The 288,358-nt window shown below is 50.1% G+C and overlaps 2 protein-coding genes across 22 annotated transcripts; both read right to left on the bottom strand.

Moving 5' to 3' along the window:
- Positions 1-51,783: 51,783 nt before the first annotated feature.
- LOC146334098 (zinc finger and BTB domain-containing protein 7A-like) lies at positions 51,784-145,846 on the bottom strand. 9 transcript variants are annotated; one of them, XR_014786401.1, is made up of 5 exons: positions 144,896-145,846; positions 85,453-86,660; positions 79,050-79,357; positions 73,107-73,275; positions 51,784-54,745 (listed from the first exon to the last, which is right to left on the bottom strand). XR_014786401.1 is itself a non-coding variant. In XM_084824963.1 (4 exons), exons 1-4 carry the CDS (start codon positions 145,082-145,084, stop codon positions 73,181-73,183), a joined length of 1,800 nt encoding a protein of 599 aa, XP_084681089.1. In that variant the 5' UTR covers positions 145,085-145,846; the 3' UTR covers positions 71,288-73,180. The 9 variants fall into 9 exon arrangements, 7 of the variants coding, with proteins under 7 accessions (XP_084681089.1, XP_084681093.1, XP_084681088.1 ...); XR_014786400.1 differs by lacking the exon at positions 51,784-54,745 and adding an exon at positions 59,380-64,042; XM_084824963.1 differs by lacking the exon at positions 51,784-54,745 and having other exon boundaries at positions 71,288-73,275.
- A 3,940-nt stretch (positions 145,847-149,786) lies between these two features.
- LOC146334097 (dual specificity mitogen-activated protein kinase kinase 2-like) lies at positions 149,787-220,267 on the bottom strand. 13 transcript variants are annotated; one of them, XM_084824970.1, is made up of 13 exons: positions 218,253-220,267; positions 217,187-217,238; positions 199,372-199,582; positions 198,814-198,960; positions 194,902-194,979; positions 193,773-193,824; positions 186,076-186,200; positions 184,340-184,553; positions 182,350-182,414; positions 180,683-180,744; positions 180,163-180,208; positions 177,963-178,108; positions 167,622-172,462 (listed from the first exon to the last, which is right to left on the bottom strand). In XM_084824970.1, the coding sequence occupies exons 1-13, from the start codon at positions 218,569-218,571 to the stop codon at positions 172,354-172,356; spliced, it is 1,626 nt and encodes a 541-aa protein (XP_084681096.1). In that variant the 5' UTR covers positions 218,572-220,267; the 3' UTR covers positions 167,622-172,353. The 13 variants fall into 13 exon arrangements, 11 of the variants coding, with proteins under 11 accessions (XP_084681102.1, XP_084681103.1, XP_084681096.1 ...); XM_084824975.1 differs by lacking the exon at positions 167,622-172,462 and adding an exon at positions 178,284-178,341 and having other exon boundaries at positions 178,066-178,108; XM_084824976.1 differs by lacking the exons at positions 167,622-172,462; positions 177,963-178,108 and adding an exon at positions 149,787-150,038.
- Positions 220,268-288,358: the final 68,091 nt, after the last annotated feature.

Genomic DNA, 288,358 nt, shown 5'->3' with positions numbered 1-288,358 from the left:
GACCCTGCTATTGCCTCTGCCCCTGCTGCCAACCAACTGGCAACAGACCCCTGCCTGCTTTGACCATGCTTCTGCCTCTGCCCCTGATGGCTACCCAATGGCAAACAACCCCTGCCTGCTTGGACTCTGCTTCTACCTCTGCCCCTCCTGCCAACCAACTGGCAACTGATCCCTGCCTGCTTGGCCCATACTTCTGCCTCTGGGCATGGTGCCACCCGGCTGGTAACTAACCCCTGCCTGCTTGGAGCCTACTTCGGCCTCTGCCTCTGCGGCCACCAAACTGGCATCCGACCCCTGCCTGCTTGGACCCTGCGTTTTCCTCTGCCCCTGCTGCCAACCAACTGGCAACCGACCCCTGCCTACTTGGACTCTGCTTCTACCTCTGCCCCTGCTGCCAACCAACTGGCAACAGACCCCTGCCTGCTTGGCCCTGCTACTGCCTCTGCCCCTGCTGACTACCAACTGAGAACTAAACCCTGCCTGCTTAGACCCTGCTTCTGCCTCTGTCCCTGCTGCCAACCAATGGCAACAAACCCTTGCCTGCTTGGCCCTGTTACTGCCTCTGTCCCTGCTGCCAAACAAGTGGCAACAGAACCCTGCCTGCTTGAACCCTGCTTCTCCTTCTGCCCCTCCTGCCAACCAATTGGTAACCAACCCGTGCCTGCTTAGAGTCTGCTTCTGCCTCTGTCCCTGCTGCCAAACAACTGGCAACGGACCCCTGCCTGCTTGGACCCTGCTCCTGCCTCTGCCCCTGCTGACAACCAACGGACTACCGAACCCTGCCTGCTTGGACCCTGCTTCTGCCTCTGCCCCTGCTGCCACCCAACTGGCAACCGACCCCAGCCTGCTTGGACCCTGCTTCTACCTCTGCCCCTGCTGCCGAACGGCAACTTACCGCTGCCTACTTGGACCCTGCTCCTGCCTCTGCCCCTGCTACCAACCAAGGGGCAACCGACCCCTGCCTGCTTGGACCCTGCTCCTGCCTGTGTCCCTGCTGCCAACCAACTCTAAACCGACACCTGACTGCTTCGCCCCTGCTTCTGTCTCTACGCATGGTGCCACGCGGCTGGTAATAAACCCCTGACTGCTTGGACCCTGCTTCTCCCTCTGGGCATGGTGCCAGCCACCTGGCAACTAACCCCTGCCTGCCTATCCCCCGCTTCTGTCTCTCGTTGCTGCCACCCTGCTGGTTTCCGACCCCTACCAGTTTGGAGTTTACTTCTGTCTCTGGCCCTGCTGCCATCCTCCTGGCAACTGACCCCTACCTGCTTGGCTCCTGCTTCTGCCTCTCCCCCTGCGGCCACCCAACTGGCAACCAACCCCTGCCTGCTTGGTCCCTGCTTCTGCCTCTGCTGCCAACCGACTGGCGACCAACCCTTGCCTGCTTGGACCCTGCTTCTGCCTCTGCCCCTGCTGCCAACCAACTGGCGACCGACAACCGCCTGGTTGGACCCTGCTTCTGCCTCTGCCCCTGCTGCCAACCAACTGTCAACCGACCCCTGCCTGCTTTGACCATGCTTCTCCCTCTGCCCCTGATGGCAACCCAATGGCAAACAACCCCTGCCTGCTTGGACTCTGCTTCTACCTCTGCCCCTCCTGCCAACCAACTGGCAACTGATCCCTGCCTGCTTGGCCCATACTTCTGCCTCTGGGCATGGTGCCACCCGGCTGGTAACTAACCCCTACCTGCTTGGACCCTACTTCGGCCTCTGCCTCTGCGGACACCAAACTGGCATCCGACCCCTGCCTGCTTGGACCCTGCGTTTGCCTCTGCCCCTGCTGCCAACCAACTGGCAACCGACCCCTCCCTACTTAGACCCTGCTTCTCCCTCTGCCCCTCCCACCAACCAACTGTCAACTGACCCCTACCTGCTTCGCCTCTACTCCTGCCTTTGGCCATCGTGCCACCCGACTGGTAACTAACCCCTACCTGCGTGGCCCTTGCTTCTGCCTCTGGCCCTGCTGCGATCCTCCTGGCAACCGACCCCTGCCTACTTGGACTCTGCTTCTACCTCTGCCCCTGCTGCCAACCAACTGGCAACAGACCCCTGCCTGCTTGGCCCTGCTACTGCCTCTGCCCCTGCTGACAACCAACTGACAACTAAACCCTGCCTGCTTAGACCCTGCTTCTGCCTCTGTCCCTGCTGCCAACCAACTGGCAACCGACCCCTGCCTGCTTGGACTCTGCTCCTGCCTCTGCCCCTGCTGCCAACCAACTGGAAACCGGCCCCTGCCTGCTTGGACCCTGCTTCTGCCCATGCCCGTGCTGCCAACCAACTGGCGACCGAACACACCATGCTTGGACCCTGCTTCTGCCTCTGCCCCTGATTCCAACCAACTGGAAAACTGAACCCTGCCTGCTTGGACTCTGCTTCTACCTCTGCCCCTCCTGCCAACCATCTGGCAACTAATCCCTGCCTGCTTCGCCCCTGCTTCTGCCTCTGGGCATAGTGCCACCCGGCTGGTAACTACCCCTATTTGATTGGACCCTGCTTCTCCCTCTGCCCCTGCTGCCAACCAACTGGAAACAGACCCATGCCTGCTTGCCCCTGCTTCTGCCTCTGCCCCTGCTGCCAACCAACTTGCAACCGGCCACTGCCTGCTTGGACCCTGCTTATGCCTCTGGGCATGGTGCCACCAGGCTGGTGACTACCCCCTACCTGCGTGGCCCCTGTTTCTGCCTCTCTCTGCTGCCACCCTGCTGGTGTCTGACCCCTACCAGTTTGGAGTCTGCTTCTCTCTCTGGCCCTGCTGCCATCCTCCTGGCAAACGACCCCTGCCTGCTTGGACCCTGCTTTTGCCTCTGCCCCTGCCCCAAATCAAGGGGCAATCGACCCCTGCCTGCTTGGACCCTGCTTCTCCCTCTGCCCCTCCTGCCAACCAACTGGTAAACGACCCCTGCCTGCTTCGCCCCTGCTTCTGCCTCTAGGCATGGTGCCACCCGGCTGGTAACTACCCCCTACCTATTTGGCCCCTACTTCTGCCTCTGCCCCTGCTGCCAACCAACTGGCATCCGACCACTGCCTGCTTGGCTCCTACTTCACCCTCTGCTCCTGCTTCCAACCAACTGGCATCCGACCCCTGCCTGCTTGGCCCCTGCTTCTGCCTCTGCCCGTACTGCCAACCAACTGGCAACGGACCACTGCCTGCTTGGACCCTGCTTCTACCTCTGCCCCTTCTGCCAACCAACTGTCAACTGACCCCTGCCTGCTTGGACCCTGCTACTGCCTCTGTCCCTGCTTCCATCCAACAGGCAACAGACCCCTGCCTGCCTGGACCATGCTTCTGCCTCTGCCCCTGATGCCAACCAACTGGCAAACAACCCCTGCCTGCTTGGACTCTGCTTCTACCTCTGCCCCTCCTGCCAACCATCTGGCAACTAATCCCTGCCTGCTTCGCCCCTGCTTCTGCCTCTGGGCATAGTGCCACCCGGCTGGTAACTACCCTATTTGATTGGACCCTGCTTCTGCCTCTGCCCCTGCTGCCAACAAACTGGAAACAGACCCATGCCTGCTTGCCCCTGCTTCTGCCTCTGCCCCTGCTGCCAACCAACTTGCAACCGGCCACTGCCTGCTTGGACCCTGCTTATGCCTCTGGGCATGATGCCACCAGGCTGGTGACTACCCCCTACCTGCGTGGCCCCTGTTTCTGCCTCTCTCTGCTGCCACCCTGCTGGTGTCCGACCCCTACCAGTTTGGAGTCTAATTCTGTCTCTGGCCCTGCTGCCATCCTCCTGGCAACTGTCGGGTACCTACTTGGACCCTGCTTCTGCCTATGCCCCTGGTGCCAACGAACTGACAATTGATCCCAGCCTGCTTGGACCCTGCTTCTGCCTCTGCCCCTGCCACCAAACACCTGGCAACCAACCCCTGCCTGCTTGGCCCCTGCTTCTCTCTCTGCCCCTGCTCCTAACCAACTGAAAACTGACCCCTGCCTGCTTGGCACCTGCTTCTGCCCCTGCCGCCAACCAAGTGGTGACCGAACACCGCCTGCTTGGACCCTGCTTCTGCCTCTTCCCCTGCTGCCAACCAAGTGGCAACGGACCCCTGACTGCTTGGACCCTGCTACTGCCTCGGTCCCTGCTGCCATCCTCCTGGCAACAGACCCCTGCCTGCTTGAACCCTTCTTCTCCCTCTGCCCCTCCTGCCAAACATCTGGCAACCAACCCCTGCCTGCTTAGACCCTGCTTGTGCCTCTGCCCCTGCTGCCAACCAACTGGCAACGGACCCCTGCCTACTAGGACCCTGATTCTACCTCTGCCCCTGCTGCCGAACGGCAACTTACCGCTGCCTACTTGGACCCTGCTCCTGCCTCTGCCCCTGCTACCAACCAAGGGGCAACCGACCCCTGCCTGCTTGGACCCTGCTCCTGCCTGTGTCCCTGCTGCCAACCAACTCTAAACCGACACCTGACTGCTTCGCCCCTGCTTCTGTCTCTACGCATGGTGCCACGCGGCTGGTAATAAACCCCTGACTGCTTGGACCCTGCTTCTCCCTCTGGGCATGGTGCCAGCCACCTGGCAACTAACCCCTGCCTGCCTATCCCCCGCTTCTGTCTCTCGTTGCTGCCACCCTGCTGGTTTCCGACCCCTACCAGTTTGGAGTTTACTTCTGTCTCTGGCCCTGCTGCCATCCTCCTGGCAACTGACCCCTACCTGCTTGGCTCCTGCTTCTGCCTCTCCCCCTGCGGCCACCCAACTGGCAACCAACCCCTGCCTGCTTGGTCCCTGCTTCTGCCTCTGCTGCCAACCGACTGGCGACCAACCCTTGCCTGCTTGGACCCTGCTTCTGCCTCTGCCCCTGCTGCCAACCAACTGGCGACCGACAACCGCCTGGTTGGACCCTGCTTCTGCCTCTGCCCCTGCTGCCAACCAACTGTCAACCGACCCCTGCCTGCTTTGACCATGCTTCTCCCTCTGCCCCTGATGGCAACCCAATGGCAAACAACCCCTGCCTGCTTGGACTCTGCTTCTACCTCTGCCCCTCCTGCCAACCAACTGGCAACTGATCCCTGCCTGCTTGGCCCATACTTCTGCCTCTGGGCATGGTGCCACCCGGCTGGTAACTAACCCCTACCTGCTTGGACCCTACTTCGGCCTCTGCCTCTGCGGACACCAAACTGGCATCCGACCCCTGCCTGCTTGGACCCTGCGTTTGCCTCTGCCCCTGCTGCCAACCAACTGGCAACCGACCCCTCCCTACTTAGACCCTGCTTCTCCCTCTGCCCCTCCCACCAACCAACTGTCAACTGACCCCTACCTGCTTCGCCTCTACTCCTGCCTTTGGCCATCGTGCCACCCGACTGGTAACTAACCCCTACCTGCGTGGCCCTTGCTTCTGCCTCTGGCCCTGCTGCGATCCTCCTGGCAACCGACCCCTGCCTACTTGGACTCTGCTTCTACCTCTGCCCCTGCTGCCAACCAACTGGCAACAGACCCCTGCCTGCTTGGCCCTGCTACTGCCTCTGCCCCTGCTGACAACCAACTGACAACTAAACCCTGCCTGCTTAGACCCTGCTTCTGCCTCTGTCCCTGCTGCCAACCAACTGGCAACCGACCCCTGCCTGCTTGGACTCTGCTCCTGCCTCTGCCCCTGCTGCCAACCAACTGGAAACCGGCCCCTGCCTGCTTGGACCCTGCTTCTGCCCATGCCCGTGCTGCCAACCAACTGGCGACCGAACACACCATGCTTGGACCCTGCTTCTGCCTCTGCCCCTGATTCCAACCAACTGGAAAACTGAACCCTGCCTGCTTGGACTCTGCTTCTACCTCTGCCCCTCCTGCCAACCATCTGGCAACTAATCCCTGCCTGCTTCGCCCCTGCTTCTGCCTCTGGGCATAGTGCCTCCCGGCTGGTAACTACCCCTATTTGATTGGACCCTGCTTCTCCCTCTGCCCCTGCTGCCAACCAACTGGAAACAGACCCATGCCTGCTTGCCCCTGCTTCTGCCTCTGCCCCTGCTGCCAACCAACTTGCAACCGGCCACTGCCTGCTTGGACCCTGCTTATGCCTCTGGGCATGGTGCCACCAGGCTGGTGACTACCCCCTACCTGCGTGGCCCCTGTTTCTGCCTCTCTCTGCTGCCACCCTGCTGGTGTCCGACCCCTACCAGTTTGGAGTCTGCTTCTGTCTCTGGCCCTGCTGCCATCCTCCTGGCAACTGTCGGGTACCTACTTGGACCCTGCTTCTGCCTATGCCCCTGGTGCCTACGAACTGACAATTGATCCCAGCCTGCTTGGACCCTGCTTCTGCCTCTGCCCCTGCCACCAAACACCTGGCAACCAACCCCTGCCTGCTTGGCCCCTGCTTCTCTCTCTGCCCCTGCTCCTAACCAACTGACAACCGACCCCTGCCTGCTTGGCACCTGCTTCTGCCCCTGCCGCCAACCAAGTGGTGACCGAACACCGCCTGCTTGGACCCTGCTTCTGCCTCTGCCCCTGATTCCAGCCAACTGGAAAACCGAACCCTGCCTGCATGGACCCTGCTTCTGCCTCTTCCCCTGCTGCCAACCAACTGGCAACGGACCCCTGACTGCTTGGACCCTGCTACTGCCTCGGTCCCTGCTGCCAAACGAGTGGCAACAGACCCCTGCCTGCTTAAACCCTGCTTCTCCCTCTGCCCCTGCTGCCAACCAACTGGCAACGGACCCCTGCCTGCTTGGACCCTGCTTCTGCCTCTGCCCCTGCTGCCAACCAACTGGCAAACAACCCCTGCCAGCTTGGACCCTGCTTCTCCCTCTGCCACTCCTGCCAACCAACTGGCAACTCACCCATGCCTGCTTCGCCCCTGCTTCTGCCTTTGGCCATGGTGCCAACGGACTGGTAACTAACCCCTACCTGCTTGGACCCTGCTTCTGCCTCTTACCCTGCTGCCATCCTCCTGGCAACAGACCCCTGCCTGCTTGAACCCCGCTTCTCCCTCTGCCCCTGCTGCCAAACAACTGGCAACCGACCCCTGCCTGCTTGGTCCCTGCTTCTGCCTCTGCCCCTGCTGCCAACCGACTGGCGACCGACCCCTGCCTGCTTGGACCCTGCTTCTGCCTCTGCCCCTGCTGCCAACCGACTGGCGACCGAAAACCGCCTGCTTGAACCCCGCTTCTCCCTCTGCCCCTGCTGCCAAACAACTGGCAACCGACCCCTGCCTGCTTAGACCCTGCTTCTGCCTCTGCCCCTGCTGCCAACCAACTGGCAACGGACCCCTGCCTGCTTAGACCAAGCTACCGCCTCTGCCCCTGCTACCAACCAACTGGCAAACAACCCCTGCCTGCTTGCCCCCTGCTTCTCCCTCTGCCCCTCCTGTCAACCACCTGGCAACTAACCCCTGCCTGCTTCGCCGCTGCTTCTGCCTTTGGGCATTGTGCCACCCGACTGGTAACTAACCCCTGCCTGCGTGGCCCCTACTTCTGTCTCTGGCCCTGCTGCCATCCTCCTGGCCACTGTCCCCTACCTGCTTGCACCCTGCTTCTGCCTCTTACCCTGCTGCCATCCTCCTGGCAACCGACCCCTGCCTACTTGGACACTGCTTCTACCTCTGCCCCTGCTGCCAACCAACTGGCAACAGACCCCTGCCTACTTGGCCCTGCTACTGCCTCTGTCCCTGCTGCCAAACACCTGCCAACAGACCAGTGCCTGCTTGGACCCTGCTTCTAACTCTGCCCCTCCTGCTAACCAACTTGCAACCGTACCTTGCCTGCTTGGACCCTGCTTCTGCCTCTGGGTATGGTGCCACCCGGCTGGTGACTACCCGCTACCTGCGTGGCCACTGCTTCTGCTTGTCGCTGCTGCCACCCTGCTGGTGTCCGACCCCTACCAGTTTGGAGTCTGCTTCTGCCTCTGCCCCTGCTGCCAACCAACTGGCAACCGACCCCTCCCTCCTTGGACCCTACTTCTCCCTCCGCCCCTCCTGCCAACCAACTGGCAACAGACCCCTCCCTGCTTGGACCCTGCTTATGCCTCTGCCCCTGCTGCCAACCAACTGGCAAACAACCCCTGCCTCCTTGGACCCTGCTTCTCCCTCTGCCCCTCCTGCACACCAACTGGGAACTGACCCCTGCCTGCTTCGCCCCGGCTTCTGCCTTTGGGCATGGTGCCACCCGACTGGTAACTAACCCCTACCTGCGTGGCCCCTTCTTCTGCCTCTTACCCTGCTGCCATCCTCATGGCAACCAACCCCTCTCTACTTGGACCCTACGTCTACCTCTGCCCCTGCTGCCAACCAACTAGCGACAGAACACACCCTGCTTGGACACTCCTTCTGCCTCTGCCCCTGCTGCCAACCGACTGGCGACCGACCCCTGCCTGCTTGGACCCTGCTTCTGCCTCTGCCCCTGCTGCCAACCAACTGGCGACCGACAACCGCCTGCTTGGACCCTGCTTCTGCCTCTGCCCCTGCTGCCAACCAACTGGCAACAGACCCCTGCCTGCTTGGACCCTGCTATTGCCTCTGCCCCTGCTGCCAACCAACTGGCAACAGACCCCTGCCTGCTTGGACCCTGCTATTGCCTCTGCCCCTGCTGCCAACCAACTGGCAACAGACCCCTGCCTGCTTTGACCATGCTTCTGCCTCTGCCCCTGATGGCTACCCAATGGCAAACAACCCCTGCCTGCTTGGACTCTGCTTCTACCTCTGCCCCTCCTGCCAACCAACTGGCAACTGATCCCTGCCTGCTTGGCCCATACTTCTGCCTCTGGGCATGGTGCCACCCGGCTGGTAACTAACCCCTGCCTGCTTGGAGCCTACTTCGGCCTCTGCCTCTGCGGCCACCAAACTGGCATCCGACCCCTGCCTGCTTGGACCCTGCGTTTTCCTCTGCCCCTGCTGCCAACCAACTGGCAACCGACCCCTGCCTACTTGGACTCTGCTTCTACCTCTGCCCCTGCTGCCAACCAACTGGCAACAGACCCCTGCCTGCTTGGCCCTGCTACTGCCTCTGCCCCTGCTGACTACCAACTGAGAACTAAACCCTGCCTGCTTAGACCCTGCTTCTGCCTCTGTCCCTGCTGCCAACCAATGGCAACAAACCCTTGCCTGCTTGGCCCTGTTACTGCCTCTGTCCCTGCTGCCAAACAAGTGGCAACAGAACCCTGCCTGCTTGAACCCTGCTTCTCCTTCTGCCCCTCCTGCCAACCAATTGGTAACCAACCCGTGCCTGCTTAGAGTCTGCTTCTGCCTCTGTCCCTGCTGCCAAACAACTGGCAACGGACCCCTGCCTGCTTGGACCCTGCTCCTGCCTCTGCCCCTGCTGACAACCAACGGACTACCGAACCCTGCCTGCTTGGACCCTGCTTCTGCCTCTGCCCCTGCTGCCACCCAACTGGCAACCGACCCCAGCCTGCTTGGACCCTGCTTCTACCTCTGCCCCTGCTGCCGAACGGCAACTTACCGCTGCCTACTTGGACCCTGCTCCTGCCTCTGCCCCTGCTACCAACCAAGGGGCAACCGACCCCTGCCTGCTTGGACCCTGCTCCTGCCTGTGTCCCTGCTGCCAACCAACTCTAAACCGACACCTGACTGCTTCGCCCCTGCTTCTGTCTCTACGCATGGTGCCACGCGGCTGGTAATAAACCCCTGACTGCTTGGACCCTGCTTCTCCCTCTGGGCATGGTGCCAGCCACCTGGCAACTAACCCCTGCCTGCCTATCCCCCGCTTCTGTCTCTCGTTGCTGCCACCCTGCTGGTTTCCGACCCCTACCAGTTTGGAGTTTACTTCTGTCTCTGGCCCTGCTGCCATCCTCCTGGCAACTGACCCCTACCTGCTTGGCTCCTGCTTCTGCCTCTCCCCCTGCGGCCACCCAACTGGCAACCAACCCCTGCCTGCTTGGTCCCTGCTTCTGCCTCTGCCCCTGCTGCCAACCAACTGGCAACCGACCCCTCCCTACTTAGACCCTGCTTCTCCCTCTGCCCCTCCCACCAACCAACTGTCAACTGACCCCTACCTGCTTCGCCTCTACTCCTGCCTTTGGCCATCGTGCCACCCGACTGGTAACTAACCCCTACCTGCGTGGCCCTTGCTTCTGCCTCTGGCCCTGCTGCGATCCTCCTCGCAACCGACCCCTGCCTACTTGGACTCTGCTTCTACCTCTGCCCCTGCTGCCAACCAACTGGCAACAGACCCCTGCCTGCTTGGCCCTGCTACTGCCTCTGCCCCTGCTGACAACCAACTGACAACTAAACCCTGCCTGCTTAGACCCTGCTTCTGCCTCTGTCCCTGCTGCCAACCAACTGGCAACCGACCCCTGCCTGCTTGGACTCTGCTCCTGCCTCTGCCCCTGCTGCCAACCAACTGGAAACCGGCCCCTGCCTGCTTGGACCCTGCTTCTGCCCATGCCCGTGCTGCCAACCAACTGGCGACCGAACACACCATGCTTGGACCCTGCTTCTGCCTCTGCCCCTGATTCCAACCAACTGGAAAACTGAACCCTGCCTGCTTGGACTCTGCTTCTACCTCTGCCCCTCCTGCCAACCATCTGGCAACTAATCCCTGCCTGCTTCGCCCCTGCTTCTGCCTCTGGGCATAGTGCCACCCGGCTGGTAACTACCCCTATTTGATTGGACCCTGCTTCTCCCTCTGCCCCTGCTGCCAACCAACTGGAAACAGACCCATGCCTGCTTGCCCCTGCTTCTGCCTCTGCCCCTGCTGCCAACCAACTTGCAACCGGCCACTGCCTGCTTGGACCCTGCTTATGCCTCTGGGCATGGTGCCACCAGGCTGGTGACTACCCCCTACCTGCGTGGCCCCTGTTTCTGCCTCTCTCTGCTGCCACCCTGCTGGTGTCCGACCCCTACCAGTTTGGAGTCTGCTTCTGTCTCTGGCCCTGCTGCCATCCTCCTGGCAACTGTCGGGTACCTACTTGGACCCTGCTTCTGCCTATGCCCCTGGTGCCTACGAACTGACAATTGATCCCAGCCTGCTTGGACCCTGCTTCTGCCTCTGCCCCTGCCACCAAACACCTGGCAACCAACCCCTGCCTGCTTGGCCCCTGCTTCTCTCTCTGCCCCTGCTCCTAACCAACTGACAACCGACCCCTGCCTGCTTGGCACCTGCTTCTGCCTCTGCCCCTGATTCCAGCCAACTGGAAAACCGAACCCTGCCTGCATGGACCCTGCTTCTGCCTCTTCCCCTGCTGCCAACCAACTGGCAACGGACCCCTGACTGCTTGGACCCTGCTACTGCCTCGGTCCCTGCTGCCAAACGAGTGGCAACAGACCCCTGCCTGCTTAAACCCTGCTTCTCCCTCTGCCCCTGCTGCCAACCAACTGGCAACGGACCCCTGCCTGCTTGGACCCTGCTTCTGCCTCTGCCCCTGCTGCCAACCAACTGGCAAACAACCCCTGCCAGCTTGCACCCTGCTTCTCCCTCTGCCACTCCTGCCAACCAACTGGCAACTCACCCATGCCTGCTTCGCCCCTGCTTCTGCCTTTGGCCATGGTGCCAACGGACTGGTAACTAACCCCTACCTGCTTGGACCCTGCTTCTGCCTCTTACCCTGCTGCCATCCTCCTGGCAACAGACCCCTGCCTGCTTGAACCCCGCTTCTCCCTCTGCCCCTGCTGCCAAACAACTGGCAACCGACCCCTGCCTGCTTGGTCCCTGCTTCTGCCTCTGCCCCTGCTGCCAACCGACTGGCGACCGACCCCTGCCTGCTTGGACCCTGCTTCTGCCTCTGCCCCTGCTGCCAACCGACTGGCGACCGACAACCGCCTGCTTGAACCCCGCTTCTCCCTCTGCCCCTGCTGCCAAACAACTGGCAACCGACCCCTGCCTGCTTAGACCCTGCTTCTGCCTCTGCCCCTGCTGCCAACCAACTGGCAACGGACCCCTGCCTGCTTAGACCAAGCTACCGCCTCTGCCCCTGCTACCAACCAACTGGCAAACAACCCCTGCCTGCTTGCCCCCTGCTTCTCCCTCTGCCCCTCCTGTCAACCACCTGGCAACTAACCCCTGCCTGCTTCGCCGCTGCTTCTGCCTTTGGGCATTGTGCCACCCGACTGGTAACTAACCCCTGCCTGCGTGGCCCCTACTTCTGTCTCTGGCCCTGCTGCCATCCTCCTGGCCACTGTCCCCTACCTGCTTGCACCCTGCTTCTGCCTCTTACCCTGCTGCCATCCTCCTGGCAACCGACCCCTGCCTACTTGGACACTGCTTCTACCTCTGCCCCTGCTGCCAACCAACTGGCAACAGACCCCTGCCTACTTGGCCCTGCTACTGCCTCTGTCCCTGCTGCCAAACACCTGCCAACAGACCAGTGCCTGCTTGGACCCTGCTTCTAACTCTGCCCCTCCTGCCAACCAACTTGCAACCGACCCCTGCCTGCTTGGACCCTGCTTCTGCCTCTGGGTATGGTGCCACCCGGCTGGTGACTACCCGCTACCTGCGTGGCCACTGCTTCTGCTTGTCGCTGCTGCCACCCTGCTGGTGTCCGACCCCTACCAGTTTGGAGTCTGCTTCTGCCTCTGCCCCTGCTGCCAACCAACTGGCAACCGACCCCTCCCTCCTTGGACCCTACTTCTCCCTCCGCCCCTCCTGCCAACCAACTGGCAACAGACCCCTCCCTGCTTGGACCCTGCTTATGCCTCTGCCCCTGCTGCCAACCAACTGGCAAACAACCCCTGCCTCCTTGGACCCTGCTTCTCCCTCTGCCCCTCCTGCACACCAACTGGGAACTGACCCCTGCCTGCTTCGCCCCGGCTTCTGCCTTTGGGCATGGTGCCACCCGACTGGTAACTAACCCCTACCTGCGTGGCCCCTTCTTCTGCCTCTTACCCTGCTGCCATCCTCATGGCAACCAACCCCTCTCTACTTGGACCCTACGTCTACCTCTGCCCCTGCTGCCAACCAACTAGCGACAGAACACACCCTGCTTGGACACTCCTTCTGCCTCTGCCCCTGCTGCCAACCGACTGGCGACCGACCCCTGCCTGCTTGGACCCTGCTTCTGCCTCTGCCCCTGCTGCCAACCAACTGGCAACAGACCCCTGCCTGCTTGGACCCTGCTATTGCCTCTGCCCCTGCTGCCAACCAACTGGCAACAGACCCCTGCCTGCTTGGACCCTGCTATTGCCTCTGCCCCTGCTGCCAACCAACTGGCAACAGACCCCTGCCTGCTTTGACCATGCTTCTGCCTCTGCCCCTGATGGCTACCCAATGGCAAACAACCCCTGCCTGCTTGGACTCTGCTTCTACCTCTGCCCCTCCTGCCAACCAACTGGCAACTGATCCCTGCCTGCTTGGCCCATACTTCTGCCTCTGGGCATGGTGCCACCCGGCTGGTAACTAACCCCTGCCTGCTTGGAGCCTACTTCGGCCTCTGCCTCTGCGGCCACCAAACTGGCATCCGACCCCTGCCTGCTTGGACCCTGCGTTTTCCTCTGCCCCTGCTGCCAACCAACTGGCAACCGACCCCTGCCTACTTGGACTCTGCTTCTACCTCTGCCCCTGCTGCCAACCAACTGGCAACAGACCCCTGCCTGCTTGGCCCTGCTACTGCCTCTGCCCCTGCTGACTACCAACTGAGAACTAAACCCTGCCTGCTTAGACCCTGCTTCTGCCTCTGTCCCTGCTGCCAACCAATGGCAACAAACCCTTGCCTGCTTGGCCCTGTTACTGCCTCTGTCCCTGCTGCCAAACAAGTGGCAACAGAACCCTGCCTGCTTGAACCCTGCTTCTCCTTCTGCCCCTCCTGCCAACCAATTGGTAACCAACCCGTGCCTGCTTAGAGTCTGCTTCTGCCTCTGTCCCTGCTGCCAAACAACTGGCAACGGACCCCTGCCTGCTTGGACCCTGCTCCTGCCTCTGCCCCTGCTGACAACCAACGGACTACCGAACCCTGCCTGCTTGGACCCTGCTTCTGCCTCTGCCCCTGCTGCCACCCAACTGGCAACCGACCCCAGCCTGCTTGGACCCTGCTTCTACCTCTGCCCCTGCTGCCGAACGGCAACTTACCGCTGCCTACTTGGACCCTGCTCCTGCCTCTGCCCCTGCTACCAACCAAGGGGCAACCGACCCCTGCCTGCTTGGACCCTGCTCCTGCCTGTGTCCCTGCTGCCAACCAACTCTAAACCGACACCTGACTGCTTCGCCCCTGCTTCTGTCTCTACGCATGGTGCCACGCGGCTGGTAATAAACCCCTGACTGCTTGGACCCTGCTTCTCCCTCTGGGCATGGTGCCAGCCACCTGGCAACTAACCCCTGCCTGCCTATCCCCCGCTTCTGTCTCTCGTTGCTGCCACCCTGCTGGTTTCCGACCCCTACCAGTTTGGAGTTTACTTCTGTCTCTGGCCCTGCTGCCATCCTCCTGGCAACTGACCCCTACCTGCTTGGCTCCTGCTTCTGCCTCTCCCCCTGCGGCCACCCAACTGGCAACCAACCCCTGCCTGCTTGGTCCCTGCTTCTGCCTCTGCTGCCAACCGACTGGCGACCAACCCTTGCCTGCTTGGACCCTGCTTCTGCCTCTGCCCCTGCTGCCAACCAACTGGCGACCGACAACCGCCTGGTTGGACCCTGCTTCTGCCTCTGCCCCTGCTGCCAACCAACTGTCAACCGACCCCTGCCTGCTTTGACCATGCTTCTCCCTCTGCCCCTGATGGCAACCCAATGGCAAACAACCCCTGCCTGCTTGGACTCTGCTTCTACCTCTGCCCCTCCTGCCAACCAACTGGCAACTGATCCCTGCCTGCTTGGCCCATACTTCTGCCTCTGGGCATGGTGCCACCCGGCTGGTAACTAACCCCTACCTGCTTGGACCCTACTTCGGCCTCTGCCTCTGCGGACACCAAACTGGCATCCGACCCCTGCCTGCTTGGACCCTGCGTTTGCCTCTGCCCCTGCTGCCAACCAACTGGCAACCGACCCCTCCCTACTTAGACCCTGCTTCTCCCTCTGCCCCTCCCACCAACCAACTGTCAACTGACCCCTACCTGCTTCGCCTCTACTCCTGCCTTTGGCCATCGTGCCACCCGACTGGTAACTAACCCCTACCTGCGTGGCCCTTGCTTCTGCCTCTGGCCCTGCTGCGATCCTCCTGGCAACCGACCCCTGCCTACTTGGACTCTGCTTCTACCTCTGCCCCTGCTGCCAACCAACTGGCAACAGACCCCTGCCTGCTTGGCCCTGCTACTGCCTCTGCCCCTGCTGACAACCAACTGACAACTAAACCCTGCCTGCTTAGACCCTGCTTCTGCCTCTGTCCCTGCTGCCAACCAACTGGCAACCGACCCCTGCCTGCTTGGACTCTGCTCCTGCCTCTGCCCCTGCTGCCAACCAACTGGAAACCGGCCCCTGCCTGCTTGGACCCTGCTTCTGCCCATGCCCGTGCTGCCAACCAACTGGCGACCGAACACACCATGCTTGGACCCTGCTTCTGCCTCTGCCCCTGATTCCAACCAACTGGAAAACTGAACCCTGCCTGCTTGGACTCTGCTTCTACCTCTGCCCCTCCTGCCAACCATCTGGCAACTAATCCCTGCCTGCTTCGCCCCTGCTTCTGCCTCTGGGCATAGTGCCACCCGGCTGGTAACTACCCCTATTTGATTGGACCCTGCTTCTCCCTCTGCCCCTGCTGCCAACCAACTGGAAACAGACCCATGCCTGCTTGCCCCTGCTTCTGCCTCTGCCCCTGCTGCCAACCAACTTGCAACCGGCCACTGCCTGCTTGGACCCTGCTTATGCCTCTGGGCATGGTGCCACCAGGCTGGTGACTACCCCCTACCTGCGTGGCCCCTGTTTCTGCCTCTCTCTGCTGCCACCCTGCTGGTGTCTGACCCCTACCAGTTTGGAGTCTGCTTCTCTCTCTGGCCCTGCTGCCATCCTCCTGGCAAACGACCCCTGCCTGCTTGGACCCTGCTTTTGCCTCTGCCCCTGCCCCAAATCAAGGGGCAATCGACCCCTGCCTGCTTGGACCCTGCTTCTCCCTCTGCCCCTCCTGCCAACCAACTGGTAAACGACCCCTGCCTGCTTCGCCCCTGCTTCTGCCTCTAGGCATGGTGCCACCCGGCTGGTAACTACCCCCTACCTATTTGGCCCCTACTTCTGCCTCTGCCCCTGCTGCCAACCAACTGGCATCCGACCACTGCCTGCTTGGCTCCTACTTCACCCTCTGCTCCTGCTTCCAACCAACTGGCATCCGACCCCTGCCTGCTTGGCCCCTGCTTCTGCCTCTGCCCGTACTGCCAACCAACTGGCAACGGACCACTGCCTGCTTGGACCCTGCTTCTACCTCTGCCCCTTCTGCCAACCAACTGTCAACTGACCCCTGCCTGCTTGGACCCTGCTACTGCCTCTGTCCCTGCTTCCATCCAACAGGCAACAGACCCCTGCCTGCCTGGACCATGCTTCTGCCTCTGCCCCTGATGCCAACCAACTGGCAAACAACCCCTGCCTGCTTGGACTCTGCTTCTACCTCTGCCCCTCCTGCCAACCATCTGGCAACTAATCCCTGCCTGCTTCGCCCCTGCTTCTGCCTCTGGGCATAGTGCCACCCGGCTGGTAACTACCCTATTTGATTGGACCCTGCTTCTGCCTCTGCCCCTGCTGCCAACAAACTGGAAACAGACCCATGCCTGCTTGCCCCTGCTTCTGCCTCTGCCCCTGCTGCCAACCAACTTGCAACCGGCCACTGCCTGCTTGGACCCTGCTTATGCCTCTGGGCATGATGCCACCAGGCTGGTGACTACCCCCTACCTGCGTGGCCCCTGTTTCTGCCTCTCTCTGCTGCCACCCTGCTGGTGTCCGACCCCTACCAGTTTGGAGTCTAATTCTGTCTCTGGCCCTGCTGCCATCCTCCTGGCAACTGTCGGGTACCTACTTGGACCCTGCTTCTGCCTATGCCCCTGGTGCCAACGAACTGACAATTGATCCCAGCCTGCTTGGACCCTGCTTCTGCCTCTGCCCCTGCCACCAAACACCTGGCAACCAACCCCTGCCTGCTTGGCCCCTGCTTCTCTCTCTGCCCCTGCTCCTAACCAACTGAAAACTGACCCCTGCCTGCTTGGCACCTGCTTCTGCCCCTGCCGCCAACCAAGTGGTGACCGAACACCGCCTGCTTGGACCCTGCTTCTGCCTCTTCCCCTGCTGCCAACCAAGTGGCAACGGACCCCTGACTGCTTGGACCCTGCTACTGCCTCGGTCCCTGCTGCCATCCTCCTGGCAACAGACCCCTGCCTGCTTGAACCCTTCTTCTCCCTCTGCCCCTCCTGCCAAACATCTGGCAACCAACCCCTGCCTGCTTAGACCCTGCTTGTGCCTCTGCCCCTGCTGCCAACCAACTGGCAACGGACCCCTGCCTACTAGGACCCTGATTCTACCTCTGCCCCTGCTGCCGAACGGCAACTTACCGCTGCCTACTTGGACCCTGCTCCTGCCTCTGCCCCTGCTACCAACCAAGGGGCAACCGACCCCTGCCTGCTTGGACCCTGCTCCTGCCTGTGTCCCTGCTGCCAACCAACTCTAAACCGACACCTGACTGCTTCGCCCCTGCTTCTGTCTCTACGCATGGTGCCACGCGGCTGGTAATAAACCCCTGACTGCTTGGACCCTGCTTCTCCCTCTGGGCATGGTGCCAGCCACCTGGCAACTAACCCCTGCCTGCCTATCCCCCGCTTCTGTCTCTCGTTGCTGCCACCCTGCTGGTTTCCGACCCCTACCAGTTTGGAGTTTACTTCTGTCTCTGGCCCTGCTGCCATCCTCCTGGCAACTGACCCCTACCTGCTTGGCTCCTGCTTCTGCCTCTCCCCCTGCGGCCACCCAACTGGCAACCAACCCCTGCCTGCTTGGTCCCTGCTTCTGCCTCTGCTGCCAACCGACTGGCGACCAACCCTTGCCTGCTTGGACCCTGCTTCTGCCTCTGCCCCTGCTGCCAACCAACTGGCGACCGACAACCGCCTGGTTGGACCCTGCTTCTGCCTCTGCCCCTGCTGCCAACCAACTGTCAACCGACCCCTGCCTGCTTTGACCATGCTTCTCCCTCTGCCCCTGATGGCAACCCAATGGCAAACAACCCCTGCCTGCTTGGACTCTGCTTCTACCTCTGCCCCTCCTGCCAACCAACTGGCAACTGATCCCTGCCTGCTTGGCCCATACTTCTGCCTCTGGGCATGGTGCCACCCGGCTGGTAACTAACCCCTACCTGCTTGGACCCTACTTCGGCCTCTGCCTCTGCGGACACCAAACTGGCATCCGACCCCTGCCTGCTTGGACCCTGCGTTTGCCTCTGCCCCTGCTGCCAACCAACTGGCAACCGACCCCTCCCTACTTAGACCCTGCTTCTCCCTCTGCCCCTCCCACCAACCAACTGTCAACTGACCCCTACCTGCTTCGCCTCTACTCCTGCCTTTGGCCATCGTGCCACCCGACTGGTAACTAACCCCTACCTGCGTGGCCCTTGCTTCTGCCTCTGGCCCTGCTGCGATCCTCCTGGCAACCGACCCCTGCCTACTTGGACTCTGCTTCTACCTCTGCCCCTGCTGCCAACCAACTGGCAACAGACCCCTGCCTGCTTGGCCCTGCTACTGCCTCTGCCCCTGCTGACAACCAACTGACAACTAAACCCTGCCTGCTTAGACCCTGCTTCTGCCTCTGTCCCTGCTGCCAACCAACTGGCAACCGACCCCTGCCTGCTTGGACTCTACTCCTGCCTCTGCCCCTGCTGCCAACCAACTGGAAACCGGCCCCTGCCTGCTTGGACCCTGCTTCTGCCCATGCCCGTGCTGCCAACCAACTGGCGACCGAACACACCATGCTTGGACCCTGCTTCTGCCTCTGCCCCTGATTCCAACCAACTGGAAAACTGAACCCTGCCTGCTTGGACTCTGCTTCTACCTCTGCCCCTCCTGCCAACCATCTGGCAACTAATCCCTGCCTGCTTCGCCCCTGCTTCTGCCTCTGGGCATAGTGCCTCCCGGCTGGTAACTACCCCTATTTGATTGGACCCTGCTTCTCCCTCTGCCCCTGCTGCCAACCAACTGGAAACAGACCCATGCCTGCTTGCCCCTGCTTCTGCCTCTGCCCCTGCTGCCAACCAACTTGCAACCGGCCACTGCCTGCTTGGACCCTGCTTATGCCTCTGGGCATGGTGCCACCAGGCTGGTGACTACCCCCTACCTGCGTGGCCCCTGTTTCTGCCTCTCTCTGCTGCCACCCTGCTGGTGTCCGACCCCTACCAGTTTGGAGTCTGCTTCTGTCTCTGGCCCTGCTGCCATCCTCCTGGCAACTGTCGGGTACCTACTTGGACCCTGCTTCTGCCTATGCCCCTGGTGCCTACGAACTGACAATTGATCCCAGCCTGCTTGGACCCTGCTTCTGCCTCTGCCCCTGCCACCAAACACCTGGCAACCAACCCCTGCCTGCTTGGCCCCTGCTTCTCTCTCTGCCCCTGCTCCTAACCAACTGACAACCGACCCCTGCCTGCTTGGCACCTGCTTCTGCCCCTGCCGCCAACCAAGTGGTGACCGAACACCGCCTGCTTGGACCCTGCTTCTGCCTCTGCCCCTGATTCCAGCCAACTGGAAAACCGAACCCTGCCTGCATGGACCCTGCTTCTGCCTCTTCCCCTGCTGCCAACCAACTGGCAACGGACCCCTGACTGCTTGGACCCTGCTACTGCCTCGGTCCCTGCTGCCAAACGAGTGGCAACAGACCCCTGCCTGCTTAAACCCTGCTTCTCCCTCTGCCCCTGCTGCCAACCAACTGGCAACGGACCCCTGCCTGCTTGGACCCTGCTTCTGCCTCTGCCCCTGCTGCCAACCAACTGGCAAACAACCCCTGCCAGCTTGGACCCTGCTTCTCCCTCTGCCACTCCTGCCAACCAACTGGCAACTCACCCATGCCTGCTTCGCCCCTGCTTCTGCCTTTGGCCATGGTGCCAACGGACTGGTAACTAACCCCTACCTGCTTGGACCCTGCTTCTGCCTCTTACCCTGCTGCCATCCTCCTGGCAACAGACCCCTGCCTGCTTGAACCCCGCTTCTCCCTCTGCCCCTGCTGCCAAACAACTGGCAACCGACCCCTGCCTGCTTGGTCCCTGCTTCTGCCTCTGCCCCTGCTGCCAACCGACTGGCGACCGACCCCTGCCTGCTTGGACCCTGCTTCTGCCTCTGCCCCTGCTGCCAACCGACTGGCGACCGACAACCGCCTGCTTGAACCCCGCTTCTCCCTCTGCCCCTGCTGCCAAACAACTGGCAACCGACCCCTGCCTGCTTAGACCCTGCTTCTGCCTCTGCCCCTGCTGCCAACCAACTGGCAACGGACCCCTGCCTGCTTAGACCAAGCTACCGCCTCTGCCCCTGCTACCAACCAACTGGCAAACAACCCCTGCCTGCTTGCCCCCTGCTTCTCCCTCTGCCCCTCCTGTCAACCACCTGGCAACTAACCCCTGCCTGCTTCGCCGCTGCTTCTGCCTTTGGGCATTGTGCCACCCGACTGGTAACTAACCCCTGCCTGCGTGGCCCCTACTTCTGTCTCTGGCCCTGCTGCCATCCTCCTGGCCACTGTCCCCTACCTGCTTGCACCCTGCTTCTGCCTCTTACCCTGCTGCCATCCTCCTGGCAACCGACCCCTGCCTACTTGGACACTGCTTCTACCTCTGCCCCTGCTGCCAACCAACTGGCAACAGACCCCTGCCTACTTGGCCCTGCTACTGCCTCTGTCCCTGCTGCCAAACACCTGCCAACAGACCAGTGCCTGCTTGGACCCTGCTTCTAACTCTGCCCCTCCTGCCAACCAACTTGCAACCGACCCCTGCCTGCTTGGACCCTGCTTCTGCCTCTGGGTATGGTGCCACCCGGCTGGTGACTACCCGCTACCTGCGTGGCCACTGCTTCTGCTTGTCGCTGCTGCCACCCTGCTGGTGTCCGACCCCTACCAGTTTGGAGTCTGCTTCTGCCTCTGCCCCTGCTGCCAACCAACTGGCAACCGACCCCTCCCTCCTTGGACCCTACTTCTCCCTCCGCCCCTCCTGCCAACCAACTGGCAACAGACCCCTCCCTGCTTGGACCCTGCTTATGCCTCTGCCCCTGCTGCCAACCAACTGGCAAACAACCCCTGCCTCCTTGGACCCTGCTTCTCCCTCTGCCCCTCCTGCACACCAACTGGGAACTGACCCCTGCCTGCTTCGCCCCGGCTTCTGCCTTTGGGCATGGTGCCACCCGACTGGTAACTAACCCCTACCTGCGTGGCCCCTTCTTCTGCCTCTTACCCTGCTGCCATCCTCATGGCAACCAACCCCTCTCTACTTGGACCCTACGTCTACCTCTGCCCCTGCTGCCAACCAACTAGCGACAGAACACACCCTGCTTGGACACTCCTTCTGCCTCTGCCCCTGCTGCCAACCGACTGGCGACCGACCCCTGCCTGCTTGGACCCTGCTTCTGCCTCTGCCCCTGCTGCCAACCAACTGGCGACCGACAACCGCCTGCTTGGACCCTGCTTCTGCCTCTGCCCCTGCTGCCAACCAACTGGCAACAGACCCCTGCCTGCTTGGACCCTGCTATTGCCTCTGCCCCTGCTGCCAACCAACTGGCAACAGACCCCTGCCTGCTTGGACCCTGCTATTGCCTCTGCCCCTGCTGCCAACCAACTGGCAACAGACCCCTGCCTGCTTTGACCATGCTTCTGCCTCTGCCCCTGATGGCTACCCAATGGCAAACAACCCCTGCCTGCTTGGACTCTGCTTCTACCTCTGCCCCTCCTGCCAACCAACTGGCAACTGATCCCTGCCTGCTTGGCCCATACTTCTGCCTCTGGGCATGGTGCCACCCGGCTGGTAACTAACCCCTGCCTGCTTGGAGCCTACTTCGGCCTCTGCCTCTGCGGCCACCAAACTGGCATCCGACCCCTGCCTGCTTGGACCCTGCGTTTTCCTCTGCCCCTGCTGCCAACCAACTGGCAACCGACCCCTGCCTACTTGGACTCTGCTTCTACCTCTGCCCCTGCTGCCAACCAACTGGCAACAGACCCCTGCCTGCTTGGCCCTGCTACTGCCTCTGCCCCTGCTGACTACCAACTGAGAACTAAACCCTGCCTGCTTAGACCCTGCTTCTGCCTCTGTCCCTGCTGCCAACCAATGGCAACAAACCCTTGCCTGCTTGGCCCTGTTACTGCCTCTGTCCCTGCTGCCAAACAAGTGGCAACAGAACCCTGCCTGCTTGAACCCTGCTTCTCCTTCTGCCCCTCCTGCCAACCAATTGGTAACCAACCCGTGCCTGCTTAGAGTCTGCTTCTGCCTCTGTCCCTGCTGCCAAACAACTGGCAACGGACCCCTGCCTGCTTGGACCCTGCTCCTGCCTCTGCCCCTGCTGACAACCAACGGACTACCGAACCCTGCCTGCTTGGACCCTGCTTCTGCCTCTGCCCCTGCTGCCACCCAACTGGCAACCGACCCCAGCCTGCTTGGACCCTGCTTCTACCTCTGCCCCTGCTGCCGAACGGCAACTTACCGCTGCCTACTTGGACCCTGCTCCTGCCTCTGCCCCTGCTACCAACCAAGGGGCAACCGACCCCTGCCTGCTTGGACCCTGCTCCTGCCTGTGTCCCTGCTGCCAACCAACTCTAAACCGACACCTGACTGCTTCGCCCCTGCTTCTGTCTCTACGCATGGTGCCACGCGGCTGGTAATAAACCCCTGACTGCTTGGACCCTGCTTCTCCCTCTGGGCATGGTGCCAGCCACTTGGCAACTAACCCCTGCCTGCCTATCCCCCGCTTCTGTCTCTCGTTGCTGCCACCCTGCTGGTTTCCGACCCCTACCAGTTTGGAGTTTACTTCTGTCTCTGGCCCTGCTGCCATCCTCCTGGCAACTGACCCCTACCTGCTTGGCTCCTGCTTCTGCCTCTCCCCCTGCGGCCACCCAACTGGCAACCAACCCCTGCCTGCTTGGTCCCTGCTTCTGCCTCTGCTGCCAACCGACTGGCGACCAACCCTTGCCTGCTTGGACCCTGCTTCTGCCTCTGCCCCTGCTGCCAACCAACTGGCGACCGACAACCGCCTGGTTGGACCCTGCTTCTGCCTCTGCCCCTGCTGCCAACCAACTGTCAACCGACCCCTGCCTGCTTTGACCATGCTTCTCCCTCTGCCCCTGATGGCAACCCAATGGCAAACAACCCCTGCCTGCTTGGACTCTGCTTCTACCTCTGCCCCTCCTGCCAACCAACTGGCAACTGATCCCTGCCTGCTTGGCCCATACTTCTGCCTCTGGGCATGGTGCCACCCGGCTGGTAACTAACCCCTACCTGCTTGGACCCTACTTCGGCCTCTGCCTCTGCGGACACCAAACTGGCATCCGACCCCTGCCTGCTTGGACCCTGCGTTTGCCTCTGCCCCTGCTGCCAACCAACTGGCAACCGACCCCTCCCTACTTAGACCCTGCTTCTCCCTCTGCCCCTCCCACCAACCAACTGTCAACTGACCCCTACCTGCTTCGCCTCTACTCCTGCCTTTGGCCATCGTGCCACCCGACTGGTAACTAACCCCTACCTGCGTGGCCCTTGCTTCTGCCTCTGGCCCTGCTGCGATCCTCCTCGCAACCGACCCCTGCCTACTTGGACTCTGCTTCTACCTCTGCCCCTGCTGCCAACCAACTGGCAACAGACCCCTGCCTGCTTGGCCCTGCTACTGCCTCTGCCCCTGCTGACAACCAACTGACAACTAAACCCTGCCTGCTTAGACCCTGCTTCTGCCTCTGTCCCTGCTGCCAACCAACTGGCAACCGACCCCTGCCTGCTTGGACTCTGCTCCTGCCTCTGCCCCTGCTGCCAACCAACTGGAAACCGGCCCCTGCCTGCTTGGACCCTGCTTCTGCCCATGCCCGTGCTGCCAACCAACTGGCGACCGAACACACCATGCTTGGACCCTGCTTCTGCCTCTGCCCCTGATTCCAACCAACTGGAAAACTGAACCCTGCCTGCTTGGACTCTGCTTCTCCCTCTGCCCCTCCTGCCAACCATCTGGCAACTAATCCCTGCCTGCTTCGCCCCTGCTTCTGCCTCTGGGCATAGTGCCACCCGGCTGGTAACTACCCCTATTTGATTGGACCCTGCTTCTCCCTCTGCCCCTGCTGCCAACCAACTGGAAACAGACCCATGCCTGCTTGCCCCTGCTTCTGCCTCTGCCCCTGCTGCCAACCAACTTGCAACCGGCCACTGCCTGCTTGGACCCTGCTTATGCCTCTGGGCATGGTGCCACCAGGCTGGTGACTACCCCCTACCTGCGTGGCCCCTGTTTCTGCCTCTCTCTGCTGCCACCCTGCTGGTGTCTGACCCCTACCAGTTTGGAGTCTGCTTCTCTCTCTGGCCCTGCTGCCATCCTCCTGGCAAACGACCCCTGCCTGCTTGGACCCTGCTTTTGCCTCTGCCCCTGCCCCAAATCAAGGGGCAATCGACCCCTGCCTGCTTGGACCCTGCTTCTCCCTCTGCCCCTCCTGCCAACCAACTGGTAAACGACCCCTGCCTGCTTCGCCCCTGCTTCTGCCTCTAGGCATGGTGCCACCCGGCTGGTAACTACCCCCTACCTATTTGGCCCCTACTTCTGCCTCTGCCCCTGCTGCCAACCAACTGGCATCCGACCACTGCCTGCTTGGCTCCTACTTCACCCTCTGCTCCTGCTTCCAACCAACTGGCATCCGACCCCTGCCTGCTTGGCCCCTGCTTCTTCCTCTGCCCGTACTGCCAACCAACTGGCAACGGACCACTGCCTGCTTGGACCCTGCTTCTACCTCTGCCCCTTCTGCCAACCAACTGTCAACTGACCCCTGCCTGCTTGGACCCTGCTACTGCCTCTGTCCCTGCTTCCATCCAACAGGCAACAGACCCCTGCCTGCCTGGACCATGCTTCTGCCTCTGCCCCTGATGCCAACCAACTGGCAAACAACCCCTGCCTGCTTGGACTCTGCTTCTACCTCTGCCCCTCCTGCCAACCATCTGGCAACTAATCCCTGCCTGCTTCGCCCCTGCTTCTGCCTCTGGGCATAGTGCCACCCGGCTGGTAACTACCCTATTTGATTGGACCCTGCTTCTGCCTCTGCCCCTGCTGCCAACAAACTGGAAACAGACCCATGCCTGCTTGCCCCTGCTTCTGCCTCTGCCCCTGCTGCCAACCAACTTGCAACCGGCCACTGCCTGCTTGGACCCTGCTTATGCCTCTGGGCATGATGCCACCAGGCTGGTGACTACCCCCTACCTGCGTGGCCCCTGTTTCTGCCTCTCTCTGCTGCCACCCTGCTGGTGTCCGACCCCTACCAGTTTGGAGTCTAATTCTGTCTCTGGCCCTGCTGCCATCCTCCTGGCAACTGTCGGGTACCTACTTGGACCCTGCTTCTGCCTATGCCCCTGGTGCCAACGAACTGACAATTGATCCCAGCCTGCTTGGACCCTGCTTCTGCCTCTGCCCCTGCCACCAAACACCTGGCAACCAACCCCTGCCTGCTTGGCCCCTGCTTCTCTCTCTGCCCCTGCTCCTAACCAACTGAAAACTGACCCCTGCCTGCTTGGCACCTGCTTCTGCCCCTGCCGCCAACCAAGTGGTGACCGAACACCGCCTGCTTGGACCCTGCTTCTGCCTCTTCCCCTGCTGCCAACCAAGTGGCAACGGACCCCTGACTGCTTGGACCCTGCTACTGCCTCGGTCCCTGCTGCCATCCTCCTGGCAACAGACCCCTGCCTGCTTGAACCCTTCTTCTCCCTCTGCCCCTCCTGCCAAACATCTGGCAACCAACCCCTGCCTGCTTAGACCCTGCTTGTGCCTCTGCCCCTGCTGCCAACCAACTGGCAACGGACCCCTGCCTACTAGGACCCTGCTTCTGCCTCTGCCCCTGCTGCCAACCAACTGGCAAACAACCCCTGCCAGCTTGGACCCTGCTTCTCCCTCTGCCCCTCCTGCCAACCAAGTGGCAACTCACCCATGCCTGCTTCGCCCCTGCTTCTGCCTTTGGGCATGGTGCCAACCGACTGGTAACTAACCCCTACCTGCTTGGACTCTGCTTCTGCCACTTACCCTGCTGCCATCCTCCTGGCAACAGACCCCTGCCTGCTTGAACCCCGCTTCTCCCTCTGCCCCTGCTGCCAAACAACTGGCAACCGACCCCTGCCTGCTTAGACCCTGCTTCTGCCTCTGCCCCTGCTGCCAACCAACTGGCAACGGACCCCTGCCTGCTTAGACCAAGCTACCGCCTCTGCCCCTGCTACCAACCAACTGGCAAACAACCCCTGCCTGCTTGCCCCCTGCTTCTCCCTCTGCCCCTCCTGTCAACCACCTGGCAACTAACCCCTGCCTGCTTCGCCGCTGCTTCTGCCTTTGGGCATTGTGCCACCCGACTGGTAACTAACCCCTGCCTGCGTGGCCCCTACTTCTGTCTCTGGCCCTGCTGCCATCCTCCTGGCCACTGTCCCCTACCTGCTTGCACCCTGCTTCTGCCTCTTACCCTGCTGCCATCCTCCTGGCAACCGACCCCTGCCTACTTGGACACTGCTTCTCCCTCTGCCCCTGCTGCCAACCAACTGGCAACAGACCCCTGCCTACTTGGCCCTGCTACTGCCTCTGTCCCTGCTGCCAAACACCTGCCAACAGACCAGTGCCTGCTTGGACCCTGCTTCTACCTCTGCCCCTCCTGCCAACCAACTTGCAACCGACCCCTGACTGCTTGGACCCTGCTTCTGCCTCTGGGTATGGTGCCACCCGGCTGGTGACTACCCGCTACCTGCGTGGCCACTGCTTCTGCTTGTCGCTGCTGCCACCCTCCTGGTGTCCGACCCCTACCAGTTTGGAGTCTGCTTCTGTCTCTGGCCCTGCTGCCATCCTCCTGGCAATTGTCACCTACCTGCTTGGACCCTGCTTCTGCCTCTGCCTCTGCCCCTGCTGCCAACCAACTGACAACCGACCCCTGCCTGCTTGGACCCTGCTTCTGCCTCTGCCCCTGCCACCAAACAACAGTCAACCGACTCCTGCCTGCTTGGCCCCTGCTTCTCCCTGTGCCCCTGCTGCCAACCAACTGGCAACCGACCCCTGCCGGCTTGGACCCTACTTCTCCCTCTCCCCTCCTGCCAACCAACTCGCAACCGACCCCTGCCTGCTTAGACCCTGCTTCTTCCTCTGCCCCTGCTGCCAACCAAACGGCAACGGACCCCTCCCTGCTTGGACCCTGCTTATGCCACTGCCCCTGCTGCCAACCAACTGGCAAACAACCCCTGCCTGCTTGGAACCTGCTTCTCCCTCTGCCCCTCCTGCCAACCAACTGGGAACTGACCCCTGCCTGCTTCGCCCCGGCTTCTGCCTTTGTGCATGGTGCCACCCGACTTGTAACTAACCCCTACCTGCGTGGCCCCTCCTTCTGCCTCTGCCTCTGATTCCAACCACCTGGAAAACTGAACCCTGGTGCATGAACCGTGCTTCTGCCTCTCCCCCTGCTGCCAACCAACTGGCAACGGACCCCGGCCTGCTTGGACCATGCTACCGCCTCTGCCCCTGCTACCAACCAACTGGCAAACAACCCCTGCCTGCTTGGTCCCTGCTTCTCCCTCTGCCCCTCCTGTCAACCAACTGGCAACTAACCCCTGCCTGCTTCGCCCCTGCATCTGCCTTTGGGCATTGTGCCACCCGACTGGTAACTAAGCCCTACCTGCGTGGCCCCTGCTTCTGTCTCTGGCCCTGCTGCCATCCTCCTGGCAACTGTCCCACACCTGCTTGCACCCTGCTTCTGCCTCTTACCCTGCTGCCATCCTCCTGGCAAATGACCCCTGCCTGCTTGGACACTGCTTTTGCCTCTGCCCCTGCCCCAAATCAAGGGGCAATCGACCCCTGCCTGCTTGGACCCTGCTTCCGCCTCTGCCCCTGCTGCCAACCAACTGGCAACCGACCCCTCCCTGCTTAGCCCCTGCTTCTGCCTGTGCCCCTGCTGCCAACCAACTTGCAACCGACCCCTGCCTGCTTGGACTCTGCTTCTGCCTCTGGGTATGGTGCCACCCGGCTGGTGACTACCCGCTACCTGCGTGGCCACTGCTTCTCCTTGTGGCTGCTGCCACCCTGCTGGTGTCCGACCCCTACCAGTTTGGAGTCTGCTTCTGTCTCTGGCCCTGCTGCCATCCTCCTGGCAACAGTCACCTACCTGCTTGGACCCTGCTTCTGCCTCTGCCTCTGCCCCTGCTGCCAACCAACTGACAACCGACCCCTGCCTCCTTGGACCCAGCTTCTGCCTCTGCCCCTGCCACCAAACAACTGGCAACCGACCCCTGCCTGCTTGGCTCCTGCTTCTGCCTCTGCCCCTGCTGCCAACCAACTGGCAACCGACCCCTCCCTCCTTGGACCCTACTTCTCCCTCCGCCCCTCCTGCCAACCAACTGGCAACAGACCCCTCCCTGCTTGGACCCTGCTTATGCCTCTGCCCCTGCTGCCAACCAACTGGCAAACAACCCCTGCCTCCTTGGACCCTGCTTCTCCCTCTGCCCCTCCTGCACACCAACTGGGAACTGACCCCTGCCTGCTTCGCCCCGGCTTCTGCCTTTGGGCATGGTGCCACCCGACTGGTAACTAACCCCTACCTGCGTGGCCCCTTCTTCTGCCTCTTACCCTGCTGCCATCCTCATGGCAACCAACCCCTCTCTACTTGGACCCTACGTCTACCTCTGCCCCTGCTGCCAACCAACTAGTGACAGAACACACCCTGCTTGGACACTCCTTCTGCCTCTTACCCTGCTGCCATCCTCCTGGCAACAGTCACCTACCTGCTTGGACCCTGCTTCTGCCTCTGCCTCTGCCCCTGCTGCCAACCAACTGACAACCGACCCCTGCCTCCTTGGACCCAGCTTCTGCCTCTGCCCCTGCCACCAAACAACTGGCAACCGACCCCTGCCTGCTTGGCTCCTGCTTCTGCCTCTGCCCCTGCTGCCAACCAACTGGCAACCGACCCCTCCCTCCTTGGACCCTACTTCTCCCTCCGCCCCTCCTGCCAACCAACTGGCAACAGACCCCTCCCTGCTTGGACCCTGCTTATGCCTCTGCCCCTGCTGCCAACCAACTGGCAAACAACCCCTGCCTCCTTGGACCCTGCTTCTCCCTCTGCCCCTCCTGCACACCAACTGGGAACTGACCCCTGCCTACTTCGCCCCGGCTTCTGCCTTTGGGCATGGTGCCACCCGACTGGTAACTAACCCCTACCTGCGTGGCCCCTTCTTCTGCCTCTTACCCTGCTGCCATCCTCATGGCAACCAACCCCTCTCTACTTCGACCCTACGTCTACCTCTGCCCCTGCTGCCAACCAACTAGTGACAGAACACACCCTGCTTGGACACTCCTTCTGCCTCTTACCCTGCTGCCATCCTCCTGGAAACAAACCCCTCTCTACTTCGACCCTACGTCTACCTCTGCCCCTGCTGCCAACCAACTGGCGACAGAACACACCCTGCTTGGACCCTGTTTCTACCTCTGCCCCTGCTGCCAACCAACTGGCAACGGACCCCTGCCTGCTTGGCCCTGCTACTGCCTCTGCCCCTGCTGCCAACCAACTGCCAATCGACCCCTGACTACTTGGACCCAGCTTCTCCCTCTGCCCCTGCTGCCAAACAGCTGGCAACCGACCCCTGCCTGATTGGACCCTGCTTCTGCCTCTGGGCATGGTGCCACCCGACTGGATACTAACCCCTACCTGCATGGCCCCTGCTTCTGCCTCTCGCCGCTACAACCCTGCTGGTGTCTGACCCCTACCAGTTTGGAGTCTGCTTCTCTCTCTGGCCCTGCTGCCATCCTCCTGGCAAACGACCCCTGCCTGCTTGGACCCTGCTTTTGCCTCTGCCTCTGCCCCTGCCCCAAATCAAGGGGCAATCGACCCCTGCCTGCTTGGACCCTACTTCTGCCTCTGCCCCTGCTGCCAACCAACTGGAAACCGACCCCTCCCTGCTTAGCCCCTGCTTCTGCCTCTGCCCCTGCTGCCAACCAACTTGCAACCAACCCCTGCCTGCTTGGACCCTGCTTCTGCCTCTGGGCATGGTGCCACCCGACTGGCTACTAACCCCTGCCTGCGTATCCCCCGCTTCTGCCTCTCGCTGCTTCCACCCTGCTGGTTTCCGAACCCTACCAGTTTGGAGTCTGCTTCTGTCTCTGGCCCTGCTGCCATCCTCCTGGCAACTGACCCCTACCGGCTTGGCTCCTGCTTCTGCCTCTGCCCCTCCAACCGCCCAACTGGCAACAAACCCCTGCCTGCTTGGTCCCTGCTTCTGCCTCTGCCCCTGCTGCCAACCTCCTGGCAACCGACCCCTGCGTACTTGGACCCTGCTTCTACCTCTGCCCCTGCTGCCAACCAACTGGCAACCGACCCCTGCCTGCTTGGCCCTGCTCCTGCCTCTGCCCCTGCTTCCATCCAACAGGCAACAGACCCCTGCCTGCCTGGACCATGCTTCTGCCTCTGCCCCTGATGCCAACCAACTGGCAAACAACCCCTGCCTGCTTGGACTCTGCTTCTACCTCTGCCCCTCCTGCCAACCATCTGGCAACTAATCCCTGACTGCTTCGCCCCTGCTTCTGCCTCTGGGCATAGTGCCACCCGGCTGGTAACTACCCTATTTGATTGGACCCTGCTTCTGCCTCTGCCCCTGCTGCCAACAAACTGGAAACAGACCCATGCCTGCTTGCCCCTGCTTCTGCCTCTGCCCCTGCTGCCAACCAACTTGCAACCAGCCACTGCCTGCTTGGACCCTGCTTATGCCTCTGGGCATGGTGCCACCTGGCTGGTGACTACCCCCTACCTGCGTGGCCCCTGTTTCTGCCTCTCTCTGCTGCCACCCTGCTGGTGTCCGACCCCTACCAGTTTGGAGTCTAATTCTGTCTCTGGCCCTGCTGCCATCCTCCTGGCAACTGTCGGGTACCTACTTGGACCCTGCTTCTGCCTATGCCCCTGGTGCCAACGAACTGACAATTGATCCCAGCCTGCTTGGACCCTGCTTCTGCCTCTGCCCCTGCCACCAAACACCTGGCAACCAACCCCTGCCTGCTTGGCCCCTGCTTCTCTCTCTGCCCCTGCTCCTAACCAACTGAAAACTGACCCCTGCCTGCTTGGCACCTGCTTCTGCCCCTGCCGCCAACCAAGTGGTGACCGAACACCGCCTGCTTGGACCCTGCTTCTGCCTCTGCCCCTGCTACCAACCAAGGGGCAACCGACCCCTGCCTGCTTGGACCCTGCTCCTGCCTGTGTCCCTGCTGCCAACCAACTCTAAACCGACACCTGACTGCTTCGCCCCTGCTTCTGTCTCTACGCATGGTGCCACGCGGCTGGTAATAAACCCCTGACTGCTTGGACCCTGCTTCTCCCTCTGGGCATGGTGCCAGCCACCTGGCAACTAACCCCTGCCTGCCTATCCCCCGCTTCTGTCTCTCGTTGCTGCCACCCTGCTGGTTTCCGACCCCTACCAGTTTGGAGTTTACTTCTGTCTCTGGCCCTGCTGCCATCCTCCTGGCAACTGACCCCTACCTGCTTGGCTCCTGCTTCTGCCTCTCCCCCTGCGGCCACCCAACTGGCAACCAACCCCTGCCTGCTTGGTCCCTGCTTCTGCCTCTGCTGCCAACCGACTGGCGACCAACCCTTGCCTGCTTGGACCCTGCTTCTGCCTCTGCCCCTGCTGCCAACCAACTGGCGACCGACAACCGCCTGGTTGGACCCTGCTTCTGCCTCTGCCCCTGCTGCCAACCAACTGTCAACCGACCCCTGCCTGCTTTGACCATGCTTCTCCCTCTGCCCCTGATGGCAACCCAATGGCAAACAACCCCTGCCTGCTTGGACTCTGCTTCTACCTCTGCCCCTCCTGCCAACCAACTGGCAACTGATCCCTGCCTGCTTGGCCCATACTTCTGCCTCTGGGCATGGTGCCACCCGGCTGGTAACTAACCCCTACCTGCTTGGACCCTACTTCGGCCTCTGCCTCTGCGGACACCAAACTGGCATCCGACCCCTGCCTGCTTGGACCCTGCGTTTGCCTCTGCCCCTGCTGCCAACCAACTGGCAACCGACCCCTCCCTACTTAGACCCTGCTTCTCCCTCTGCCCCTCCCACCAACCAACTGTCAACTGACCCCTACCTGCTTCGCCTCTACTCCTGCCTTTGGCCATCGTGCCACCCGACTGGTAACTAACCCCTACCTGCGTGGCCCTTGCTTCTGCCTCTGGCCCTGCTGCGATCCTCCTGGCAACCGACCCCTGCCTACTTGGACTCTGCTTCTACCTCTGCCCCTGCTGCCAACCAACTGGCAACAGACCCCTGCCTGCTTGGCCCTGCTACTGCCTCTGCCCCTGCTGACAACCAACTGACAACTAAACCCTGCCTGCTTAGACCCTGCTTCTGCCTCTGTCCCTGCTGCCAACCAACTGGCAACCGACCCCTGCCTGCTTGGACTCTGCTCCTGCCTCTGCCCCTGCTGCCAACCAACTGGAAACCGGCCCCTGCCTGCTTGGACCCTGCTTCTGCCCATGCCCGTGCTGCCAACCAACTGGCGACCGAACACACCATGCTTGGACCCTGCTTCTGCCTCTGCCCCTGATTCCAACCAACTGGAAAACTGAACCCTGCCTGCTTGGACTCTGCTTCTACCTCTGCCCCTCCTGCCAACCATCTGGCAACTAATCCCTGCCTGCTTCGCCCCTGCTTCTGCCTCTGGGCATAGTGCCTCCCGGCTGGTAACTACCCCTATTTGATTGGACCCTGCTTCTCCCTCTGCCCCTGCTGCCAACAAACTGGAAACAGACCCATGCCTGCTTGCCCCTGCTTCTGCCTCTGCCCCTGCTGCCAACCAACTTGCAACCGGCCACTGCCTGCTTGGACCCTGCTTATGCCTCTGGGCATGGTGCCACCAGGCTGGTGACTACCCCCTACCTGCGTGGCCCCTGTTTCTGCCTCTCTCTGCTGCCACCCTGCTGGTGTCCGACCCCTACCAGTTTGGAGTCTGCTTCTGTCTCTGGCCCTGCTGCCATCCTCCTGGCAACTGTCGGGTACCTACTTGGACCCTGCTTCTGCCTATGCCCCTGGTGCCTACGAACTGACAATTGATCCCAGCCTGCTTGGACCCTGCTTCTGCCTCTGCCCCTGCCACCAAACACCTGGCAACCAACCCCTGCCTGCTTGGCCCCTGCTTCTCTCTCTGCCCCTGCTCCTAACCAACTGACAACCGACCCCTGCCTGCTTGGCACCTGCTTCTGCCCCTGCCGCCAACCAAGTGGTGACCGAACACCGCCTGCTTGGACCCTGCTTCTGCCTCTGCCCCTGATTCCAGCCAACTGGAAAACCGAACCCTGCCTGCATGGACCCTGCTTCTGCCTCTTCCCCTGCTGCCAACCAACTGGCAACGGACCCCTGACTGCTTGGACCCTGCTACTGCCTCGGTCCCTGCTGCCAAACGAGTGGCAACAGACCCCTGCCTGCTTAAACCCTGCTTCTCCCTCTGCCCCTGCTGCCAACCAACTGGCAACGGACCCCTGCCTGCTTGGACCCTGCTTCTGCCTCTGCCCCTGCTGCCAACCAACTGGCAAACAACCCCTGCCAGCTTGGACCCTGCTTCTCCCTCTGCCACTCCTGCCAACCAACTGGCAACTCACCCATGCCTGCTTCGCCCCTGCTTCTGCCTTTGGCCATGGTGCCAACGGACTGGTAACTAACCCCTACCTGCTTGGACCCTGCTTCTGCCTCTTACCCTGCTGCCATCCTCCTGGCAACAGACCCCTGCCTGCTTGAACCCCGCTTCTCCCTCTGCCCCTGCTGCCAAACAACTGGCAACCGACCCCTGCCTGCTTGGTCCCTGCTTCTGCCTCTGCCCCTGCTGCCAACCGACTGGCGACCGACCCCTGCCTGCTTGGACCCTGCTTCTGCCTCTGCCCCTGCTGCCAACCGACTGGCGACCGACAACCGCCTGCTTGAACCCCGCTTCTCCCTCTGCCCCTGCTGCCAAACAACTGGCAACCGACCCCTGCCTGCTTAGACCCTGCTTCTGCCTCTGCCCCTGCTGCCAACCAACTGGCAACGGACCCCTGCCTGCTTAGACCAAGCTACCGCCTCTGCCCCTGCTACCAACCAACTGGCAAACAACCCCTGCCTGCTTGCCCCCTGCTTCTCCCTCTGCCCCTCCTGTCAACCACCTGGCAACTAACCCCTGCCTGCTTCGCCGCTGCTTCTGCCTTTGGGCATTGTGCCACCCGACTGGTAACTAACCCCTGCCTGCGTGGCCCCTACTTCTGTCTCTGGCCCTGCTGCCATCCTCCTGGCCACTGTCCCCTACCTGCTTGCACCCTGCTTCTGCCTCTTACCCTGCTGCCATCCTCCTGGCAACCGACCCCTGCCTACTTGGACACTGCTTCTACCTCTGCCCCTGCTGCCAACCAACTGGCAACAGACCCCTGCCTACTTGGCCCTGCTACTGCCTCTGTCCCTGCTGCCAAACACCTGCCAACAGACCAGTGCCTGCTTGGACCCTGCTTCTAACTCTGCCCCTCCTGCCAACCAACTTGCAACCGACCCCTGCCTGCTTGGACCCTGCTTCTGCCTCTGGGTATGGTGCCACCCGGCTGGTGACTACCCGCTACCTGCGTGGCCACTGCTTCTGCTTGTCGCTGCTGCCACCCTGCTGGTGTCCGACCCCTACCAGTTTGGAGTCTGCTTCTGCCTCTGCCCCTGCTGCCAACCAACTGGCAACCGACCCCTCCCTCCTTGGACCCTACTTCTCCCTCCGCCCCTCCTGCCAACCAACTGGCAACAGACCCCTCCCTGCTTGGACCCTGCTTATGCCTCTGCCCCTGCTGCCAACCAACTGGCAAACAACCCCTGCCTCCTTGGACCCTGCTTCTCCCTCTGCCCCTCCTGCACACCAACTGGGAACTGACCCCTGCCTGCTTCGCCCCGGCTTCTGCCTTTGGGCATGGTGCCACCCGACTGGTAACTAACCCCTACCTGCGTGGCCCCTTCTTCTGCCTCTTACCCTGCTGCCATCCTCATGGCAACCAACCCCTCTCTACTTGGACCCTACGTCTACCTCTGCCCCTGCTGCCAACCAACTAGCGACAGAACACACCCTGCTTGGACACTCCTTCTGCCTCTGCCCCTGCTGCCAACCGACTGGCGACCGACCCCTGCCTGCTTGGACCCTGCTTCTGCCTCTGCCCCTGCTGCCAACCAACTGGCAACAGACCCCTGCCTGCTTGGACCCTGCTATTGCCTCTGCCCCTGCTGCCAACCAACTGGCAACAGACCCCTGCCTGCTTGGACCCTGCTATTGCCTCTGCCCCTGCTGCCAACCAACTGGCAACAGACCCCTGCCTGCTTTGACCATGCTTCTGCCTCTGCCCCTGATGGCTACCCAATGGCAAACAACCCCTGCCTGCTTGGACTCTGCTTCTACCTCTGCCCCTCCTGCCAACCAACTGGCAACTGATCCCTGCCTGCTTGGCCCATACTTCTGCCTCTGGGCATGGTGCCACCCGGCTGGTAACTAACCCCTGCCTGCTTGGAGCCTACTTCGGCCTCTGCCTCTGCGGCCACCAAACTGGCATCCGACCCCTGCCTGCTTGGACCCTGCGTTTTCCTCTGCCCCTGCTGCCAACCAACTGGCAACCGACCCCTGCCTACTTGGACTCTGCTTCTACCTCTGCCCCTGCTGCCAACCAACTGGCAACAGACCCCTGCCTGCTTGGCCCTGCTACTGCCTCTGCCCCTGCTGACTACCAACTGAGAACTAAACCCTGCCTGCTTAGACCCTGCTTCTGCCTCTGTCCCTGCTGCCAACCAATGGCAACAAACCCTTGCCTGCTTGGCCCTGTTACTGCCTCTGTCCCTGCTGCCAAACAAGTGGCAACAGAACCCTGCCTGCTTGAACCCTGCTTCTCCTTCTGCCCCTCCTGCCAACCAATTGGTAACCAACCCGTGCCTGCTTAGAGTCTGCTTCTGCCTCTGTCCCTGCTGCCAAACAACTGGCAACGGACCCCTGCCTGCTTGGACCCTGCTCCTGCCTCTGCCCCTGCTGACAACCAACGGACTACCGAACCCTGCCTGCTTGGACCCTGCTTCTGCCTCTGCCCCTGCTGCCACCCAACTGGCAACCGACCCCAGCCTGCTTGGACCCTGCTTCTACCTCTGCCCCTGCTGCCGAACGGCAACTTACCGCTGCCTACTTGGACCCTGCTCCTGCCTCTGCCCCTGCTACCAACCAAGGGGCAACCGACCCCTGCCTGCTTGGACCCTGCTCCTGCCTGTGTCCCTGCTGCCAACCAACTCTAAACCGACACCTGACTGCTTCGCCCCTGCTTCTGTCTCTACGCATGGTGCCACGCGGCTGGTAATAAACCCCTGACTGCTTGGACCCTGCTTCTCCCTCTGGGCATGGTGCCAGCCACCTGGCAACTAACCCCTGCCTGCCTATCCCCCGCTTCTGTCTCTCGTTGCTGCCACCCTGCTGGTTTCCGACCCCTACCAGTTTGGAGTTTACTTCTGTCTCTGGCCCTGCTGCCATCCTCCTGGCAACTGACCCCTACCTGCTTGGCTCCTGCTTCTGCCTCTCCCCCTGCGGCCACCCAACTGGCAACCAACCCCTGCCTGCTTGGTCCCTGCTTCTGCCTCTGCTGCCAACCGACTGGCGACCAACCCTTGCCTGCTTGGACCCTGCTTCTGCCTCTGCCCCTGCTGCCAACCAACTGGCGACCGACAACCGCCTGGTTGGACCCTGCTTCTGCCTCTGCCCCTGCTGCCAACCAACTGTCAACCGACCCCTGCCTGCTTTGACCATGCTTCTCCCTCTGCCCCTGATGGCAACCCAATGGCAAACAACCCCTGCCTGCTTGGACTCTGCTTCTACCTCTGCCCCTCCTGCCAACCAACTGGCAACTGATCCCTGCCTGCTTGGCCCATACTTCTGCCTCTGGGCATGGTGCCACCCGGCTGGTAACTAACCCCTACCTGCTTGGACCCTACTTCGGCCTCTGCCTCTGCGGACACCAAACTGGCATCCGACCCCTGCCTGCTTGGACCCTGCGTTTGCCTCTGCCCCTGCTGCCAACCAACTGGCAACCGACCCCTCCCTACTTAGACCCTGCTTCTCCCTCTGCCCCTCCCACCAACCAACTGTCAACTGACCCCTACCTGCTTCGCCTCTACTCCTGCCTTTGGCCATCGTGCCACCCGACTGGTAACTAACCCCTACCTGCGTGGCCCTTGCTTCTGCCTCTGGCCCTGCTGCGATCCTCCTGGCAACCGACCCCTGCCTACTTGGACTCTGCTTCTACCTCTGCCCCTGCTGCCAACCAACTGGCAACAGACCCCTGCCTGCTTGGCCCTGCTACTGCCTCTGCCCCTGCTGACAACCAACTGACAACTAAACCCTGCCTGCTTAGACCCTGCTTCTGCCTCTGTCCCTGCTGCCAACCAACTGGCAACCGACCCCTGCCTGCTTGGACTCTGCTCCTGCCTCTGCCCCTGCTGCCAACCAACTGGAAACCGGCCCCTGCCTGCTTGGACCCTGCTTCTGCCCATGCCCGTGCTGCCAACCAACTGGCGACCGAACACACCATGCTTGGACCCTGCTTCTGCCTCTGCCCCTGATTCCAACCAACTGGAAAACTGAACCCTGCCTGCTTGGACTCTGCTTCTACCTCTGCCCCTGCTGCCAACCAACTGGCAACCGACCCCTCCCTACTTAGACCCTGCTTCTCCCTCTGCCCCTCCCACCAACCAACTGTCAACTGACCCCTACCTGCTTCGCCTCTACTCCTGCCTTTGGCCATCGTGCCACCTGGCTGGTAACTACCCCTATTTGATTGGACCCTGCTTCTCCCTCTGCCCCTGCTGCCAACCAACTGGAAACAGACCCATGCCTGCTTGCCCCTGCTTCTGCCTCTGCCCCTGCTGCCAACCAACTTGCAACCGGCCACTGCCTGCTTGGACCCTGCTTATGCCTCTGGGCATGGTGCCACCAGGCTGGTGACTACCCCCTACCTGCGTGGCCCCTGTTTCTGCCTCTCTCTGCTGCCACCCTGCTGGTGTCTGACCCCTACCAGTTTGGAGTCTGCTTCTCTCTCTGGCCCTGCTGCCATCCTCCTGGCAAACGACCCCTGCCTGCTTGGACCCTGCTTTTGCCTCTGCCCCTGCCCCAAATCAAGGGGCAATCGACCCCTGCCTGCTTGGACCCTGCTTCTCCCTCTGCCCCTCCTGCCAACCAACTGGTAAACGACCCCTGCCTGCTTCGCCCCTGCTTCTGCCTCTAGGCATGGTGCCACCCGGCTGGTAACTACCCCCTACCTATTTGGCCCCTACTTCTGCCTCTGCCCCTGCTGCCAACCAACTGGCATCCGACCACTGCCTGCTTGGCTCCTACTTCACCCTCTGCTCCTGCTTCCAACCAACTGGCATCCGACCCCTGCCTGCTTGGCCCCTGCTTCTTCCTCTGCCCGTACTGCCAACCAACTGGCAACGGACCACTGCCTGCTTGGACCCTGCTTCTACCTCTGCCCCTTCTGCCAACCAACTGTCAACTGACCCCTGCCTGCTTGGACCCTGCTACTGCCTCTGTCCCTGCTTCCATCCAACAGGCAACAGACCCCTGCCTGCCTGGACCATGCTTCTGCCTCTGCCCCTGATGCCAACCAACTGGCAAACAACCCCTGCCTGCTTGGACTCTGCTTCTACCTCTGCCCCTCCTGCCAACCATCTGGCAACTAATCCCTGCCTGCTTCGCCCCTGCTTCTGCCTCTGGGCATAGTGCCACCCGGCTGGTAACTACCCTATTTGATTGGACCCTGCTTCTGCCTCTGCCCCTGCTGCCAACAAACTGGAAACAGACCCATGCCTGCTTGCCCCTGCTTCTGCCTCTGCCCCTGCTGCCAACCAACTTGCAACCGGCCACTGCCTGCTTGGACCCTGCTTATGCCTCTGGGCATGATGCCACCAGGCTGGTGACTACCCCCTACCTGCGTGGCCCCTGTTTCTGCCTCTCTCTGCTGCCACCCTGCTGGTGTCCGACCCCTACCAGTTTGGAGTCTAATTCTGTCTCTGGCCCTGCTGCCATCCTCCTGGCAACTGTCGGGTACCTACTTGGACCCTGCTTCTGCCTATGCCCCTGGTGCCAACGAACTGACAATTGATCCCAGCCTGCTTGGACCCTGCTTCTGCCTCTGCCCCTGCCACCAAACACCTGGCAACCAACCCCTGCCTGCTTGGCCCCTGCTTCTCTCTCTGCCCCTGCTCCTAACCAACTGAAAACTGACCCCTGCCTGCTTGGCACCTGCTTCTGCCCCTGCCGCCAACCAAGTGGTGACCGAACACCGCCTGCTTGGACCCTGCTTCTGCCTCTTCCCCTGCTGCCAACCAAGTGGCAACGGACCCCTGACTGCTTGGACCCTGCTACTGCCTCGGTCCCTGCTGCCATCCTCCTGGCAACAGACCCCTGCCTGCTTGAACCCTTCTTCTCCCTCTGCCCCTCCTGCCAAACATCTGGCAACCAACCCCTGCCTGCTTAGACCCTGCTTGTGCCTCTGCCCCTGCTGCCAACCAACTGGCAACGGACCCCTGCCTACTAGGACCCTGCTTCTGCCTCTGCCCCTGCTGCCAACCAACTGGCAAACAACCCCTGCCAGCTTGGACCCTGCTTCTCCCTCTGCCCCTCCTGCCAACCAAGTGGCAACTCACCCATGCCTGCTTCGCCCCTGCTTCTGCCTTTGGGCATGGTGCCAACCGACTGGTAACTAACCCCTACCTGCTTGGACTCTGCTTCTGCCACTTACCCTGCTGCCATCCTCCTGGCAACAGACCCCTGCCTGCTTGAACCCCGCTTCTCCCTCTGCCCCTGCTGCCAAACAACTGGCAACCGACCCCTGCCTGCTTAGACCCTGCTTCTGCCTCTGCCCCTGCTGCCAACCAACTGGCAACGGACCCCTGCCTGCTTAGACCAAGCTACCGCCTCTGCCCCTGCTACCAACCAACTGGCAAACAACCCCTGCCTGCTTGCCCCCTGCTTCTCCCTCTGCCCCTCCTGTCAACCACCTGGCAACTAACCCCTGCCTGCTTCGCCGCTGCTTCTGCCTTTGGGCATTGTGCCACCCGACTGGTAACTAACCCCTGCCTGCGTGGCCCCTACTTCTGTCTCTGGCCCTGCTGCCATCCTCCTGGCCACTGTCCCCTACCTGCTTGCACCCTGCTTCTGCCTCTTACCCTGCTGCCATCCTCCTGGCAACCGACCCCTGCCTACTTGGACACTGCTTCTCCCTCTGCCCCTGCTGCCAACCAACTGGCAACAGACCCCTGCCTACTTGGCCCTGCTACTGCCTCTGTCCCTGCTGCCAAACACCTGCCAACAGACCAGTGCCTGCTTGGACCCTGCTTCTACCTCTGCCCCTCCTGCCAACCAACTTGCAACCGACCCCTGACTGCTTGGACCCTGCTTCTGCCTCTGGGTATGGTGCCACCCGGCTGGTGACTACCCGCTACCTGCGTGGCCACTGCTTCTGCTTGTCGCTGCTGCCACCCTCCTGGTGTCCGACCCCTACCAGTTTGGAGTCTGCTTCTGTCTCTGGCCCTGCTGCCATCCTCCTGGCAACTGTCACCTACCTGCTTGGACCCTGCTTCTGCCTCTGCCTCTGCCCCTGCTGCCAACCAACTGACAACCGACCCCTGCCTGCTTGGACCCTGCTTCTGCCTCTGCCCCTGCCACCAAACAACAGTCAACCGACTCCTGCCTGCTTGGCCCCTGCTTCTCCCTGTGCCCCTGCTGCCAACCAACTGGCAACCGACCCCTGCCGGCTTGGACCCTACTTCTCCCTCTCCCCTCCTGCCAACCAACTCGCAACCGACCCCTGCCTGCTTAGACCCTGCTTCTTCCTCTGCCCCTGCTGCCAACCAAATGGCAACGGACCCCTCCCTGCTTGGACCCTGCTTATGCCACTGCCCCTGCTGCCAACCAACTGGCAAACAACCCCTGCCTGCTTGGAACCTGCTTCTCCCTCTGCCCCTCCTGCCAACCAACTGGGAACTGACCCCTGCCTGCTTCGCCCCGGCTTCTGCCTTTGTGCATGGTGCCACCCGACTTGTAACTAACCCCTCCCTGCGTGGCCCCTCCTTCTGCCTCTGCCTCTGATTCCAACCACCTGGAAAACTGAACCCTGGTGCATGAACCGTGCTTCTGCCTCTCCCCCTGCTGCCAACCAACTGGCAACGGACCCCGGCCTGCTTGGACCATGCTACCGCCTCTGCCCCTGCTACCAACCAACTGGCAAACAACCCCTGCCTGCTTGGTCCCTGCTTCTCCCTCTGCCCCTCCTGTCAACCAACTGGCAACTAACCCCTGCCTGCTTCGCCCCTGCATCTGCCTTTGGGCATTGTGCCACCCGACTGGTAACTAAGCCCTACCTGCGTGGCCCCTGCTTCTGTCTCTGGCCCTGCTGCCATCCTCCTGGCAACTGTCCCACACCTGCTTGCACCCTGCTTCTGCCTCTTACCCTGCTGCCATCCTCCTGGCAAATGACCCCTGCCTGCTTGGACACTGCTTTTGCCTCTGCCCCTGCCCCAAATCAAGGGGCAATCGACCCCTGCCTGCTTGGACCCTGCTTCCGCCTCTGCCCCTGCTGCCAACCAACTGGCAACCGACCCCTCCCTGCTTAGCCCCTGCTTCTGCCTGTGCCCCTGCTGCCAACCAACTTGCAACCGACCCCTGCCTGCTTGGACCCTGCTTCTGCCTCTGGGTATGGTGCCACCCGGCTGGTGACTACCCGCTACCTGCGTGGCCACTGCTTCTCCTTGTGGCTGCTGCCACCCTGCTGGTGTCCGACCCCTACCAGTTTGGAGTCTGCTTCTGTCTCTGGCCCTGCTGCCATCCTCCTGGCAACAGTCACCTACCTGCTTGGACCCTGCTTCTGCCTCTGCCTCTGCCCCTGCTGCCAACCAACTGACAACCGACCCCTGCCTCCTTGGACCCAGCTTCTGCCTCTGCCCCTGCCACCAAACAACTGGCAACCGACCCCTGCCTGCTTGGCTCCTGCTTCTGCCTCTGCCCCTGCTGCCAACCAACTGGCAACCGACCCCTCCCTTCTTGGACCCTACTTCTCCCTCCGCCCCTCCTGCCAACCAACTGGCAACAGACCCCTCCCTGCTTGGACCCTGCTTATGCCTCTGCCCCTGCTGCCAACCAACTGGCAAACAACCCCTGCCTCCTTGGACCCTGCTTCTCCCTCTGCCCCTCCTGCACACCAACTGGGAACTGACCCCTGCCTGCTTCGCCCCGGCTTCTGCCTTTGGGCATGGTGCCACCCGACTGGTAACTAACCCCTACCTGCGTGGCCCCTTCTTCTGCCTCTTACCCTGCTGCCATCCTCATGGCAACCAACCCCTCTCTACTTGGACCCTACGTCTACCTCTGCCCCTGCTGCCAACCAACTAGTGACAGAACACACCCTGCTTGGACACTCCTTCTGCCTCTTACCCTGCTGCCATCCCCCTGGCAACAAACCCCTCTCTACTTCGACCCTACGTCTACCTCTGCCCCTGCTGCCAACCAACTGGCGACAGAACACACCCTGCTTGGACCCTGTTTCTACCTCTGCCCCTGCTGCCAACCAACTGGCAACCGACCCCTGCCTGCTTGGCCCTGCTACTGCCTCTGTCCCTCCTGCCAACCAACTGGCAACGGACCCCTGCCTGCTTAGACCCTGCTTCTGCCTCTGCCCCTGCTGCCAACCAACTGGCAACGGACCCCTGCCTGCTTGGACCCTGCTTCTGCCTCTGCCCCTGCTGCCAACCAACTTGCAACTGACCCCTGCCTACTTCGCCCCTGCTTCTGCCTTTGGGCATGGTGCCACCCGACTGGTAACTAACCCCTACCTGCGTGGAACCTGCTTCTGTCTCTTACCCTGCTGCCATCCTCCTGGCAACAGACCCCTGCCTGCTTGAACCCTTCTTCTCCCTCTGCCCCTCCTGCCAAACATCTGGCAACCAATCCCTGCCTGCTTAGACCCTGCTTCTGCCTCTGCCCCTGCTGCCAACCAACTGCCAATCGACCCCTGACTACTTGGACCCAGCTTCTCCCTCTGCCCCTGCTGCCAAACAGCTGGCAACCGACCCCTGCCTGATTGGACCCTGCTTCGGCCTCTGCCCCTGCTGCCAACCAACTCGCAACTGACCCCTGCCTGCTTGGACCCTGTTTCTCCCTCTGCCCCTGCTGCCAACAGTCAACCGACCCCTTCATGCTTGAACACTGCTTCTGCCTTTGGGCGTGGTGCCACCAGACTGCTAACTAACCCCTACCTGCATGGCCCCTGCTTCTGCCTCTCGCCGCTACAACCCTGCTGGTGTCTGACCCCTACCAGTTTGGAGTCTGCTTCTCTCTCTGGCCCTGCTGCCATCCTCCTGGCAAACGACCCCTGCCTGCTTGGACCCTGCTTTTGCCTCTGCCCCTGCCCCAAATCAAGGGGCAATCGACCCCTGCCTGCTTGGACCCTACTTCTGCCTCTGCCCCTGCTGCCAACCAACTGGCAACCGACCCCTCCCTGCTTAGCCCCTGCTTCTGCCTCTGCCCCTGCTGCCAACCAACTTGCAACCAACCCCTGCCTGCTTGGACCCTGCTTCTGCCTCTGGGCATGGTGCCACCCGACTGGCTACTAACCCCTGCCTGCGTATCCCCCGCTTCTGTCTCTCGCTGCTTCCACCCTGCTGGTTTCCGAACCCTACCAGTTTGGAGTCTGCTTCTTTCTCTGCCCCTGCTGCCATCCTCCTGGCAACTGACCCCTACCGGCTTGGCTCCTGCTTCTGCCTCTGCCCCTCCAACCGCCCAACTGGCAACAAACCCCTGCCTGCTTGGTCCCTGCTTCTGCCTCTGCCCCTGCTGCCAACCTCCTGGCAACCGACCCCTGCGTACTTGGACCCTGCTTCTACCTCTGCCCCTGCTGCCAACCAACTGGCAACCGACCCCTGCCTGCTTGGCCCTGCTCCTGCCTCTGTCCCTGCTGCCAAACAAGTGGCAACAGACCCCTGCCTGCTTGAACCCTGCTTCTTCCTCTGCCCCTCCTGCCAACCAACTGGCAACCGACCCCTGCCTGCTTGGACCCTGCTTTTGCCGCTGCCCCTGCCGCCATACAACTGGCAACCGACCCCTGCCCGCTTGACCCCTGCTTCTGCCCCTGCTGCCAAACAACTGGCAACCGACCCCTGCCGGCTTGGACCCTGCTATTGCCGCTGCCCCTGCCGCCAAACAACTGGCAACCGACCCCTATCTGTTCGACCCCTGCTTCTCCCTCTGCCCCTCCTGCAAAACAACTGGCAACCAACCCCTGCCTGCTTGGACACTGCTTCTGCCTTTGGGCGTAATGCCACCAGACTGCTAACTTACCCCTACCTTCCTGGCCCCTGTTTCTGCCTCTGCCCCTGCTCCAACAGTCAACCGACCCCTTCCTGCTTGGACACTGCTTCTGCCTTTGGGCGTAATGCCACCAGACTGCTAACTTACCCCTACCTGCGTGGCCCCTGCTTCTGCCTCTCGCTGCTGCCACCCTGCTGGTGTCTGACACCTACCAGTTTGGAGTCTGCTTCTGTCTCTGGCCCTGCTGCCATCCTCCTGGCAACTGTCCCCTACCTGCTTGGACCCTGCTTCTGCCTCTTACCCTGCTGCAATCCTCCTGGCGACCGACCCCTGCCTACTTGGACCCTGCTTCTCTCTCTGACCCTAGTGCCAAACAACTGGAAACCGACTCCTGCCTGCTTGGACCCTGCTTTTGCTTCTGCCCCTGCTGCAAATCAAAGGACAATCGAGCCCTGCCTGCTTGGACCCTACTTCTGCCTGTGCCCCTGCTGCCAACCAACTGGCATCCGACCCCTGCCTGCTTGGCCCCTGCTTCTGCCTCTGCCCCTGCCGCCAAACAACTGGCAACCAAATACTTCCTGACCCTGCTACTGCCTCTGTCCCTGCTGCCAACCAACTGGCAACAGACCCCTGCCTGCTTGGACCCTGCTTCTGCCTCTGCCCCTCATGCCAACCAACTCGCAACGGACCCCTGCCTGCTTGGACCCCTCTTCTGCCTCTGCCTCTGCTGCCAACCAACTGGCAAACAGCCCCTGCCTGCTTGGACCCTGCTACTCCCTCTGCCCCTACTGCCAAACAACTGGCAAGTGACCCCTGCCTGCTTCGCCCCTGCTTCTGCCTTTGGGCATGGTGCCACCAGACTGGTAACTAACCCCTACCTGCGTGGAGCCTGCTTCTGTCTCTTACCCTGCTGCCATCTTCCTGGCAACAGACCCCTGCCTGCTTGAACCCTGCTTCTCCCTCTGCCCCTCCTGCCAAACAACTGGCAACCGACCCCCGCCTGCTTAGACACTGCTTCTGCCTCTGCCCCTGCTGCCAACCAACTGCCAATCGACACCTGCCTGCTTGGACCCTGCTTCTCCCTCTGCCCCTACTGCCAAACAACTGGCAACCAACCCCTGCCTGATTGGACCCTGCTCCTGCCTCTGCCCCTGCTGCCAACCAACTGGCAACCGACCCCTTCCTGCTTGGACCCTGCTTCTCCCTCTGCCCCTGCTGCCAACCGGCAACTTACTGCTGCCTACTTGGACCCTGCTTCTGCCTCTGCCCCTGCTGCCAACCAACTGGCAACCAACCCCTGCCTGCTTGGACCCTGCTTCTGCCCATGCCCCTGCTGCCAACCAACTGGCGACCGAACACGCCATGTTTGGACCCTGTTTCTGCCTCTGCCCCTGATTCCAACCAACTGGAAAACTGAACCCTACCTGCGTGGCCCCTGCTTCTGCCTCTTCCTGCTGCCACCCTGCTGGTGTCTGACTCCTACCAGTTCGGAGTCTGCTTCTCTCTCTGGCCCTGCTGCCATCCTCCTGGCAAACGACCCCTGCCTGCTTGGACCATGCTTTTGCCTCTGCCCCTGCCCCAAATCAAGGGGCAATCGACCCCTGCCTCCTTGGACCCTGCTTCTGCCTCTGCCCCTGCTGCCAACCAACTGGCAACCGACCCCTCCCTGCTTAGCCCCTCCTTCTGCCTCTGCCCCTGCTGCCAACCAAGTGGCAACCGACCCCTGCCTGCTTGGACCCTGCTTCTGCCTCTGACCCTGCTGCCAAACCACTGGCAACAGACCCCTGCCTGCTTGGACCCTGCTTCTCCCTCTGCCCCTCCTGCCAACCAACTGGCAACTGACCCCTGCCTGCTTAGACACTGCTTCTGCCTCTGCCCCTGATTCCAACCAACTGGAAAACCGAACCCTGCCTGCTTGGACACTGCTTCTGCCTCTGCCCCTACTGCCAACCAACTGGCAAATGACCCCTGCCTGCTTCACCCCTGCTTCTGCCTCTAGGCATTGTGCCACCCGGCTAGTAACTAACCCCTACCTGCTTGGCCCCTGCTTCTGCCTCTACCCCTGCTGCCAACCAACTAGCAACCGACCCCTGCATGCTTGGACCCTGCTTCTGCCACTGCCCGTGCCGCCAAGCAACTGGCAATCAACCCCTGCCTGCTTGGCCCCTACGTCTGCCTCTGCCCCTGAAGCCAACCAACTGGTAACCGACCCCTGCCTGCTTGGACCCTGCTTCTCCCTCTGCCGCTCCTGCCAACCAACTGGCAACCAACCCCTACCAGCATGAACCCTGCTTCTGCCTCTGCCCCTGCTGCCAACCAACTGGCAACAGATCGCTGCCTGCATGGACCCTGCTTCTGCCTCTGCCCCTGTTGCCAACCAGCAACTTCCCCCTGCCTACTTGGACCCTGCTTTTGCCTCCGGTTCTGCTCTCAACCTCCTGGCAACTGAGCCCTGCTTGCTTGGACCCTGCCTTTCCCTCTGGCCCAGCTTCCAACCTACTAGAAACTGACCCCTGCCTGCTGGGACTCCGAATGTGGCTCAGGCCCTGCTGCCAACCTCCTTGAGACTGACCCCTCCCTGCTTGGATGCTGCTTCTGTCTCTGGGCCTTCTGCCACCCAGCTGGTAACTCTCCCCTGACAGCTTGGACCATGCTTCTGCCTCTGCCCCTGCTGCCAACCAACTGGCATCTGACCCCTGCCTGCTTGGCCCCTGCTTCTGCCTCTGCCCCAGCAGCCATCCTCCTGACATCCGACCCCTGCCTGCTTGGCCCCTGCTTTTACCTCTGCCCCTGCTGCCAACCAACTGGCAACCAACCCCTGCATGCTTGGATCCTGGTTCTGCCTCTGCCCCTGCTGCCAACTGGCAACTTACCGCTGCCTACTTGGACCCTGCTCCTGCCTCTGCCCCTGCTGCCAACCAACTGGCAACCGACCCCTGCCTGCTTGGACCCTGATTCTGCCTCTGCCCCTGATTACAACCAAGTGAAAAACTGAACCCTGCATGCTTGGACCCTGGTTCTGCCTCTGCCCCTGCTGCCAACCGGCAACTTACCGCTGCCTACTTGGACCCTGCTTCTCCCTCTGCCCCTGCTGCCAACCTACTGGCAACTGACTCCTGCCTGCTTGGACCCTGCTTCTGCCTCTGCCCCCGCTGCCAACCAACTGGCAACAGACCCCTGCCTGCTTGGACCCGGCTTCTGCCTCTGGTCCTGCTCTCAACCTCCTGGAAACTGAGCCCTGCTTGCCTGGACCCTGCCTTTCCCTCTGGTCCAGCTGCCAACCCACTAGAAACTGACCCCTGCCTGCTGGGATTCCGAATGTGGCTCAGGCCCTGCTGCCAACCACCTCGCAACTGACCCCTCCCTGCTTGGATGCTGCTTCTGTCTCTGGGCCTTCTGCCACCCAGCTGGTAACTCTCCCCTGCCCGCTTGGACCATGCTTCTGCCTCTGCCCCTGCTGCCAACCAACTGGCATCCGATCCCTGCCTGCTTGGCCCCTGCTTCTGCCTTTGCCCCAGCAGCCATTCTCCTGGCAACCGACCCCTGCCTGCTTGGCCCCTGCTTCTTTCTCTGCCCCTCCTGCCAACCAACTGGCAACGGACCACTGCCTGCTTGGACCCTGCTTCTGTCTCTGCCCCTGCTGCCAACCAACTGGCAACCGACCCCTGCCTGCTTGGACCCTGCTACTGCCTCTGCCCCCCTGCCCACCAACTGGCAACCGACCACTCCCTGCTTACACCCTGCTTCTGCCTCTGCCCCTGCTGCCAACCAACTGGCAACGGACCCCTGCCTGCTTGGACCCTGCTTCTGCCTCTTCCCCACCTGCCAACCAACTGGCAAACAACCCCTGCCTGCTTGGACCCTGCTTCTCCCTCTGCCCCACCTGCCAACCAACTTGCAACTGATCCCTGCCTGCTTCGCCCCTGCGTCTGCCTCTGGGCATGGTGCCACCCGGCTGGTAACTAACCCCTACCTGCTTGGACCCTGCTTCTGCCTCTGCTCCTGCTGCCAACCAACTCGCAACCGACCCCTGCCTGCTTGGACCCTGCTACTGCCTCTGTCCCTGCTGCCAACCAACTGGCAACTGACCCCTGCCTGCTTGGACCCTGCTTCTCCCTCTGCCCCTCCTGCCAACCAACTGGCAACTGACCCCTGCCTGCTTAGACACTGTTTCTGCCTCTGCCCCTGCTGCCAACCAACTGGCAACGGACCCCTGCCTGCTTTGACCCTGCTTCTGCCTCTGCCCCACCTGCCAACCAACCGGCAAACAACCCCTGCCTGCTTGGACCCTGCTTCTCCCTCTGCCCCACCTGCCAACCAACTGGCAACTGATCCCCGCCTGCTTTGCCCCTTGCGTCTTCCTCTAGGCATGGTGCCACCCGGCAGGTAACTAACCCCTGCATACTTGGACCCTGCTTCTGCCTCTGCCCCTGCTGCCAACCAAATGGAAAAAAAACCCTTCCCATTTGGACCCTGCCTCTGCCCCTGTTGCCATCCAACTGTCAACTGACCCCTGCCTGCTTGGCCCTTGCTTCTGCCTCTGCCCCAGCAGCCAACCTGCTGGGAACCAACCCCTGCGTGCTTGGTCTCTGCTTCTGCCTCTGGTCCAGCTCTCAACCTCCTGGCAACTGAGCCCTGCTTTCTTGGACCCTGCCTTTCCCTCTGGCCCAGCTGCCAACCCACTAGAAACTGACCCCTGCCTTCTGGGACTCCGAATGTGGCTCAGGCCCTGCTGCCAACCTCCTCGCGACCGACCCCTGCCTGCTTGGATGCTGCTTCTGTCTCTGCGCCTTCTGCCACCCAGTTGGTAACTCTCCCCTGCCAGCTTGGACCATGTTTCTGCCTCTGCTCCTGCTGCCAACCAACTGGCAACCGACCCCTGCCTGCTTGGACCCTGCTTCTTCCTCTGCTCCTGCTGCCAACTGGCACCTTACCCCTGCCTACTTGGACCCTGCTTCTTCCTCTGCCCCTGCTGCCAACCTGATGGGAACCGACCCCTGCCTGCTTGGTCTCTGCTTCTGCCTCTGGGTCTGCTGCCAACCTCCTGGTCACCAACCCCTGCCAGCATGGACCCTGCTTCTGCCTCGGTTCCTGCTGCAAACCTGCTGGTAACTGACCCCTGCGTGCTTGTACTCTGCTTCTGGCTCTCGCTGTGCTTGCAACCTTCTGGTAATGGACCCCTGCCTGCTTGGATCCTCCTTCTGCCTCTGGCCCTACTACGAACCTCCTGGTCACCGACACCTCCCTGGTTGACCCCTGCTTCTACCTCAGGCCCTGCTGCCAACCTCTGGAAACCGACCCCTGCCTCCTTGGACTCTGCTTCTGCCTTGGGCCCTGCCATGCCTTGTTTGGGTCTGATCCTTGCCCAGGGAACCTCTGCTCTCTGTCCACCTCTATCCCTCCCAGTCCTGCTGTTCTTGCCCTGGATGCCTGCCACCCACGTCCTGGACCTAACAGTTTGCTGTGGCCAAACCTAAGCTCTGACCAGGGTGCAGGTTTTCCTGGATCTGCCAAACATCCTGCAAACTCTGCAGGCTCATGTCTCATCCTTCTGTGCAGCTCCTGCAGCCCCAGCTCCAGCACCCCCACCCCTTCAAGCCCCAGCTGCTCCCCTGCCTGAACGTTTGGACTGAAAACGTAAGTATCTGGGGGTTTCATTTATCATTGTCAGCTCCTGTTCCAGATATGCCCAGAGGCCTACCCTATGCAGCGCAGCTGGGCGTATCTGATGGTGAGCCTACTTTGAGGGGCTGCCCTGGCATGGGCCTCCCCGTTGCTGAAGGCCGATGACCCTCAGTTGGGGAACCTGAACCTGACTTTGGCAGGCCTTGGAGGGTATGTTTGGAGATATTCATTGGGCCCACCCTGATAAACCTATCCCGAACAGGGGTGGAACCCCCTTCCTGGGGCAGGGAGGTACTCTCATGATCTGCTTAGTCTGGGAAGTTCAGCGCCACCTGGGGGCCAGACATAGAAGGCAGCCTGGCTCACAGTATTTGCAGGGTTAGGCCCTGGCCCTGCAGGTGCTCCTAGGTCCTTGAATGCAGACCAGCTGGGAGCCTCAGGGAGCCCTATGAAGAGCTGCTGCTTCCTCTCAAACCTTGCCACAGCAACACGAGTCATTGTGATCACAGCATCGTGGTCCAGTTGCTCATTCCTGATCTTTGCTATGCCTGGCCAGTTCTTGACCCCTGCCTGCTTGGACTCTGCTTTCGCCTCTGCCCCTGCCACACCTTGTTTGGTCTGACCCTTGCCCAGGGAACCTCTGCTCTCCGCCCACCTCCATCCCTCCTGGTCCCAGTGTTCTCACTCAGGACATCTGCTGCCCATGCCCCAGACCTGACAAGGGGACAAAACAGACTCCTGCAGAAGCCCATAGTGAAGAATCCATGGGGCTCAGCAATACTCCCGAAGCACCATCTTCTGGAGCTGGCCATCCAAATAGAAGGAGAATCCCTGCAATGCAGTACCCCCCACTCCCAGTTCAGACAGTTGCCCCAGAAGGAAACCACGGTTGATAGTATCAAAAGCCACTGAGAGGTCAAGGAGAATCAACAGGGCCACACTCACCCGGTCTCTCTCCTGACATAGGTCATCATACAGGGCGACCAGGGCCATTTCTGTGCCAAAACCTGACCTGAACCCCGACTGAAATGGATCCAGATAACCGGTCTCATCCAAGAGTGTCTGGAGCTGGTTGGCAACCACCCGCTCAAGAACCTTGCCCAGGAAAGGAACATTTGCCAGTGGCCTGCAATTACTAAGATGTTCCGGGTCCAGCGAGGGTTTCTTCAGGAGTGGTCTCACCACCGCCTCTTTGAGGTGGCCCGGGACCACTCCCTCTCGCAAGGAGGCATCGATCACCTCCCTGGCCCAGCCAACTGTTCCCTCCCTGCTGGTTTTTATCAGTTGAGAGGGGCAAGGATCCAGTACAGAAGTGGTTGCATGAATCTGTCCGAGCACCTTGTCAACGTCCTCGAGCTGTGCCAACTGAAACTCATCCAGGAGAACAGGACCAGGCTGTGCTCTGGATACCTCACCAGATTCACCTGCTATAATTAGGGATGGCAGAGAATTCCGCCACCGATTCCAGTGAGGCCAGATTCTAAAGAATCTGGCCCCCCGGAATCCATGGCGGAACGGCCTCCTGCCCCCCTGCCCCCCTGCAGAATCCCCCCGGGACCGAACTTACCTGGGGCAGATGCGGCGGCGGTGGTTCCGGTGGCTGGTCTCCTGGCCGGCCGCAGCCGGGCTGCTGCGGCCACCACTGCCTCCCCTGCAGCTGTGATAGGCTATGTAAGTATTTATGTAGCCTAACACAGCTAACCCTCCCCCCCAAAAACAAAAAAACAGCGTACGCAAATGGCGGCGGCTACAGCGGCCGCCATTTGCTTTCCCTATTTTTAGCCATTTTTAGCCTACCTAAATATTTACGTAGGGTAGAACAGCGAAAAATAGGGAACGCAAATGGCGGCCGCCGTAGCCGCTGCCATTTGCGTATGCTGGTTTTTTGTTTTTTTTGGGGGGGGGTTAGCTGTGATAGGCTACATAAATACTTATGTAGCCTATCACAGCAGCCTGGCTGGACGCAAATGGCGGCTGCTACGGCAGCCGCCATTTGCATCCGCACCAGCCCATCCGTGGCCAGAAATCCGGCTGCGGACGGGCCTGGCCAGCTGCTCTGCAGAGCCACCACGGAGCAGAGCCAGCCGGGCAGGATTCCGGGGGGGGGAGGACCGGATCGCCTCCCCCCCACCCCACACATCAATCCGCCAAAAGGTAAGTGAGTTTCATACATCCCTAGCTATAATACAAAGTCCCAGTTGGTGCAAGAGATTTTATCTTGGAAGTGCCTTGAAAGCATATCACAGTGGGCCCTTGATGGATCCACAGTACCTCTAGGGACAGCTTGAAAAAAAGTCTCAGGTGAAAAGCTCTGCTGGGTGGCACATAGAGGACTTAGCAGAGGCAGAGAAATATTGTTTTCTGCCTTCTTAACTGCCCCTGAGTATGTTTGAGTATAGGCACTTACCGATGTTCAATTACATCTGCTGGGAGTTTTCCTCCATCCAAACTCAAGCCATCTCCAATTTTGTTTTATTGCTCTTAGCTCCAGGGTATACCATGAAGCTGTACGAGCTCTACTATGGAGTAGGAATGTTGGAGGAATCCATCTAGGGTGGGGAACTCGCAGAACTTTCACCAGCTCGCCCCCCCGGACTTTGGCTCATTTCCCTACAAGCTGGCTTGACTCCATCTGCATTGAGTCGGGGCAGCTTGTGGATTTTTGGGTTTTTTACATTTACGTAAATAGAGATGGGCGCAAGTTGCAGGGTGCAATTTCCATGATTCACTCATGTTTCAGCCATAATCTGCACAAATTGCACAAGTTACGCAACGTGTGGCCAATATTTGTGTCAATTACGCAATTTCCAGCTGAAATTTGCACAAATCAAATTTTGTAAATTACAAAATGTGCTCCCTGCAATTTGCACACATTTCTATTTACATTACAAACAAAAAACAGAAAAAGTTCTCAGTTTTCAGGGAAAGCCCCACGGCTTAGCCCACAAACACAAGCTGAGTTGGGTGTTCACCAGGAGTCTGTCAAGCCCCAAAAGGGCCAGATCCCACAGCGACGGGCATCCCTACTACGGAGAGGGTGCTCAGGAGCAATCGTGTCAACCGCCTGGATAATTTCTGCATTCCACAGATCGACCTGGGTTTCGACAGGAGCACCAGCCACATCATCCGGAAAACTCCATAAGGCCATCTGGAAACCATCCGGATCCATTAGCCTCCAGGGGCGGACCATCTGAATAGGTCCCCCACCCTTGCAGAGGGGAAAAGCTGCTGTAAGTCTAAACCTCAGCAGGCAGTGATCTGACCATGACAATTGGACCGATTCAAAGTCCCCCACCTTCAGATCACAATCCCGATGACTGGCTGGGAAAAAAAAAGTCTAGAGCCTGCCCTGCTACATATGTTGGGCCAATGACACGTTGGGACAGTCCCACGGTTGTCATAAAGGCCACGAAATCCTGAGTCACTGCAGACAAGGTGCCCTCAGCATGAATGTTGAAGTCCCCCCAAGCCAGCAGCCTGGGGGACTGCAGCATCACATCCAAGGCCACCTCTGTCAGCTCGGGTAGGAAGACTGCTGAATAGCGGGGTGTGTGGTACACCAACAGAACCCTCAATCTGTCTTGCTGGCTCAACACAGGATGCAAACACTCCAGACTAGTAGTCAGATGGACAGGGAGCCTGGAAAGAGTTGTTATAAACCATGGCAAGCCCCCCTCCCCAGCCCTCAGGTCTATCCTGATGCTGAACCACATAGATTAACTCTTCCCTGTTCACCCACCCAGGTCTCTGTCAGGCATGACAGATGCCTTGCCCACTATGAAACCATGGATAAGGGAGATCTTATGCACTGATCTGGCTTTTAAAAGCAGCAAATAGAGAGCTGATGGAGGGCTAATAGGGCAACCACCAAACGTGCAGGTGTGGGGAGGACCAGAACATAGCACCGCTCTTAATTGTCTGGGCCATGTCCCCCTTTACCTTTACCTAATGCTGCAATTGCCCGATTTCTGTAAAAAAAAAAAAAAGTCACAAAATAAAGTGATTGGTTTTTAAATTGCAAAGAAAACTAGCATTTTTTTAAAAAATCCAGTTGTTTCTTTAGGGCTATAATACCTTTTTAAAGGCATTGTGTAAAAGTTTAGTAGTTAAAAATATAGATGAAAAAGCATTTTTGCAGGAATTAAAAGATTTATCTATTTAATGCCTGGGTGAGTGGCTTCTTTCAGCTTGAGGGCCAAATTCCATTTTGAAGATGCTCTCCGGGCTGCAGTCTGGTGGTGGGTGGGGCTAAGGCAAACGAGATGGAGCCAAAATACAATAAATGTCAGTGTATGGTAGCTTCCAGCTCTTCCTGCCAGTCGCTAAGCCTCAGGAGAGGCATTTCAACCTTTCACAATGGTGGGGTGAGGGGACTGCAGAAAAGCCGGGAAAACATCAAACAATCAGTGGTTGGGGGAAAGGAGGAGTGGCCTTCTGAGAAACTCCAGAGGGCCATAATTTACCCTGGGGTTTGAAGTCCCCTCCCATTTAAGGGGTGATAAAAATGGCGCCCACCAAAGAAGGTAACAGTGAAGGGAGTGGAGAAAGATTTATCCACCCGATGTATCATTGCACACATGTTGGAACCATGCCTCTACACAAACAGAAGAGTAATGCTAAGAACAATCCATACTTGCAGAAATTGTGCTCTTGTTCCTCCTTCGTCAGATTTTCTGCAGTCTGAGAGAAGACGGAGAATTCCATGGGCAAACACAGCGGGACAATTTGATAGCAGCATCATGTGGATTTCCAGTAAACAAGGAGGTGAACACAACATGCCAGTTCCAAGTGTGGAAGCAGCCCAGGGCGTCAAATGCTGGATCAGTCCTCAGTCTTGGCACTCCTCTGCTTAGGCACCAGACCGGAATAATAAAATAAAATAAAATAAAATAAAATAAAGTGGTGCATCTGTCTGCTCAACCTTCACTTTAGAAAAAAATAGTAAACTTTATGGAACTGCTTCGGGGACTGGGGCGCAGCTGGTGGGTTGGTGGTGACAGAAGTGCATACCAATAGGTCCCTTGCCCTGCTCCAAGCTGATCAAATTGAAAAATAGGCAGAGCCAAAGTTTGCCCTGCCATAGAAAAAGGTATGTTTGTATTGATCCTGGTGAGGTTCCAACGCTTTCAAATGGGCTCAGCTGCTCTGAAAACATCCAGTCGCTGTCAGGTCCCTTGGTCTTCCCCTTTCACAATCACACACTCCAGGGTACCAGGCTTCAGGCTCACTACTTTATTTGTTAAGGACCAGGCTCTTTACAAATGCAAATCCTCAGAGACTCTCAGGCTACAAAGGCAAATAGCTACTCCGCACAATTATGGATAACAGTAGAGGAGCCAAGAGGGAATCAGAGACGTTGCCAGCAGTTTGAAGAACTTGCCGGTCAGAATAACTTAGGGGGGGACGCCCCTCCCTTACAGCTGTGCCCTCCTACATAGGCTCTCACACATAGCCAACTGGGTGTAATGTCTGAGCTCCGCCTCTAACTTTTCCCACTTCGCTCTGCCCCGGACTCTAGCATCCTTCAGGTCACACCCCGCACTCTCCTCCGAGACCCGAGTTCTCACAGGGGACAAAAGTGGGGGGGACTTCAGGTCGAGCCATCTGTGTGCCAAGGTCCTGAGAAGAATGTCTACCCGTATCTGAGCTCACTAGGGAGGGAGCCTCCCCTGGTTCTGGCTGTTCCTATTCTGAGTCTGAGCTGCTAACTATCTCCACACACTCAGAATCATTCCTGACATCATCCCTGCTCCCACAGTGCCCCCCCTTTCCTCGTGGGGGCCCTGGCTTGTGGGGGTAGCATTGGTGGAAACAGCAAACCAGCAAGGGGGCAAATGTTCTGCCACTTCCTAGGAGCGCTCTTCTGGCCCATAACCCTCCCAGTCAACCAAATATTGCAGCCACCCTTGGAAAAGGCGTGAGTCCAGCATGTCGGCGACTTCAAACTCCTCCTCTCCCCCCACCAAAATGGGAGGTGGGGGCGTGCAGTTGGATTGATGAGGGTCCCCAGCCATCATGGGGGAAAGCAAGGATCGATGAAAAACAAGGTGCACCTTCAGGGAGGGAGGGACGGGGTGGATTTGGGGTGTAATCTGGAAGGGCCCTGTCTGACGGGCTGCCAGCTTCTTACTTGGGGTGTGAGACAGGAGGTTCTGGGTTGACAACCACACCCAATCCCCGACATGCAGAGCTGGACCGGGTTGTCAATGCCAGCCCGCGGATGCCTTATACACTGCTTTCGCCTGCTCAATGTTGTCCTGTAAAAGGTGATGCACAGAGCGCAATTCCTCTAAAAAGTCATGGGCAGCGGGCACCAAGGCAGGGCCCTACAAGGAGCAGAAGGTCGTGGGATGGTACCCAAAATTGGCAAAGAAGGGAGTTTGGCGCATGGAGGCATGACACGCGTTGTTGTAAGCAAATTCAGCCAGAGGCAACAGGGACACCCAATTGTGCTGTTGGTAATTGACACAGCAGCGTAAGTACTGCTCCAGCGTGGCACTGGTGTGTTCGGTCTGCCCATCCATCTGGGGGTGGTGAGCAGAGGAAAGTCGGAGTTCTACATTGAGCAGCATAAGCAACTCCCACCAGAATCGGGCCTTGAATTGGGCCCCCCGATCCAAAACTAGCCCCTCAGGCCAGCCATGCAACTGGAAAACATGGGTCAAAAACAGCTCTGCCATGTCTTTGGTGCGGGCAGTCCAGAGCATGGGATAAAGTGGGCCATTTTCAAAATTAAGTCCACCACCACCAGAATGGTGGTCTTACCTTGTGAATGTGGCAAGTCAGTGATAAAGTTGAGGGACAGCAGTTTCCAGGGCCCAGAGAGTGTAGGCAGAGGACAGAACAATCCAGTGGGCTTGCCCATGGGGTCCTTCGCCCGTTGACAGGTGTCACAGGGGCGACATAGGTTTTGACATCCCGACACACTCGGGGCCACCAGAAGTCCCAAGTGACCCCATATAACATTTTGGAAATGCCAAAATGCCCAGTGGCGGAGGAGTTGTAGCACTGACGGAGGACTTTCTCCCGCAGGCTTTTAGAAGGCACATAGACTCTGCGGGAGTGGTAAAGCAGCCCGCCTTGCAGCGAAAAGGGGGTGGACTTGGGAGTGCCAGCTGTCTGCCCCAGTTCTGCCACTCTGTCGTGCACAAAGGGATCCCAAGTTTGTTCTGTGCGAAGGACCTCTACCCAGGAGTGGGAGTCAACAGCACCTGCCAGACTTTCAGGGGGAAGGATCGAAGCGGGGGAAAGGCTCTCCTCACACCCAGTCTGCAAATCCAGTTTACAGGAGAATTGGTTGTCTGTTGGTTGTCCGTGGCTCTAATGTAGCACTGACTTCAAATAAATTTGGTGCTGATTCATGGCCCTGACCATCTGGAGGTGTTCCGGATTACAATGGTCAGTTTTAACTTCGACTAGGTGCTATGCCCCCTCTAGAAGATGCTGCCACGTCTCTAACACCGACTTTAAAGCTAAAAGTTATTTTTCCCAGATGGTGTAGTTCCTCTCTGACAGGCTTAATTTTCTGGAATGGTAAGCACAAGGCTGTAACTCTTCCCCCTCCATTCCGGCTGTAAAAGAATAGCCCCTACAGCAAAGTCGGAAGCATCTGTTTGCACTACGAAGGGTTTTTGTGGATTAGGATGTAAGAGGATGGGTTCAGAGCTAAACGCCCACTTCAGCTCTTCAAAAGACTGTTGTCAGGGTGGAAACTGAGCCAATAGAACTCCAGAGCAGTTCTGATTCTGAGGAGGAACAGCAATCCGTGGGAGAGGAGCGCGCTCATCTCTCACAGGCACAACAGCTGGCAGAGATTCCTCCTGCCAGCATTCCTGAGATAGATAGTGACCCTGGCAGCAAAGGAGTGATGGAGGGGGGCTTGCTGGACGCTCGACGCCGATGCAGGGAGCGGCGCCAGATGGAGGGCGCGGAAAGGAGGCGTAGCGCTTGTTTGGCGTGCAAGCAACGGTCACGTCCTGAGGACCCAAGAGAAAGAGGGGGGATCTCTCCCAAGCCCATAAGTTCAGGGTCTTCCCGTGGTTCCCCTTCAAATGGGGACCAACTACCTTACCTTGAGCTTAGGCTACTCTGCTATCTTTCCCCAGTGCTGTTCCTTGCCTAGTCGCTGGTGATTAGCATCTGAAAGAGTCATTAAGTTGTAAAAGGATTAAAGCCTTGAAAAGAATCCTTTTGTCTGTGTCTTGACTTGGCTATTGGAGTAGTCTGTAAGAGGCAGCTAGGGCGCTCCTGTCAACTGTTGGGTGGAGTCAGACCAGTGAAAGGGTGATTTCTTGCCTTTGAGGAGGTCTGTCAGAGGAGCCATAACTTTTGCATAGCTGGGAAGGAACTTTCTGTAAAAATTGGCAAAGCCAGAGAATCATTGTAAGTCTTTCTTGGTCGATGGAGCCTGCCAGGACAGAACTGCTTGGACTTTTGCAGGATCCATTTTGATGCCTTCAGCTGAAATCCAGGTAGGCCAAGGATGTCAAATCCAGCTTAACAAAGAGACGGTGCTCCCGGAAGTGCCATAAGATGGCTTTTGCATGCCATTCATGCGTGTGGGGGTCCAGAGAAAAAATCAGTAAATCATCCAAGTGACTGATCAGGAATTTGTCTAAACAATCCCGGAAGATGTCATTCATAAAACGCGAAAGCGTAGATGGAGCATTGGCTAACTCGAAGCACATGACCAAATATTAAGAAGCGCCATACCTGCAACGGAAACTTGTCTTCCACTCATCCCCCTCCCGGATGCGTCTCAGATTATAGGCGCCACGCAGGTCCAATTTAGTGAAAATCTTGGCTTGTCCCAGGTGCTCCAGCATCTCAGGAATTAGAGGAAGGGAGTATTTGTCATGGATGGTTATGGCATTGAGGTTCCTGTAGTCATGCACAGGACAGAGCTCCCCTGATTTTTTCTTGATGAACAGAGTCAGTGTGCCCATAGGGGAGGTGGAGGGGCAAATAAAACCCCGCTTCAAGTTGGTGTCCAAAAACTCCCGGAGAGCTCGAAGTTCTCGCTCTGACATAGAGTATAGCCGCCTGGCTGGGATGGGAGCTCCTGGGATCAAATCAATGTTGCAATCATAGGGCCGGTTAGGGGGGCAGTTGGTCAGCTTCCTTCTTGTCAAAAACATCCCAGAAGGCTGCATATTTCCTGGGTAGGGACACCAGAGTAGGAAAGCTGGTTGGAGATGACGGTGAGGGAGAGGAAGGGGTTAACGCCTGAGCCATCGCTGCTCTGGCTCCCAGGAAGCAATGCTGTTGACAGTAAGGGGATGTAAACTGCATTCGATGAAGCTCCCATGAGATCTGGGGATTGTGCTTGGACAGCCATGATACACCTAGCACAATTGGGTACTGGGGCACCGTGGCCAGGTGCAATTGAATTTGTTCGATGTGCCCCTGGGAACTTAAGGTGACTGGAGTGGTAATCCAAGTGACTGCTCCAGACAAGAGACAATGCCCGTCAATGGTCTCCACCTTCAACAGGGTGGGCAGGGGCACAGCGGAGATGTTGCATTGTCCAGCAAACGCTTTGTCCATAAAACTGGTAGTAGCCCCAGAATCCACCACTGCCATGACATTTCCCCCCCTCCCAGGGGGAGATTGGAGATGCACAGGAAGCAGCATATGGGACCAGGGAGAAATGTGCATGAGGCTTACCCCGGTGGCGGATGCTCCCTCCTTGCTGGAGACTCCCAACAGATTTGGGGGGTGGTCTAGTCAGGCTTGGGGGGCAGGAGGTGGTCAGGGAGCTGGGACCTTTGGTTGGGATCGGCAGGCCCTGGCAAAGTGTCCTGTCTTTCCACATCTGAAGCACCGACGTTCAGTGCGTCGCCATTCCCACTCTTCCGGAGACAGCCTGGATTGGGTTGCTCCCAGTTGCACTGGGGTGTCCTCCGCCCCTGTGGCAGGGCTGCAGGGGGGAGGGGGCAGTAGCCACCGGGGGAGGGGAGGAGGAAAATCTCGGCTAACAGAGCTTCCCTTGGCTTGTCGGCGCCCCTTCAGCCGACTGTCGATCTGCAGGCACGACTGAGTGAGCTCAGCCAGCGTGGGTGGGCATGGGGCCTGTGCTAACTCATCTGAGATCTCGTCATTCAAGCCTTCCCCAAACTGGGCCACATGGGCAGCATCATTCCACTGTAAATCCTGCATCAGCACGTGAAAACTTTTCGCATAACCTGACACAGAGTCTTTTCCTTGCTTGAGGCGGCAGATTTCCCAGGTTGCCGCCTCCACACGGAGGGGGTTGCCGAAAAAACCCACCACCACATCCATGAATCCCTGGTAGTTCACCAGCAAGGGGCCATTTGCAAGGAGAAGCGGCGAGACCCATTTTGCCGCCACTCCTGAAAGCAAGTGAATTATAAATCCCACACATATCTGGTCTGCCTGGAAATCCTCCGGCTGTAGGCGCATATACAGCTCCGATTGGGGCCGGAAAGTTGGAAACAAGCCCTTGTCGCCAGCAAACTTCTCCGGCAGTGCTCCTGGGCATCTTTTTTTTTTTAATACTTTTTATTCTATTTTTATCTTTATAAATGAAATAAACAGTACCAACAACCTAATCAGTATCTACAGTTTCCCAACAATACAGTATTCTTAGGAGGACACAGCAATAATGAAAAAGGAGGGGGGGAATGAAAAAAGAAATCAGAAGAAGGAAGAAGAAAGCAAGAAAGAAAATGAAAAAATATAAAAAGTTACTTAAAAGGATTAAATTTAAACTCCATTACACACAAACTTCAAATACCATTCTACTTAAAAGCTATACCTATAATACTGGCAATATTACAATTCAGTACAGCACAGATAATCAACCTTACATTTCAATATCATATCATCAGTCTTACAGCAAGGGAGCAGGCCTACAATTCATTTCCAATAACCATATATTGCCCTTCAGTTAACATATAATAGTAGAGCTTAACAATTTAACCACCCTAAAATATTACTAACCAGCCTCACAATAATGATAGTAATAATAATAAAAAAGGAAGGAAATTAGAAAGGATAAATAATAATAAGTCACTAATAAATTTTATAATGTTATATAATAATAAAGCTTAAAATCAACCTTACAACAATAACTAATATATTTTGTACTAGATATATAAATGAGTGTGCACATTTCTATACACCCTCAAACAGTAGATTTAAGTACAGTATATCATATCCATTTAAAGAGAAAGGATTTAAAAGAAAAGGAAAAAAAGAAAAAAATGAGAGAAAAAAGACGAGTATCTCTGGCCTAGCCTGGATCTTACAGACTAAACATAGCCAGTTGACAAAACATGTTTATAAATTCCAGTTCATGGGGCCGGAACAGAAGTCTCACGTGTTTTTCCGATTAGCCACACGTCCGCCATTTCGTGATTTAGAAACTGCATCTGACCTTCAGAAAAAATGCAAAATGTGGCAAGATATTTTAAATGATATTGTAAGTTCATTTGTTTTGCCAGGTTTTTCACCTTGGTAAATTGCCTTCTTTTATCAGCAATTTCTTTGGTGTAATCCGGAAATAACATGACTTTTTCTTGTTTTGATCCCCAGACAAGACTTCCACCCCCTCTTGCCAGACGCAGGATATAGTTTTTTGTGGCAATTCTTGCAAATTGAGCTATAATTGTATAACCAGCCCCTTTGGCATTTGGCACATGGAATGCCTGCTCAATATCAAGTGAATAATCAGATGGCACAGGGAATATCTCATGCAGAAGCTTATCTACAAAAGTAGACAAATTTACATCAGTAGGTAGATCTTTAATACCAATAATACGTACATTTGCCCTGCGCGTGAGAGCCTCACGTTGGGAGATTCTGGCAGACAAATTGTTGTAAAAAACTTGTGACGCAGTCTCGTTCACTGCCACCCGATCTTGCAGCTTGTTAACCTTCGCCTCCATTTTTTGCCAAGAAGTGTTAATTAAGTCCACAGCCCCTTGCAGGGCGGTGATGGAATTTTGAATTGTATCCAGCCTCTTAGCCTGTTCAGCAAATTGCAAGGACAAAGTTTTTATCAGAGCAAGTAACTCCTCTGTATTTTCGCTTCTTGGAGGCCTCCTTTGCCACGGGAGGTATAGGGGGGTAGACGTAGATCCTGCTCCTTTTTTCCTCCTTGATGTAGCCATCCTTCTCTTCAAACAGATCTTGCAGGTCCTCAAATATTGGGCAGGGGTGGACAATCTCGGGCCCAGGGACCAAATACAGCCCTCCTGGTTCTCTTGAAGGCCACATCCCTGTTCACACTCTTTTCCTCAACCACTAACTGGTGGTTTTCCAGCGTTTGTGCAGTTTTTTCCCCATTCTAAAAGGTTGAAATGCCTCTCTGAAGGCTTGGCAACTGGCAGAAAGAGCTGGAAGCTTAGGAATTTTGGCTCCACCCCTTTGCCTTCAGCCCCGCCCACTACTGGAATGCTGCCCGCAAAAGCTTCTCCAAAATAGAATTTGGCGCTCATGCTGAAAGAGGTTCTATCCCCCTGCATTAAAGGCTGGCACTAGAGATGGACATTTCTGATTTCTGGGCCCACAATCCACTGGGGTACTTATCCTCGCTGAAGTAAAGTGGAGCTGCAGCTGAACATACCCTCAGTTACTCCATGCACAAGAGCTGCTAGAATGATACGGCAGGCAATTGATTTATAGAGAAAAGGGACATTTTTATATTGTTTGAGAATAATGAAGTGCAAGAGCTTGCCTACCCTTTGCTGTTGTTGTTACTAGGAGTTTTATAAGGCAATATTCACATTTTAGGAGATTTTTTATTTTAAAACGTGGACGTACTCCAATTATTATTGGTTTCACGAAACGTTTTTGCAACATTATTAACCAATTAGTTATAATGAACTAATTATAATTAGATAATAGGCTTGTGCATGTATTGGAGTGTCTGTAGCTGATATACACATAGTTGGAAATGTCCTGTATCACTGATTCTATTGATAATAAATCTAAAGGTAATAAATAATCTAATCTGGCAGTAAACAAAGAATCATAGAAACATAGCGCTGGGAAGGACCAGTTAGGCCATTAAATCCAACCCCCTGCTCAGTGCAGGAATCCCATTTAAAGCATCCCTGGCTGTCCAGTCTCTGCTTGAATGCCCCCAGCAACGGAGAGTCCACCACCTCCCTAGGGAATTGGTTCCATTGTCTGACTGCTCTGACCAATAGGAAGTTTTTCTTGATGTTTACCCTAAATCTGCCTTCCTGTAACTTAAGTCCATTATTTCATGGCCTACAGTTTTGAATGATAGAGAACCAGTTGTGGCCCTCTTCTGAATGACCTTTTATGTACTTGAAGAGTGCCATCACATCCCCCCTCAAGTCTTCTCTTCTCAAGGCTAAACATACCCAGCTCCTTCCATCTTTCCTCATGGGACTTAGTCCGGTCATCTTTGTTGCCCTTCTTCAAACTCATCCCAGTTTATCTGAATCCTTCTTCAAGTGTGGTGTCCAGAACTGGACAAAGTATTTGAGGTGAAGTCTAACTGGTGCAGAATAGAGGGGAACTATCACTTGCTGTGATTTTGAAACTATACTTCTGTTGATGCAACCTAAAATTGCATTTGCCTTTTTTTTATAGCCACGTCACACCGCTGGCTCATATTCAGCTTGTCAGTGACTACAACTCCTTTTAACACATACTATTGCCAATCCAGGTATCGGGAACATACAACCAACAATTTGGAGCTACCAGCTTAGTAAAGCTTTAGTATTCACTAATGACTTCCGACTGGCTCTTTCCATTCAATTTCTGTCAAGCTCCACCCATACCCTGTGAAGCCTTGTTTTGCCTCCACCCTTATTCCACCAGATTGCTCCAAGCTCCTCCCAATTTTGTTTTGGCTCCATCTATTCTGGCTCTGCCCTGTAGTCCCACAATTTTTGATATGGAAATCTCATGCCATCTTCAAGTACTAAAAAGGCGAACAAATCACAGAGCACATTTGTCTTGGGTGTCATGCCTTCCTCGGACTCTGAGGATGAAGGGGAATGGTAGGCTTCAGACCCAGGGGAAGGGACTAGCACAGAAGTAGCCCGAGCCCCCTCACCTCCTGTGGATGATCCACGCCCAGCAGCAGCCTCTGTGGAGGATTCAGAGGGCGAAGTTCCACAGATCCCAGCAGGGCGATGGCAGCTGCATGTAAAAGTACAACGTAGGTGGGCCTCTGTCCATTTAAGACAAGAGAGGCTCTCAGAGGACAGAGGACAGACTACCAGCAGCTGCTTCAGGATACTGCTGTTAAAAGAAGGAAGCAGGCTGGGGCAAAGCTGCTGGAGAACAATGTCATTTCTACGCACCAGATCTTGACAGCCCCACCTCGACCCTGAACCCCCGCCTTGCTTGTGAATCCCTATGTTTAGACCTTGGACTGGAGAATGGACTTCTTTCTACCACGCCATCTTGGGTTTGTCAAACTGGTAAAGCCCTCCCACTCTAGCCTTCTCCTTTCCTAGCCTTGGACAGGTTTAACCACCCAGCTTATCAGGCAGTAAGTTACTGCTGCTGTTTGCCGGTCAGCTGCAGTCAGCCAGCGAGGACCGACATTGGGCTGGGTTTCTGTGCTCCAGCAAGCAGTAACCAATTATGCAGTGTGTTCTTCTCTCACAAGGAGGGAATAACTCTTAGAAGAAGCATTCTCTATCTCACGGGGGGGATACCCTAACGTGGTACCTGCGATATGGGCATGCATTATCTAAAAAAAACAAGAAGTCCTAGACTAATCAATTAACATTCATATGATTAAGCAACTAAGTTTACTTTTAAGCAGGTGATTATGATTATGATGATAATTTCTACAAGAAACAATTCAAGGGGCCTCCCAAACTCACAAGAAGTTCCAACTCAAAATGCATTTCAATGCTAGGCATGGACAGAATTTGTAAGTATGCATCCAATGGTTAGATAATTGGCACCAAACCCTGCCATCACTCAGGCAACATGAAAATAAAGTAAAAAAATAAAGAACAACAACACCCAGACAAGTAAGTGCAGACAAAGCCAAGATTTGAGAGAGAAAAAATCTATTAGTGCAAAAAATTAACAGTTCTCCATTACAGTACAATATATGGAAAAAAGAACATACAATTGATTTGATTTTAGTCAACAACCAATCCTGAACAATAGAAGAAAATCAAATGTAATTTTTCTTTTTCTTCTCTCTCTCTCTCTCTCTCTCTCTGTGTAAATTCTCACTTTTTAAAAAACAAACAAACACAAGTTATGTAGGGAAAGAGAAGGCATTACCTCTCTCACCCACAAGCCTGAAGTTAGTGCTGCATACTGCAACATGGGTGTCCATCAAAAAATAGTGATGTTTTTAGAAAAATCAGTATGAGAGAATCCCAAAGCCGCCCCAACAAATCCTCAACCCTTCCTGAATTAACTTTCCTCAAAGTAAGAGAGTGTGTGTGTGTGTGTGTGTGTGCGCGCACGCGCGTGTGTTCAAACAGCAGTCAAGAAATACCTGTTGCTGATTTGTGGGGGGGCAGGGGGAAGAGGAAGAAACAACTGAGACACATTCACATTTCCCAGCAGAAAGAGAAAAAAAAATCTGACCAAGGTCTTGCATTTACAGGGCCCATTGCCATCTTACTAGAAGTGGGGGGGCAGGCCTGAAAAATAATTGCAGGGAAATGTGTATTGTAGAATCAACAGAGGAAAATAATGCTCCAAAATAAACATGTGTAGACGAGGGAAAAGACACAGAAAGATCTAACAAGTCACTGCAACAGGACAGCAGTTTTCTCTCAACTAGTCTTTGGGTTGTTTTGGTTTTTTGCAGGGGAAAGGAAACATCTTCCGTGTCAAAACTTTCACCTAACTCCAAAAGGAATGGCCAAGTTTGACAAAAATAAAAACAAGAAGCTCTCTTAGATATTTGATGTATAACTGATTGGTGCTGGGCAGTCTTTGGGCAGAAACAAGAGGGTAGAGCTAAGACTCCAAAATGGTGGCATTTTAGTACATCCATGGCCTTCTCCAAGAAGCATGGGCTGGAGTTTAATGGTGCATCTACACTACTTTTCACTTTCACCCCAGTTTCAAGCTTGCTTAATTGTCACAGCTCATGAGCAAGTAACCCCCTGAGAGCAACTGTTTGGTGAAAGAACCAAGATTCCTCAGGAAAACCAGCATTAAACCAGTTTGGAGGCAGGACCACTTTGCAGGGCAAACATTGTGCCCTCTGTTCCCCTAGGACACTGGCGATTTCCCAAGCTTTGTCATGGAACGGGAATTTTCCATGAATCCATCAGAGAACAGCGGTGAAAAAGAAGCCATGACAGGTTAATTGTTACGGCTATGGAGATTAAGAATTTGCTTAGGTAATTGGCAAGGTAGTGGAGCCATTACGAACTAACCCTTAAAAAGAACTAGGGAGTTAGCCCTACTTAATTTAGAGTTACAACGGAATTGTTGTCAATCCGTACAGAGCAGGAGGGAGCAATTTGTGGCCCTCCAGAGGTTTGGGCCTACAACTCCCAGATGCCTTGTCATTGGCAACGCTGGCTAGGGCTGATGAGAGTTGAAGGCCAAAACATCTGGCCACCCCTGATATAGAGGGAAGGATGAACTGTGTAATCTCTCATCAATTCTTCTCCAACCCTGAACATGAAGGCACCGTTTTAGCAATTATTTCTCAGGGAAGCTTTAAAAAAATGTGTATCTACACTGATCACAATCTCCCATAAGCCCCCACAAACACATGCAAGCTCCTTTATTTATTTCTGGACCTTGCTTAGGCTTGCATTTCTTAAATGCTGGCTGCGACGGGAATTTTTCCTGTCTTCCTGCCTCAAGACTCATCTGGGATGGAATGGCTCCAGAGAACATGGAGTTTGTCAGGCCACGATCACCAAGCCAGCGATCAGCTTGAAACTGGGAAGAAGAAACTGGGCAGAATAGCACCACCATGAAGAAAATTCAACTTGATTCCAGAAGGGCAAGATATTAATTGGAGCAGAGATACAAGGCACACTAGAATTGGGAGAACATGGCTTTCTTCTTCCCCATGCTGCTCACAGGAGCGCATCAGAAAGAACCTAATGGCTTGTTTAGATGATAGGATTTGTGGAAAGAGTCTTTCCAAGTTAAAAAGCTTTTCCCAGAATTGAAGGGGGACAGTAGAGGCTGGTCAATGTCTTAGGGTCTAACTAGGAGCCACGGCCAAGATCAACCCTTTCTGCTGCAGCACAGTTGTGTCGCAAAGATGTAGGGATGGGTGTCCATCAGTAAATGGGGGATGAATCTAAAAGTGGGGTGTGAGTGTGGTTGGCTTAGATGGTATTCTCCTGGACCGCCTGGAGGGGTTGGGCATAGGGGACACCATATTATGGTGGTTCTGTTTCTTCCTCTCTAGCAGGTACCAGAGGGTAGCTCTGGGGGAGGAGACTTCAGACCCTTGGCTGCTCACTTGTGGGGTGCCACAGGGTTCTATTCTCTCCCTGATGTTACTTAACATCTATGTGAAGCCGCTAGGGGCTATCATCAGGAGGTTTGGGGTGCGGTGCCACCAATATGTGGATGACACGCAGCTCTACCTCTCATTTAAATCCACGCCAAGGTTGGCTGTAGAAACCCTGTCCAGGTGTCTGGAGTCAGTGTGAGTGGCCGAATGGGAAGGACTAAGCTGAAACTGAACCCCGACAAAACCGAAGTACTGTTGGTGGGAGACAAGTGGAGGCTGGGGGAGGTTGACCTGGTGTTGAATGGGGTGCGGCTGCCCTGAAGGACCAGGTCCACAGCCTGGGGGTCACTTTAGACTCCTAGCTGTCCACGGAGGCTCAGGTGTCGGCCGTGAGCTGGGCGGCGCTGTACCAACTCCGTCTGATATGGCGGCTGCGCCCCAACCTCCCTAACCATCTGCTCCCCTCAGTAGTTCATGCCCTGGTCTCCTCTCGCCTAGACTACTGCAATGTGTTCTACGTGGGGTACCCTTGAAGACAGTTCGGAAGCTGCAGCTGGTGCAGAATGCGGTGGCCCGCCTGATTAAAGGCAGCCGTCGGAGAGATCGCATCACTCCAGTGTTGAGGGAGGTGCACTGATTACCTGTTGTTTCTATCTTAAGGAGCACCTCCAGCAACACCAGGGATGCCGTTCAACGAGATCGGTCTGTCCCATCAGCCAAGACAGCTAGACTGGTGAGGACTAGGGAGAGGGCCTTTTTTGTGGTGGCTCCCACTCTGTGGAATTCCTTCCCTAGTGACCTCTGCCATGCCCCTCTTTGATGAGCTTCTGCCAGGCTTTGAAAACCTGGCTGTTCAGGCGGGCATTTGGGGTGGGTTAGGGTTTTTTAGAGCAATGTTGTTTTGTTTAGTTGATCATGTAAATTTGTTGTATTTTGTGTTGTTATTTATATTGTACGCCGCCTAGAGTGGCTGGGTAGCCAGCCAGATGGGCAGCTAATAAATCTAATAAGTAAATAAGGAAGGGAAGAAAATGGAAGTAATTTCTGAATCCCACCCATGGAAGACTACCATACGAACATGAGTTGTGTGGATGCAACTAGGGAGCATTCTTACCCTGTTCTCTCAAACCCATACATCAATATTATATAGGTCAAGATTACTGGTGATCTGTTGTTTGGATAGATCCCCCCCAAAAGAGAAACATATATGGAGATATCACTTCTTGGGGTCCAATGGACATTGTTGAGCAAAAGTCGTAACACTAACGGGAGAGTTGAACACACAGGATGAACAACCTGTTTGATGTACAACCGCCGAGTTGGATGGGGCTTACAGGGTGAACAGGACTGCAGTCCTCACTGTGTTAGAGAGTGGACCCTCAATAGCAGATTCAAGTGCCCCCCTGCTTCATTATCGCTACAGTCAACCAGAAGCTCAAGGTATTGTTCACATGGCACAGAGTCACAAGTGGACTTTGACCTGGCATGCATCCAGATAGACTGGGTTCACACAACACACTAACCCACACTTAATGGTTGCGTGTGGGTTGTGTTTATTTATTTATTACATTTATATCCCGCCTTTTTTCCTCCCAGGAACTCAAGGTGGCATACATAATCATCCTCCTCCATTTTATCCTCACAACAAAACCCTGTGAGGTAGGTTGGGCTGAGAGTCTGTGACTGGCCCAAAGTCACCCAGCGAGCTTCCATGGCCGAGCGGGGATTTGAACCTGGATCTCCTGACTCTCAGTCCAGCAGTCTAGCCACTACACCACACTGGCTCTCTGTTGTTTGAATGCAGGGCATTTTCTGCAGGATGGCTTGTTAACCATGCAGTGTGGCTTATTTTTCTTGAACAAGCCACCTTCAGAACCCATGGTTTGTTGTTGGGTTGTTCAGGGTGATTAACAAGCCACCCTGTGGTAAACACCCTGTGTTCAGACTACATGATAACCCATGGTTCAACAACAACCCACACTCAGCCACTGAGTATGGGTTAGTGTGTCATGTGAACCCAGCCACTGTCTCTCCCGAGGTCCACGAAGAATCTTATGAGCCAGGATGTGGCATGTCCAACAGGCTGCCCCACCAAATCCACATACCATGTGTTTGTTTTTAAATTAATACAATAAAACGAGGAAACCAGTGAGCTGTAGGGTCAAACTAGATGTAGCTTTAAAAGTATTTTTAAAATAAGAGTGCTAGAGACTGGTTATGTCTTTCTTTTCAAAAAGCAACTGCAGGGAAAGAATTCCACATTCCCCCAGTGCTCCAATTTATAAGACCAATGTAATTTTTAAACATTTGAAAAAGAAATATGCCATTTTAAATATTTTTAAAAGTAATACGTAATTTTTTAAGATGGGGGCAAATGGCTTTGAGGAGGGCACAATTTTTGTCAGGAAAAAGAGGCCAGGGAGAAAGAGTTAGCCCCCTCCTGTGATTCCAATCCTGCTCCTTTTTCAAAATGATGGGCACGGCCAGTCTTCAAACACATTATTTAGAAAAGTGCCCAGTCATGTCCTGTTTTAAACCTTTATTTCTAAAAGCCAATTCACATGTTATGTTTTTGTTAGGATTATGCCGATCTCATCTGCAGTTATATCAATGTGCCAAAAACAAACTCCAAGGCACACAGATCCAATTCTGGATAACATTTGTGCATTGACTCCCCCTGGCGCTGGTATCCCAAAATACAATTTTGGCATCTGGAAAGAATCTATTGTGTGAATGGCTACACTGGTTTGTTTTAAAATCGGGTTGCTTGGGTATCACCCAAAACACATTTCTGCAGAAGGAATTTCCGCTGAACCTAGTCAGCCTTATTTCTGAGGAAGTGTGAATAGGATCAGAGCCTAAAGTTGACCTACACAAAGGGAGCTAGTTAGCCATGTCTACTTGCTTTGGCCCAGATCCACAGAAGGTTACACAACTGGCTGCACACCTCCAAGGGAACTTCAGAGTTCCATTTCTTGAACAGCAATGCTCCCACCCCCCGCATGCCACACGACATATTGCCATGGCCTTTCAAAAGCAACTGTTGTGAGGAGTTCCGCTGTCCAAAGAAAAACATTCAAACATCATTTTGGGCACGCTCTGCTATTGGGGTTCACCCCCTTAGTTCAGAATATCAAACGTTTTGGAGGTTTAAATTTAAAAACAACAACAACAACAAAAGATGCTATTAACATTAGGACGATCAAGGTACTTTTAAAAAGTGGGTCTTCTATATAAGAATGAAACAGCAGTTGCATCATTCTAATTATATATATATATATGTATCTGTATATATAATTTTAAGCCCCTCCCCACAAAACTGCACTTTATATTATATATTTATTTTTATATATTCTGTACTCATCTCCCAAACTACTACTTCTTTTTTAAAAAATCCCTAAGAATTATCAAACATACAATTCTATGGAATGTCTTTTCTGTGCTTTTGCTTGCCACACGCAACAGTACATTAGTCATTTAAGTTGTTTGTTTTTTTTAAAGAATGTTTAGAGTGCTCTGGATAGATTATTCTCTTTATAGATAACAATAACAGTAATAATAAGATGTAAGAAAAGTGCCCCATCTGACATAATTTCTCCTTTAACTTCCTTGTCTTGGAAAAAAAAATGGTTTCTAGTAGAGGGGACAAGAGAGTTTGTAAGACCTGCTCCCAGAATAAACTTTAAACTCTCTCTTTGTACATCTATATTTTCATATACCATATAAGAAAACAAAGCTTCAGTAAAGCATTGCATTAACATTCTCCATAGGACAAAGGGGATACTTTAAAACCCAAGGAACGAATTTCATGAGGACAACAGAATGCTCATATATACATATGAGCATTCATTCATATATATATATGAACAAAACAAAAAACAAAACATCCCTCCCCCTAAACAACAACATTATAAGTGTACCTCTCAACTTAAATAAAACTTTCGGCATATGCTTAAAATATAAATAGTATATAGTTTCATTTTAAATAGCAGAGCTAGACTGCTTGATTTGGAGAATTGAAGAATTAGACAGAAGTCAACAGTTTGAAACAATGGATTGCATTACTCGTTATAGGACAGAATTTTGCGCATGCTGAAGAATTGTGTTGTGCCTACCTGGATGACCTCAACAAATCATATGGCAGAAAGGATGAGAGCTCACCAAATTTAAGCTAGGAGCAGGGAAAAACCCTACAGTGGAGAAAAACCTTCCTTGGATTTTGCCCCAGTTGGCTCAGTAAGCCCAGAGAGCTGCTTCCTACAACTGCTGTGAAGCATCTTGGGTAGAGAGCAAAGAGAATGAAGAGAACCAGTTCCAAAGGGGAGCTTAAAAAAAGAAAAAAGAAAAAGAAAAAAGGAAGCCCCTTTTAGTATAGGAAGGCTTCCTTGTCCTTCACCCATGCAAACAGTATCCAGTACACATCCTCAAAAGCTTTTCTTCTTTTTCTATTAAAAAAAAGTGCAACAGAATCTCCACAATCCAATGGGTCAGTGTTAGTGTAAAGAAGGAAAGTCCTTAATAATCTGAAGATGCGATATCCTCTTTTTATGCTTAAGGCTTTTTGTGGGGTTGGGTGGTAAAGCGGTACTGATGAAAGCAGAGTCAAATCAAGGCCTCACTTCTAAAGCACAAGATTGCGGCCAAGCAGTGGACAAAGGTATTGGCCAACCATCCAACACTGTTTGAGAATTTGCTCTGGGCCCCAGAGTTAGGCTGACTCCTCTCTCGTCTTCTCCAGTGGAATGAGAAGTTCTCAAAAATTCCCACCACTGTTGGCTGTTCCAGAGAGAGGGACTGCTTAAGGAACCAGGTTGCTTATAATTCAAGAGAATCCAAAGGTCTCAGAGCATACAGAATTTGGGGTGGAACGGAATAGCAGAAATGGGGTGGGCCCAAGTCATAAAAACTGCATATCGGTGTGGGTGGGGGGAAACTTTACAAGCCAAAGATGAAGGAAATGTTAGAACACACTCCAATTTCACATCAGAAAGCTCCTGCCCATGCTTCACTCTGAGATGCAAGACGGTGCCTTTGTCTGTCCCCTGACAGATACATCCCTCAGCTGCAAAGACTGGCAACCTTGGGATGGAGGGCCTGCCAAGAACAGCCAACCAGCAGGCCCAACATCCTAACCCAGAGAGCCATGCAAAGAGAGTAGGGAGTTGAATAAAAGTTTCTAGCAGAACACACTCAAAAACATGCAACTTCCAACTTCACTAACTTGGGTGTCAAACCGCCCACCTTCCACCCATGCCCGTTTACAAGATAGCTGCCTCCCTGACCATGAAGCCCTTTTCACAACCTCGCCAAGTTTACATTCACACAAAATGGCATGGTCTTGGAAGGCAGCCAGTGCCAATGGAAAGATTGCCAAAGGGAGCAGCTTACAGGGAAAAGGTACAAACAGAAGGGTTGCTGGCCATGGACCTTTGTCACAGGATCAAAGGCAACAACAGAGTTTGTGTGTCCTTCTAGGTCAGGGGCTCAGTTAGGCAATGGGGAAATGGCACCTCAACTCTGCCGTCCTGCTGCTGCTTCCCAACTAGAGTTGCAAAGCCCTTTCTCTTCTTAGATCAAAACCTTCCAAGCACATAAGGCAAATGGTCTTTTTGTGGAACGCTCCGTTTATTTCCCCAATGGAATCCATTCATCTCTCCCAACCCAGTAGCCAATGGATGTATCTCAAACCCACCAATGTTTTCCAAAACTTATTATTAGAAGTCTACGTTGTTAACAAGAGCAGAAAGAGCAACCCTCCACCCTCCTCAAAACTGACATAGAAGACACACATACCCTGACAAGTCCAGCTTCAACCTCTTGACTGAAATTACATAGCTGATTAGTTTTTGGATCAAACTTCGCTGTTGTCATTGTTTTTTAAAGTCAGTAAGGGCAACATGTTTGTGTCTGTATTTTTCATTGTTGTCGACAATCTCATTGAGAAGCGATTTTCCTCTTCTTCCTGAAATGTGGTAAAAATCAACAGTTTCTTTGGCAACACTTTATCACAACCTGCATATTGTTACTTTCTTTTATAAAATAAATAATACTTAAAAATAGAATCAAACACCTTATATACAGTATGTGATTTGAGAAAGGGAACCTGCATGCAAAGAGATCATCTTCTTTCTTTTTTTGTCATCACTTGTACAAAGGGGAATTAAGAAGGTTAAGGCAGAATGTATACTGAGGCGAGGGCCTCTCTACATGGAGAAGATACACAATTTTCTCTCTCTCTCTCTCTCGTTTTAGTGCAAACGCATCAAAGGCTTGTGTTAAAGTGTTGCCCACACACAGATGTTCAGAGCTTAGGCCCACTCCAAGTATTAATACATTGGACTCCACCCATCCCTTTCACCCTTACCCTTTGACCAGGCAGCGGGGAGAGGGAATAATTACGAGGGGGAATAATTACGAAAAAGGTGCATTATGTCTGATCAGAAACAGGGGTGGGAGGGGAGTGGTGAGGGCAGATTTATCCTAGAACGTAGGTTGGTTTTATACCAGTTATGGCTTCCCCGAAGGATCTTGGGAGTCGTACTTCATTAAGGGTGCCAAGGGTTTGCTCTTATGAGGTCCCCTTTCGCCTTTCCCCTGACAGAACTATCTGCATTTCTCAGGATTCCCCGGGGAGCAGGGATAGTTTCGAAACCAGCTTAAAAATCGGTAGGGTGGATATGGGCACACTGCTACCCCAGATAAGCCAGCGAGCTATGCAGGGATTGAAACAACACACAGAAATGCTTGAAGATGGGAGATGGGGAGGGAGAGGAAAACGAACATGCATGCTTGAGGCCAGATAGGGCTCTATTCATCAGACTTGATGTTTGGGATGGGATGGATTGAAGGCAGTCTCTACCTGGGCAACAGTCACAGTGCGCCCAAGGGTTAGCAAATGGACACGGGACAAAGACTTCCTCCACTCCATGGGGAACCTCAACAAAATAAGCCAGCAAGCCCTAAAACTGGTTCATCCTCCCCCCCCCCCCCCACACACACAGAGAGTCCTCCTGGTCTTTCACTATTTCTCGGCAAAAGAGGACCACTTCCAGGCCAAAGGACAAGCCAGATTTTGTAGCTATGGGCCAGAGAAACCAAAAGAGAGCAGAGATGGGTTAGGGCAAGTTGGCTGCTAGTTCTTACCAGGCTTATGGTGTTCAGGCTTGCTCTCACTCACACAACTGTAATAAGACAGACCCCTGACTTTGAAGAACAAAACATAAAAAAACAATAATATTTTGCACTTGTCCCGATTGGGAAGTGGAATGGGTGGAAGCGAATTCTTGTTTTCTTTTTAAAGGGTTGTTAGATGGTTTTGGAGTGGGGGAAACGGAGAGGGAGGGAGGGAAATATACACAAAACATGAACAGTGGTGGAGATGGAGTTGTAAAACAAACTGGAAGAGATACCACAACTTTTGATTACAATAAAGAATCTCATGTAACTACTTGCAACATCCACACCAGTTTTTGCATATGCAATTGTTTTAAGTCAGTGCTAAGCTGAGGATCTCTGTGGAAGAGAAATGGGGCATGGGGTGTTCCACATTTATTTAAGTGCCCGGGACCACCTTCAACTTTTTTTGAATGGGCTATGCTTGTGAAGAAAGTAGAAACATTAAAAAGGGACAATCTGGGGCAGGGGAGATGAGATATTTTGTCAACCAAATTTATTATTTTTTTTTTTTTTAGCCATTGGGATTACAAGTGTGTGTGTTTGCTAGATGCACATCCTTAAAAATGTTTGCTGCAGGTAAGGGATCTTTGACCCCAAGCTCCCTCCTGCCCATAGGGTGACTTTTTGTCAGGGTGACTTTTTGTTTCTGGCTCTCAAAATAATAAATAAATAATCTTTAAATTTTATTATGGGGATCTTTGCCCCAAGTTCCCTCCTGCCCATGGGGAAACGTCATGACAACTTGTTGTTTCTGGCTGTCAAAATAATAATAAATAAAAATTTGGAGGGGGGTGTGTGTGTGTGTGTGTGTGTTAGCCATGAAGGACAATAGTTGGAAGAGTTGAAGGGACACGCAATCAGAGTTGGAAAGGATCATACATCAGCTTAAAATGGTAAATGGAACCAGCACCGGAAGGCACCTGAAAATGAAATTGGATCCAAGCAATTCTTAAAATTTCATTTGTTTTCAATTTTGAGTTTGGGGTGGAAGAGTGGATTCACACCATGGTCTTTCTACCACGCTGCGGAGGTGGCTTTCTCCATCGCCCAGGGTCAAAGCAGTTGGAAGGGAAGCCAATGCAAGTGGAGTGTACCCCGGGCAATAGTCTTGCTCAACGTACAGTTGACAGGGGGAAAAATCTTGCGCAGGAGGTGACAGAAAACCAAGTGGTTGAAGTCTACCCTAAAATGAAGGTGGTCCCAGGACTGAAGTTGTGGCTGGATGATGGGGAAACCAATTAGAAAACACAGAGGCCAACACTGGCTATATAAGACATGGAAAAACAACAACAAAGAACAAAAAAAAGGGGGGGGGAATAAACCACACACAAAATAACCCCACAATTCCTGCTTAAAAATTCAAGCTTTCTTTCTTTTGTATTTTATGTTTTTCGAAGTGCAAATCACTTCCAAGGGTTTTTTTTCTTTCTAAATTTTGATGTGTCACAGAATCTAATTACCACCAATCCTCCCATTTTATTTTATTTTTGTTTCCGTATCAATCCACAAACCAAAATGGTGGATTCCATTTAAGTTTTCTCTCTCAAAATGTGTGTGTGTGTGTGTGTGTGTATACACACACACACACACACACAGGTTTGTTTTTTCTCTTACAAAAATAAATTCAATTTTAGGAATTATTTTAATAAAAACAATAAACAATAAATTTATTTCTGCAGAAGATGGTTTCAATGTGTAAACATATTCATTTCTTTCTTTTTATATATATATATATATATATATATATATTCTTTTAAATTACGATAAAGTGATTTCAAAGTACCCGTTCCATTTCAAAGTGCTAAGACTTCTTTGTTTATAATCTTATTTTTTTTCTGGTTTTTATTGCTTTTTTCTGTATTAAATAAAACATCCATCTCTTCCCACCCAACCCTGTTATTTTCTCTCCCTTCACACTTGACACACACACACACACACACACACACTCCCTGTTCAATTACATTTGGCCAAACAGTTCACCTTTTTTAATATTTAAATTTTAGAAAGTCTAAAAATTGCTTGCAAAAAGCAAAACTAAAAACTAAATCTCTCTCTTTTCACCATTTTTAAACTGTGCATTTATAAAATTCGGAAATGGTTAAAAGGTGTCCTTGGTTTTTTAGCTTAGGAGGGTGTTGTGCCCTTCTGATAAACTTGATATAGCTGCTGTTTTATCTAGACTATATAGGGGCAGCGGGGGGGGGGGGGGGTTCACTGGTTCTCCACAGAAGACAATTTGGACCACCTTGCCATGGTCCAAATCAACACCCTTTAACACAGGTCAGGCTCCATCAAAGCCTCAAGAACGTGGTGCGTTACTTGAAAAAACCTTTTCAAGCAATGCCCGAACTTTTACTTTGGTGGGTCAAGCTAGGATTCGCTTATTTTATGCTAGGAGTTCAACATCTTTCAAACGTGGGCAGACCCCGTGTATACTTACCACCAAAAGGGGACATCGGGTTCTTGTGGGATGGGGGGAGGGAGAGAAGAGGGAACCATACTTCACCACAGAAGAGAGAGAGGTTGTGAATGCAGAGGCCATTTTGAGTTCAAAGAATACCTCCGTTGCCCCACCACCAAGTAAATCCCACGGCTGCCCGTTTTCCCGTTTTCTCAGAATATCCCCCCGCATACATTTTACCCTTCCATGGATGATAAAACTCCCACAGGCACCCCTCTGAGGTGAAGCACAAATCCCCCAGCCTCAGGTGCTCATGAAGGTCAAATCCTGCACCTAGACATTTCAAAGGCGTCACATGCCCCAACCCAAAAAGCCCACCCTAAATTTTTTTCCTTTTCTCGAGATTATGTTTACAAGCATGGATTTTGCCGCACCCAAACGGGCTGTGGGTGGTGGAGATGGTAGCTGGTGTCCTGGAGCCTAGCCGAAATGAATCTCTCCAAAGCCACATTGAGTGCTTGGATGACCTGGGCCAATTCCAAAAGTTACTGGAGTATCTACCGTTGGTTTCCCAGGGGGCCGGAAAAGCTAAATAATCTAAAGATTTAGATGATTTAGCTTAGTCCGAAACTTTTCTGCCCTCATATGGGGTAGCCAGGGGGAGCACTGGAAAAGTGCACCCTTTCCAGAACAACTGCCTGTTAAAAGAGGCCTATTCATGGAACTGGACACCCCTTCAACGAGTCTCCGTTGGGGCCAAATCATCATCTTTAAGGAAAGCCATGAGAAAAGGGTTAACCCTAACAGTCTTGTACGGCAACTTAACACTTATCCGTATTTGGTTTCATTGTATAGCCCCCACCGCCACCCCACAACTACCTCAGAACAGGAACTAGATGAACAATTTGAAATCCTCTGTCCACAGGAGAGAGGACAGAGGCCTCCACCCAAAAGGGGATGCTAGTTTTGAAGGAACTGCCTTAAGCTTCTAAGACAGGCATGCCCTTCTTCCAATTTAGTATTATTTGATTTGATTTACAGCAAGGGTAGGCAAAAATGTGCCCTCCATATGTTTTGGACTACAACCCCCATAGCCCCCAACCATTGGCCATGCTGGCTGGGACTTATGGGAGTTGTAGTCCAAAACATATGGAGGGCATTCCTGATTTATGGGGATGGGATACATCCTCCCCCAACCCCATGGTTTTGACAGTGGCAAGGGACCCACGTCAAACCCACTCTTCTGTGACTCATAGGGCAAGTCCATGACCCAAATAATTTGAAGAATGGGTGGCTAATGGGCTGCCTAGGGACCCCCAAAGTCCTTCTGATCAGCCAGGGTGAGGCGCATTTTTAAAAACAGTCTGGAAATTCTCTCCCAGCAGCCTTAGGAAAAAGTATTTAATTTAAAATCAAGGAAGGGGACAAACTTCCCCATAGACTTTCTCAGAAAATGAAATGAATACTTCAGGCTAGAGATGGGATATGGAGGTGGAAGGAAGGAAGGAAAGAATGAATATCTTTCCCCAAACTCCCTTGATTTCTTAAGCCAGCCAGCACACTAACCACCCTGGTTTTGTCCCTTTGGAACAGACCACTTTGCTAAAATAGATGAAATCTCCAATATATACGTGTGTGTGTGTATGTGTATATATGTGTGTGTGTGTGTGTGTATATGTTTGTATGTGTGTGTGTGTGTGTATATATAAACTTTTAGCAAACTAAACATCTCGAAGCTTCATTTCATATTTTATCAGCATCTTCCCCCACCCCGCCCTGCACCAACTTTGCTCACTTTCTACTCTCATTTCAAGGTTATGGGGAACCTGAAAATTAATCCGTGTCTACAAGAGGATATGATAAACTGGCTATTTCAGGGAAGATCACAAACAGATATATATTATAGACCTATAAGGCTAATTATTTTCTCCAAAAAAGGGTGAGGAAACCATATTTCAAAAGAAATGGGAGGAAAGTTGTAACTAGATTTTGTGACACTTTTTTTTTGGTTTAGGAGAGTTCTTGCATTGTACCCCCAGACGAACCCCCTGCTACATTCAAACTTCCTGACGCCGCTTTGGCATTAGAGCTATCTTCAAAGTGCTGTTCTAGGCCGTCCTGCAGTGCAGCAGCCTTAGTCGTTTCTTGCGCCTCCTCACCGCCTGCAAGTCTTCCGCCTTTGGGCTGAGCAGCTAGACTGGGCACTATGGCCACCTCTCTAACCCGGGGCTTGCGCCCCCGCCTGGAAGGAATTCCATTGCAGCCATCTTTTTTAAGGTGCCGGTGCAAGTGGTCAGATCGGACGAAAGTCTTGAAGCAGCTTTCGCACTGATAGGGGCGGAGGCCTGTGTGAACGCGCATGTGGTTCTTCAGGTCGTAGTTGTGGGCGAACGCCGCCCCGCACTGCTGACACAGGTAGGGCTTCTCGCCGGTATGTTTCCTCATGTGAACCTTCAGCTTGTCCTGCCTGCAGGAGGAAGGAAGGCAAAAATGAGATCAACAGGGCATCACTCCACCCACCTAGGTAGCCCACTGGTTCTCATCCTGGCCTGGCTATGAAGAAACCTTTCTCCAGGTGCCCTCGCCAAATGAGGCAAGGCAGGGGGCTACTAAGCAGAGGGCCTTTTCAGTGGTGGCATCTCAGTTGTGAAAAGTCCTCCACAGAGAGGCTTGCCTGGTGCCTACATTGTGGTCTTTTCAGCATCTGGAGAAGCCCCTTTTGATTTCCCCGTCCTTTTTAGCCCTTGGCTTTCAAAAATGGTGCGTTTTTAGACCTTTTCACTGCTGCTGGCTTCTATCTTGGTTACTACTTTGGTTTTATTCTGTTTTAAATGCATGGTTTTACATTATGTTTTACTACCTGATTGTACTTGATGGTTTTCAGCTTTGTCTTGTAAAACTGCCCAGAGAACTTTATTTATTACATTTCTGTATCACCCCATAGCCGAAGCTGTCTGGGTGGTTTACAGAAGTTTACAGAACTTCGGTTAATGGGTGGAGTAGAAACATAAATAAATAAAATGATTCCAGGGCAGGTTTTGCCTTGTCTGCTTGGCTGTCTATGTACCTCCCCCTCTTAAGCACCATCACTCCTTCTAACTACCGGACTGAGGTGGTGAGTGTCAACAGGATGATAAGCAAAACAAGGCCACTATAAAAAATACCAAGAGGGATTGGGGATATCAGCATGCTTGGGAGGTTGTAGAACCACAAAAGGAATTTTAAAAAACCTGGGGGGGGGGGGGACTGAGCATGCTCAGTAGACACAGAATGCTGAGTGGCAGCTGGAAAAAGAAAATTGGAAAGGGGGAGGGAGATGGAATAGAGCAACCTTCCCCAATATGGTTCCCTCCAGATGTGTTGGAGGATGATTCAGAGAAGAGTGAGTCATGATCCAGTACATCTGGAGGGAACCAGGTTGGGGAAGCATATCCTAGGAACTTGGGACCCGTGGCCACTCACATCTGGGGTGCCACAGGGTTCCATCCTCTCCCCAATGCTATTCAACATCTACGTAAAGCCGCTGGGGGCTATCATCAGGAGGTTTGTGGTGCGGTGTCATCAATATGTGGATTACACGCAGCTCTACCTCTCATTCAAATCTTCACCAAGGTTGGCCGTAGAATCCCTGTCCAAATGTCTGGAGATGGTGAGTGGCTGGATGGGGAGGAATAAGCTGAAGCTGAACCCTGACAAGACTGAGGTACTTTTGGTGGGAGACAAGAGGAGGTTGGGGGAGGTCGACCTGGTGCTGAACGGGGTACGGCTACCCTTGGAAGCCCAGGTCCGCAGCCTGGGGGTCATTTTGGACTCCCAGCTGTCCACGGAGGCTCAGGTGTCAGCCGTGAGCCGGACAGCACTGTACCAACTCCATCTGATATGGTGGCTGCGCCCCTGCCTTCCCGACAGTCTGTTCCCATTGGTAGTACATGCCCTGGTCTCCTCTCGTTTAGACTACTGCAATGCGCTCTATGTGGCGTTACCCTTGAAGACAGTTCAGAAGCTGCAGCTGGTGCAGAATGCGGCGGCTCACCTGATTAAAGGCAGCTGCCGGTGTGATCACATCACTCCGGTGCTGAAGGAGTTGCACTGGCTACCAGTTGTTTTCCGGGCCAAATTCAAGGTGTTGGTTTTGACCTTTAAAACCCTATGCAGTTCCAGCCCAGCCTATCTCAAGGAGCGCCTCCAGCAACACCAGAGAGGCCGCTCAACAAGATCGCTGTCAAGGGCTCCTTGGAGGCCTCTCTCAGTCTAATCCAATAGCCAAGTCCAGACACAGACAAAGGGATTCCTTTCAAAGCTTTATTCCTCTTTTGCAACTTAACAACTCTACTGTTAGCAACTAGATATGAGCAGCAGAGTACCTATGCCCCAAGTTGGAACAGTTGGTCCCCGTTTGAAGGAGAATCACTGGCAGACCCTGAACTTATGGGCTAGGGAGAGTCCCTCCGCTTTTCCCTTGGATCCTCTGGGCGCAACCGTTGTTTGCGCGCCAACTGGGCACTACGCCTCCTTTCCGCGCCCTCCATTTGGCGCCGCTCCCTGCGTTGGTGTCACGCATCCAGCAAGTCTGCTTCCCACACTCTCTCACTCCCAGGACTGCTATCTATGCTAGGAATGCCAGTGGGAGGAATCCCTGCCAGCTGTTGGCCCTGGGAAGGATGAGCGTGCTCCTCTCCCAGGAGCGGCTGCTCTTCCTCAGAATAAGAACTACTCTGGGATTCTATGGGCTTAGTGTCCACCCTGACATCCAGCCTCGGATGGCATTCTCTCTGTCCCATCAGCCAGGACAGCTAGGCTGGTGAGGATGAGGGAGAGGGTCTTCTCTGTGGTGGCCCCCACTCTGTGGAACTCCCTCCTTAGGGAACTCCCTCCCTAGGGAACTCCACCATGCCCCCTCTTTAATGAGCTTCCGCCACACACTGACAACTTGGTTATTGAGAAAAATGTTGTGTGAAGGAGTCCTTCTTTTTATCTGTCCTGAATCTCCCACCAATCAGCTTCATGGGATGACCCTGGGTTCTAGTATTTTGAGAGAGGGAGAAAAATGTCTCCCTATCCGCATTCTCCACACCATGCATAATTTTGTAGACCTCTCTCATGTCTCCCCTCACCCTCCTTTTTTCCATGCTAAACAATCCCAGCTGTTGTAACCTTCTCTCATAGGGGAGATGCTCAAGCCCCCTGATCATTTTAGTTGCCTTTTTCTGCATTTTTTCCAGCTCTGCAATACCTTTTTTTAGGTGGGGTGACCAGAACTGGACACAGTATTCCAAGTGTGGCCACACCATAGATTTCTATAGGGGCAGTACGATATTGGCAGTTTTATTCTGAACTCCTTTCCTACTTATGCCTAAAATTGAGTTTGCCTTTTTTACAGCGGTTGCACACTGGGTTGACATCTTCACTGACCTGTCCACCACAATCCCAAGATTTTTCTCCTGGTCATTCACCACTAGCTCAGATGTCAAAGAAGATACACCAAAGAGAAATGTGTCAGTCAAGATGGCATGCCCAGATGGTAGACTTTGGGTCATATGTTGGGACATTTCAAAGTAGCCCATTTGTAATGGTGTCAGACACGTTCCCCAGACAAATGGATTTATGGGAGATAGATGGGACACCTCGTTTCTGATTGGTGAGCAAATGCTCTAACCATGTGCACCCCATTTGCTATTGGAGGCTGATTGTCTCGTTGCTCCTTAGGCTCTACCTTTGACCAGAGCAGGGGTATAAAAGCCCAGGGAATGGGAGCTCCAGGGGGAGGGGGTGCTTTTTGTTCCTGCTGCTGCTCCACTTCCCTCTTTCTGCTGTGCCACCAGACCCATGGATTTAGGTAACTATGGACCTCTTTAGACTCTTAGACTTTGGGACTTAAGAGTGATTTCTGAGTTTGGGACTTGGAGGTTATATCTGAGGAGGGGATTTGGAATCCCATCTTCAGAGGTGGCAAATGGAATTATTCCCAAGTCTTGAGTTTTCTGTGCACTTCAGCTCCTTCCTCTATTCTTCCTATACCTAGAGGAACTTAGTAATGCTTCAGCATAAGTTTTTGTATTCAAGTAAGAAGCAGGAGGAGGTAACAGGAGGGTTAACACATAGGTTGAATTGTTTTCGTTTAGCTTCCAACTGCAAGTAGTAAACAGGAGTGAGTTGGAAAGAGGAGCCATAACAATGTTAGAAGCTCAAGCCGTTATCTTATTGGCCAAGTTCATAGTACCAGCTTTGGCAATTGCAATCCTTTTGATTTATCTGCTGTTTTTGTTCCATTCTCGTTCCCTGTGACTGGAAAGTTTCTAACGCTCATATAACCACCAAGCCATTGTCTTTATTTTGTATTTTTCCTGAATTTCCTGCAATAAAGCCATAAATATGGTTTCAATTTACAATCTCATCTGTAGTGATGTTCTGTGGTGATGTTCACCTGTTGGGATTAGCTTGGTTAGCCACTTGGGTGCTTCAGACCCATTTGGTGCAGGTTCTGAGGACTGAATTTACACAAAGGAGGACTCCTCAAGAAGAAAGGACTCCTTGGGAGCAAGGCCCTCCTCCTGAGCAGGACTTTTGCCAGAGGGCCTGTAACACACTGCAGCTGAGACCTGGGTGGGGCTCAGGAAGCTCTGGCTATATAAGCCTTCAGGTTTAATCTAGCCAGTGTTGGAACAACATAGTTCTACTAGCTCCAGTGCTGTGTATCCCTGACCTTGCCTTGTGATCAAATCTCTGTGCTAGTGACCCTTGGACTCCTGCTTGACTCTGCTTCTGGACTGTGTATTGTACTGGACTGCTTAGCTGTGCTTTGACCTTTGCTTGTATCTTGACCTGCTCAGCCTGATCCCAGACCAGACCAAAACCTTCATGCTTGACCATTTGCCTGCTTTCTTGCCTTGCCATTTGGATTGCCCTGTAATTTACCCTAACACTGAGTCAGATTCAGGCATAGCAGGACACCAGCATCCCTAACTACAAGTCCCATAGGGCCCAGCCAGCATGGCCAGTGGTGAGGGATGATGAGAGGTGTAGTCCAAAATATCCAGAGGGCACCAGGTCAGAGAAATCAGGGATAATGCTACACCTGGTCCCTACAACTGCTAGACTGGGAATGGCTGAACATACCTTCATTCTTGAAAGTGTAGAGGACTAAAATATACAAAATCCCTAGAAATAAATACATTCTGCTATGGTCCACATTGCTTTGGTTAGATACTTTGGTTAAATACAGGGAATTGAGGCTCCTTGAAAAGCCCAGAAGGCTTATATTAAAAAAAAAAAGGAAGACAAATTGGGAGTGATAGCGATTTATACTTACAAGTTGGGGATTTTAACATTTGTGGCTGCAGAGACAAGAGTAGGAGATGGCTGGTTGGGGTAGGGGGTGGGGAATCCTTTTTGGCTTCCTCACAAGCTGGGGTTGCAAAGCTCCAGATGATGCGACCAAGAATAAACAGAGCGACCAGCATTCCATTAGGATGGGCTCTTGGCCATGATCCAGGCTATGTCAAGGGAAGGTCTGTACCTCAGTGGTAGAGCCCCTGCTTTGCATGAAAAAGGTCCCAGGTTCAGTCTTTGGCATCTTCAGGTCAGGCTGGGAAAAACCCTGTCTGAAATCCTGGAAAGCCACAGCCCATCAGCACAGACCAGAGATAGGCAACTTGGCACTCTCCAGATGTTTTGGACTACAACTCCCATAAGCCCCAGCCAGCATGGACAATGGTCAGGGATTGTGACAGTTGCAGTCCCAAATGTCTGGAGGGGACCAGTTTGGCGAAGGTTGTCCTAGAAGAATGGATATCCACACCTCTAATCCAACTGGGTGCATACACTTTGTTAAGTTTTACACAAATCATTCTGCAATTCTTTTTTTAAAAAAAACCCATAACAGTGGGTTTCTTAGGAAGCTGAAATTCTAAGTCTCACATCCTATGTGTCAGGGTGGAAACTGAGCCAATAGAACCCCAGAGCAGTTCTGATTCTGAGGAGGAACAACAATCCATGGGAGAGGGGCCAGCTCATCTCTCACAGGCACAGCAGCTGGCAGAGATTCCTCCTGCCAGCATTCCTGGGATAGTGACCCTGGCAGCGAGAGAGTGCTGGAGGGGGGCTTGCTGTCGGACGCTCGGCGCAGACGCAGGGAGCGGTGACAGATGGAGGGCGCCGAAAGGAGGCGCTCCGCTCGTTTGGCGCTCAAACCACGGTTGTGTCCCGAGGACCCAGGGGAAAGAGGGAGGATCTCTCCCTAGCCCATAAGTTCAGAGTCCTCCCATGGTTCCCCTTCAAACGGGGACCAACTGCCTTACCTGGAACTTAGGCTACTCTGCTATCTACCCCAGTGCTGTTCCTTGCTTAGTCGCTAGTGACTAGCATCTGAAAGAGTCATAAAGGAATAAAGCCTCAGAAAGAATCCTCATCGTCTGTGTCCTGAGTTGGCTATTGGAGGGGACTGCAAGAGGTAGCTAGGGCGCTCCTGACACTGTGCTCCCCCACCTCCCAACAGCTGTACACAATCGCACCAATCCCACACATGACTCCCCCCTCCCCGGTCTCCACTGCCCCCCCGCTTACCTCGTAAACCGAACTTTGCAAATGTTACATTCGTAGGGCTTCTCACCCGTGTGGGTTCGGATGTGGCGTGGGAGTTTGCCCGCCCCTTGGATGACCTTCTCGCAGATGGGGCACTTCTGGAATGCTTTCGCGCGGATCTTCTTCTCCCCCTTCTGGGACCAGGAAGGATAGTCGCCACCCTCTTGGGAAGTGCTAAAATATTTCAAGTAATAATCCATTACCCCGTCGTGGTCGTTGCAGTCCTCGTCAGCCAGCTGCTGGCACCCCACGGAGTTGATCATCTGCTGCAGGAGGGCACTGGCGGCCAGGCCGTCCACTTCACGGGTGTCCGCCTCCTCGCCCTCCCCTCCCCCGGGGACGAAGGCAGGGGAGTCCCCGGCCTCCTGCTGGTCCAGTTGAGCTGACGCCTCGTCCTCTCCCGCCGCCATCGGCAGGTGGCGCCCACCAAATTGTCCGTTCTGGGAAGGCGGGAACAAGGGTCCCTGGGCCGCCTCGTCTTCCTCCCGGTCCAGCCACATGGCGTGGTTGCTGTCAACGTCGACATCGTTTGCCTTTGGTCTGTCGCTGAGGGCAGCCTGCGAGGAGTAGAAGTCCATGCTGTTGCACTCGGCTTCCCCCTCTTCTTCCCGGCCACGGAAGTTGAGCCTCTGGAAATCCCTCAAGTCTTGGTTGGTCCACGGAATGGCGCCCGGCTGGCCGTTGATGGGGTTGCTCTGGAAGAACTCCAGGTACTCTTTTGCTCGGAGATGGTTCCTTTGATCAATTTGATCTACTGTGTCCATCTGGTCGTTTTTGGCCAGAATCTTCCGGTCCAGGAGATCCGTGCAAACGTCCCTCACCGCCTCGATCTCTAGCAGCGTGGCGGCTTTGAGGATCTCGCCAACGTTCGAAGTGCTGACCGTGAGAGTGGCGGTGTACGCAAACTCCAGGAGAGCCGCCAGGGCCTCTGCGCTCACAAAGTCTATCTCATACACGTTCTGCTGGTCGACCACCAGCCCTGAGGTGAACAGCTTCTTGAAGTACTGGCTGCAGGCCGCCAAGACGGAGCGGTGGGTGGGGAACTCCTGCCCGTCCACCAGGATGACCACGTCGCAGAGCAGGCCGTGGTTCCGCTGCTCGTTCAGGCTGCTCAAGATGTCGCTGCTGTGGTCGGGAAAGGGGATGCCGATCGGGCCGTCCACACCACCCTCCATGCTGACACCAGAGGGCTGCGGAGAGACACACACACACACACACAAGAGGTCAGCTGATAGGCGGGGGTCCTTTCCACACCCCACTTGCCACAGAACAGCCTTGGCAATAAACCCACCAGAAGATCTCAGCGACTGGTGGGACTGGTTCCTGCTATCGTCTGACGTGGGAATGTTCAACAGTGCAGGCATCTGGGAACATGGTCGCCAACTGAGAGCCAGTGTGGTGCAGTGGCGAGAGTGCTGGACTGGGAGCCGGGAGATCCGGGTTCTAGTCCCCACTCAGTGGAAGCTCACTGGGTGACTTTGGGCCAGTCACAGACTCTCAGCCCAGCCCGCCTCACAGGGTTGTTGTTGTGAGGATAAAAAGGAGAGGAGGAGAATTACGTACGCCGCCTTGGATTCCATAAGGAGGAAAAAAGACAGGATATATGGAGAGCCAGGGCCTGCAGGAGAAGCCGCCACCACCACCACCACCGGGGAAGAGGCGTGCTTGCCGCCGCTGGGCCTGCTGCTGCCGCCGCCGCTGGGCCTGCTGCTGCCGCCGCCGCTGGGCCTGCTGCTGCCGCCGCCGCTGGGCCTGCTGCTGCCGCCGCTGCCACCACTACCAGGCCTTCCCTGTGGACTTCTGCCTGGCAGACCGCCAGTCCCTGCAGGACCAGGCCCCCAGGTACAGAGCCAGCTGTGCTGCTCCACCTGCCCCTCCCTGGAGGGGCTACATAAGCTGGCTGGCTGAGGTGGCCTGGGAGAGCCAGGGCCTGCAGGAGAAGCCACCACCACCACCGGGGAAGAGGCATGCTTGCTGCTGCTGGGCCTGCTGCTGCTGCCGCCGCCGCCGCCACCACCACCACCAGGCCTTCCCTGTGGACTCCTGCCTGGCATTTTTAAGGGGATTTTAATTGTTTTGTTTGTTTTATTTTGTTGGGGGGGATTTTGTTGTGTTTTTAGGGGTGGGTAGACTGCTGATAGGCGGGAGCGAGGGGGCATGTGTCCATCTTATGGAGGCAGTGGGGGGAGTGTTGGGGGCCAGAACATACCTAGGCTGGGCGGCAGGCACTGGCGGAGCGCTAGGGGCAGGCCATGCCAGGTAAGGGGAACGAGGGAGAGATGTGTAGTATCTGTCCCCTGCTCCGGGCCTGTCCAGAGCCAAAGGATGGCTGGGGGAGGTGTGACTCCATCCTCTGGCCTTTATTTGCTGCTCTGCAATGCCAGGTCTGTTACCCAGAAATCATCCCTCATCCATGAAATGATCCTGGATGAGGGCGCAGACCTGGCATGTATTACGGAGACCTGGCTGGCCGAGGCTGCTGCTCCAACCCTTGCAGCCATGTGTCCAGCTGGATTTTCATATGCACAGCAGCCGAGGGCTGGGGATCGGGGAGGGGGAGTGGCTGTTATCTACCGAGAGTCCTTGGTCTTCACCAGGTCCCCTCTCCGGGAGACCAAGGTTGCTGAGTGCATGTACTGGAGGTTGGGCCCGAAGGGCAGTCTGGGGATTCTGCTCGTATACCGTCCACCCCGCTGCACGACTGACTCCCTGGCCGAGGTGCTTGAGGTGGTCTCTGATGTGCGTGTGCAGTCCCCTAACTTACTGGTGTTGGGGGACTTCAACGTACATTCGGAGGCCATCCTCACAGGAGCACCTCGGGACTTCATGGAGACCATGGCCTCCTGGGAGCTGCACCATATTCTAACTGGGCCCACCCATGTAGCCGGTCATGCACTAGACCTTGTGTTTGTTTCTGGAGAAGCGGGGAGTGATCTGGAAGTCGGGGGTATATCCACCACCCCCTTGTCATGGTCAGATCACTATCTGGTGACGTTGGACTTCTCAGTTCCACAACCCCTCCGCAGGGGTGGAGGACCCATTAAAATGGTCCGCCCCAGGCATCTTATGGATCCAAATGGATTCCTGAACGCGCTTGGGGATTCTCTGGGGCATGCCAACGGCCACTCGGTCGAGACCCTGGTGGGTGGCTGGAATGCCGCAATCACTGGGGCATTAGATAGGGTGGCTCCGAAACGCCCTCTCCCCCTGAACAGGGCTCGGACTGCACCATGGTTCAAACCGCGGTTACGAGCTCTGAAACAGGAGGTGAGATGGCTAGAGCGCCGGTGGCGGAAGTCTTGCTCCAAAGACGATCAGACACGGGCTAGAGCTGTATCTTCAGCCTATCACGTGGCGGTGAAGGCAGCAAAAAAGTAATATTATGCTGCCTCCATCGCGTCTGCAGAGTGCTGTCCCAGGAGGCTGTTCCAAGTGGTCCGGAGCCTGGTCAGTCCTGTGGCTCCGGAACCGCTGGAGCATTCTAAGGCCTCCTGTGAGGCTTTGGCAAGGCACTTTGCAGATAAAATTGATCGGATTAGGTGTGTTACTCTGCACGCTGTGGATACAGTTAGTGAGCAAGAGGCAGCCTGTGGCAAACCGGTTTTGTGGGATCGGTTCCAGCTTCTTCCTTCTGATGAAGTGGACAAGCTGCTTTCATCTGTAAGGCCGACCACCTGCTTACTTGATCCTTGCCCATCTTGGCTCATTATGAGCTGCAGAGAGAGACTGGGTGAGGGGATCAAGGCGGGGTGAACGCCTCCCTTGAGGAGGGAGTGATGCCATCAGCCCTCAAGGAGGCAGTGATAAGACCGCTCTTAAAGAAGCCCTCCTTGGATCCTCAAGTTCTGAACAACTTTCGCCCAGTCTCAAATCTGCCATTTTGGGGCAAGGTGATTGAGCGGGTGGTGGCGGTGCAGTTGAAGGCACACTTGGAAGAAACTGATTATCTAGACCCATTTCAACCGGGCTTCAGGCCTGGGCATGGGACAGAAACGGCCTTGGTCGCCTTGGTGGATGATATGAGGAGGGCTCTGGATAGGGGTGAATGCTCCTTCCTTGTTCTCCTCGACCTCTCAGCGGCTTTTGATAACGTTGACCATGGTATCCTCCTGGACCGCCTGGAGGGGTTGGGCATTGGAGACACTGTATTGCGGTGGTTCCGGTCCTTCCTCTCCGGCAGGTACCAGAGGACAGCACTGGGAGAGGAGATTTCGGACCCGTGGCCACTTACTTGTGGGGTGCCACAGGGTTCCATCCTCTCCCCGATGCTATTTAACATCTATGTGAAGCCGCTGGGGGCTATCATCAGGAGGTTTGGGGTGCAGTGTCATCAATATGCAGATGACATGCAGCTCTACCTCTCATTCAAATCTTCACCAAGGTTGGCCGTAGAATCCCTGTCCAAATGTCTGGAGACGGTGAGTGGCTGGATGGGGAGGAATAAGCTGAAGCTGAACCCTGACAAGACCGAGGTACTTTTGGTGGGAGACAAGAGGAGGCTGGGGGATGTTGACCTGGTGTCGAATGGGGTACGGCTACCCTTGAAAGACCAGGTCCGCAGCCTGGGGGTCATTTTGGACTCCCAGCTGTCCATGGAGGCTCAGGTGTCAGCTGTGAGCCGGACAGCGCTATATCAACTCCATCTGATACGGCGGCTGCGCCCCTTCCTTCCCGACCATCTGCTCCCATCGGTAGTACATCCCTGGTCTCCTCTCGTTTAGACTACTGTAATGCGCTCTACGTGGGGTTACCCTTGAAGACGGTTCAGAAGCTGCAGCTGGTACAGAACGCGGCGGCTCGCCTGATTAAAGGCAGCCGCCGGCGAGATCACATCACTCCAGTGCTGAAGGAGTTGCACTGGTTACCAGTTGTTTTCCGGGCCAAATTCAAGGTGTTGGTTTTGACCTTTAAAACCCTATATGGTTCTGGCCCAGCCTATCTTAAGGAGCGCCTCCAGCAGCACCAGACAGGCCGCTTAACAAGATCAGCCTCGGATGGCCTTCTCTCTATCCCATCAGCCAGGACAGCTAGACTGGTGGGGACGAGAGAGAGGGCCTTTTCTGTGGTGGCCCCCACTCTGTGGAACTCCCTCCCTAGGGAACTCTGTCATGCCCCCTCTTTAATGAGCTTCCGTCGTGCATTAAAAACGCTGTTGTTCAGGCAGGCATTTGGGGTGGGTTAGGGTATTTAAAAAAAAAATGTATGGTAGAATTTTATTGTTTTAAATTGTTTTATGGTATGTTGTACATCGCCCAGAGTGGCTGGGTGACCAGCCAGATGGGCGATTAATAAATTTAATAATAAATAAATAAATAAATAAATAAATATAAATGTAATAAATAAATAGCCATTGGGAATTTTTTACGTTAGATAACTGGTAACCTCCAAAGGAGGCCCCAGCTGCCACTACTCCCACCCCCCAAATAAAGGTAAAATTTTGTTTACATTTTTTAATGAAAAAATGGTGTCCTCCAGAGCACTACAGAGCCAAAAAGGTCAAATCTAGCCTGTTTGCAACAGCCAAAAATAGCTTGCAAACAAGCTAGGTTTGATTTTTTGGGGTGCTCCGCAGTGCTCTGGATGTCATTTTTGGGTGCTCTTTTAAAAAATGCTTTTTGAGGGAGACTACAGCCCATGGGGAGCATGGCAAGGAGTGGGGGAAATTGGCTTACAATCTAAAAGACATGACACAAAAGGAAAAGGGACCAGAAGGGAGGAGGAAATAAGCAGCAAAATTCCAGCACCAGTTTTTAGTTTCAAAGTTCTTATAGGTGTTTTGGGGGGCAGGGAAGGGTGAATAAAAGCTCCCTGCATAAAATCAGGACCACAAATGCAACGAATTTACCCCATGCTGTCAAGGTTGGTTGTAAAATCTCAGGGTTGGACTAAACTGAGAGTGAAAAGAGACAGAGGGACTTTGGTGTTCCTTTCCCAACCCCCAGTAACTAGGCCTATAAATGCTCTGTGTGTCTGCTGTTGTTTAAGTTCCCCAGTCCTGCACTTAGAAGCTGAAAACCGGCAATATGTATGCATGATGCAAATTAGCACACACAAACTTATTTGCTGTAACTTACTCTGTTTTCTCTCAAGGGTTGGCCAAGATGTGATGGACTTTAACCCCTGACACTGGAAATCCCATTCAGTCACCTCTCAGATGTTCAAGCATACCTCCATAAGCATGAGGGCTAGGAACTTCCTTTTTTAAAAACAAACATGGAGTGAAACCCCCCGTTCTTCAAATATATGCACATTTACATATATCTCACTTGTACAAAAGCAATCTGGGCTTTATTAGCACATAGCTTAGCACCACCCCACTGTACTCATAATGACCAAGCAATACTCAGACAGGAAAGACGGGATCCCACCCACTTCCCACTCACACAGAGACAACAGAGGAGGAAATTCTGGTTTGCCCAACCACACACAGCTTGTGGGACACATAGGCAGAGAATGCTGTGGGGCCCTGACGGGCAACTTCCTGGGGAATCAGCCCACTACTGATACCCATGGAATTTTCTTTTAAGTGATTCATCAAACTGCTCATACTGCTAGTCCTCATAGCCATCTTCCTCATTGTGAAGGGACACTTTATGGGCAGGGTAGCCGTTCATCCTAAGAAAAGCTGGATTCTAGATAAATTACACTATGTTAGCATATTGGCATGAGTTTTCTTGCATTGTATATAATTTCTTCTGCAAGCATGGATACTCTGCAAGCATTATTCTGGTTCTGATAGTCATGGATAGAGGCCAGGAGCCCCACAGGGCACTGGGGCCCAGGCATTTGTTCAGACGCTCTGAAATTTCAGCAGATATTCCTTCAAGCATACCTTTGCAGCCTTAAGGACCTGGATCATTTTTTTAAAAAATCAAAATTCACTACCAGGCGAGGTTTAAGGTTTTAGTACTAGTGTACAAGAGAACACTACTAGTACTAGTGTACAAGAGAAGCCAAGAGAACACACTGATCATAGCAAACACTCTTTTCCAACAGCACAAGAGACGACTCTACACATGGACATCACCAGATGGTCAATATCGAAATCAGATTGATTATGTCCTTTGCAGCCAAAGATGGAGAAGCTCCATACAGTCAGCAAAAACAAGACCTGGAGCTGACTGTGGCTCAGATCATGAGCTGCTTCTTGCAACATTTCGGCTGAAATTGAAGAACGTAGGGAAAACCACTAAACCATTCCGGTATGACCTAAATCATATCCCTTGTGAATATACAGTGGAGGTGAGGAATAGATTTCAGGGATTAGACCTGATAGACAGAGTGCCTGAGGAACTATGGACGGAGGTCCGTAACACTGTTCAGGAGGCAGCAACTAAATTCATCCCAAAGAAAAAGAAGTGCAAGAAAGCAAAGTGGCTGTCTGATGAGGCTTTACAAGTAGCTGAGGAAAGAAGGGAAGCGAAAACCAAGGGAGAAAGGGGAAGATATACCCAACTGAATGCAGAGTTCCAGAGAATAGCAAGGAGAGACAAGAAGGCCTTCTTCAATGAACAATGCAAAGAAATCGAGGAAGACAATAGAATGGGAAAGACTAGAGATCTCTTCAAGAAAATCGGAGATCTCAAGGGAACGTTTTGTGCAAAGACGGCCATGATAAAGGACAAAGAAGGCAGGGACCTAACAGAAGCAGATGAGATTAAGAAGAGGTGGAAAGAATACACAGAAGAACTATACAGGAAAGATCTGAATGTCCCTGATAGCCATGATAGTGCGGTCACTGAACTTGAGCCGGACATCCTCGAGAGTGAAGTCAAGTGGGCCTTAGGAAGCATTAGTAACAACAAAGCTAGTGGAGATGACAGTATTCCAGCTGAGCTATTTAAAATCCTAAAAGATGATGCTGTTAAAGTGCTGCATTCAATATGCCAACAAATCTGGAACACTCAACAGTGGCCACAAGACTGGAAAAGGTCAGTTTACATTCCAATTCCAAAGAAGGGCAACACCAAAGAGTGTTCAAACTACCGCACAATTGTGCTCATTTCACATGCCAGCAAGGTGATGCTCAAAATCCTACAGCTAGGCTTCAGCGGTATGTGAACCAAGAACTACCGGGAGTACAAACAGGGGTTCGAAGAGGCAGAGGAACTAGAGATCAAATCACCAACTTTCGCTGGATCATGGAGAAAGCATAGAATCATAGAATCATAGAATAGTAGGGTTGGAAGGGGCCTACAAGGCCATCGAGTCCAACCCCCTGCTCAATGCAGGAATCCAAGTCAGAGTATCCCCGACAAATGGCTGTCCAGCCTCGTCTTGAAGGCCTCCAGTGTGGGAGAGCCCACCACCTCCCCAGGTAATTGGTTCCATTGTCGTATTGCTCTGACACTCAGGAAGTTTTTCCTGATGTTCAGCCGGAATCTGGCTTCCTGTAACTTGAGCCCATTATTCCGTGTCCTGCACTCTGGGATGATCAAGAAGAGATCCTGGCCTTCTTCTCTGTGACAACCTTTCAAGTACTTGAAGAGTGCTATCATATCTCCCCTCAGTCTTCTCTTCTCAAGGCTAAACATGCCCAGTTCTTTCATTCTCTCTTCATAGGGCTTTGTTTCCAGTCCCCTGATCATCTTTGTTGCCCTCCTCTGAACCCTCTCCAGTTTGTCTGCATCCTTCTTCAAGTGTGGTGCCCAGAACTGGACACAGTACTCCAGATGAGGCCTAACCAGTGCTGTGTAGAGGGGAACTAGTACTTCCCGGGATTTGGAAGCGATGCTTCTATTAATGCAGCCCAAAATAGCATTTGCCTTTTTTGCAGCCACATCACATTGTTGGCTCATATTCAGCTTGTGATCGACAACAATTCCAAGATCCTTCTCGCTTGTAGCGTGGTTGAGCCACGTATCCCCCATCTTGTAACTGTGCATTTGGTTTCTTTTTGCTAGGTGCAGAACTTGGCATTTGTCCCTATTAAATGCCATTCTGTTGTTTTCTGCCCAGCGCTCCAGTCTATCCAGATCACTTTGAATTTTGTTTCTGTCTTCCAAAGTATTAGCTATCCCTCCCAATTTTGTGTCATCTGCAAATTTGATCAGCATTCCCTGTACCTCCTCCTCCAAGTCATTAATAAAAATGTTGAAGAGCACTGGGCCCAGGACTGAGCCCTGCGGTACCCCGCTCGTGACCTCTCCCCAGCTTGAGAAGGTCCCACTGATAAGCACTCTTTGAGTCCGATCCTGTAGCCAACTGTGGATCCACCGGATCGTTGTTTCATCTAGCCCACTTTGAGCTAGTTTGCTCATCAGGATATCATGGGGCACTTTGTCGAAAGCTTTGCTGAAGTCGAGGTATATGATGTCTACAGCATTCCCACGGTCTACAAGGGAGGTTACTTGATCAAAAAAATGAGAATTCCAGAAAAATGTCTATTTCTGCTTCATTGCCTACGCTAAAAAAAGCAAGAGAATTCCAGAAAAATGTCTATTTCTGCTTCATTGACTACGCTAAAGCCTTTGATTGTGTGGATCACAACAAACTGTGGCAAATTCTTAAAGTGATGGGAATACCAGACCACCTTACCTGTCTCCTGAGAAATCTGTACGAGGGTCAAGAAGCAACAGTAAGAACCAGACATGGAACAACCGAGTTGTTCAAAATTGGGAAAGGAGTACGACAAGGCTGCATATTGTCACCCTGCTTATTTAACTTATACGCAGAGTACATCATGAGAAACGCTGGGTTGGATGAATCACAGGTCGGAATTAAGATTGCTGGGAGAATTCTCAACAACCTCCGATATGCAGACGATACCACCCTAATGGCAGAAAGCGAAGAGGATCTCAAGAGCCTCTTGTTGAGGGTGAAAGAGGAGAGTGCAAAAGCTGGTTTGAAACTCAACATTAAAAAAACGAAGATCATGGCATCTGGCCCCATCACTTCCTGGCATATGGAAGGGGAAGAAATGGAAGCAGTGACAGATTTTACTTTCTTGGGCTCCAAGATCACCGCAGACGGTGACTGTAGCCATGAAATTAAAAGACGCTTGCTCCTGGGGAGGAAAGCTATAGCAAACCTACACAGCATAGTAAGAAGCAGAGACATCACCTTGCCGACAAAGGTCCGTCTAATCAAAGCTATGGTTTTCCCAATAGTAATGTATGGCTGTGAGAGCTGGACTATAAGGAAGGCTGAGCGCCGAAGAATTGATGCTTTCGAACTGTGGTGCTGGAGAAGACTCTTACGAGTCCCCTGGACTGCAAGGAGGTCAAATCAGTCCATCCTAAAGGAAATCAACCCTGAGTGCTCATTGGAAGGACAGATACTGAAGCTGAAGCTCAACTATTTTGGCCACCTAATGCGAAGAGAAAACTCCCTGGAAAAGACCCTGATGCTGGGAAAGACTGAAGGCAAAAGGAGAAGGGGACGGCAGAGGATGAGATGGCTAGATAGCATCACCGATGCAATGAATATGAACTTGAGCACGCTCCGGGAGAGAGCGCAGGACAGGAAGGCCTGGCGTGCTATGGTCCATGGGGTCACGAAGAGTCGGACACAACTGAACGACTGAACAACAACAACAACAACTAGTGTACAAAGCCCTAAATATCTCATGCTGCTAGTTCTCAAGGTTGTCATCCTCATTGGTAAGAAACCCATTCTCATTAAGGCTCTATCGTTTACTGGAGAGAGGGTACAACTTAACACTGGTTTTATTCCCAAAACTAAATTCTGGATATGCCCCTTTGGCTAGGTAATCCGGTAACATCTATGGAGGGTGAGCTATCGCTGTGTATTGTTTTGCTACTAGATGTTATGGTGGTCGTTTGCTGCCGATTTCCCACGGAATATTTGAAAGAGACAGAGCTGGCTCTGAGACCCTCTATTCCAGGGGTGTGTGCAGAACCACCAGACTCAGTCCCAATCCAACCCTCCAGTGTCCTCCAGAAGGCTCCAACCCCTTTCCCCCAACCACTGACGCTGGACATCGCGATTCCCTTTCCTTTCAGAAGAGGGTGCTGTAAGATGAGCACACAAACATTCCTGTCACTGTCAGAGAATTCCGCCACGGATCTCCCCGTGAGGCCGAATGCCAGTGCATTCGGTCCCCCGAAATATGTGGCGGAACGGCCTGCCCCCCCGCGGATCCCCCCTGGGACGAGACTTACCTGGGGCGGATCTTCTGGGTGGCGGCGGCGGCGGCGGCTCCAGCGGCTGGTCTTCTGACCGGCTGCCACCGCCACCATTTGCAGCCTGGTCGTTCGGTTTTTTTGTTTTTTTTTACAGAGCCGTGATAGGCTACGTAAAGACTTACATAGCCTATCACATCCCCATTAAAAAACAAAACAAAAATGGCGTACGCAAATGGCAGCGGCTACAGCTGCCGCTATTTGCGTTCCTTATTTTTTGCCATCTTAGTCTACGTAAATATTTACGTAGACTATTACGACGAATCAAAAAGGGACGCAAATAGCGCCCACTACGCTATTTGCGTTCCCCTTTCTTTGCTTTGTCTTAGTCTACGTAAATATTTACGTAGACTAAGACGGCGAAAAATAAGGAACGCAAATGGCGGTGGCCATAGCCGCCGCCATTTGCGTATGCCGTTTTTGTTTTTTTTTTACCCAGCAGCCACCGCGGCCGGAAATCCGGCTGTGGACGGCCCTGGCCTGGCCAGCTGCTCTGCGGAGCCGCCATGGAGCAGAGCTGGCCGTTGAGGATTCCGGGGGGGAGGACCGGAACGCCTCCTCCACCCCCCATGAACACAATCTGTGAAAAGGTAAGTCACTTTCGTACATCCCTAGTCCTGGCTGGACAAGCTTCTCAGCCTAAGCCCCAGCTTTCGAAACCCAGAAAGACATGCTTTCTCCGCAACAATGCCACAGCTGAATTAACTCACTCATATTTACCTACTGGGAAATTAAGATGATTGCCTGCAGCCCACCTCCAGGTGCACCCGCCAAATGAGGCAAAGAAGGGGGCTACAAAGGAAAAGGGTCTTTTCAGTGGTGGCTCCCCATTTGTGGAGAGGCTCACCTGGAACCTATTATGGTCATTTTGGCACCAGGCGAAGACCTTTTTATTCTCCCAGGCATTTTAAGAACTGCTTTTAGTGCTTTTCTCTGCTGCTGGTTTTAATCTGGTTTAATGTGGTGAGATGGTTTTATTCTTTGCTGCTAGTTTTATCTTGGTTTTATTCTGGGCTCTTTTTATTCTTTTGGTTTGTTTCAATGTTTGTATTTTATGTTTTAATGTACTGTACACTGCCCAGAGAACTTCATGTACTGGGCGGTTTCAAAAGGCAGTAAATGAATAAAATGCTGGATGTTGTGCTGGAATTTTTTTTTAATCCCATCATTCCTCCTAGGAGTTCAAGTGTGGTGGCATGATCCCCCAACTACATCCCCACCTTTTATCCACACAGCAACCCTGTGAGATAGATCAGGCTGGGGGAGGGGAGGGAAAGAGAGTGTGATCTTGATGTGGGTGGGGCATGCTGGGAGTTGTAGGACTATTTTCTGTCTACCATGCATAGGATTGCACCCTTAAAAGCTGCTAATATTTGCACTGTCTTGATGTTGTGTGGAGAGGGAGGGGAAAGGAGACTTTAAGGGGAATGCAGGGAAGGGTGATTTGGGAGGAGAGAACCACCGGCACACAGCAGCATGGGAAAAACAGCACATGGGACTCTGCGCAGAACATGATACCGGCCGACTCACACGCCATCATGCCACCGGAGGAAGCACAAACCACAGAGACATCAAAGCACCCACTTTGTCAACCCCGCTTGGGTGCCTGTGCCCTGGTTTCCGTTTAGAAACAGATCAAAAGCCTTTGCTAATCAATTCAGCCACCCCGTTGATCATGCCCACCCTGATGAAACAGGGCTGCAGTTTAGAGGAGGCCAAATTGAGGAGACCCACCCTGGCTCCCGAGTAACTAAGGCGTAGGGCCCAAGAAGACAAGCCAAGACCCCAGTTCAAATCTCACCGCACCCACAGAGTCATGTGGATGCCTCAGGTACACGAAGGCTTCCACCCTATCCATGCAGTGCAGGAAATAATGTGACTGGCCTACCTTACAACACTGTTGTAAAAGAATTACTATTACAGGCAAGGCACTTTGAAAGCTTTAAATGTATTCTGAAAATCCTAATCTTGAATGACAACAGCTAGGTATAGGTGGATCACTCCAATTCTTGTTTAGATCACTTTCTCACATGCGCCACTCCTAAATCTGCTTTGCCCCATTTCAGCATCCATCTACAATTTAATCAAAACAAGCACACCTGCATGAACATTTGTATTTAAACGTGACTTTCTAGATGTAGCGCCTCTCGCATCCCGATATGTTTCGGGAGCCGAAAAGTGCGTCAGAAGGTTTGGGAAGCGCCAGCTTAGTTATCTTCGGGCGTTGGTCCTTCACATTGTCTCTCAAGATAAGGATTTCCAGAGCACATTTAAAGCTATCAGAGTGTCAGGGTGGACACTGAGCCCATAGAATCCCAGAGTAGTTCTGATTCTGAGGAAGAGCAGTTGCTCCTGGGAGAGGAGTGTGCTCCTCTTTCCCAGGACCAACAGCTGACGGAGATTCCTCCCACCAGCGTTCCTAGTTTAGTCAGCAGTCCAGGGAGTGACCAGGCACAGATAGCAGACTTGGTGGATGCGCGACGCAGACGCAGAGAGCGGTGCCAGATGGAGGGCGCGGAAAGGAGGCGAAGAGCCAGGTTGGCGCACAAACAACGGCTGCGCCCAGAGGCTCCAAGGGAAAAGGGGAGGGACTCTCCCTAGTCCTTAAGTTCAGGGGTCTGCCAGTAATTCCCTTTCAAATGGGGACCAACTGTTCCAACGTAGGGCATAGGTACTCTGCTGCTCAGATCTAGTTGCAATCGGTATAGTTGTTAAGTTGTGAAAGAGGAATAAAGCTTTGAAAGGAATCCCTTTGTCTGTGTCTGGACTTGGCTACTGGATTAGACAGAGAGAGACCTCCAAGGAGCCCTTGACACAGAGCTCCAATGCCCACAGATAACCAAGTTCCGATCTATGCAGAAGGCACGGACCAAGGCAGCTATTCTCGGAACTGGCAGAGATCAAACACCTCAAGTGTCCCTAGCAGAGTTTTTCAGAGACCCTTCTGCCACAGCGACAGAGCCTCACTGGCTAGCGCTGATAGGAGGTAGAAGTCCAAAACATCTTGATTGCAAAAGGGTGAAGGCTAGATAAGACCGTCCTAACTTGCCATTAAGAATTACTGAGATAGATTTAGGTAACAGGCTTTGGATGTTCAGAGAGCATAATGATGTAAAAGCAAATTATGATATTTGTGCAAAGGCACAGCTAGGTAAGCAAGGCAGAATCTAGCCCAGGATCCCTGAGTCATGACTTAACAGGGATCCAAACCCAGAGTCTCCTCAATCTCACCAGGAGTGGGCAATTTGTGGCTAGGGAGGTTCTCCAAGTCCCACATTGAAGCTCAGTCTGCCTCATTCCCAAATGCAACCTTTTGTTGTCTAAATGGGAAAAGTGTGCTTTTGGGAACACTTTTTAAAAAGAGGGCACTTAAATGCGTACACCCCCCCCCCCAACTACACTTTTGGGGCACATTTGGCGATTTGAGAAACAGTCCTGGGCACCACCACAAATTGGCTGCCGTGGGAGGTGTGGCCAAGGACAAGTCACTGGCCCAAAAGATGGAGTGCAAGGCAGAGGTGGGTTCTGAGCCCCAGCACACCAAGCAACTCCTTTGAACCCACAGGTTTCAGCACCAACAGAAATCCATTTTACCGCAACCTCAGCTGCTGGTAAGAAAATGTGTTTGTTTTTTTTAAGTGGGAGGGACAGTATATTGGCCCCAGGCCTGTAACCAAGTCACCTGTAGTTCTAGAGGGGACTAGAGATCCATAATGCTTTGCTTAAGTTCATTATTGGCGCAATTCCCTTGCTAGTGGGCCTCTGAGCATGTGAGACGAGTCAAAGGTCGATAGCATGGAACATTCCATGCTAATGAAGGCTAATATCTTGTCAGGGCCTAGGATGTGCCTGAGAAGCGAGGCTCTGTTTATGCCGAGCTACAGGTGTCTGTGCTGAGAAAGCTCTGATTGTTTTCCTTCTGAACAAGCACTGTTAGGCTATGCTGGGAATGAACGCTAATTAACGCTTGCAGCTGCCATGCTGCCTCACTGCTGACATGTATGGTGTAAGACCCATTGTACCCCATGGCTCTGGGTCCAGAGAAGCTGTCTGATCCAACCGTTGGGTACACCTGTGTGCTGCAAGTACTCAATAAAGTATCTCCTTGTAAGTAAACCTGGATCTGATTTATTACTATCTTGGCACCTCTAAATTAAGAGGCCTACTGCCTGGGCAGGTGCAAAAAAAAGTGTTCAGGGGCAAATTGATGCCTGTGGACGTTGCTTACCCCTGCACAAAAGTGTAAAATGCATATTTCTTTCAAACTGCGCATTTTTATATATCTCCCATTCAAATGTTGAAAGCATTGTCAGGTATATCCACTTGCGAATGAATACTTATGTGGATATTTGGTCTGCTTTTGCTGAAGTTTGTGCATAATTCTTAGAAAGCCATATTTTGATTCATACCCCCACACACACACACACACTTCATATGCATGCATTGAAACTGAGATATTCAAATTGATGTAGCTACTTTTTTTCTTTTCCCCTTTGTTTTGTTGAAATTTCACAATAAAAAGTATTTTTTTAAAAAATGTGCATTTTTAGAAATTTTTCTAATAAATACATTTTGCAAACACAAGCTCAGGACTTATGAGCACTTTGCCTGAAAAATGCACTCATGTTCACAGGTGCGCACAGGGCAAGTTCTGATGTTTAATGAACTGGAACTAAATTCTCATACATCTTGTGGCCCTCCAGATGTTTTGGCCTGCAACTCCCATCAGCCCTACCCAGCACAGCCAATGGTCAAGGATGATGGGATTTGTAGGCCAGAACATCTGGAGGACCACAAATGCCCATCCCTGTTCTACGTCTAATATGACCCACTACATCACCGCTCCAGCACATCCTACCAGGCCCACACAGAGGTGTGCAACTCTCGACTCTGAGCAGTGACAGACCATCAGGACAGCTGCATCAACTGAGCACCGTGGCAGGATTATTCCAGCAATATTAAAAAGCTAAACTAAACTGACTGCTCATTCTAAGGCCTGAAAGCCATCCTCCTACAGACAACCCAGTCCCAATAAGAGCCAGCGTGGTGCATTGGTTAGAGTGTTGGACTGGGTCTTGGGAGATCTGGGTTCAAGTCCTCACTCAGCCATGAAGCTCACTGGGTGACGTTGGGCCAGACACTCACTCTCAGCCTGACTTACCTCAAAGGTTGCTGTTGTGAGGATAAGTGGGAGAGGAGGACCACCACGTAAGGTACTTTAGGTTCCTCACAAGAGCAGAAAAGGCGGGATAGAAATGCAATAATAAACAATAAAATAAATACATCTCGGGACGCCCAGCAGTGGGCTGCATCTGTTTGGTTTGTACTTCAGACGGCTGCTCTGGGTCTTACAGCTCCTCAGCCCTGGAGCAGGGGAAAGAAACCATTTGGAGTATGAGCTGTGTCTGCTGATGCAGCTCTCTGGAATTGCACAGACAGGCCCAATCAAGCGTCTCCGTGCCTGGGGACTGTCCCTGGGGCTGTGCAGTGACCTTTTGAAGTGCAGAAACCACGAGGGAGGGAACTAGCAGCGTTAAAAAGCAAGGCAAGCAAAGCCAAATGGAGCCCCCTCTCTCACGTGCTCTCTTTCTGCGTTGTTTCCTTGTTTAATTTAAAAGATGAGTGGGAGCCAGCCAGTTTGACAGAGACCGTTCTATCTGACTCCGTTCCCTCACTGAAATTCAAGCACCTTCTTCCGCCCAGGAATGTGGCGCTGACTGGCTTTCCAGAGCTTCAGAAAGTTATCCATATTATGCAGCCCTGCAAAGCTGTCGCACCCCCTCCAGGGCTCGGGGCCCCCAGATGCCTGGCCGAAGGCAGCTCCATACTGTTTGACTATCTTACGTTGGCCTGTGCTTACATCCAAGGCAGTTGCCAGAATGCAGGGGTGTGGAACTTCAGCCCAGGGGCCAAATCTGGCCTGCCCAGGAGGTCAAACCTCTAGGATTCCCCCAAAAGCCACATCCTTTTTTCCCCCAACTAATAATCGGTGGGATGTTTCCTGGCTTTTGTGTGGTTCCCCCCTCCCATCCCCCTCCAATTCTAAAAGGTTGAAACACCCCTCCTGACAGTTACTGGCAGTAAGAGCCTTAAGCTACAGCCCTTCCAAAAGATGCAATATTCCTCTAGGTTTGCATCAACTCGGTGATCTGCATAATACAGAAATACACACAATTCTTCTCGTTTTGTTTGATTTGTTATGCCACATAAGCACCTCCTTGATTTTAAGATGCCTATTCATTTATTACATTTATAGCCCACCTTTCTTCCTCTCGCAAGGAGTCCAAGGCAGTTTACAGGATCCTCCTCCCCTCCATGTTATCTTCACAACAGCCCCGTGAGTTAGGTTAGGCAGTCAGGGACTGGCCCAAAGTCAGCCAGTGAGCTTCATGGCTGAGTGGGGACTTGAACCCAGTTCTCCCGAGTCCCAGTCCAGCACTCTAACCACTACACCATACTCTTTGATGAGTTCTGCTGTGATAGACTAATACAGCGCCAACTCCCCTACCACACCTGAAATAAATTGTGTAATTGGTATTGCTTTGCGTAATTCATTCTGGTTTTGTTAAGAGATGGGGAGGGGTCTGGTGTTACACAGGACACTGTTGTCCCCTTCCACACCCCAGCCGCAGCCTTTGGGAAATCTGATTTTTATTTTCATTTATTTTCGTTATCATATTTATATCCTGCCTTTTTTCCTGCAGGCAGCTTACATGTCCTCCTCCTCTCCATTTTTACCTTTGCAACAACCCTGTGAGAGACGTGACTGACTCAAAGTCACCCAGTGACCACCATGTCCAAGTGGGGACTTGAACCTGGGTCTCCTGAGTCCCACTCCAACACTCTAACCACTATACCACACTGGCTCTCCATTGAGCTGCTCTGTGGCATTAGGAGATTCAAGGAGGCCCTTTCAAGCCTATCTTTGCACCACAAGGACTAGAAACTTCCATATATAAGTGGCATCCTCACAAATATGCATTTGCCCCCAGCCCACCCAGTGCTTTGTCTACACCACTCATAGATTTATGGCCTACATTCAGAACAGATGACGCTAAGGCTCTGGCACCCTCTAGAATGTAACTCCCATCATCCCCAACTAGCATGGTCAGGGATGATGGGAGTTCAAGTCCAAAGCATTTGGAGGTTGGGGAAGGCTGATGTTTCATAATATGGAGAAAATTGATGACAAATTAATATGGGCCCAGGGCTAGAGCTGTTGTTGGCACAACACCCTAATCCCAGGGCTGGTTCTATCACGAGGCAGAGTGAGGCAATCACCTCAGGCGGCAAAAACTGGAGGCAGCAGCAAGGTGCTGGAGAGAACTGTATGTCACATGGCCCACCTTGCATGCCCTAAGCTAACCTGCTGTCTTTGGGTGCAGGGAAGGGTGCTGTCCCTTCGCCCGCATCCAAGGAAAATTCACCTGCCAGTCCAACTGGTGTCTGTACATGGAATAAGGCGGCACATCACCTTTTTCTGCGCTTCAAGCGGCAAAATGACTTGGGCCAGCCCTGCCTAATCCTCAGACTCCACCAAAACTAAGCCCAACTACAGGCAGCTGAAATCAACCCATCTTCTACCCCAGGCTCTGCCTCCAACATGTCGATTTCCAGACTAATCTCTTTGGGGCAGGGATCTCTCCACTTCTTCTTTGTACAGCTTGTTGGATTCCTCTATAATCCATGGCCATCCGTTTTATTTTATTTTGTGGTACTTTAACCATTTATGGCCCACCCTTCCCAAAACAAACTGCTTTCCAAAGGTGGCTTACACTTTAAAGAAGTAAAATACAATAATACAGTAAGGAGAACTAAAAAATAAATAAATCAAAACAGATCAAGGTCAGCATAAAGCCAGACACAGGAGATAAAAAAGGAAATTCAAATGCAGGAGGGCATTTTAACAAAAAGGTATTTGGTACCAAAATGACATCAAGGTAGGCCTTAGGTGGGTCTCCCTGAGGAGGATGTTCCAACAATTTGGCATCATAATCAAGAAGGCCCTTTCCGTACTTACTTCATGCCAGTGGGAAAGCAATAAAGATGATTTTTATTCATGCGCATGGTCTAATAACTGTTGTATAACCAATACTGTTGGCATTATAAGGGTGCATTATTATACTAGTGAGAGTCAGTGTAGCATAGCAGCAAACATACTAAGTGGTGAACCAGGAAGTCCCCCGTGCGAGTATTGTCACTGGCATGTACTCACAAGGTGGCCTTAGGCAGGCTGCTGCTCCCTCTAAGGCTCAGTCCCTGCTCCCATCTGCAATGTGAGAGATAATAAGACTGATACAACCTTACTGGGTGGTTGTAAGGACTGCAACTAGATAACGTTGAGAAAGCACTTTGAACACTTGTTAGCACTGGACAAATGGAATGATGATGAAGATGTGAGATATGAGGAAGAAAGACTGGGGTGGTAGGGATGTGTGGAGACGGGCAATGCACACCATGTCCAAGAGGAGTAGAAAGAGAGCAGCAAAAGGAGGGCTAAAATGATGGAAGGGCCTCAAGTGAAAATGTGCTGAACCACAGAGGACTGTACCAGCTTTCATCGGCAAGGCAGAACCAGAACGCCTTAACCCTGACAAAACATGTGAAGTCTGCAGCAGAAGCAGAAAAGTGAAGAAGGGCCACTCCATCTGCTCAGCTGGGAAGCCACCCCATCAGCTGTCAGCAGGCAGGAGCTATTCCATCAGGCTGTAGCAGAGGGAAGAAGAATAAAAGGAAAGCAGCGCCACTCCATCGGCCAAGCTGAGAGACCAGCAAAATTAGGTTCCTTTCCATTCCAGCTGGTCATTACCAGAACTTTGTAACTAAGAATCTAGGGCCCGAGTTTGCTTTTTCTCTCCACCCGCCCAATCCCTTTTCCTTTTGTGTCTTATTATTGACCCCTGCCAGCCACTCTGGGAGACTGGTGTGGAAAATACTGAGCTAGAGGGACCAATAAGTCTGACCAGGCCTAAAGGCAGCTTCCTAGGTTCCTGCTCTATTCAGAACCATGAGGATTGGAAACTGACTTAATTTTGGTGGGAAGAACCCTAGCTCAGTGGTAGGACATATGAACTGCATGCAGAAGATTCAATCTTTGGCATCTCCAGGTAAGGCTGGAAAAATTCCTGCCTGAACCCCTGGAGAGCTCTTTGTGCAGAGTGGGATGGATTTCTCAGTCAATATGCGTAGGATTGCACTTGAGTCCCTGCTGAGAATGAGGTACCCTAAGCCCAGACCCCAGGAAACTACCGCGATCTCTGGGCCCCATAGTATGACTGCTCTTTTCTACTGGGGAGAAGAGAGTCAGGGTGGGCAGAAGAAATCTCAACTGAACAAGAGCATTATTACAGGGGCTGACGAACATTTAGGGGAAGTGGGCAGTTGCATAATTGCGGCCAGAGAAGCGGAAAGACAGCTGCATGGGACTTCGGGCCCAGTGGGAAGATGAAACTGTAGGAGGTGTTGCCACCAGCTTCAGGGGCAGAGGTTACCAGGAGCAAAAATGAGACACCGAGATCGAAATGTGGACTGTGCTGTGGTCTGCAAGCACAATGCACACTATTTCTCTTTATTGGCATCAATTACACAGTAAGGAGGGAGCTCCTTCGAAGCACTTTCTGCCCTCCCCGCTTTCCCCAACCACTTACAGAGCAATTATTCTGGCCTCTGAGATTTCAGCAGGTGTTGCTCGTACACTCTCAAGCACATTTCTTTTCCCTCTTCCCTCCTCTCCCCTTTTTCCTTGAGTGTTGCACCTTTTTGGATTGCAAGCCTTCTGGGCAGGGATGGGCCTTGCTTTACTAACTGATTGTAAGCTGCTTTTGGGCTGAGGAGCAAGATAAAAGTACCATAAATAAATAGATCTTCACAGACATGAGGCTCAGAACCTTAAATAAATACAAAACAAAGCCGAGACTATGAAATGGGGCAGGGCACTCTGACCTCAACTACCAACCGGAGGAACAAAAAACTGTTGGGTGCTTGCGATCGTTCGCTCTCCAAAAAGATTGGACTATTACAGGGAGAGCCAGATTTTCTGGTTCTTTTCTTCTGAGCTTGAACCTTTTACAGCCCCTGGGAGGCCATTCCAAAGCTTTGGGGCTACAACCAAGGAGGCCCTGCTCCTACAGAAGCCAACCCAGCTTCCGTGTTAAGTTGGAACTGGAAGCAGGGCCTTTTACCAGCTGATCTTGAATTGGGGAGGGGCTCGCACAGGCCTTCACTCAATGGTTCTTATTACTTTGCAGAATTTGTTCTAAGTGCGCTTGTTGGGGGACAGCCCACTCTTCTAATTTGTTGCAAAATGTATTCCACCACCCACCTCTGCAATTTCACTAGCATTGCCCATATCCTTTCAAGCATCATTTCAATGAACCCTGAGGACTAGAAATTTCTTTTTGAGATGGAAGCTTAGCTGCCCAGGAAAACAACTTCTGTGGCCAATACCACATTCTGTAGCATCTGGCTGCAAGGGTGAGTTTCAGACCCCCCAAATGCAGCCTGGCCTGCATGGGGTGGGTAAACTCTTCCCTTTCCATTTTTTCCTTAAAAATCACACTCTACCCTACAATCCTCATCCTTCAAGGAGCTCCAAAGGAAAAGCCACAAAGAGTTGCCCATCTGAGCACCAGCCAAGCCCGGACCTGCTTAGCTTTGGGACCATCACTGCATCCTATGCACTAGCCATTCTCTGAGGCAACTGGCTGCCTGGCAGTGCTCACAGAACCAGTTAGGGCAACTCCTCAATGAAAAAGGCCACAAGAGGTACCCTGAATCTGCATTCGCTGACGTTACAAGGCGGGCAAGTGCCAAGCAAAATCCGGTGGAGCCAGCTAATCTGCTTGGAGGGCATCAGGATGGGTTGATTCTTCCCCGAGCCAAAAGTTTTGCCACCAAGGTTTCAAAAGTAGGGCATGTCACCCTGCGATGTTGCCTTAAACAGGTTACTCCGCCCAGGAGCATATGTGCCAATTCCTTCTGCTGTGTCAAATCGGCAAGGAACACAATTCCGTGGCCTGGCCCTGTTGGGCCTGCTCCTTTCCTGAACCTAAATCTCTCCCCCTGCCTCTCTATTTGTGCCGGAGGCACCCTGTCACGGACTTGGCAAGCCAAAGGCATCACATCTAAATCAGCTCTTCTTTGCATGGCTGCGATTGCACGTTTCCAGAACATACAACATAGAGATCCTTACGTCCTCTTGGTCGGCAGTTACTCAGAGCTGCCGGCCACTCGGAAGGGACTGCAGAGGGATAAGTCCGCACTCTCAACTTGCGTACAAGTCAGGCTACTAAAGCAGGCTGGTGAAGAAGACCAGACAACATAAATAATGGGAGGATCTCTCCGCCAGCTAGCACGCCTCTCCCTCCGCTCCATTCCCACCCAAGCTGCAGTGGGTCTTGAACTGGCAACCTTGGGGATATTGGGCTGGGCTTTTGCCTGCATGCCCCCACCACTGGCTAATGGAAGCACCAGCAGATGAGTTAACTAGTTAATGCTGAGTTTGTACACCCAGGAAGAGCACCCAAGATGGTCCCTGGAGGAAGAGAGGATTCTGGGGCCGAACTCTCCTTTCTGGGAGGACTACATGAGCACAACCTTACTCCGTGTTAGCAGCTTGCACTTGCCTACTCCAATTTAGTGAAAAACTACACCTGATTCACACGACACGACAACCCATGGCAGGTTGTCAGCCTGGTTTGTTTCAAAATGGCTTGTTATGACATCCAAACACAGCACAGTGGCTTAAGCATGGGTGGTTAGCCATGTACAAGCCACCCTGAGAACCCATGGCTTGGGGGGCTGTTCACACAACATGCTAACCCACACGCAGTGGTTGAGGGTGGGTTTTTTTGAACCATGGGTTGTTAGTTGAACTGTGGGTTAGCGTGTTGTCTGAATGCAGCCAGAGTGGCTTGTTAACCATGCACTGAGTGTGGGTTAGCCTGTTGTGTGAACATGCCGTTTAGAGTGACTTGTTTTCAGAGTGGCTTACCGTGATGTGCAAACCTGGCACGATGGCTTGTGAGAAGCTTGTTTGAAAGGGCTAAAGAAATGCCTGCCAAGAGCAGCGAAAACCCCAACTGCTCTTTGCTGTGCCAGCTCGGGCCTTCATTTGACAGCGACCGGCTTTATCCCCTTGTGAGCCGAGTTAGCATAGCAACGCATGCATGGGTGATTGACTTACCTCTGGGTAAGCACGTATGGCCCCAATTCAGGACCATGGCAATTCAGGAGGGGGGATTTAAGCTTCCCCCCCTCCTGTTTTCATGTCAAAATTCCCCCTCCCCATGGGGGGGGCAGTGTTAAAAAAAAAGTCTCAATCTCTTTTAACTTTTAAGAATTTCTTTTTTAAAAAAAAATTCAGCATGACAACAGGAGTGGGGAAGGCTTATGTCCCCACCGCTGGAATTGGGGCCTCACACTTACCTCAGAGGTAAGTCAATCACGCACACACACACAGCTGCGCTAGGAAGAAGAACAGACTACGAGGAGCAGCCAAGGAGGGTTTTTTAAAGTTTTAAAGAAAACAAATAAAACCCTCAACCACCTCATCCTAAAAGTAAGGCAAGCACCCGCCCCCTCTGAAAATATGGCATATGCATGTCACGATGCCTCACAAGGCAAGAAAGTGTGTGTGTGTGGGGGGAATCGGTTGTGCAGAAAAGGCCCCTGGGATACGTGCCAGGAGCAGGGGGGGGGGGGACAAACTTCAGCAAGCCAGCAAGCACCTGACCATCTGTTGGCAGCAGTGTGGCTTAGCGAGAGATTAACCAAACCACCATGGCTTGTTTGCAGCGTGGCTTATTGTGACGTGCGAACCGGCCCATTATATCTGAAACTTTTTTTAAAAAAGGATTCAGAAGAGGCCGAAAACAAACAAACCCCAACAACAACAACTCAAGAGAAGAGAATTCTAGTGCACATTGGTGTCAACTTGTGGGTGGATCATGGCCTGACCAAGGCAAATATTATGGTAAGATGACAAAACATCTTACCCCACATGGGTTTCCCTGAGCTGCTGATCTTTCCCTCTTGTTTCTCAGTGGCCCCGTTTTGGCTACATAACCATCGTCACTTATCACCCGAGTCTGATATTAGAGGAAGCGATAAGTTGGGGGCGGGGATGAAAACAGTGGGGCCCAAAGGCCAGGACAAGCAAGAGATAAATGCCAGGACATAAATACCAGCTGCTAATATTCCTCCATATTTATGCCACGTTTGGAGAACCTCGCATTTTTATTTTTTAAATCCCCCCCCCAAATACATACATACATACATGCACACACAAACACCAATTCCGTGGCGGCTGATCCAACCCTACTCCCCAGCAAATTGCTATGCAATTGCCTGGAAGAACACCACAAAGAGATGCTGGTATGTAGGAAGGGGTGGAGGGTGAAACACGATGCAGTGAATTTCCACTGGTGCTTAGGAACAGGGCTGGGGTGTGGATCTCAGGAGGTGAGCCATTATTACTGTTTTTTTGTTCCTACTCCTGGGGACAGAAGGGGAACAAGCAAACTCTCAGTCCTTTCTGCACAATGTCTGTGCAGAAGGCGCACAGATTGCAGCCCAGGCCGATGGGATACCACACACTTCTTTGCAGTTGCATTAGAAGCCACCCAGGAAACCTTTACCCTTGGTGCATCCTCACAAACAAACTCAGGGTCTCCCAACTGAATTGGCCAGAACGCTGCCACAGGAAGTTGCAGTGCTGTCGAGTCATGGTTTCAAGCCAGGATATTTGGCTCAGCCGCAGAGATCACTGGGCAACTGAGGGGTGAAGCGGCTAAGAGATTGCACTAAGAATTAGCTGATGGTCCTAGTTGTCAAATTCTCAAGCCCACCCTACAATATGGGAACACCTACACCTTGCAGGGCTCTTGAGACTGCAATGAGATCATGCACCTTGGTACTTTGAACACACAATCTCGAAAACAACTGAACAGCAGACTTAAACTTCTGTCTGTTTGGCCATTCACTTATTTACATCAGCACACACATTCACATCTGCTCAATATTAGCTATTATTATACCCCAGTAAAAGTGCAATCCTATATGTGTCTACTCACAAGTAGGTCCTGTTGCGTTCAATAGGTCTTACGCCCAGGCAAGCGAATAGAGAACATCCTAGATAATGTATAAATCAAGGCATAAATAAATAAAATAGAAGGGAATGTGTCTGGCTGGCACCCAAAAGGCAGATATTGCAAAGAAGAGCTAGGAACAGCTATCCCCCTTTTGAGTTGCTTATGAGCAGCCCTGTGGCAACGGGCTGTCTTCTGTGAAAGACCATGTGCTGGTTTAGGCTTTGCAACGTTCACATTCACACAAGCAGGCTTTATTGTTGGGGGTTGCTACAGACTTGTCTGCTGTGCTCTGAAAGCTGAATTCTTGGGGGGGGGGAGGAAACAAAAAGAAACGAGCACACATTTAACTTCTGTTTTTGTGCCAGTTAAGTAATCTAAGCCAACAGTGCAATCCTATACATGTCTACTCAGACGCAAATGCCACTGAGTTCAACAGGGCTTACTCCCAGGTAAGAGTGCATAGGATTACTGCCTGTGTTTAATAACTGGACTTACAAAATATCTTTAACACTCAGAGCAGGTAACTTGAATTTTCCCTCTCATTCATTCTTGCATGCCATGCAGTTACCCTGAAACAGGCACCACTGTGCCCATTTTACAGATTGGATGCAAATGAGGAAAGGGTCACCGATAAGAACATTTGAGTACTGCTTGCCTAGTCATAGAATCATAGCACAGTAGGGTTGGAAGGGGCCTATAAGACCATCGAGCCCAACCCCCTGCTCAATGCAGGAATCCAAGTCAGAGCATCCCTGACAGATGGCTGTCCAGCTTCGTCTTGAACGCTTCCAGTGCGGGGGAGCCCACTGCCTCCCTAGGTAACTGGTTCCATTGTCATATTGCTCTAACACTCAGGAAGTTTTTCCTGATGTTCAGCCGGAATCTGGCTTCCTGTCACTTGAGCCCATTCTTCCGTGTCCTGCACTCTGGGATGATTGAGAAGAGATCCTGGCCTTCCTCTCTGCGACAACCTTTCAAGGACTTGAAGAGCGCTATCAGATCTCCCCTCAGACTTCTCTTCTCAAGGCTAAACATGCCCAGTTCTTTCCGTCTCTCTTCATAGGGCTTTGTTTCCAGTCCCCTGATCATCTCTGTTGCCCACCTCTGAACCCTCTCCAGTTTGTCTGCATCCTTCTTACAGTGTGGTGCCCAGAACTGGACACAGTACTCCAGATGAGGCCTAACCAGTGCTGAGTAGAGGGGAACTAGTACTTCCTGGGATTTGGAAGCTATGCTTCTATTAATGCAGCCCAAAAGAGCATTTGCCTTTTTTGCAGCCACATCACATTGTTGGCTCATATTCAACTTGTGATCAACAACAATTCCAAGATCCCTCTCACCTGTAGTGTTGTTGAGCCACGTATCCCCCATCTTGTAACTGTGCACTTGGTTTCTTTTTCCTAGGTGCAGAACTTGGCATTTTTCCCTATTAAATTTCATTCTGTTGTTTTATGCCCAGCGCTCCAGCCTATCAAGGTCACTTTGAATTTTGTTTCTGTCTTCCAAGGTATTAGCTATCCCGCCCAATTTGGTGTCATCTGCGAATTTGATCAGCATTCCCTGCACCTCCTCATCCAATATGACCTATAACTACAAGCCCAAGTCAAACTTCCCCATCATTGGGTTAAAAAGGAAACAGAGAGCCCCCCCCCCCCGACGTTTTAAAGGCTAGCACATTTATTGGGGCATCAGCATTCGCAAGAAAGAGCTGGCCCGAGCATCACACACCTAATGAAAACAGAAAGAGCCTGGATGAGACCAAGGGGCCATCCAATCCAGAGGCATTTGGGTTGGAGGGGATGCTGGACCATTGGTCTGATCCAGCAGGAGTGGGCAAGAAAGAGATCTCCAGATGTTTGGGGCCCCCAGCATTCATTGCCTTTGCTGGCTGGGGCTTCTGCAGTTGGGCTCTTTTTATGTTGTATTTCCACTAGAACAGTGGTGGGGAACATTTTTTTTTTCTGTTGAGGTTCACATTCCCTGGGGGATAATTTGTTAAGGGCATTAGGAAGAACCTTTCTTTCTGCCACCCCCTTTTCCACTCTCCCCCCTTCTGCCACCCCCTTTTTTGCTCTCTCTCTCTCTTTCTCTCCCCTTCTGCAATCCTTCCCCCACCTTCTCTGTCTCTCCGCCACCCCCTTTTCCTAGAATAATTCATGGAGAAGGCTAGCAATGGCTACTAGTCCTGATGGATACCTCCAGCACCAGAGGTGGTGTGCCTGTGTACACCAGTTGCTGGGGAACATGGGCGTGGGGTGCTGTTGCACTCGTGCCCTGCTCATGGGTTTCCCATGGGCAGCTGGTTGACCACTGTGTGAACAGAATGCTGGACTGGATGGATCCTGGGTCTGATCCAGCAGGGCTCTTCTTCCATTTTTATGGCTGACCCACTTTTGGCTCTAGCTCTGCACACTCCAGCGCCACTCACTACTGACATGCAAATGATTCCCCCAATGACTGCCCACAAGGGAATGTGGCCCTTGGCTGCAAAAAGGTTGCCCACCCCTGCATTATGGCATGTTGCCACAGATGCCACCCTCCTCCATGTCCCCTCTGAGTTGGTAACCAGTGGGGCCAGATGTGGTACCACTTATCAGGCCGGATTTGGCCCAGGACCCCTCAGGTGCTGATCCCTGGCATGTACAATACAGGGTTGCTCTCAGCTGAGCAGACGGCTCCTTTTATGGAGAGTGGCACAGAGAGGCTCGTACTGTGGATGGTGGTGGCTGAGAGCACACTCTTTATGCTCCCCTTCCCTTTACAAGGGACTGGGTGCTGACAGGAGAACAAGAGCTGCACGCAAACGAGGGACTGAGCCCCTGGCCTCTCCAGAACTATCAATGGGCTGACACACCGAGTGGGTGCGTGACACACACAGTGGAGAGAGGCTCCAAGGGAAAGCACAATCAATGCGCACCCAGCAGGTAAAGGATCATAAAAGGGAGCATTTCACCTCCCCTTTTTAGAAAGCAAACAGTTTTATTACTTCTATACTATCAAGGGCCCATTTCAGCCAGCCCTCTGTCCCCAACAGTGCCAAATCAAATTAGCAGAGTATTACCTCACTTCACACTGCTTAAAGGGAGACGCTAGGTATTGGACCTCTGATCTGCCACATGCAGAGCTCCTCTCCGTAACAGTCCATGGCTTCCCGCACTCCGGTTGGGCAATCCCAGATTCTTCACATCCAGCTACTAAAGGCAGACCAGCTTGCGTTGAGCCATCATTGCTAAGAAGGCACTGAAAGTCCTGTGAAGGATCTCTCTCCTTGCAAAACAACAACAGCAACAACTCCAAGCGAACAAGGGATGCCTCCTCTGGATGTTGGGTTTCCATATGTTAGACCAAAAGCCCCATGGTCCCCAGCCAGCATGGGGATGATAGGGGTTGTAGTCCAACACACCTGGAGGGCATCAGGCTGGGGGAAGGCTGGTTTCAGCTTTGGCAAAAGAAGCATTTTACGGCGCCGATCTTCGGCAGCAAAGAATGGAAACTCCGATGGACAATGCAGAGCCAGGAGAGGCCCTTGTGGAAGAGGCCTGCATGAGCCGTTCTGAGCAGCTGGCAGTCAAGAAAGTCAGGTTGCTTACCTGTAACTGTGGTTCTTCGAGTGGTCATCTGTGCATCACACATATGGGCTCTGCGCCTGCGCGGAGACTCGTTCGGGAAACTTCCAAGCTGCGGAGTTTTTTGGCGGGAACCCCTCCCCCACCGCCTGTGGCATATATAGTGTGGGTTCCCACCTTCCCCCCAGTTCCTTGAGTCCGCAATAGTCCTGGACCAAGGAGGAGAACACCTCGGTACAAACAGGCTGTTGACACCGAAGTGGGGACAGTGGGGGGGTTGTGTGAATGCACAGATGACCACTTGAAGAACTACAGTTACAAGTAAGCAACCTGACTTTCTTCTTCGTGGTCTCTGTGCATCACACATATGGGCGAGTAACAAGCTAACTCACCGGAGGTGGGTCAGTGTCTCAATGTAGTACTGACGAAAGCATGGCCCTGCCAAAGGCACAGTCCGCTCGAACATCCAATCTGTAGTGCTTTACGAAGGTAGAAGAGTTAGACCAGGTAGCCGCCTTACATAAGTCTACAAGAGGGACACCCCTTGTAAAAGCCGTGGAAGTTGACACTCCCCTCGTCAAATGAGCCTGAATTCGGGTCAGTAACTCCATCCCGGAGACTTCGTACACCAGTTGGATGGCATGTACTATCCAGGAGGCCAGTCTCTGAGAGGAGACTGGAGAGCCCTTATTGTGTCCTCCGTAGCAGAGGAAGAGCCGTTATCAGTTGCGGAAAGGCTCTGTCCGAGACCTGTAAAAAGCCAGGGCTCTCCGGAAATCTAGAGCGTGCAACCGCCTTTCCAAATCGGAAGTTGGAGCTGGAAAGAAGTCGGGGAGGACAACTGGCTGATTCACATGGAAGTCCGTGACCACCTTTGGAAGGAATGCTAAGTCTGGCCAAAGGACCACTTTCTTCTTGTGAAAAATGGTATAAGGTGAGTATTCGTAACACGGAGAGTTCGCTTGCCCTCCTCGATGTCGTAATGGCTACCAAGAAGGCGACCTTCCAAGAGAGCAGCCTCAAGTCCACGGTAGCGAGCGGTTCAAATGGCACCGATGTGAGGCTGTTGAGCACCAGGGTCAGGTCCCATTGAGGAACGAAGTCTCTCACAGGGGGAGCCGAGTTTCTGAGTCCCCGCAAGAATTGTTTGTATAAAGGGTGGCTGAAGATGGGGCACCCGTCGATGTTGCCCCGCATAGCAGAAATTGCCAAAGCATACACTCTGATGGAGGAGCACTTCAGGCCTTTGCTGTAGAGGTGCTGGAGGAAGGGGAAAATATCGATCAGGTGACAGTTATTAGGATTACAGCTGGTGTTGGTTGCAAACTGAACAAAGGAAGCCCATTTGGCTGAGTACGAGCGTCACGTGGATGGTTTTCTCGCAGAATCGAGTACGGTCTGCACTGTCGGCGGGATCAGCGGGGAGTGGTGTGTGAAGGTTGGATCCTCCACGCTGTGAGGTTCAGGGTGTGGAGATTGGGATGGAGGATCCGACCTCAGTCCTGGGAAATCAGGCTGTCTATCAGAGCAGCAAGCAATGTCCGTGCGCTAGGTTCCGTAGCGTCGTGAACCAGGGCAGCCTGGGCCACCAGGGGGCTATTAGGATGCAGTTCGTGGCTTCCTGTCTGATTTTGGAGATCACCCTCGTGAGTAGTGGGAATGGGGGGGAAGATAGAATAGGCAGTCCGTCCATTCTAGGAATAAGGCATCACCTAGTGACCCGTGGCCAACTCTGGCTCTGGAGCAGAACTGTCCGCAGGCAGTGTTCGCTGCATTCGCGAAGAGATCGATCTCTGTTTGGCCCCACTGGTTGAAAATTAGTTGCAGAACTGTCTTGGCCAACTGCCAATAGTGGGAGCACCGAAGGAGGCGGCTGAGAAAGTCTGCCAACAGGTTGTCTTGTCCTGCAATATGGAGAGCAGTCAAGCGAATGTCCTTGGCAACAACCCAGTTGTAAAGGTGTAGAGTGAGAGAAAGAAGACGGGAGGAGTGCGTTTTGCCCTGTTTAGGTATCAGAGAACAGTGGTGTTGTCTGTGAGGATCTGGATGTGTCGACGTCGGAGGCACGGTTCGAAGGCGTGGAGAGCTTTCCAAACTGCCACCAACTCCAAAAAATGTATGTGGTACAGTCTTTCTTTGGAGGACCAGAGACCCTGAGCTCGCAGGGGGCCACAATGTGCTCCCCAACCTAGGAGGGAGGTGTCCGTGGTCAGAACCCTGGATGGAGAAGCGGGAAGGAAAGGCATCCCCTGGGTCAAGTGTCTGGAGTCCATCCACCGCTTCAGGCTGAGAGCAACCTCCTCCAGTACCAGGAGTGTGACAAAGAGGGGGTTGCGGGTCACATCGAAGGTCCGGATGATCCACTTTTGTAGTGGCCTCATCCGTAGTCGGGCCCATTCCATGACCAACACCGTCGCTGCCATGTGGCCAAGTAGGCATTGGATGTCGCGTGCCCTGACCCGGCGGACGATGAATATCAAAGTGGCTTGTGCGACGAGATTTGTGATACGGTTCAACGGAGGGTACACCCGGCCCGTTCTGGAACTGAGGACAGCCCCTATGAATTGAACTGTTCATATGGGGGTCAAATGAGACTTTTCTTGTTGATCTGTAGTCCCAATGCCCAAAGAAGGTTTAAGACATCCACGATAGCGCACAATAAGGCTTCTTGAGAGGAGTCCACTAGTAGCCAATCATCGAGATATGGGTAGATCTCCACTCCCTTGAGGCAGAGGTAAGCGCAGACCACAGCCATGCACTTGGTGAACAGCTGTTGAAAGACCGAACAGTAGAACATTGAACTGGAAAAGTTCTTCTCCGATTGCAAAGCGGAGGAATCTTCTGTGTGAGTGTTCTATGACTACGTGGAAGTACGCATCCTCAAGGTCGATCGTGGCGATCCAAGAGCCCTTCCGAAGGAGTGGGAGAACTGTGGCTAGGGTTGTCAGCCTGAACCTCTTGGGGGTGATAAACTTGTTCAGGTCTCGAAGGTCTAGAATGGGCCGGAGGCCTCCATGCCGTTTTGGCACCGTGAAGTACCTGGAGAAGAACCCCTCCATACTGGGGTTTGGATGAACGCGCTGGATGGCGCCCTTTCACAGGAGATTGGGTTTCTTTGTAAAGGACCTCCAAAGGTGGAGTGATCTGGACTGGGCCCTGTGGTGGGAGAGTGTTGAATTCTATTTTGTATCCGCGATGGACAATAGCAAGAACCCAGTTGTCGGATGTCACTCTCGTCCAGGCCGAATAGAATTTGTTCAAAAGGTCTCTGAAGGGAGGTTTGTAACAGCTGGTGAGGAGGGGAGATGAGTTGAAGCCAAAGACAACATTTAAAGAATCCCTCAGCCTTCGCCTTTTGTTGGAACCTGGGGAGGGAGTAGTTTTTTCACTGTTGTTGTTGTTGATGATGAGGGTATCTGGGTGTCCAGTCCCCAGATTGCCGAGGAATGCAGATCTGGTGTCGGTACCAGCAGCATTGACGGTACGAAGCGTATTGCTGTTGTTGTTGCTGGGATTGGCCGATACCCATCTTACGAGCGGTTGTTCTGGCTTTCTGTACAGAGTCCATCTGCTCGTCCGTTTTTGCACTGAATAAACCCTTGCCGTCTAAGGGTAGTTTTTCTATCCACGAGTGAGCTTCAGGGGTTATGCCCACAGAGCAGAGCCAGGCATGTCGCCTCAGGGCAAGAGAGCCCATCATGCCCTTGGCATTGCAGTCTGCCTGATGATGGGTGGTATTGATCTGCTGAGTTTGGATGCCTCCACATGAAACATCCTGGCTAAGTCGCGTTGATCCTCAGGAAGGTACGCGATAAGGGAATCCATTTTCTCCCAGAGGAAGAGTTGATACCTGGCCATCATCGCCTGGTAGTAGGAGATTCGAAGTCCCAATGCCACTGAAGAGTAAAGGCGACATCCGACGAGATTGAGTTTATGGCCCTCCTTATCCACAGGCGAGGCATGTGTTTTCTGCAAGCGACCTTGAGCAAACTCTACTATTATGGAGTTCGGTTTAGGATGTGAGAAGAGGAAAGATGTGTCCGTCCCTTGAACCCTGTACATCGATTCCAGCCTCTTGGATGTCAGGGTCAAGGACAAAGGTGTCAGGGTGGACACTGAGCCCACAGAATCCCAGAGTAGTTCTGATTCTGAGGAAGAGCAGTCGCTCCTGGGAGAGGAGCGCGCTCCTGTTTCCCAGGACCAACAGCTGACGGAGATTCCTCCCACCAGCATTCCTAGTTTAGTTAGCAGTCCAGGGAGTGACCGAGCACAGATAGCAGACTTGGTGGATGCGCGACGCAGACGCAGAGAGCGGCGCCAGATGGAGGGCGTGGAAAGGAGGCGAAGTGCCACGTTGGCGCGCAAACAACGGCTGAGCCCAGAAGCTCCAAGGGAAAAGGGGAGGGACTCTCACTAGTCCTTAAATTCAGGGGTCTGCCAGTAATTCCCTTTCAAACGGGGACCAACTGTTCCAACTTAGGGCATAGGTACTGTGCTGCTCAGATCTAGTTGCAAAGGGTATAGTTGTTAAGTTGTAAAAGAAGAATAAAGCTTTGAAAGGAATTCCTTTGTCTGTGTCTGGACTTAGCTACTGGATTAGACTGAGAGAGCCCTCCAAGGAGCCCTTAACAGAAGGTGCTTTCCACGTCTGCTGGACTGCACTCAGCAGAGCTAGAAGAAAGGGAATGACCACCGGGGTGGACAGGTCTGTCGTGACAGCATCAAATATGGGATCGTGGAGCTGTTGTGGAGGTTGCTGTACCTCGATGCCCAACGATTCAGCCATTCTCAGCACCTGCTCAGAGAAGAGGCCCATGTCTTCGGAAGGCGAGGCTCTATCCCGTGTCCCAACAGCATCGTCTGGTAATGAGGTCGATGGGGGGACGGAGGAATAGGAGGAGGAGTCTGATTGGTAGTCCTCCCCAGATTCCTGCGAATGGGCAGGGCATTGTGCCACATCAGGTGCATGAGGTGGAATTGGAGGTGGCGGGTGGTCCCGACTGGGTTGTTGTAGTGCTAAGGACACAGAGCGCCTCGGTACCAGAGGAGGAGGGCAGAAGACGTCCTGAGTGTCAAAACTGGAGTGTTGTCCGGGCTGAAAGGGAGCATGTGATGGAGAAGTAGCTCCTAAGTAACGGGATTGATCAAGGAAGAGGTCGTGGTCCCTCCGGAGCCTTCAGTCTGTATCTGAGTGCTGTCGGTGGGGAGGAGACAATGAGGCTAAGAAATGGTCCCAATCTCGAGATGGAGAGTGTGAGTGATCACGGTCGTATTGCGCTGGCCAACAATGCTGACGGTATCGATCCGGAGATAGGTATCGAGGAGGCTGTCGCGGTGAAAACACAGGTCGATGCCGAGGTGACTGGATGTCATAGTGACACGGTGTTGGAGACCTGGATCTCTGTTCCGGGGCTATTAGAGCTGGACGGGGTGGTGGGGTTGGCGTGTCCCTCAACTCACCCTCCGAGACCGTGGAGGTCGGGTCCAGAGTAACGGCGTGCGTGGGGAGCACGACACGAATTGGAGAATCAAGTAGAGGAGGAGGTGGTAGGTCCCGCTCCTTTTCCTGTTGTTTGGAGGATTTCTTTTTCCTCTTCTTTTCTGGTGTGTCCGCCCCCGGTTTCGGGAGTTTTGCCCGTTTTGAGAGCTTTTTTGCTGCCAATATGGCCAGGCTCCTTCCTGGAGTAGGTGGGTCTACCCGAACCGGCTCAGCAGTTAGTAGGGGAGAACACTGAACCGCAGGAGCTGCCTCTGCACTTGTGGAGGGGGCCACGACGGGCTGGTCCCTGGGAGTTTGGGCCTTAGGCATGTCAACCTCCTGAAGGGCCCGTTGCCACAGGATCGCTTTTAGTCGATCAGCTCTATTCTTGCGAGCCTGCTTCAACAGCGATTGGCAGTGGTGGCAAGATTCAACCTTGTGGGTTTCTCCCAAGCAAATAAGACACAACGAGTGGCTGTCCGAAGGGGGCACCTTACTGCCACAAGCCGTGCACCTTCTCAACAGAGGCTTCGGGGCCATACGCCGAAGGAGAAAAAAACACGTCGCTGCTAAGGCGAACGACACTCTCCAACGCTGTCAACAATTGACACTTGCTCTCTCCATTTCTGTGCTCGCGCTCTCGCTGTCGTTATAAGATAAAGAAAAAGAATAAGGTAAAGGCAGAAAAGAGGTTTTAGATAAGATAGAAATGCAGCGTGACAGAAAGTCGAAAAGTTCCCCACGAAGTAAAGCTAAGGAGGTTGAAAAGGAACTGGGGGGAAGGTGGGATCCCACGCTATAACTGTCACAGGCGGTGGGGGAGGGGTTCCCGCCAAAAAACTAAAAAAAAAAACGCCCCAAAAAAGCCAAAAAAAAAAAAAGCAGCTTGGAAGTTTCCTGAACGAGTCTCCGCGCAGGCGCACAGCCCATATGTGTGATGCACAGAGACCACGAAGAAGAATGTAAAAACTGAATTAAACGGGTGGGAGATTTTTAAAAAGGAAATTCTCAAGGCACAATTACAAACAATTCCAACAAGAAAAAAACATGGAAGATAAGCAGAAGAAGCCACTGTGGCTTCACAAAAAGCTCACGGATGACCTGAAAACAAAAAAGGACACATATAGGAAGTGGAAGGAAGGCCAAGCAACAAAGGAAGAGTACAGGCAGGGAGTAGAGAACTGCAGGGATGGAGTCAGGAAGGCTAAAGCTGAGAACGAGCTGAGGTTAGCAAGGGATGCTAAAAACAACAAAAAGGCTTTCTTCAGCTACGTGCATAGTAAAAGGCAGAGGAAATAAATGGTGGTTCAGCTATTAAATAAGGATGGCAAAACGATAACAGATGACAAAGAAAAGGCAGAGGTGCTCAATTCCTACTTTGGCTCAGTCTTCTCCCAAAAGAGGGTCTATGAGCCCCCTGGCAAAGGCCAAGTACAGGCTGAGGGGCAGGATTGCAGCTTGAGATCGATAGGCATATGGTCAAGGAACTTTGAATGAGTTCAAATCTCCAGGGCTAGATGAACTGCATCCTAGAGTAATAAAGGAACTGGCAGAAGAACTCTCAGAACCGCTGTCTATTCTCTTTGAGAAATCATGGAGGGCGGGTAAAGTGCCAGATGACTGGAGGAGGGCTAATGTTGTCCCTCTCTTCAAAAAGGGCTAAAAGGAAGAACTTGGGAACTACAAGCCAGTCAGTCTGACATCAATCCCTGGGAAAATTCTGGAGCAGATCATAAAGCAATCCATCTGTAAACACCTTGAAAACAATGCAGTGATTACTCAAAGCCAACATGGATTTGTCAGAAACAAGTCCTGCCAGACAAATCTGATCTCATTTTTTGATCAGGTCACCTCCTTTGTGGATTCTGGGAATGCTGTGGACATCATATACCTCGACTTCAGCAAAGCTTTCGACAAAGTGCCCCATGATACCCTGATGAGCAAACTAGCTCAAAGTGGGCTAGATGAAACAACGATCTGGTGGATCCACAGTTGGCTACAGAATCGGACTCAAAGAGTGCTTATCAATGGGACCTTCTCCAACTGGGGAGAAGGAATGAGCGGGGTACCACAGGGCTCAGTCCAGGGCCCAGTGCTCTTCAACATTTTTATGAATGACTTGGAGGAGGAGGTGCAGGGAATGCTGATCATATTTGCAGATGACACAAAATGGGGCAGGATAGCTAATGCCCTGGAAGACAGAAACAAAATTCAAAGTGATCTTGATAGGCTGGAGCGTTGGGCTGAAAGCAACAGAATGACATTTAATAGGGATCAGTGCCAAGTTCTGCACCTAGCAAAAAGAAACCAAATGCACAGTTACAAGATAGGGGATACGTGGCTCAACCACACTACAAGTGAGACAAATCCTGGAATTGTTGCAGATCACAAGCTGAATATGAGCCAACAATGCAAAAAAGGTAAATGCTATTTTGGGCTGCATTAATAGAAGCATAGCTTCCAAATCCCGGGAAGTACTAGTTCCCCTCTACTCAGCACTGGTTAGGCCTCATCTGGAGTACTGTGTCCAGTTCTGGGCGCCACAATTGAAGAAGGATGCAGACAAACTGGAGAGGGTTCAGAGGAGGGCAACAAAGATGATCAGGGGACTGGAAACAAAGCCCTATGAGGAGAGACTGAAAGAACTGGGCATGTTTAGCCTTGAGAAGAGACGACTGAGGGGAGATATGATAGCGCTCTTCAAAGATTTGAAAAGTTGTCGCAGAGAGGAAGGCCAGGATCTCTTCTCGATCATCCCAGAGTGCGGGACACGGAATAATGGGCTCAAGCTGCAGGAAGCCAGATTCCAGCTGAACTTTTGGAAAATCTTGTTAGAGCAATACAACAATGGAACCCATTACCTGGGGAGGTGGTGGGCTCTCCCACATTGGAGGCCTTCAAGACGAGGCTGGACAGACATCTGTCAGGGATGCTCTGACTTGGATTCCTGCACTGAGGAGGGGGTTGGACTCGATGGTCTTGTAGGCCCCTTCCAAGCCTACTGTTTTATGAGTCTAAGTCATATCTGCACGTCAAGACCAAGAACCAGCTGCCTCCACTTCTGCCTCTTCGACCGTCACAAATTGAGTGGTTCCAAGGCTAGCCAGTGGCTCCAGGAATGGGGGTGAAAGTCAGGGCCATCTTAGCGAGTGCTTGGCCAATCACAACGGCATCCCAAGATGGAAGTCCAAGTTAGGGCTGGGCAGATATTTCAAGTTTGATCTTGCAAGGTTCCCATTTTTCCACTGCCAAGCTCATTCCATCCTGCTTCCCACCTCCCAGACAGAAATTCATACACATCATTATGTGTATTTTTCAGATGTAAGCCTTTTTGTACACATGCACCCATTCGCTAACCACGGGTACAAAACCTCAGTTTGGGGGGGGGTATGTGGTGGCCCTACAGGGGGGGATCATTCGGTCGTTTCCTGGCTTTTGCATGTCCCCCTCCCCCCATTGTAGAAAGCTGAAATGCCTCTCCTAAGGCTTAGTGACTGGCACTAAGAGTTTTAAGCTACAGTGTGCTGGAATTTGGCCCCCACCTCTTTTGCTTTGACCCTGCCCCCTTTTGACTTATATCCTGCCCACCACTGAAATGCGCCCCCTGAGAGCGTCTTCAAAATGGAATTCAGCCCTTAGGCGGAAAGAGGTTCTGTGCCTCTGGACTAAAGTGCATTTGGATGCATTTTAGAAATGGATGCCATTTTCTTTGTGCATTTTCCAGATATACACATGTTAATGGGCACATGTCTTTTCTCAGAATGCAGTGGAAGCTCAGAAAAATACAGAGGCCTGACTTCAACTTGCCTTCCGGTCTGGGAGGTACAGATCGGGAAATTCAGTTAAAAACCTAAACAGAGCTAACTTCTCAACCACCCCCAGTCCCAATGCCTGCCTGGCCACCCTCTTGGCGATATTTGCATTGTATCTGTCTCCCTCTCCCCTCTTAATTTTGCTCATCAAAAGCCTTTTAATTATCCAGAAAAACTGGTCTCCTGCAGTTTGTGGAGGAATCTTATCTTGCCCCAATTGGCTCAACAACTAGAAGTGGCTCTCAACTCCCATGATGCCTCCTGCTTCTCACAAATGAACCACCTTCTGCCTCTGAAAACCCGTGTGTCAAGGCTAAGCCACTGTTTCTCCTAAGCATCCCTCCCTGAGGTCTGCCAAACCAAGGCACTGAGTTTCTGACCTCCAATTTCCTGAGACACAGCCTGTCAGCTTCTCTCGGATTGGTTTTGCAGGCAGAGAAATGCAGCAGAGCAACAGAACTGGTGGATTCCAAGGGGATCGGAAAGCAGCAATCCCCCAGGAAGTGGAACTGGGAAGGCACTGCGCAAGCAAAGGGTCCTGCGTGCCACCTACATGGTGCATCCCCTGGGAACCACATTGTCAGAGGATGTGGCCCTTACCCGATGTCATCTGGCCCACGTAGGGATGCGTGGGTGAGGGTTATCCACACCGCCATGCCAGTGTAGGTGCCCACCCCTGATCTACAGAGATTATCCATGATTGTCAAACGGAACATTGAATCATGGAGGCGGAAGGGACTTGGAGGCCATCTAGTCCAACTCCCTGCTCAATACAGGAACTTTGCAAGCAGAACATCCTTGACAGAAGGCCCTCCAGTGAAGGAAAGCACACCACCTCCCAGGGAAGACTATACCACTGAATATCAGCTTGTACCATTAGGACATTTCTTGTTAGAGTCAGCCAAGCTCTACTCTCCCTTGCCATTTTCAACTACTGTGTCAGGGTGGAAACTGAGCCCATAGAGCCCCAGAGCAGTTCTGATTCTGAGGAAGAACAGCAATCCATGGGAGAGGAGCTCGCTCATCTCTCACAAGCACAGCAGCTGGCAGAGATTCCTCCTGCCAGCATTCCTGAGATAGTGACCCTGGCAGCGCGAGAGTGCAGGAGGGGGGCTTGCTGGATGCTCGGCGCAGACGCAGGGAGCGGTGACAGATGGAGGGCGCCGAAAGGCAGCGTTTCACTCGTTTGGCGCTCAAACAATGGTCGCGTCCCAAGGACCCAAGGGAAAGAGGGACGATCTCTCCATTGCCCGTAAGTTCAGAGTCTTCCCGTGGTTCTCCTTCAAATGGGGACCAACTGCCTTAACTGGAGCTTAGGCTACTCTGCTATCTTTCCCCAGTGCTGTTCCTTGCCTAGTCGCTAGTGATTAGTATCTGAAAGAGTCATAAAGGAATAAAGCATTGGAAAGAATCCTCGTCTTCTGTGTCCTGAGTTGGCAATTGGAGGGGACTGTAAGAGGCAGCTAGGGAACTCCTGACACACTGCTTCCATTCCTGCCTTCTAGAGTCGCAGAGAACGAGTCTGCTCCATCAAGAGCCGGGCACAAACGGGCTCTCAAAATGCCCCACCCTGTTTGTGGGCAGAGAAACTGGGGTGACAATTTCACCGCATTTCTCCAGGGGGAGGAGAAATTCTCCAGGAGTTTCCCCCAGGTAGGGCTTACGGTTGGCAGGAGGTGCAGAACAGCTTATTTCTCCTTTCTTAAGGGTTTTTCTTTGAAATTTTCTCTGAAATTTTCTTCTCCTTTGAATTTCTTTTCAAGAGCCATTTCTTTTTGATCCAATTGAATGAGAACAGACGGGAAAAATGTGGGAGACATTTTTGGCACGGCACAAGCACCATGTTCTGTGTGACGATCCTTCAGGTATCGCAAGACTGCCATCATATCATGCCTCCTCAAAACAGTCCCTTCTCCAGGCTGAACATACCCTGCTCTTTCAACCATTCCTCATAGGACTTGGTCTCCAGATGCTTCACCCTTCTCTGGATGCGCTCAAGTTTGTTTAGCAGCAGGTAACTCACAATATCAGATACTCCAGACAAATTACGAGTTCAGGCAATTGCACATTATTTGATCCAACAGGGCTGTTCTTATGTCCTTAACAATAAAACCAGACTGAGAACGTGATCCTTTTCTAGAAGGAATAGTTTAGCTTAGAAAAGAGGCAAGCAAAGGGAGACGTGATAGAAGTGTACAAAATGATGCATGATGTAGAGGAAGTGGATAGGGAGACATTTTTCTCCTTCTTTCAAAATACTAGAACCCAGTGGGGTCATCCCATGAAGCTGATGGGTGGGAGATTCAGGACAGATAAAAGGAAGGGCTTCTTCACACAGTGCAGAGTCAAACTATGGAATTCGCTGCCACAAGACATAGTGATAGCCACCAATTTGGATGGCTTTAAATGCAGGTTAGACAAATTCCTGGAGAAGGCTATCAGTGGCTACTAGTCCTGATGACTCTGTGCTACCCCCAGGATCAAAGGCAGTGTGCCTTTGTACTCCAGTTGCTGGGGCACATGGGCAGGAGGGTGCTGTTGCACTCGTGTCCTGCTTGTGGGTTTCCCTTGGGCAGCTGGGTGGCCACTGTGTGAACAGAATGCTGGACTAGGTGGACCCTGGGTCTGATCCAGCAGGGCTCTTCTGAGGTTCTTAAGGAACAATCCAGATTTGAGAGGACTACAAAATGTTACAGCACACAGTATAGAATAGTGCTACCTTTGTTGTGACATTATTGTGCATTGCTTGGAGGGCCCTGGTAGGCAGAAAAGTGATATATAAATACATTAAATACCCTAGGTAAAAAGGAAGATTTGTCTTCTACCCATTGAAGAGATGTAAACGTGGCACTGGAAACCAAGGGAAAATGTCTAGAAGTCGGGGTCACTGTTGGAAGTCTGAGAGGCAAGCCACGGAATTGACAGGGTGCTCATTTTATTTATTACAAGAAACTAGTAATCCACTCGTCAGTCTAAGAGCTTCCAAGCAGCACTGCAAGATTATCCATAAACTTCTGGAAACCAAATAATTCAGATTACAGAGAGAATGATGAGTACATCTTATCATATTCTCCAGCAATAGACCCATTTCTGATATTTTGCTGTTCGTTGGGGGGGGAGAGAGGAGAAGGGTTACGAAAACCAGATGTGGAAAATGTTACAAATCCAATTTCCAGAGAGAAGGGCCACTAACTTACAGACAATGAGGCCTTCACTGAATGACTGGTTGGTTAGATGTTGAAAAGTGACGAGAAGATGAAATGTAGTGATTAGTACAGAATGACCCCCCCAAAATGGTTCCCTTCATGTTGGGTGGAATGAATTAACCCTTAAATGTTAACAGTGGCTCTAATGGTTCACCCACAACACTAAGCCAAGATTTAGCACTACATGGGCTTCGGTCTCTTCTTAATCTGCAATCCTGGTTTGTAAGGGGAGTGATAAATTCAGGCAAAACGCAAAATAAGCCCTTCCTGGTTTAAGGTCACACTAACATGGGGTGCAGAATCTCAGTTCCAATCAAGCCCTCCGGGTGGTTGGCCACACCCCCTTCTCCTGGCCCCACCCCCTTCCCCCAACCACCAATCATTTGGTGGTTTCCCAGCTTTTGTGCATTTTTCCTCCCCATACTAAAAAGTCGAAATGCCTCTCCTAAGGCTTAGATACTGGAAGGAGAAGCTTTAAGCCAAAATATGCTGGTAAGTTTACTATTTTGGCAGGAAAAGGGCAATATCCTAAACCACACAAAAAAGCCACCAAACAATATAGGTTATTGGAAACTGCCAATTCTAATAAACAATTAAAAACAAGGTTTTAATAAAGTATTACAAACAAGGTAAAAAAGATCTACAAACGGTCCTCAAGTATTCCCTACATACATATTATAATTGGTATCTGTATCTGGGCTATACACATTTTGTGATCCCCTGTCCCATACGCGTTTCAACCAAAACGATCTTCATTGGTGGAAAAATAAACACAAATTACAGCTCATATAATCATCAATTACAAATGTCTCATAATTGCTGAGACTCTACATAAAGCCCATAAAACAAAAATAAACAAGTTTAAATATATCTACAATATTAACACTGACACAATTAGTAAAATAGCTCAAAAATAACTAAAAAATAAAAGGTATATTTACCAACAGTTTTTAAACTAGTAAGATTGTTGGCTTCTCACAAAGTGGTATGTATGTACATCTGCTGGATAAGGGAGTCTAAACATTTCCTTCCGTACCTAAAACATAACAAGGCTAGATGTCAAGGTTGGATTGGAGCCCAGAGAGCCCCAAAGCAGTTCTGAGAAAGAGACAGAAACCGCGGGAGAGGAACCTGCGCGCTGTTCAGAGGAGCAGCTGATACACATTCCTGAGAGTGATAGTGACCCTGGCAGGGAGAGGGAGGTGAAACAGCAGTTTCTGGATGTTAGGTGCCGGCGCAGCATCAAGCGGGAGGTGGCGGGCACCGAGAGGAGGCGCTCAGCCTGCTTGGTGCAACGGCAACAGTGGTGCCCCGATGCCCCACAGGAAAGGGGTGGACTCTCTCCTCCTAGCCCATAAGTACAGAGATTTCCCGCCTTCCCCTCCAAACGGAGATCAACTGATTCCTAAGATTAGAACCCCTGAGTAGGCAGCAGGGGCAACCTCCCGACACTAAATACCTGATGAAAATTCCCAGGTTATCACACCACAAAAATAAAAAAAAAATAAAAATCCCTTACAACAAAAGGAGCAGCCCACCAACTGAAAACCCTTAAGACTTTCTCACCCAAGACAGTAAAGTTCTTCCATCAATATCTACTGAGCAGAAATGTATCTAGCTCTAGCTCTATTCCAAGAAAGAAGATTTTTAACTCTACATCCTACTCCACCTTGCAGCTTGGATGCTGTGAGTAGCCAATCTCGGTTACTAAATAAGGGCCTTAATCAAGGCTCAGTGCAGGTGCGTTATCAATTTAGCAAAGGGAGAGTACCCATCATTACCTAACACTAAATGTGTTGCTCTCAGAGTCAAGGAACCTAAGAAATGTTAAAGCCGCCTGCATACCAAGAAGCCAAAAAAACCATGAAACCCATGTAGGTGTGAAGGTAGGCCTGACCAGGCCTTGTAAGTAGTTTGGTTCATGCGAGGTGCCTGATGAGATTGTGTGTGTGTGTGTGTGTGTGTGCGCGCGTGTGTGTGCGAGCGAGAGAGAGAGAGAGAGAGAGAGAGAGAGAGACCGACCATAAGAAGGTAATTGTAACTTGCTCATAAGCAGGAAATTCCTATCCACCTCAGTAACTCATCCCTAAAGATAAGAAGGCCGCTGTGCTGATAAGACTGTGCTGAGCTAAAGTAGCTCTGGAGCATGCGTAGTATATTTTATTTGTTCTCCAACTTTCAGTCTGTAGGAACGCATCCAGATTCTTTTATTTGGAGAAGACACAGTTTTGTCTGTCTCTCCCACGGCCATGACGTGCTTTAATACATTTCTGACTGAACCTGCCTTGGATATTTCCTTAACAATTTGGTGCTGTGACTCAGATCCCAAACGCTGAGGAGAATCGAACCAATTTGGACTGCCATTCGCTGAACATCCGAGAAGCGCGCGCCAAGGTAAGAGACCTTTTGAAACCTCTAAGTCTGGGACTCGGTGTGAGGCTGCCCATGGGACGACTCTGCCTCGGCTGACGGGATACCGCCTTTAAAGAGACAGTCAGTAATTCAAGCACTCCATAAGGTTTGGTTTGGTTTGTGGGTGGGGTTACAGAGGTCCATGGGCTATGGAGTCAGGTGGATGGGAGTTGCCTTGTGTGAACTGAGGTAAAAGGGAGCAGGGCAAATTATAGTCACTGGAGCCTTGTGTGAGTGAGTTTTCCTCCTTCCCTCCATGGTATGAGCCGGCCGGCAAGGCACGGACCTCCTGAATAAATCATTCCTGAATGAACGGAGGTGGCAGTGCGTGACCCGACCTTCCCTTCACTCCCTGCCGTGGTACGAGCTCCCTGGACCACGAGTGACTGACCGTGCCTCCGGTTCAGTGGGAGTCGGTGTCTGACCGTACCTCGGAATTTGGCAGCGCCCTTCCTTTCTCGCAACCTGTGGAGACCTCCTGATGGCTTTCCTGCGTGAATTGAGGGCGGGGTCGGATTCTTCCAAGAAATTCCGCAGCCCCAAAAGGGACGCCTTCAATGTACATGTACAGGAATTACGGGCCTAAGACTTGCAAGTTTGGGACCAATGGGACTTGACCCGTCCAAACAATGTCCCTTGGTTGGGACCTTTGATTTGGACAGAACTGCGCCTTTAAAGGGGGCCTGGGAGTCGGGGTCCAAGGTGGCACAGGGTCAATGGGAAGGCATTCTTGGATTGGTGTGCTGAGACGGCAAAAAGGTCAACTAAGTCCCGGGGAGCGGCGTCTTAACTGAAAGGCTAAGAGCACATCAGAAATACGTTCCAGCATTGCTGCCACTTTTCTGTAGCCAAGCTGAGCGTAAGACAACTAAGTGTCCCCACTGGCCTGGCCAGCCGATGGAAACACTTCACACCTCCCCCTCCTCCCCCGCACTTCTAAGAGAGCCCAGAGGTTTGCAACTTTTCTTTCTATTGACCAGAGAGACCTTCTGTGTGAGCTTGGTCGCACTGTCTTTGCTGCCTGACGGAGTACATTCAGATACTCCTGAGCCACTTCCCGGGTCTTGCGAAGCTGAATCTGCTTCCGCTGCTCCAAAACAAGCGCTGGGCTAAAACAACTTGGGCTTCCCGATTATTCCGTTCACTCTCCTCTGTTATGAGAAAAAACGACTCTTGTGCTCGTAGTGTGCTTACCTAAAAACAGAGATAAGAACCGACCAGTAACACATTACGGTACTTTCCCTGATGCTGCAGCCGCTGCCCTCCTTGTTCCAGCCTCCAAAAATACTGTGTTACGTTCCCCCTTAACTCCTTGTGTACCTCGCCCAGTGGCAGCTCTTCCACTTAAAGCAAAGGCTCAGCACCTATCTCAGTCACGCCTCTCCAGGTATGACATTTTGCGTCTCTCTCGCAGTCATGTTACAGTGCAGCGTTGCTCCACTCTAAATCCTGCTTCTTTGCTGCCTGATGCTTCTGAAAGTATCCCTTACGATTGTTTGGAGGTGGCTGAGCACCTAGCAAAGCCACGTCCAGACTTGTCAGAAGAGCCGCTGACTAAGGTAGATGGTGTGTACTTTGTGGAAGCGTCCTGTCAAAGGAACGCTGAAGAGAGATGCTGTCTGCGCTCCCCGTCTTGTAACAGAACAAAACTCTTTTGCCTAACTGTGCTTCTGCTCAAGTGGCAAGACTTCTCGCCCTCGCTAGGGCTGCTGCCTCATGCCTTTCAGCAATAAACGAGTCTCCCATGGCAACTGTTGAAGGTGATGCACAGCTCCGAAATCAGGCCCAGATGTTGAAAAAGAGGAGCGGAGACTGGCTGCTTGTCCTCAGTACACTGACCATTTGTGGCGCTCCGCGGACGGCCGCCCGGTAGCGCCCATGGTCCTTCTTCCCCGCCTTGCAGTAGCAGATAAGAAGGGCAGAGTCGACTTGAGTCAGCCCCCTCAGGGGTGAAGGTGCCACAAAGATCTAGATCAAGCAAGTCGCATGAATGTGAATAATGTGTCTGATGTACTCGGTAACTTCGATTTTGCTTCTGCTTTTAGAGAAAATGTCTTTATATCCGTATTTGTGCCTATCGTTCCTGCCATGTGCGAGTGGGAGCTTTTTACTCCTCTTAGTCATCAAATGCCTGCCCTTTGGGTCTGCTGGACAGATTGTCCGATATGCCACCTGAAAGCTACAGCAGCATCAGCTTCTCCCGTGTAAAGATCAAGATGCGATGACTGTGTGCGACTGGCAAGAGAGAGAGAGAGTTGGCTGAGGATTGTCTGTATGGTCACGTATTAGCCAATGTGTTTGAACATGTATTGCAGCTCCAGCTCAACCTTCTCTGTGTACCAGTAAGTGTTACTTCTCAAAGAAGACAATGCAAGCTAAACTGAATGTTTGTTAAAGGATGCTGCTTGTGCCAGAATGATGCTGTCGAGACGAGAATGAGATCTTAAAGTGGTCTAAGCAAGTGTAAACTTTCACTGAAAGTCACTGGTGAATTAACAGTGGACTGGAAATCCTATGTGTTGTGCATTGTCCCATTGTTGTGTTAGTTATGGTTATTTTCTTGCTTTGTCTTTTTGCTTTGTATGTAGCCTAACACGCTTAATGAGAAATGATTTGTTTTAACTGCTTAATAAACTGCATATAGAACCCATGAGAATTCAAAGGAGGAGCGTATTAGATTGTTTCAGAAAAATAGCAAGCAGTCAGGTGTGAATTTGCCCAGAATCATATGCAGTAATAATGGAATAATCAGTAGCACAAGTATGCTGATTTGCTAAGAAGTTAGCAATTTTCATGATTTTGGAGTTTGTTCTCATAGCCGTATTCACATAGAGTGAAAGCCACGTTTTTCCTACTCACAGAAGCTAAAATAATGCACCGTACCCGCTCTTCACACTGTGTGACTTCTAACTGATAAGAAATGCTTCTTTCTGTACTGTGAGAAAACTTATTTTGCTGCCAGAAGAGAAAGGCTTTGGTGAAGGGGGGCCATCAGTGTGTGTACTTTCTGAGAGTTTTCTAACTTAGTGAGACTTGCTGTATAAAACCCTGAGTGAAGTAGCTTGTTATCTGTTCTCATCTAAGAGAAAGAAGGTGCACCATCTGCTCAGATAACCAGCCCCGGCGTATGGCACCCTGTCACTCCCCTGGAAACCAGAGTGACTGAACCAAGACTTAAGATGTGTAAGCTTTCTTTTAACAAATAGATTTCATTCAAATGAAGAAATGTTGTTCTTTTAAATATGTATTAGTACTTGTGTGTACAAAACTCTGCAAATTCAACAGCATTTCCAGTGCCCCTACCATCACCAGCCAGTAGGGCTAGTAGAAAAAAAGAATGGCATCTTAAAGAACAAATTAGCCAAAATCTGTGCTAAAACTGGACTTAAATGGGCAAATGCTCTACCTTTGGCCTGATAAACATACACGCCACTTCACACTGACAAACTGTGCCCATGAAACGCCTGTCTTCAGCACCTATTAAAGAACATCTTACTAACTTGCATTTAAGGGATGAGACTGTGTTGAACTATTGCCATGCATTAATGAAGTGCACAATTTTCACCTGGGCTTTCCATGCACAAGTTTAAAAGTGCTTCCAGATGTTCCTACAATACAGTGTCACAACCTGCAGCCTAAAGACTGAGTCTACATCAAAGTCCATCAGAGGAAGTCTTCCCTTGAGCCTCACTGGAAAAGACCCCATCAGGTGCTGTTGACCACCCACACTGGCGTGGAGCTGCCAAGACAGCCTATCTGGATCCCCACATCCCACTGCAAGGAAGTGTTGAACCCCGGAAGACGATGTGCCCCAGAACCAGACAATGCTAGATTTGACCTAACACAGAGTTCACCAGCCTTTTGAGTCATTTTGGACCTGGAAAGAGAAGAACATATCTGGTTGCCATCATGGCACTAGCTTGTTGCCCCTTTTCCTGCTATCGTGTGGGATCTTAGACTTTCGGCCGTTTGGCCTCCTCCGGATTACAAAATAGCCACCTCTAAAGGACCAGTAGCGAGCCAAGCCCTTGCTGGCGAGGTGAGCATAAGCCTAGCAGCGAGCCCAGTGCCTGTTAGTGAAGAAAGAGTTGTCTCAGCCTCCACCAGAGGCACATTCTCATGATGTGGCCCACCTGCATCCTGCTCCTGCTTGACATCTTCAGTCGCATGAAAGCAAAGAACACTTTCCTGAAAGTGGTGGAACCAGATTCAAGTAGACTTGAATATATCCAACTGCTAGATCTGCAGCCATGTGCCAGTCCATGCTCACAGAAGCATACCAATGATCCCAATTCCACAAAATGAGACTAAAACAATTAAACCCTATTACCTAGATCTACCAGAAACAGCCACCTAGCAAGATGTGCAATGTAATAAGCATAATTGTTTATATTGTTTTGTTCAATGTGATCATTGCTTTGATTAAATGTTGTATCAAATTCCTTACAAAAACTATACATAAAGCTGAACTGCACCAGATGGTCAGTGGAATGCAAAGACAAATGTGAAAAGAAGAGAAAGAGGGAGATAAAGAGATTGAACGACTGATAACAATATAAGCATAGATGGTGAGCCTGAGTGGCTCAAAGGGGGGATTGTGAAGGTAAGCCTGACTAGGCCTTGTAGGTAGTTTGGTTCAGGAAAGGTGCCTGACGGGATTGATTTTTGAGAGAGCAAGAGTGAGTGTGTGTGTGGCCATGAGAAAGTAATTGTAACTTGCTCATAAGCAAGAAATACCTATCCACCAAAGTAAGTCATCCGTAAAGATAAGTAGTAAGTGTAATAATGCAGCTGTACCAATAAGACTGTTGCTGAATACTAACTGGTTTCTGAGCATGTGTAGTGTATTTTCTTTGTTCTCCAACTTTGTCTGAATAAATGCATCCTGTTTCTTTTATTTGGGAGAGACACAGTCTTGTCCATCCCCCCCACAGCCGTGATGTGCTTTAATAAATTTCTGACTGTTCAACCTAACCTGCCTTAGGTATTTCCTTAACATACTATAAGAGGGTTAGTTTTTATCTCACACATTATATCAGTACTGAAATCAAGTTAAGGTGCTACAGGAAACCCAATCGCAGGCATTCTCAACTCTATGACCATATTCGCCACTGAATGCACCTAAGGCTTCACAGAACCCCAAAAGATCATTTGTTGGGTGCTATATTCTCATAGCATTTCTACCGCAAATCCTGAATGGATTTTAGGCACTAGAATGATGAGGAAGCCCACATCTGTTTTAGACACTGGAGATGTAAGGTATACATTTAGGTGGTTGGGACATGCTGTGCGGAACCCCCTCATGATAAGCAACCCCGGATTGCAAGCTTGTTTAATTTTCACCTGGGGTCCCATTATTGTAACATCTTCCAGAAGTGAAGCAATGCCAGACTCTGAGACTGTCCACAAATGCCTTATGCCACAATGAACCTGTTAGCCTTGAAGGTGCCACGAGACGCTTCTTGTGTGTGTTGGTTGAAACATCTTCACCCCTGCTATTTTCGAGAGGGTTTTTATTCGTGAACTCCTCTGCGAGTCAGCACTGTTCTTTCTAAAAAAATGGGTAAGATAATGGAGTGCTAGTGTGATCGAAGGTCACACAGGTAAGACACTCCTTACTAAGGAGTTTCCTTAACAAGACAAATTATTACACCTCTCAAAATACGGGCACGCCACATTCTTAATTTGAGAAGCTCCATTAAGACAAAAGGGGTTTACATCCAAGCTGGAGGTGACAGTCCTTACCCACCCAACACTTTTCTGAGGGAAAAAGAGCCACAAATAAAGGTCTGCATCCTTTTCTGGCCCTCGTAATCAACACAATTGCATCTTCTACTCCAGTACAGCAAAATCCACTGCGTCCCTTAGTGCGATGCTCAGCTGAGAGAGGGAGAAAAGCACACACACACCCCACCAGCTGGGTGGTGCCTTTTCACTCCCACTTTTCCTAGAACAGGCTTGAATAGCAGCCAAACAGATTATTAGAACAGGCCATCATGGCCTTGGTTTTATTTTTAAGCTGTTCTCCAGAAGAACCACCATTCTAGGTCAAAATCATGGTACATTTAAGCCCAGCGTTGCACCTCCTACAACAGCCAAGCTCCTCCCCCACACCCCACTGATATTTCAGGGGGAAGTAAATAAGCAATTGAGGCAGGCTACAATCCATCAACCCCTTACAACTAAACGCTTGTGCTTTTTCATTTTCATTCTGAGGTTTAGCAACTCCCTGAAGCAGCCTTCCACCAACCTGCTGCCTTCCAGATGTTTAGGACTACAACCAACAGCATTCCTGACTATTGAGCTCCGAACTGAAGGGCTCCTGGTTAGGGAAAGGCTGCCCTCAAGAGAAAACCTGAACGCACCAACTTTCTGGGCAAGGTGATGGAACCTCTGTGAATGCCTTAATCCTTCTTTGGATTTGGTGGTTATGTTGCCAGCCTCTACAAAATCGCCAGAGCAATCAGTATGAAAACGACACCCACAACGCCTCTCTCTCCCGCCACCGAGTATTGCAATCTTTCAGAAGACACCACCTAGGCTCTTGTATTGGGGTAATAAACACTTCCTCCTGCCACATGGCTGTAGATTTCTACAGACCTTCTCCTTCACTTGTTTCCAGCGTTCCACCGTAAGCCAACAGTTGTTCATTGTCTGACGGATATTCAGCACCACATTCTGTGCTATATAAGTGACCACATGCAATTATGTCGGCTGCCCATCTGGGGCCGTTCAAGTTTTTGTGTGGCTCAAAATGTCTGGTTCTGAAATGCTAAACCAATGCTAAAGGAGGCATGAGAAAAGGAGATGACCACATGGGCATGAAAAATGTGACAAACGTCGCAGTGCAGGGGCAAGGAACCATCCAACAAACCGCAAATGCCTCTCTCTAGAATCCTGCAACTTTGGATTCCATACCAGAGGGCCATAAGAACATCAGAAGAGACGTGCTGGATCAGACCAAAGGCACACCTTATCCAGCATTCTGTTCCCATAGTGGCTAACCAGATGCCTCTGGGAAGCCCACAAGTAGGACACGAGTGCAACAGCACCCTCCCACTCATGTCCCCCAGCAACTGGTATACAGAGGTGTATGGCTTCCAAGACTGGAGGCAATATATAAGACTAAGCAGCCACTGATAGCCTTACCCTCCATGACTCTGTATGAACTGCCACATGCCCTCAGCCACAAAAATCAGAAAATTCAACCCCTTTCCTAGTACGCGTGTCAGTTGGGAGTTAGTTACTCCAAGCCAGAAATTACCTCCACGGACTTGGCTTAGCCCAGTCTGTCCCAACCTGGTGTCCTCCAGATGTTTGGGACTACAACTGCCAAGGTTCCTGCCCATTGGCCATGGTGGCTGGGGCTGATGGGAGTTGAAGTTGGCTTAGCATGTATATTTAGCATTGGCTAATAGGGCAGACACTCCAGGAACCTAGGAAGCTAGCAGAACGTTGGTCCACCTAGTTCTCTAGGGTTTCAGCCTGGGGTCTTCTTCCCAACTCCTATCTGGAGATGCCAGGGATTGAACCTGGGACCTTTTGCATGCTAAGCACTTGCTCTACCACTGAGCTGGGACCCTTGCAAGCTCACCACAAGATCTGGCCCATCTAATGGGTCTACAAATGCAGCAATTGGTGAGGGAAAGCACACAGAGTGACCTTTAGAGACATCACCTGATCCTGGTGGGAAAATGCACTGCCTACATTTTCGGCTAGCGACCCAAAAAACCCCAAACACACATGAGCTGGGATTCTCAAGTTGGCAGGTTCATGCAGAGGAAGTCAACTGAAGACAACAGCATGCCAGTTCTCATGATCTCGTGCTTCCAGAGGTCTAGTACATTAAGCAAAAAAACAAAACATAAAAACGCAGTCCATTTAAAAGCCTCTCTTTTCAATGAGAGAATTCTCAAAAGGCTCCAGAGAGTGCCCTGGCTCTGTGGGCCCCAACAGGCCTCAGCAACCACTCTGCAATTCAGCCCCACAGGTTCAGCACAGGCGGTGGAGACACAAACATGAAGAAAATGGAAGGGTGGAGATTGGGGCAGTATTAACAATCAGTCTTTAAGCAACAGCCTCCTCCCACTCTCAGCCTCTGTGCCAAAGAAATGCAGGGAGGGGGAGACCGAGCCAGTACAAATTTGCATGCTCCCCATCCTCGCTCTCCCTGCCAGTGTTGCTGTTAAATCCACCAAGTGGGCAACTCGCACCTTCTTTCCCAACCTCCAGCTCTTCAGGGCTTCCTACGAAACAGGACCCCACCCAACTCCCCCTCCCTCTCGAGCACTGAGAGGCAGACAAGACCAAGCACATCTCTGCCCGATCCACCTCCGCCGCCATCACTCACCTGCCCCTTCCCAAATCTGCTTCTGCCTTTCAGGATATAAGGCCCCGTTTCCTCTGCTCAGTTTCTCCCACCACCCTCTCCCCTCGCTGTGGCCTTCTGGATATTGTTGGACTATAGCTCCCATCATCCCTGACCATGCTGGCTGGGGCTGCTGGGAGTTAGAGCCCAAACCCATCTGGAAGGCCACAAGCACCACCACCCTTGCTGTTTCCCAGGCTTTTATGCTGTTTCCCCCCCACCCCTTCTAAAAGGCTGCAATGCCTCTCCTTAAGGTGTAGATCCTGTTAGTCAAGAGCTTTAAGCTAAAATAAGCTGGGTTGGGGGGGGGTTGGGTTGGGGGGGGGTTGGCCTCACCCCATTTGCCTTCAGAGCCACCCACCACTGGAATGCAGCCCCCAAGAGCTTCTCTAAAATGGAATTTGGCCCTCAAGCTAAAAGAGGTTCTGCACCCCTAGTTTAAATAATTGACCTACCTATTCTGGCCAGCAGCTCAGGTTTCTACTCTGATGGTAAGAACAGGGATTGCCATTTAGCATGTAGTTGCCCTTCAAGACCCCACATGTAACTGATTCAAGGAGGTGAGGGGGCATCTAACTGGGCATCCAGGTGGCTGCCAGCATACTCCTGCACTCTTGCAAAGCTGACATGCCACCAGCTCTACACCCAATGAAGAGCTGCCCTATGGGGCACTTTTATACTGCCACCAAATGGTAACGCAGCCCCTGGTTCCCATTTCAACTGGCAGTAGCTCTCCACATTCCCCAAAAAGAGGTGTTTGCCAACTGACATGGGGAAATCAAAAACGTAGGACTTCTTGCAAATCAAGGAACATTTAGTCCAGGCCTGGAAATAAGTTACTGGTCCATCCACCAACCTGTACTACAATATGGGATTTCTGGTACAGCAAAAACCACCTACTCCTGATTTAGAGCAGTTCCCTTCTGCATAGGCAGGATTATTACCTCACCACAAGGAAACAGCAAGTGGCTATTTACATGCCCAACATAGTCCAACCCAAGGCTATGTATTCATGTCTTCCATCCAGGCCAGCGTCTAGAGTGGTCCCAGCCTCAGATACTAACCAATTTAAATGGCTTCCTCCATTCACTAAATAAAGAAGCCTTCCAGAGGTTGTTCGACTACAATTCCCCTGTGCCAGCTAGAGCTCATGGAAGTTACAGTCCAACATCTGGTATATCAGACGTTCTCTATCCCAGGTTTAGTGCCTCTGTTCCTTTAAAAAAAATCCCACAAGCAGCTAGTTTCACCCCATCCTGCTTTCCTCCCCATAATTTGGGACCAGTCTGCCCTTTAATCCCCACTCCCCTTTATACCAACTGCTTCCTTGGACCCATTATAACCCAGGAGTCACAGGCTAGGGTGGGGGGTGAGAAAGACCCCTGCCTGAACCCCTGGAGAGCCATGGCCAGTCAAAACAGACAATATTAAGCTAGATGAGCCAGTCATAAGGCAGCTTCCTATGTTCCTATTTTAATCAGCCTTTTATTCAGAACCATGAGGACTGGAATCTTACTTATTCTTAAGGGGAAGCCCATAGCTCAGTGGCAGACCACCTCCTTCACATGCAGAAGGTCCCAGGTTTAATTCCTGGGAACTCCGAAACTCTGGACAACTGCTGCCAGTTAGAGTAAACAGCACTGATCTAGAGAGGACAGTGATCCGACTGTATATAAGGCAATTCTCTATGTTCCCTGTGACCCCTTTATGAGCCAATTCACCACCTTCCCTACTTCTCTTTACCCCTGGCACATCTCTGCCCAACCCAGCCCCCTCTTCTACCACCCCAATGACATTCCATGTATACAATGCTTTAAGCGTGTTAAAAGCCCTTCCCATTTTCTCATGCATCCTTCCAACAGTCCTGTAAGGTAGGCCAGCATTATCATCATCTTATTCATATGGCATACAGGGAGACTGAAAACAGCTTGCTTGAGGTCAACCTAATGAGCTTATAGCAAGTTCTGAACTGGGGCCTTCCCAGTGCGCAGCTACACAGGCTAAGAATACCAGCATTACAGCACGTGCAAAGGGCTTTGTAGACATTCCTTCTCCCAGCAATCCCGACAACTGCTCTGTAAGGTAGCCCAGTCTCTGTATTGGGGAGGGTGAAGTAGAGGCTGAGAGAAGACAATCAACTGAGAGAGACAAGATTCAGACTATTATTATTATTATTATTATTATTATTTATTTCATTTCTATACCACCCAATAGCTGAAGCTATCAGGGCGGTTCACAAAAATTAAAACCAAACAGCACACAATAAAACTATTTAAAATATATAGAACATTAAAACCACCATATAACAATACAACCACAATAAACCCTAGCAGCAGTGCAGGAGTTTAAAATACAGATTTAAAACAGCAAAGCTAAAAGACTAGGAAGCTAAAATGCTAAAATGCCTGCGAGAATAAAAAGGTCTTCACCTGGCGCCAAAAGAAATACAAAGTAGGTGCCAGGCGAACCTCACTAGGGAGCTCATTCCAGAGCCGGGGTGCCACAGCAGAAAAAGCCCTTCTCCTAGTAGCCACCCACCTCACTTCCTTTGGCAGGGGCTCACGGAGCAGGGCCGCTGACGATGATCTTAAGGTCTGGGCAGGCACACATGGGAGGAGGCGATCCTTCAGGTAACCTGGCCCCAAGCCGTTAAGGGCTTTGAATGTTAACACCAGCACTTTGAATCAGGACCGGAAATGGACTGGCAGCCAGTGCAGCGGGAAAAGTACTAGCGTAATATGAGCTTGCAGACCAGACCCTGTGAACAGTCTTGCTTCCCTATTTTGGACCAGCTGAAGTTTCCGGACCATTTTCAAAGGCAGCCCCACGTATAACGCATTGCACTAATCCAGACGAGAAGTTATCAGAGCATGGATAACTGTAGCTAGGCTATCTCTGTCCAGATAAGGGCGTAGTTGGTATACCAGCCTAAGCTGATAAAAAGTGCTCCGTGCCACTGAGTTCACCTGTGCCTCAAGCGACAGTTCTGGGTCCAAGAGCACCCCCAAACTACGAACCTGATCCTTTAGGGGGAGTGCAACCCCCTCCAGAACAGGTCGAACATCGCCTAGCCGGGCAGACGAACGACCCACTAACAGTACCTCCGTCTTGTCTGGATTGAGTTTGTTTATTGGCCCTCACCCAGTCCATTACCATGCCCAGGCACTGATTCAGAACAGCCACTGCCTCACCTGGTTTTGATGAGAAAGAGGGGTAGAGCTAGGTGTCATCCGCATATTGATAGCACCGCAGCCCACACCTCCGGGTAACCTCCCCCAGCGGTTTCATGGAGATGTTGAACAGCATGGGGGATAAAATAGAGCCCTGTGGAACCCCATGGCACAATTGCCATGGCACAGAGCAATAATCCCCCAGCACCACCTTCTGGAGTCAGCCATCCAAGTAGGAGCGGAGCCACTGTAGTGCAGTGCCTCCAACTCCCAACCCAGACAACCTATCCAGAAGGATACCATGATCGATGGTATCGAAAGCCGCTGAGAGGTCCAGGAGAATCAACAGGGTCGCACTCCCCCTGTCCCTCTCCCGGCAGAGGTCATCCCACAGGGCGACCAATGCAGTTTCCGTTCCAAAACCAGGCCTGAAGCCCGATTGAAATGAATCTAGATAATCCGTTTCATTCAACAGTGCCTGGAGCTGTCCTACAACCACCCGCTCCAGCACCTTGCCCAAGAAGGGGATGTGTTGGCCACTGGCCTATAATTGCTAACGTCCTGCGGGTCCAGGTCAGGCTTTTCCAGGAGTGGTCTAATTACTGCCTCTTTTAAAGCGGCCGGCACCACTCCCTCTCTCGGGGAGGAATTTACAACCTCCTGGACCCAGCCAGACATCCCCTCCTCGTTTGGTGTAATAAGCCATGAAGGGCAAGGGTCGAGCACACAAGTGGTTGACCAGACTTGGCCAAGCACCTTGTCCGCATCCTCGGGCCTCAATAACTGAAACTCATCCAATCAAACTGGACCAGACGGTGCTCTGAACGCCTCTACCAATGGAACTGCATTAATGGTGGTGTCCAATTCACCACGAATCTGAGCAACTTTATCCTCAAAGTGCCGTGCAAACTTGTCACAGTGTGCTACCGAGGGTTCCACCGTCTCTCTCCCTGGCCCAGAATGTAACAGGCCGCGAACCACTCGGAAAAGCTCCGCTGGACGACACTGAGAAGGTGCAATGCTGGTGGAAAAGAACTGTCTCTTTGCCACCCTCACCGCCACAGAGTAGGCTTGATAGTGGGCTCTTACCTGTGTTCGGTCAGACTCAGCACGAGTTTTCCTCCACCTGCATTCTAGCCGTCTCCCCTCTTGCTTCATTGCCCTCAGCTCAGGTGTATACCAAGGAGCTGGCCGGGCTCTGCGCAGAGGGAGAGGGCGCTTAGGCGCAATCGTGTCAACTGCCCGAGTCATCTCTGCATTCCACAGAGCGACCTGGGCTTCGACAGGAGCACCAGCCATACCAGCAGGAAAATCCCCCAGAGCCCTCTGGAATCCATCGGAATCCATTAGCCTCCGGGGGCAGACCATTTTAATAGGTCCCCCACCCTTGCAGAGGGGGAAGGCTGCCAGGAGTCTAAACCTCAGCAGGAAGTGATCTGACCATGACAAAGGGACAGATGTTAATTCCTCCACTTTCAGATCACCATCCTCCTGCCCAGTCGAGAAAACCAGATCCAGCGTGTGTCCTTTTATATGCATTGGGCCGATGACATGTTGGGACAGCCCCATGGTTGTCATGGCGGCCATGAAGTCCTGAGCCGCCCCGGATACAGCGGCCTCGGCATGGAAGTTGAGATCCCCCAGGACCATCATCCTGGGGGTCCTCAACACCAAGTCCGAGACCATCTCCGTCAGCTCAGGCAGGGAGTCTGATGGGCAGCGGGGTGGGCGGTACACCAACAGAATCCCTAATCTGTCCCGGGTACCCAACACAAGGTACAAACACTCGAGATCTCTTACTTGTTACTACTACATATAGACATGTGCAAATGGGTCATCCAGAGTTACTAGCCATCAATACCAACCCACCAGGCTATGTTTAAAGTCATTTGCAGTTTTAAGAGGAGGAGGAGGAAGAGCCAACTTTCCTAAAAATCTATCAGCTGTCAGCGTTAAGCAGACTTACCTCAAAGGGGCCTGTTACCCTGTTTATGAACTTTATTTATTTGCAGGATGCACCCTGACTGCAAAAAGCAACTTTGAAAAGTTAAATACATTGCAAAGGACAGCATATTCTAATAAAAATACTTCCGATAAAATACCAGGACATGCAACACGCTATTCTCTTACTGCCTCACAAAACGTGTTCCTGATTTTGGAGACTTATTTTGGGGGGTGAGAGGCAGGGCACAGAGTCAGGCTTCAAAAGTTTGTGGGAGAAATGAGAAATTCGAACTCAAGACCTGCTGGGCTCACAGCTCAGCCTCTGAACTACTCTGCTGAGTACACTCAAATATTGTGTACTCCCCGCCCCCAACCCTTGATCTCAGGTTCTGCCTCCTCATCCTTCTCTCCCACCCACCCAAATTCAGACCTTACAACCCACGACTTTCTGACCCCCAAGTCAAGATTTGGCCCCCGAATACCAGAAGCCTCCCCACACATACAAAGCAGTCTCAGACAAGCCCCCCCCCCCATAGCTCCCCTCAATATGAACCCCCTCTCCAAATTCAGGTGCAACTCCCGCTCAATTGAAAATGAGTCAGTTTCCACACAGGAGGGCGAGAAGGGCCCCGGAGCCTCAAACTCGCCTTCCCTGCCGTTTAGAGCCCCCACTGGCGAGGCTGGGAGGAAAGGTAAAGCCAGGTTCAGCCCCGCCCGAGCCTTGCACTAGGCCTCACATCCCCGGACTTTCCTGGTTGCCGCGTGCGGGGACCCCGCCTCTCGCCCGGGGGAAAGACTGGCGCTGGCCCCGCTCGATCCCTTGGCCGCTTTCCCTTCCCCATCTCCACCCCGGTCCGCCATTGGCCAAGGCGGAGACCAGAGGGGAATAGACGCAGACGGACTCGCCACTGGCTGGCACGGCCGCCCATCAACACACCTCCTGCGGAAGGACAGGGCGGGCCTCGTTGCGGGGCACCTCGGGAGACGTAGTCCGGCCTCCATTACACTTGCAAGCCGAGGCACGGGGGAAGACTACAGCTCCCAGGAAGCCAAGCAACACCACCTCTACGCCCCCGCTCCTCGGGCTTGCAAGCTCTCTCCCTTAAAAAAAAAAAAAAACATTTCCTGCACCCACCCAAGCAAGCCTAAGTACAACGTGTGCACGCAGCACAGAAATAGGGGTTTTGGCAGGAAAGAGGAAGAGAGGAGGGGGTGCAAAGTTATTTCCCCTCCACTTCCTCGCAACCTCCAACCCCTTCCTTGCACCAGCCAAATGCAAAGGGGCATTAATTGCAAAAACCCCGAATAAGAATTCTTATTTTTGAGATTGCATTTCAAGGATCCAAATGTAGAACACCACACACACACGCTCCCGCCGCCTTTTTCCCTCCCCCACCCATCTCTTTCACCTTCACTCTCTTGCATCAGCCTCAAACACACAGTGAGACTCAGGAATTCAACGTCAAGTTCTCCCCAGCACAGGCGGCACGACCACCCAACCGCATTCCTTTTAGACACACACTCCTGTAAATATTATAGATCTATGCAACTACCAAAGTAGGCTACTGACCAGGGATACCTAACAATGAATAAAACTAGGATTAAATCATCAGGCTCGCATTAATAGTAATCAGGAAGTCACAGAAACTGTTTGGAAAATAAGAAACAATGAGAGCGACAGAAAAGGACTCCCCCCCTTTTTTTTACTCTCTTTAAAGGGGGGTCAGATCGCGCGGTCAGCACCCCCCACCCCAAATAAAGAGCAGCCAGCCCTAATCCTGTGACCTTACTTTGTTGGTCCTGATGGTGCGGGGGCCAGGAGGAGGAAGGGGCGCTTGGAGTCAGTGCCTGAGCAGCTCTACTAGTCCTCCTTTTTTTCTCTCTCGCTCTGCTGTTCCTGCCCCTACTGTAACAGTAGATCCAAAGCCCCGTATGATGCCGTGAACTCCCTTCCTGGTTCCTCTCGGGTTAAAAAAAAAAAAGGTCCCTCCCTTCTCTTAAAGGTGCAGCCGCCACGCCGGGGGACCCTGCTGGGGCCAAGTGAAATCGACAGAGGGCTGCCCGGTGAAATTGGCATGGGGCTGCAAACAGGCTGGGCAGCTCCCTGTTTGCAAAAGAAGGAGGGGGGAGCAAGCATGCAACCAAAAAAGAAGAGGAGGTGGAGGGAAGCGGGGCAGAGAGCATTCAAGGCAACCTCCTGCCCCGTTCGCTTGCTTTCTGCTGCCACGTCTCACCCTCGCTCGCCTTGGCTCCCTTTTCGCCTCTGTGCCAAGGGCACACGCGCTTGAGTGAGGGAGGCTTATCTTGCACGGGGCAGCCTCCCCCTCCTCTCTTTCGCCCAGCCCAACCCCACCCAGGCAAGAAGGGACCCTGCTGCTGCTCCCACAGCCCGGCCCTCCCCACAAAGCCATGGCTGCAGTCATAGAATCATAGAAAAATAGGGTTGGAAGGGGCCTATAAGACCATCGAGTCCAACTCCCATGTTATCTAACCCAGTACACGCAGATCAGCACAGCGCTGTTCCTGGTGGTGGTTTGCAGCCCGGGGGGGGGGGGAGAGAGAGCAAGGTCACACGCGCACACAGACACAAATAAAATCGAAAGTCAGACACATGCTCAGGAGACAGAAAAAGAGGGACAGGAAACAGGTGGTTTGTTTGGAGAAGCCAAGCTTAGGCAGGGTAGAAAGCAAAATGTTTCTTCTTTTTCTTGCTTTGCAGTTATGAAAAGTTGTAAAACAGCATCACAACACCCTGGCCCGCCAGAAGGGGATTCAGACAGCCCTCAGTTCTGCAGTTTCCTCAAACTTAATATTGTGTTAACTGCTTGTGTGTATTTGTGTACGCACACACAGAGATTTATCCATTCTTCTTTTTAAACACTGTTTTGTATTAAGTATATTGTGGTGTCACAAACTATGTTTTATTAAAACGGCTATCACTTATATTATTTCTTTAATTTATAGACTCTTGCCTTTCCACCAAATGGTGTTCAAGACAGCCAACAGAAATAAAAAAATACAATGAAACAGCAACAGAACATAGGGTTTAAAAATAATAATTTTTAAAAGACAGGGAAAACAAATCCAGCCAATTTAAACCTACCCTATAAGATAGGTCTTTAACAACAAAAACACATGCATATGGGCTTGCTCGGGTGATCTGCCTGTAGTAAAAATGCAACCTAAAAGCCATTGTATGTGTCTTAAGCAGCACATAGTATTGTAAGAGCTGCGGATGCCTGGAATGAGCAGACAGTAACCCTAAGATAAGGTTGCTAAGCAAACCGCTGGCAACCAATCAAAGTGACACGCTGGCTGAGGAATGCAAGCTAAGTGATAAAACTGTGGCGCGGGGGTTGCCGGGGGTCGACTCTGCTTTGAGCGTGAGCTCCTTTGTCGAACTGTTTGCAAACAGTAAAATCGAGTTGGACCCAGCCTGAAGTTGACTCTCCTCTTTGGGGCAAATTGGACTAGCCTCCAGGGGGCGAAACTAGCGTTTTGTGCAACAATTTGGCGAGTCGGCAGGAGTCCCTTGGACCACCCTGGGGTCAAACGACAGAACCGGCGAAGGTGCCTGTGGGGCGCGCCGGACCGCCTTTGAGGTCTGCCACGGCTCCAGAGAACGGGGGTCGGGACACCCAGGAGGTTAAAGGCGTGGACTCCATTGATTGAGTCAACCAGGCTGAACGGGTCTGAAGAGATGGCACTAGGGTGCTGGGCGGAGTAAGTACTTGATTTCCCTTCTGTCTTTCTGTTTGAGTTGCCTTCGGAGCGTCGGAGGTTTGTCAGACTCCGTGTATGGTTTCAAACAGAGGTAGGCACAATGGGGGCGGGTAGCTCCCGTTTAGAGGGCTCTGCCACTCCCTTGGGATGCATGCTAAAGAACTTTAGCCAAGTCAAGCGTCTGAGGTTTGTCAGACTCCGTGTACTAAGATGTCGAAAGGCAAGCTGGTTACACTCTGTCAATTGGAATGGCCAGCATTTGGAATTAGTTGGCCAGACATAGGATCCTTTGGTGTAAATCTTGTAAATGCTGTATATAAAAATGTGGTGAATAATGGGCAATGGGATCAATTCGCCTATATTGAAGGTTGGTTGAATTGGTGCGGAAAGAATCCCCCTTAGTTACAGAAGTGTAAATGTGCAAATGTGTTACTGCCAAAGGACCGCAGGGGCAAGAGACCCCGGGTGGTGTCTGAATCAAGTAGTAAGAGATAAATTTGCCTCAGGGAAGGTGAGATTATCAGCATTTGGATGAGTGCCAACCAAAATCCACTGAAGGCGAGAAAAGGTTGAATATAAAGTTCAAAATTGTAAAGTCATGATGGTATGCTCCGAGGTGAAGCCCAAGGCCCCTGTTCTCCCTGATTCAAGCCCCACGGAAGGAGCTTGAAGACTGGGAGACCCTGCCCAAGGTGCCCTGAGCTCCCCCCGGTCTGATTCGGTCTGTTAGGTTGGGAGGAGAGGTTGTTGGGGGAGGGAGGGAGGGGGCCCTCCAGAGACAGTTTGTCTGCCACCGTATCCACGTTTGTTAGAAGAAGCAAAAGCAGTTGAAAAAGTTGCAACTTCTGAAGAAAGAGATTTGTTTGACGACTTAAAGACTGTGGCAAAATCAAGAAACAAAGACAGAGCAAGTTCTTAAAATATCAGGGTCTGTGTGAGCTTCTCTCTGTCAGCCTGCTCAGAGCAGAGCCAAGGGGGACTTGCCTAACCCCCCTTCGCCGCGGCTGGTTTAGCCTTAGCAAGCAGAGAGGCTGGAGGTGTCTGTGAGGACCTGACAAAAGAGTGAGATTTGCAAAAAAACAAGAAAAGCATCACAGCTGGAAAGCTGAGCAGCACTGCTCTGTTCTTACCTGTGGAGGAATCTAGAAGAGGTGTAAGGTTACACCTTCCCCATTCGAACTGATGAAGAGACACAGAGCTTTTGTTAAGAACATCCCTTCTTTATGGCCCAAAGCCTTCTTTGTTAGAGGCACTCTGCACATGGACTGGAACTTTGGACAGTTAAAGACTTGCCGTAAAAAGTACTGTGAGGCTTGTCATAGCCTTAAACTCCCGTTGTTGTAGAGTGTGTGTTTGTTTGTGATCAGCTCAGTGTACAGTTTGATTTGTGATTTCAACACTCAGATAAAAAGCTGCATTTGACTGAAAGAACTGGGTATATTTAGCCTTGAGAAGAGAAGACTGAGAGGAGATCTGATAGCACTCTTCAAGTACTTGAAAGGTTGTCCCAGAGAGGAAGGCCAGGATCTCTTCTCGATCATCCCATACTGCAGGACACGGAATAATGGGCTCAAGTGACAGGAAGCTGGATTCCGGCTGAACATCAGGAGAAACGTCCTAACTGTTAGAGCAATACGACAATGGAACCAATTCCCTAGGGAGGCAGTGGGCTCTCCCACCCTGGAGGCATTCAAGACGAGGCTGGACAGCCATCTGTCAGGGATGCTCTGATTTAGATTCCTGCACTGGGCAAGGGGTTGGACCTGATGGCCTTGTAAGCCCCTTCCAACCCTACTATTCTATGATTCTATGATTTCCAAGGCTTTGATTTCATTTACCCTAATGAAGCATACAGATACAAATTTCTAGAGATTCATAGACCACAAAGGAAACAGCCTTCAAAAAGTTCAAAGAGAAACTACGAAAGTTAGTTTCCCTTTAAAAAGGGGGGCAGCAAATTCTCTTAACTTAAGAGGTGAGAGAGAGAGAGTCCCCCACTCTCCCGTGATACTTCTAAGCCCAGCTGTGTTTCTGAAGCCTAGGAAAGTTCCTGCCCCATGTGTTCCAGCTCTTTCTCAAAATCTGAACTGTTCTGACGTTCCATTTGCTCAGAGGCAAACCTGACACTCTGCCAAAACTCATGCAGTGTGGAGTTGCCGATGCAAAAATGGTGGCTTGGAACTCTTTCCACATATGAGAACGCCCTTCCCTTGATTTTGATGGGCCCTGACCATGCAGTCAGAGGAGCAGTATAATGGGTAGATCTGCTCCACCATGCCCTACTATACAAAACAAATGTTTTCCAGTCATGGTGTTAGATTTTAATGATATGAAAAAGGTATAAAAGAAGGCAGAAGAAAGTAGCAGACAAAAAGGCTTAAAAAAGAAAGAAAGCTTATCCCAAATGTGTGTCGTTGAGATTAGTAAGAAGGTCTAAGCAAGCGAGTCTCTGTCGAAGCAATGGCAAACAGCCTAACTTGCAGAGAAGACAAAGAGTTAAAACTGGTGCATGGCACAGAGAGTTTGAAACATGCTCTGCAGAACAGGCAAGCCAAAAGATAAGTGTGCCTGTTACAAGAGGGAGGCTATAGTAGCCGTAAAAAGGGGCAAAGCCCCCGTATGAAGCTCTAACAAAAATATTACCCACTAGAAGTGGACAATTAAAATAAAAAAGGCTTTTCTTAAATTGAAGCAAGCCTTAATATCACCACCTGCTTTAGCCTTATCAGACCCCAGATCATGAAGTTTTTAGAGCTATGGTGCACATGAGAGTGTTGCACAAAACGCTAGTTTCGCCCCCTGGAGGCTAGTCCAATTTGCCCCAAAGAGGAGAGTCAACTTCAGGCTGGGTCCAACTTGATTTTATTGTTTGCAAACAGTTCGACAAAGGAGCTCACGCTCAAAACAGAGTCGACCCTGGGCAACCTCCGCGCCACAGTTTTATCACTTAGCTTGCATTCCTCAGCCAGCCTGTCACTTTGATTGGTTGCCAGCGGTTTGCTTGGCAACCTTCTCTTAGGGTTACTGTCTGCTCATTCCAGGCATCCGCAGCTCTTACAATACTACGCCTGCTTAAGGCACATACAATGGCTTTTAGGTTACATTTTTACTACAATTCCCCCCTCAAAAGGCTTTTCTCAAATTTATACTCTCTTTGGTCCCGCGGTGGACTATGCACTTAAAGGCGCAAACTATTATCGCTGTGGCATTGACGGTTTTCTCTAAACAGCAAGTGAGGCCTGGGACGCCTTTGTTCTAGCTACTAGAATGTTGACAACAAAAACACAGTTTTTTTGAACTTTTGGAACTCAGTTTTGTTCCGTTCATCAGGAACCCTTGAAACGAGAGCACCCTCTTTCTGTAGAGCTACTTGAGTCCTTTCAGGGGTTCATTATTCCAACGGTGACCTTCAGGTGGGTCAGCTTCCAGTGTGACCCTCTCTGGTGCAGGTGATGCCTTTATTCAGTGTGATGAATCCACTTCTTTTCTTTGGCGACTTTCATAGCAATGGGAGTGGTAAGTAGGATCTGAAACAGACCCTTCTGCTTCTTGGTAGGTGGTTCATCTTTCTAGGACTGGATTAGCACCCAATCGCTGGGATTGAGATTATGCACTGGAGCATCTAAAGGCCAGGATTGGTGCGGTGTCGCAAACCTGTGAAAACAAAACAGACTGCAAGGCAGTAACATAACCTTGAATCTTAAAACTTTTACTTTTAAATTCACATTTAAGCTATCAGCCATAGGTAATATCCGAGGTGGGCACTTATGGAACGTTTAAAAGGTGTCAATTTAATCCTTCCCTTGGGGGTGCACCGTACTCGAGTCAAGGTGATTGGCAAGGCCTGTGGCCTTTCAACTTAATCTTTAAACAAATTCTAGTGAGCATTGTCTTTAAGGTGCGGTCAATTGCTTTTATCATTACTAGCAGGTACCAATAGCCATGAGTCTGGGACAACTCTGAAAAGTCAATTTGAAATCTCTGAAAAGGATAGTAAGCGCATGGGCGACTTCTCATTTGAGCTGGGGGCTCAAACATCTTTGAATCATTTTTGAGGCACAAAGGGCAGTCAGCCACTGTTCTCAGGTCTTGGTCTAACCTGAAGGAGGTGCTATCTGCCTCGGGCGCACTCAAAATCGGGGTGTTAAAGGGGGATGATCCCTTTATTAACTAACCATAATTTTTGAACTTCTCAATGAGCAGCTTCAAGCCTGCACAGGTGGCTTTCTTCAGAGGATACTGCCTCACGCACACAGGGCTCTTCCTTTTTAAAGAAGATTTTAACTGGTGTCATGCATTTGCTCGGGCAGGGGTTCTGTCTGCCCACACACATGGATTAACATTCTCTAAAATCTCAGTCCCTTTGGCCTCTGACACAATCTCGATTGCTTGAAGGGCCATTCGATAATTTGAGCCCTGCATTGCTGGCAGCTGTACTACAATCTGATTATCACGGAAGAAGATTTTAGCTTGCAGTTTTGTTAACAATACTGGGCCGCGGTGGCTTAGTGGTTAAGACGCTGAACTGCAGACTGGAAGGTTGGCAGGTCAGCAGTTCGAGACCCGAGTGCTGCGTGACGGAGTGAGCTCCCGTCTTCGGTCCCAGCTCCTGCCAACCTAGCAGTTCGAAAGCAAGAAATTGCGAGTAGATAAATAGGTACCGCTTCAGCGGGAAAGGTAACAGCGTTCCGTGCACCTCGGTGTTCAGTCATGCCGGCCACATGACCACGGAAGTGTCTTCGGACAGCGCTGGCTCTTCGGCTTAGAAACGGGGATGAGCACCGCACCCTAGAGTCGGACACGACTGGTTGGGGACACCTTTACCTTTTTACCTTTGTTAACAAGTCCCGCCCCAAGAGGGCAACCAGGTATGCGGATGAAACTACAAAGGCATGTTCCAGTATGTTATTTCCAGTCTTCGTGAGGAGGGGCTTACACATGGGCAATTTAGTTTGTTTTTTTTTTCCCTTTTAATTTCTTTTATAGTTACATGCTTTCCACTTTCTCTTGCCGGTGGGCTTCACAGGGATCATAGAAAATGTGGCTCCAGTATCTACTAGGGCTTTACAGTCCTCGCCACCAACCCTTACTTTTACTTTGGGATTCTCCCGAGCGTTTGTTCGTAGGGTGGTGGCCCTTCAGCTAGACTCCCCCCCACTGGAGGACCCTGCCAGCATTTGGCAGCCTTCAGGGTGAGCCTCTTTTCTCTTTTCTTTCAGCTCTGGACAATCTTTCTTCCAATGTCTCTTCTCTCGGCAATACGCACATTTATTGAGCCCCGGTTGGCCCTTTCCTTTTCTGCCCCCCCCCCCCCCTGGTCACTTCTGTGCTCTCAAGCTGCTGTTTATATTTCTGCCCATGGTGGCTGCCAGCATTGCCTTTTCCTTTTTCCAGGAATGGCACTTTTTTATGTGCTCTCATGTGCACCATAGCTCTAAAAACTTCATGATCTGGGGTCTGATAAGGCTAAAGCAGGCGGTGATATTAAGGCTTCCTTCAATTTAAGAAAAGCCTTTTTTATTTTAATTGTCCACTTCTAGTGGGTAATATTTTTGTTAAAGCTTCATACGGGGGCTTCACCCCTTTTTATGGCTACTATAGCCTCCCTCTTGTAACAGGCACACTTATCTTTTGGCTTGCCTGTTCTGCAAATCATGTTTCAAATTCTCTGTGCCATGCACCAGTTTTAACTCTTTGTTTTCTCTGCAAGTTAGGCTGTTTGCCATTGCTTCGACAGAGACTCGCTTGCTTAGACCTTCTTACTAATCTCAACGACACACATTTGGGATAAGCTTTCTTTCTTTTTTAAGCCTTTTTGTCTGCTACTTTCTTCTGCCTTCTTTTATACCTTTTTTGTATCATTAAAATCTAACACCATGACTGGAAAACATTTGTTTTGTATAGTAGGGCATGGTGGAGCAGATCTAACCATTATACTGCTCCTCTGACTGCATGGTCAGGGCCCATCAAAATCAAGGGAAGGGCGTTCTCATACATGCAAAGAGTTCCAAGCCACCATTTTTGCATCGGCAACTCCACACTGCATGAGTTTTGGCAGAGTGTCAGGTTTGCCTCTGAGCAAATGGAACGTCAGAACAGTTCAGATTTTGAGAAAGAGCTGGAACACATGGGGCAGGAACTTTCCTAGGCTTCAGAAACACAGCTGGGCTTAGAAGTATCACGGGAGAGTGGGGGACTCTCTCTCTCTCACCTCTTAAGTTAAGAGAATTTGCTGCCCCCCTTTTTAAAGGGAAACTAACTTTCGTAGTTTCTCTTTGAACTTTTTGAAGGCTGTTTCCTTTGTGGTCTATGAATCTCTAGAAATTTGTATCTGTATGCTTCATTAGGGTAAATGAAATCAAAGCCTTGGAAATCATAGAATCATAGAATAGTAGGGTTGGAAGGGGCTTACAAGGCCATCAGGTCCAACCCCTTGCCCAGTGCAGGAATCTAAATCAGAGCATCCCTGACAGATGGCTGTCCAGCCTCGTCTTGAATGCCTCCAGGGTGGGAGAGCCCACTGCCTCCCTAGGGAATTGGTTCCATTGTCGTATTGCTCTAACAGTTAGGACGTTTCTCCTGATGTTCAGCTGGAATCCAGCTTCCTGTCACTTGAGCCCATTATTCCGTGTCCTGCACTCTGGGATGATCGAGAAGAGATCCTGGCCTTCCTCTCTGGGACAACCTTTTAAGTACTTGAGGAGTGCTATCAGATCTCCCCTCAGTCTTCTCTTCTCAAGGCTAAATATACCCAGTTCTTTCAGTCAAATGCAGCTTTTTATCTGAGTGTTGAAATCACAAATCAAACTGTACACTGAGCTGATCACAAACAAACACACACTCTACAACAACGGGAGTTTAAGGCTATGACAAGCCTCACAGTACTTTTTACGGCAAGTCTTTAACTGTCCAAAGTTCCAGTCCATGTGCAGAGTGCCTCTAACAAAGAAGGCTTTGGGCCATAAAGAAGGGATGTTCTTAACAAAAGCTCTGTGTCTCTTCATCAGTTCGAATGGGGAAGGTGTAACCTTACACCTCTTCTAGATTCCTCCACAGGTAAGAACAGAGCAGTGCTGCTCAGCTTTCCAGCTGTGATGCTTTTCTTGTTTTTTTGCAAATCTCACTCTTTTGTCAGGTCTTCACAGACACCTTCCAGCCTCTCTGCTTGCTAAGGCTAAACCAGCCGCGGCGAAGGGGGGTTAGGCAAGTCCCCCTTGGCTCTGCTCTGAGCAGGCTGACAGAGATAAGCTCACACAGACCCTGATATTTTAAGAACTTGCTCTGTCTTTGTTTCTTGATTTTGCCACAGTCTTTAAGTCGTCAAACAAATCTCTTTCTTCAGAAGTTGCAACTTTTTCAACTGCTTTTGCTTCTTCTAACAAACGTGGATACGGTGGCAGACAAACTGTCTCTGGAGGGCCCCCTCCCTCCCTCCCCCAACAACCTCTCCTCCCAACCTAACAGACCGAATCAGACCGGGGGGAGCTCAGGGCACCTTGGGCAGGGTCTCCCAGTCTTCAAGCTCCTTCCGTGGGGCTTGAATCAGGGAGAACAGGGGCCTTGGGCTTCACCTCGGAGCGTACCATCATGACTTTACAATTTTGAACTTTATATTCAACCTTTTCTCACCTTCAGTGGATTTTGGTTGGCACTCATCCAAATGCTGATAATCTCACCTTCCCTGAGGCAAATTTATCTCTTACTACTTGATTCAGACACCACCCGGGGTCTCTTGCCCCTGCGGTCCTTTGGCAGTAACACATTTGCACATTTACACTTCTGTAACTAAGGGGGATTCTTTCCGCACCAATTCAACCAACCTTCAATATAGGCAAATTGATCCCATTGCCCATTATTCACCACATTTTTATATACAGCATTTACAAGATTTACACCAAAGGATCCTATGTCTGGCCAACTAATTCCAAATGCTGGCCATTCCAATTGACAGAGTGTAACCAGCTTGCCTTTCGACATCTTAGTACACGGAGTCTGACAAACCTCAGACGCTTGACTTGGCTAAAGTTCTTTAGCATGCATCCCAAGGGAGTGGCAGAGCCCTCTAAACGGGAGCTACCCGCCCCCATTGTGCCTACCTCTGTTTGAAACCATACACGGAGTCTGACAAACCTCCGACGCTCCGAAGGCAACTCAAACAGAAAGACAGAAGGGAAATCAAGTACTTACTCCGCCCAGCACCCTAGTGCCGTCTCTTCAGACCCGTTCAGCCTGGTTGACTCAATCAATGGAGTCCACGCCTTTAACCTCCTGGGTGTCCCGACCCCCGTTCTCTGGAGCCGTGGCAGACCTCAAAGGCGGTCCGGCGCGCCCCACAGGCACCTTCGCCGGTTCTGTCGTTTGACCCCAGGGTGGTCCAAGGGACTCCTGCCGACTCGCCAAATTGTTGCACAAAACGCTAGTTTCGCCCCCTGGAGGCTGGTCCAATCTGCCCCAAAGAGGAGAGTCAACTTCAGGCTGGGTCCAACTCGATTTTACTGATTGCAAACAGTTCGACAAAGGAGCTCACGCTCAAAGCAGAGTCGACCCTGGACAACCTCCGCGCTACAGTTTTATCACTTAGCTTGCATTCCTCAGCCAGCGTGTCACTTTTGATTGGTTGCCAGCGGTTTGCTTGGCAACCTTCTCTTAGGGTTACTGTCTGCTCATTCCAGGCATGCGCAGCTTTTACAGTACTACGTGCTGCTTAAGACACATACAATGGCTTTTAGGTTACATTTTTACTACAAGAGCACATGAAAAGAGTGCCATTCCTGGAAAAAGGAAAAGGCAATGCTGGCAGCCACCATGGGCGGAGATATAAACCACAGCTTGAGAGCACAGAAGCGACCGGGGGGGGGGAGAAAAGGAAAGGGCCGACCGGGGCTCAATAGATGTGCGTATTGCCGAGAGAAGAGACACTAAAAAAGATTTTCCAGAGTTGAAAGAGAAAAGAAACTCACCTTGAAGGCTGCCAAACGTGGGCAGGGTCCTCCAGAGTTGGGGGGGGGTCTAGCTGAAGGGCCACCACCCTATGAATAAACGCTCTGGAGAATCCCAAGGTAAAAGTAAGGGTTGGTGGCAGGGACTGTGAGGCCCTAGTAGATACCGGAGCCACATTTTCTATGATCCCTGTGAAGCCCCCTGGCGAGAGAAAGTGGAAAGCATGTAACTGTAAAAGGAATTAAAGAGAAAAAAAACTAAATTGCCCCTGTGTAAGCCCCTCCTCACGAAGACTGGAAATAACATACTGGAACATGCCTTTGTAGTTTCATCCGCATACCTGGTTGCCCTCTTGGGGCGGGACTTGTTAACAATACTGCAAGCTAAAATCTTCTTCCGTGATAATCAGATTGTAGTACAGCTGCCAGCAATGCAGGGCTCAAATTATCGAATGGCCCTTCAAGCAATCAAGATTGTGTCAGCGGCCAAAGGGACTGAGATTTTAGAGAATGTTGATCCATGTGTGTGGGCAGACAGAACCCCTGCCCGAGCAAATGCATAACACCAGTTAAAATCTTCTTTAAAAAGGGAGAGAGCCCTGTGTGCATGAGGCAGTATCCTGTGAAGAAAGCCACCTGTGCAGGCTTGAAGCCGCTCATTGAGAAGTTCAAAAATTATGGTTAGCTAATAAAGGGATCATCCCCCTTTAACACCCCGACCTGAGAGCAGTGGCTGACTGCCCTTTGTGCCTCAAAAATGATTCAAGAATGTTTGAGCCCCCATCTCAAATGCGAAGTCGCCCATGCGCTTACTATCCTTTTCAGAGATTTCAAATTGACTTTTCAGAATTGCCCCAGACTCATGGCTATTGGTACCTGCTAGTAATGATAAAACCAATTGACCGCACCTTAAAGACAATGCTCACTAGAATTTGTTTAAAGATTAAGTTGAAAGGCCACAGGCCTTGCCAATCACCTTGACTCGAGTACGGTGCACCCCCAAGGGAAGGATTAAATTGACACCTTTTAAACGTTCCATAAGTGCCCACCTCGGATATTACCTATGGCTGACAGCTTAAATGTGAATTTAAAAGTAAAAGTTTTAAGATTCAAGGTTATGTTACTGCTTTGCAGTCTGTTTTGTTTTCACAGGTTTGCGACACCGCACCAATCCTGGCCTTTAGATGCTCCAGTGCATAATCTCAATCCCAGCGATTGGGTGCTAATCCAGTCCTAGAAAGATGAACCACCTACCAAGAAGCAGAAGGGTCTGTTTCAGATCCTACTTACCACTCCCATTGCTATGGAAGTCGCCAAAGAAAAGAAGTGGATTCATCACACTGAATAAAGGCATCACCTGCACCAGAGAGGGTCACACTGGAAGCTGACCCACCTGAAGGTCACCGTTGGAATAATGAACCCCTGAAAGGACTCAAGTAGCTCTACAGAAAGAGGGTGCTCTCGTTTCAAGGGTTCCTGATGAACGGAACGAAACTGAGTTCCAAAAGTTCAAAAAAACTGTGTTTTTGTTGTCAACATTCTAGTAGCTAGAACAAAGGCGTCCCAGGCCTCACTTGCTGTTTAGAGAAAACCGTCAATGCCACAGCGATAATAGTTTGCGCCTTTAAGTGCGCAGTCCACCGCTGGACCAAAGAGAGTATAAATTTGAGAAAAGCCTTTTGAGGGGGGAATTGTAGTAAAAATGCAACCTAAAAGCCAGTGTATGTGTCTTAAGCAGCACATAGTATTGTAAGAGCTGCGGATGCCTGGAATGAGCAGACAGTAACCCTAAGAGAAGGTTGCCAAGCAAACCGCTGGCAACCAATCAAAGTGACAGGCTGGCTGAGGAATGCAAGCTGAGTGATAAAACTGCAGCGCCGGGGTTGCTGGGGGTCGACTCTGCTTTGAGCGTGAGCTCCTCTGTCGAACTGTTTGCAAACAATAAAATCGAGTTGGACCCAGCCTGAAGTTGACTCTCCTCTTTGGGGCAAATTGGACTAGCCTCCAGGGGGCAACACTAGCATTTTGTGCAACATGCCCCCCCTCCTAACCCGCTGGGGGCTACACTCGACCACTGATATTGCTGCTGCATTAGCTGCTGCTGTGGCAGCGAAAGGGGGAAAAAGCAGCAATTTTACACAAACAATTTTGCAAACAGAATCACTCTCACAGGAGAGCTTCTGGGAGTGTGATTCTACACTGTCCCTGTGTGCCTTTCTTCCTTGCAAAACTGCTGCCTTTTTGGCTGCCATGGCAGCAAATCCATCGGCTGCAGGGAAAGCACAAAAACAGCCATGGCAAGCTACATGCGTGCTGTGGGTTGCACCACCCCTATTCTAAAGGGTTTATGGCAGGGAATAGAACTACAGACTTGCAGATTTGTTACTCGGTCTGTTATTCTCCCAAGTAATCTCAAGAATTTGACTTGGACCACGCTCCTATAAAATGCAATTACTCTCGGTAGTAATTGCTAGTACAACTACTAATTAGCAGTTCGTATCACAGCTGTAGTAAGCCCATCCACTAATTAAGAGGGAATTCTATCGCCTACCTTTTAACTTCATGAAACTGAATAATAAATAACTGTGCAAAGTGAGGGGAGTATCCAGTGTTAGTCCTTCATAGAGTAGACTCATGGAAAGGAATAGGACTTAAATTCTGACTAACTTTAGTCCCATACCTGATGCTGCTGTTGCCTTGAATCTCAGAGGGCAGAGCTTGACAAGGAAGGGATGGTGCCTAGGAGGCTCAGGAGTGGACCCAAGGCAGAAAAAACTCTCAATCCAAACAGAACAACCTCATTCCCCCTGATCTGGTCACTCATCCTAGGATTTTAACTCCTTCCTCGTAGAGAGCTGAATGAGGAGACTAAACACCTAAAAATGCTTTTTACCCACTTAGGCTAGAGAAAGCTGACCTAGCCATACTGACGCATGCTTTCATTACCCAGGTTAGATTACTGCAATGCACTCTATGTGGAGCTGCCCTTGAAGACTGTTCAGAAATTACAACTAGTGTAGAACCCTGCAGCTAGACAGCTTGTAGGAGCCAGGTGTTTGGACCATATTATTTCTATTCTGGGTCATTTATATTGGCTGCCTGTTAGTTTCCAGGCTTAGTTCAAAGTGCTGGTTTTGGCCTTTAAAGCCCTAAATGGTTTGGGACCGGATTATTTGAAGGACTGCCTACACCTGTGTGAGCCTGCGGAAGCATCAAGATCAGCGTCAGATGCCCTACTCTCTCGTCTGCCACCAAGGGACAGGGCTTTTTCCATGGGGGTTCACACCTTTAGAACATTCTCCCTAGGGAGATACTGCTGGCTTAAAAAACTAAGAAAACCTGAAGACACATTTATGTCTGCATTTGGGACTTAAAAATCATAAGCTGCTGCTATTACTACTACTACCACCACCACCACCACCAACATTTCTGTACTGCCTAATAGCTGAAGCTCTCTGGGCAGTTTACAAAGATTTAAAAACATAAAAAATGCAATATGCAAAATTTAAAAACATAAAAAACATAGTATACACAAAGACAACATATATCTAAAAACAACTTTGAGCAATCAGCCAAATCCTAAAACAAATCCAGGGTCAATTAAAAATTAAATACTGGTGAGTGTGTCTATATTTAATTGCAATTTATGTTAATGTTTTTACATTATCAGCCACCTTGTGAGGACAGTGCAGCCTGGAAAGTGGGTTAAAAATAATAAAATGAAAGAAATTAAAAATTAAAAACAATAAAAATGAAAGTAATAATAAAATGAATGCAGGTTACTTCTTGACACATAGCAATCCTTTGAGGGTGAACTGCTCACCCCCCACACACACACCCTTCTCTCTCTCCTCCCTGCCCACTCATCAGGCGGCCAGGGAAGGGACAGATCACTCTTACAAAAGGCATGAACTGATTCCTTGCAAAAGGCTTTTGGAACTCGGCAGATAGTTGCATTAGGTTGCTCCTTTTATAGACAATTGAGCTCGATAGATCAGTCATTTAACTCGCTTTAAAGCCCGGTTTCCTAGGCTTTCTCACGACCTTTTATTCTTCCAGTTTCGTCTCTTTTTCCCCGACTTCAAAGCCCTGCTTTTCCCTGCTTGTTCTGCAGGAGTTTGTTTGTTTGTTTTAACTTTGCAATTAGTTGCAGACTTCAAGATTTCCTCATCCATTTCCCATCTTCGCCCCCTTCTCTTTCAGTTCCTGTTCTTTGGAATTCTTTCCCTTATGACAGTTAGGCTTCATTCTCCCACCCGCAATGTCTCTCCATTGTAGTCATTGCCTCCGCTAGACCTTTCTTCATCTGTCTTTTTCCTCTTCCATTTTTTGCCAGTCTTTATGGTGCCATTCTATAGATGTGTACTCAGGAGTCCTCTTAGTTCAATGGGGCTTACTCCCAAGTAAGTGTACATCGGATCGCGGCCTTGATCATTCGATTGGCAGGCTGCGGATCCTTAGCCCTGGGCACCACTGTCTCAAGGAGGAGAATAGAGTTGGGGTAAGCGTGGAAAAGAGCAATCCAAATAGTCAGTGTTGGGAGCACCTTGCCTACGAGGTGAAAACATGGAGTAAAAATGTGACCTAAAAGCCATTGTATGTGCCTTAAGCACCACGTAGCATTGTAAGAGCTGCGCATGCCTGGAATGAGCGGACAGTAACCCTAAGATAAGGTTGCTAAGCAAACCTCTGGCAACCAATCAAAAGTAACACGCTGGCCGAGGAATGCAAGCTAAGTGATAAAACTGCAGCGCGGGGGTTGCCGGGGGTCGACTCTGCTTTTGAGCGTGAGCTCCTTTGTCGAACTGTTTGCAAACAATAAAATCGAGTTGGACCCAGCCTGAAGTTGACTCTCCTCTTTGGGGCAAATTGGACTAGCCTCCAGGGGGCGACACTAGCATTTTGTGCAACAAACTGGCGAGCAGTCAGGAGTCCCTTGGACCACCCTGGGGTCAAACGACAGAACCGGCAAAGGTGCCTGTGGGGCGCGCCGGACCGCCTTTGAGGTCTGCCACGGCACCAGAGAACGGGGGTCGGGACACCCAGGAGGTTAAAGGCGTGGACTCCATTGATTGAGTCAACCAGGCTGAATGGGTCTGAAGAGACAGCGCCAGGGTGCTGGGCGGAGTAAGTACTTGATTTCCCTTCTGTCTTTCTGTTTGAGTTGCCTTCGGAGCGTCTGAGGTTTGTCAGACTCTGTGTAAACGTCTGAGGTTTGTTAGACTCCGTGTAAGTGTCGGAGGTTTGTCAGGCTCCATGTATGGTTTCAAATAGAGGTAGGCACAATGGGGGCGGGTAGCTCCCGTTTAGAAAGCTCTGCCACTCCCTTGGGATGCATGCTAAAGAACTTTAGCAAAGTCAAAGAAAATTATGGCACTAAGGTGTCGAAAGGCAAGCTGGTTACACTCTGTCAATTGGAATGGCCGTCATTTGGAGTCAACTGGCCAGATATCGGCTCCTTTAATGAGGCCACAATTAGAAAAGTGCATGTTATTGTTGTAAATGATGGGCACTGGGATCAGTATCCCTATATAGACTCATGGTTGAGTTGCGCTTTGAGCAACCCTTCCTGGGTGAAACAATGTAAAGGAGAGATGTGCAAACAAATGCTGGCTGCAGACCCTCGGAGAAAGAAGGGAGGGAAGGGAAAGCCAATCTTAGAGGGAGAAGACGAGATAGACTTGGCACAAGGTTTGAGGGGGCAGGATCGTGATCGTGCAATTCCGTCTCAACCTCCAGTAGAAAGTACCCTAACAGTGGCCACAGCCTCTCAACCCCGGCCAGCCGGGTCCACATCGCAAAGTCTCTCTCAACCACCACCCTATGATGGAGAGTATAACGTGACTCCCTCGTGCCCTGCCGACTCCTCTTCTGACCAAGTCCCAAGACAAGTGGCCCAACCCAGCTCACCAAGACCCCTGCGGGATCCATCCCAGTTAGCAATACATTTTTCTCCTCTGGCTGAGCCTAGGGCTACCCGAAACCCGCACCCTAAATACCAGTGCCCGATGCGAGAGGTAATGACAGGGGAGGGGCAGACTGCATTTGTATATGTGCCCTTCAGTACCGCTGATCTGTTCAATTGGAAAAATCAGAATCCTTCCTTTAGAGAAGACCCTGATAAGATGCAAAGTTTATTTCGATCTGTGGGGCAGACGCATCGTCCCACATGGGCAGATGTGCAGATGATGTTGCAAACCCTACTAACGTCCGAGGAAAGGCGCCTAGTGCAAGGCACCGCTAATAGGATCGCTGAGGAGCGAGTAGCAGGAACTACTAGGGACCCCCATGAATTATGCCCCCAAGTAGACCCTGAGTGGCGTCCCAACGACCCCAGGGACCGAGAGCGGAGTCAGGACTATTTGGGAATAATAGCGGAGGCATTGGGGAGAGCTGTGCCATGTGTGACTAACTTTTCAAAGTTGTATGAAGTCCGCCAAGAGAAGGATGAAAATCCCTCTGTGTTCCTAGGACGGTTGTTTGATGCATTTAGGAAGTTTAGTGACCTAGATCCTGAAGCCTCAGAAAACCAGTGCATGGTAAATACAATGTTCATAGGGCAAGCAGCACCAGATATAAGAAAGAAGCTGCAGAAAGCTGAAGGAGCCGTGGGCAAGCCACTCTCCGAGTTGGTAGAGATTGCATATAAAGTGTATGGCAACCGAGAGCAAGTAACAGAAAGAAGGGAGACAAAACGCGGCGAAAAGCAACTGGCGATGCTAGCAGCCACCTTGAGTGGCAGCTCAGGACACATAGAGCCTCAGCAGAGGCAAGAGGGGGGGGCAGAAGAAGGGAAAGGGCCGCCCGAGGTTTGACGAATGTGCATATTGCTGAGAGAAGGGACACTGGAAGAAGGACTGCCCACTGAGAAGGCAGAGGGAGAAGAGCCAGGGGGAGGGGCGCCAATTGAGAGCAGACTCCTCTGAGGAATGTAGCTGAAGGAGACCGGGATCTAAAGCCACCACCCTACGAGTAAGTACTCGGGAAGATCCCATGGTAAAGATAAGGGTCGGTGGCAGAGACTATGAGGCTCTGGTAGATACTGGAGCCACCTTTTCCATGATCCCTGCAAAACCCCCCCTCGCCAAAGAATGCGGACGACACGTGACAATAGAAGGAATTGAAGGAAGAAAGGCTAGATTGCCTGTATGTGAGCCCCTCCTCACAAAGATCAGAGACAATAGACTAGAACATGCCTTTGTGGTCTCGCCCACATGTCCAGTAGCCCTTCTGGGGTGGGACTTGCTGACGAAGCTGCAAGCTGAGATCGTCTTCCGTGGGGATCAGATTGTAGTACAGCTACCAGTGAAGCAGAGCTCAAATTACCAGATGGCCCTCCAGGCAACTGAAACTGTGTCAAAGGCCAAGGGGATTGAGCTCTTAGAGAATGTTGACCCGTGTGTATGGGCAGATGGAACCCCAGCTCGGGCAAGGTATGTAACACCAATCAAAATTCCCCTAAAGGAGGGAGAGCTGCCTGTGTGTGTGAAACAGTATCCTTTGAAGAGAGCTACTCGTGCAGGCTTAAAACCGCTTATTGAAAAGTTTAAGAAGTATGGCTGGCTAGTAGAGGGCTCATCCCCCTTTAACACCCCAATATTGGGGTTGCTCAAACCAAACAGCGCCTCCTACAGGCTGGTGCAAGACCTGAGAGCCATAAACAAGAAAGTTTTAGTGGATCATCCCCGGGTTCCGAACCCCCACACCATTTTGACCCAAGTCCCAGCGAATGCAAGGGTGTTTTCCGTCCTAGACTTAAAAGATGCTTTCTCCTCTATCCCACTGCACAAAGATAGCCAGAAAATATTTGCATTCGAATGGGAAGACCCAGATACTTATCATAAAACTCAATTGTTATGGGCTGTGTTGCCCCAAGGGCTCGTTTCAGCCCCCCACATTTTTGGATTGGCATTGCAGAAGGATTTGGAGCAGTGGAGAGACAAGCACCAGGAGGTGGCGCTGTTGCAATATGTTGATGACCTGTTGATAGCGAGCCCTAGCATGCAAACGGGGAAGAGAGCAACAGAGTCTTTGCTGAACACCTTGGGAGAAAGGGGGTACAAAGTATCACGAGAGAAGGCTCAAATATGCCAACCAAAGGTCACTTTCTTAGGCTATGAAACTGAAATGGGAACAAGAGCCCTGAGCAAAGATCGAATTCAAGCTATACAAAATATGCCTGCTCCTAAAAGCCCAAAGGAGCTACGAGCCTTTCTGGGTCTGACAGGGTTTTGCAGAATGTGGATTCCTGATTATGGGGGAAAGGCTAGGCCCCTGTATGAGTCTCTTACCAAAGAGGGCCTTGCAAGTTAGAAATGGACCAAAGAAAATCAGCATGCATTTGAACTATTGAAAACTGCCCTCTCGTAGCCTCCAGCACTCATGATTCCAAATGGGCGCAATCCCTATAGATTGTACATGCATGAGAACAAGGGAGTTGCCTCGGGAGTGTTGACTCAACCAGTGGGCCCGACATGGAGGCCTGTGGGCTATTACTCCAAGGTCCTGGACCCTGTAGCAAAAGGGTGGCCAGCATGTCTGAGAGCCGTTGCGGCCACTGCTACCCTTGTAGAGGAGGCACAAAAGATTGTCATGGGAGCTAACATGGAGATACACACCCCACATGGCATGCCCCAAATCCTTGGAGCAGAGGGAGGAAAGTTCTTAAACCCTTCCAGACAATCTAGATATGAGATCTTTTTGTTATCTAATCCAGGCCTCACCTATAAGCATACCACGGCCCTGAATCCAGCCACCCTTCTGCCAGAACCAGGACCCCCATGTCATGATTGTCTGGAAGTGTTAACTCAAACAGTATTGATTCGATCCGACTTGACAGATGACCCGCTTGAAAATCCAGAAGAAGAGTTCTTTGTAGATGGCTCAAGCAACGTAATCAATGGCACACGACATACAGGATGCACCGTGGTAACGCTGACTGAAACTATGTGGAAAGAGAAACTCCCCGCAAGTTGGTCAGCACAAGCAGCAGAACTCACTGCCTTGACACGTGCACTAGAATTGGGGAAGGATAAAAGAGTGAACATATTTACAGACTCACGCTATGCCTTTGCCACCGTACATGCCCATGGACTACTGTGGAAAGAACGTGGGTTCATCACAGCCTCTGGACAGAAGATTGCAAATGGACCGCAGATTGTGGCACTACTGGAGGCTCTCCAACTGCCAAAGGAGGTAGCTGTGGTGCATGTAAAAGCACATGGCAGAGCCACAGATGAGCACCAGAGAAGGGGAAATGCGAAGGCCGACATGGCAGCCAAAGAAGCAGCGCAGATGGGAGGAGAAGTAGTGTTTCAAGGCTTAGCCCATGAGATACCCCTCCGCTTGGAAGACTATAAAGCAAAATACACCCAGGCTGATGACAAAGCTGCCGAGGAAAACAAGGCCACAAAAAATCCCCAAGGGTGGTGGATAGTCCCAGGAGGAAAAGTCATGCTACCCCGATGGCTGGCAGAAGAAGTGGTAAAACAACTTCATGCGAAGACCCACATGGGAGGCACCGCAATGGGAGACTTACTTGTTCGACAGGTTGTGGCACCGGGACTGTATGTAGAAGCCCAACGAGTCGCAGCAAGATGCCCCACCTGCCAGAAGGTAAATCCAAAAGGGGCCCGAGCGCCACCGCCAATGGGAGGACGACAGTGGGCGCACTACCCTGGACAGGCCTGGCAGATTGACTTCGCAGAGCTTCCAAGGTCAGGCCGACACCAATATTTATTGGTACTGGTGGACCAGCTAACAGGATGGGTAGAGGCCTACCCTACAAGGACAGCTACAGCATCAACAGTGGCACGCTTCCTGCTCCAGGAACTGATACCCCGGTTCCTGTTGCCTGAGTCTATTGAGTCGGATCAAGGGAGCCACTTTGTGGGAAAGATAGTGCAAGAAGTGTCTAAAGCTTTAGGCATTAAATGGAGACTCCATACCCCATGGAGGCCTCAGAGTTCAGGTCAGGTGGAGCGCATGAATAGGACATTAAAGACAATGATAACAAAAATTTGCATAGAGACCCACTTAAAGTGGCCCCAGGCGCTCCCACTGGCTTTAACTCGCATTCGTAGCACTCCACGTAGAGGGATAAAATTGTCACCTTTTGAATTAATGTTTGGAATGCCTCCTAGGGTTCTGCCAGCAGGGTGGAGGGAACAAGTCACTGTCGATTTGGGAAAAACTGAAATTGGAGAACATGTTATTGCCTTGCAGTCTGTTTTGTCATCCCTTCACAGGTTTGCTGCACCATTCCAGAGCCTACCGCTGGATGCTCCGATCCACAACTTCCAGCCGGGGGACCAGGTGCTGCTCCAAAAGTGGAAAACGGGGCCCCCTAACTGAGAGGTGGGAGGGACCATACCAGGTGTTGTTGGTAACCCATACAGCTGTCAAGCTCAGCGGCAATGACAGGTGGACTCACTGTTCCAGAATAAAAAGGTATAACCAAGGTGAGGACACCAGCTCCCAGGGCGTGGTCACTCCGGAAGCTGACCTCCTCTCGGAAGAAGAAGCCTGCAAGCAGCAGGATAAAGACAACTGGCATAGTCATCCTATTTCAGATCTGAAATTAAGATTATGTAAAACAAGGACCAAAGATTAAGTATGCAGCAGCTGTGTCTGTTAGTAATAATCCTAAGGCTAAATCTAGCTGTAGGAGAAAACAGCATGCTGTTTCTAGCCGAAGCTGTAGCCAGATACTGGAACCTCTCGAACTGCTGGGTCTGCATACAGGCCGAGAATGAGGGAAAGGTAAGCACATGGATCCCTCATCCTCTGAACCTGACTGAATTAGTACACACCGATTATAGAATACATAAACAAACAAATGTTACTTGGGAAGACGATTTTATCTTAAGTCAAACTCCATCATGGGAAGTGCGGCCCCAATTAGGAGAATGGTGCTTCATGCAAAACAGGTCTGACACACATACACACTTTGTAGGAAATAGCAGCTGCAGGAATTATATAGTAAAGGGAGGTGCATGGCACAACAACCACACCTCGAAGAGAACTTTTTGTGCAGGATATGCAGATTACATCACCCTTCGGCCCGAGGTTTCAAGGGTGAGAGGTGGCCACAACTGTGTGTTGTGGTCAATCCCTGATAGTAGCTCACAATTCTTGTTCTATTGCATTCGAAACCAGACAAAAGATCAAAATGCTAGAGCTTGCTATATGAATGGAACTCTCAGCCCGCGTGGAGATTCAACCCTATATTTGGGATATTATAATCAGTATTTGGATCCCCAAAAATATGGCCTAGCAGACAAGTCTTGGCCTGCTTTGACCGGCCATTATTGGATCTGTGGGACTCACGCATACACCCAGTTGCCCGCCAACTGGACTGGCGTGTGTTATCCTGGGATATTAAGGCCCCCATTCACGCTGTTGCCTCAAAGGGCCTCAGTACTGCACCGACTATACGGGGTAGATAAAAGATCCCTGAGCATGAAAGACTTGTCTGCTACACAAAGATGGGGAAATGATGAGTGGCCGGCAGAAGGATAATAAGGTATTATGGGCCTGCCACTTGGGAACCCAACGTGGTGGGGAGAGAACCCACGTACCTCACTAACCGCATAATCCGGCTTCAGGCAATAGTGGAAATCTTTGCAAACGAGACTGCAAGGGCCATAGATTTAGCAGCCACACAGCTAACCCAACTCCGCAGTGCTGTCACCCAAAATCGGATGGGACTTGATTACGTGTTAGCAGCAGAGGGGGGCCTTTGTCAGAAGTTTAATTGGACAGACTGCTGCTTGCAGATTGATGACAATGGCGATATCCTTAGGGATATTGCAACCAAAATTAGAGAAGTAACTCACGCCCCAGTACAAACCTGGAACGGGTGGAGTACTGACTGGCTGACTTCGTGGTTGCCAGACTTTCGCTGGTTGAAGACTGGATTTATGATATTCTGCTCAGTTATGCTAATTTTGTGCTTATTGCCCTGCATACTTCCCTGCATTATAGCCCTAGTCAAACGTACAGTAGAATCTGTAGTCAGCAGGGAAATGTTTGTACGTTACCAGAGATTAGCGATGGCTGAAGTAGACTAAGTGTTATAAGAAGAAAGCATCTTGAGGGGGGAATTGTAGTAAAAATGTAACCTAAAAGCCATTGCATGTGCCTTAAGCAGCATGTAGCATTGTAAGAGCTGCGCATGCCTGGAATGAGCGGACAGTAACCCTAAGATAAGGTTGCTAAGCAAACCTCTGGCAACCAATCAAAAGTAACACGCTGGCTGAGGAATGCAAGCTAAGTGATAAAACTGCAGCGCGGGGGTTGCCGGGGGTCGACTCTGCTTTTGAGCGTGAGCTCCTTTGTCGAACTGTTTGCAAACAATAAAGTCGAGTTGGACCCAGCCTGAAGTTGACTCTCCTCTTTGGGGCAAATTGGACCAGCCTCCAGGGGGCAAAACTAGCATTTTGTGCAACAAACATTTGAAGGTTTCTAAAACTTAGAACAATGATGACCAAGGGTGGGGAACACAGAAGCGGTTTATAAAATTACGCATGTGAGGATACTGTAGAAGATTTCTTGCATGGGCAGGGGATGAGACTAGAAAGCCTTTGAGGACTCTTCCACTTCTGTGATTCTATGTTTCCTTTCCTCTCTTGGAGGAGTAAAGCTAAGTTCTTAAAAGATTTGGGGCCCAGGCTCCTGGGATGCAATCTGTATATGTTGCTTTATATCTAAATATGCAAATATAGAAATAATGACTAGGATTTATTTAAATCTCACAGGATGCAAAGACAGCACCACTGATTTCTCATCCAAATCATCTCAAATAAAATGTTCAATTAATTTACACCCTGCCCAAGATCAGCCCAAAGCAACGGAAAAAGATTTTTCTAAGCTTAATTGCTATGCAGGGAGAGATTGGGGGGGGGGGGGTTTGCAGCATATGGGGAGGGAAGAGTTAACCCTTTTCTGGAACCAATTCCCTAGGGAGGTGGTGGGCTCCCCCACACTGGAGGCGTTCAAGACCAGGCTGGACAGCCACCTGTCAGGGATGCTCTGACTTGGATTCCTGCATTGAGCAGGGGGTTGGACTCGATGGCCTTGTAGGCCCCTTCCAACCCTACTATTCTATGATTCTATGATTCTCCCCAGCTATAGCTTGCCCTTGAACCCCCCCCCCCAGCAATTAAGTGAAGCAAAAAACCCTTCTATCAGAACCAATGGGTATTCAGGCCCTGGGGAATAGATCTTGGGGGGATAGATTTAGGCCTGCCAAGCCCCCTGCTCTCTTCTGAGATAGAACTTTGAGCAGTCTTCCCCAGCCTGGCACCCTCCAGATGCATTGGACTACAATTCCCATTGTCCACAGCATGCCTGTGCTGGCTGGGGTGGTGGAACTTGTAGTCCAACACATCTGGGGGGCTCCAGGTTGGGGAAGGTTGTCATAAGAGATTCAGCCAGTGGCACTGACTGGAAGGTGGCAAACAGCTGCTGAAGACTGAAGACACCCTACTTGGGATGTTGCTGGGGACATTTGCTTGGCCACTGTGGGTGCCAGGAGGTTGATGTGGATGGACCAGCTACAGTCTGATCCAATAGGGCTCTCCATATCTTATGCTCCTCAGGCCAGCTTTTCAACTCTTTCTTGTGCACCCCTTAGCATCATCTGGAGGGCCACAGGAATGATTTGGCCAAAGGCTGAATAGGGAAGATAGGGTGGGGACTTTTTGGAGGAGGAATTTCATGATAGAAAGGCAACTCCACCTACGTGTTCCTGGCATAGAAGATAACTGCACAGTTGTTCAAAGAATGAGGCTTTGGGATCAGGCTGCACAACAAAGAAAGAAATGGGATCACACACATGGCTAGACGAAGATCTATTTGATCAGCAGGCATTATAGAATGGCACCTTTTTGGTGGTGGCACCCGCTCTCTGGAACTCCCTCCCAAGGGATATATCTATAGGACCCATCTTTATTAGCTTTCAAATGGGCCTTGAAAACATTTCCTAGTTCCTTCTGTTTTTAATTAGTGATGGGCGAACCTTCCCTGGAATTAATTATTTACTCAGAAAATCACAAATTCACCCACATGAGCTCAGACAAGAATTTGTTTAATAAGAAATCTCATTCCATGTTCATGTGTTTTTGCATATGCGCAATATCAATGTGCATCTTTGGAATTGCACAGTCTGTCTTGCATCACCATGTTATGTGCCCCCTTTCTGGTTGGTTATTTCTGCATGGCCTGCTTGTGTGATGACATCATGCGATGTTTACTCGCCCTCGCCTATCGCCAGTTCACTGCACTTGCTCCAAAGCGTGCCATCAATTCTGAACTTAATAGCAAATTCATAATGCATCAATCCAGGCTTGCTACAAAGGTGAGCATTACGAACAGGTGAGTTTTGACCAACGAGCAGACTAATTACAAATTTCAGTGGTGTCACTACTTTTAATCAGACTGCTGTGCTGGGTTTTATATTGTTCTAACCCCTGCTGCTTAGTCTTAGTTTGTTATCTGTTTCCAACTAAAGCATTGGGTCAAGTTTGTATTCTTTTCAACTATCACTTTTTAGTCTGAACTGCATTGAGATTGTTCTGACGGAATTGTTGATTGTACTGAATGACTGTTTTTAGATGGCTTTCGTTGCTGTATTGTGCATGGCTTTGCAAAGGATTGTATCTTGAAAAAGCACGATATAAATACTGGAATGGAGAGTACCCCTTTATGAAGTACACCTTTAAGCAAGCTCAGAAAAAGTTATGATTTTCCTTTGGATAATCGCACACTTTGTATTTGGTCCTGCCCTTCAGTTCTGTCCAGATCTGCAGGAAGCCAGGAAAAAAAGGGAGGTTGAGGGACAATGGAGCCTTCCGTAAGACAGCCAGCTAAAGTCTCCGGCCTTGGCTGACCTTGTGTGATCTTGAGCCAAGCAGATCACCTCTGCAACCTGCTGCTCCATCAGCCCCTGAAAAGTCATTACGCAGGTAAATCCAGAATGGTGCATGCAAATTAAGAAAATCATGCTGTGGTATTTTGGATTGCTTTCCCCCACCTGTGTTGGAAGGGAAGTGACAGTTTGCAGCAATGATTGCAAAGAGCCACACACAAAACAGCAGCAACAACAGAAGAGAATTCAGTGCACTGACCAAGCTGGGCACAATCACGCTGGCTGCTTCCAGAGGTTTCAGACTACAACCCCCAGCACCCATGACCAGTTGCCATGCTGGCTGGGGGTGATGGGATTCAAAGTCCAACACACCTGGAGGGCACCAGGTTGGGGAAAGCTGCCATGTTGTATTTGGGTCTGAGAAGCTGGTAGAGTCCAAATTCTACACTGACACCTCCAGGATCTATGACCTGGCTGTGTCTATCCTGGCTCCAGCTTGCAGTTGGCAAGGCAATCCACAGCCCTTCCTTCTTCCTTTCCATTATTCCCAACAACACCAATAGGGTTTGGCATTCTGAAGTAAAAAGTATCTGGAATTTAACCTTAATATAATTTTAGGGATGGTAAGTTTTAACAGGATTTTTATCACTGTTTTTAAGCAGACTGAGGAAAGGCATTTAATTCAGCTCAATTCAATTTAGTTGAAATCAGGTGATTCAAAAAGATCCTATATACACCTTGAGGGGTTGATTACTTTTTTTAGAAAGCAATCCTATGTCCCTTAGACAAGGTTTTTTGGTTTCCCACCTACAAGCTTGTAGACAGTGCTCAGAGCTGGGAAACCGTGCTTCCCCTGGCCCTGCATAGCCGGAGCAGGGAGAACTACACTGCCACTGCCTCCGTGCTCATAACATGGAGCATGAAGGGGCGAAAACAGGGCGTTCCTGGGGACAGGAGAATACCACAGAAGCTGTTTTAGACAGCTTCCTATGTGGTCTCCATCCCCGTTCCCGCCCCCTCCCTGAACCCACACTTAGACGCTCGTTTAAGGCAAAGTGCAGGGCGGCTACAGCATGGAAGAAATCCTCTCCCCCGTGCTGCTTCCACCCTGCATTGGACTGGCAGTCTATCGCTATAGGATTGTGCCCTTAAGTTTTCCTTGAATGAGGAAAAGGAGAATCTTCCTGAGCAGTGTTTGACAGTAAGTTTGAATTTTTCTGTCTGATTATTGGATACTTAAGTGTCCTAAAGCCCATATTTTGATGTGTAGAGAACCTCATAGTTTTTAAAGTAGTTTGGAATGTTTTGCAGTTTTCAACGAGCCATTTTTTCATATTTGGAGATTTTAAGAAAATGTAAACTTGCATTTCAAATGTTTTGGTGTGTATTATGTGTGTTATCATGGGTTTTATGTTTTCTAGTTCCCTCGATAAAAAGTTTTCTTGAAACACATCAGGAACCTATAATTGGTGCTGCTGTCTTTTTTTGGTTTGGTCATAATGTTGCTCCCTCATCATAACTATTCCACTCTCCCAACCCGCTGTCGCCCAAGATCACCCAGTGAGCTTTGTGGCTGAGTGGGGATGCAAACTTGTTACCTCCCTGGTCTCTTAGTCTGGTGCTGCAACCACAACACCAAACTGACTTTTAGATCATTAAGATGCCCATGGGGCTTTTCCTTTTTGGCTTTGGTAAAGCAGGGGTGCAGAACTTTAGGCCTAAGAACCAAATCCAGCCCAACAGTTTCCCAGATGGCCATGCCCCTTTCCCCTGGCCTCACCCCATTTCCCCCAGCCACCAATCATTTGGTGCTTTGTTGGGTTTTGTGCAGCACTCCACCCCACCCCACTTCTAAAAGGTTTCAATGCCTCTTCTAAAGCTTAGTTACTGGCAGCAAGAGCTTTCAGCTACAATATGCTAGTATTTTTTGCCCCTGCCCCTTTTGCCCCACCCACCATTGGAATGTGGCCCTCAAAAGCTTCCCTGAAAAGGAATTTGGCCCTTGGGCTGAAATTGTATGAAGCCACAGTGTGAAATTCTGTATGAACCTACAGGCTAGGATGCAAAAGACTTACACCCTTTTTCAAAGAACTACTATTCCCAGAGAGGAGTCCTTTAAGTTGGTAAAGCAGATGTAATCCCAGGTGCAACTTTGCCACCCCTAGAATTCCAAAGCAAGCAGAAAAGTAGGAATCCAACATGGGTTTTGTTTGGCTCTTCCCACACAGCTTGGCTTGCTTGCGCCAGCAGGAGCATCCATTTCACAAGCCCTGTTGGGAGGGAAAATAACCTTTTACTTCTGGCCTGTGGCTTCACATGAAAGGGAACTCACACAGAGTGCAGGTTGCAATAGGGCATATAGGGCAGCTACTCCTGAAGACCTCCAAGGTCTCTTCCAACTCTTGACACGCTTTGATTCAATCTTACTTGGGTGTGCTGGGATCGGTTGTTGGTGGTGGGGCAGAGCCGGCTTACTTTTCTTTGGGGGTTGGGGGGTCTTTCTGAGTGTAACAGCAGCCTCCTGAGTCAGAGCATGACTGGTGAAAAGGCAGCTTGGGTGATCCGACAGGCCTACATCAGCCAACTCCCTTCATTTGGTTGCCATAGTTAAAATGATTGCCAGTAAAAAATCCTTGCTGATCTATTGCCAATCACACTGAGATCTACCAGCCGACCCGATAAATGCCCTAAATTGTGTGCCAGAGATAGAACCAGTAATTCACTTATTATGCACTCTGAAAGAACACTTTTTGGATGTCACCATTTTAATTCCGAAAGAAAGGGGGTGCCTCAGAAGCATCTCTCAAAGTTTTCAAGAGAATCGCTAGGGCAACAAGAGTGGGTCTTAGGTGGTGGTGGACAAGTGGCAAGATCAGCAGTTGACTCTGGGCCCATCCCTCTCTCTCAGCCTAACCTACTGCAGTGTAGTTGTGGGGACAAAAGAGGGAGGGGAGAAGACAACCTTCATTCACATCACCCCAGGGCTTCTTTGAGGAAGAAGCTGTTATCTCTGCACTGGTAACCTCTAGGTTGGACTACCTTTGAAGATGTCATCACCTACCTGCTGAGATCTGTACTAACAGGAACACCTCCCACCAGTTCTTAAAACTATCTGTGAGCCCTCTTCCAGTCCCAGTTCAAAGTGCAGGTGCTTGCCTATAGAACCTTAAATGCCTCATAGCTAAAGGACATGAGCCAGCCTGAACACTGCATTCACCACCCAGCTTTAGTTAGATGTGTGGTGAGGTGACTGGAAAGAGCTTTTCAGTCACAGCTTCCCATCTGACACTCTTTCTCCAAGGATGCCAGTTCAGTGACAACTTTTCCAGAAACAGACATCTTTATTTGGCCAGGCCCAGAATGTGAACTGGCTGCCTGAAAAAAGTTCTATCCACTCTGCTCCATTGTTACGCTGGTTTTTCTGATCTACTGCTTTGTGCTCATTTTAATTGTGATTTCATATTGATTTTTTAAAGAACTATTTTGACATATGCCACACTGATAGTTTTATTTAATTTATATCCCACCTTGCTACCAAAGAATGGCACTTAGGGTGGCTAACAATAAAAACCAAATTAAAACATCACATAAAAACAAATAAATTGACACAATTAAAACACATCAAGCAGCACCAGCCAATTTATTAACTCCTTAAGCAGGGGACCAGCTTATATGCCAAAGGCCTGCCTGAATGAAAATGCTTTGCCTGCTGGCGGAAGGACAACCAAGAAGGCGCCAACTAGTCTTCCTCAGCAGGGAGTTCCAGAGAACAGCCACTGAGAAGGCCCTTGGTGCACCACTGACAAGGCCCTTTCTTGTGTCCCCACCAAAAGCACCTCTGATAGTGACAGGACCGAGAGAAGTGCCTTCCCCAATTAAAATAAAACCTGGGCAGGCTTGTATAGGAGAAGGCACCCTTTCAAGTAGCCTGGTCCCAAGCTGTAGTTTTACTCAAGGGTGACCTAAAAATCATTTAAATAAAGCAGTGGAAACAAACCTAACAGAAACATTGGGAGGACTCTTCCTTAGCTCGGGGAGACAAGTTGATGTTCCAACTCCACACAAGTCAAAAGAAGAAAAAAGAAACACAGACTTTTAATGTAAAGTGCCATTTCTTTTATCTCCCCATAATGAAAATATGAGTTAAAAAAAAAACAACGCACCATCAAAATGCTTACATTCTCCATAAACACTCCCCAAATAACCAAAGCAAAACATATCCCAAAAACCTTTAACTGTAGAACTTACTTTCTTTATAAAAATTTAAATAAGAGGCAGAGAAACTTAAAATACACCCCTGCACACACACCCCCAACAAAAGCCTCACTGTTCATATATGCATTGTGTCAAAATAAAAAGGTACAGTAATTAGATGTCAATGAACCAGTGGGATCATTAGAACTTTTTTTCCATTTTTTAAACTCAAACACTGAATATTATACATTCAAATCTTCAGAGTTACTCCATTTGATAAAATGCAGTTGCACTCAGGGTAGGGGGAAATTAAATTAGCGGTTAGAAAGCCAGACTGCGCCATGTGCAGCAGATCTGGCTGCAACAATGCATTTCAACTTCCTGGGAAACTGCTGAATGCTGCTAGTTCCTTAAGAGCTATCTCTACTTCCACTGGGGGTACTGCCCCCCCACACATACACAACAAAAGAATGCTGCCTATAGATTTTCCTCTGGCCATTATGAGGATCAGAAAATATTTCTCAATATTCCCCCGCTGCCTGGGGGCAGGGGAGAAGAGAAACACACAAATAAAAGGGCAAAGCCCCCGCGTCCTTCCACTGTTGCTTCATTGACTCTACAAAGACACAAATAACCTGGGTTGGGGTCCCTTAGGAAGCACATCAAGTACAGTAACTCCAGGTTAAAAACCAAGCCCTTCAAATAATTTTTTTTAATCCAGTTGAGCCATTTTTTTATTATTAAAGGAAAGCACAATAAATTTTATTTTCTTCCAACACCCAGTACATCTGGACCACAATCAGCAGCGTAAGATGGAGCAATGGAGGGGAAACCAACCTTCCTTCCCTGCCCCAAATGTTCTCTTCCTAGTATTCTTAGAAGAACTGCCTGTCATTGCACCCTTTCTTTTCTTTCTCTAAACACCCTCACCATACAGGTGTAAGGTCCTGCTCTGCTCACTGCCCCTTCTTTCTTTTTAAGTCCAATGAGAAAGCGAGCAGACAGGAGCAACAAGACAAGACCTTCCCCAACCTGGTGCCTTTCAGCTGGGTTGGACTTCAACTCTTATCACCTCTAGTAACCCTAGTTGGGTAATCTGTGGCCTGGCCCCATCTAGAAGAAAATTCAAAGAGGGGCCACACATACTACCTACTCAAAGTAGGGCACTAAAGAAAATCTGAGGTACTGATGAGACATGGGGCTCAGTCTCTTTCGCGAAGTTCATTAATGGAAGCTGGCTTACCGCCTGCTCTACAACCAGGGACAAAGAAATCTATGGCAAACCTAGACAGCATAGTAAGAAGCAGAGACATCACCTTGCTGACAAAGGTCAGTCTAATCAAAGCTATGGTTTTCCCAGTAGTAATGTATGGCTGTGAGAGCTGGACTATAAGGAAGGCTGAGCGCCAAAGAATCTATGCTTTCGAACTGTGGTGCTGGAGAAGACTCTTACGAGTCCCCTGGACTGCAAGGAGGTCAAATCAGTCCATCCTAAAGGAAATCAACCCTGACTGCTCATTGGAAGGACAGAGACTGAAGCTGAAGCTCCAATATTTTGGCCACCTAATGCGAAGAGAAAACTCCCTGGAAAAGACCCTGATGCTGGGAAAGACTGAAGGCAAAAGGAGAAGGGGACGGCAGAGGATGAGATGGCTGGATAGCATCACCAATGCAATGAATATGAACTTGAGCACGCTCCGGGAGAGAACAGAGGACAGGAAGGCCTGGCGTGCTATGGTCCGTGGGGTCACAAGGAGTCGGACACGACTCAACAACAACAACAACATAGACCCACAAGCACCTTCTGGGTAAGAGATATAATGAGGAGGTTTGCAGACACCAAAGCAAAGATGTCTACAGGCCTCACTGCCAAAAGGAGGAATTGTGCTTCCTTGTTTGGGGTTTTCTGCAATAAGAAAAGAGCCACCCCACGCATCTTGAATCCAAGGTCTATGCCCATAGGCACCCTGACCATAGTAGTTCCCCTAAGGTAAGCAGTATGCTGCCATTAGCCTGCGCCATCTGGACTCGATGGTTTTAAAGGCCCCTTCCAGCCCCACTATTCTATGATTCTGTCTAGACTCAATGCTATCGCTAACAGTGGTTCTATGGATACATCCTTGCTGATGATGTCCCCAGGAAATATGGTCAAACTGTTAAGGAAAGTAGGCGCTTCCACTTCGTTATTAGCATCCTCCAACCCCCTGAAAGATCTGGGAAGGCACTCCACAAAGTGGTGGGAGAGGGAAGGTGAGTGCCTGGGAGCCATATTAGAGATTTATGCCTAGCAACATCACAGGGGAGAAGCCATCCATCTCCCAGAGGTAGAGGAAGACTGTCAAGCACCAGGCTCTTTCCAGACTGGTGCCTGGTAACCAGGACAGCCAGCCATGCTGTGTACCATTGCAGACAGTCAACAGCAGAGCCCGTGTGTAAGAGGTGCCACCCTTCCATGAGGGCATGGCCAGAGGCTGAGCACCACAAACAAGCCCTGCTTTGGACTCCATCTGATTCAGCCACCCAATCATGGCTACTTTACCTACTGGAATTAAAGTGACTGCTTAAGCACCATGATCTGCCCATCTCTCACCTGCTTCTTAGAAGGGCAGAGGGCCCAGTACTCAAAGAGCAACACAACAGCAACATTAGATGCCGGAATAACTCAAAGCACCTCACTAATTTCTGGATTTAGGTTTGCTGCGTCTGAGGAATAGCACTTGTTGAGCAAACATTTGAGAGAAGGGAAGGCAGTGGCCATAGGCATCCACATCCCCTCTGTCGTAAGATCAAGAACTAGCAACTATTATTCTGCCCCCACCCCCCTCTCAGCAGCACTCCTAAAGGACTACTGACCCCCTCTCCATCTTCTCCTTAATGAATGAGTAATGCTTATGATTCAAGAAATGTAGCACTCTGTAACTGATTTGCTGAGCAGACAGAGGCAGGAAGGAATTGGGCTTTGAAACCTCACACCTTTGAGTAGCAGGTGCATAATCACCAGCCCATTAGATGTTGGGCTAATAACCACACAATTCCTCCTGTGGTGCACAGCAGTGCACACGCATGCATCTCTCTCAATGGTTGCACTTTTACCCTCAAGGAACACCCCCCCACCCCCCCACCCACACACATACATAGAGGACAAGTGGAACTAAAGATAAAACTTCCTTGTCAGAAACCATATGCAAAAACCAGGGCAAGAGAGAAGGTGCACGGGAAAGAATTTACTGCTGGCTTCTTGCCCAGGCACAAACTTCCTAAATCTTGCAGCACGCTTGCTATCTCCCCCAGGCAGGTTCCAGGAAGCAAACAAGCCTACATGTTCCAGTTCTCTGTCAACTCCAAGGAAACCACAATGCCGTCCAATCTGGTCATCTGCCCACTCCACATGGTGAGCTCTCCATTCCTTTGCAGCACCCACTGTGAGTCATCCTCAGGCCCACCCAAAAAATGTACCCCCCCTCCAAAAGGTGCAACCATTCTGCCCCCACAGCAACCTTTTCCTTCTCCCCCTTCCCCAAAACCAATGACACAAACAAAACACAGCAGCACTGTTGCCTACCCACCCCCTCTCACCCAGAGTCAGAAGCTCCAGGGAGTGAGCCATGCTCAGTTGCAGGAAGAGAAAATGAACAACAAAACTGGAACACAATGAAGCCAGCCAATTTCTGTTCTTGCTGTTGGTTTGGAAACTGCCCAATCATCCATGGTGCTTTGCCGTTCTGGAGCAAAGAGATGGGGAGGAGGGTTAGGCCAAGAAAGGTGTTGCTTTTGCTGAAGGACAGCAAACAGCAGCAGACAAGCAGGTGCATGAAAGAAAAAACAAAGGCAGTTTGCTTGGCAGTCACATAGCAGTGCGGGTGGGGGTGGTGGGCTGGTTCAACTGCAGCATCTTACATAGCCAGCCAGCGAAATCCACCTCTTCCACCTCAGAGCGTTTGATAAAGGCATGATTCTGAAAGCAGAGAAGAAAAAGGTATTATCATAGTTGGTGATGGGTGGGTTATCCAAACTGTGTAAGGGCAGGGAATTGTGGGATGTTGGAGGCAAGGAGGAACAGGAATCAAGAACAAAAGTCAGTGACCAATACCCCAAACCACTTGAAATCCACCCCCACTCCCAGCTTTGATTACGAGGCATTTCGCTAGAACTTCTGGTATGTTTCCAAAACTCCCTCTGAAACAGGGCTCTAGGATCATGCCATTTAGAAGTTGGGTTCCAACTCCCCAGGGAAGAGACAAGCCAGAGTTCTGGTTACAGATGCCACACTAGACAATCCAGCATGCCTGGGATGTTTTGTCACTCCCACTGGCAGGAGGAGCCAAGAGGGAGCAATCAAGCTGCATGAACTAGCACACTGGCTCGTTCATGGTAACCCAAGGTTTAAAAAAACCCTACTTTACCATGACATGTCAACTGGGCCATTATGTGGGATTTCAGCTTCCTTGTAAATGGAGGGTGACTTCTCTAACATAGAAATGAGCACATACACACACCCTCTCGGCAAGGATGGGAAGCACAGCCTACTGTTTTGTTGGGTGTACATGGAGTTCAGAATCTCTCTCATACACAGTTCTAGCCCTGTCCAAAAGAGATTCCAAGAACACCTGTTGCAGGGAACACCAGTGAACAGCTGCTCCACCCAAAACAGAAGTGCATCTTAACAATGGCTGGACGGAGCCCATTTTCCTTCCCAGGGATAAAGCGAGGGTCAAGTGCTCTGGACTCTGATTACACACACACACACACACACACACACACACACCCTTTCCCTTTAATAGCCCTCTTGAGAGTCATCCCAGACTCAGGTTTTAGATGAGGGTTTGGGAGGTGTTACATTTCAGGATGTTCAATTCTTACAGTTTTGGAGACCATGCTGTTGCCATTTTTTGAACAAACCATTTCCAAACAGCGGCCTGCTTTTATAAGCCAATAAACAGATCTAAGAAGAAAATTCCTTAGACATATTTTTGGGAAGCTGTTGTCACTGGCCGGGGGTGAAAAAACAAAACCAAAGAGTGCTACCCAGAACAGTTAGGTTGTACAAGCACTTATCAGCACAGAATGGTCTCAGCAAGAAGTGGCTCCTGAACCACCGACATCTGTCTGAACAATCTACTGGCATTCAAAACTGGACCCTCTGTATGAAGGGACTTCGTCACAGCTTTGTTGGGAATACAAACCACGCAGCAAGTTGTCTACCACGGGACAACTGCAATGCAAAAGAGCACTCTGCTACTCCAGCAAGTATACTCTAGGGTAAGGGCACTGTTTTGTGCTTTTCACAGGCAAGTGAGGGACTGGGTATGAAATGAGAAATTCACCATCCTGAGATTCTTTGGGCCACTTCACAAGTTATGCGGAGAGCAAACCTGAATCCACACTCAAGAGAACTGCAGGCAGCCACACTTCCCTGGTAAGTAAACCAATATGATGCATATGCTCAAAAACACGTGGTGCACACTTGCAGCACATTAGGTGTGCACTTTAAAAAGCAGTGTCTGAAACATCCCTCAGTTTCCATGTTATTTGTCATATTTCTAGACCACATGGATTTGAAGGTAAAAGCCTTATAACTTCTGGGGCAGTACTCTGAAGAGCCTGGAAGCACGTAAGCTGGATCAGTTTGCCCCCCGACAGCTGGAGGAAAAGTATAGACAGACACACACACAAAAGTGCCTAATCAATTCAGACTGAAGAATTCTGTTTTTCTTGAGAGCATAACTGAGATTTTATTTTGGCACATAGCATATATGCGAAGTTCTTATCCACTTACCATCAGCATTTTTAGATCTGCCCGTTCAGCAGGGTTTTTAATTAAGCTGAAAAATAAAAAAAAATTAAAAGGAAGCACAAAAGCTGGTCAACAGTTGCCATGGCAAAGCCAGACTCTTTGGCCAGGCAGATGAGAGCCTGGAACAACTCCATCAGCTGCTCCAACTCACCCCACCCACAAACAGAGCCATGTAGGGAGAAGAGGACAGTCCCATCCCCTCTAACTCAGGCAAAAGGAAGAGTCAGCCTTACAGCCAGAACACTGCTAGCCCACCTGTCCACATATACCCATATTAGTTAGTGGTGTCCCATAAAAAGGGAAAGGTGGGGAAGAGGATTCTGAACTGGTTCTTACACCCCAGTGGGGCTGTTTGCAAGGCTGGGGAGCAGAATTGGGAAGCTGCAACTTTGTGTCCATACGCATTTGGGAGAAGATGCTCTCATAGGCTCTGTCCAACAGACACCTTCTCCCCCACCGTCCCAGGGTCTTATACCTCCCCTTGATAAAAGCAAATCCTTACCATTTATTTACAAACTCCTGGAAATCTTGAGTGAAAACCCCCATCGGCAGCTTTGGAGGTGGCTGGAAAAACAGGGGAGAAAAGGCACAGAGGTTAGACTTGGGAAAAGCAGAATCAATTGAGAAAAGCAGCCTGGGAGATGGAGACCGAGTGTGATGGACAGAGGCCCAGGAACATTTGACCCTCTGAATGGAAATAAATGAATAGAAAGGGCTGGTATGTCATTTAATTTATAAATACCCAACTGCACTGAAAAAAATTCTATATCCAGCAATTTTATGTATTTTAATAATAGAGAAATATCAACTGATATTGGGGTTTAATGATTGATATTGCCTATTTTGTTACAAATTTAAAACATTGAACTGTTAATATTACTGACCCCTGAGCCAAGGAGGAATTAAGGCACTGAGGCGTCAAAAGGAAGTCCTTTATGAGCCTTTCTCCAGGCCTGGAAATGTAACACAGAGCAGCCTATAGCTGTCAATACCAGAAGAGCTACACGTCTGCAGGGACTTGGCCTCAAGTGCTAATATCTGGTGCAGAACCTAAGATCCCAAGAATCTTGGCTTTGGGTTAGAAAAAGCTTCTAGCCATCACAGGGTATGAAGCCAGGGAACATAGCAGGCCTTCAGTGCCCACCAGGATTACTTGTTCTGGAAGCTCCGTCTCTGGAGTCCATCTGCTCTCTCCTAGTCCACAAAGTCTTACGCCGCCACACATTCATTCATCTCTTAAGCTCCCAAAGAACTCTTTGGCGTTTTAGTGACAATGGGCTAGCATAGCCATCCTTCTGAATGTGGTCTGGGGTTGTGAGGGCTGATCCTGCTCCCTGCAGTAGTTCCTTCTTTGTTCCCATATTTGATCCAGACTTTTTCTAGTGACTCCTAATACCATGCTCTTCTCTCACTCTCAGTGGTTCTTCCTCTCCTCACTCCTCTGCTACAACTGTCCTCCCATAAAACACAAATGATATTCTCCACTTCTGTGACAGCACCCCCCCCACACTTGCTGCTCCTTAACTTTGGAACTCTCTGCCTTCTGGCCTCCCTCTGGCTCCTTCCACTGATGCAGTTAAGCACCTTAGAACTCACCTCTTCACCCAGGTACATCTACATTTTCCCTTCACATCCCTTCCCCTTCCATGCCTTAATTTGTTCAGATGGTAAGCCTAAGGAGCAGGCCCAGTGTCAATTTCAATTTCATGCACAGCACCTCATTCTTATAGGCACTCTAGAAATGATAAATAATAATCCACAGGAGGGAACAGAATGACCCCCCCCCCCCCATTCTTGGGTGCTATGAAATGGGCTTGGCTTAACTTGCAAAGTTTAGTCTGGTTGTGGCAATTTAATTTATTGTGCAAATTTTAAACACATGCAAAAGAAAGGAAAGGAAGACTGGATTGGGAAGGCATACAGCAAAGATCAGGCTATATTACTGAGACAGGGGCATACAGGGGACAGAAGGCACTGCTCCCACCCCTTCATTTTTTCCAACCCTTCTGCACAATCGTATGGGCTAGTTACTTGAGAAGCCAAATTTAATCCTAGATTCTGCATTTTGTGCAGCACAGTAATAAAGACACAACTCCAGTTTCTCCCCCCTTTCCATTATTTTAAAAGTATGAAGCAAAAAGCCCACCAAAGCCTCTTCCAGCCACCAACCTCATTAACAATGTAGTCCAGCAATTCGAAGATGGCCATTGCAGGCCGACTGTCTATCCCATGCCCTGCAGGGTAAAAGGCACAGAAACAAGATGAGAAGATGCCCACATGCAATGCATTAAAAAGAAACCGCAAAAAGGTTTATATTCTCTTAATGAGCAAGTAAGCAAGAGTCCAGGAATGCAAGAAAACTGAACCCCAAATAGTGCAACTGAAATAAAATGAGGCATTGACCTGGCTTGCACGACCTGCCCATCATGGGTTATTTAATGGGTGTGCCATGGTCAGTTTGATTGCGCAACCCTTGAGCGGTCTGATTGGGGGATGCACTGTGTCATCTAGGGGATGTACTGTGTCGTCCGAACCTGGTCACTGTGAGTTATTCGAGAGTTAAACAACCCTTGCTTAACCTATGATTTGCAGAAGGGGTTAAGCAAGGGTTGTCTAACCCTCCAACATCCCATGATGACTGGGTTTGGACAACAGGGCATTTCAGACAATCAAAATGGCATTTGAAAGCTATGCTGCTAAATGGCTCCCCACCATCAAGCACCTCTTGTCATAATACACATGGGTAGCTCTAACTCCCACTGTCAGGTTGACGAGGGTTAATGAGAAAGACTATGTACAGCACTGTTGTAAGTTAAGCAATTTCAAGGGCACAGGGCTGTGGTTGGCCAGGCCAGCACAACTTGTGATCCACCAAACCAGATGCATCTTGCCAGCCTCAGGGTCCATCTAGTCCAGCATTCTGTTCATGCAGTGGCCGGCCAGCCATCTGCCTGGGTAAAACCCACAAATATGGACACGATTTAGAAGCATATCTAAAGCAGGCTCTCTTCTGGAAAATCAAGGGAAGGCATTATACTTAAGGGGTGACAAGTTTGCAGCTTGTGCTTTGCACAATAGATGAGGAAAGCCAATTCAGTGAGTAGTTAAGGTTTGCCAAAATTTAACATCTGGCCTTTCGGGTGGTATACTAACTCGCTTCCCTTTGCTCATTAGCAATTGTGGTTTCTCTATGTATTAGCCACTAAATCTGACTGTATTGAAATGAGTCGTACCTCATTACCTATTTCATGATATGCAGTTGCTTTAATATTTGCCCCTGGGTTATCGTGATACACAATTTTTTAAGCCAGGCAATAAATAAAGACTCAAGACAGGTTAATTAGACCTATCCTCCATAAATATATCTATCAGTGGCAACTGGGCATGACAGCTACAAGTGGAATCGCCATGTGCAGGGACAGGATTTTTCCTATTACTAGATATTAGGGATGAACAGGGGATGGCTACCTCCTTCATTCTTACATTTATATCCCACCTTTCTTCCAAGCAGTTCAGGGCTGCACACATGGGTCTCCGCTCCCCTTTCTTCTTCATAACAACTCTGTGATGTAGGTCAACCTGAGAGATTGTGAGTGTACCAAGGTCACCCCAGCAAGGGCTTCATTGCTGAGTGGGGATTTTAAACAGTCCCTGCAGACTAATTCTAACCACTAGGTCACACTGGGTCATGCCTTATTTCAGAGCCTTCCCAGAGGTTTCTGGGAGGCCACTACCGGGGAACAGAATGAGGGTGAGAGAGAACGGCTGTCAAGTCTCGTGTTCTCATTTCCATAAACGGCTTGGCATGAAATTTCAGGTTGCCAGACTCAAATTAAGTGTAGAAGCAGTTACATTAAAGGTCAAATCCAGGGCCATGGAGTTCCATTGGGACCCACCATGCCTCTGCCCCCACTCCAGTCACAGCCACCACTCTGCCTTAATATGGCATGGTGACCAGTAGACAGATGGGGCTGCTGATGGACCACTGGCCAATATGACAGGGAGTGTTTGGTCCTTCCCTTGCTTTGAACAAGTAACACCAATCTAGAGGAACCATCAGACCCAGTTTGGCTAGCAAAGGAAGTCTAGCTTTGCCTCTGGAAGCAAAACCTAGAGATAGTAATCTGATTGGCAGCATGGCTCCTGATACAGCCCCTACCGCTAATGGGGCATCCTGAGGGCCTTGGCTGTGGCGAGACACTGTGGGGTTCCCCTTCTGCCCCACCGACCATGGGGCGGCCGAATACTGCTTCCAGTTCCTTGGCATCTGGCGGGGGGATGGGATACCTTCCAATCGATAGCTCCACGAGGGAGAGGCCCATGCTCCAGATGTCAGACTGAACCGAGTAGTGAGTGCCTTGTAAACGCTCAGGCTGCAAGCAGTTGAAAGGGGAGGCATTAGCACAGTCTTGCAAAAGCACAGGTCTGCAGCAATCACTAGCTCCTTCAATATTTTTAAAAAGCCTGGCCGCCCACACATACTACTGTCAGGCATTTGTGGCACAGCAACTGGAAGAATAAGAGGACTGATTTTTCTGTTGATAAAAACAAGCGTCCTCTATCCAGTCAGCTGGAGGTTTAGTCACCAGTGGTGAATGGCTCCTTACAAGCCTGTTTCTGGATTACTATAAGCCGCCCAAAGAACTTTCATTATTGGGCAGTATATGAATATTACAAAAATAAATAGCACAACTGTTTATATATACGGTCCATGTGCTTTTATGTAAATAGTTTTTAAACTTTGTATATTGTATTTTAATGTTTTAACTTTCGTAAACCGCCCAGACAGCTTCAGCTATGGGGTGGAATAGAAATGTAAATAACAACATTAATACTAATGGCAATTCCTGTGAAAAGGCAGACAAACTAGACAGCAAAAGATGCCTTTCCCTTCCCCACAGGAAAGAAAGAACCTATGGCTGCAGCTAATTACTGAAAAGGCCCTTTTGTGTTGACTTTGCAGAGGCCATGCCTTGAGAACTGAAACAGAGGCAGAGGTTTGGACCAGGAAGTTTAATTCCATGAATTAAATAATGTACATTGTCAATGTAGCAGCTCTGGTTGTAAAGCATCCTCCATCAATACCTGTGGTGCCATGCTATGGGGGTGGGGGTAGGGAGAAGGAGGCAGTGCTCCTCTGAAATATTCTAGATCACATGCTGATTATTCTTCAACAGCACATCTCTCTCTGGCTATTTTGAAATACCAAATGCTCTTAAATATACTCTGGTGTGTGGGGGCGGGATTACAAAAAATCCAAGAACAAACCTTTGAACATCACTAGTTTTAAGCATCACCCCAGGTTTAAGCATCACCCAACTGGTTCCCAATTACTTGCCCACCATGACTGGTAGCCAATTTTTTAGACAGCCTGGACCAGCCTTCCCCAACCTGGTGCCTCCAGCTGTGTTGGACTACAATTCCCACAATCCCGCATCCATGCTGTTTGAACCTGTTCACAAACAGCAGATATGAACACAAGGTTCCAAAAGCTCTTATTCAACTCTGACAAAGTAATTTCTTAAACACGAAAGGGCATTCATAGCCCATTGGATTTAAGAGAAATGCTAAGGAAACAAGAATGCAAAATACTAGAGATCAGAAACAGGGACATGTTTAAAACAAACCACAGTTGTTATATTTTTCCACTGTCTTGCTTTGTAACACCTGCCAAAGACTTCAAACACCAAATGTATAGTTTTAGGAGAATGTACAATGTAGCTGTAGCAGGACACCAACATTCAAAAGACATGCTAGGGCAAAATAAGACTTCACATGACACTCATACAAATTGCCATATATTAGCTGTCCTCAAGTATATGGAACAAGCCATGACCCCTCCCCCCACCCCACTTCTGATGTAAAAACACTCCACAAGAGAACAAAGGGACATACAGACATATAGGATCGAGTGCCCACGAAAGAATTCGCCATGGAGTCGATGAGCTGACCACTGACCCCAAAATCACAGAGTTTGATCTCTCCCCGAGAATTCACCAAGATATTAGAAGGCTTCACATCTGCAAGTGGATTTTTTAAAAAAAGACAAAGGGAAAATACTGAAGAGCAGCACCACAGAAAACAATTCAAGCTAGGCACCCAAGAGAAGGCTCCACATATTCATAAGTATTCACTAGGGATGTGCATGTGATTCAGTGAACGCCTAAGCAGAATTAGCCTACCAGCTCTTGCTTCTTGGAAGTTCTGGACCTTGACTTCTGTTTCTCTGACAAAAGTCACATATGCAAAGGCACAGGTTGCATAGAACTGTTGCTGTTCTGTGCTTACGTGGTGGTGGAGCCGGAGCAGGCCCGATCAAGGCAGAGTAGTTCATTAAGACAAAAAGACAATTTAGCATGATGGATAAAAATCAGTACTTTAAAAAAAATCAGAAAGATGAGATTTTAAAAACTTTAAATCATATTTTAATGGGTTTTTTTAAAAAAATGTAAACACTAAGTTTCTCAATCTAGTTATTATTTAACATTAAATAATCTGGATAGAACTACGTTAGTTATACAGTTAATCTCTGAACTAAACTGACACCTCTATCAGATAGTGACTGGGTTCACACAACATAACCTAGAGTATGGGGTTTTGATGAATCCTGGGTTGTGTTGTGTGAATCCAGCTGCGTTAACAAGGTTTGAGATTAACAAACCATAGTTTGTTGGTGTGGCTGTGTTCACACAACACAACATCTCATGATTCAACAACAACCAATAATTCAACCCATACTCAGGGTTGTTGTGTTATGTGAACAACCTCAGTGTATAGAGTTTAGAGATTAACTGTATGGCTAATGTGCTTATATAATGTGCTTAATGTGTAAGGAAGTTTTCTATCCAAATGAAGAACCAATTTCTCAAATACGAATATTTACACTACACCCAAACATAGGCATTTCATTTTCACCTCATGAAAATAAACTGTTCTTGTCTGCCCAGTAACTGTCAAAGTTTGCTTCAAGCTATCAGTCACGTGCAGTTCATTTTTGTTCCCTACTTTGGTTTTGTGAGGGCAAGGCAAGGCCAAGACAGAATGAAGCAGAAAGGGACAACACTGAAAAGGAAAAGACAACAAAATTGCCAAGTGTGCATCTGCCTGTATTCCCATTCTTAGGATGCAATCCTTTAACCACTTGCCTGGGAGTAAGCCCCATTGAACTCAGTGGATTTTATTGCTGAATAAACATGTGGGATTGTGCTGTTAACCTCAAACTGTCATGGGTGCTAGTCATAAGAAAAGACTATATGGGAATGTTTTAAAGACATTTCCTCTATAGCTAAAAAAGGAAAGCATGCAAAATATATACAGTGGGACAGAGATGCAAACCTCACTTGTTAGAATGAAATAGTGTAATACTCTATTTAGTTGTAAATTAACATGGTTTAGCTATCAGATCTGCATAATTGTTTAGGAATTATGTTTCAATGGGAAACTTGATATATACCAATCCACCCTGGTTCATTTTTCATTAGTAATTTCATTAATTATCATTTATAATATTGTTTATGCTTTTCCCCCTGACATTTCCCGTTTTGTGTGTCTTACGCAGGCAGGCAGTTGACTCCCAACAGTATTCTTTCCCCATTATGAATTTGGAAACAGTGTTTTAATTCCCAATCTCTTTTGGTTCCAACTCTTTTTGTTCCTGGTTTAATTCAGTATATTTTGCATTACATCATCCAAGCTGAAGCAGGGCTTTTTCCAAAGCGCCTAATGGAGGTCCAGGTCAAATCTTCGGGTTAGGCACATGTTTAGCGTTCACGAAGCAAGGGCACAGTTTGCTATCAGCTGCAGACTTGGCCCCTCCCATGAATATCAGCTTTCAGTGCTTCTTTTTTTAAACAAGACAAAAACTAAATGCAAGTTCCCAGCCTTTATGACTGTAGAGCTGGGGTGGGGAACCTGTGGCCCTTAGCCTAATTTCATGCAACTCTTTGTGTCATCCAGCTGTCTGAAAGCTGTGGACTCACTCTTCCTCATGTGTGTATGCAATGGATAGAGAAGGGATGTGGTAGCAGAGAGAAAGCTTTGCCATCGTACAACCTCCACATACAATCGAATGAATTTTCATGTCAATCAATGGCCCTTCAGTGGGAAAAGGTCCCCCACGCCCTGCTGTAGAAGAAAACCTGGAAGCACGGAGGCCTATATCTGATCAAATTTCAGAACCACAAAGGACCTTCCCTACAAAGTAACCAGGGGCCCTTTCCTAGTTCAACATAGAATCATAGAATAGTAGGGTTGGAAGGGGCCTACAAGGCCATCGAGTCCAACCCCCTGCTCAATGCAGGTGTCCAAGTCAGAGCATCCCCGACAGATGGCTGTCCAGCCTCGTCTTGAAGGCCTCCAGTGTGGGAGAGCCCACCACCTCCCCAGGTAATTGGTTCCATTGTCGTATTGCTCTGACACTCAGGAAGATTTTCCTGATGTTCAGCCGGAATCTGGCTTCCTGTCACTTGAGCCCATTCTTCCGTGTCCTGCACTCTGGGATGATGGAGAAGAGATCCTGGCCTTCCTCTCTGGGACAACCTTTCAAGTACTTGAAGAGTGCTATCATATCTCCCCTCAGTCTTCTCTTCTCAAGGCTCAACATGCCCAGTTCTTTCCGTCTCTCCTCATAGGGCTTGGTTTCCAGTCCTCTGATCATCTTTGTTGCCCTCCTCTGAACCCTCTCCAGTTTGTCTGCATCCTTCTTCAAGTGTGGTGCCCAGAACTGGACACAGTACTCCAGATGAGGCCTAACCAGTGCCGAGTAGAGGGGAGCTAGTACTTCCCGGGATTTGGAAGCTATGCTTCTATTAATGCAGCCCAAAAGAGCACTGGCCTTTTTTGCAGCCACATCACATTGTTGGCTCATATTCAGCTTGTGATTGACAACAATTCCAAGATCCTTCTCGCTTGTAGTGTTGTTGAGCCACGTATCCCCCATCTTGTAACCGTGCATTTGGTTTCTTTTTCCTAAGTGCAGAACTTGGCATTTGTCCCTATTAAATGTCATTCTGTTGTTTTCTGCCCAGCGCTCCAGTCTATCCAGATCACTTTGAATTTTGTTTCTGTCTTCCAAAGTATTAGCTATCCTGCCCCATTTTGTGTCATCCGCAAATTTGATCAGCATTCCCTGCACCTCCTCCTCCAAGTCATTCATAAAAATGTTGAAGAGCACTGGGCCCAGGACTGAGCCCTGCGGTACCCCACTCGTTACCTCTCCCCAGTTTGAGAAGGTCCCATTGATAAGCACTCCTTGAGTCCGATTCTGTAGCCAACTGTGGATCCACCGGATCGTTGTTTCATCTAGCCCACTTTGAGCTAGTTTGCTCATCAGGGTATCATGGGGCACTTTGTCGAAAGCTTTGCTGAAGTCGAGGTATATGATGTCTACAGCATTCCCACAGTCTACAAGGGAGGTGACTTGATCAAAAAATGAGATCAGATTTGTCTGGCAAGACTTGTTTTTGACAAATCCATGTTGGCGTCGAGTAATCACGGCATTGTTGTCAAGGTGCTTCCAGATGGATCGCTTTATGATCTGCTCCAGAATTTTCCCAGGGATTGATGTCAGACTGACTGGTCTGTAGTTCCCAGGTTCCTCCTTTTTACCCTTTTTGAAGAGAGGGACAACATTAGCCCTCCTCCAGTCATCGGGCACGTCCCCCGTCCTCCATGATTTCTCAAAGAGAATAGACAGCGGTTCTGAGAGTTCTTCCGCCAGTTCCTTTATGACTCTAGGATGCAGTTCATCTGGCCCTGGAGATTGGAACTCATTCAAAGTAATGAGGTGTTCCTTGACCATATGCCTGTCGATCTCCAGCTGCAATCCTGCCCCTTCAGCCTGTACTTCGCCTTTGCCAGGGGGGCTCATAGACCCTCTTTTGGGAGAAGACTGAGCCAAAGTAGGAATTGAGCACCTCTGCCTTTTCTTTGTCATCTGTTATCGTTTTGCCATCCTTATTTAATAGCTGAACCACCATTTCTTTCCTCTGCCTTTTACTATGCACGTAGCTGAAGAGAGCCTTTTTGTTGTTTTTAGCATCCCTCGCTAACCTCAGCTCGTTCTCCGCTTTAGCCTTCCTGACGCCATCCCCGCAATTCTGTGCTACCTGCCTGTACTCTTCCTTTGTTACTTGGCCTTCTTTCCACTTCCTATATGTGTCCTTTTTTGTTTTCAGGTCATCCCTAAGCTTTTTGTGAAGCCACATTGGCTTCTACCTTTTCTTCTTGTTGGAATTGTTTGTGATTGTGCCTTGAGAATTTCCTTTTTTAAAAGCTCCCACCCATCTTGGACTCCTTTTCTCGTTAGCGTCGCTTGCCATGGGACCTTACTGATCATTGTTCTGAGTTTATGAAAATCAGCTTTCCTAAAATCCAGGGTACGCGTTTGACTACACTCAGCTTTTGCTTCCCTTAGAACCAAGAACTCAAGTACAACATGGTTGCTTTCCCCCAGAGTTCCTGTAACTGCTACTTTATCCACTAAGTCATCCCTGTTGGTTAGGATCAAGTCAAGGATAGCCGATCCTCTAGTTCCTTCCTCTACTTTCTGTAGGAGGAAGTTATCCGCCACACAAGTCAGGAATTTCCTGGAGGGGCCATGTTTTGCAGAATTTGTCTCCCAACAAATATCGGGGAAATTGAAGTCCCCCATTACTACTACATCATGCTTCCTTAAAACATTGGCTATTTGCTTTTCAAAAGTTTCATCCTCGTCTTCTCCTTGATTGGGTGGCCGGTAGTAGACTCCGACCACCAGGTTCCTTTTATTCTTTGCTCCATTTATTTCAACCCAGATGCTCTCGATGGGGCTACCAAGCTCCTCCTCCTGTATTTCTGTGCAGAGATATGTATTTTTCACATACAGTGCAACCCCACCTCCCTTTCTGTTCCTCCTGTTCTTTTTGAACAAGTGATATCCTTCCATTGCTGTATTCCAGTCATGAGAGTCATCCCACCAAGTCTCAGTTATACCTATCAGGTCATAATTTCCCTCTTGTATTAAGAGTTCAAGTTTGTTCTGTTTGTTTCCCATACTCTGGGCATTAGTATATAGACATCGAAAACCATGTGCTTCATAGTCTGGCTTTCTTCCTACACGTGTCTGAAGACTGTTATTGGGCACTATCAGAGCTGTTCTCTCCGTTGCAGTGCATGCGCCTACGTCCACTGTTACCCCCAACATTACATCTCCCTTCCCCGCAAGATTCAGTTTAAAGCCCTCCTGATGAAGTTCTTCATGCTGTGGCCAAACACATTCTTCCCAGCCTTTGTGAGGTGCAACCCGTCCCTAGCCAACCGCCCATCTTCCAGGAAGTATAGCCCGTGGTCCCAGAATCCAAATCTCTCTCGTCGGCACCACCTTCGTAGCCAGTCATTCACCGGGAGTATTTTTTGTTCCCTTTTTATCCCTCTTCTAACTACTGGAAGGATGGATGAGAAAACTATCTGGGCCCCAAAGTTCTTGAGTTTCCTTCCCAAAGCTTCAAAATCTGACGTGATCTCTTCGTAGCTCCGCTTGGCGGTATCATTTGTTCCCACATGGATGAGAAGAAAGGGATACCTGTCAGTGGGCTTTATGAGTGCAGGCAACCCTTCAGTCACGTCTCTAATCTGTCCTCCCGGGAGACAACATACCTGGCGAGTCCACGGGTCTTCGTGACATACTTGGGTCTCGATCCCATGCAGCAAGGAGTCTCCCACTACTACCACTCTTCTCTTCTTCTTCTTGTAGGCCTGGGTTTCATCGCCTCTGTTTGACTGACCTTTAGCCTCTTGCTCACTCTCATGCAGGTTCCCCTGTGATTCTTCCTCTGTAGGCTGTCCTCCAGTCTCATCCGCAAGTACCTGGAATCGGTTCCACAGCTCCACTGCTTCCACTGGTGCAGAGGGGCATCTAGTTCTTCTTCTCCTAACTGTCACCCTTTTCCAAGGAGTATCCTCTATTCCATTTTTCTTCACCTCAGCATTTCCCACTGCCTCATCTTGCTGTTGCTCTTCAAGCTTCTGGTCTGCCCTTTGCTGCTGTAGTTCCCCCATTCTGTCCAAGAACTCTTCGTGTTCTCTTATTCCCCGGGGGGTCGACAGTCGCCGCTCCAGCCCACTTACTTTTTCCTCCAGCAGCGTGATCAACTTGCACTTGTTGCAGGTGTCGGCCATGTTGTTCTCAGGCAAGAAAACAAACATTGCACACACCTTGCAGGTCACCACCACTGGAGAGTCTTGTCCTTCCATAGCCCCTTTTCCCTTTCTGTGTCTAGCTTTGTGATTGTTCTAGACTAGCCTGTGCCTGCTCCTCTACTCAGTAGAGGTTAAAAGCAGAGTCCCACTGGTATGAAAGTGTGTGTTACAAGACAAATAAATGGAAAAAAGTTAGTTAAAATAAAAAATAAAAATAATTAAAAAAAAATGTTAGGGGCCTCCCCCTTGACCTCCCCTGCTGAACTCCCCTGGCCAACTCCTGTTTGCTCCCCCTGTCCGCTCGCTCTGTCCGCTCGCGCTCTGGGAGCTTGCCTGCTTCTGTAGTCCCTGGACCAGCTGGAGCAGCTTGTTCTGCTCTGCTCTGCTCAGCTCAACTCAGCTGGGAGGCGGGAAACAGACTGAAGCTTCCCGCCCAGTCAGCTGCTGGGAGTACTCAGGCCGCACCCCTCCAATTCAGTTGGAGCTCTCAGAAGCACCTGGTGAGCTCACAGCCAATCAGAAGGATAAAGGGCAGCCCCCTGGGCTTCCTGCAACCCACTTACCTCTTAGCCTCTGTCTCCTTTGTCTCCTCTGTCTCTTCAACCACTGCAACTCCCCTGGCCAACTCCTGTTTGCTCCCCCTGTCCGCTCGCTCTGTCCGCTCGCTCTCTGGGAGCTTGCCTGCTTCTGTAGTCCCTGGACCAGCTGGAGCAGCTTGCTCTGCTCTGCTCAGCTGGGAGGCGGGCAACATCCAACATCGCCAGTTAAAAGGATCTAAGGTGGCACTACCAGGAGAAAGACCTCGGAGAACTACTGCCAGTCAGAGTTGGCAGAACTAACAGTCTGACTCTGTGTAAGAGAAGCGCAACTATCCCTTCTCTGCAGCACTCTTGCTGCTACTAATCTTGCTTAAATACGACACACAAAGCTCTGGAGCAAAATCTAGTACAAATAGCTCGGCTCTAGTACTAATAGCTCTCAGAGTCTCTCCCAGGGCTAAGGAAATAAATGCCCCTTCCTCCATGACGCCCAACAGAATAGGGAACTATACTCTCCTGCCTGAGGCCACAGAGGAGGAGGAGGATGATTCCAGAGTCCCTGGTATGTCCTGGCACTCTAGTGCTGGTTTGGTCACTCCAAGCAATATGAGAGGCTCAAGCAACAGCCTGGAAATTTCAAGTGGTCCCTGAAACAGTTTGCTTTCACTTTTTCTTGCTCCTACTCATCTTCTAATCAGCAACAGGATGGTTTTAGGGGGCAAAAAGATTCTGAACAATTGCAGAGTCAAACTTTGGAAGCAGAGTAATGTTGAGTAAGTCTACACAAACCTATTGCCCTTGGGTAATTCATTTCCAATGTACAATCTGGGTCCCCTCGGCACAGAATGAACACACACACACCTGACTACCTCTCACCTCTGTGCATGATCTGGTGCTTCTCTCGAAGGTAAGCCAACCCTCGCAGAACCTGTAGGTAGGAAAGGTGGGGTCAGGGGGAGGAGAAGAGAAAGGTCATGGCAAGGCCAGGAGGTGGAAAACAAAGGCTTTGGGGGGCAAGGGGGAGGAGGAAGAACAGGCTTCTTAAGTAAACTATAAGGCTCTGATCAAACCAGACCTTTCAAGGAGCACAAACCTTTCTGAGTGTTGGCCAATACAAGGGAGATTACCTCTTTTGCAAACTCTTCCACCTCAACCACTCTTGGGGGTTGGACTCGATGGCCTTGTAGGCCCCTTCCAACCCTACTATTCTATGATTCCTCCACAGCGTGGCTGGTTTCTTCCCACTGGCTGGGCCAGAAATAACTGGTCCCAATTACACTTAGCTTCAAGTTCCCACTATCATTCTGTCATCTTGTTACAGACTTTCAGGAGGGCTCAGGGAGGAACAGGTACTTAGCAGGTGAGGTTTCTCCTGCTTCCCGATTCCTCCCTCCTCCCAACCATTCTAAATCCATCATACCCATGTCAAGAAGTGACAGAACCAACATACACACCTGTTCCCATCCCCCTCTTTCAGGAACATTGTTTTGCTGAGCTCCCATTATGCATCCAAGCATGAGTCCTGCTCTCTCCATTTGCCCTGCCTTCTCCAAGAGAGAAGGGGTAGCAGTGAGCTCAGCAGAAAAACTTGACTTTCTATTGTCCGTTAGTCTTGCAGAGACCTGAGGGTATTTCCCCCGTTAACATGATTTGAGAAGCTCTCTTTCATGTGAAAGGAGAAGGTAAACTTCAAGATGATGCATGCAAGTATTTGAATTGTTATCAGCTGCTTAGTTCCAAAGAATGAAGGCAGGAAGAGTAGACAAGAAGAGTCCTCATCACTAAAGAGTTCACAATTGAAACCTATTATTTTTGAGACACTCCTTTTGGCAAGCAGCTCACAAGAAGCAGGTGGGAAGTAGTTTCCAGAGGTATAAGAAACAGACAACTCAATATTCAAACACCCTGTAGAAAGATTCAAGTGAGAAAAGCCTCTTTTCTGGAAAGGCCAGAATTATCCTTCAAACTCCCCCCCTCCCCCCAAGGAAGGCAGCAGTACACTCACTGCAATGCTGACTTTCCCCAAGATTTCCTCTGGAATTCTCTTGGCTTCTTTCAGAACTTGATCCAGGGAGCCTCCATCCTAAATTCAGATAAAAGGTTAGCTGATAGACTGTGTGGAGTTCACCTAGTCTTCCCTGACCTGGTACCCCCCAGATGTTTTGGACTTCAACTCCCATCAGCACCAGCCGACACGGCCAATGGTCAGGAATGCTAGAAGTTGTAGTCCAAAACATCTGGAGGGCACCAGGTTGGGGAAAGCTGAGCTGACCCATCTCTTTTCCCGTCACATGCAAGGGTGCATTGCCACTTCCACTCCCCATTTTACTGATAAAAGTTCGGGAAGGCCAACAAAGCAAATCTCTCTATTTTCCTGAAGCTTTTATTATTGATTATGTATTCATTGTATCCCAGGGTTTCTCCTTCTTTGATATCTATTTATAAGCCTCAAAGCATGTTACAGTGTGAGCGCACACATGTGTTTCAAAAATATGTGGTTGGGCTATAGCACATGATTTGGCCTGAGAATCACAACCAGAGTCATCCGAATGGAGACTAAATAAATCAAGTCTCGAAATGTTAGGGAAAGCATTCAGTTTGGTGTGTCTCAAGGGACAGAGATTCTACAGATACGTGGCAAGCACCAGTATTTATTCATTTACGGATTACATTTCTATGCTGCCCAATAGCCGAAGCACTCTTGAACAGTTCATAAAACAAGACTTCCAACGATAAAATAAAACATAATCAAACATGACCCTTGAAAAGTTTAAAACAGAATAAAACCAGAGTAAAAACCAAAGTAAATAACAGCAGCAGTGCAAACATCTTAACACACACTAAACCCTGGAGTGCCACTGCCAGATGGATTGATGATCTGAGTCTGACTTGGTATAAAGCAGCCTCCTCCCATAGTTTATATTTACTAAATGTATACTCTGCCTTTGTTATTATTTTAGTGCCATCAATGTGGCACCTTAGAGTGGACAAGAGGACTTCCCCTACCCCGAGGAGCCTACAAATCTAAAATCTGATAGAAGGGAAACAGAGGCAGGGGAAAAGACAGCGGGGAAATGTGCAATTAGTTCTGTTTTACATGCTTAGGCTGGGTTACAGGTTAGTTGACATAGGATGGTGTACTCCAACCTGGTGCCCACCAGATGTTCTAGACTCACTCCCATCAGTCCCAGCCAACATGGAGAGCAGAGTCTGGGGAAGGTTGCAGTGGGGCACAGGAGGGCACACACTTAACTCTGTATAGGACTGTGTAAGCCAGCTTCCCATTTCTCTATGTTCACCATTAAGGCTGCCCTTTGCCAGTCATTTGTCATGTAAACTGCTTTGCAAATCATTACTCAGAACTACCCTGTGAGGACAGCCACTACCATTCCCATTGTGCAAACAAGGAAGTGATGCTCCGGAGTCAGAACCTGCTCTGGAGCAACTATGTGGCCAAGTTAGGATCTGCTCCCAGGAGAAGTTCCAACCATCCACCCCCCTCCTCCCACCAGTGCTGCACACACTAGCTGCCCCTTGTGTTTCTACCAGAATTTTCTTTCCCATGTCTTAAGGAGACTCTCTAGGATAAAGTTCAGCAATCACTGGCATAATGCGCTTGGACTGCTTTGTTTCTCAGATACAGAATTCACAGGGCTCTATGAAATGACTGAAGAAGTCACCAGCTGGCAGCACTTCCGATACTAAATGAAGGGGGCTACCACATTCTGCACTAGAGACACGCTTGCCTTGCCCTGAACCAGGTTCAGACAAACCTCCAACATCTCTCAAGGCCTGCTTTCTGCTGCCTGAACCTGACCACTTGCCAAGAGCACTGGCCAAGGCTCTGCTCTGGATGACCTCACTTTTAGCATCCAGGTGAGTGGCTACCAGGAACAAGGCTTTTCTCTGCTGTGCCATTTTGATTATATAATGCCCTCCCCAAACATGTTTGCCTGGCATCCAAATTAGTATCTTTTACATGCTGAAAGAAAGCTACCTCTCTCTCTCTCTCTCTCTCTCTCTCTCAAGCTTTTAACAGAACTGCAGAACTATTTTTATATATTGCTAATTCTGCAGATGCTGGTCTGTTACCGATTTTAGCAGCTTTTGTTTGTTTGTAAAAAAGTTTTTTAAAAGAACTTCAGTGTTCTTTTAACTGCTGTTGCCCGCCGGCAGTTGGAACTGGAGCTTTCTGCCTCTGAATCTTCCATAAGCTCCATAAAGCCATCATAAGTGACTCATAGCCATCGATACCTTATATGAATTTCTCTAATCTCCTTTTAAAGCCATCTAAGTCAGCCGCCATCCTCACAACTTGTGGCAGTCAGTTCCATAAATAAATTACACGTTGTGTGAAGTACTTTCTTTTGCCTGCCCTGAATGAACTCCCAATCCAAGTAGTTCTAATACTAATGAGGGAGACTTTCCCCCGGCCCGCAAACCCCTCTATCAACTTTCTCTGCACCCTGCATGCCTCTGTTATGCCCTTGCGCAGCTGTCTCTTTACCACATGTGAAAAAGGAGACTTAAACGGAAACTAGAGCAAAACTAAAATAAAATCCATGCATAAACTGAAAACACAACAGACAACCCAAAAGTTGCTGGTTGACCCCCACCCGCAAAAAGTGAAAAGACAACTTCACACATGCTGGCAGAATGAACAAGACTAACAGCCCACAGAAGGATGTTTCAAAACTCTGAACAGGCAACTGAAGAGGCCCCAATTCTTGCAGAGACTGATCTGGCCTCTGAGTAAGCTGGAACTTGAAGCTGGGCCTCCCCAGTGGATCTTATACTTCAGGGAAGTTCATATGGGAGCAACCCCTCCCACAAGGCTCCCACGACAAGACATTTTAGGGCTTTGGAGGCCAATGCCCACACATCAAATTGAGCCTTGAAATTCACAGGTATTTCCAAATGGGCACAATGCTACTATTCTGACTTGTACCCAGCAGTGTTCTGAACGAGTTGCAATATCCACATCATCTTCAAGAGCATATGTTGAGAGGTCTGGGACAGTGATGACAAGGTTAAACAGCTCAGGAACAAGACAATGGATTTCTTTTTCATGTCTCATTAATTCTATGCCAATATGAAGAAGCTTGAGAGACTGGATCAAGTCCTATCACAATGTGGGCTACCCATTCCAGAACCAGCAGATGAGTTTGATATATGTAGGTGTAGCAAGGGAGGGGTAAGAAGGTGTAGCAAGTGCAGAGACGTTTGGGCTAGAGTGGTACATTAAGGGATGAGAAGGAGAGAGAGATGGCTTGATAGAATGGGGAGATACATTTGGTTCCAGGCACGGGAAAACCACAAGCACCTATTTATCTATAAAAGTTACTGATGGTGTTGAGAAATCAAACATTCTCTCAGGTCTGCTTGAGGCTGGCTCCTAAGAAGAGCTGATGTCAGCACCTAGGCTTTTAAATATTTTTCCAGCACTAGGAAGAGCTTGACAGAAGACACAGAGGCAGGATTAGGGGAAAAGGAACAATGGGTGATAGGTGAACCTGAAAGGAGCAGGAAGCGGGGGAGAAGGTAAATAAACATGGAGAGAAAAGTCTTTAAAAATAAAGACATGGAGCCTAAAGCACAGGGAGCCAGTGTAGAAATGCAAACAAAGGAGAAACTGTATTAGAATCACTACACACTTAGTCGAGTATGTTATGCCAGTTCTGCATGACCTGGATGTGCAGAGGAGCTACAGCAGCCTCTCCCAAATGGGTGCCCTCCAGACTGTTGGGCTGCAACTGCTGTAATTTCCAGCCACATGCTGGATGGGGATGATGGGAGTTGCAGTCCAACACATCTAGACAGCACAAGGTTGGGGAAAGCTGAACTATGGTCAAAACATGGCAGTCTTCCCCCAAAGCTGTTGGCACTGAACAAGCCACCTGAGGGAACGTGGCCTCACCATATGCTCCATGCAGATGCTGATCTCCCCGTCACTGTAGAAGGCGCCGTAGAAACCCACAATGTATGGGGAGTTGCACTCATGGAGCACCTGGAGCTCACGGATGATCTGGTTTCGGATGGCAGGTTTGATCTCCAAGTGAATCAGCTGCAGAGAGGAAGCGGGGGGAGGGGGGGAGTCAAGGACTGAAGGACACACAGAGCAGCCCTGAGAGCTGTTTCACTGTTGCTTCCCATGGTTTGTTGTTGGGTTAACCGCTGGGTTATTTAGTCCCTAAATAATTCAGTGCTCCAAGTTCGCATGTCACGCTCAACAACATACAAATGGGCTGACTGCAGGTTGTGGATTAAAAGTGGAAGTGACTGGGGCACTGCAGGCAGTGTGCCCACTCTCTCCCCATGTAAACTGGCTCTGTAAGATGCCAAAGAACTCTCATCACTTCATACGTTTACTGTTGTGGTGTTATTATTGCTTGCTATCTCTGGCTTCCTAAAGAAACCCCCAAAACATTTGGTCATACTGGAAGAGACTTCATCCTCCCTCTTCCCCCTGCCTCACCTTCCGTGCCATGATTAGCCCTGAGGGTTTGTGTTGTACTTTGGTGACCACTCCGCCATTGCCAGCTCCCAGTTCCGAAATGCTCTCAAAATCATCATCTTTCAGCTCTCCAACTTTGGCCTTCTGAGTGAGGAAAGCCTCCAACCGCTTCTTTTGCTGCTCATCCAGCTCCAGCTCTTCCAGTTTCTTCTGGAGGTCAACAAGATGTGCTCTGAGGAAAAACGGAGGGAGAACCATTGGACCTGCTAAGGGTCCCGCTGCATAAGCCAAAGCTCGATAAGCAAGGCTATTTGCAAACTACAGATCAAGCCAATGTGACCTGCACATAAATTACCAAGGGAATCCACTCCAAGTCGCCATGGCTCCCCAAATCCTGGTGCTGGAGACTTTAAATGTTGTCATAGCTCTGTACAAAGTTGGCTTCTAAATTATTCGTGCTGGCTTATAGGAATTTAAATCTTTTTCCAGCCCTAAACGAGCTACTCTTGGTCTGTTTAACGGGGTAGGCATGTCACCAGCTGGGAGATGCATAAGGAACACCAGTGTTCTCTCTCTATTCCCTCAAGTAAGCTAGTTGCATCAGAGTTGCACCCTACCCCCTAATGATCCCATGAAGGCCCTAAAGATGATCAGTAAGGTCCCATGGCAAGAGATGCTAACGAGAAAAGGAGTCCAAGATGGGTGGGAGCTTTTAAAAACGGAAATTCTCAAGGCACAATCACAAACAATTCCAACAAGAAAAGGTGGAAGACAACAGAAGAAGCCAATGTGGCTTCACAAAAAGCTTAGGGATGACCTGAAAACAAAAAAGGACACATATAGGAAGTGGAAAGAAGGCCAAGTAACAAAGGAAGAGTACAGGCAGGTAGCACAGAACTGCAGGGATGGCATCAGGAAGGCTAAAGCTGAGAATGAGCCGAGGTTAGCGAGGGATGCTAAAAACAACAAAAAGGCTCTCTTCAGCTACGCGCATAGTAAAAGGCAGAGGAAAGAAATGGTGGTTCAGCTATTAAATAAGGATGGCAAACGATAACAGATGACAAAGAAAGGGCAGAGGTGCCCAATTCCTACTCTGGCTCAGTCTTCTCCCAAAAGAGGGTCTATGACCCTCCCTGGCAAAGGCGAAGTACAGGCTGAAGGGGCAGGATTGCAGCTGGAGATCGACAGGCATATGGTCAAGGAACACCTCATTACTTTGAATGAGTTCCAATCTCCAGGGCCAGATGAACTGCATCCTAGAGTCATAAAGGAACTGGCGGAAGAACTCTCAGAACCGCTGTCTATTCTCTTTGAGAAATCATGGAGGACGGGGGAAGTGCCAGATGACTGGAGGAGGGCTAATGTTGCCCCTCTCTTCAAAAAGGGTAAAAAGGAGGAACCTGGGAACTACAGACCAGTCAGTCTGACATCAATCCCTGGGAAAATTCTGGAGCAGATCATAAAGCAATCCACCTGGAAGCACCTTGAAAACAATGCCGTGATTACTTGAAGCCAACATGGATTTGTCAGAAACAAGTCCTGCCAGACAAATCTGATCTCATTTTTTGATCAAGTCACCTCCCTTGTGGATCGTGGGAATGCTGTAGACATCATATACCTCGACTTCAGCAAAGCTTTCGACAAAGTGCCCCATGATATCCTGATGAGCAAACTAGCTCAAAGTGGGCTAGACGAAACAACGATCCAGTGGATCCACAGTTGGCTACAGAATCGGACTCAAAGAGTGCTTATCAATGGGACCTTCTCAAACTGGGGAGAGGTAATGAGTGGGGTACCGCAGGGCTCAGTCCTGGGCCCAGTGCTCTTCAACATTTTTATGAATGACTTGGAGGAGGAGGTGCAGGGAATGCTGATCAAATTTGCGGATGACACAAAATGGGGTGGGATAGCTAATACTTTGGAAGACAGAAACAAAATTCAAAGTGATCTGGATAGACTGGAGTGCTGGGCAGAAAACAACAGAATGACATTTAATAGGGATCAGTGCCAAGTTCTGCACCTAGGAAAAAGAAACCAAATGCACAGTTACAAGATGGGGGATACGTGGCTCAACCACACAACAAGCGAGAAGGATCTTGGAATTGTTGTCAATCACAAGCTGAATATGAGCCAACAATGTGATGTGGCTGCAAAAAAGGCAAATGCTATTTTGGGCTGCATTCATAGAAGCATAGCTTCCAAATCCCGGGAAGTACTAGTCCCCCTCTACTCAGCACTGGTTAGGCCTCATCTGGAGTACTATGTCCAGTTCTGGGCACCACACTTTAAGAAGGATGCAGACAAACTGGAGAGGGTTCAGAGGAGGGCAACAAAGATGATCAGAGGACTGGAAATAAAGCCCTATGAAGAGAGACTGAAAGAACTGGGCATGTTGAGCCTTGAGAAGAAAAGACTGAGGGGAGATATGATAGCACTCTTCAAGTACTTGAAAGGCTGTCACAGAGAAGAAGGCCAGGATCTCTTCTTGATCATCCCAGAGTGCAGGACACGGAAGATTGGGTCAAGTTACAGGAAGCCAGATTCCGGCTGAACATCAGGAAAAACCTCCTGACTGTAAGAGCAATACGACAATGGAACCAATTACCTGGGGAGGTGGTGGGCTCTCCCACACTGGAGGCCTTCAAGATGAGGCTGGACAGCCATTTGTCAGGGATGCTCTGACTTGGATTCCTGCATTGAGCAGGGGGTTGGACTCGATGGCCTTGTAGGCCCCTTCCAACCCTACTATTCTATGATTCTATGATCTTGTATTAGTTTCTTGGTGCATTTTAGGGCGCATCTTGTCATCCCTATCGGAGCATCTCTTCTGCACAGATTGAATTTCCTCTTCCCAAGGAAAAGGAAAGGTTCCTCCTGTGCAAGCACCAGGTCATTACTGACCCCTAGAGGGACGCCGCTTACGCTGGCGTTTTCATGGCAGACTATAGCGGGGTGGTTTGCCATTGCCTTCCCCAGTCATGACTACCTTTCCCCCAGCAAGCTGGGTACTCATTTTACCGACCTTGGAAGGATGGAAGGCTGAGTCGACCCGAGCCGGCTACCCGAGACCCGGCTTCCGCTGGGATCGAACTCAGGTCGTGGGGAGAGTTTCGGTTGCAATACTGCCGCCTACCACTCAGCGCCACATGAGACTCATCTTCCCAAGGAGCAGCCCCCAATACTACATTTTCCTAGGCTTTCTGATCAGCTCTCACTTCCCACCACCATCATTGTATATATAAGCCCGCACTGCACCCATCCAAGATCTGATCCTCCAAAGTAGAAATCCAGAACCAAACTGGCCTCAGTTTTTCTAACTCCAAAAAAAATTCTTCAAAGTACCCAACCCCACTGCCAAAGCTCTCCTTCATTACACACACCCAGATTATCCAGCCTCATATGCTCACGTAACCATCCTCTGCCTTGAACCCCGCCCTTGTCTCCCTCCCATCAAGAACCCTCATTCACAAGCCTCTTACAGCACCACATAACTGCCTCCCTCTTCTCCAGTTATTGACCTGTCTCCCTCATAAATGTCTCAGTGCTGCCCAATTCATTCAATTGATAGTAGCTCCTTCTCAATCCTCCTTGATGCAAGTTGCATCCCCTGCCTTTCCTCACTGCCGCAGTTATTTTATACATAAGCACAAGGCTAGCCTTCTCTCCCCACTCACAAGCTCTCAACATGCCCATTCCAGCCCTATACATGGCTGCCTTTCAACAACATTCTACCCACAGATTCTGGATAGCCAACTATTCGCATTTTAATCACTGGGTAAAATGTAACCATGATGCAGATGAGAAATGTTTTTATTAATATAAAATCTTTCCCAGACCTTAGATGGGCTCACACCACGTTCACTGCCTGTCCTACTCTTCCTCACCTCTACAACATGAGGCTCAAAGAGGTGTCCATGTGAGTGAAGGCCATCATTAGGCTGAGGAAACAACATAAACCCATCAGAGAGATAGCAAAAACAGTGGGAGTGGCCAACACGACAGTGTGGAACATCCTGGAAAAGAAGGAATTAACTGGCAAGCTCAGCAACAGCAAAAGGCCTGGCAGACCACAGAAGACAACTAAAGTGGATGACCCCAGAATACTGCTCATGGTGAAGAGGAACCCTTTCACAACATCTAGGCAGGTCAAGAACGCTCTTGCAGAGGTAGGCATGTCACTGTCAACATCTACAGTCAAGAGGCGGCTTTATGAATATAAATACAGAGGCTTCACAACATGGTGAAAGCCACTGGTCACGCTCAAGGACAGGCCAGATTAGCCTTTGCCAGCAAACACCTAAAAAGGCCTGCCCAGTTCTGGAATAAGATTCTTTGGACTGATGAGACCAAGATTAACTTGTACCAGGGAAAGGAACAGCATACCACATCATCTGTCAGACATGGTGGAGGAAGTGTTATGGCCTGGGCATGTATGTCTGCCAATGGAACCGGGTCACTGGTGTTTATTGAGGACCTGACTGCTGATAAAAGCAGCAGGATGAATTCTGAAGTGTATAGGGCTACACTTTTGTCAGGGTGGACACTGAGCCCATAGAATCCCAGAGTAGTTCTGATTCTGAGGAAGAGCAGTCACTCCTGGGAGAGGAGCGCGCTCCTCTTCCCAGGACCAACAGCTGACGGAGATTCCTCCCACCAGCATTCCTAGTTTAGTTAGCAGTCCAGGGAGTGACCGAGCACAGATAGCAGACTTGGTGGATGCGCGACGCAGATGCAGAGAGCAGCGCCAGATGGAGGGCACGGAAAGGAGGCGAAGAGCCAGGTTGGCGCGCAAACAACAGCTGCGCCCAGAGGCTCCAAGGGAAAAGGGGAGGGACTCTCCCTAGTCCTTACGTTCAGGGGTCTGCCAGTAATTCCCTTTCAAACGGGGACCAACTGTTCCAACTTAGGGCATAGGTACTGTGCTGCTCAGATCTAGTTGCAATCGGTATAGTTGTTAAGTTGTAAAAGAAGAATAAAGCTTTCAAAGGAATTCCTTTGTCTGTGTCTGGACTTGGCTACTGGTTTAGACAGAGAGAGACCTCCAAGGAGCCCTTGACAACTTTCTGCTCAGATTCAGCCGAATGCTGCCAAACCGATAGGACGCCGCTTCATATTGCAGATGGATAATGACCCAAAACATACAGCAAAAGCTACCCAAGAGTTTCTCAAGGTAAGAAATGGAATGTTCTTCAATGGCCAAGTCAGTCACCTGATCTCAACCCAACAGAGCATGCTTTTCACCTACTGAAGACAAGACTGAAGGCAGAAAGACCCACAAACAAGCAGCAGCTGAAGGCAGCTGCAGTGAAGGCCTGGCAAAATGTCTCGAGGGAGGAAACTCAGCATTGGGTCATGTCCATGGGTTCCAGACTTCAGGCAGTCATTGACTGCAAAGGATTTTCATCCAGGTATTAAAGGCGACCCTTAAGTTTGAAATGATGTTGGCTTGTTCCATTACTTATGAGCCACCAACGATGGTGTGTGTGTGTGTGTGTGTAGGCCACTGGCTGTCCTTCCTGAATGGTTAGTGCCCCACTTTTGCCAAACCCCTTGAATTACAGCTGAAAGTCCTGACTTTGCTCCCATCTGGGTGTGTTTCCTTTCAACTTAAATGTGGTGGTGTACAGAGGCCAACTGCCAAAACAGTTATCCTTGTTTCAATATTTCTGGCCCTGACTGTAGATACCTTTAGCCATCACTTGTCCTTCTGCTCTGCACTCTCCCATTCATTTTCTTCCCCAGACCTCCCCCTGCTACTGTCATACAGATATGTCACCTTTCAATGCCCTATGGCACCCACAGAGTTTTCACACTTTCCACACAGCAAGATATCTTGCCTTCCCCATTCTCCAGCACTCAGCCATCCTCCTACAGCCTATTACTAATGATATTATTAATCATGGAAACAGATACTAAAGTAATGCATAATTTCGACAGCGATGATTGTTACCATGTTACTGTAACGCCCTTTGAACCCCAGTACACCATGCCATCCCTTTCCCCCAAACCTCCTCCCCACTTCCATACATAGATTCCCTCCTTTAAGGGAGCAATCCTATGCATGTTTAGACAGAGAAAAAGCCTACAACTGGCTGGGGAATGCTGAGAGTTGTAGGCCTTTTCTCTGTCTAAACATGCATGGGATTGCACCCTAAATGTGTAAGGTCTCCACTTCTCTCCTTTCCAGCTGCATCCCCTCCCCAGGTTCATTGCCTCTCCTGCTCTTCCTCGCTCCTCTTAACATTTCACACCCACCTCATCCATGGAAATACTTAATACAATACAAATAGTTCTAACAACAACAGCTCTTAAAATATCTATTCTCCCTCAACCCCAAACCTCTCCTTTATTCCCTTTCCTAGACCGCCCCCCCCCTTCCATATGTTGATCCTTCTTTACAGCTGCAGCCCCATGCATTTATTTGGGAGTAAGTCCCATTGAACTCAGCGGGCCTTAAACATGGAAAGGCATGTGCTGTAAATGTCTAATGCTCCCACCTCTCACATACCCAGTCGCCACACACACACCATTCATTGCCTGGAAGCTTGTTTGTGTTACTTTTATGTAGACCGTAACCTATGACTTTAACCATAATAATCTGACTCTCCGATTCCATTTTGATTTGATCACAGTGCAGTTCAAATCTTGTTTTGATACAACGCTCCTACATTTCCCCTCACTCGAGGCACAATGTTCTTGAATACATTCTCACCTAGAAGGAGCTAAAAGAGTAGCATTAAAATAAAGGAGCAAGTTTTGCCTCATTAAGGGAGCAACAGGCAGCCACCTCCAAACTTGGAGGCAACCACCTATCCAATGCAGGGCAGGAGAAGTGCAGAGGGGATTGTCCCCTCTGCGCTACAGCCACCCTGTATTTCTGGCTAGACAGCCGATTTCGGCTGTCTAGCCACGGGAAGCAGTGGCCATTGGATGTGTCATACTGGATTTCTGACTTCCCCACCCCAGCATGCACCCAGGAATGCCCCGTTTTTGCCGCTCCGCACTCCTCTTCCGAGCGCGGAACCGTTCCGCACTGCCTACAAGGGGGTTCTCAGGGAACCGACCTATCCTATGGCCCTCTAGCCGCTGACTAGCGGCCATAGGATTGCGCCCTAAGTATACTGATGGAAACTCAGCTGCATTTTAAAAACTCCTTTGTAAGCTGCCTTGGGAGTCCCTTTGGGGACTAACAAAGGGAGCACCAAAGACCCCCACATAAAAGTCTCCTGATTTTCCTCAGCCCTAGCACTCAGCTGAAGCCACCCTATATCCGTTTCCTTCCCCAGAACCCCCTCCCCTTATGGATCCCTTTAAATGTCTAATGTCCTCTCACCACATGGCTTCCAGGCTGCCGCCCCAACCTTGCTCGTTGCCTCCCTTCCATTTCCTTGCACCATAACACCCACCTCAGCATAATACCACCAATGGTTCCGCTGCTACTACTAAATAACATTATTAACCCTCTGTCAGCCCAAGCCTGCACTTTCCCAGATCCCTCCCCAATCCCATACACGGAACCCCCTTTATATACCTCATGTGTGCGCGCGTGTGTGCTTCACTCTTTCAGCTGCCTCTCCCCCTCTTCATTTGCCCCTTTTATCCTTCCCCACTCACATATCAACACCCACTCCAACTTCCTAATAATATCATTTATAGTATTAGCAACAACAGTAATGTGAATGAGTCCTCAGCCATTCCCTTTCCCAGGAATTCCCCACTCCCATAACACCCACCCCAACATAAAACCACACATGGTGGTTCACTACTACTACGTGATTGTAACAATACTATTACATAATATTACTGTTAATAATATTAACTCTCCCTCAGCCCACACCTCCAGTCATCCATCCCCTTTCCCAGACCCCTCCCCACTCCTATACACATACCCCCCTTTAAATGTCTCTCCTGCGCCCCCCAACAATCCCTTTCAGCTGCCTCTCCCCCCATTCATTGTCTCCTTTGTGCTTCCCCACTCCCACCACATTCAACACTCCCCCAACCTCCTCATAATAACTTTTATCTTTACATTAAAAATATTAATAATGGTCCTGAGCCATCCCCTTCCACAGACCAATCCCCACTCGTATGCATGGACGCCCCTATAAATGCTTCGTGTGCGTGCCCTCCCCACAACAATCTCTCTTCCAACTGCCTCTCCCCGCTGTTCATCGTCTCCCTTGTGCTTCCCTACTCCCACCACATTCAACACTCCCCCAACCTCCTAACAACTTTACCGTTGTACTGTTAAGAATATCAATAATGATCCTCAGCCATCCTCTTTCCCAGACCCCTCCCCACTCCTATATATAGCCCCCTTTAAATGCCTCGTATATTCCTCCATAACAATCTCTTTCAGATGCCTCCCCTGTGCTTCGTAAAGTTCAACACCCGCCCAAACCGCTTAATATCATTATTAATACCAGCGATCATAATCTTCCCTCAGCCTAAGCCCCCGACTCCTCCAACCCCTTCCCAAACCTCCCCCTTCTCCTCCTCCGCTTCCATACATGGATTTCTCCCTTTAAATGTCTCATATTTCTCCCCCTTATGGCTACAGTCCCCTTGAACCCCCCCTTTCTCTCCCCCCCACACACATTCCCACTCACTCGGAGCCGTCACCCTCCCCGCCGGTGGGGCTGGGTCCCTCGGCGATAACGGGGGTTATGTTGAGGGCTGGCGGCACCAGCTTCCTCTTGGCCGGCATGACAGTAGTGAGGGCGGCGGCCTCTTCTGCTCCGTTCCGCCTAGCGAGGGCGCAGCCACAGGAGGAGCCCCGGCAGTAGCGCCGTCATCACCCAACTCGGCGCGCTATGCGAGGCCGACACTCATCATAAAGCCCATAGAACCTCCGAGCTCGACCCTGAACTGGGAGCGCGGAGGAGCGAGCGAGGGGAAAGGAATGGAAGGGGGCGGGGCTGGAAGGCTCGCGCGCGCGCGCGCGCACGAGCGGGGCAGTCCTCCCGCGACTGGCTGGCCGTCCAGCGCGAGAGCAAGGCCCCCGCCCTGTGATTGGTCGGCTTCCTCTGATAGCACGGGAGGAAAGGGGAGGTGCGCGTACGCGAGGCGCAGCCCGAGTTCTAGGTGCGCGCGCGCTGGAGCGAGGAGAACGAGAGAATGAAGGAGAGGAATAGAAGGAAATCTCGCGATAATATGTCGCCTCTCTTTTCCACCCCACCCAGCCCCTCCTCATCATCTTCCACTGCAGAGATGAGGGAGGGCGGTTAACTTGACCGCGCGACAGAAAGTTTGGCGCATGCGCGTAGAACGGGGCGGGAAATGGGAGGGAAAATTATGAGGCGCGCGCCTGAGAGATGTGAGGGAAGAAGGATTATCTCATCCCTAGGGAAGGAGAGCTGAGGGGAAAACCTCGTTTTGCGATAGCCTTATAGAATGGGTGTGATGATATTATTTTTAAATGCTTCTGAGGGTGTGCAGAGTGCTCCTCTCTCAATAATGAGTCATCAAAGTCATGGCTGGGTTGAACCTGGTTTTTGATAGGCAGTAGGTCTGCCAAAATGTGACATAATAAAAATAATATTACTGTTAGTAAGTTATTTCTAGAGTGCCTGTAATGAATAATATTTGAGACAAGAGTGCATCTGACCATGGACAGAGAGCTTGTCTGATCTTGGAAGCTAAAGAGGGTCAGCCATGGTTAGTATTTAGATGAGAGACCGCTTGGGAATCAGGCTTCCTGCATCGAGCAGGGGGTTGGACTCAATGGTCTTGTAGGCCCCTTCCAACCCTATGATTCTAAGCACCCATCTTGCCAACCTTCAGAGATCTGGGACTGAAGGCAGAACCGTGTGATGGCCTGTCATGCACAGGCGCATGTTTATTTACTTAGGGCACAATCTTAGGCATATTTAAAGAGAAATAATTTATAACTCCCAGCATTCCCCAGGGCCTTTTCTCTGTCTAAACATGCATAGGATTGTGCCCTTAAGCTACAAGGTGCTGGTATTTGGTCAGGGAGGGGGGCAGTATTTGGTCCTGCTCCATTTGCCTTTGGTTCAGCCATTTTTTGCCCTGAGCCCTGCCCACTACTGGAAAGGGGGACTTGATATTGAAGTCATAGTCGGGGTGTTAAGATGAAATTGCAGGCGTTGTTACCCCACAGCGCTCATTTCACAGTCTCCAAGAGCGCCACTTATACTGGCTCCATCCAGTGGCCTGAATCACACAACAAGGCAGTTTGGGGAGTGCGGGCAGGGGATATGACAGTGTACATGTGCTGTGAGGAAGCACTGCACCTAATATATTCTGTTCCTCTTAATCCTCAGCACCCCATCCATCTGCCAAGCTACTCACGTTGTTCCCTGTCTTGAATAAAGCTTTGGCGAGTACAGACCGTGTCAGTGTGGTCCTTGAAAGTCCAGCTGAGCCACTGCCAGGACAGTTTTGGGGCCTCATCCGGGATCTGACATTTGGAGTAAATGACCACCCAAGGTCTCAAGGGACCCTGGCTCCAGCCGTCCCGGGAAAAGAGGAAACCCATTTGAAAAATACCCTCAAGGGCTCAGATTCCTAAGAGACAGGTGCGTCCTCCTTGTTCCTTGCCCAGATCCACAGCAGCAACACGGTTCTGCCCAGGATGGACCATTGAAATGGTGAGCTCCATCTGAGGCTCGGAAATCTCTTGTTAAGACGGGGTGGTCTCCAGAGAGACCATAGCAGCTCAGTGAAGTTGCCACTAGGCAAAGGTAAACGAGGCCCCAGGGAAAGGCACGGGTTTGTTTGTTTTGTCCTGTCTTTTGTGTTCTGACACCAGCAAGGAAGCCCTGTGAAAGCTACTAGCCAAGCCAGGCAGTGAGCTGGACCGATTGCTAGTGCGTTGGTGAAGGAGATGTTTTATTATTCTCTGTTTACTGAGGAGATGGGGTCAGGTCTAAGTAAGAAGATTCCTGTGCCATTGTTAGGAACCCCGGCCAGGTTCATGTATGACAAATATGGCCCCCAGACTTGTAAATGGTTAGACAAGTGGAACTGGGACACCAGAGGAGACCCCAGGCTCCGGTTCCCAACTGAGGGCAGTTTTAAATTAGAAACAGATGTATACCTCAGAACCCAATTAGAGGGCCAAGGTTCAAAGATAAATCAACTTCAGTGGGACACATATTATGACTTGTATACGGAGACTAATAAACGCTTATCTGAAACCAAGATTAGGAGTCTTCAGAATTCCAATGAGAAGTTACAAGAGAAAATTAATCAAATACAGGCGGTGGTATAGCCATCAGCCCCAGTTTATGCCCCTAGACAAGATTCTACTGATGTGATGAGACTTCTGAAGATTTTCTTCTTGATACTTGTAATCAACCACCACCATACAGGCCCCCACCTGACTCTACTACATCAAGTCAGGTCAGGCCAAAACTAGTCCTGTCACTTAATTCCACCCGACAGGGCACCATTCTACTTTCCCCTAAGTGGAAAGGTCAGGAACAAGAGAGACCAATAGACCTTCAATGTCCTATGCATCAAGTGCCTTCCGGGGATGGCAGGAATACCATGGCCCATGGTCTCCAGCCCATTTCAGGAACTTGGTCAAACAGTTCCCTGACCCCCGGAAAGACCCGAAGAAATTTAAAGAATTCCTTTGCGTTGTGAGTTGTTATAATCTTAGTTGGGCTGATGTCAATCAGATAATGCGTTTAATCGTTAGCCCAGTAGACTGGAATATGTTGCAAACCCAGGCACAATGGCCGCACGACCCACTAGTGGACCATAACACTGTGAAAGCCCACCTAGATAATCTAGTGGCAACCTTTGTAAGGTATTCCCAGACATGTATAATTGGGATAAATACACGGCATAAAATGGAAAACTGGAGAGACAGCAGCAGATCTCCAAAACCAAATTATAGAAGCATTTGAAAGATGGTCTGGTATACATGACCTGAAACAACTGCCCCTAGGGCAATAGTAGACACTATAGTGTCTGCTCTTCCTCCCCCAATTCAAAAGACCCTTAAAGAAGTAGCCATAGGGTGGAGGGAAAGAAACTAGATGAAATCACTGAAGTTGTACAGCACTGTTTAGATGCCCAAAGAAAGAAGAATTAGAGGGTCAGATTTTGACCCTGCAGGCTGCACAACTAGAACAACAGATTAGTCTGTTCAGGGGAAGAGGGAATTGCGGAAGAGGTTGGTGAGGAGGCTTAGGTCGAGGGAAGGGGAGGCAACGAGAGAATTTCCATGAACGCGAAGAGGGGACTGCAGCCCCTTTTCAGCCTCAAGACTTTTCAAGGAGAATGCTATCAGTGGGGCCACATGAAAAAAGAGTGTCCTTATGGCTCTCTCCAGACTTCCAAGTGAAAGGCCCCGACTCTGACTTTGACTCAGATGACCAATTACATGGGGGGGGGGTTTTTACTCATTTTGATACAGAAGAAGAATTAGGTTTAGCATGACTGTATGCCCCAGAAAACCCAGACAGTGAGTGGGTCTGGGTTAAAACAAAATTCAATGAACGAATCATAGAATAGTAGGGTTGGAAGGGGCCTACAAGGCCATCGAGTCCAACCCCCTGCTCAATGCAGGAATCCAAGTCAGAGCATCCCCGACAGATGGCTGTCCAGCCTCATCTTGAAGGCCTCCAGTGTGGGAGAGCCCACCACCTCCCCAGGTAATTGGTTCCATTGTCGTATTGCTCTAACAGTCAGGAAGATTTTCCTGATGTTCAGCCGGAATCTGGCTTCCTGTCACTTGAGCCCATTCTTCCGTGTCCTGCACTCTGGGATGATCAAGAAGAGATCCTGGCCTTCCTCTCTGGGACAACCTTTCAAGTACTTGAAGAGTGCTATCATATCTCCCCTCAGTCTTCTCTTCTCAAGGCTCAACATGCCCAGTTCTTTCCGTCTCTCCTCATAGGGCTTGGTTTCCAGTCCTCTGATCATCTTTGTTGCCCTCCTCTGAACCCTCTCCAGTTTGTCTGCATCCTTCTTCAAGTGTGGTGCCCAGAACTGGACACAGTACTCCAGATGAGGCCTAACCAGTGCCGAGTAGAGGGGAGCTAGTACTTCCCGGGATTTGGAAGCTATGCTTCTATTAATGCAGCCCAAAAGAGCACTGGCCTTTTTTGCAGCCACATCACATTGTTGGCTCATATTCAGCTTGTGATTGACAACAATTCCAAGATCCTTCTCGCTTGTAGTGTTGTTGAGCCACGTATCCCCCATCTTGTAACCGTGCATTTGGTTTCTTTTTCCTAGGTGCAGAACTTGGCATTTGTCCCTATTAAATGTCATTCTGTTGTTTTCTGCCCAGCGCTCCAGTCTATCCAGATCACTTTGAATTTTGTTTCTGTCTTCCAAAGTATTAGCTATCCCGCCCCATTTTGTGTCATCCGCAAATTTGATCAGCATTCCCTGCACCTCCTCCTCCAAGTCATTCATAAAAATGTTGAAGAGCACTGGGCCCAGGACTGAGCCCTGCGGTACCCCACTCGTTACCTCTCCCCAGTTTGAGAAGGTCCCATTGATAAGCACTCCTTGAGTCCGATTCTGTAGCCAACTGTGGATCCACCGGATCGTTGTTTCATCTAGCCCACTTTGAGCTAGTTTGCTCATCAGGGTATCATGGGGCACTTTGTCGAAAGCTTTGCTGAAGTCGAGGTATATGATGTCTACAGCATTCCCACAGTCTACAAGGGAGGTGACTTGATCAAAAAATGAGATCAGATTTGTCTGGCAAGACTTGTTTTTGACAAATCCATGTTGGCGTCGAGTAATCACGGCATTGTTGTCAAGGTGCTTCCAGATGGATCGCTTTATGATCTGCTCCAGAATTTTCCCAGGGATTGATGTCAGACTGACTGGTCTGTAGTTCCCAGGTTCCTCCTTTTTACCCTTTTTGAAGAGAGGGACAACATTAGCCCTCCTCCAGTCATCGGGCACGTCCCCCGTCCTCCATGATTTCTCAAAGAGAATAGACAGCGGTTCTGAGAGTTCTTCCGCCAGTTCCTTTATGACTCTAGGATGCAGTTCATCTGGCCCTGGAGATTGGAACTCATTCAAAGTAATGAGGTGTTCCTTGACCATATGCCTGTCGATCTCCAGCTGCAATCCTGCCCCTTCAGCCTGTACTTCGCCTTTGCCAGGGGGGCTCATAGACCCTCTTTTGGGAGAAGACTGAGCCAAAGTAGGAATTGAGCACCTCTGCCTTTTCTTTGTCATCTGTTATCGTTTTGCCATCCTTATTTAATAGCTGAACCACCATTTCTTTCCTCTGCCTTTTACTATGCACGTAGCTGAAGAGAGCCTTTTTGTTGTTTTTAGCATCCCTCGCTAACCTCAGCTCGTTCTCAGCTTTAGCCTTCCTGACGCCATCCCCGCAATTCTGTGCTACCTGCCTGTACTCTTCCTTTGTTACTTGGCCTTCTTTCCACTTCCTATATGTGTCCTTTTTTGTTTTCAGGTCATCCCTAAGCTTTTTGTGAAGCCACATTGGCTTCTACCTTTTCTTCTTGTTGGAATTGTTTGCGATTGTGCCTTGAGAATTTCCTTTTTTAAAAGCTCCCACCCATCTTGGACTCCTTTTCTCGTTAGCGTCGCTTGCCATGGGACCTTACTGATCATTGTTCTGAGTTTATGAAAATCAGCTTTCCTAAAATCCAGGGTACGCGTTTGACTACACTCAGCTTTTGCTTCCCTTAGAACCAAGAACTCAAGTACAACATGGTTGCTTTCCCCCAGAGTTCCTGTAACTGCTACTTTATCCACTAAGTCATCCCTGTTGGTTAGGATCAAGTCAAGGATAGCCGATCCTCTAGTTCCTTCCTCTACTTTCTGTAGGAGGAAGTTATCCGCCACACAAGTCAGGAATTTCCTGGAGGGGCCATGTTTTGCAGAATTTGTCTCCCAACAAATATCGGGGAAATTGAAGTCCCCCATTACTACTACATCATGCTTCCTTAAAACATTGGCTATTTGCTTTTCAAAAGTTTCATCCTCGTCTTCTCCTTGATTGGGTGGCCGGTAGTAGACTCCGACCACCAGGTTCCTTTTATTCTTTGCTCCATTTATTTCAACCCAGATGCTCTCGATGGGGCTACCAAGCTCCTCCTCCTGTATTTCTGTGCAGAGATATGTATTTTTCACATACAGTGCAACCCCACCTCCCTTTCTGTTCCTCCTGTTCTTTTTGAACAAGTGATATCCTTCCATTGCTGTATTCCAGTCATGAGAGTCATCCCACCAAGTCTCAGTTATACCTATCAGGTCATAATTTCCCTCTTGTATTAAGAGTTCAAGTTTGTTCTGTTTGTTTCCCATACTCTGGGCATTAGTATATAGACATCGAAAACCATGTGCTTCATAGTCTGGCTTTCTTCCTACACGTGTCTGAAGACTGTTATTGGGCACTATCAGAGCTGTTCTCTCCGTTGCAGTGCATGCGCCTACGTCCACTGTTACCCCCAACATTACATCTCCCTTCCCCGCAGGATTCAGTTTAAAGCCCTCCTGATGAAGTTCTTCATGCTGTGGCCAAACACATTCTTCCCAGCCTTTGTGAGGTGCAACCCGTCCCTAGCCAACCGCCCATCTTCCAGGAAGTATAGCCCGTGGTCCCAGAATCCAAATCTCTCTCGTCGGCACCACCTTCGTAGCCAGTCATTCACCGGGAGTATTTTTTGTTCCCTTTTTATCCCTCTTCTAACTACTGGAAGGATGGATGAGAAAACTATCTGGGCCCCAAAGTTCTTGAGTTTCCTTCCCAAAGCTTCAAAATCTGACGTGATCTCTTCGTAGCTCCGCTTGGCGGTATCATTTGTTCCCACATGGATGAGAAGAAAGGGATACCTGTCAGTGGGCTTTATGAGTGCAGGCAACCCTTCAGTCACGTCTCTAATCTGTCCTCCCGGGAGACAACATACCTGGCGAGTCCACGGGTCTTCGTGACATACTTGGGTCTCGATCCCATGCAGCAAGGAGTCTCCCACTACTACCACTCTTCTCTTCTTCTTCTTGTAGGCCTGGGTTTCATCGCCTCTGTTTGACTGACCTTTAGCCTCTTGCTCACTCTCATGCAGGTTCCCCTGTGATTCTTCCTCTGTAGGCTGTCCTCCAGTCTCATCCGCAAGTACCTGGAATCGGTTCCACAGCTCCACTGCTTCCACTGGTGCAGAGGGGCATCTAGTTCTTCTTCTCCTAACTGTCACCCTTTTCCAAGGAGTATCCTCTATTCCATTTTTCTTCACCTCAGCATTTCCCACTGCCTCATCTTGCTGTTGCTCTTCAAGCTTCTGGTCTGCCCTTTGCTGCTGTAGTTCCCCCATTCTGTCCAAGAACTCTTCGTGTTCTTTTATTCCCCGGGGGGTCGACAGTCGCCGCTCCAGCCCACTTACTTTTTCCTCCAGCAGCGTGATCAACTTGCACTTGTTGCAGGTGTCGGCCATGTTGTTCTCAGGCAAGAAAACAAACATTGCACACACCTTGCAGGTCACCACCACTGGAGAGTCTTGTCCTTCCATAGCCCCTTTTCCCTTTTTGTGTCTAGCTTTGTGATTGTTCTAGACTAGCCTGTGCCTGCTCCTCTACTCAGTAGAGGTTAAAAGCAGAGTCCCACTGGTATGAAAGTGTGTGTTACAAGACAAATAAATGGAAAAAAGTTAGTTAAAATAAAAAATAAAAATAATTAAAAAAAAATGTTAGGGGCCTCCCCCTTGACCTCCCCTGCTGAACTCCCCTGGCCAACTCCTGTTTGCTCCCCCTGTCCGCTCGCTCTGTCCGCTCGCGCTCTGGGAGCTTGCCTGCTTCTGTAGTCCCTGGACCAGCTGGAGCAGCTTGTTCTGCTCTGCTCTGCTCAGCTCAACTCAGCTGGGAGGCGGGAAACAGACTGAAGCTTCCCGCCCAGTCAGCTGCTGGGAGTACTCAGGCCGCACCCCTCCAATTCAGTTGGAGCTCTCAGAAGCACCTGGTGAGCTCACAGCCAATCAGAAGGATAAAGGGCAGCCCCCTGGGCTTCCTGCAACCCACTTACCTCTTAGCCTCTGTCTCCTTTGTCTCCTCTGTCTCTTCAACCACTGCAACTCCCCTGGCCAACTCCTGTTTGCTCCCCCTGTCCGCTCGCTCTGTCCGCTCGCTCTCTGGGAGCTTGCCTGCTTCTGTAGTCCCTGGACCAGCTGGAGCAGCTTGCTCTGCTCTGCTCAGCTGGGAGGCGGGCAACATCCAACATCGCCAGTTAAAAGGATCTAAGGTGGCACTACCAGGAGAAAGACCTCGGAGAACTACTGCCAGTCAGAGTTGGCAGAACTAACAGTCTGACTCTGTGTAAGAGAAGCGCAACTATCCCTTCTCTGCAGCACTCTTGCTGCTACTAATCTTGCTTAAATACGACACACAAAGCTCTGGAGCAAAATCTAGTACAAATAGCTCGGCTCTAGTACTAATAGCTCTCAGAGTCTCTCCCAGGGCTAAGGAAATAAATGCCCCTTCCTCCATGACGCCCAACAGAATAGGGAACTATACTCTCCTGCCTGAGGCCACAGAGGAGGAGGAGGATGATTCCAGAGTCCCTGGTATGTCCTGGCACTCTAGTGCTGGTTTGGTCACTCCAAGCAATATGAGAGGCTCAAGCAACAGCCTGGAAATTTCAAGTGGTCCCTGAAACAGTTTGCTTTCACTTTTTCTTGCTCCTACTCATCTTCTAATCAGCAACAGGATGGTTTTAGGGGGCAAAAAGATTCTGAACAATTGCAGAGTCAAACTTTGGAAGCAGAGTAATGTTGAGTAAGTCTACACAAACCTATTGCCCTTGGGTAATTCATTTCCAATGTACAATCTGGGTCCCCTCGGCACAGAATGAACACACACACACCTGACTACCTCTCACCTCTGTGCATGATCTGGTGCTTCTCTCGAAGGTAAGCCAACCCTCGCAGAACCTGTAGGTAGGAAAGGTGGGGTCAGGGGGAGGAGAAGAGAAAGGTCATGGCAAGGCCAGGAGGTGGAAAACAAAGGCTTTGGGGGGCAAGGGGGAGGAGGAAGAACAGGCTTCTTAAGTAAACTATAAGGCTCTGATCAAACCAGACCTTTCAAGGAGCACAAACCTTTCTGAGTGTTGGCCAATACAAGGGAGATTACCTCTTTTGCAAACTCTTCCACCTCTTCCTCCACAGCGTGGCTGGTTTCTTCCCACTGGCTGGGCCAGAAATAACTGGTCCCAATTACACTTAGCTTCAAGTTCCCACTATCATTCTGTCATCTTGTTACAGACTTTCAGGAGGGCTCAGGGAGGAACAGGTACTTAGCAGGTGAGGTTTCTCCTGCTTCCCGATTCCTCCCTCCTCCCAACCATTCTAAATCCATCATACCCATGTCAAGAAGTGACAGAACCAACATACACACCTGTTCCCATCCCCCTCTTTCAGGAACATTGTTTTGCTGAGCTCCCATTATGCATCCAAGCATGAGTCCTGCTCTCTCCATTTGCCCTGCCTTCTCCAAGAGAGAAGGGGTAGCAGTGAGCTCAGCAGAAAAACTTGACTTTCTATTGTCCGTTAGTCTTGCAGAGACCTGAGGGTATTTCCCCCGTTAACATGATTTGAGAAGCTCTCTTTCATGTGAAAGGAGAAGGTAAACTTCAAGATGATGCATGCAAGTATTTGAATTGTTATCAGCTGCTTAGTTCCAAAGAATGAAGGCAGGAAGAGTAGACAAGAAGAGTCCTCATCACTAAAGAGTTCACAATTGAAACCTATTATTTTTGAGACACTCCTTTTGGCAAGCAGCTCACAAGAAGCAGGTGGGAAGTAGTTTCCAGAGGTATAAGAAACAGACAACTCAATATTCAAACACCCTGTAGAAAGATTCAAGTGAGAAAAGCCTCTTTTCTGGAAAGGCCAGAATTATCCTTCAAACTCCCCCCCTCCCCCCAAGGAAGGCAGCAGTACACTCACTGCAATGCTGACTTTCCCCAAGATTTCCTCTGGAATTCTCTTGGCTTCTTTCAGAACTTGATCCAGGGAGCCTCCATCCTAAATTCAGATAAAAGGTTAGCTGATAGACTGTGTGGAGTTCACCTAGTCTTCCCTGACCTGGTACCCCCCAGATGTTTTGGACTTCAACTCCCATCAGCACCAGCCGACACGGCCAATGGTCAGGAATGCTAGAAGTTGTAGTCCAAAACATCTGGAGGGCACCAGGTTGGGGAAAGCTGAGCTGACCCATCTCTTTTCCCGTCACATGCAAGGGTGCATTGCCACTTCCACTCCCCATTTTACTGATAAAAGTTCGGGAAGGCCAACAAAGCAAATCTCTCTATTTTCCTGAAGCTTTTATTATTGATTATGTATTCATTGTATCCCAGGGTTTCTCCTTCTTTGATATCTATTTATAAGCCTCAAAGCATGTTACAGTGTGAGCGCACACATGTGTTTCAAAAATATGTGGTTGGGCTATAGCACATGATTTGGCCTGAGAATCACAACCAGAGTCATCCGAATGGAGACTAAATAAATCAAGTCTCGAAATGTTAGGGAAAGCATTCAGTTTGGTGTGTCTCAAGGGACAGAGATTCTACAGATACGTGGCAAGCACCAGTATTTATTCATTTACGGATTACATTTCTATGCTGCCCAATAGCCGAAGCACTCTTGAACAGTTCATAAAACAAGACTTCCAACGATAAAATAAAACATAATCAAACATGACCCTTGAAAAGTTTAAAACAGAATAAAACCAGAGTAAAAACCAAAGTAAATAACAGCAGCAGTGCAAACATCTTAACACACACTAAACCCTGGAGTGCCACTGCCAGATGGATTGATGATCTGAGTCTGACTTGGTATAAAGCAGCCTCCTCCCATAGTTTATATTTACTAAATGTATACTCTGCCTTTGTTATTATTTTAGTGCCATCAATGTGGCACCTTAGAGTGGACAAGAGGACTTCCCCTACCCCGAGGAGCCTACAAATCTAAAATCTGATAGAAGGGAAACAGAGGCAGGGGAAAAGACAGCGGGGAAATGTGCAATTAGTTCTGTTTTACATGCTTAGGCTGGGTTACAGGTTAGTTGACATAGGATGGTGTACTCCAACCTGGTGCCCACCAGATGTTCTAGACTCACTCCCATCAGTCCCAGCCAACATGGAGAGCAGAGTCTGGGGAAGGTTGCAGTGGGGCACAGGAGGGCACACACTTAACTCTGTATAGGACTGTGTAAGCCAGCTTCCCATTTCTCTATGTTCACCATTAAGGCTGCCCTTTGCCAGTCATTTGTCATGTAAACTGCTTTGCAAATCATTACTCAGAACTACCCTGTGAGGACAGCCACTACCATTCCCATTGTGCAAACAAGGAAGTGATGCTCCGGAGTCAGAACCTGCTCTGGAGCAACTATGTGGCCAAGTTAGGATCTGCTCCCAGGAGAAGTTCCAACCATCCACCCCCCTCCTCCCACCAGTGCTGCACACACTAGCTGCCCCTTGTGTTTCTACCAGAATTTTCTTTCCCATGTCTTAAGGAGACTCTCTAGGATAAAGTTCAGCAATCACTGGCATAATGCGCTTGGACTGCTTTGTTTCTCAGATACAGAATTCACAGGGCTCTATGAAATGACTGAAGAAGTCACCAGCTGGCAGCACTTCCGATACTAAATGAAGGGGGCTACCACATTCTGCACTAGAGACACGCTTGCCTTGCCCTGAACCAGGTTCAGACAAACCTCCAACATCTCTCAAGGCCTGCTTTCTGCTGCCTGAACCTGACCACTTGCCAAGAGCACTGGCCAAGGCTCTGCTCTGGATGACCTCACTTTTAGCATCCAGGTGAGTGGCTACCAGGAACAAGGCTTTTCTCTGCTGTGCCATTTTGATTATATAATGCCCTCCCCAAACATGTTTGCCTGGCATCCAAATTAGTATCTTTTACATGCTGAAAGAAAGCTACCTCTCTCTCTCTCTCTCTCTCTCTCTCTCTCTCTCTCTCTCTCTCTCTCTCTCTCAAGCTTTTAACAGAACTGCAGAACTATTTTTATATATTGCTAATTCTGCAGATCTGTTACCGATTTTAAAATCGGTCTGTTACTGATGATTAAAATCGGTCTGTTACCGATTTTAGCAGCTTTTGTTTGTTTGTAAACAAGTTTTTTAAAAGAACTTCAGTGTTCTTTTAACTGCTGTTGCCCGCCGGCAGTTGGAACTGGAGCTTTCTGCCTCTGAATCTTCCATAAGCTCCATAAAGCCATCATAAGTGACTCATAGCCATCGATACCTTATATGAATTTCTCTAATCTCCTTTTAAAGCCATCTAAGTCAGCCGCCATCCTCACAACTTGTGGCAGTCAGTTCCATAAATAAATTACACGTTGTGTGAAGTACTTTCTTTTGCCTGCCCTGAATGAACTCCCAATCCAAGTAGTTCTAATACTAATGAGGGAGACTTTCCCCCGGCCCGCAAACCCCTCTATCAACTTTCTCTGCACCCTGCATGCCTCTGTTATGCCCCTGCGCAGCTGTCTCTTTACCACATGTGAAAAAGGAGACTTAAACGGAAACTAGAGCAAAACTAAAATAAAATCCATGCATAAACTGAAAACACAGCAGACAACCCAAAAGTTGCTGGTTGACCCCCACCCGCAAAAAGTGAAAAGACAACTTCACACATGCTGGCAGAATGAACAAGACTAACAGCCCACAGAAGGATGTTTCAAAACTCTGAACAGGCAACTGAAGAGGCCCCAATTCTTGCAGAGACTGATCTGGCCTCTGAGTAAGCTGGAACTTGAAGCTGGGCCTCCCCAGTGGATCTTATACTTCAGGGAAGTTCATATGGGAGCAACCCCTCCCACAAGGCTCCCACGACAAGACATTTTAGGGCTTTGGAGGCCAATGCCCACACATCAAATTGAGCCTTGAAATTCACAGGTATTTCCAAATGGGCACAATGCTACTATTCTGACTTGTACCCAGCAGTGTTCTGAACGAGTTGCAATATCCACATCATCTTCAAGAGCATATGTTGAGAGGTCTGGGACAGTGATGACAAGGTTAAACAGCTCAGGAACAAGACAATGGATTTCTTTTTCATGTCTCATTAATTCTATGCCAATATGAAGAAGCTTGAGAGACTGGATCAAGTCCTCAGCATTTCCCACTGCCTAATCTTGCTGTTGCTCTTCAAGCTTCTGGTCTGCCCTTTGCTGCTGTAGTTCCCCCATTCTGTCCAAGAACTCTTCGTGTTCTCTTATTCCCCGGAGGGTCGTCAGTCGCCGCTCCAGTCCACTTACTTTTTCCTCCAGCAGCGTGATCAACTTGCACTTGTTGCAGGTGTCGGCCATGTTGTTCTCAGGCAAGAAAACAAACATTGCACACACCTTGCAGGTCACCACCACTGGAGAGTCTTGTCCTTCCATAGCCTCTTTTCCCTTTTTGTGTCTAGCTTTGTGATTGTTCTAGACTAGCCTGTGCCTGCTCCTCTACTCAGTAGAGGTTAAAAGGAGAGTCCCACTGGTGTGAAAGTGTGTGTTACAAAACAAATAAATGGGGAAAAAGTTAGTTAAAAATAAAAAAAAATGAAAAATGAAAAAAAAAAGTTAGGGGCCTCCCCCTTGACCTCCCCTGCTGAACTCCCCTGGCCAACTCCTGTTTGCTCCCCCTGTCTGCTCGCTCTGGTCGTTCGCTCTCTGGGAGCTTGCTTGCTTCTGTACTCCCTGGACCAGCTGGAGCAGCTTGCTCTGCTCTGCTCTGCTCAGCTGGGAGGCGGGAAACAGACTGAAGCTTCCCGCCCACTCAGCTGCTGGGAGTACTCAGGCCACACACACCCAATTCAGTTGGAGCTCTCAGAAGCACCTGGTGAGCTCACAGCCAATCAGAAGGATAAAGGGCAGCCCCCTGGGCTTCCTGCAACCCACTTACCTCTTAGCCTCTGTCTCCTTTGTCTCTTCAACCACTGCAACTCCCCTGGCCAACTCAAATGGATAGATGAGTGTTGGTTAAATGAATTTAGGAATACAGATAGACAGTGCCTTCCACTTCTTAAAGTGTCCACTACAGATCCCCAAATTATGATCAAAATAAATGAAAAGGATTGCCCCTTTTTAATTGATACTGGGGTCACCTATTCTACCCTCCAAAGTGAGATGAAAATCCCTCTTTCCAAGCAGTCAGTCAGAGAGTCATGGGGTTTGACAGATATCCAATAGAAGTCCTGCTTTCTCAACCCCTATCTGTTAATATTGGAAACCAAAATATTATTCATTCATTTGTTGTGAGTCCCACATCTCCTGAAAACTTGTTAGGGCGTGATTTATTGTCTAAAATGAGATGTGTCATTCAATGTGACCAGAAAGAGGTGGCCCTGTTCATCCCAGCCCTTCAGAACCCTGTCCTCTGTTAAACAAGAGGACCTCCTTTCCCAAGTCCCATCCACTCTATGGGCCCTCAATAAGAATGATGTTGGGAAAATGCACAGTGCAATTCCAGTAGTTATTAAATTGAAGCCAGGAGCCTCACCCCCAAGAGTACCCCAATATCCCCTGAGTAGAGAGGCCATTAAAGGAATAATGCCAATCTTACGAGACTTGTTACAACAGGGCGTTATCAGAGAATGTCCTGATAGTTTGGCAAACAACCCAGTGTTATTAGTGAAGAAATCGCCAACAGAAGACCGCCCCTTAGTGTGGAGATTTATTTGTGATCTACGTGTCCTAAATCACATCGTAGAACCCTCCTTTCCTGTGGTTATGAACCCTGCCACCATTTTGTCTTGTATCCCTGCCACTGCTACTTGGTTTACAGTGGTAGACTTGAGCACCACCTTCTTTTCTATCCCACTCCACCCTGATTCTCAACACTTGCTTGCATTTTCATTAAACGGGAAAAGATATTGTTGGATAGTCATCCCTCAGGGATTATCCCTGAGTCCAAGTATTTTTTCCCAGGCCTTAAAAGCTGATTTAGAAAGTGTCCAGCTTCCAGGGGGATCAATTCTAGTGCAATATGTCGATGATTTACTCATTTCTTCAGACACTCAGACCCAAGCAGAGCAGGACTCGATAGCCCTTCTATACGCTCTCGCAGAGAGAGGTCATAAAGTGTCCAGAGATAACTTACAATTTGTTCAGCAGAAAGTACTATATTTGGGGCACTTTTTGTCTGCCCAAAGGAGAGAGATTACACCAGACAAAATCAAAGCAGTGATGCAGATCCCCGTCCCTACTTCCCAAAAACAAGAGGATTTCTTGGCTTAGTAGGTTACTGCAGACAGTGGATTCTTGACTTTGCAGTCATCGCCAAACCCTTACAAAGTCTCTTGAGAAAAAACATCCCAGAACCTCTGCCCTGGGAACAAAAATACCAAGAGGCCTTTGAAGCTCTTAAGAAAGCCCTCTTGTCAGCTCCTGCCTTAGTTTTGCCTGATTATACCAAACCCTTTACCTTATTCTGTGCTGAGAGGAGAGGCGCTGGTACTGGAGTTTTAACACAGACACATGGAGACAAGCAAAGGCCAGTAGCCTACTACAGCGCCACCCTTGATCTGGTAGCTTCCGGGTTCCCAGGGTGTTTTTGCACAGTAGCAGCGCTGTTAGTCATGTCATCAGAAAATGTACTACACCACCCATTAGTAGACAAGGTCCCCCACACAGTAACAGCCCTCCTCTTAAGAGCTAAGACACAACACTTATCAGCAGCACGTCTACACAGATATGAACACCTTCTGTTAGCCCAAGACCATACCACGGAGACGTGTTCCACCTTGAATCCTGCCATGTTGCTCCTGCTCCCATCCGAAGGTCAGCCACATGACTCTGAAATAGAATTGTCAAAAAGCACCATGTCGAGACTAGACCTTAGTTACATGCCACTTCCTGAAGGTGACACTCTGTTCACTGATGGCTCAGCATGTAGAGATAGAGAGGGTCGACCAGCAGTTGGCTATTCAGTCACAACAATGTCACAGGTCTTAGAAGCAGGTCCCCTACCTCTCAGTCTTTCAGCTCAAGTGGCTGAAGTTTTTGCCCTAACTAGAGCCTGCCTCCTGTCAAAAGGACAGGCAGTCACCATCTACCCAGATTCTTATTACCCCTTTGGTGTAGTGCACTCTGGCGGGAGCAGGGGTATCTGACAGCTGCAGGCACCCCCAATCCCGCATCAAAAATGGTCTCTGTATAGCCGGACTCCTTTACAGTTCAAGCACCTAGCAAAGTGGCTGTTGTTAAGTGCCCTGGTCACCAAGATCCTGTTGACTCAGTTAGTAAAGGTAATGCCTTAGATGATCAGGCCACCTGATGGGCTGTGATGCTCCCCTGCCAAACCCAACTCCAGTCCCCAGTTGTGCCATATGATCCATGGCCAGTCCCAGATGATTCCAAGTTTCTTGCTGCCCTGCAAGGAGACTCCCACCCTGACAAAATTCAAGATTGGGAAAAAGCAGGGTGTAGCCTAGACTCCGACTCTGTTTGGCGTAGCCCTGATGGCCGCCCAGTAGCACCTAAAGCCCTTCTATTTGCTTTGGCGCGTGCAGCTCACATGGGTGAGCACACAGCCAAAGGGGGGATGGCTAAAATGATCCAGCAAGTGTGGTATGCCCCAGGAGTTACAGCCCTTTGTGAAATTACAGCCTCCCAGTGTGAAACTTGTCAGAGACACAACAGTAGAAAACTGCTAAGGGCAAAAAGGGGGGCACCCCCCACCCCAGAAGGGCCCCTTTTGTCATTACAAATGGATTTCATTCAAATGCCTAAGAGTCAAGGATTTCAGTATGTATTAGTCATTGTGGATATGTTGTCTAAATGGGTAGACATCTACCCAATGCGAAAAGCTGATGCCGTTACTTAAAGAACTGATCCCCTGCGTTGGCCTGCTTGCTAGATTGGGAAATGACTGGGACACACATTTCCCTGGTCAAGTAGTCCAGCTAGTGGCCAAAAGTCTAGGCACTGAGCAACATTTTGTATGCAGTACCAAAGCATATAAAACCCTCCCTCAAGGTTGGTGGGGTGCATGTTAAGTAGCCTGGTTGGTTCTTGGGATGCGATTCATATAAAACCTACCCCCTGGCAAACTTTGTAACCGCCGAGATCTTGATTGGGCAAGGGAAACTCTAGAGAATGTTCCAGGCCCTCTGACAAAGGTTGCCTTAATTGGATGCTCTATTGCAGGGATTCTACTTGGTATCGGTGTTACTTGTCTAGGGAGGTATGTCAGATGTCTCCAGGCTGTAGTAGAAGTCATGGCAGATGAATTCGCCCAAGCAAATGAGTTCATGGGAAAAGCAATTGAACAAGTGTCTAAGACACAAGAACAACTCAGACAAATGACTATATAGAACCGCATGTCCCTAGATTACCTTTTAGCCACAGAAGGGGGAGCATGGTTCCGAATGCTGCGTTTATGTCGAAAGTTCCTCAGAAGTAGTGCCAGCATTTGTTAATGATGCCCAGGTCCACTCCCAAAAGGCAAATAACACCGCGCATATCAGTAGGGATAACTCAGGAGAGCGGTGGGGTTGGATAACACGTTGGTTCCCTAATGTGTCTGGGTTGTTGCAGACCCTGGTAAGATGGACAATCAGTGGGTTATTAATCCTGGTAATTCTATAAGTATTGGTACATATGTGTTTTGGTTGTGTGTCGTGCTGCAGTAAGAAGGTAGAGAAAACAGTTGAAACCATCTCTGCCAAAGAGATGAAAATAATGGTTATGAAAAACTTGCAGAAAGAAAGAACGGGAAGATGAAATTCAAAAGCTAATGGAAATCCAAGTGTGTGAGTCTCAAGAGTGGACTCAAAGGGGGGGGGGGAATGTCACGGCTGTAATGGACATCCGACTTTGGCCAAAGTGACTCCATGTTAAGTTATCAGCCATAATAAGATTAAAACAAAGATGCAAGGCAAAGATACTTATTAAAAGCTTAGCTTTATGCAAAAAGTAGACAACGACAGGATGTAGTTTGTGGGTTTCTGCAGTTTCCTATAGAGCTTGCAGTTAAGCTAGCTTTTTCCTGTTATTTACCATAACCTTTATGATCTTACGTTTAAGTTCTTAGAAAAACAGAGTAACACATAGATGCTTTATATGAGAAACTGCAATGATGAATAGCAAATAAAGGGGTGGGAGTGCAGAGGAATATGGTTTAGCATAAGTTGTTTATCACTGTCTATATTAGGAAGTTGGAAACTCCACTTGGGGTCACTCAATTGTAGAGGAGTGACCCACCGCGGTGATCCAGTGTTCCATCTTGAATAAAGCTTTGGCGAGTGCAGACCATATCAGTGTAGTCCTTGAAAGTCCAGCTGAGCCACTGCCAGGACAATATACATGCAATTGGAGGAGTTACAGAGCACACGTTATGATTAAAGCCACATGTTGGTGCAAAGTATAGGAGCATGCATGTTACGCTCTGAGACCTAGAGTTGGGGGCTCCCGGAGCTCCCATTCTTTTAAAATGTGCCTGCTCTTATGAATGAGTTGCATATCCAGTGGATAAGCCCCCCCCCTTCCCCCAATGATGAAAGCCATGATAATACCTTGGAACCAGCTGCATGTTTTGTTTGCAAAAGCAGATATATTCACATCAGAATCTGCAGGTGACAAATAAGGTATTTGCAGCTGCCAGTCTCTCTATGGAGCAGCAGACTGGGAGAGGAACATGTAATGTTTTAATGGTATTATTATCATTACAATTTCTTACAGTGCAATCTTATACATATCTACTCTGAAGTAAGCCCCATTGAGTTTAATGGAACTTACTGCCCAGTAAGTGTGTATAGGATTGCAGGCTTAAGGTGCACTCCTATGCATGTTTAGAGAGAGAAAAGTCCTACAACGCCCAGCATTCCCCAGCCAGCATGGCTGGGAAGTGCTGGGAGTTGTAGGACTTTTTTCTCTAAGCATGCATAGGATTGCACCCTTCGATGCCTTTCTCAACAAGAAAGAACAGAAAAGAAAGACTCACAATAGAATTAAAACATACGAAGCTTAAAACAGATACAATTATCCATTAAAATGCAACCACCCCATAAAACAACTAAAACAGCAGTTTTAGTTTAACTGTATTTGTGGTATGTTTTGGTTCTTACTGTTTTGTTTACTGCCCTGATATTTTGGGATGAAGGGTGGGTTAAAAATACTTGTAATAAAAAAAAAAAATGAGAGAGGTTACAGAGCAGATTGAGATGTACAAGTGATGTGTCATCCCTGTGATAGTATAAACTCATTGCAAGGTAATTCCCCTTCTGCTCATGACCCCTGCCTGCCTGTGTTGAAAAAAACACCGTAGAGGAGGACTCAGCACTTCGTGGCAAATGTTCAGAAAGTGAAAGTTGTAGCATTGGGGCAAAAAGCTGAGATGGTCAAGATGCCAGTGAGATTTTCTTGTGGCAATGATGTGCTTATCAGCACATTAACAGGGCCTTGGATTTGAACAAGAGCCAACAGCACACATTGCTACTAAGTCAGTGGAGCCAAAGGGCTTTTTTGCCCTCGTGCGAACACAGCCAGAGATTTGGACACAATTTCTCCTTATTATGCATCTCACTTTGTTAGAGGAGTCTCCTTTGTGTCATAGATTTAGGAAAAAATGGGTGATTTGCAGAATAAGAATAAATTTGATCATTGGGTTATGTTAGGCAACAGATTCAAAGCCCCTGTGCTGGACTACACAACCCCCCCTTCCCTTCCTCCCTGGCCTTTAGCTGGCTATCTCTAATAAGAGAGCCAATGGTGCAGCTCGGTAATTTTTTGATGGCCATGTGTATCACTTTGCTTGCGAAGCACACAGCTAACATTTCTCCCTCCCTGCTATTCCTGATTTACAGCTGCTTCTACATTGCTGATATGATAGAGCATTAAGAGCAAAGCATGAGAACATAAGATGAGGTGCACTGGATCAGACCAAGGGTCCAGCATTCTGTTCACACAGTGGCCAACCAGTTGCCCATGGGGAACCCACGAGCAGGACATGAGTGCAACAGCACCCTCCCACCCATGTTCCCCAGCAAGTGGTGTACACAGGCATACTTCCTCTGATGCTGGATGTGATAAATAGCCATCATGACTAGTAGCCATTGATTGCCTTCTCCTCCATGATAAAGCATGTGCGGTTTTTCATTTTAAACCAGCACCATCATGACTCCAGGGTGCTAAATGCATTTACTTGGAAATAAGCACTGTCTGGATGAAGAGAATGAAGAGATGAAATATGGGGAAAGGGTTATTTAAAACACAGATACACAGGAAGATTTTTTAACCAGCGTCTGTAGTAATCCAGACATAGGTTTTTAGAATGTTTGTGATTGCTGTTTTGTTAATTGGTAAGCTAAGTCAGCTTGAAATGTTTAAAACTTCTCCTTGCTAGAAGCAGCCTTTCACAGAAGTAGATTTAGAGGCTCTTTGTCTTCGAGGCAGGGGTGGCCAAAAAAGTGAGAAACGCACCCATTTTCACTCCAGCTGTTCCCTCCCACCCTGTCTGCCACAGAGATCCAGAGTTCAAGGTGAAGTGGCCACATGGATCCTCCCTGTAACTTGAGTCCCTGCAGGAGAGCAAGTGAGCAAAGCAGCTTGTGATTGAGGTGTGGCAAGCAGGAGCAAAGATTGGGGTGCAAGGTGCAACTTGGCACACCAGCTGGCATCATCATGTCCTGGTTATGCAATGCCCCCTAGAATTAGAAGACCATGGACTGGTTATCCAGGGAGGAGGTGGACTTCTTTAGAATAGATTGCCCAATAGATTGCCCAAGGACTGCTGCACTAGCCCTATATCACCTGAGAAAAGAGCTCCAGGAAGAGCTGATCCTTGAGGTTTTGCAGTTAGTGCAGTATGTGTGTGTATGTGTGGTGGAAAAGGCTTACTGTCGGTCAAGGTAGATATTGGAGGGGGGATGCTAGTGAAGGAGAGGGTAATAATAACCACTGCTGCCTCCAGTTTTTGGAGGGCCCTTGGGCAAGGCACTCTCCATTAGCCCACTCCCTTATTGACTCTGCCTTCTCACCACCATTGTCACCAGCTGCTCTTCCTCCTCCTCCCCTTTCTCATCATGGCTACCACTTGCTTGATTGGCAGGTGGAGAGCCAGGGAGGAAGTAGGCCATGGCATCTCCCACTCCTCCTCCTCGCCACCACTGTTGTCTGGGCCAGAGCGAGAGGCAGGTGAGCAGGCAGATTGCAATGGTGAAGAGGATCAGCCACTCCAAGGGACTCTTGTCAGTGGGCCACTGCTGGGGTGTGTGCCTAGGCAAGTGTGAAATATGGATTTCAATTTCCCCAGGACCACTCAGTTGTTCAGGCTGATAGGTCTGGGATCTTATGAGGAGGAGGAGAACACGCACACAACCAATGCAGATGAAAGAAAAGGAGATTTATTGAAATAAAAGCAATAAGCAAAAGTAGAACCTCCCCAGAGAGCTGCACACTCTCTGAGGCTGAAGAGGTCACACACCTCTCAGGCACAAACTTGGTTACAAACAAATCTCAGAGAGTTGCAGGCTCTCTGAAGCTCAAGACTGAAGCTCGGCTGAAGCTCAAGACTCAATACCTCTTAGGTATAAACTTCATTACAAAGAAATCTCAAAGAGCTTCAAGCCCCCTGAATCTCAAGAGGTTACACGCCTCTTAGATTACAGCCCAAAACCAACGATCTTCTAGAAGTCATACGCTTCTTCTGGGGCTTTATGGGGTTACACGACTCTCAAGGTAGAAACTTAGTTACCCAAATGTGGTGCATTAAATGACTAAATATACAGTTAGCCCCTGTTTGTTGCTCAGCTCCAGATTGGTCCAACGCCGCAAAAATGGCCCACTGAGGCAATGATGATATAGTGTCAGCCAGGCCCACGCCCAAGCCTGCTGTCTTATATCCAAACCAAGAGTGACTATGACAGAACAAAGATAGTTGCGCCCTATCTAAGTCCTAAGTCCTCCCCTTCACGGATCACTGCCTTGTTGTGGCGAAGGGGCTTGCGTAACTCAGTGAAGCCATAAGCTATGCCGTGCAGGGGCACCCAAGACGGACAGGTCATGGCGGAGAGTTCTGACAAAATGTGGTCCACTGGAGAAGAAAATGGCAACCCACTCCAGTATTCTTGCCAAGAAAACCCCATGGAATGTATCCCAAGGCTAAAAGAGATGACGCCGGAAGATGAGCCCCTCAGGTCGGAAGGTGTCCAATATACTACTGGGGAAGAGCAGAGGGTATTTCCAAGTAGCGCCAGAAAGAGTGAAGCGGCTGGGCCAAAGCCGAAAGGACACTCAGCTGTGGATGTGTCTGGTGGTGAAAAGAAAGTCCGATGCTGTAAAGAACAATATTGTTTAGGAACCTGGAATGTCAGATCAATGAATCAAGGTAAGCTGGAGGTGGTCAAACATGAGATGGCAAGATTGAACATCGACATCTTGGGAATCAGCGAACTCAAATGGACAGGCATGGGCGAATTTAATTCAGGTGACCATCATATCTACTATTGTGGGCAAGAATCCCTTAGAAGAAATGGAGTAGCACTCATAGTCAACAAAAGGGTGGGAAAAGCAGTACTGGGGTACAATCTCGAAAACGATAGAATGATCTCAGTACGAATCCAAGGCAAACCATTCAACATCACAGTAATTCAAGTCTATGCCCCAACCACTGAGGCCGAAGAAGCTGAGGTTGATCGGTTCTATGAAGACCTACAACACCTTCTAGAACTAACACCAAAAAAAGATGTCCTCTTCATCATAGGGCATTGGAATGCCAAAGTAGGAAGTCAAGACATAACCGGGATAACAGGCAAGCATGGCCTTGGTGTACAAAATGAAGCAGGACAAAGGCTAATAGAGTTTTGCCAAGAGAACATGCTGATCATAGCAAACACTCTTTTCCAACAGCACAAGAGATGACTCTACACATGGACATCACCAGATGGTCAATATCAAAATCAGATTGATTATGTCCTTTGCAGCCAAAGATGGAGAAGCTCTATACAGTCAGTAAAAACAAGACCTGGAGCTGACTGTGGCTCAGATCATGAGCTTCTTGTTGCAAAATTTTGGCTTAAATTGAAGAACGTCGGGAAAACCAATAAACCATTCAGCTATGACCTAAATCATATCCCTTATGAATATACAGTGGAGGTGAGGAATAGATTTCAGGGATTAGACCTGATAGACAGAGTGCCTGAGGAACTATGGACGGAGGTCCGTAACATTGTTCAGGAGGCAGCAACGAAATCCATCCCAAAGAAAAAGAAATGCAAGAAAGCCAAGTGGCTGTCTGATGAGGCTTTACAAGTAGCTGAGGAAAGAAGGGAAGCGAAAAGCAAGGGAGAAAGGGGAAGATCTATCCAACTGAATGCAGAGTTCCAGAGGATAGCAAGGAGAGACAAGAAGGCCTTCTTCAATGAACAATGCAAAGAAATGGAGGAAAACAACAGAATGGGAAAGACTAGAGATCTCTTCAAGAAAATTGGAGATCTCAAGGGAACGTTTTGTGCAAAGATGGGCATGATAAAGGACAAAGAAGGCAGGGACCTAACAGATGCAGATGAGATTAAGAAGAGGTGGAAAGAATACACAGAAGAACTGTACAGGAAAGATCTGAATGTCCCTGATAGCCATGATAGTGCGGTCACTGAACTTGAGCCGGACATCCTAGAGAGTGAAGTCAAGTGGGCCTTAGGAAGCATTACTAACAACAAAGCTAGTGGAGATGACAGTATTCCAGCTGAGCTATTTAAAATCCTAAAAGATGATGCTGTTAAAGTGCTGCATTCAATATGCCAACAAATTTGGAACACTCAACAATGGCCGCAGGACTGGAAAAGGTCAGTTTACATTCCAATTCCAAAGAAGGGCAACGCCAAAGAGTGTTCAAACTACTGCACAATTGCGCTCATTTCACATGCCAGCAAGGTGATGCTCAAAATCCTACAAGCTAGGCTTCAGCAGTATGCGAACCGAGAACTACCGGAAGTACAAGCTGGGTTTCGAAGAGGCAGAGGAACTAGAGATCAAATCGCCAACATTTGCTGCATCATGGAGAAAGCAAGAGAATTCCAGAAAAACATCTCTTTCTGCTTCATTGACTACGCTAAAGCCTTTGATTGTGTGGATCACAACAAACTGTGGCAAATTCTTAAAGTGATGGGAGTACCAGACCACCTTACCTGTCTCCTGAGAAACCTGTACGAGGGTCAAGAAGCAACAGTAAGAACCAGACATGGAACAACTGAGTGGTTCAAAATTGGGAAAGGAGTACGACAAGGCTGCATATTGTCACCCTGCTTATTTAACTTATATGCAGAGTACATCATGAGAAATGCCGGGTTGGATGAATCAGAGGTCGGAATTAAGATTGCCGGGAGAATTATCAACAACCTCCGATATGCAGATGATACCACCCTAATGGCAGAAAGCGAAGAGGATCTCAAGAGCCTCTTGTGGAGGGTGAAAGAGGAGAGTGCAAAAGCTGGTTTGAAACTCAACATTAAAAAAACGAAAATCATGGCATCTGGCCCCATCACTTCCTGGCATATGGAAGGGGAAGAAATGGAAGCAGTGACAGATTTTACTTTCTTGGGCTCCAAGATCACCGCAGACGGTGACTGTAGCCATGAAATTAAAAGACGCTTGCTCCTGGGGAGGAAAGCTATGGCCAACCTAGACAGCATAGTAAGAAGCAGAGACATCACCTTGCCGACAAAGGTCCGTCTAATCAAAGCTATGGTTTTCCCAGTAGGAATGTATGGCTGTGAGAGCTGGACTATAAGGAAGGCTGAGCGCCGAAGAATTGATGCTTTCGAACTGTGGTGCTGGAGAAGACTCTTACGAGTCCCCTGGACTGCAAGGAGGTCAAATCAGTCCATCCTAAAGGAAATCAACCCTGAGTGCTCATTGGAAGGACAGATACTGAAGCTGAAGCTCAACTATTTTGGCCACCTAATGCGAAGAGAAAACTCTCTGGAAAAGACCCTGATGCTGGGAAAGACTGAAGGCAAAAGGAGAAGAGGACGGCAGAGGATGAGATGGCTAGATAGCATCACCGATGCAATGAATATGAACTTGAGCACGCTCCGGGAGAGAGCGCAGGACAGGAAGGCCTGGCGTGCTCTGGTCCATGGGGTCACGAAGAGTTGGACACGACTGAACGACTGAACAACAACAATCTAAGTCCTGGACAGTAAAATCCTTTCCCTGAATTTTACCCAACACATACTCACCACAACGCTATCAAGTACTTGGCCAGAGCACTTAAATGCGTGTCCCGTTGGATCGAGGGTACTGTTGTATATGCACATACAACCACGCCCCTCCTGAACAATGGCAGATTCAGGGGTTTTATACCCTTTTCACTCGTTGGGGCTCATGAGATCAAAGAGGGGTTCAGTATGTTCTTTGTGGATAATACATCATGTTACACTTCCAGGATTGATGTTGTTACTGACAGATTGACATCTGTTGTAGATAGCCAGGCACCTCCTTCCCACTCCCCAACATCTCCATGATCGTAAAGTGCTGTCCTTGTCATCAGAACATCTGCAGATACCCCTCTTTCATTGGCCCATGTCCATCTTCTGTAACTGACACTTTGGCAATCTTCAGCACATACCAGAGCACCCTCATCTGGCCCCCCTGCAATAAGACCATTCACTCTCCGTTCACACCTTCCCTTCCTGGTCTGGGCTATTCACATGACATAGACCGGTTTAGAATGTTGACCTTTTCACATTTCATAGTGTTCTGATTCACACTCAGATCACAGATTACATATCAGGATGTTTACAATTCAGGCTTGTATGCAGGGTCAAACTCTGCATTCTATTTCTTTTCACACCACATCTGTTACATTGCAGAAGAAAACAAGAGTCATGCACCAGAAGTCTACAAGATTATCTACTATGAGCAAAGGGGGGGGGGGAGTTATAGAAGGAAGCAATCTTCATTGACAAAAATCAAGTAAGGGTAGATTTAAGGAATGAGAGGAATTAATAGTAAATATTTAAGGGAAATATAAGTGGATATGAAGAGACATTAAAAAGACAACTTGAAGAAAAATAGGAAAAATAAAATCACACTGTGTCACAAGTGCCCAACCATGCCAACCCTTGACATCGGCCCTGGTAATAACATGTTCAGTGCGCTGCTGGACACCTGATGGAAGACAGTAGAACAGGGGACCCCAACATTTTTGGGTAATTGGGGAATATTGAGAGGGTGTCATGGGGTGCTCTCACAAAATGGCTGCCATCAAGGCTGAGTGTGCCCATTCCTAAAATGGCTGCCATGGTGCGCATGTCTGGTCCCAAAATACTCATTTCCCAGAAGGCAAACTGGTGAATCTAAAAGAAAAGTAACTTACCCAAGAGCCAAATTACAAGGCAGAAGTGGGGTCTGAGCCCCAAAACACAAAACCACTCTTTGGAACCCAATGAAGATGGCACTGCAGGGCAGCACTTTGCTTTACAGTGTTGCACAAAATGCTAGTTTCGCCCCCTGGAGGCTAGTCCAATTTGCCCCAAAGAGGGGAGTCAACTTCAGGCTGGGTCCAACTCGATTTTATTGTTTGCAAACAGTTCGACAAAGGAGCTCACGCTCAAAAGCAGAGTCGACCCCCGGCAACCCCCGCGCTACAGTTTTATCACTTAGCTTGCATTCCTCAGCCAGTGTGTTACTTTTGATGGGTTGCCAGCGGTTTGCTTGGCAACCTTATCTTAGGGTGACTGTCTGCTCATTCCAGGCATGCGCAGCTCTTACAGTACCACGTGCTGCTTAAGGCACATGCAATGGCTTTTAGGTTACATTTTTACCACAATTCCCCCCTCAAGATGCTTTCTTCTTATAACACTTAGTCTATTTCAGCCATCGCTAATCTCTGGTAACGTACAAACATTTCCCTGCTGACTACAGATTCTACTGTGCGTCTAACTAGGGCTATAATGCAGGGAAGTATGCAGGGCAATAAGCACAAAATTAGCATAACTGAGCAGAATATCATAAATCCAGTCTTCAACCAGCGAAAGTCTGGCAACCACGAAGTCAGCCAGTCAGTACTCCACCCGTTCCAGGTTTGTACTGGGACGTGAGTTACTTCTCTAATTTTGGTTGCTGTATCCTTAAGGATATTGCCATTGTCATCAATCTGCAAGCAGCAGTCTGTCCAATTAAACTTCTGACAAAGGCCCCCCTCTGCTGCCAACACGTAATCAAGTCCCATCCGATTTTGGGTGACAGCATTGCGGAGTTGGGTTAGCTGTGTGGCCGCTAAATCTATGGCCCTTGCAGTCTCGTTTGCAAAGATCTCCACTATTGCCTGAAGCCGGATGCGGTTAGTGAGGTACGTGGGTTCTCTCCCCACCACGTTGGGTTCCCAAGTGGCAGGCCCATAATACCTTATTATCCTTTCTGCCGGCCACTCATCATTTCCCCATCTTTGTGTAGCAGACAAGTCTTTCATGCTCAGGGATCTTTTATCTACCCCGTATAGTCGGTGCAGTACTGAGGCCCTTTGAGGCAACAGCGTGAATGGGGGCCTTAATATCCCAGGATAACACACGCCAGTCCAGTTGGCGGGCAACTGGGTGTATGCGTGAGTCCCACAGATCCAATAATGGCCGGTCAAAGCAGGCCAAGACTTGTCTGCTAGGCCATATTTTTGGGGATCCAAATACTGATTATAATATCCCAAGTATAGGGTTGAATCTCCACACAGGCTGAGAGTTCCATTCATATAGCAAGCTCTAGCATTTTGATCTTTCATCTGGTTTCGAATGCAATAGAACAAGAATTGTGAGCTACTATGAGGGATTGACCACAACACACAGTTGTGGCCACCTCTCACCCTTGAAACCTCGGGCCGAAGGGTGATGTAATCTGCATATCCTGCACAAAAAGTTCTCTTCGAGGTGTGGTTGTTGTGCCATGCACCTCCCTTTACTATATAATTCCTGCAGCTGCTATTTCCTACAAAGTGTGTATGTGTGTCAGACCTGTTTTGCATGAAGCACCATTCTCCTAATTGGGGCCGCACTTCCCATGATGGAGTTTGACTTAAGATAAAATCGTCTTCCCAAGTAACATTTGTTTGTTTATGTATTCTATAATCGGTGTGTACTAATTCAGTCAGGTTCAGAGGATGAGGGATCCATGTGCTTACCTTTCCCTCATTCTCGGCCTGTATGCAGACCCAGCAGTTCGAGAGGTTCCAGTATCTGGCTACAGCTTCGGCTAGAAACAGCATGCTGTTTTCTCCTACAGCTAGATTTAGCCTTAGGATTATTACTAACAGACACAGCTGCTGCATACTTAATCTTTGGTCCTTGTTTTACATAATCTTAATTTCAGTTCTGAAATAGGATGACTATGCCAGTTGTCTTTATCCCGCTGCTTGCAGGCTTCTTCTTCCGAGAGGAGGTCAGCTTCCGGAGTGACCATGCCCTGGGAGCTGGTGTCCTCACCTTGGTTATACCTTTTTATTCTGGAAGTGAGTTCACCTGTCATTGCCGCTGAGCTTGACAGCTGTATGGGTTACCAACAACACCTGGTATGGTCCCTCCCACCTCTCAGTTAGGGGGCCCTTTTTCCACTTTTGGAGCAGCACCTGGTCCCCCGGCTGGAAGTTGTGGATCGGAGCATCCAGCGGTAGGCTCTGGAATGGTGCAGCAAACCTGTGAAGGGATGACAAAACAGACTGCAAGGCAATAACATGTTCTCTAATTTCAGTTTTTCCCAAACTTTTCTGAAATTTCGGGCCCCTTTTGGATTTACCTTCTGGCAGGTGGGGCATCTTGCTGCGACTCGTTGGGCTTCTACATACAGTCCCAGTGCCACAACCTGTCGAACTAGTAAGTCTCCCATTGCGGTGCCTCCCATGTGGGTCTTCGCATGAAGTTGTTTTACCACTTCTTCTGCCAGCCATCAGGGTAGCATGACTTTTCCTCCTGGGACTATCCACCACCCTTGGGGATTTTTTGTGGCCTTGTTTTCCTTGGCAGCTTTGTCATCAGCCTGGGTGTATTTTGCTTTGTAGTCTTCCAAGCGGAGGGGTATCTCATGGGCTAAGCCTTGAAACACTGCTTCTCCTCCCATCTGTGCTGCTTCTTTGGCTGCCATGTTGGCCTTCGCATTTCCCCTTTTCTGGTGCTCATCTGTGGCTCTGCCGTGTGCTTTTACGTGCACCACGGCTACCTCCTTTGGCAGTTGGAGAGCCTCCAGTAGTGCCACAATCTGCGGTCCATTTGCAATCTTCTGTCCAGAGGCTGTGATGAACCCACGTTCTTTCCACAGTAGTCCATGGGCATGTACGGTGGCAAAGGCATAGTGTGAGTCTGTAAATATGTTCACTCTTTTATCCTTCCCCAATTCTAGTGCATGTGTCAAGGCAGTGAGTTCTGCTGCTTGCACTGACCAACTTGCGGGGAGTTTCTCTTTCCACATAGTTTCAGTCAGCGTTACCACGGTGCATCCTGTATGTCGTGTGCCATCGATTACGTTGCTTGAGCCATCTACAAAGAACTCTTCTTCTGGATTTTCAAGCGGGTCATCTGTCAAGTCGGATTGAATCAATACTGTTTGAGTTAACACTTCCAGACAATCATGACATGGGGGTCCTGGTTCTGGCAGAAGGGTGGCTGGATTCAGGGCAGTGGTATGCTTATAGGTGAGGCCTGGATTAGATAACAAAAAGATCTCATATCTAGATTGTCTGGAAGGGTTTAAGAGTCTGTTTCCCGCCTCCCAGCTGAGCAGAGCAGAGCAGAGCAAGCTGCTCCAGCTGGTCCAGGGACTACAGAAGCAGGCAAGCTCCCAGAGAGCGAGCGAACAGAGCGAGCGAACAGGGGGAGCAAACAGGAGTTGGCCAGGGGAGTTGCAGTGGTTGAAGAGACAAAGGAGACAGAGGCTAAGAGGTAAGTGGGTTGCAGGAAGCCCAGGGCGCTGCCCTTTATCCTTCTGACTGGCTGTGAGCTCACCAGGAGCTTCTGAGAGCTCCAACTGAATTGGAGGGGTGTGGCCTGAGTACTCCCAGCAGCTGACTGGGCGGGAAGCTTCAGTCTGTTTCCCGCCTCCCAGCTGAGCAGAGCAGAGCAGAGCAAGCTGCTCCAGCTGGTCCAGGGACTACAGAAGCAGGCAAGCTCCCAGAGAGCGAGCGAACAGAGCGAGCGAACAGGGGGAGCAAACAGGAGTTGGCCAGGGGAGTTGCAGTGGTTGAAGAGACAAAGGAGACAAAGGAGACAGAGGCTAAGAGGTAAGTGGGTTGCAGGAAGCCCAGGGCGCTGCCCTTTATCCTTCTGACTGGCTGTGAGCTCACCAGGAGCTTCTGAGAGCTCCAACTGAATTGGAGGGGTGTGGCCTGAGTACTCCCAGCAGCTGACTGGGCGGGAAGCTTCAGTCTGTTTCCCGCCTCCCAGCTGAGCAGAGCAGAGCAGAGCAAGCTGCTCCAGCTGGTCCAGGGACTACAGAAGCAGGCAAGCTCCCAGAGAGCGAGCGAACAGAGCGAGCGAACAGGGGGAGCAAACAGGAGTTGGCCAGGGGAGTTGCAGTGGTTGAAGAGACAAAGGAGACAGAGGCTAAGAGGTAAGTGGGTTGCAGGAAGCCCAGGGCGCTGCCCTTTATCCTTCTGACTGGCTGTGAGCTCACCAGGAGCTTCTGAGAGCTCCAACTGAATTGGAGGGGTGTGGCCTGAGTACTCCCAGCAGCTGACTGGGCGGGAAGCTTCAGTCTGTTTCCCGCCTCCCAGCTGAGCAGAGCAGAGCAGAGCAAGCTGCTCCAGCTGGTCCAGGGACTACAGAAGCAGGCAAGCTCCCAGAGAGCGAGCGACCAGAGCAAGCAAACAGGGGGAGCAAACAGGAGTTGGCCAGGGGAGTTCGGCAGGGGAGGTCAAGGGGGAGGCCCCTAACATTTTTTTTTTTAACTAACTTTTTCCCATTTATTTGTCTTGTAACACACACTTCCACACCAGTGGGACTCTGCTTTTAACCTCTACTGAGTAGAGGAGCAGGCACAGGCTAGTCTAGAACAATCACAAAGCTAGACACAAAAAGGGAAAAGGGGCTATGGAAGGACAAGACTCTCCAGTGGTGGTGACCTGCAAGGTGTGTGCAATGTTTGTTTTCTTGCCTGAGAACAACATGGCCTACACCTGCAACAAGTGCAAGTTGATCACGCTGCTGGAGGAAAAAGTAAGTGGACTGGAGCGGCGACTGTCAACCCTCCGGGGAATAAGAGAACACGAAGAGTTCTTGGACAGAATGGGGGAACTACAGCAGCAAAGGGCAGACCAGAAGCTTGAAGAGCAACAGCAAGATGAGGCAGAAGTGGGAAATGCTGAGGAGAAGAAAAATGGAGTAGAGGATACTCCTTGGAAAACGGTGACAGTTAGGAGAAGAAGAACTAGACGCCACTCTGCACCAGTGGAAGCGGTGGAGCTGTGGAACCGATTCCAGGTACTTGCAGATGAGACTGGAGGACAGCCTGCAGAGGAAGAATCACAGGGGAACCTGCATGAGAGTGAGCAAGAGGCTAAAGGTCAGTCAAACAGAGGCGATGAAACCCAGGCCTACAAGAAGAAGAAGAGAAGAGTGGTAGTAGTGGGAGACTCCTTGCTGCGTGGGATCGAGACCCAAGTATGTCGCGAAGACCCGTGGACTCGCCAGGTATGTTGTCTCCCGGGAGGACAGATTAGAGACGTGACTGAAAGGTTACCTGCACTCATAAAGCCCACTGACAGGTATCCCTTTCTTCTCATCCATGTGGGAACAAATGATACTGCCAAGCGGAGCTACGAAGAGATCACGTCAGACTTTGAAGCTTTGGGAAGGAAACTCAAGAACTTTGGGGCCCAGATAGTTTTCTCATCCATCCTTCCAGTAGTTAGAAGAGGGATAGAAAGGGAACGAAAAATACTCCGGGTGAATGACTGGCTACGAAGGTGGTGCCGACGAGAGAGATTTGGATTCTGGGACCACGGGCTATACTTCCTGGAAGATGGGCTGTTGGCTAGGGATGGGTTGCACCTCACAAAGGCTGGGAAGAATGTGTTTGGACACAGCATGAAGAACTTCATCAGGAGGGCTTTAAACTGAATCCTACGGGGAAGGGAGATGTAATGTTGGGGGTAACAATGGACGTAGGCGCATGCACTGCAATGGAGAGAACAGCGCTGATAGCGCCCAATAATAGTCTTCAGACACATGTAGGAAGAAAGCCAGACTATGAAGCACATGGTCTTCGATGTCTATATACTAATGCCCAGAGTATGGGAAACAAACAGAATGAACTTGAACTCTTAATACAGGAGGGAAATTATGACTTGATAGGTATAACTGAGACTTGGTGGGATGACTCTCATGACTGGAATACAGCAGTTGAAGGATATAACTTGTTCAAAAAGAACAGGAGGAACAGAAAGGGAGGCGGGGTTGCACTGTATGTGAAAAATACATATCTCTGCACAGAAATACAGGAGGAGGAGCTTGGTAGCCCCATCGAGAGCATCTGGGTTGAAATAAATGGAGCAAAGAATAAAAGGAACCTGGTGGTCGGAGTCTACTACCGGCCACCCAATCAAGGAGAAGCCAAGGATGAAACTTTTGAAAAGCAAATAGCCAATGTTTTAAGGAAGCATGATGTAGTAGTAATGGGGGACTTCAATTTCCCCGATATTTGTTGGGAGACAAATTCTGCAAAACATGGCCCCTCCAGGAAATTCCTGACTTGTGTGGCGGATAACTTCCTCCTACAGAAAGTAGAGGAAGGAACTAGAGGATCGGCTATCCTTGACTTGATCCTAACCAACAGAGATGACTTAGTGGATAAAGTAGCAGTTACAGGAACTCTGGGGGAAAGCGACCATGTTGTACTTGAGTTCTTGGTTCTAAGGGAAGCAAAAGCCGAGTGTACTCAAACGCGTACCCTGGATTTTAGGAAAGCTGATTTTAATAAACTCAGAACAATGATCAGTAAGGTCCCATGGCAAGCAATGCTAGCGAGAAAAGGAGTCCAAGATGGGTGGGAACTTTTAAAAAAGGAAATTCTCAAGGCACAATCACAAACAATTCCAACAAGAAGAAAAGGTGGAAGACAACAGAAGAAGCCAATGTGGCTTCACAAAAAGCTTAGGGATGACCTGAAAACAAAAAAGGACACATATAGGAAGTGGAAAGAAGGCCAAGTAACAAAGGAAGAGTACAGGCAGGTAGCACAGAATTGCAGGGATGGCGTCAGGAAGGCTAAAGCGGAGAACGAGCTGAGGTTAGCGAGGGATGCTAAAAACAACAAAAAGGCTTTCTTCAGCTACGTGCATAGTAAAAGGCAGAGGAAAGAAATGGTTGTTCAGCTATTAAATAAGGATGGCAAAATGATAACAGATGACAAAGAAAAGGCAGAGGTGCTCAATTCCTACTTTGGCTCAGTCTTCTCCCAAAAGAGGGTCTATGACCCCCCTGGCAAAGGCGAAGTACAGGCTGAAGGGGCAGGATTGCAGCTTGAGATCGACAGGCATATGGTCAAGGAACACCTCATTACTTTGAATGAGTTCAAATCTCCAGGGCCAGATGAACTGCATCCTAGAGTAATAAAGGAACTGGCAGAAGAACTCTCAGAACCGCTGTCTATTCTCTTTGAGAAATCATGGAGGACGGGGGACGTGCCCGATGACTGGAGGAGGGCTAATGTTGTCCCTATCTTCAAAAAGGGTAAAAAGGAGGAACCTGGGAACTACAGACCAGTCAGTCTGACATCAATCCCTGGGAAAATTCTGGAGCAGATCATAAAGCAATCCATCTGGAAGCACCTTGACAACAATGCCGTGATTACTCGAAGCCAACATGGATTTGTCAAAAACAAGTCCTGCCAGACAAATCTGATCTCATTTTTTGATCAAGTCACCTCCCTTGTAGACCGTGGGAATGCTGTAGACATCATATACCTCGACTTCAGCAAAGCTTTCGACAAAGTGCCCCATGATATCCTGATGAGCAAACTTGCTCGAAGTGGGCTAGATGAAACAACGATCATGTGGATCCACAGTTGGCTACAGAATCGGACTCAAAGAGTGCTTATCAATGGGACCTTCTCAAGCTGGGGAGAGGTAACGAGCGGGGTACCGCAGGGCTCAGTCCTGGGCCCAGTGCTCTTCAACATTTTTATTAATGACTTGGAGGAGGAGGTGCAGGGAATGCTGATCAAATTTGCAGATGACACAAAATTGGGAGGGATAGCTAATACTTTGGAAGACAGAAACAAAATTCAAAGTGATCTGGATAGACTGGAGTGCTGGGCAGAAAACAACAGAATGGCATTTAATAGGGACAAATGCCAAGTTCTGCACCTAGGAAAAAGAAACCAAATGCACAGTTACAAGATGGGGGATACGTGGCTCAACCACACTACGAGCGAGAAGGATCTTGGAATTGTCGTCGATCACAAGCTGAATATGAGCCAACAATGTGATGTGGCTGCAAAAAAGGCAAATGCTATTTTGGGCTGCATTAATAGAAGCATCGCTTCCAAATCCCGGGAAGTACTAGTTCCCCTCTACTCAGCACTGGTTAGGCCTCATCTGGAGTACTGTGTCCAGTTCTGGGCACCACACTTTAAGAAGGATGCAGACAAGCTGGAGAGGGTTCAAAGGAGGGCAACAAAGATGATCAGGGGACTGGAAACAAAGCCCTATGAAGAGAGACTGAAAGAACTGGGCATGTTTAGCCTTGAGAAGAGAAGACTGAGGGGAGATATGATAGCACTCTTCAAGTACTTGAAAGGTTGTCACAGAGAAGAAGGCCAGGATCTCTTCTTGATCATCCCAGAGTGCAGGACACGGAATAATGGGCTCAAGTTACAGGAAGCCAGATTCCGGCTGAACATCAGGAAAAACTTCCTGAGTGTCAGAGCAATACGGCAATGGAACCAATTACCTGGGGAGGTGGTGGGCTCTCCCACACTGGAGGCCTTTAAGACGAGGCTGGACAGCCATTTGTCAGGGATGCTCTGACTTGGATTCCTGCATTGAGCAGGGGGTTGGACTCGATGGCCTTGTAGGCCCCTTCCAACCCTACTATTCTATGATTCTATGATTCTAAGAACTTTCCTCCCTCTCCTCCAAGGATTTGGGGCACGCCATGTGGGGTGTGTATCTCCATGTTAGCTCCCATGACAATCTTTTGTGCCTCCTCTACAAGGGTAGCAGTGGCCGCAACGGCTCTCAGACATGCTGGCCACCCTTTTGCTACAGGGTCCAGGACCTTGGAGTAGTAGCCCACAGGCCTCCATGTCGGGCCCACTGGTTGAGTCAACACTCCCGAGGCAACTCCCTTGTTCTCATGCACGTACAGTCTATAGGACTTGCGCCCATTTGGAATCATGAGTGCTGGAGGTTGTGAGAGGGCAGTCTTCAATAGTTCAAATGCATGCTGATTTTCTTTGGTCCATTTCTAACTTGCAAGGCCCTCTTTGGTAAGAGACTCATACAGGGGCCTAGCCTTTCCCCCATAATCAGGAATCCACATTCTGCAAAACCCTGTCAGACCCAGAAAGGCTCGTAGCTCCTTTGGGCTTTTAGGAGCAGGCATATTTTGTATAGCTTGAATTCGATCTTTGCTCAGGGCTCTTGTTCCCATTTCAGTTTCATAGCCTAAGAAAGTGACCTTTGGTTGGCATATTTGAGCCTTCTCTCGTGATACTTTGTACCCCCTTTCTCCCAAGGTGTTCAGCAAAGACTCTGTTGCTCTCTTCCCCGTTTGCATGCTAGGGCTCGCTATCAACAGGTCATCAACATATTGCAACAGCGCCACCTCCTGGTGCTTGTCTCTCCACTGCTCCAAATCCTTCTGCAATGCCAATCCAAAAATGTGGGGGGCTGAAACGAGCCCTTGGGGCAACACAGCCCATAACAATTGAGTTTTATGATAAGTATCTGGGTCTTCCCATTCGAATGCAAATATTTTCTGGCTGTCTTTGTGCAGTGGGATAGAGAAGAAAGCATCTTTTAAGTCTAGGACGGAAAACACCCTTGCATTCGCTGGGACTTGGGTCAAAATGGTGTGGGGGTTCGGAACCCGGGGATGATCCACTAAAACTTTCTTGTTTATGGCTCTCAGGTCTTGCACCAGCCTGTAGGAGGCGCTGTTGGGGTGTTAAAGGGGGATGAGCCCTCTACTAGCCAGCCATACTTCTTAAACTTTTCAATAAGCGGTTTTAAGCCTGCACGAGTAGCTCTCTTCAAAGGATACTGTTTCACGCACACAGGCAGCTCTCCCTCCTTTAGGGGAATTTTGATCGGCGTTACATACTTTGCCCGAGCTGGGGTTCCATCTGCCCATACACACGGGTCAACATTCTCTAAGAGCTCAATCCCCTTGGCCTTTGACACAGTTTCAGTTGCCTGGAGGGCCATCTGGTAATTTGAGCTCTGCTTCACTGGTAGCTGTACTACAATCTGATCCCCACGGAAGACGATCTCAGCTTGCAGCTTCATCAGCAAGTCCCGCCCCAGAAGGGCTACCGGACATGTGGGCGAGACCACAAAGGCATGTTCTAGTCTATTGTCTCTGATCTTTGTGAGGAGGGGCTCACATACAGGCAATCTAGCCTTTCTTCCTTCAATTCCTTCTATTGTCACGTGTCGTCCGCATTCTTTGGCGAGGGGGGGTTTTGCAGGGATCATGGAAAAGGTGGCTCCAGTATCTACCAGAGCCTCATAGTCTCTGCCACCGACCCTTATCTTTACCATGGGATCTTCCCGAGTACTTACTCGTAGGGTGGTGGCTTTAGATCCTGGTCTCCTTCAGCTACATTCCTCAGAGGAGTCTGCTCTCAATTGGCGCCCTTCCCCCTGGCTCTTCTCCCTCTGCCTTCTCAGTGGGCAGTCCTTCTTCCAGTGTCCCTTCTCTCAGCAATATGCACATTCGTCAAACCTCCGGCGGCCCTTTCCCTTCTTCTGCCCCCCCTCCCTTGCCTCTGCTGAGGCTCTATGCATCCTGTGCTGCCACTCAAGGCGGCTGCTAGCATCGCCAGCTGCTTTTCGCCGCGTTTTGTCTCCCTTCTTTCTGTTACTTGCTCTCAGTTGCCATACACTTTATATGCAATCTCTACCAACTCAGAGAGTGGCTTGCCCACAGCTCCTTCAGCTTTCTGCAGCTTCTTTCTTATATCTGGTGCTGCTTGCCCTATGAACATTGTATTTATCATGCGCTGGTTTTCTGAGGCTTCAGGATCCAGCTCACTAAACTTCCTAAATGCATCAAACAACCGTCCTAGGAACACAGAGGGATTTTCATCCTTCTCTTGGCGGACTTCATACAACTTTGAAAAGTTAGTCACACGTGGCACAGCTCTCCCCAATGCCTCCGCTATTATTCCCAAATAGTCCTGACTCCGCTCTCGGTCCCTGGGGTCGTTGGGACGCCACTCAGGGTCTACTTGGGGGCATAATTCATGGGGGTCCCTAGTAGTTCCTGCTACTCGCTCCTCAGCGATCCTATTAGCGGTGCCTTGCACTAGGCGCCTTTCCTCGGACGTTAGTAGGGTTTGCAACATCATCTGCACATCTGCCCATGTGGGACGATGCGTCTGCCCCACAGATCGAAATAAACTTTGCATCTTATCAGGGTCTTCTCTAAAGGAAGGATTCTGATTTTTCCAATTGAACAGATCAGCGGTACTGAAGGGCACATATACAAATGCAGTCTGCCCCTCCCCTGTCATTACCTCTCGCATCGGGCACTGGTATTTAGGGTGCGGGTTTCGGGTAGCCCTAGGCTCAGCCAGAGGAGAAAAATGTATTGCTAACTGGGATGGATCCCGCAGGGGTCTTGGTGAGCTGGGTTGGGCCACTTGTCTTGGGACTTGGTCAGAAGAGGAGTCGGCAGGGCACGAGGGAGTCACGTTATACTCTCCATCATAGGGTGGTGGTTGAGAGAGACTTTGCGATGTGGACCCGGCTGGCCGGGGTTGAGAGGCTGTGGCCACTGTTAGGGTACTTTCTACTGGAGGTTGAGACGGAATTGCACGATCACGATCCTGCCCCCTCAAACCTTGTGCCAAGTCTATCTCGTCTTCTCCCTCTAAGATTGGCTTTCCCTTCCCTCCCTTCTTTCTCCGAGGGTCTGCAGCCAGCATTTGTTTGCACATCTCTCCTTTACATTGTTTCACCCAGGAAGGGTTGCTCAAAGCGCAACTCAACCATGAGTCTATATAGGGATACTGATCCCAGTGCCCATCATTTACAACAATAACATGCACTTTTCTAATTGTGGCCTCATTAAAGGAGCCGATATCTGGCCAGTTGACTCCAAATGACGGCCATTCCAATTGACAGAGTGTAACCAGCTTGCCTTTCGACATCTTAGTGCCATAATTTTCTTTGACTTTGCTAAAGTTCTTTAGCATGCATCCCAAGGGAGTGGCAGAGCTTTCTAAACGGGAGCTACCCGCCCCCATTGTGCCTACCTCTATTTGAAACCATACACAGAGCCTGACAAACCTCCGACACTTACACGGAGTCTAACAAACCTCAGACGTTTACACAGAGTCTGACAAACCTCAGACGCTCCGAAGGCAACTCAAACAGAAAGACAGAAGGGAAATCAAGTACTTACTCCGCCCAGCACCCTAGTACCGTCTCTTCAGACCCATTCAGCCTGGTTGACTCAAATCAATGGAGTCCACGCCTTTAACCTCCTGGGTGTCCCGACCCCCGTTCTCTGGTGCCGTGGCAGACCTCAAAGGCGGTCCGGCGCGCCCCACAGGCACCTTTGCCGGTTCTGTCGTTTGACCCCAGGGTGGTCCAAGGGACTCCTGACTGCTCGCCAGTTTGTTGCACAAAATGCTAGTTTCGCCCCCTGGAGGCTAGTCCAATTTGCCCCAAAGAGGAGAGTCAACTTCAGGCTGGGTCCAACTCAATTTTATTGTTTGCAAACAGTTCGACAAAGGAGCTCACGCTCAAAGCAGAGTCGACCCTGGGCAACCTCCGCGCTACAGTTTTATCACTTAGCTTGCATTCCTCGGCCAGCGTGTTACTTTTGATTGGTTGCCAGAGGTTTGCTTAGCAACCTTATCTTAGGGTTACTCTCCGCTCATTCCAGGCATGCGCAGCTCCTACAATGCTACGTGGTGCTTAAGGCACATACAATGGCTTTTAGGTTACATTTTTACTACAACAGCATTACGGTATCCCAGTTTAAAAACAGAAAATGAAAGTTTCTTAAAGAAAATAAAGATCAGCAGAGGGAGGGAGCCTGGCAGGCACCAAGAGAGATGTCTTGTTTGTTTGTTTAGAAACCTATCAAAATACCTGCATGAGAAGATGGGAAACACACCTTCTGACATTTCACAGAGGAAAAATAAAGACATGTGACATGCCATGTTCTCACATCAAGGAAAGAGCACTTCTTCTGGGGTCATCAGCTCCATGTTTGAGGGAGCCCTTGGCAAAGTGCAGGCAGGGGTGGGCAGACTTCAGGCTTGTGGTATCTACTTTGGTTTTTACTAGACCTGAGATCTACCAACTGGAGCCTGGCATGAAAGACACATACTTAAAACATACTAAAGACATTCTAGCCCCCCTCCAGGGGATAGAAAGTGCCACCGCAGGGGTGGATGCAGGGGGGGGGTCTGTTGGACTGCAAGAAATAGCTTGGCAGCCTGCACTTTTTACACCCCTGAATTAAAGGGTCCTGAGCCCAGGATGGAGGAGCTCAGAGCAAAAACAGAAACATAGGACAGGGGTGGGGAACCTCAGATCTGGAGGTCAAATCCAGCCCTTCTGGAGGTCAAATCCAGCCCTCCTGCAATGGAAGCAATGGATTTATCCCATTTATCTTTATCCCATCAGCTATGGGATAAAGATAAACTTTATCCCATCCAGCAATGGAAGTAAAACTTAGGAAGGTGTAAGTCAGGAAGTACTTGATATTGTATAGCTTCTTTAAGTTGTAATCCCTCTTTTCTGGTGATATTAATCATTGTAATTGTGCATTTTATATTTTTATGAGAATTAAAATTATTAAATAAATAAATAAAAATAATTAAATAACATTTCTATACCCCCCAATAACTGAAGCTTCCTGGGTGAGTCACAACAGTTAAATCCATAAAATACAACATGACAAAAAACAATATAAAACTTTTAAATGTTTAAAACTACAGTATAAAACCAAAGTAAAAAACAGCAGCAGTGGGAAGATCTAAAAATATAATACCAGATTTAACAATAACAACTGAAGAACTAAAATGCCAAAAGAGAACTATGTTAGCTTGATTTCAAAAAGATAATGTCAGTGCCAGTTGAATCTGGCAGTGGCTAGGGGTAGGTTTTTACAATGCAAGTACCACCACAGAAAAGGCCCTGTCTATGGTTGCCACCAGTCTAACTTCCAAAAGTACAAGGCTTCAGATGCAGATCTTAGCCGAGTGGCAACTTTGGACAAGAGAAGGCTTTTACAAACTTTGGTCCCAGAACCTTTAGCATTGGCTCACCTCCTTGGAAGAGGCACAGTTCATTGTAGCTTAGAGCTTGAGCCTAGAAGAGTGACGAACAGGTTGGAACGGAGATGCAGGGAAGGGAAGCTGGCAATAGGGATTGGGGGGGAATTTAATGTCAGTTGATTTTTTTTTTATAAGAATTCACCGAAATTTGCAAATATCTTCATGAGACTTAAAAAAAATCTGAATGTGGGAGAAACCAAAACTGAAAGATTCGTCCACCCAGGCCCAGGGCTTAGCTCCTAAACATCTGGGTTTGAATCCTTGTGTATTCAGCCATGTTAGTACTGAATTAGGGTTACCAACCTTTTTTTTTCTTACAAGTTCCTATCTTTAACAACTATATGGCAAGCAGGTACATCATATGCCTTTCCATACTGGGAATAGCTGTTTCTATTGAATTTGGCTGGTACAGATGGGTGAGAATTTCATTTCAGTTCATTTTTTATTAAGAATTTACCAAACATTGCACATTTCTTCATATTTATTTTAAAAATTTATTGATCACCCATCTGGCCGGTCACCCAGCCACTCTGGGTGATGTACAAAGTATATAATAGAAGAGTTTAAAACAATAAAATTCTACAGTAAAAACACCATATTTCTAAAAATACCCTAACCCACCCCAAATGCCTGCCTGAACAACCACATTTTTAATGTGCAGCGGAAGCTCATTAAAGAGGGGGCATGGCAGAGTTCCCTAGGGAGGGAGTTCCATAGAGTGGGGGCCACCACAGAGAAGGCCCTCTCCCTTGTCCCCACCAGTCTAGCTGTCCTGGCTGATGGGACCGAGAGAAGGCCATCCGAGGCTGATCTTGTTAAGCAGCCTGTCTGGTGTTGCTGGAGGTGCTCCTTGAGATAGGCTGGGCCAGAACCATATAGGGTTTTAAAGGTCAAAACCAACACCTTGAATTTGGCCCCGAAAACAACTGGTAGCCAGTGCAATGCCTTCAGCACTGGAGTGATGTGATCTCGCCGGTGGCTGCCTTTAATCAGGTGAGCCACCACGTTTTGTACCAGCTGCTTCCGAACCATCTTCAAGGGTAACCCCATGTAGAGCACATTACAGTAGTCTAAACGAAAGGAGACCAGGGCATGTACTACCTATGGGAGCAGATGGTTGGGAAGGTAGGGGTGCAGCTGCTGTATCAGATGGAGTTGGTACAGCGCTGTCCGGCTCACGGCTGACACTTGAGCCTCCATGGACAGCTGGGAGTCCAAAATGACCCCCAGGCTGCAGACCTGGTCTTTCCAGGGTAGCCGTACCCCATTCAACACCAGGTCAACATCCCCCAACCTCCTCTGGTCTCCCACCAAAAGTACCTCGGTCTTGTCAGGGTTCAGCTTATTCCTTCCCATCCAGCCACTCACCGTCTCCAGACATTTGGACAGGGATTCTACAGCCAACCTTGGTGAAGATTTGAACGAGAGGTAGAGCTTTGTGTTATCTGCATACTGATGACACCACACCCCAAGCCTCCTGATGATAGCCCCCAGCGGCTTCACATAGATGTTAAATAGCATCAGGGAGAGGATGGAACCCTGTGCCACCCCACAAGTGAGTGGCCACGGGTCCAAAACCTCCTCTCCCAGTGCTACCCTCTGGTGCCTGCCGGAGAGGAAGGACCGGAACTACCGTAATATGGTGTCTCCTGTGCCCAACCCCTCCAGGCAGTCCAGGAGGATACCGTGGTCAACAGTATCAAAAGCCGCTGAGAGGTTGAAGAGAACAAGGAAGGAGCATTCGCCCCTATCCAGAGCCCTCCTCATATCATCCACCAAGGCTGTTTCTGTCCTATGCCCAGGCCTGAAGCCCGACTGAGATGGATCTAGATAATCGGCTTCTTCCAAGTGTGCCTTCAACTGCATTGCCACCACTTGCTCAATCACCTTGCCCAAAGATGGCAGATTCGAGACTGGGCGAAAGTTGTTCAGAACTTCTGAAGGAGGGCTTCTTTAAGAGCAGTCTTATCACTGCCTCCTTGAGGGCTGATGGCATCACTCCCTCCTCAAGGGAGGCATTCACCACTGCCCTGATCCCCTCACCCAGCCTCTCTCTGCAGCCCATAATGAGCCAAGATGGGCAAGGATCAAGTAAGCAGGTGGTCGGCCTTACAGATGAAAGCAGCTTGTGTACTTCATCAGGAGGAAGAAGCTGGAACCGATCCCACAAACCTGGTTTGCCACAGGCTGCCTCTTGCTCACTAACTGTATCCACAGCACATAGAATAGCACTCCTAATCCGATCAATTTTATCTGCAAAGTGCCTTGCCAAGGCCTCACAGGAGGCCTTAGAATGCTCCAGCGGTTCTAGAGCAACTGGACCAACCAGGCTCCGGACCACTTGGAACAGCCTCCTGGGACAGCACTCTGCAGACATGATAGAGGCAGCATAATATTCCTTTTTTGCTGCCTTAACCACCACGTGATAGGCTGAAGGGACAGCTCTAGCCCTTGTCTGATCATCTTTGGAGTGAGACTTCCGCCACCAGCACTCCAGCCGTCTCACCTCCTGTTTCAGGGCTCGTAATTGCAGATCGAACCATGGTGCAGTCCGAGCCCTGTCCAGGGGGAGAGGGCGTTTCGGAGCCAGCCGATCTAATGCCCCACTGATTGCAGCATTCCACCAGGGTCTTGACTGAATGGCCATTGGCGTGCTCCAGAGAATCCCCAAGCGTATTCAGGAATCCAGTCGGATCCATGAGACACCTGGGGCAGACCATTTTAATGGGTCCTCCACCCCTGCGGAGGGGTTGTGCAACCGAGAAGTCCAACATCACCAGAGAGTGCTCTGACCATGACCAGGGGGTGGTGGATATACCCCCAACTTCCAGATCACTCCTCACTTCTCCAGAAACAAACACAAGGTCTTGCGCATGACCAGCTACATGGGTGGGCCCACTTGGAATAGGGTGCAGCTCCCAGGAAGCCATGGTCTACTCCTGACATGCACCCATGAGGACAGCCTCTGAATGTGGCCCCCCTCTGTCAGGTGGACACATGCCCCCTCAATCCCACCTATCAGGCAGGTTACCCACCCCTAAAAACACAACAGAGTCCCCCCCAACAATTTTTTTAAAGAAATCCCCTTTAAAAATACTGCCAAGCAGGAGTCCATGATGGTGGCAGTAAACACACCTCTTCCAGTGGTGGTTTCTCCTGTAAACCCTACCTCCCTCAGGCTCCCACAGCCAGCCAGCTTATATAGCTCCTCCAGGAAGGGGCAGGTGGAAGCAGTCAGCAAGCTGGTTCGGTACCTGAGGGCCTAATCCTGCAGGGACTGGTGGTCTGCCAGGCAGAAGTCTGCAGGGAAGAACTGGTGGTAGGCACAGCAGCAGCAGGCATGCCTCTTTGCCAGGTGGTAGTAGCTTCTCTTGCAGGCCCTGGATCTGAAGAGACACTGATAGACTCATCCATCCCTTGTTGGCAGGCCAAAGATGGTAGATGGAGAAAGAATAGGCAGGCTGGTAGGCAGCAACACTGGGGATCATGGGAGGCACTCACTCAAGGGTATGGTGTGACCTGGAAGCATTTATAACTAGCAGGGCCAGCTTCAAAGGTAGGAATGGTTCGGCCCCTGCTGGGACCTACTGACAAGAGCCCCCTGGAGTTGCTCCTCCCCTTCACCATTGCAACCTGCACGTTCCCCTGCCTCTTGTTCTGGCCCAGGCAATGGTGGTGGTGGTGAGAAGGAGGAGCAGGAGATGCCATGGCCTACTTGCTCACCGGGGGCCGATCTACATTGCGCCCGCCATCACACTGAAGTCGGGGTCCTGTTGGGTTAAACGCACTCGCATTAAAACGTGATTATCCACACTCATCCATTTTCCCTGTTGCGGTTCTTGATCGAATGTGCAAGCTCGGTTCACACTCAAGAGCTGTGCTGTTTTCCTGCTCTTAAAGATGGTGGCTCTCAGTGGAGGAGCAGAAACACTCCCTGTTTCTGTTGATTCCCTGCCCACTGTCCCTCTCTTCCTGTGTGTGTGTGTGTGTGTGTGTGTAGGGATGGTGTGATCATCCTGTTTGGGCTCCAAGCCTGGTGAGAGCTTGTCCCTTGCTGCCGCCCCTGTAGCAGGTGGGGGTGGATGGAAGAAGGAGGCACCTATCCTCTTCCCCCCCACCACCTGCTGGAGACCAAGGCGAGAGGCTGGGGGGTGTCTGCCAATGCTATTTTCCCCACGCCAGCCCTTTGCAGCCAGCGTGAGGAAGAGGGGCAGTGGTGATGGCACCCAGTGCTCAGCTTGGGGGGGGGTCGCTAGCATCTTTGAAGCCTCAAAGCTGTGCAGCTTCAAAGACCATGAGTTGACATTGCATAGGTTCCTCAGCACTCAAAGCTTTATCACTAGCAAGGAAACTGCTGGAGGTGCATGCTCTTGCCTGATCTTGGAAGCTCAGCAGAGTTGGCCCTGGTCAGAATTTTGAATGGGTGACCGCCTGGGAATCAGGCTTCCTGCACTGAGCAGGGGGTTGTTCTCTCCCTTCAAATGACACTAACTTTTACCTCCTTCCATCCCCTGCTTTGGCTTTTTTTTTTTAAAAAAAATTAAGGATGGCAACTGAGTGCCTGTACACAAGCTGCCTTCCCCCAACTTCTCCTGGTAGCTGAACTGGCGCTGTAATGTTTTCCCGTGGCCCCAATCCTGGGCACTCACTTACTTGGGAGTAAACCACATTGAACGCAATGGAACGTACTACTGAGTAGACATAAGATCACCCTGTAAGTCTGCAAGCCTTGAGTAAGCCGCATTGGGTGCTCTGGAACAAAAAAGGACATTGCTTCTGAGCTTGGTGGGAGGGGATCAGAGGCATTTTACCCTCTGCTCCCTCCGATTGAGAAATGCAGAGGCAGGAGATGCTCAGGTCGGCGGGGGGGGGGGCTGCCTGTGTCTTCAAAGACTGCCCAGTGAAGAAATTTATGCTTGTGCACAGGGACATCAGGCTGGAGAAGGCCTATTCTTCGAAGATTTGAAGATCTGAAAATTTGAAGATAATGCCTTAATTTAAAAAAAAAATCACTCACAGGGCGATCTTATGTCTCCTCAGTAGTAAGTTCCATTGAGTTCAATGTGGCTTACGCCTGAGTAAGTGAGTGCCCAGGATTGGGGCCACGAGAGAACATTACAGCACCAGTTAAGCTAGAATGGGGGGGGGGAGGGGGGAAGGCAGTGTGTCTAAAGGCACTCAGTTGTGATCCTTAATTTTTTTTTAAAAAAGCCAAAGCCGGGGATAGAAGGAGGTAAAAGTTAGTGTCATTTGAAGGGAGAGACCAACCCCCTGAAGCCTGATTCCCTGGTGGTTCTTCATCCAAAATTCTGACCAGGGCTGACCTAGCTGAGCTTCCCAGATCAGACAAGAGTCGGCAGCTCTAGCCCTCTGCTGGTTGGTGATAAAACTTCCAGTGCTAAGGAAGCTATGTTAGCAGTAGCTGGAAGACCAGATGGGGGCATCTAGAGCTGTGATTGGACAGGAGGGAAATACAAACACCGCCGTATTAGGGATGTACGAACTGTGCTCCTACCATCCCTCTTGACTTCTGCAGTTCGCGCCCTCCGCCCTGTTCCACTGTCCGCAACCCCCAGAATCCTCCCTTTTTTTCTGCTTCGGAAATTATGTAAATAAATCCTTACCAACTGCCAAAAAATCCTTCCCGCCCAGCAGCTGTACATCTCCATCCGCCATTCCATGAACTTCCAGGGTGAAACACTATTTTTCGTAAGTGTTTACGTATTTTTTGTCAAGGTGGCAATTCCCCACATAACTTCCGTAATAATTGTTTTTTTGTAAATATTTATGTTTTTTCCCTTGGCAGGAATTCCCCCCATGTAACTTCCGCCACACTTACCACTGCCATGATTATTGTCTACGTATTTTTCCCCGTGGCTGGAATTTTTCCTGCCCTCTGTGCGCTCTGCCACTGTCTTGTTTTCTCAGACAGGTATTGTGATTTTATTAATTTCTGAGTATTTCTGGTTGATGTTCCTTGCCTTTACTGGTCTTATTAACCCAGGGACATCCCCCAAATAAAAAACGGGGCTGCAGCTCCGCTTCCACAAAATCTGTTGTAAACTTCCTGCTAACTTCCTGAACGTCATGTGCATCTGTGTTTGCATGGTGGTGGTTGTCTGGTTATTGTGTGTGTAGTTGTGTGGTGGTTGTGTGCTGTTTGGACTCTGGAGTAAAAAAAATGGCTGCAGGAGCAGTGCTTGGGAGGAGGTGAAGGCGGGAGGAGACCAAGGCCCTCATAAACATTAAGAACAACGAGGCAGTGGCAGTGCTGTTTGGGAGCTGCTCCTGTTGCAATGACGCCTATTGGGAGTGCATCAGGAGGTGCATGGAGCAGGTGGGGCATGTGCGCACCACCGGGCAATTGTGCTCCAAATGGAAGGTCCTGAAGCGCTCTTTCATTAAGGAGGGGATGGATGTGTTAGAGAGGAGGGCACCGTTGTCGAACCCCCCCCCCCCACTTACCACTGGAGGATCTGGAAAGTGTGGGTCTAGTCGGGCAAGCCCACATTTTCACAGAGGCATATGCCTGGTAAGTTATATTTATCCCATCCCATCATCAAGCTTGGCTGAATATGAAAACAGTGATGTGTACAGTCTGCCACTCCTCTTGGACACTACCAGTCTTATTATTATTATTCCCATCCCATGTCTGTCCCTCCAGTCCCAGCCCTTTTTGCAATCACCCCTCCCGCACAAGCTAATGCAAAAGCCCTCCTGAAAATGAAGCTATCTCTTTGTGGTCTCATGCGGAAACAAACAAATCCTGACATTTAGCCTGCAATCCTATGCTTGTTGAACTTGGACAGAAAAAGGTCCCATCATCTTCTGGCCACTTTGGCTGGTTGAAGAAGGGATGCTGGGAACTGATTGCTTTTTCCTGTACAACCACATGCATAGGATTATGCGGGCCTGGCTACAACTTATATTACACACTGACACGCTGTCCATTTCCAGGGAAATGCTGCTGCTGCCGGTCTCTGCAGCACACACAGGGGACAGGGCCAGCCTCTTGGTGTGTGCACGTCATCCTTCTTTGTCTAGTGATTGCTGAATTTTTGCACCCCACCCACCCCACCTTTCTGCCAAGACATTGGCACTCAAGTCAACTGATGAGCAAGCGTTGAACTGGGAGCTTGGAGATCTGGGTATAGTCCGCTCAGCCATGGAAGCTCGCTGGGTGACTTTGGCCCAGTCAGAAAGCCCCAGCCTACCTGAGTGTTGTTGTTGTGAGGGTTAAATGGAGAGGAAGAGGCTAATGTGGGCCGCCTTGGGTTCCTTGCGCTAGGAAAAAAGGTGGCATTTATGCAACGCAGCAACAGAATAAATAAATACCATGGCATTGCAAATGTAGAAGTGGGGTGACTAGAAGTGCAATCCTGTGCATGTTTACAGAAGTCCAACAGTCCCCATCACACCAAAACTGTCAGTACTGTATGATCTGCCTCCCTAATTATCCCCTCATCATTAGACCTTGTGGTGGGAGGACAGAATCAGTGGTCCTTATGGTAGTGGGGATGGTGACAGACAGATCAATCACTGACTGTGGTTTTGTTCACTCACCACACATATGAACGCATTCATTCTGTTGCTGTGACATCCCACAGCTGCGCATCGTGCCTTGCTGGAGGAGGAGGCACTGAGGGCCGCAGAGAGGAGGAGGAGGAAGAGGAAGAAGAGGAGGAGGAAGAGGAGGAGGAGGAGGAGATCGAAGAGCCAGCAGCAAGAGGAGCAGCATCTGTGGAGGAAGGCCACCCTTCTTCCACAGATGAAGCCCCTCCTCTTGTGCTCCTGAGGCGTCTCTTGACAGATGTCCGGAGGCTCAGCAGGACCTGTAAGTAGTGCTACAGAATGGCACCTGACCTGAGCTAACAACTCTGCCTGCAAGATGCATATTACCATTGTGCTTTATTCTTCTCTTTCTACACACAGGTGACGACCTTCAAAGAAGGGTGGAGGCCATCGAGCGGGAACTGCATCCTCCTCCGAACTGAGGCCTGCAGCCAGCCAGCCCAACGTTGCAATTGTTTCTGTGTTTTGTTTTGTAACTTTTGCTCTGTTTGTTTAAAGTTCTTTCTGCCCTGCCCTGAAAAAAAAGTAAACAATTTCTTGGTTCAAGTCAAGAGATATAATTTTTTAAATCTAGATCATTTTTACACAATGTTCTCCGTGTTTGCTTACTGTTCCACAAACCGCAACAACAAGAATGCTTTCCAAGCTAAACAAGCCCAGCTGCTGTAAGCTTCCCTCATAGGGAGATGCTCAGCATCCCTGATGTTACGAAGTATGCTTTATTTTACGTGGAGGTGCATATCACATACATGTAAACTAAACACATACTAGAGGGATCTTTTCACATAGAACTCCTGGTGCTTAGGAAAACCAAAAAGCTGAGGGAGTCAGAGAGAGACCACAACAAGGCCTTTGAAAGCAATTCCTTGATTTACAAAAGAAGAGTTTAAAATGAATTAAAAGCACACATCAGGGGAATCAGAACTATACATACATTTGGGGAATCAGAATCATACTAACATTCAAAGGGATACAGATACACATATAAAGTCAATAGCGAAGTACACTGGGATGCATAGAAAATTGTGCATGTGTGTAGTAGGGATGTACGCTGTATAGGCCGCCAGAACTTTGGGCCACATGAGCAGCAGTGTCATCATCCAAGGGGCCCTCCTTGTCACTTGATGACTGCTCTATTGTGCTGACAGTTTCAGCTGGTGGTGGTGGAGGGAGGTGCTGCTCAGGAATCCATTCCCTGTTGGAATGCATGAAGGCAAGGGTGGAGACATGTGCTGGTGTGAGTCTACTTCGGCGGGTGGTGAGCATGTTACCGATGGTGGAGAAAAGCCTTTCAGAGGACACACTTGAGGGAGGGCAAGATAGATTCCAAATGGCAACTTTGGTCAGATTTGGCCAAACACCACATTGTGTGTCCCAGTACAGGAGAGAATGACTCTCTGGTCTGCTGTGCGTTACTGAGAAACTGTCTCTGGCATAAGCTTCCAGTTCCTAGATAGCCACATCATAAGCAGATCCTTTCCTGGCTCTTTTTGTACAGTTCTCCTGCACAGTTACACCGAGTTCCAATGCCAATGGGGAGTACAAGTAGAACTTGCCACGAGATGCCCCTGTGTCTGTATGTCGTGGTGGTGCAGCTGCTGTGGCATCATCGCCCTTCCTGCTGGTGATGTCGCTGCTGCAGATATTATCTGTAGGGGAGGTAGTCCTAGTAGCCTCACTCTTCCCCAGCTCCTTCTCATCCGGAACATCTCTCTGGTAGCACTCCGTGACTTCCTCTGTCAGATAGCTTTTTAGACTTTGGAAGTCAGGGTTCTGCTTTGGCAGCACCTCCCTCCTTGTGCTATCCCAGAACTGCAGTTCAAGGAATGAGGCAGCAATGTATTTCATGTCCCCGCTCATCAAAGTGATGTGTTTGTTGGTGCCAATCTCCTGCAGAAGGAATTCAGCAAGCCTAACTGCAGGATTGGGTACTTGACTGCCTACAGCACTGGTGCGCTCACAAAGCCCAGCACGGCATTTTCTCAGTGCCCCCTCTATAATCCTCAGCACAAGCAGAACTTGGCCCAGTGTAGCATAGTCTGCACTCAGTAGTGTTGTGCATTCATCAAATACTTTTAATATGTCAGCCAGGTCTTGCATCAAGACCCACTGCTGCGGTGTGACCAAAAATGTGGAGTGGTGTTGTTCCTCGATAATGTAGTCATTTATAGCAGCTCTCTGCTCACAGAGTCTCTGCAGCATATGCAATGTGCTGTTCCAGTGTGTGCACACATCCAAGATGAATTTGTGTTGTGGAATTTGTGTTGTTGGATGGCGCCGATTGCCTCCGTTGATGAGCAGGACTGCCTGAAGTGGGTGCAAATGGATCGGGCCACCTTAAGTACCTTGCCTATCTTAGGAGATGCGTTGCTCAATCCCGAACGCACCCAAAGGTTCAAACAGTGTGCAATGCACTGAACGTGGTTTAGCCCTGCGATGCGGACTGATTTCAGGTAGTTGGAGGCATTATCTGTTGCTACACAGCCCACTGTTAGATTTAAGGAGGCGAACCAGGACTGAACAACACCATCGATTTTTGTTGTAATGCTTTCTGCTGTGTGTGTCCCTGAGAGCATTGTGAGGGCCAATGTCACTGTTCTCCGAGTCAGTCTGCTGCTCGCATTGACGGATACCCATTGCGCAGTGACACACAGATAAGACTTTGTTTGATCGCTTGTCCATGTGTCACTTCTTAGATGAATGCTTCCTCCAACTGCGCACTTCAAATCCTGCTGGAGCGCCCTTCTGATTTCAGAAGCCAGGGCTGGAATGGCAACGCCACTAATGTAGTAACGAGAGGGGACATCCCACCAAGGGCACAATTCCTTCACGAAGCCCCGGAAGGCCTCCTCTTCCACCATGGAGAAGGGCAGCAGGCATTGAGCAATGAGCTCTGTCAGGGCTCGATTCATCCTTGCTGCCTGGACGCTGTCAAAGGGGAATTTCTGTGTCAGCGCGAGGCATTTCTCCATTGACACCTGCCTCTTAGCTGAGTTGCCTTCTGTGCCCTTCTCACCCAGACCACTTTGCGTTAGGTCTTTGCAAGATGAGGCAAAGAAGGCAGTAATGCTCTTTTTGGCTGGTTGTGAGAGGGACTTGCCTTTACTATCTTTGGGCACAAGAAGCGCATGATGCACCTCCATGTGTTGCCTCATGGCAGATGTGCCCACTCGTCCACAGCCCCCTAGGCGCACACGGCTTCTACAAACATCACAAACCATGACGTAATGGTCATTTTTTGCATATTTGAAGAAGCACCACACATAGGAACTCACCCCTCCACCATCTTTTCTTTGGGGAATGGGGGTATCAGTTTCAGATGAAAGCTGCACGCTCATCTGTGGATGGCGTTGGTGGTGGCATTGTTGACGGTGCTGACCAGTGCTTAGCAGGGGATGTTTGTTCCTGAGGTTTGGGATTGCTCCCAAAGAACCCAGCAGGCTGGACCACAGAGTCAGACTCAGTCTCAGCAGGGACATTGGTACAGAAGGGCTCCTCCTCATCTTCGCTGCCTGGATCACTGCTGAAACTAAGTCCTCTGGCCTTTTTTTTCCAAATCATATGAACCGCTGCCCACGAGGTGATTATCAGCAGGCAGCTCTGGACCTGGTTCATCTTCTGTCCCACTTTCGCTCTCTGATGCAGGGAGGACAGTTGTGGGCGTTTCTGTAAAGATTCCAAATAGATAGAAGTGGATTTTCAGGAGAAATGCCCCTTTTACACATGAGTAATAGCAAAGAGAATAAAACTGTGTACTTCTAGAAATCTATGAAACATTGCTAGGGAAAGTGGAAGGCAAAAGGAAGCGGGGCTGACCAAGGGCAAGGTGGATGGATGACATTCTGGAGGTGACGGGCTCGACCTTGGGGGAGCTGGGGGTGGCGACGGCCGACAGGAAGCTCTGGTGTGGGCTGGTCGAAGAGTCAGAAGCAACTGACCAAATAAACAACAACAACATGAAACTTAGCTTGGAATTGCGGTCAACATTACACAAGGTGCAGATGTAAGCTACTACTGCACTAGGACTGAGAAAACAACATATGACACAAGGTGCAAAAAAGAATGTACAGACTTCAAAGCTCCACAAGAGTTATCTAAAACTGTCCTCACTGCTGAAAGTCTGAACAGCATGGGGGAGGATTGACTGAGTCATCCTTTGGAATGATGTAGACTTCATGACTTTCATTCTGCCACTGTAGAATCTCTTTGGGAACATTTTCATCTGCTTTGGAGACACTGCCCTCCTGCTCACCATCCATGAACTTTCTTCCTGTTCCTCCGGAGTTGTGGCTGGCTGTGCCTGTGCCACTTTCTGTATTTGGTGGTGTGTGCTACTTACACTTGCAGGGTGGGCTGGTGATGGGGCTATTGTCGCTGGTCACACCTTGGGCTTCCTCCTGTTCCAGCTCCTCCAAATATTGTTGAACTGCAACCTCTGTGCTGAATCTTGCCTGTCTGCACATCTTTTGAGTGCTGGATTAACTACAGGTTCTTCTTTTCTCCATGTTCATGTCTCTGTGGTGGGTAGGAGGAGACATAAATGCATGTGGTGGTGGTGAGAGAATTACTCAGGAACATATTTCACTATTGCAAAGCTGAAATCATGTAAACAGCTTACAATCGCAGATATAGTGCAGTGTAAAAGTAGTTTGAGGGTGCTGCTGGAGGATGGAGGAGGAGTCCATGCAGCCTGAAAAACACAGGATGCTGGAGGATGGAGTCCATGCAGCCTGAAAAACACAGGCTGCTGGAGAATGGAGTCCTTGTCAGGCCTAAACACAGGCTGCTGGAGGATGGAGTCCTAGCACCCCCACACAAGGCCCAAATAAAGGCACACATTTTGCATCCCATGGGGAGAAGCTGCCTAGCAGAGGTTGCTGGAGGATGGAGTCCTTTGCTGCTGGCCTTCCCCCACCACCAAAAAATCACTAAATAGGGGCACATTCATGCAAAGTAAATATATCAAAGAACATACCTTCATTGTAATAAAGGTTGAATTGCAGTGCCATAGAATGGGGACACAAACACACTCCTGTTGCGACTGGACACGGACACTCCGTCTGCAGCAGCAGCAGCGGCATCTCTGGAGCAACTGAAGTGACACATGACGATGACCGCCCTTATGTATGAAGGTGGGAAAAATGGTTGGACTCCCTCCCCTCCCCCTCCCTTGAGTTCCCTCCCCTCAATGATGTCATCTTCCTGGGGGGGTGGGGGTGGCCTGGAGGGATCTCAGTCACCTCACCTGACCTCACCTCCACAGACAATTAAAAAAAAAAAGATTGAGCCTTTATGTGCACTTCACGACTCCGTCCCAGCAAAAGAAAGTTGCGTGGTTGCAGGAAAGTGCGTATTTATTTTTGTAAAAATGGGAAACCCATTTGCATTCTATTTTATTCATTCCGATTTACAGATTTTCTTTCGTAATTATCTTCATAAATTCCACTGTTTTGCGGGCAAAAAAAAAAGGGGCCGCGTAAGCGCCGGAGGATTCCGTGGCACAGATTGATGGTGATTTGATTCCATTTCAATTCGTGGCAGAATTCTCTGACATCCCTACCGTATATGGACAGGCGGGGGAGGGGACTACGGCCTTATAAGGTAATGAGCACAGGTGAGCAGAAATGGGAAATACCGGGATATCAGGGTATTGAAAGCGGAAGCACAGAAGTGGGAAATTCCGGTCCCAATTTGAGGCAGGTCCTGCGCAGTGTGAAAGACGAGTGGTGAAACCTTATTGGAAGTGGGAAAAAAACCTAAGTGTAGATTGGCCCTGGCTCTCAGTCAAGCAAGCAAGTGGGAGCAATGATGAGGAAGAGGAGGAGGAGCAAGAACAGCTGGTGGCAATGGTGGTAAAAAGGTGGACTCAGTGAAAGGGGGGGGTGCAGTGTGTCTTACCCAAGGGTCCTCCAAAATCTAGAGCTGGCAGTGATTAGCTAGGCCACGTCAAGAAGAACCAGTGGGCTGCCCTATGCTGGCCCCCCCAATGACAATGCTGCCCCTTCCCCTCTGCTCTGCAGACTTAAGTGGCTCCCTACAAGGGCCACCAACCTTGTTCAACCATTGGCTGACCCTAACAACATTGTACACAGACACTATGCAAGACTAGTCCATCACTGGGCTGGCCCTACCATTAGACAGAACATGATGGCTGCCTCAGGTGGCTGGTGCTTGGGGGCAGGAAATAGTGGTGAGGTTGTGGGGGATAGAGTTGTGTATGCCATGCAGCCATCCCTGTATCCCCTAAGGAAGCTTGCCATCCATTGAGCTGTCAATATAGCATATTTTGAAAACGTTGTGATGTATGGATGGATGTGCTGTAGTGATTAATATACAGTTAATGAACATACTGTTTGTGTTGTGTGTATTTAAAGGAGAGGAAGCAATTCCTGAAAAGTAGGTAAAAGTTCACTGTGACATAACCCAAGAGAGGACTTTGCACCTATGGGCTCAGCACCCACCTAAAATTGGAAAGGAGTGGGTGGGTGGATAGACTGGGGCAGGGTAGGGCAGGGCAGGGCAGGGCAGGGCAGGGCTGGGCAGACAAAGTTATTTAGATAATGGCTGCCCAATGTAGCCCAGTGATGACTGCCTCTTTGTACCTCTTTGCCCATTGAGCTGTACCTCTTTGCCCCATTGGCGAATTGGGCGAGGGGAGGGATTTAAAGGACCTGATGTTATTTTTGCTCAGTTGGAGTTTAAACTTTGCCACATAGTAGAAAGAGGTTTCAGCTGGACAGAGGTGTTAAGAAAGAAGAAGAAAGGGTCACAACCACCTTCCCACCAAAGGATCTATTGGAATAAAAGACCACTCAGCAAAACTGCATCAAAGGAGTCAAAGTCATCATGAACTGTGGTGAGTTAGTTGGTGGAAGCTTGATTTCTGGTGAGACTGGTCCTTTCTCTCTCCCCCTGTCTCTCTCCTTTAACCCAATGCCATGGTCCTTTGGAAACCACTGCAATACAAACAAGAGGACAAAGATCAGAACAGAGATGGGGTTGGGGTGCATAGATGAGCAAACAAACCGTTCAGCTCTCAACAAGCCTTGCTTGGATTAGAAGCGCTAGTAATTGTACTGCTATGTGTGCATGCTTTTACTTATATTTTTCAAAGCTGGGAATGCCTTCAGAACAACGGTCAGAGATGAGAATTGTTACTTTGCGCATAAGTGTGAGTTGGAAAATAAGTTGGAAAAGTTTGCACAGGTGTCAAATTTGCTGGAGTCTGAGCAACAGCAGTGGAATAATATGTATTCAATGCCAAGAACAGATGATATTACTATTATTAATAATAATGTATCTATACCTAACCCTTCCTTATATAAAATCATTTCAAAGCAGCTTTACAAAAATCACGTCATATGTAAACATGAAATAAACATTAAAAATGTAGGCATGGATGTATGCATGTATATTGCACTATGAATGTATGTGACCATTTGTTTACAGGGAGATGTAAGCAAGAATAGGCCACTCTGATCTGAGGGGATACAGCCTAAAGCATGATTTGAGCATGTGCAGAGTGCATTCCTAGAACCACTGAGGAATCACAACCAGTCCTCTTCCCTACCCCATGTGCAGTGTGTGAATCTGGCTCAGTTGACAACATACCTCATTGCTTTTTAGAAAGTTGCTGACATGCAGATAACGGTTTACTCTTGAGAGACAAAGAGAGTCATATGTATATCTAGTTGATAAAATTGTGCTTTTGTTGTCCATCACAGACATGATACAGCATATATGAGTAGCAAATTTTGCCTTGGCTGCCTCAAAAATTAGATCATATAGGATACTGCCTTATACTGAGTCAGACCTGTGGGCTATCTAGCCCAGTATTGTTGACACTGACTGGCAGCGTCTCTCTGGGGTTTCAGAGAAGGGGTCATTCCCAGCCCTACCTGGACATGCCGGGGATTGAACCTGGGACTTTTTGCATGCAAAGCAGTGTTCTGCCACTGAGCTACATCCATCGAGTATATATATCTAATACATTTTAGTTTTCTTATCTGTGATTATGGTATTAATTATATATGTTTCATTTTTAATTTCTGTTTATGCTGTGGACTTTGGTCCACCCAAATGAATAAATAAATCTGTAAATTTGATGGCAAGCTTGAATGCCAACTTGGAAAGACCCTCCCCCTCATTGCTACCTGATTCTTCTAACTGGAGATTGGCAGGGATTGAAGCTGGGGCCTTCTGCATGGAACCCATGTGGTCTACCACTGAGCTATGATTGTTCCCCTCAGAATAAAGCTTCCAGTCCTCATCATTCTGACTAAAGGGCTGATTTAAACAGGAATAATACCATGTCAGATCATAGATCCATCTAGCTGGGTATTATCTCTTCTGACTGGCAGTAGTTCTCCTGGGTCTCAGGCTGAGAGAGGGAAACCTTTTCAATCACCTGCTACTGGATTCTTTTAACTAGAGATGCCAGGGACTGAACCAAGAACCTTCAGCATGCAAAACATGTGATGTGTCAAAGAGCTGTGCCCCCTCCTCTCATGCTGGCTATGGTTTATTTTCCTTGAATTGATAGCTTTGATTCCTTAAGTTGTGGGATGAACTTCCCAGAGAGGCTCGCCTGGCGCCTATGTTGTACTGTTCCAGGTGTAGTACTCTTCTTTTCACAGGCTTCTTAGTTCTTCAGTTTCTGTTTTCAATCTGTTACTGTATTTTAAACCTTTGCATTTCTGCTACATTTTATTTTAGTTTTTTACTTCTATTTTATACTGTAGTTTTAAACTTTTAAACATTTATAGTGTATCTTACGTTGTATTCTATGGTTTTAATTGTTGTGAACCGCCAAGAGAGGTTCGGCTATTGGGCAATATAGAAATAAATAAATAAATAAATAAATAATAGCACACTTCTATCCTTGGGGCTGCAGTTACCATTTACAATGAGCCCCCTTCCAGAGGAAAATCAAGGATATGCTTGGCCTTTGAAAACGTAACCCATGGGCCCAAAAATCCTGCCCAGAACCCAGGATTTGCTCTCAGAAAATGCTCCAAGTGCCAAGAAGTGAGTTATTTGTCAGTGGGGAGAAAGGGACAACCCACACATGAATCTGATGTGACTTAAATTGATGTTGACTTAATTGGCCAAAACTCTGGTTGCAGCAAGGTTTGGGGTTTTTAACTCAAATTATCGAGGCAAACTTGCTACTACAATGGATACTTCAGGTGATGGTTTTATCACCATCTTCTGGAGATGGAGAGTTTTGCAGGCTGGATCCACTTCCTCTCTGTTTCAGCTCACTCGCTCTAGCAATCTGGCATCATTTTTTTTGTATTCCCATTCTCTTTAGGTGGAGACAGACATAATATTGTTATGGGATGGGGGATGAACAAGATGAACCCATAGCAACCCCCCCTAACCTGGTGCCTTCCAGATGTGTTAGACTACAATACCCATCAGCCCCTGTGGTTGATGTAAGTTGGAGTTCAACACATCGGGGAGGCACTTGGTTGGGGAAGGCTGCATCACAGAATCCCTTCCAGATTACTACTACTACCATTATTATTATTACTATTATTATTACATGTATGTGTTGCTTCCCACTGCAAAAAGCAGTTTCAAAACAACTTATACACACAAAACAAGAAATCCATAATTAATATAACAGAAAAACCCCAAAACAATATAAGCCATAATCAGCACAACAATATAAATAAAAATAAAACCCATAAAAATATGACCTAAAAACAATACAGTACGAAAAGTGTTCATCCACAATACACAAATCTCTCTTGTCCCCATCACAGCCTAGAATTAACAGCACAAAAGCAGCTCACAGGGCTATAAGTAATGTCCAAATATGGGGGAAAATAAATACACTTTTGCCTAGTGCCAGAAAGATGATGTCAGTACCAGGCGAACTTCTTTGGCAACAGCATCCCAAAAAAGTGGGACTATCACAGAAAAAGCCTATGTCTGAACTGCCCACCCCCTGCCGCCCACACCCCACCCATAGTTTCTCTCACAGGGGGCACACAGAAATTATTGTTACTTATGAACACAGTTGTGAAAGTGCTTCCAGGGAGGCGTAACCGCGCCAAACATGTCCCATTTGTTATCATCCTTTGTTAATTTGGTTTATCCTCCAGTGAAGGCAGTGGAGGTTGGTGGCTCTGATGTCAGTGGGGCTGCGAATTTGCTCTTGGTTTCAGTTAAAACCAGTCAGAACTCTAAAGGAGCTATCCAAGGTGCTGAACCCATTTCAGCACCTTGGATCGCTCCTTTAGAGTTCTGACTGGTTCTGACTGAAACTCAGAGTGGATTCACAGCCCCGCTGACATCGGAGCCACCAGCCTCCACTGAGCGAAGGGGAAAGATAGAACTCACCGAAGTCTATCGACACCTCAGCTTCTCTCGATTCAGAGGCCGGTGCTTTCAGGGCAGGCATAGCTTGGCGGGAGTCCTGGTAGGAGGGGTAAGCCAGGTGGCTGTGCGAGCTGCCATTGGAGTAGGCGTCCAGGCTGCCTGTTGGAAAGTAGTGTGGGGGGCTGTCCAGCTGGTTAGAATTTGGGTCCTCGGATATGCTGCTATCACTGGCAGCTGGAGACCAGCTTGGGGAGTCAAAGACAGCATCTGAGGGGCCCAAGATGGAGTTGATGAAATCCTCATTCTCTTGAATGTTCAGCAAGTGCTACAAAATACAGAGAAAGAAGACTGTGAACACAGAGAAAGTGACATGATGTCTCCTTGTTGGGGTGGGCTTCCAAATAAATAACAGAGGGATCAACTTTCTTCTGAGTGCTATATTAACCAGTGAGCATCTTCTGCACATCTGTAATTCTGCTGTTTAAGCACAGAACTTGGACATGCTCCGTTTTCACTTCCTTTAAAAATGTGAGTTTCTAGTCCTCATGGCCTAGAATGCCTAGTCAAATCAAAAGCGCCACAGCAGAGCTGGACTCCCATTCATCACAGGCCGAAGTGGGATATCCCTTTGTCTTCTCTGGTCTGTTCATGCCCTCTGGTGTTTGCCCAAAGTATAAAACTGCAATTTTATTTTGTTCTATTTGAAAACCTGGAACAAAGCTAGAAGAAAGAACACAAAACCAGCAAATGTGTGTGAGCAATCTGGCTGTGGGTAGTGGGCAGAATACATACAACCAGAAGGAGATGCATTGGGATGATGTTAAATGTTTGCACACACAAACACCGGATATGCACCTTCAAAGCCATCTCTTCCCCACCTCTTGTCCCTGCTGTGCTGGCTTGGAAGCCTCCAGTGTGGGAGGTTAAGGGTGACAAGTTCTCCTTTCCAGGGATTGTAAGCGTGCCTCTCGAAATACTGCAGAGCAAAAACCCCATGCATAGCAAAGCCCTCTCTGTCCACTTTCTTCTGTTCCTGAGGTTGTTCTTTCAGGCTCAGGTTGCAAGATTCTGCCTTAGGCATGGGGTATTTTAAATTGGGGTGGGCAGACATCTGGTTTACAAGGCCTACATTTATTTATTTATTGTTACATTTATACCCCACCTTTTTTCCTCTTGCCAGGAACCCAAGGTGGCTTACATGGTCCCCCTCCTCTCCATTTTATCCTCACAACAACCCTGTGAGATAGGCTAGTCTGAGAGTCAGAAACTGGCCCAAAGTGAGCTTCATGGCCGAGTGGGGACTAGAACCCGGATCTCCCAAGTCCCAGTCCAACGCTCTAACCACTACACCACACTTTGTTCTACTAGAGCCCAAAGTCCGCCAACTGGAGCCAGGTGCAGAATAGTGGCCTTTTTGTGTTAGCTGGTGCGAGCTGGAAAGCCTTGCTGATCTACTGCAGACCACTGAAAGATATATTCTGCCCAACCCTGCTTTAAACACTCCTTGATCACAGGGCACAGGTGACAATATTCTTAACCATCTTGCTGCCACAAGACATCTTAGCACCCCCTGCCCCGCCCCCAAGCCAACACTTCCTCCTCCTTTCCTCCTCCTCCTGCATCGATACACAAGATTGCTCACACTGTCTTCTGGTCCCAGCCAATTTGCCATGGAGGGCCCAAGCTCCACATTGTGGAGGACCCCATCCTGCCGGTCAAACAAGAGATCCAAAAGCTCCATGCTGCTGAGGTTGGAAGAAGCCATGCTTGCAAGAGAAAGAAGAATGGCATGATCAAAAGCTCAGGAATATGGCAGGATGTCTTCTCCATGCTTTGCTACAACTGATCACATCCCAATTATCTGTCTGCAGTGGCGTAGTGGAACCAGGCCTTGCAGAGACACAGCCCTGGTACTTTTTTAGTAGCAGGGATGCTGACACAAGTGGATAGGGAGACATTTTTCTCCCTCTCTCCTAATACTAGAATCCAATGGGGCCATCCCATAGAAGTGTGGAAAATTCAGGAGCATTGGACATAGTGATGGCCATCAATTTGGATGGCTTTAAAAAGGGATTAGACAAATTCATGGAGGAGAAGGTTATCAATGGCTACTAGTCCTGATGGCTATGTGCTACCTCCAGTGTCAGAGGCAGTATTCCTGTGTATACCAGTTGCTGAGGAACATGAGCGGAAGGGTGCTCTTGCACTCTTGTTCTGCTCATGGGTTTCCCCTGGGCAGCTGGTTGGCCACTGTGTGAACAAAATGCCAGACTAGATGGACCCTGGGTCTCATCCAGCAGGGCTCTTCTTGTGTTCTCATGACATCATCTGCCACCTGGCTCAGAACTCCCTGCTCCCTCTGAGCTTAGCTGTAATCCTCACAGTAGAAGTGAAGTTTCCCAGCAATAATATATTGTCCCCAGTTGAAATGAAAAGTATTTTGGGGTGGCTTGATCTCCAGTGGGCAATTACCACCCATTTGCTTTACAAAAGACCTGCTCCTTGGGAGATAAAAGCTGCTAGGACTAGTTTGTTGATATGAATCAACACAGCTGCCTGCAGTTTTGGACTCTCCTTGGGGCCATGGCTATGGGGGCCCTCATGATAAACATTTACACTTCAAAAGTGATCACTGTCCATCTAGCCTCCCTCTCTCTTCCCCTCCCTCTCAGTTTCATATGCCATCAAATGCCTGGGAATACAGGACAGCCTTAACCTGGTGCTGAAAAGATGACAGTGTTGGTGCCAGGCAGGCCTCTGAGGGGAGAGCATTCCATAATCAGGGGGCCACCACTGAGAAGGACCTCTCCCTTGTTGACGCCTTCCGAGCCTCCCTGGGAGGAGGCACTCAGAAGATGCCAGAAATTGAACCTGGGGCCTTATTCCCACAAAGCTATGGCCCTTCTTTATGATACTGAGCACCTGACCTGTTAACCCTCTTCACAATACCTGACATGCAGGTGGCTGGCAAGTGAGTGGAAGGCCTGCCTAGATTTTTCCCAAAATCTTGGGAACATATGATGTTGTCCATCCAGCTGTCAGGAATGATTCTGAGTGTGTGGAGATAGTTAGCAGCTCAGACTCAGAATGGGAACAGCCAGAACCGGGGGAGGCTCCCTCCCTAGTGAGCTCAGATATGGGTAGACATTCTTCTCAGGACCTTGGCACACAGATGGCTCGACCTGAAGCCCCCCCTTTCCTCCCCCGTGAGAACTCAGGTCTCAGAGGAGGAGGAGAGTGCGGGGTGTGACCTGAAGGATGCTAGAGTCCGGTGCAGAGCCAAGCGGGAAAAGTTAGAGGCGGAGCTCAGACGTTCCACCCGGTTGGCTATGCGTGAGAGGACACAACTGTAACGCATTGTAGGAGGGCGCAACTGTAAAGGAGGGGCGTCCCCCCCTAAGTTATTCTGGCCGGCAAGTTCTTCTTCAAACTGCCGGCAACGTCTCTGATTCCCACTTGGCTCCTCTACTGATATTCGTAAATGTGCGGAGTAGCTGTTTTCCTTTGTAGCCTGACAGTCTCCGAGGATTTGCATTTGTAAGGAACCTGGTAGCTAGCTAACGAAGTAGTGAGCCTGAAGCCTGGTGCCTTGGAGTGTGTGACTGCCAACGGAGAGAACCAAGGGACCTGACCTTATTGTAGCTTTCAGGTGGCATAGAGGACAATCTGTCCAGCAGACCCAAAGGGCAGGCGAAGGGCACAATCCTATGGCCGCTAGTCAGTGGCTAGACAGCCATAGGATAGGTCAGTTCCCTGAGAACCACCTCCACCTCCTCCGCGCTCGAGGGGCATGGAGCAGTGAAAACGGAGCGTTCCTGGGGGCGGGGTGGGCGCAAGCGCTGTTCCGACACTTCTTATGTGTCGGCTGGTGTCTCCCCTGCCCCCTCCGCCTTCCCATGGCTAGACAGCTGAAATCGGCTGTCTAGCCATGAATGCAGGGTGGCTGAAGTTTGGAGGTGGCCGCCTATCCCAATAGGATTGCGCCCTTAGAGGAGTAAAAAGCTCCCACTCGCACATGGCAGGAACGATAGGCACAAATACGGATATAAAGACATTTTCTCTAAAAGCAGAAGCAAAATCGAAGTTACCGAGTACATCAGACACATTATTCACATTCATGCGACTTGCTTGATCTAGATCTTTGTGGCACCTTCACCCCTGAGGGGGCTGACTCAAGTCGACTCTGCCCTTCTTATCTGCTACTGCAAGGCGGGGAAGAAGGACCATGGGCGCTACCGGGCGGCCGTCCGCGGAGCACCACAAATGGTCAGTGTACTGAGGACAAGCAGCCAGTCTCCGCTCCTCTTTTTCAACATCTGGGCCTGATTTCGGAGCTGTGCATCACCTTCAACAGTTGCCATGGGAGACTCGTTTATTGCTGAAAGGCATGAGGCAGCAGCCCTAGCGAGGGCGAGAAGTCTTGCCACTTGAGCAGAAGCACAGTTAGGCAAAAGAGTTTTGTTCTGTTACAAGACGGGGAGCGCAGACAGCATCTCTCTTCAGCGTTCCTTTGACAGGACGCTTCCACAAAGTACACACCATCTACCTTAGTCAGCGGCTCTTCTGACAAGTCTGGACGTGGCTTTGCTAGGTGCTCAGCCACCTCCAAACAATCGTAAGGGATACTTTCAGAAGCATCAGGCAGCAAAGAAGCAGGATTTAGAGTGGAGCAACGCTGCACTGTAACATGACTGCGAGAGAGACGCAAAATGTCATACCTGGAGAGGCGTGACTGAGATAGGTGCTGAGCCTTTGCTTTAAGTGGAAGAGCTGCCACTGGGCGAGGTACACAAGGAGTTAAGGGGGAACGTAACACAGTATTTTCGGAGGCTGGAACAAGGAGGGCAGCGGCTGCAGCATCAGGGAAAGTACCGTAATGTGTTACTGGTCGGTTCTTATCTCTGTTTTTAGGTAAGCACACTACGAGCACAAGAGTCGTTTTTTCTCATAACAGAGGAGAGTGAACGGAATAATCGGGAAGCCCAAGTTGTTTTAGCCCAGCGCTTGTTTTGGAGCAGCGGAAGCAGATTCAGCTTCGCAAGACCCGGGAAGTGGCTCAGGAGTATCTGAATGTACTCCGTCAGGCAGCAAAGACAGTGCGACCAAGCTCACACAAAAGGTCTCTCTGGTCAATAGAAAGAAACGGGCGTTGATGAAGTTACAAACCACTCGGCTCTCTTAGAAGTTTTGAGGAGGGGATGTGTGAAGTGTTTCCATCAGCTGGCCAGGCCGGTGGGGACACTTATTTTTCTAATGCTCAACTTGGCTACAAAAAAATGCTAGAATGTTTTTCAAAAATGTCTTTAGACGATCCATATAGACTGCTGTAGTCTCACTGTTGTTTTGTTTACGATTGATGATTTTTAGCCTGATCAGTTTTCTGCACATAAATTTCAGGGATTGTTTCTAGGAGCGTGATGCGCACTTGGTCTAAAGTATCAAAATCAGCTGATTCTTGATTTGGCCAATTTGCTTGTTCCTTTAATCTAGTGCACACTTCTTGGAGGAAAATAACTCACATGAGTTGGTTCATGCTAGCCCAATTCCCATTGACCCTGTGCCACCTTGGACCCCGAGATTCCAAGGCTCCCTTTAAAGGCACAGTTCTGTCCAAATCAAAGGTCCCAACCAAAGGACATTGTTTGGATGGGTCAAGTTCCATTGGTCCCAAACTTGCAAGTCTTAGGTCTGTAATTTCTGTACATGTACATTGAAGGCGTCCCTTCTGGGGCTGCGGAATTTCTTGGAAGAATCCGACCCCGCCCTCAATTCACGCAGGAAAGCCATCAGGAGGTCTCCACAGGTTGCGAGAAAGGAAGGGTGCTGCCAAATTCCGAGGTACAGTCAGAGACCGACTCCCACTGAACCGGAGGCACGGTCAGTCACTCGTGGTCCAGGGAGCTCTTACCACGGCAGGGAGTGAAGGGAAGGTTGGATCACGCACTGCCACCTCTGTTCATTCAGGAATGATTTATTCAAGAGGTCTGTGCCTTGCCAGCTGGCTCATACCATGGAGGGAAGGAGGAAAACCCACTCACACAAGGCTCCAGCGATGATAATTTGCCCTGGTCCTTTTTACCTCAATTCATACCAGGCAACTCTCATTCAATTACTTTCCTCAGTTCACACAAGGCAACTCTCATTCACCTGATGCCATGTCCCACAGACCTCTGGCATGGCGGAGAATTCTGCCACGGATCTTGGTGAGGCCGAATGCCAGTGCTTTCAGCACCCCAAAATTGGCAGTACGAAGCCCCCCCATCTCCCCACCCTGCGAAATGGGCCCGGAACAGAGCACCTACCTGCTGCTGTCCGTGCTGCATAGCAAATGGCGGCCACGTCTGCGGCCGCCATTCGCTTCATCCGTATAGCCATGATAGGCTACTTAAATACTAGGGATGTCAGAGAATTCCACCACGAATCTTGGGGAGGCCGAATGCCAGCGCATTCGGCCCCCCGAAATCCGTGGTGGAACGGTCTGCCCCCCCACCCCCCCCGGGACGGGACTTACCTTCGGTGGATCTTCCTGGCGGTGGCGGCTCCGGCGGCGGTTCGGTGGCAGTTCAGCGGCGGTTCAGCAGCGGTTCAGTGGCGGTTCGGCGGCGGTTTGGCAGCGGCGGCTGCGGCAGCCGGTCTTCCGACTGGCTGCCACCGCCACCATTTCCAGTTAAAAAAAAAACGTGATAGGCTACGTAAACATTTACGTAGCCTATCATGGCTGATTTAAAAGAAAAAAAAACGCGCGCCGCCATTTGCGTTCCTTATTTTGGCACGTCTTAGTCTACGTAAACATTTACGTAGACTAAGACGGCGAAAATAAGGGGAACGCAAATAGTGTAGCGTCTACACTATTTGCGTTCCCCTTTTTTTCGTACACGCATTTTTTTTTCTTTTAAATCAGCCGTGATAGGCTACGTAAACATTTACGTAGCCTATCATGGCTGACTGCAGGGACGCAAATGGTGGTGGCTATGGCCGCCGTCATTTGCGTCCCTGCTAGCCAGCAGCCGGATGTCCAGCCGCTGGCGGAGCCGGCCGGCGGCTCCGCAGAATCACTGCGGAGCAGAGCCGGCCGGCCAGGATTCCGGGGGGGGGGAGGAACGGAGCGCCTCCCCCCCCAGTGAGGATTCCAGGGGGAGGGACGGAACACCTCCACCCCAACCATTAGCATAATCCCCGAAAGGTAAGTGTAAGTGGGATTTCGTACATCCCTACTAACCCTCCCCAAACAGAACAAAACAAAAACTTATGAAGTGCTTAAATTACTGACTGTCTCTTTAAAGGCGGTATCCCATCAGACGAGACTAGGGGTGTACGGAATACTCACCCCGTTCTGGTCTGGGTGTCTGCACGGGGGGGATCCGTCCCTCTCCCCAGTATCCTGCCTGCATGGCTCCACTCCGTGGTAAGTCCGCGGAGCCGCCAGCCGGGGCCGCCCGCAGCCGGACTTCCGTCTGCTCTCGGGCTGCGGCCGCAAATGGCGTCCGGTGTAGGGGATGCCATTTGCATCCCTGCCCTTGGCCATGATTGGCTACGTAAATATTTATGTAGCCAATCATGGCAAAGGGCAGAGACGCAAATGGCGTCCGCTACGCCATTTGTGTCCCTGCTCTTTGCTGTGATAGGCTATGTAAATCTTTACATAGCCAATTACGGCCAAGGCCAGGGATGCAAATGGTGTCCGCTACACCGGACGCCATTTTGTTCTGCAGCCTGGCAGCGGATGGCTGTGGAATGAAGACGCCGAACTGGACCAGCCACCGCCAGGTAGGGTCTGTCCCGGGGGGATTTCGGGTTGTGGGGGGGGTTGTCTGTTCCGCCATGGACTCTGTGGGGGCCGATTCTAAAGAATCCGGCCTCATTGGAGTGCGTGGCAGATTTCTCCGCCATCCCTAGCCGAGGCAGAATCGTTCCATGGGCAGCCCCAAACTGAGTCCCAGACTTAGAGGTTTCCAAAGATCTCTTACCTTGGCATGCGCTTCTGGGATGTTCAGTGAATGGCGGTCCAAGTTGGTTCGATTCTCCTCAGCATTTGGGATCTGAGCACCAAATTGTTAAGGAAATTTCCAAGGCAGGTTAGGTTGAGCAGTCAGAAATGTATTAAAGCACATCACAGCCTTGGGAGAGACAGATGAAAATGTGTCTCTCCCCGCAAAAGAAAACAAGATGCATTGATACAGACTGAAAGTTGGAGAACAAAGAAAAACACAGTACTCATGCTCAGAAACCAATTCGTATTCAGCACAGTCTTAGCAGCACAGCGGCCTTTGGATCTTTAGGGATGACTCGTAGGGATGTACGAAAGTCCCTTACCTTTGACGAAATTTGATTCGCGGTGGGGGGGAGGCGCTCCGTCCCTCCTCCCAAAATTCTGGCTGGGGGGGAGCCACCCCGTCCCTCCCCCCCAAAATTCAGGCCGGGGGGAGGCGCCCTGTCCCTCCCGCCCTGAATCCTGCCGGCCGGGTCTGTAAATGGCAGCGGCCGTAGCCGCTGCCGTTTGTGTCCCTGCAGTCAGCCATGATAGGCTACGTAAATGTTTACGTAGCCTATCATGGCTGAGTTAAAAAAAACAACAACACGCGTACGCAAATGGCGGCGCCCATGGATGCTGCCATTTGCGTTCCTTATTTTGGCACGTGTAGTCTACATAAACATTTACGTAGACTACAGCGAAAATAAGGGGAACACTATTTGCATTCCCCTTATTTTCGCTGTAGTCTACGTAAATGTTTACGTAGACTACACGTGCCAAAATAAGGAACGCAAATGTGGCGTATGCGCGGTTTTTGCGTACGTGCGGTTTGTTTGTTTTTTCAACTCAGCCGTGATAGGCTACGTAAAGATTTAGGTAGCCTATCACGGTATTTTTTTAAAATCTAGCCATGATAGGTTACGTAAATCTTTACGTAGCCTATCACGTGTTTTTTTTTTTTAACTTGGAAATGGCAGAGGTGGCAGCTGGTCGGAAGACCGGCTGCCGCAACTGCCACCGCTGCACCGCTGCTGCACCGCCGCCGCCACCACCAGGGAGATGCACCCAAGGTAAGTCCCGTCCCGGGGGAGCGGGGGGGGGCAGACCGTTTCGCCACCGATTTCGGGGGGCCGAATGTGCTGGCATTTGGCCTCCCTGAGATTCATGGCGAAATTCTCTGACATCCCTAGGGATGAGCTCCTTTGGTGGATAGGAATTTCCTGCTTATAATGAGGAAGTTACACTACCTTCTCATGGTCAGACAGATACACATTCTCTCAATCCCATCAGGCACCTTGTCTGAACCAAACTTACAAGGCCTAGTTGGGCCTACCTTCACAGAGGCAATCTCAGCATAACCTGAACAAAAAGGACAGCAACAGCCAGTGGAAGCTGGTGGCTCTGCTTTCAGTGGGGCTGTGCATCCATTCTAAGGTTCAGTCAGAACCTGCCAGAACTCTAAAAGGAGCTATCCAAGGTGCTGAGCCCCATACTCAAATAGATTGAGCACCTTGGATAGTTCCTTTAAGACTGTTGGCTGGTTCTGACTGGAACCCAGAATGGATTCACAGCCCCACTGAAATTGGAGCCACCAGTCCCCACTGGGCTGGATTGCTCCATTTGGGTTTCCCCTTCCAGTAGTGATGGCAGACAAGTGGAAGCAACTGAGGCACCTCCCATGTGTGCCTGCCTGGACCCTAAGATCATCGTCAGCGGCCCTCCTCCGTGAGCCCCTGCCAAAGGAAGTGAGGCGGGTGGCTACTAGGAGGAGGGCTTTTTCTGCTGTGGCACCCCGGCTCTGGAATGAGCTCCCTAGTGAGGTTCGCCTGGCGCCTACATTGTATTCCTTTCGGCGCCAGGTGAAGACCTTTTTATTTTCCCAGGCATTTTAGCATTTTAGCTTTCTGAACTTTTAGCTTTGCTGTTTTAAATCTGTATTTTAAACTCCTGCACTGCTGCTAGGTTTTATTGTGGTTGTATTGTTATATTGTGGTTTTAATGTTCTGTATATTTTAAATTGTTTTATTGTGTGTTGTTTGGTTTTAATTTTTGTGAACCGCCCAGAGAGCTTCGGCTGTTGGGCGGTATAGAAATGAAATAAATAAACAAACAAACAAACAAACAAACAAACTGAGCAGGTCTTGCATGTGGGTTGTGGTGTGGGCCCGCCACAGACCCATCATTAAATGTATCAAAGCTATTAGCTACTATGATCCAACAGCATAAGCAGGTTGTCTGTTGTGCGCTGGGCTGGCGAGGGGCAAACAGTGCTGCCTCACTGCGTCACTGTCCAGGCCTCTAATAGACCGTAATGTTTGCAATTTAAATATGGCATAATAACTGCCAGACGCTAAACGATGTTTATAGTACACCAGGCTCGATGAGGCTGCATTTGGCCTATTTATTACATTCCCTTTTAATGCTGGATTTCAGGAGGCACCTGGGGGCAGAGGCCCTTCATTTAGGGTGTTGATGGGAGGAGGGAGACTATGAAGACTTGGGTTCAGATTACTTGCAGGGAGGCAGCTGCGTCAGGGGAAGCTTCTCTTGGACTGAACACAGACACACATTTTGTTGTTTCTGGCTTTGAGGAATGCGCCAGAGCCAGGAGTCAGCTCGCTTTGCAGCCACCATGGGGATTCTTCCTCGCCTTGACATGGGAGGAGGTCTGTTGACTGGCCAGTAAAATGAAATAAAATAAAATAGCCTGGCTGTTGCTTTGGAGCCAGCTTTAGGGTGTGTGTATGTTTGTGTGGGTGTGGGAGTGAGTGAAAAGGACAAGGCCATTTAAAAGCAGCAATGACAAAGACAAACTGATAGAGAGGTATTATGCTGTGCTTTAGGCTGGGCGAAGACCAGTCAGCCCCACCCACAGATCTAGTCTGAGTCCCCCGGGCCCACTCTAGGCTTTGCCCCTCTGCCTACAGCTCCCATGATCCCTCATCACTGGCCAGGCTGGCTAGGGCTGATGGGAACTGTAGACCCAAACATCTGGAGGACCACAAGGAATGGGTGCTGGTGGCTCTGATTGCAATGAGGCTGTCAATCCATTCCAGGTTTCAATCAGAACCAGCCAAAACTCTAAAGGAGTTATCCAAGGTGCTGAACCTAGTTGGGGTATAGGGTTCAGCACCTTGGATAGCTGAAGTTTTCAGTCACAACCAGCCAGAAGTCAACTCTGGGTGGTTCTGACTGAAAGCCAGAATGGATTCGAAGCCCCACCGTAATCAGAGCCACCAGCCTCCACTGACCAAAGTTGCCCTCCTCTGGTGTGGGCAGTGCTGAGGTAGTGAGACAGAGCGGCTGCTTGTGCATTGCCCCCCCCAGAAGAGGAAATACATTGCTCCCCAATAAAAAGAGCCACTAGAGTTGCATGACATTTGCATATTCTAATATGTCTGCATAGATGCGAATTTGAAAAGAACATCTATAATTTAAATAGAAGGGCAATCCCTCTCACCCTAGCAGGGAAGACAGTGTACAGGTGAGCTCAGTCTGCTGTCCAGGTGCTGCTACCTGTGGAGGAGTGACTTCAAGGACTCAGCCTGCTTTCCCTCTTTCTGGCTCTTTAGTTTTAAACCAGACTGGGCAGCACATCAAACAGAACTAGGGATGTATGAGAAATTAATTTCAGTTCATTTTTTATCAAGATTTTATGAGGTTTGCAACTTCCAGACTGAACACGACTCGGACACAATCTGCAATCGAGGTCCGTACATTTCTGAGCTTGCAGGGTGATTCGTGGACACCCAGAAATGCCTTTGACACAATGCGTACCTTTGAAAAATGTTCATGAAAAAATGCGCCCTTTTGAAAAACGCACACAAATACGCTTTAATCAATGGGAGTAGAATGCAGACAACTCAAAGCTGCACCCAGGGGATGTGTGTATTTGGAGAAGTGCACGTGGATGTTCATGTGAAAAGAAAAAAAACAAAGCTCACAATCGGATTCAACTCAAATTGGAACGAGCTTTGAGATGGAATGAGGAGAACTTTGGGGAGCTCAAGTTTTGCTGTTTTGCACATGCCTAAATAGAGGACATGGGCCGCAGTGGCTTAGTGGTTAAGACACTGAACTGCAGTCCGGAAGGTCAGCAGGACAGCAGTTCGAGACCCGAGTGCCGCGTGACGGAGTGAGCCCCCGTCTTCAGTCCCAGCTCCTGCCAACCTAGCAGTTTGAAAGCAAGAAATTGCAAGTAGATAAATAGGTACCGCCTCGGCGGGAAAGGCAACCGCGTTCCGTGCACCTCGGTGTTCAGTCATGCCGGCCACATGACCACGGAAGCGTCTTCGGACAGCGCTGGCTCTTCGGCTTAGAGACGGGGATGAGCACCGCACCCTAGAGAGACACGACTTGTTGGGGACACCTTTACCTTTTTAAATAGAGGACACCTTCAAATAGGGAACCTTCAGATGGAGGACTGCTCTCTGTAAAGTAGGACACATTGCCATTGTATAGATCAGGGGTGGGCAGCCCCATGGGTTCCAGGGGGCATGTTTGCACCCCTGGACTCCACATAGGCTGCACAAATTAAAAAAAAAACAAAAAATGGATGAGTTTGCACTATGGACCTCTAAATGGGCCAAATTAAGTTTCAAAAGAAGCTAAATCTGGTCCCTTTGAGCTTTTCATAGCACTCATTTTAGGGGTTAAAATTTCACACACTGAAAAAAAAAATTGTCATGGCAAAGGTGGTGGGTATGGTGGGGGCCACCCTGGGGGGGGGGGGCTGCAGGGACCACTCTACTAGTCACTCTGGTGGGTGATGAGGGCTGCATTCAGCTTGTGGGTCAAATGCAGAATCACCTTCACCTACCTGCTGCCCTCCAGATGTGTCAGACTATAACTCCCATCACCCTGTGCCAGCTGGGGATGATGGGCAATGTAGCCCCAAATATTTGCAAGGTTGGGGGAGGCTGCAGCATAGATAGACCAATGTGCTGGCTCATTATAAGAGAGATTTTTAAAGCAAATTAAAAAGGGGAGGGGACAAAAAGAAACAGCAGTGACTAACCAGTTCTGTCCCTGGTAAAGCAAGACAGCTGGGGTACACTGCATGCCGAAAGGTCCCAGGTTCAACCTGCAGCCCCCTCTGTGATGCATTATCCCAGCTAGCAGAATGGGGGTCAGGTCATGATCTCTGACAGAGACCTATTGCCATGCACACACCAGAGGCATTTTATTGGGCTGCTCAGATGGTTTGATTTCACTGGGCCTTCAGCCTTGATTGAGAGATTATCCATTCCCTTGTTTGGCCTCCCTTAAGTATTGCTTTATTGTCGCGTTTATTCTGCAGCTCTGCAATTTTAACTTTTCCACCTGACTCTCTCTAACATGGCAGCGGTTTTGTTCGTTTTCATCTTTTCTCTACTCCAAAAGCTTTCAGGTGGAAAAACAACCTAGAAATATAAATAGAATTTCTGTAAAATGAAGGAAAAAATACTGGGCTAGATGGAACTCGATGATGCACCTTGTTCCAAGGCGGTTTCTACTGAGGGTTCATAGTTTGGTGGTGGAGCAAAAGCTTGGTATACAGAAGGTCGTCGGTTCAATTCCTGACATCTCCAGATGGGGCTTAGAAAGATCCTTCTCTGAAACTCTGGAGAGCCGCTGCAAATCAGAAGACTGAGCTAGATGGCAGCTTCCTATGTTTGCATTTAAAATCACATAAATCAGCCCTTTGTTCAGAACCATAAGGACTGGAATCTTACTTTATTTTTAGAGGAAGGACAATAGTTCAATGGCAGAGCACTGGTATTGCACACAGAAGGCCCAAGGTTCAATCCCCTGACTGTGAGGTTACACAGTCCTTCTCCAACTTGGTGCTCTCCAGCTGTTTTGGACTACAACCCCATCATCCCTGACTACTGGCCTAGAGCTGATGAGAGTTGTAGTCCTACAACATCTGGTGGGTACCAGGTTGGGGGAAGGCTGGTGTGGGGACAGCAGCTGCTTGGTTTTGATGAGAAGGCACTCTGCATAGGCTCAGAGGTACCATGCTTCCCAAATTCTAAGACTCAGCACTGCTATTGAAAAAAAGACTCCTGGGCTGCCCTTGAAGAGTCTTGGGCCCGGTTACCTCAAGGGCCATCTGCTCCCACAGCAACTTTCCTGGGCCATAACAACTGCCAAGCTGATAGAACACCAGGGGTCAGGTTTCCTTGAGGAGATTCCCTGTCTTTCAGGCAACAGAAAGTGAAAATTGCCAATGGTCAGGAATGCTGGGAGTTGTAGTCCAAAACCTATGGAGGGCATCAGGTTGGAGAAGCCTGTGTGGACAATACTGAGCTAGATAGACAAAGAGTATGACCTGGTATAATGCAGCTCCTTAGGTTCCTTTGCATGCTAAAGGACATAGGTTCAGTTCCTGGCATCTCCATCTAGGCAATACTTGGGCTACTTGGACCAGCGCAGGAGAAGGCAGCTTTGTATGCACTGGCCACGCTTGGGTGGCTCCCTGAGTATAGTGCTTCAGGCTGTGGGTTCGGTCAATGTTCTGCACTGTAGCCTGGGTTGCTGGCTTCTGCTGTGGGACAGATCTTTAGCAGGGGTCCAGGAAGCAAGGTAGGAAGAGATCAGCACCACGGAAAGCTCCAAGTGGAGCTGCAGGCCAAACAGGGTTGCCTGCACGTTACTCCAACAGGAGCAACTCAAGACTGAGACTGAAATAAGAGTTTGGATGCATTTAGGCTGGTTGCCTCCACCTCCACACTGACTGAGGCCTTTTTCTCTTAAATGGCCCTGGCCTGTTTTAGCAGCCACAAGCTGTGATGACATGGGGATGGCTGTGGCATGCGAGTGTTCTCATGGCCAGAGTCCCCCGAGTCAGAAGATTGCACAGCAACCTCCTCTGCATAGGCCCCGAACTGCCAAGGTGAATACTCCCAGTTTCCAGTGGCTCATCTTGGGCAGCTGCCACAAAAATGGTGCATGGAAAGAATGTGTTAAACCAGAGAGAGGAGGATTTGAGCCAGCGCAGTGAAACCCCAGCTGCTGGCTGGCTGCATTTCTATTAGTAGCTGTGAGGGCGCACTCCAAGCTGTCCCTCTGGCTTATAGTTAGCACCGTTTCTCCCTTCCAGAAAAAGAGAGTTTGAGGCAGATGAGAATGGAGAGAAAAGGATGATCCCCTCCCTCCACTGCCTTTCTCTTTCTCATCCTTTTGTGATTCATTAATTGACAGCTTGGGAATTAAAAAAAAATCAAATCCCAGAAGATATTTTCAGTTTGCAGGGCTGTTGTTTTTTTAAATACCAATTGTTCTTTCCTCCATCTTACCCATAACCCACACTCACTTTATTTATTCTGTTCTCTCCCTGTCTCTCTTTTAAAAAATTATGATTATTTAAATTTATCTCTTCAGGTATATCTCATCTAATGCCTACTCCTAGATCTTTGGACAGACTTTGCTGCAGCTAAGCTAATTGGCCATTTCAAAAGGCAGAGAGGAAAGGGGGGGGGGAAGGAACAGAAAGAATACTTACACACCCCTGGGTTAATCTGACTTTTTTAAAAGTTACCATAGAGCACACATGTGGTCTGCAGAAAATTCAGTGGTGTGCAGGCAAATAATTGGCAGCAAACAGCAGTGGATATAGAGTTCAGTAACTACAAAACCAAACCACAGAAAGCCCTGCTAAGATTCTTGTCCTGTTGAGATAGAATTTCAGGCATGTGGCCAACGAACTGGCCTGGAAATATATATGGAAGGCCAATATATACAGTTATGGTGCAACTGTATGCATGTCCATATTGTGCAATTCTATACTATGCAGTATATATACATTTACACTGGAACCCTATGCGTAAGTTCAATGAGGACTTACTCCCAGGTCAATGTGTATACGATTACAGCCTTAATTAATTCAGGGTGCAATCCTATGCATGTTTAGAGAGAAAAAGTCCTACAACTCCCAGCTTTCCCTGGACAGCATCAAAACAGGCCTACAACAGAGAATGGGTGCAGAACTTGATCTGCTGCTCCTTTAATACACAATCCTATGCATGTTTAGAGAGAAAAAAGTCCTACAACTCCCAGCATGCCCCAGCCAGCATGTCTGGCTAGGGAATGCTGGGAGTTGTAGGACTTTTTTCTCTCTAAACATGCATAGGATTGCACCTTAAACGAGCAGGCCTGCTCAACTGGCAAGCCACCATCTCTCTCCAGGCCTGCCAAGTGAAGACGCTTGCTGTATGGCCTTTGATGGCCAGTGGCTGCTACAGCAGAACATGCCCTGCCTGTTCAGGTTTGAACAGTAGCCTGCCTGTACGATTAGCAGCTTGGGCTGGAGATAAGGGGTTGCCAGGCACCCAGTGGCTACAATAGTATCGGGATGTGTTTGCTGGAGCATCTTCCCAGTGGGGTGTATCAGGAGAAAGCAACTAGTATAGACAGAAAGACAGCCAGCCAAGAATCAAGCCAGAAACAGGCTAGCATTGCTGGCACTGGGGAAACCAGCTCAGGAGGAAGGGTGTTGCTTGGGGGTGGCTCAGAAGGAAGGTCCGAGGGGAGAGTTGCTGTGGCCACCCCTTTGTGTCTGCCACTTGAGGCAGCTACTTCACTCTGCCTAATACAGAGCCGCAGAACCTCTTTCAGCCCGAGGAGCAAATTCTACTTCAGAGAAGGTCTCAGAGGCCACATCCTAGTGGTGGGTGGGGCTGTAGGCAAAAGGGGTGGATGCAAAGGCAAAAAGGGTGGGGGACAAAGTTACCCCAAAACAGCATATTGCAGATTAAAGCCCTTTCTGTCAGTAGCGAAGCCTTAGGAGAGGCATTTCAAACTTTTCGAATAGGACGGTGGGTGGGACAAAAACTGCACAAAAGCCAGGAAACCATCAAGCAATTGGTGGTTGGGGGAAAGAGGGTGGAGCCAGGGGAAGTGGGTGTGGCCATGTGGGGAACCTCAGAGCACCAGTTTAAATTGCCGATGGGCTGCTTTTCTGCTGTAATCTCTCTTTTCTTATCTTTCGCCTCCCTCTTATCCCACAAGCTGGGCCTCTGGGATGTGTTTGCTGATGAAGCAGGAAAAATAGGCTTTGGGGGGGTTGGGGGGGCATTGTAGAGAAAAAAGTAGCAGGCAGGAAAAGGGTTAAGAATAAGGATGATTCCGCCTGCTGCTTCTTCCCTGCCACTTTACACACTGAGAGGAGTACCTGGGATTGGGAATCCTCTATTTGATGCCGAGCCCCTTAAATTCCCCTTCATGGATCACTGCCTTGTTGTGGCGAAGGGGCTTGCGTAACTCAGTGAAGCCATAAGCTATGCCGTGCAGAGCCACCCAAGACAGACAGGTCATGGCGGAGAGTTCTGACAAAACGTGGTCCACTGGAGAAGGAAATGGCAACCCACTCCAGTATTCTTGCCAAGAAAACCCCATGGAACGTATCCCAAGGCTAAAAGAGATGACGCCGGAAGATGAGCCCCTCAGGTCAGAAGGTGTCCAATATACTACTGGGGAAGAGCAGAGGGAATTTCCAAGTAGCGCCACAAAGAGTGAAGCGGCTGGGCCAAAGCCGAAAGGACACTCAGCTGTGGATGTGTCTGGTGGTGAAAAGAAAGTCCGATGCTGTAAAGAACAATACTGTTTAGGAACCTGGAATGTAAGATCAATGAATCAAGGTAAGCTGGAGGTGGTCAAGCATGAGATGGCAAGACTGAACATCGACATCTTGGGAATCAGCGAACTAAAATGGACAGGAATGGGCGAATTTAATTCAGGTGACCATCATATCTACTATTGTGGGCAAGAATCCCTGAGAAGAAATGGAGTAGCACTCATAGTCAACAAAAGGGTAGGAAAAGCAGTACTGGGGTACAATCTTAAAAATGATAGAATGATCTCAGTACGAATCCAAGGCAAACCATTCAACATCACAGTAATTCAAGTCTATGCCCCAACCACTGAGGCCGAAGAAGCTGAGGTTGATCGGCTCTATGAAGACCTCCAACACCTTCTAGAACTAACACCAAAAAAAGATGTCCTCTTCATCATAGGGGACTGGAATGCTAAAGTAGGAAGTCAAGAAATCACCGGGATAACAGGCAGGCATGGCCTTGGTGTACAAAATGAAGCAGGACAAAAGCTAATAGAGTTTTGCCAAGAGAACACGCTGATCATAGCAAACACTCTTTTCCAACAGCACAAGAGACGACTCTACACATGGACGTCACCAGATGGTCAATATCGAAATCAGATTGATTATGTCCTTTGCAGCCAAAGATGGAGAAGCTCCATACAGTCAGTAAAAACAAGACCTGGAGCTGACTGTGGCTCAGATCATGAGCTGCTTCTTGCAAAATTTCGGCTGAAATTGAACAACGTAGGGAAAACCACTAAACCATTCAGGTATGACCTAAATCATATCCCTTATGAATATACAGTGGAGGTGAGGAATAGATTTCAGGGATTAGACCTGATAGACAGAGTGCCTGAGGAACTATGGACGGAGGTCCGTAATATTGTTCAGGAGGCAGCAACGAAATCCATCCCAAAGAAAAAGAAATGCAAGAAAGCCAAGTGGCTGTCTGATGAGGCTTTACAAGTAGCTGAGGAAAGAAGGGAAGCAAAAAGCAAGGGAGAAAGGGAAAGATATATCCAACTGAATGCAGAGTTCCAGAGAATAGCAAGGAGAGACAAGAAGGCCTTCTTAAATGAACAATGCAAGGAAATCGAGGAAAACAACAGAATGGGAAAGACTAGAGATCTCTTCAAGAAAATTGGAGATCTCAAGGGAACGTTTTGTGCAAAGACGGGCATGATAAAGGACAAAGAAGGCAGGGACCTCACAGAAGCAGATGAGATTAAGAAGAGGTGGAAAGAATACACAGAAGAACTATACAGGAAAGATCTGAATGTCCTTGATAGCCATGATAGTAATGTCCTTGATAGCCATGATAGTGCGGTCACTGAACTTGAGCCGGACATCCTCGAGAGTGAAGTCAAGTGGGCCTTAGGAAGCATTAGTAACAACAAAGCTAGCGGAGATGACAGTATTCCAGCTGAGCTATTTAAAATCCTAAAAGATGATGCTGTTAAAGTGCTGCACTCAATATGCCAACAAATTTGGAACACTCAGCAATGGCCGCAAGACTGGAAAAGGTCAGTTTACATTCCAATTCCAAAGAAGGGCAATGCCAAAGGGTGTTCAAACTACCGCACAATTGCGCTCATTTCACATGCCAGCAAGGTGATGCTCAAAATCCTACAAGCTAGGCTTCAGCGGTATGTGAACCGAGAACTACCGGAAGTACAAGCTGGGTTTCGAAGAGGCAGAGGAACTAGAGATCAAATTGCCAACATTCGCTGCATCATAGAGAAAGCAAGAGAATTCCAGAAAAACGTCTATTTCTGCTTCATTGACTACGCTAAAGCCTTTGATTGTGTGGATCACAACAAACTGTGGCAAATTCTGAAAGAGATGGGGGTACCAGACCACCTTACCTGTCTCCTGAGAAACCTGTACGAGGGTCAAGAAGCAACAGTAAGAACCGGACATGGAACAACCGAGTGGTTCAAAATTGGGAAAGGAGTACGACAAGGCTGCATATTGTCACCCTGCTTATTTAACTTATATGCAGAGTTCATCATGAGAAATGCCGGGTTGGATGAATCACAGGTCAGAATTAAGATTGCTGGGAGAATTATCAACAACCTCTGATATGCAGACGATACCACCCTAACGGCAGAAAGTGAAGAGGATCTCAAGAGCCTCTTGTTGAGGGTGAAAGAGGAGAGTGCAAAAGCTGGTTTGAAACTCAACATTAAAAAAAACTAAGATCATGGCATCTGGCCCCATCACTTCCTGGCATATGGAAGGGGAAGAAATGGAAGCAGTGACAGATTTTACTTTCTTGGGCTCCAAGATCACCGCAGACGGTGACTGTAGCCATGAAATTAAAAGACACTTGCTCCTTGGGAGGAAAGCTATGGCAAACCTAGACAGCATAGTAAGAAGCAGAGACATCACCTTGCCGACAAAGGTCCGTCTAATCAAAGCGATGGTTTTCCCAGTAGTAATGTATGGCTGTGAGAGCTGGACTATAAGGAAGGCTGAGCGCCGAAGAATTGATGCTTTCGAACTGTGGTGCTGGAGAAGACTCTTACGAGTCCCCTGGACTGCAAGGAGGTCAAATCATTCCATCCTAAAGGAAATCAACCCTGAGTGCTCATTGGAAGGACAGATACTGAAGCTGAAGCTCCAATATTTTGGCCACCTAATGCAAAGAGAAAACTCTCTGGAAAAGACCCTGATGCTGGGAAAGACTGAAGGCAAAAGGAGAAGGGGACGGCAGAGGATGAGATGGCTAGATAGCATCACCGATGCAATGAATATGAACCTAAGCACACCCTGGGAGAGAGCGCAGGACAGGAAGGCCTGGCGTGCTATGGTCCATGGGGTCACGAAGAGTCGGACACGACTGAACGACTGAACAACAACAACAACAACAACCCTTAAATTCTGTCCAGAGAGAGGTCTACATCTGTCTCCGAATGTTTGCATTCTCCTTGCATAGGGATGCCTGGTCCAAACTGCCTACCTACATGCCAAAGGGCAGTCATGGCAGGTGGGGGAGGGATTTGGAGGCGTGTGCCGGTTGACAGCAGCATGCTCAATTTCATTTCCATTCAATTCAATCAGTGTAATCAGTGCAATGCGGCCAGTGAGAGCTGCCAAGGCAAAACCGAGGCGAGATCCAGCTATCTTTCCATTTCATGCCGTGTGGCTGTTTGCTACAGCTTTGTCAGCTGGCTAACTGCTTAAAACAATACCTGTTTTCTTGCATACAAGGTAGCCATGTTAGTCTGTTGCTGCAAAACCAAGAATGGCTCCCATAACATCCATAGGCTGAGACATTTATTGCTGAAGAAGCTCTTGTGGACTTGGAATGTGAGTCATCCAGCGCATGTTTTTCCCTAAAGCTCTGCTCTTCCAGACTAGGGTTGTGTAAAATCTGTTAGGTCTGTGTTCTGTGGATTGTCAGGCATCTTTCATTCTGTCATCCACTCATTGATGGAATTGGGTTTTTTTCTGAATTTGCGCAAATGCGCATATGTGAAAATTCCCCCCAAGTGCACATTTTCATGCTTTAGCCTATGAGGGAAATGAACATTTTTGGCCATTTTTATTTTTTTTGCATATTTTTTTAATGACAAAATTTGCACAAAATTCAGGAAAGGTAGAAAAATGGTCTGCAACTCCGCAGAATCTGGCAGACAGGGGAAAAACCAGTCCGCTGAGGAATCTGCAGGTCAGCTTCATGGAAGTCCGAACTCATTTTGTTCCACTGCAGATTTTTCTGACAGCCCTATTCCAGACTGCATGGACCAAACCACACAGATATTGCTGCAAGTGGTGGTGCTGAACAAGCAAAGTCAGTGGCCATTGCTGGCTCCTGGCTACCGGCTACTGGACATCCTGCGTCTGCTTAGGGCCAAGGGTTAGCCGCTGGAATGTTACCACCAAAAGACAGAAGTCTGGGGTTTTGCAGCTGGTTGGCAAAAGTAATGTGTGTGTGTGTGTGTGTGTGTGTGGTGTATCTTTGTGTGTCAGGGATATGCTGTTGCTTTGCAGGAATGGAAGCTGTTAAAAGAGTCGGTCTGGAGGATCTGATTTGGAAACAAACCAGTCTTGGAAAAAGACCAGCTGTCCAATACTCATCTCACTACAGAAAGAGCGGTCAGTTTATGGTCCGTGACACTTCCATATGCTTTTACCCACAATTCCATTCTGTTTCTGCG

This window comes from Heloderma suspectum, chromosome W (assembly GCF_057233095.1).
Source record: "Heloderma suspectum isolate Gila_16-S chromosome W, 16-S_ref, whole genome shotgun sequence".
Lineage (NCBI taxonomy): Eukaryota > Metazoa > Chordata > Lepidosauria > Squamata > Helodermatidae > Heloderma > Heloderma suspectum.
This window is presented reverse-complemented; position numbering and strand designations above follow the sequence as displayed.

Coding starts and splice junctions, on each gene's coding strand:
- LOC146334098 (XM_084824963.1), bottom strand. CDS start 145,084: ATGACTGCAGCCATGGCTTTGTGGGGAGGGCCGGGCTGTGGGAGCAGC. Junction 79,358..85,452: donor TGCAAAGTTCGGTTTACGAG/GTAAGCGGGGGG, acceptor TTCCTCCTGCAG/GCAGGACAAGCTGAAGGTTC. Junction 73,276..79,049: donor AGGCGGAAGACTTGCAGGCG/GTGAGGAGGCGC, acceptor ACCACATTTCAG/GAAGAAGAGGAAAATCGCTT.
- LOC146334097 (XM_084824970.1), bottom strand. CDS start 218,571: ATGGGGAGTGGAAGTGGCAATGCACCCTTGCATGTGACGGGAAAAGAG. Junction 217,239..218,252: donor TGGGGAAAGTCAGCATTGCA/GTGAGTGTACTG, acceptor TCCTACCTACAG/GTTCTGCGAGGGTTGGCTTA. Junction 178,109..180,162: donor CAGATCTAAAAATGCTGATG/GTAAGTGGATAA, acceptor TCTTTGCTCCAG/AACGGCAAAGCACCATGGAT.